Source organism: Anabrus simplex, chromosome 1, assembly GCF_040414725.1.
Source record: "Anabrus simplex isolate iqAnaSimp1 chromosome 1, ASM4041472v1, whole genome shotgun sequence".
In the NCBI taxonomy this organism is placed as follows: Eukaryota; Metazoa; Arthropoda; class Insecta; order Orthoptera; family Tettigoniidae; genus Anabrus; species Anabrus simplex.
Window position 1 is genome coordinate 346,908,166 of NC_090265.1, and position 288,358 is coordinate 347,196,523.

General features: G+C 39.0%; 2 protein-coding genes and 1 pseudogene across 2 annotated transcripts; 1 reads left to right on the forward strand and 2 right to left on the reverse strand.

The window, feature by feature from the left end:
* Nucleotides 1–79,900: 79,900 nt before the first annotated feature.
* On the reverse strand, nucleotides 79,901–199,120 carry LOC136856778 (regulator of microtubule dynamics protein 2). The gene is made up of 7 exons (XM_067134883.2): nucleotides 198,331–199,120; nucleotides 198,111–198,240; nucleotides 149,135–149,240; nucleotides 126,783–126,997; nucleotides 100,761–100,994; nucleotides 99,287–99,349; nucleotides 79,901–80,493 (listed from the first exon to the last, which is right to left on the reverse strand). Exons 1-7 carry the CDS (start codon nucleotides 198,678–198,680, stop codon nucleotides 80,482–80,484), a joined length of 1,110 nt encoding a protein of 369 aa, XP_066990984.2. The 5' UTR covers nucleotides 198,681–199,120; the 3' UTR covers nucleotides 79,901–80,481.
* Nucleotides 139,948–145,793, forward strand: LOC136857754 (uncharacterized; annotated as a pseudogene).
* A 58,072-nt stretch (nucleotides 199,121–257,192) lies between the features above and the next one.
* LOC136866018 (homologous-pairing protein 2 homolog) lies at nucleotides 257,193–258,893 on the reverse strand. The gene has a single exon (XM_067142629.2). It carries the CDS (start codon nucleotides 258,541–258,543, stop codon nucleotides 257,917–257,919), a length of 627 nt encoding a protein of 208 aa, XP_066998730.2. The 5' UTR covers nucleotides 258,544–258,893; the 3' UTR covers nucleotides 257,193–257,916.
* Nucleotides 258,894–288,358: the final 29,465 nt, after the last annotated feature.

Below are 288,358 nucleotides of genomic sequence, written 5' to 3' on the forward strand. Positions count from 1 at the left end.
TGACTTTATTGTCTAATGGCATCACACCTGACCATTGTAAGAAAGAATGACCCTTATTTTCGCCAATATAGGCCCTATTAATTTACTCTACATTAATAACTTTGCAAGCACTCTCAAAAGAAGAAGTGATATATTTTTGGACGCAAGAAATTCACTAAGAACTTAGTAAGGCGATTCGTATTACATTTAAAGACATGCTCTTTTACTGAAATATCATACCACGCTTTTTCTTAATATAATTATGTGAAACGGGAGATAAATTAAATGGGATAAAATAATGTATAAAATACTTGTAAATGAAGAATATTTTTCACAGTCCAAAAAAAAAAGATAATCATAGGTGAGTGATAATAAATGAAAATAAGATATTCTCATAATATAGTAAAATGTCTTAAAGAAATAAAGGAGTCCATTTTGTAAGGAAAAAGTAAACAAATAAAATGAATGCTTCCAGCATACGAAAATAGTTGTAACCGTATAAAATGACAACTAACGTATAATCTTAAACAATGCACTAGTTTATCACAAAAATAATTTTATAGCCATTCAAACAATTGGAGGAAACTGATCAGGAGAAAACGGAAACGGAATGGTTCTTCATTACTTTGTTAATAGGAAAGTATTTTCATTTCTGGCTTCTAAAATAGCTGTCTTGTCCCCTAATTGCCTTCTTAGGTTGTCCCGATTTTCTGCGAGTTTTAAGGCCCTCCAATGCCCTCTTCCTGATAGCTCCCTATCTAAAACCAAACTTTGTCTTCTGAGTGACTGACCGCTTTAATAATATTTGATGTCGGACGACCACATACAGTGACTCGCATCATTATTCGGACAGACATGATTTATTACATTTTCCTTTGTATTAGTGATTTCAGTAAATAATAAATCACTGATATAAATTGAATACAAGTTTCTGTAAGAAATATGAAAACTAAACGTACATTGTTCTTCTAATGAACACTGTCAATGAAAATATAATAATTAAAAAACAAAATAAAACCAAAACCAATATTGCACAAAATTATTCGGACACTTTCCTTCTTACTTATGATCCCTAACGGTTCAGCGCCTGGTTGTCTTTCCTTTCATTTTAATTACTTCCCTGAGTCGATTTGGCATGCTCTCCACTTATTTCCGGGTGTAGTCAGGAGATATCTTCTGCCACTCTTCTTGAAGTCGGTTTATCAGCTGTTCTCTAGATGTGATTGTTGTTTTTCTTATTTCTTTATCAAGTTTGTCCCATCGCATTCAAGTCCGGTGATTAAGGGTCAGGATGAAGCACCTTTGGGCAATTAAACAATAACCACATCCTTTCATTCCAGGTCATATGCTTTGGGTCGTTATCTTGATAAAACTTAAAATGTTCACCAGTCCCCATCTTTTCGGCACTCTTTTTCATATTGTCCCTTTGTATTCTAAGGTATTGAAAGTGGTCAATTTTACCTTCAATAAAAACCAGTTCACCAACTCCATTCGTCGACATGCACCGCCACACTATTACATGCCCACCACCATCCTTCACAGTTCCTTTCAGATTTTTCTCTTGAAGTTCAGTATTAGGTCGCCGCCAAACTCTTTTCCTCTCATCAGACTGAAATATGTTAAATCTACTCTCATAAGCAAATATAACGTCATTCCACCACTCATTGTCCTCTCTAACATGCTCTTTGGCAAACAGTGTTCTCTTTCTTCGATTTATTTTTTTATGAAGGGCTCCCTTCTTGCAATACGACCGTGGAAGTTACCTCTTCTGAGCACTCTCCGTATTATTTAGGGATGCACTTTCTTTCCGGGGTCTGCGGCAATCTGCGTAACGAGTTTTGGAGCATTTGATTTGGGTTCCTTTTTTGTCTTTCTGGTGATATAACTCTCTTCTCTCACAGAGAAAGTTCTTGGACGTCCCGTATGCGGTAGATGTTCAATCCTATCTTCCTCCCGGAATCTTGTGATAATATCAGAGACTGTACTTTTCTTCATTTGTAACATTTCAGCAATTTGATGACAACTTTTACCTTTGGCATGGTGGAAAAATTACTAGCTGCCGCTGTTCGATTGTACTCTCTCTTCCTCTGCGGGCGATTTTCTCTTAAGTTGTAGACAGTACTCTAACTCAATGAATGTTTACGTTCATACCGTCCGTGGCTCTCCTACATACGACCTCTGCATGGCAACTGACTTGTGTCCGAATAATTTTGTTGAAATACGTTAACTGCGTTCTGAGGGTCTGGGGTCACTGGTTCTCTTCTGTTAACTAAAAGTACACATTTCAACGCCGTGCTGGAATCTGTCAAACTGGGTTCTGTCAGAAACTAGTTTGCATGTACAATATTTTCTCTGAAATATAGGGACAGTGTGTAGCAAAGGCTATAGTTACTAACGTGTCCGAATAATTATGTGAGTCACTGTACCTACAACGGGTCCCTTGGTCACCTCTGATGTATAAGGTATTACGGGTGATGTGTAAGATGTGGTAGGTGTAACGCATGTATACTCCATTCATTTGAAGGAGTAGGAGTGTTATTTCAATCTTCCATTCGTTGTGGAGTTATGACTGGTTTCCCATTTTCACACCAAGCTGTACCTTAATTAAGGCCACGGTCGCTACCTTCACACCCTAGGCCTTTCCCATCCCATCGTCACCATAAGAGCTATCTGTGTAGGCGTGACGTACAAAAATATTGCAAAGAAAAATCGTCGAAGTCCTACTGGCTGAAGCGGTGGATTACAGGGGATCCCAATTTCACTACGGATGGAAGGGTAGTCTTCTGCCAAGCTTGCTGTAAGGAGGTAAGTTCGTTTGTTCCTTTTATCTTTTTTTGTGACTGAACTACGATCGCATTTCAATGTAGCATTTATAGGCCTGTTAATTTACGTATTGTGGAAGGTTGTTTTGTTGCAATGCTGTATTAGCCGTGAACTTTCAATAATTGATATTGCTAAAATGTAAATAATTTTAATTACTGAACGAGGAGTTAGAACTCCGGTGGTCTCTTGTTACAGATTGGATGAACATTAAAAATCGGTATTTGAACTGTGATTCATTTCCTGTGAAAATAGAGATTTACAACTGAAATTCTTTTTCTTTCTTTCTTTCTTTCTTTCTTTATCTGTTTACCCTCCAGGGTAGGTTTTCCCTCGGACTCAGCGAAGGATCCCACCCCTACCGTCAAGGGCAGTGTCCTGGAGCGTGAGACTTTGGGTCGGGGGATACAACTGGGGAGGAGGATTAGTACCTCGCCGAGACAGCCTCACCTTCTATGCTGAACAGGAGCCTTGTGAAGGCATGGGAAGATTGGAACGGACAGGCAAAGAAGAAGGAAGGAAGTGGCCACGTCCTCAAGTTATGTACCATCCTGGCGTTTTACCGGAGGAGAAGTGGGAAGCCACGGAAAACCACTTCGAGGATGGCTGAGGTGGAAATCGAATCCACCTCTACTCAGTTGACCTCTCAAGGCTGAGTGGACCCCGTTCTAGCCCCTGTGCCACTTTCCAAATTTCGTGGCAGAGCCGGGAATCGAACCAGAGCCTCCGTGGGCGGCGGCTAATCACGCTAACTACTACACAAAAGAAGCGGACTACAACTGAAATGTAATTTTTAAAAATCGTGAGTAACTTTCCCCAGCGCTATGTGTAGGCTCTAGTGAACTCTTACGCTTCCGCTAAGCCTTTGCGAAACATAGATTGAAGATCCAATGAGGTGCAGCTAGGACGATGTCACGGAGGCTAGACATACAAATGGCACGGCTTGGACGATGTCACAGCGTGTTTTACAAGGCTACGAAGACTATCTTTACAAGACCAGGCCCAGCTGTAGAAATTTAAGATATAGGAACATTGTGATTTAAGTCAATTTTATTATTTTTCAGATCAAATGTGAAAAGATACCATATAGATCAACATCTGCGATGCATTTGGCACGAGTACAGAAAGCTGTGTGAACGCAGATTTTCTACCAGTCCACTATGAACAGCGACCGAGAACAATTTTCTATAGATCTGTGCACTGCAATGGTGGGAGCTAATATCCCCCTGCATAAACTGGAGCATCTTCAAACTTCAACAAGCTGCCGGGAGCAATCACCGAGTTGGAGAAGAGTGCATTTCCCCTGGTGGAGTCATTTAGGGTTGTGGAAGAAGTCACGGGAAATTTTGACCGAACCTCTGGGCAGGTAGCCGCTGTCAGCAAAAGGTTCCATAAGAGTCCTGCAGCAGAATCCAGGATGGAAAGCGACGGTAAAAGTAGCCAGGGTGCTACGAGTTGAGGTAGATGAAGCAGTTGAATTAAAACCAGGTGAAGTGGCTTCATTGAAGTTTTGTCCAATCACTTCCTGTGATGTTGAGAGATCTTTCTCTCAGTACAAAACATTCTGCCCGACAGGAGAACAAGACTGTTACCGGAAAACTTTGAAAAGTTGCTTGTTGTAAATTCCTTTTATAGTAATTGTGTGTGTTATTAAATTATAAGTAGTGTTTCATGCCTATTTTTGCCTATTTTACACGTTAGTGCCTATTCACACGCCTATTTTGCCTAATTTAAGAGCCTATATGCCTACCTAGCTTACTTTAGCTGTTTTTAGTGCCTATGATTCTCATCCCTAGTCATAAGAGACTGGCAAGAGTGACTGGAAGTAAAACCAGACTCTACCGGGATCCCGTGTTCGCCAGACTAACGCCTTACAAATTTATGATCCTCTTGTGGATTGGGGTGGTAGAATACGTCCATGATAATCCCTGCCTGTCGTAAAAGGTGAGTGAGTGGGTAAACCTCCAAGGTCTGTCATCTTGGGAGTATGGGTTGGCGACAGTGGGTCCCTTATCCGAGCCCGCTATCGTTTCCATTTACTAGTGCCAGGCTCCTTACTTTCATCTAAACTGTCTGACCTCACTTGCTCTATTCCTGTTCTCTTCCCACCCCGACGTTATTAGGTTTACGACGCCAAGGGAGTCCTTCAATTTTACACCCTTCGTGACCCTTCTCTCCCTTTTGCCGAAAGCATAATTCTTCGAAGGATCGAATCTCTTCCATTTTCATTTCTGATTAGTGTAAAGAGGGGGTGGTTGCCGAATTATAGGATTACTTCCTTTTAAAACAATAATCAGTACCATAATCGTCACTCACAAATTATGAGCTCCTGAGGATTTAGGAACATTGTGGTCAATATAGCATAGGATTACGGGGTGTACTGGTGTGTGTAATGTAGATAATATGGGACAGGACAAGGAATGAAGCAGCTGTGGTCTTGAGCGGACGTGGGAAATCACTTCTAGAATAACCTAAAGTGAGATTCGAACCCAATTCTTCTCTCAGTTGTGTTCATCAGGTTGAGTGTTACCGGTACTGATATAAGGTTCACTTCTGTCGCCGCCGCCGCTCGCCCCCCCCCCCTCCCCAGCTTAGTAATATCAAATTTACTGAGCGAAGTACAGAGTACACGGTTATCCGAGAGGTTCTTGATTCAGATGTCCTGAATGTGGGCCTCCGCGAAACGATTACCATCGACTAAAATAAATAAATAAAGAAAAAAAGAATCATACTCACCAAGTGTGAGGTCCTGGTCGCAGCTCTCTGAAGCCCGGTGGTCTTCTAGTGGCAACGAACGTAATGGGGACGGACGCCTTACAAGTGCCCCTGACCTGGCTACGGCTGACGCGGCGCTTCGTTTATCGTGACTTTAACTCTCAGCTGTCTCGAGTAACATATTACATTTAACAAAAATTGAAGATGACGGGGACGTTCCAGCTATGTGTTCAATTCTCCAACCTGAGATTTTACTTAACATGTTACTACTCTCGTTGCAATCCCCCCCAGTTATGTTCACCTGGTTTAATGTCGTAATGCATGTACTGCGTTGAATGTAGGTTTATGGTGGTAATTATTGCATGAAGGGGAAGTACAATTGGGCAATCAGCCTCTCTTAACAATAATCAGGGGGGAAAATGGAAGAGGTCCGAAACTTCGAAGAATAAAAAGTACCGTCGAAACAAAGAGTAAAGTCCGTGAAAATAAAAGGTAGGAGAGGTGGTAGTATACGCCAGATTCAATAGACCGTGGACCAAAAAAACTGAATCAATTCCAAACCTCTCCGCAATGTACATATTGAATAAGAGCATAAAACGCTGTTAGTGATTCTTCCGTCGGGTGGGAACGTTAAGATCTGAGCCGAACCCTTGGTATTATTCGACAATATGCAATGTGCCGACACTGGGTTTCACCTTCTCCCTACCTCGTTATCATCATCATCATCATCTTACAGCCGGAAGCGCTGGTCGCTCGTGGCCGTCAAATAGAAAGACGAACATGTCCTCGAACACGCCTGGCACTAAAATCCATACACTAAACATACATACCTACCTACATCTTCATTATAGACTGCTATGCCCTTCAGCTTTCAGTCTGCAAGCCTCTGTGAATTTACAAATCGCCGCCATAACCCTACATTTTTAAATAGCTATGTCGCCTCGTTTAATTCTATATCTCTTATCTTTAAATAATTAGAAGCTGAGTCTAAACATCGTCGTCACCCTCTACTTCTCTTACAGTCCATGACCGAGTGCATTATTCTCCTATGTAACCTATCCTCCTCCATTCGCCGATTTATGCGAATACTTTCACCAGTCGAGTTCATTCCTAAGTTAACCGGGCGAGTTGGCCGTGCGCGTAGAGGCGCGCGACTGTGAGCTTGCATCCGGGAGATAGTAGGTTCGAATCCCACTATCGGCAGCCCTGAAGATGGTTTTCCGTGGTTTCCCATTTTCACACCAGGCAAATGCTGGGGCTGTACCTTAATTAAGGCCACGGCCGCTTCCTTCCAACTCCTAGGCCTTTCCTATCCCATCGTCGCCATAAGACCTATCTGTGTCGGTGCGACGTAAAGCCCCTAGAAAAAAAAAACATTCCTAATTTATTCGTTATCTCCTCATTCCGAAGCTCCCAAATGCTTGTACCAATGATCATTCTGGCTAATTTCATGTCTGTTACTTCTAAACTATGAATAAGATATCCTGAGTCCACCCAGCTTTCATTCCCGTACAGCAAAGTTGCTCTGGAAACAGACCGGTGTAAAGATAGTATTGTCTGGGAGACGACTTCCTTCTTACAGAATACTGTTAATCGCAACTGCGAACTCATTGCATTAGCTTTGATGTACCTTGATTCACTGTCGTTTACGATACTACCATCTTTGGAGAATAAACATCCTAAATACTTGATATGATCTACCTGTTCCAGCTTTGTATTCCCAACCTTACATTCGATTCTCTTAGGTTTCTTACCTACTGACATCACTCTTTAGTCTTGGAAAGGGTAATTTTCACACATTTTCAAATTCCAAAATACTAGACTGCGCTTTTAGCACAATCTGCCATTAAGACGAAGTCGTCGGCATAGCCTAAACTGCTTATTACACAGTATTTTCCCTAACTGAATCCTTCCCAGCCACTTTATTCCTTCCAGTAGATGATTCATGTAAACTATGAACAACAAAGGTGAAAGATTACGACCTTGTCTAGCCCCTGCAAGTACCTTGAACCAAGAATTCACTCTACCATCAATTCTCACCGCAGCCCAAATGTCAACACAAGTGCCTTTGAATGCTTTAAACACTCCAATGCCCGACTTCCCGCTTGCCGTTAACGCCCAACCTGGATCATTTTAACCCAAGCTATAGCCTAAAATGTCGGTGTAATGATTTTATTGTTGATAATATCATTTTTAAATTAAAGAACTATTATTTACGAGCAGTAATATTTATTGGAGATTCGGCCATATGGACAATAATGAATAGCTTCTTCATAAGTTGCAATTACTGTACAACAATTAGAAATCTTATCAAAAAGTTAGCAAATACTGAATTTACTATACTGAAAATTACTATGAAGAGAGGGAGAGAGATTTACTCCTGTCTTCTTCGATTACTTTGTGTATTCCTGTATCGTTCTTGACAGTCCTACACACACATTTATATTAATTTGCTGTGCTTTCCATTTCCTCGCATTGAGAATCACTGGATGCTTTGTCTGGTGGAAGTAAGAAATCATCATCATCTGATTCATCCAAACTTACATTTTCTTCATCAGATTCACCCTCCTTAATATTTTGTAATTCTTCCAGGATTTCATCTTTACACAAACGTTTACGCGACATCTTTACAACAAGCTCTCAGATAATGACCACATCATGCCAAACAACAAATCAATAGAAACATTGTTGCTTTTCTTGCATCTAATGCCATTGTTGACTGAGTAAATGCGGTGACGCGAAGTATTTCACAATCAGAGAAGCCAACACCAAAAATCACTTACGAAGACGTGGGTCAAATTGACCCGTGTTGGGCATTCTAGGTAAACTGCTATTTTTTTTAGAAAAGTTCAGTATTTATAAACCTAAGATTTTGTAATAATGAAATATTCGCACAGTGAGTAAAAGTCAAGAAAGGAAGTTCTCGTAGATCAACTTCAGAAATTAAAAATAAACTCTTCAACTTCAGCTCGGTCACATTGACCCAGGTTGGGCGTTCTAGCGTTAATAATCAACACTTAATCCCATAATGCCTGAGTACGGGTACCGTAACATCATGTCTCTCAGTACTCTGTAACGTGCTTTTTGTAGATCTACGAAACATAAACATAACTGTCCATTCTTCTCGTAGAATTTTTTTTATTTACCCGGCGCATACTGAAAATCTGATCCTGACAGCCCCTTTGTGATCTCAAACCACAGTGGTTTTCATCCAACTTACTCTCAACCACTGATCGTATCCTCCCTTCCAAAATGCCAGTGAACACTGCCTGGTATACTGATCAATAAAATACCTCGATAGTCGTTGCAATTATTCCCGTCCCCTTTGTTATAGATATATGCAATTATTGCTTTCGTCCAAGCAGAAGCAATAATCAATCAATCAATCAATCAATCAATCAATCAATCAATCAATCAATCAATCAATCAATCAATCAATCAATACTGATCTGCATATAGGGCAGTCACCCAGCTGGCAAATTCCCTATCTGTTGTTTTCCTAGCCTTTTCTTGAATGAATTCAAAGAAACTGGAAATTTATTGAACATCTCCCTTGCTAAGTTATTCTAATCCCTAACTCCCTTCCTTATAAACGAACATTTGCCCCAATTTGTCCTCTTGAATTCTAACTTTATCTTCATATTGTGATCTTTCCTAATTTTGAAGACACCACTCAAACGTATTCGTCTATTAATGTCATTCCACGCCATCTCTACACTGACAGCTCGGAACATACCACTAATAATACAATACCAATATAAATGGTCCGTTATTGGACATTATAAATTATAATTATAATTGGGCTCATCAGTTGGTAAATAGCACACCCACCAAGACGCATGGCTAGTGCATAGCGTGGAGGCTATTGCGTAGGATACTTGGAGCCACCGCTGGTGCCAATGCACTATGAGAGACTTTGTCTCATTACCAAAAATGTATGCCTGCCTGGCCATCAGATGATCTAGATGTGTCTTTAGTACCGTATACTATGTGAAATAGAATCAGGTTGCAGCAAAAGTAATGCAGTGAGTTCACAGTTGTGATCGACGGTATTCTGTAAGGAAGAACTGAGTTCTCGGTCGAAATTGTTTACATCGATCTGTTTTTACACATACTTTGTTGTACAGGAGTAAAAGTTGGGTGGACTCAGTACATCTTACACGTTGACAGTAACGGACATGAAACTTGCGAGAATGATTGTTGATAGTCTACAAACCGGTGGGAACAATGGCAGAAGGATACCCAAAATGAGGAGATAAATCCTAAGTTAGGAATGAACTCGATGAAAGAAGCTGTACCCATAAAATGGCTTCAATTGTGGGGCCATGTGAGGCAAATGGAGGAGGATAGGTTACCTAAGAAAATAATGGACTCGGTCATGGAGGATAAAAATAGCAGAAGGAGACCAAAATTACGACGGTTACACTCCGGTTGTAATGACTTACAGACAGCAGGTGTAGAACTAAATGAGGCCACTGAGCTACCTGCAAATTGAGACTTGTGTAAGTGCATAATTAATGCACAGAGGCTTGCAGGCTGAGCGATGAAAGGCATAGAAGTCTGTTATGATGTACCGTATGTAAAACAAAACAAAAAAAAACAAAGGGAGTGATTAAGAAGCACCTGGGTGGTAAGCGATTCAAAGAAAAAACGGCCGTTCAGCATGCCGTCATGACGTCCGGACGCAGATTTCTTCCATGTCGCTGTCGATGCCTTGGTGAACTGTAGGAACAAGTGTTTGAACAAGAATTGTGACTATGTTGAATAGTAATGTATATCAGTGCCCAACTACAGTGTATCCTTATCTCTGCCTGTAAAATAACGTTTCTCCGTACGAGCTCTTGTTACCTTCCTTTCTGAAGCATATACTGCATGTAATTCAATAGAATGTAAGTGTCAAGCTCTCATTGAGGAAATAGTTCTCAACAGGTCCACTGTGACCGATATTTTGAAATAAAAGACACGGACGTGATCTGGGAATCCAAGAAAATTCCAAAATGTTAGAACAGTGAATGCCATTGCCTCATTCCCAGAGACTTCTGGGGTGGAGTGAGGTGAGAATAATTTCATTTTAGTTCTTACACTTGTAGTGCTTCGTGTTGCCGGCTGTAGACCAGCATCATATACCATTAAAGCATAACGTTCGGCCAGAAAGCTACAAAAAATACGGCATATATCGTTTGAATCGCTAGTCCTGCTCCTTCGCAGAATGGTGAGCGTCCAACTTCAGTTCAGAGGCTCCTGGGTTCGATTCCCGGCCAGATCGGGGATTTTAACTGTGTCTGGTTAATTCCTACCTCCATACACTCCTCTTCGTGTGCACATAACACACCACGCTACCGACCACAATAGAAACACGCAATAGTCAACACATCCCTCCTCATATGGTTGGGCATCCGGCCGTAAAATAGGGTCAGATAAATAAATAAATAAATAAATAAATAAATAAATAAATAAATAAATAAATAAATAAATAAAAATAAATATAGACTAAATACATAGACTACATACACACACATATAACAGTTCACACCCGTAAAACCACTAGCGTGTAAGATCACTGTAATCAGTTTAATCACTTAAAGATATATAAGCAAAAAAGGGGCTGGAATGTATTTAACGTGAAGATAGTCTACATTTAAGTGACCAGTGAATTAACATCCAGTCCAGCGTTATTAAGTTTCATCTATTGGCCCTTTGATTATATCGCTTGGGCATTTCTTCTGTGAATTTCAGATGGTCTCTGAAGGCCTGAATGCACTTTTAATGATCTGAAATCTTCTTGGCATTCTTCTTCCCATGAGGCACGCAGTCAGATGTAGACGCCAAGTGGAGGAACGTTCTTTTTCGAGAATCAAACCAACAAAGGCGATATGTGATATAATGTACCATTAAGCTCTTCCTACCGCTGTTGTCAAGTTCAAAACAAATGGAATGAACAATTCTTCAGGACGGGAACCTCATGTCATTATTTAATTATATGTTAAATTATTAATTTGGCAACCAACAACATTTAAGTTAGATTCATACCTTTTCACTGATGTGCCCTATTGTAGTATTGTGAAAAGCCTACCTGGTGGTCAAGTCTACAGTATATGGTCTTACTCCGATTCGAGTCCTGCTGTTCGAAAAAAATGTTCACCATTAGAATATTGGCCGGAAGGGTAGGAGACAGGGCCTCTCAAACGCCCAAAATCTCACGCGTGCAAACTGAGGCGCAGAGGTCCTGTGCACAGTGCATCGGTCCCACTCGGCTCGGCTCGGATCAGCGCGTCGTCTCGGGGCCACTCGGCTAAGCTCGGCTCAAATCGGCTCGGATTTGGAACACTACGGAGCAAGTGGGGAAGAGGGAGACAGGCGGAGCGAGCGAGACAGGCGTGGGGAAAGAGAGAGAGAGAGACAGCGCTATTGCTCCAAATCGAGGAGTGGGGGTCTGCAGTCTGATCAACCAAGCGAAGTCGTCTTTCGCACCATGCACCGCGCAATGCACTGGTGCATGTACCCTGAGAGGCCCTGGTAGGAGAGGTGGTGGTATACAAGTTCTAAACACTAAATTGCGTGCCTAAAGCCTGCATTCAATTCCAAACCACTTCGCGGGATTCATGTGGAGTGAATTCATATGCGCTGTTAACGGTGATTCGACCGTCAGATGGCGACGTTAAGCCTCGAGCAGACCCCTTGGTGCTATTCGACAGGAGTGGGCTTTATGCAGGCACTAGGTTTCACCCTCTCTCTTCTTACTATCATATATCACGCCATTGTCTCTCATTAACTCCTCTGATGAGGTTGACGTCAGGAAGGACATCCTACGTAAAAATTCGCTACGAAGATTCATCTCATTCATGACTCCGTAGAAAAAAGGGACAAGGGTTGGACATACATTTTAGTGTTGAAATGGAAATGGCGTATGGCTTTTAGTGCCGGGAGTGTCCGAGGACAAGTTCGGCTCGCCAGGTGCAGGTCTTTTGATTTGACACCCGTAGGTGACCTGCGCGTCGGGATGAAGATGAAATGATGATGAAGACGACACATACACCCAGCCCCCGTGCCAGCGAAATTAACCAATTAAGGTTAAAATTCCCGACCCTGCCGGGAATCGAACCCGGGACCCCTGTGACCAAAGGCCAGCACGCTAACCACTTAGCCATGGAGCCGGACATTTTAGTGTTATGGAAGGTTTTCATCCGCTAACGATCTTACGGGAGGAGAATGATGTGTATGGACATAGAATCACTATAATTGCTCAACGGATAATCAGGTTTTTGTGAGCCGTCACCTTCTCTTCTGTATGAATCTATACTTATTTCACTTAGGTTTCAAAACAGAGATTCCGGAACGCCGTTTCAACGCGTTCCGCCAGGAAAAGAAGCCTGATTATTATTATTATTATTATTATTATTATTATTATTATTATTATTATTATTATTATTATTATTATTATTATTATTGTCTGCGTCGGTGTGCCTGGCTTCGGGGAAGAATTACACACACTGGCAGCTCAATGAAAGGGAAGTTTCGAGCCATCAAAGATTCAGAGAACTGTCTAGGGAAATAACTAAAGATTCAGCGCAATCTGAGTCACCTACGTCGTTAGGTGCAGGGGCGTAGCCAAGGGAGGCCTAGACCGCCCCCATAACCTCAGAGCTGCCATCTTGGAGGGACCTAACCTCAATTTTACGGCGAGATGCCCTACACGACGTCATCTTGCCAGATGCCCTTCCCGACGCGGATTTTGCATAAGAGAGCATGCCTAACATCACAGTCGCTATCTTGGAGGAGCCTAACCTTAGTGTTACGGGCAGGCTGCCCTTCCGACCCTCAATTGCATAACATGGCGGCTATACACGGGCTCTTATGGAGGAAGCTAGCCCAGGGGCTACTGCGCAAGATGGCGGCTATACATAGGCTCTTAATGAGAAAGCTGACCCAGGACAGACATAGGAATTAATGTGACGGCCTAAGGGCGATTGCGCAAGATGGTGGCTATACACGGGCTCTTATGGAGAGAGCTGGTCCAGAGGCTACTGCGCAATATGGCAGCTATACATAGGCTCTTAATGGAGAAACCTGGTCTAGGGAAGACACGGGACTTAAGGAGACGGCCTAAGGGTGATTACGCAAGATGACGGCTGTACACGGGCTCTTATGGAGAAAGCTGGCCCAACGGCTACTGCGCAAGGTGGCAGCTGTACATGGGCTCTTATGGAGAAACCTGGCACAGGGGCACATGCGTAAGATAGTGGCTATACATAGGCTCTTATGGAGAAAGCTGGCACAGGGGAGACATAGGATTTAAGAAGACGGCCTAGGGGTGATTGCGTAAGATGGCGGCCGCGTACAACTTCCTAGTGGTAGGTACCCCGAGGCAAGATCGTCGCTATACATTGGTTATATCAGACTAACTTTGAGGAGATGGGCCAGGAGCTAATGGTGATACATTGTTCTTATAGGCCTAACTCTACAGAGCTGCCTCAGGGGCTCACAACTTGTAACTTATGACCTATTAATTTGTACAGCCTGACATTCGAGAAATGAGACAAAGGCTACTATGCAAGATGACTGCTATACTCTATTAGTATAGGTCGTAACTAGAGGGCTGCCTCAGGGGCTCACAACTTGTATCTTATGACCTATTAGTTTTACCAGCCTAACTTTTGAGGGACTGAGGTAAGGGCTACTATGCAAGATAACTGTTATACTCTATTCGTATAGACCTTAACTATAGGGTCGCCTCAGGGGCTTACAACTTGCATTATAAGCCTAACCTATTAGTTTGATCAGCCTGACATTCGAGAAATGAGTCAAGGGCTACTATGCAAGATAACTGCTATACTCTATTCGTATAGACCTTAAGTAGAGGGCCGCCTCTAGGGCTCACAACTTATAACTTATGACCTATTAGTTTGATCAGCCTGATATTCGAGAATTTAGGCAAGGGCTGCTATGCAAAATAACTGCTATACTCTATTCGTATACCGGTAGACCTTAACAGAGGGCCGCCTCAAGGGCTCATAACTTGTAACTTATGACCTATTAGTTTCATCAGCCTGATATTCGAGAAGTGAGGCAAGGGCTGCTATGCAAGGTAGCTGCTATACTCTCTTCGTATAGACCTTAACAAGAGAGCTGCCTCAAGGGCTTACAACTTGTAACTTATGACTTATTAATTAGTTTGATCAGCCTGACATTCTAGAACTGAGGCAAGTGCTGCTATGCAAGTTGAGCTGCCTCAGGGGCTCACAACTTGTAACCTATGACCTATTAGTTTTATCAGCCTGACATTCGAGAACTGAGGCAAAGGCTGCTATGCAAGATAGCTAATATACTCTATTCGTATACTGTAGATCTAGCTAGAAAGCTGCCTCAGGGGCTCATAACTTGTAACTTATGAACTATTCGTTTTACTAGCCTAACCTTCAGGAACTGAGGCAAGGGCTACTATGCAAGATGGCTGCTATACTGTATTCTCATGGACCGAACACTAGAGAGGGGCTTACAACTTGTAACTTATGGCCCATTAGTTTTATCGCCTAACTTTTGAGAACTGAGGCAGGGGCTACCAGGCAAGATAGCTGCTGTACATTGGTTATATTAGACTAACTTTAAGGAGCTGGGCTATCGCTCATCCTTTTAACCAGCACCGTTCATAACTTTAGTCTAGCACAGGAGCAAGTGGTGACACATGAGCTTTATGGCACTAACTTGGGGAGAGCATTGCTAGGGCTTTTTCGAGTATTGGGCTAATGCGGGGGGTTTTATCCTCCTAACCGGATACCCTTCCTAACATCAGTGTAGTGCAGGGACTCTTGCTTATACATAGACTCTTATGGGACTGATGATGATGATGATGATGCTGATGATGCTTGTTGTTTTAAGGGGCCTAACATCTAGGTCATCGGCCCCTGATGATAAGAAATGAGACGAAATGCAATGAAAAATAAAATTCAAAATCCTCCACTGACCAGAATTCAAAACGTGAGGATGAAAAATGAACGGATGGATATGAATTTAAAACAATCAGTGGAGCCGACCCGCAATGCCTCAGTCTCAGATACTGATGGAAAGCAATAGTAATACTGACCAAGGGACTGATTCTGTAGCTCAATACTGAATCGGTGATGCTTGCAAGTTAAAGGGGTCCAACATATGGGTTATTGGCCTCTCATAATGGTACTTATCGCTTGGAAAGTAGAACCATGGTATTTGACATGGTGCGGTACTAATCAAAAGTATTGTAGACTCGCGGTATTCCACACATTATGGTACTACTGACAGGTTATGAAATTCGCTCATGTAACACAGACCTATTGTGTTCCGCACATAGCGGCGCCATTTACAGGCGACGCAAACCTATGGTTTTCATCACATAAGTGTACTAACCACAGGGTTTCGCACTATCCCGTGATGGTCGTTATACAGTGGGTACTAATCATAGGCAAGCCAGAATCCTGGTGTCGCTCATATAGTGCTACTAATCACATGCAGGCCCGGAACTAGGGCGGGGCAGGGGGAGCACGTGCCCCGGGCGGCAGATTTCAGGGGGCGGCAAAATTTGAAAAGTTTAATAATAATAAGTTATTTAATTTTTCAAAATAATAATACCACAATTAATATTGTTTAATTTTATTTAATTCTGTTGCCCAATTCATCAACTTTATTACACTGACACCGTATACCAAATTATTTTCTGCATTATAAGACACGACACAAGAATTAACGTACTTCATGGGTCTGAAGTGAGTCTTATACTGTTATGCCTACTACTGATATGAATAATTAGTAGCCTGAGCGCTCGGCAGCGGGGTCAGGGACTCGAAAACAGTCTGACCTTGACGCGATGCGTGAGCATCTCATCTGCCTCACCCCCTTTCTCACCATGCTAAACAGACACCTGCAGTCATCGTTGTCGTTATCGACGGCTACACATGCAGCCTGCGTAGACTGTTGTCTGCGTGTGTTGATACGAACCGACAGTTGTTTTATTTTTTTTACATTTACTGTTAGGTATTAGTGTTCGGAGTGTTGGTTAGTTATTCGTGTTACCGTGTATCATCGTTTGGAAAACGGAATTGTTTAGTACACTTTGAGCTGCGTTTTTATCAGTTTCCAAAGTATGGATGGCAGAAAACGACTCAGTGGAGCCGAGTCTAGAAAACGTGCCAAAGAAAAAAGGAAGAACGAAAGCGATGTGCTGTCACAAACGCCAATGTTAATGAAGATGAAGGCTGAAAGGAAAAATCAGGTAAGTAAATATTAATTTTTATTTCAATAATTAAATTATAGCACATTAGGGAAGAGATTAATTAATTGTGCCTTATCGGACTTTACGAAATTTTTCTAACACTTCATTTTGTAGTATATCATATTACTGATTGAATTTGAATCCCAGCTTTTAATATTTTAGATGACGTTGAAGCTGGAGAGGAAGGTACGCAACATGTCGAACTTTGCAAGAAACTTAGTCCTATTGGTGAAGCGAATGAATTATCATCTCGTCCAGACCCTACAACTGGTCTTGAAGAAACATCCGAGATTTCCTTTGATTTTAGGGATCCCTGTTCATGGCCACATAGTTTTTCAGATTACTAAAGGTGTTACATAACAAAAAAATGAGCTTTGAAAAACTGATTGAGCCAAATTTAAGTAATAGCAGCAGAGAAGGACATAACTTAACCAAAGATTGGTTTGATAAAGTTTTCAAAAATGAAGAAAAAGTAAAGAGATCATGGTTAGGCTACAGTGAAAGTAAGAAAGCTCTATATTGTGTTCCCTGCAGGCTGTTTTCACACTTAGCATCAAATCAAGTGCTTTCCTTAGCTAAAGAAAAAGGAGTTACTAATTGGAGAAACCTCAATGAAAAATTGCCTGAACATGAAAATTCATCCATCCACTAACTTTGCTTTTGTTCGTGGAAAGCTTTGGAATCTTGTTTAGGAAAGAGAGGTATTGATGCAGAACTCCAAAACCAGATCCATCAAGAAGAGTCTCACTGGAAGGCGGTATTGCGCTGCATTATCGATGCTATTCTATTCCTAGCAAAGCAAAGGGAGTCCATTCTGAGGAACTAAAGAAGACTGTGGTTTCAGCGACCCATCCAGTGGAAAGTTCTTGAATACAGTACAACTTATATCGCATTACAATGTCCCTCTTCTACAACATATTGAGCGGCATAAGAAAGGGCAAATCTCGTATTTCTCACATAAAATACAAGATGAGTTCCTTGAAATTCTTGCTAATAACATAAGGCAAAAGATAATACAAGACATTTTGGATGCGAAATATTATTCCTTAATATTTGACTGCACTCCGGATATCAGCCACAGTGAGCAAATGACTCAAGTAGTTCGTTACGTCAAAGCAAATATATCGGAGGTAGAAGACAGTTTTATTGATTTTTTCCCAGTTAGTGACAATACTTAGAGAACCGTAGAGGCCAATCCTACGACAATAGGGCAAATATGGCCGGGAAGTATAAAGGAGTTCAGTCCAGACTACCGTACTTCAGGGGAACGAGCTAGCATATTTTGTCCGATGTGATGCTCACTGCCTCAATTTAGTTGGTGCTAATGCGGCTAGTGCTACTTTTATGGATCAGAATTTTTTCGAAACTTTGAACAGTATGTATTCTTTCTTTGCGGTTTCAACTTCACGCTGGGAAGTTCTCCGAAAGTATGTGCCACTGACATTGAAACCTGAAAGCAATACAAGATGGTCTGCAAGATTAGATGCGGTCGAAGCTGTGTATAAACATTACGATAAAGTTGTGTAGGCTCTAGAGGATCTTAAAAACCATGATATCTCAACACCTCAAACTAAGAGTACGAACATAAACATAAACGTCGACCGCGACCGCGAGCTGCGATGCATCTTCGGTCGCGGTCGACGTTTACGTCGCGGTCGATGGAGGGTGAACATATCGGGGAGGTTTACCTTTCAGTGTTCTGAGATGTGTTTACAGTGAGTGGACGTAATGTTTAGATCTCCGTGTTCAAGTTAAAGATAATTTATCCTCTATTGCTGAGCTTTTACAGGTATAGAGAATATTCAAGTGACAGTGGAGATAGTGATTCATTGTGCATAAGCACACGATGGAGGCTACTTTCATATCGGTCAGCCCGCCAGTGGAATACTCACCCTATAAATCAAATAAGGCAGGAGCTGGTGGAATATCACAACTTATTTGAAGAACTGAAACACCACCCGGACAGATTCCATTCATACATGAGAATGTCCCTTGAGACGTTCCAATACATATACAACAACGTGGAATCAAAAATTGATACTGTGAAGTACAATAACTACCACACGAATACACACGCGGCCCCTGTGAACACCTGGATCAAGGACACAGTAGAACGGGGGATATATCACATGATCTCAATCCGGACAAGCCAATCAGGAGCAAGCTACATCGATGCCTCCCGTTCTATAGCGATGGAAACACAAACTTTTTGTCATCGCGCTAGACCTCCTAGTAAATCGCGACGGTGAATGGAAGCGAGCACATTTGACATGAACTGTTCCATTTAAAACTGTGTGTTTGTGTTACCAGGAGGTGACATCGAGGCATCGACCGCGATGTAAACCGCGACCGCGAGCTGCGATGCATCTTCGGTATGTTCGTACCCTAAGAGTGAGGGCAGCTCCCTTTTGAAAAATATTGGGAAACTTGAATTCATCGTTTTCACATGTTTACGGCATGCTTTCTTCAAAAAGATCAATCATGCCAATGAGTTTTTGCAAAGAAAAGATGTAACAGTAGATTTGGCTACCCGGAACCTTCAAGGTCTTTTAAAGTTCTTGAAGTCTTGCAGAGAGTTTGCTCCATCTGAGGCCATTACTGAGGGTAAATTCTTAGCAAGCATGAGTGATCTACCACCTGAGTTCTCAGAAAAAAGACAAAGAAAAAAGAAAAATGTCTGATGAGCTGTGTGGCGATGAAGCTCCGTCAAGTACTGAGAATGTGCAACAAGTAGCTACGTTAGAGGTTATTGACCAGATGATTACGGAACTCAGTGACAGGTTTAATTCTTTGGACAACATAAACAGCAAGTTTGGATTTTTGAATGCAGTTCGAATTAAAGAAATGCAAACAGAAGATCTGAAAATGAAAGCAGAAGAAATGGCAAATATCTACACTGCCGATCTCAACAATGAAGAATTTAAATTTGAAATAGAAAGTTTCAAGCACCACGCTTTATCAGTTGACGGAAATTTAAAGGGAGCCACATCAAGAGAAATGTTCTTATTTATAAAAATAAACTAGAGGAAGGCTACCCTAACATTACTACTGCACTGAGAATGTTCCGCACGTTGTCAGTTACAGTTCCATCTGGAGAACGAAGTTTTAGCAAACTCAAAATCATGGGACAGGAGAGACTGTCTAATCTAAGTATAATATCAACTGAACACAAACGAGCATCCCTAATCAACTTTGATGACATCATCAGTACATTTGCAGCTAAGACGGCTCGAAGAATTCAATTTTGAGGTACAATACATAACAAATTTTCCGTAGTTACAATTGAGTTACACTACAAATTATTTGTAATAGTCATGTATAAGTGTATTAATATAAGTGTTTTTCAATATAAGTGTAATGTATGTATTAATATGTATAAGTATATTAATATAAGTGTTTTTTCATAAATAAAACTTCTTAATAGTATACATATGGTGTATAATTTGAACTGCTGCATCTAAAAATACAGCTTACGGAGGTATTATATTTTAGCGGTACGGGTTAGGGGGAGGGAGGGGGTCGGAGGATGGAGGGCGGCAAACTGACCTTTGCCCCCCCTGACAAATCTCCTAGTTCCGGCCCTGATCACAGGTACCGTAAAAGCTTGACCGCGCGGTGCTCCTGCGTGCTACTAATCACAAACCTATTTGGTACCTAATATAGTGGTACTACGCGCAAGTAATAGCGACCAATGGTGTTCCCCGCGTGGTGGTACTAATCACAAGTAGTTTCATGGTTCTAATCCAATCATCCCTTGGTCACCCTTTTTGGTCGCCTCTTACGACAGGCAGAGGATACCGTGGGTGTATTCTTCGTCTGCGTCCCCCACCCACAGGGGGTTCTTATGGGACTAACCCTCGGGGAGAGCTGCACTATGACTCTCGAGGAAGGATAGTCGCAAAAAGGATAATCAGAATGATGAGATGTAGAAAAAAATAGAATTTTGTTATAACTTTGTAATCCTGTTAGAAGTGATAATGTTCATTCAATGTAGGATTGCAAAATGCTGAACCGAAAAAAATCTTGCTACACACATGATAGGGAATGGAACCCAGGGGTCACGTCTTATCAGAAGGGCAAAAGGATGAAAGAACTCTTCTTCCTCCTCCTCCACACCGCGCCCTCCTCCTCCTAGGGATAAAGGGCTAATATGCTAATAGAGTAAAGCGCTAACTAGATAAAGGGCTAAAAGGCTAATGGGCTAAAGGGCAAAGGGGCTAATGGGCAAAAGGGCTTACATTTTTGTAGTAATTAGGGTGCCCCTCCTCTCTTTATCCGGGGCTTGAGACCGGCTCTACAGCTAGAGGCGGAGTTATCACCCTAAGGAAGGGAGGATGTTGGAAAATAGTCTGTACCAATATAGCTATAGTTTAGAGAGAGAAACAGCAGAACGGTCACTGCTTACATCACTGAATCTCAAAAATCTCTCTTAAATTTCGCCTTCGGGACTAACATATCTAATTACAGTCGAGAGTTGTGCTCTGTTAGAAACGTCTGTACTTTCATCCAAAATAACGGAAATAAAGTTTGCTTTTTTAATCTAGACTTTAATTTCGCTGGTCATAAAAGTAGCTATGGCTTCAATAATATAATTTGTATATCAGATGAAAGTCCTGAGGAAACTGTAGATGTTTCTAAGTGGTGCCGAAATACGTCATCTTTCTTAGCAATTAATGCTAGTAACTCCCTGTAATTACCTCTGTTATCGGATTCTTCAGTTTCTCGATGACCCCTGGAAGATAATCCTTGCTTTGAAAGAAAACACAAGGTATCTATTAAAGTGCTGACAATATATCTGTTATTTTTTATTAGCTTACTATGCTCGCCAATTTTCTTTCTGTAAGCTGTACTCAAACAGAACTCTATTCTGGACCTTCCTAACTAAATCATATCGGCAACAGCGTTCTTATATGCTTGAGATACCTCATGGTGTCTCTTTAAAACCCTGAAACTATCTAAATTGTCCACACCGTCTTTATTCCAAGCATTATTTTCTGAGGATAATAGAATACATGGCCAACAGTTCAACAGTACTCTGAAACTATCTAAATTGTCCACACCATCTTTATTCCAAGCATTATTTTCTGAGGATAATAGAATACATGGCCAACAGTACAGTTTATTCATTTTTGCACAACCACATAACCAGTCCAGATTTATGTACCACGAGTCATGAAAATATCGTATTGTTCTTTTCGATTCCTTGAATAAATGTTTAAGAGAAGGCGTGAGTCTACCTTTTTCAGTTATGTTTTTATTTTCTTCAAAAGTTCTCAACGATGGCGTGTTCATTAAGCTTTCTATTATACACGAACATTCTGGGCCCGCCAACACATTTCTTTTTGAGGTGGAAGCGACAACACTCATTTTAATGTTTAAGACGTTGTGCAGTCCTAACATAAATTAAATATAAATTTACACTTTAACAAGAGAAGTCACATCGCATTATAATAGAAAACAATAACACAATCATATAACAATGCACTGTTTGAGCGCGTTATAAGCTTTTGTTTCCACTTTCCACTGTGGTAACACGAGCGAAGAACGTGGTAGGATACATCCCAGTGCTTAGCGCAGGCGCAGTAATACTCGCCTAGCTGTTAGAGGATATTCAACGCGTAACCACTGCATGGAGTGGTAACAGACTCTCGCTCAGCTTTGACGGTGGCAGACTGCTGCAATAGAGTTCTCGCGACACGTCCAGGCAAAGAAACAAAAATATTAAATATTTTATATTTTCAAACTGTTATCAATGGTAATAGTGGATACTAGCACGCTTCGCCACTGAGATGGTGCACCATGTATGTCGGGAATTCATTCGGAAGTGGCGGAACTAGTAAAGAAAAAGTAGCATCTTTGGGGGCCACGCTGCACAAACTTCATTTCATTATACACCAAAAAGTACTTTGCGCAAAGGCGATAAATCTCGCCGTTGTTATGCAGACCGTCACAAAATTAATCACTGCCATTCGAAGTAGTGCCTTGACTCACCGAAGTTTTAAAACGTTCTTGGATGAACTCAACAGTGAACGTAATTTCTCACGTGGAAGTAAGATGCCTGAGCCGCGGATACACATTGGAACGATTTTTAGCACTTAGACAGGAAATCCGGCAATTTCGTGAAGAAAATGGGAAGTCATGCGATACATTAAATGACCCTGTGGCTATCCTGCCTAGTATACCTTGTCGATATGACAAAACATTTAAACGCCTTGAATACAGTAGAGGTGGGGACGGAGCGAGTAATACCGATGAGTAATCCGGTTGTAGCGGTAGAGCGCACCACCGATCCCCTCCGCTTACAACTGCGAGTACTCGCGGAGGACCTGAGCACAGTGTAGCGCACAACACACGTACGAAAGTACCTGTATTCAATCTGTGTGTTTCGAATGTACGTATATATTTCCTACGTTTGTTATGTTTTGTAGATAATGTAAAGTCTGTTAGATTATATTTGTGGTGTTAGTGTGATATTTAAACATATTCGTAGATAGTAGTTATATTTTTAGAATATTTAAAGGAATTTAAAGAAATTTCTACAGAACGTTGTTCCACAAATGCCACGAAAACCGTCGGATGCCTGGCAGTTTTTTGACATCACTGATAATAGGAAACACGCAAAATGCAAATTTTGTGGCCGCACATACGCGACGGGTGGTGGCACATCAAATATAATATAATATAATATAATATAATATAATATAATATAATATAATATAATATAATATAATATAATATAATATAATATAATATAATATAATATATAATAACTGTATTTATAGAAGCATTCTACTGATAGCTGTTTGGCATTGGGACGTATAGTAGTATGTTGTCAGATATATTTTGTAATCACATTTGCAAAGAAGGACATTCCAGTCAACGTTCATTTACGTAATTACTTTTGTCATCCTGTATATGAAATTATGTCAGTGTTTTTCATTATATTCTGATAAGATTCTTTATATTCAGGTTATTCTTCTCATTAACAGTGTACCGTATCACATGAACTTACGAAATAATTGTTAATACATTACTTTTCTGTTAACTTCCAATCCCCTTGTATACAAACCCTTTCGGTAAGTGTGCGCCATACTTTATTTCACTATTCGAATGAGTTAACTATACGAGTTACTAACTTTTATTCCACATACTACCTCCTACTCCCTAGCAGTTACGTATATAACAATTATAGTGAATATATATGCACTTATTTACAGTTTTTACGTTGTGAGAGAAGGGTATTAATAGGGGGATGCAATACCTTCGCAGTGCCATACCTATAACGTGTTTAAACGTCCCGCGTCAGGACATTCACTCGGTAGTTCACTCGGTACTACCGGGTGATGACGTCACAACAACTGCTCCGCTCCGTCCCCAGCACTAGAATACAGTATTGCAGGGGAAAGATAAGCTAATCAATGTTGCCTACAGTGCAGTAAAATCATTTCAATTGAAATGGAAGTTATTCAGGAAACAAATTTCTGCCAGAGACTGGATACATTTTCCAACAGCGAATGATCTGCAAAAGCAATACCCTAATGTACCATTCAAGAATGATTCTTTCGTAAAAGCAATTCAGGGCACTGAAAACCAATTTGTGTCCAGATTTGCTGATTTTGTACAAATGGATTCGGTACCGTAATTTCTTTGTTTTCTTCACCATTTACCCTTGAAACTGACAAAAGACCAGATGAACTATAGTTAGAAATACTGGACTTGCAATGCGATGACACAATGAACGGGATCTTTGATCAGGACTGGTCAACTGCGGCCCGGAATGCATCGTGAGTGACGTCATGAGCCAGACAGTACTGGGCAGCGCTTCTGTAAGCCAGGTACACCCGAGCACAGAAATGGTGTCCCGATATAAACAAAGCATTGTATCCTCCCCACCTCCTCGCTTAACGCATTGCTACAGGGAGACAGCCCGCTACAAGGCTGTTGTGATTGAAATGGGCACTGTGGAGGATGTACAGCAATACACACACTATGCCTTCAGCACTACCCGTTCATTCCCTTCCCCTTCTTTTCGGTACTGAAGTGGCCTTCAACACTACCCCTTCACTCACTCTCCTCCTTTCCAGTACTGGAGTGGGGCAGTGTTGATTGTTTACGTCGGGACACCATTTCTGTGCTTGCATGTACAATGCTTTCTGGTCTGGCTTAATTCGTGCTATTGCACATAATATTACTATACTGATAACAAATTATGATACCAAAGCCTTCATTCTAATAACTGTTTTTAAAAAGCTGTTCATAAACGTACATTATATAGGTCTACGGGCACTTTTGGTCCAACACGTTGTCTTTCGCTCCCTTTTATAGCAAGAAAAGAAAGCTCAAGTTTGTGGCATACTTCCTTTTCACCAGCGCGTTTCTTCAACAAAGCAATCAAAACTCCCGCATTTATCTCTGTAACATCTTCCAATAGGATCACTTCATCCAGAAAGTGTTTCATTAAAATTATGAATTATGTCACAAAAAACCCATACCTTCTTTTTAGAGTGTACACTATTAATAAAATATATGTTCTGTATCGATATTTGGAGTTTTTCTTACAGCGTCACGTAGCCTCCTAAATCTGAAACACCGGGCGAGTTGACCGTGCGGTTAGGGGCGCGCAGCTGTCAGCTTGCATCCGCCAGATAGTGGATTCGAACCCTACTGTCGGGAGCCCCGAAGATGGTTTTCTGGGTTTCCGATTTTCACACCAGGAAAATGCTGGGGCTGTACCTTAATTACGGCCTTTCCTATCACATCGTCGCCGTAAGACCTATCTGTGTCGGTGCGACGTAAAGCAGATAATAATACGATCAGAAACAGTGGCTTTAATTCCTGAAGATTCTACAGCGGTGGTGATCTTGAAACGTAATGCTTGATACAGGCTGTTTCGATTGAGCACGCATTCCTCTGATTAGTGCTACCTGAACTTTCAAATGGGGATCAAGAATTTAATCCATTCCAACATGATAAACAACCTTGCTGGTTATGTAAATTTGAATTAAAACTCAGAACACAAAGATTAATTGCCGTGGGTAAATTTTCATTACATTTTGACACCAAATTCAGTACGTTATCAAGAATACTGGGACAAGAAGTTAACTTCTCGCACCACCTGCTTAAAGTTGTTGAAAAGGAAAAAGGGAATCCGAGCTTGTCCTTCCAGAAGTCGTAGGCTTTAAGAGATAAGGCCCTTATCATTACTGAATGGAAAATGCCTTCGCTTGTCCGTCGAGTAATTTTTCTTTCACGCGCCAGTTACTGCATCTGCGTAGGTGTGAGCAGTCGGGCGAGCCAGTTCGACAAACGAGAGTTACGACGCGTAGTTCTCGTTTTAATTATTGTGCCTTACCAATATACTTCCGAATGAGTTCGCAATGATTTCGGTTTTTATCGGTAATTTGACAACGTTTCCATTGTTCTTCCTTCAAAACATTCAAGTTTATTTTCAAAGTTTGAACTACTTTCTTTAAAGATTCATTTTCTTCGAGTTAATTGGTCGTAATGAATACAGTGAACACTGCCCTCATTCACTTATTGAGTGGAGATATCCTGAGAAGACTCTTATTTCTGTGTATGGTTTCTTTGTGCTTACATCTTCTAGTCTTTCCAAGGCAACTCAGTGAGTTTTTTTTTATTGTTTCACTTTAGGTCGCAAAGCCGAATTTGAATTTCTTGTATCTTGTTGTTCCGCATGACCTGGTAGTTTCGGATATGGGACAGCACTTGACTACAGTGCTTTCCTTAGAGGAAATCCTAACAAACTATTTTTCAAGTTATATTCATAATCAGAGGTAGAAAAATGTTCGCTGCATACATGCATTTTTACAATTAACCTAATCCAATCGTTTACATTTGGTCAATGAAATTTTGCAAGTCTCAGGATCCTGTGGGAACATGTGATATACTACTGTGTCTATTCCCAGATGTTTTGTCTTTCGAGAATAATTGTTAAACGTAGCTACCGCATAGCTCATTCTATCTCTCGGAATAAATTAATGATATTAACACCGCTGCACGAAACTCACTCCCTGTCAAATATAAATATCTACAAACACGAGATTGCACAACTTCAGCACTTAAAGGTACAGTGTTCGGAGCACAGAACAGAGAAAGTCGCAGATAGCTATCAGCTGCCAGGACCGTAACTTGTCTGGTTAGGGCCGGTTCTACCATCTGCTGGTAAAGTGGCTGGCAGCTGCCCGGGAGGTAAACTACCTGGAGGTGTAAATCGGCTGGTACTTTGGCTTGCGTCCAACCACCTCCGCGCAAGCGCTAGGTAGCTACCAGGAGCTAGACACCGATATACGAAGTTGGCTAGACTGATTTTCAGCGACTTCTCGCTTTCGAGTGTGGTGGTATCTATCGTCAGATGCATGAAACTCATTTCGATTGTCTTATTTCCCTGCGTTTGCTTTTGCTTATTATCACCAAAAAGCCTAATAAGGGGAGTTTTAAGAGGTATGGACAACGATTTATGTCAAGCTTTCGTGATTTTAATCTATGATCTTCAATATCAATACCTAATCGGGATTAAAATCTTGAGATTACATTTTCTTACGCCCGTTATAACCTGTCATGTAAGGCAGCGTTTTGAAAAGTATTCTCGTAGTAGATTGGTCAAGTCGCTCGCTCCATAATAGAAGGTACGCAGGTTTTCATCGTATTTCTAATTCACATTTTAAAATGTATTTTCGATCCCTGCCGTTGTTCTTAACTCTCTTTCACGCGCTTCCATATACGTAGGCCTATGTACACACACATCTTCTTTACGGACTTATTGCCTTTGAGCATTCTATCTGCAGGCTTCTGTGAATTGATTAAGTATCTCCACGATGCTCTATTTGCAAATAGTTCTGTGACCTCGTTTAGTTCAACATGCTTCCATTTATTGATAAAGTATTTCATTCTGATGTTTTAACTTTATGAAGATAAAGTTGGAAGGTACTGTAAATGTAAAGAACTAATCGGGATAAATATCCATTCATAGGAAGAGGAATTCGGGAATGGAATAGTTCCCAATTTCTTCGAAATAATCTACAAGAAGACTATGTAAACAAATAATAGGGAATCTGCTACCTGGGTGACAGTCCTACGTGCTATTAATCATAACATCACTTTCTAAAAGTAGCACGCATATAAAGCAATTTCCTAGTAGACATAATACTGCGATTAAATAATTCAATGAAATATATTATTAACAAAAGAACGTATGAACAGAGGCATACAGATTAACACAACGCTAATAATGGAAATAAAAAAGATTCGTCATAATAAAGACTCGAACCTGCATACCTCGTATTACGAATTGAGCGCGTTGGCCATTACGCTACAAGAACACTCAAGTAGTTACAGTACGATACATACTATATATTAAGTTATACCTCGTGTCTGAAAACTGAAAAAGTAGAAAACTAAAGCCCATTTAAAATGATTTACAAATAGATTTTGATTTTATATCCTTTTAAAGTTTCTTTACGAAAGCTTGACTTATATACTGTAATGTGTTCCCTAAGCTACCGATGCGAGAGGCTGGTGTGACCGTTGCAACACAAAGGAAGCATTAATGTTCAAGATCCTGCAATACAATATCGACCACTGTAACAGCATCATGCTTTTTTCAGTATACTAAGCTAATTTAAGTTGTATGTCACCAGAAATACAGCTAATAATGTTCAGCTCTCAGAACTTGCCCGGCAGGTAAAGTCTTATCGGGCCCTCGAAGTGGCCGATAAATTACGCGCCCGGTAACTACGATTTATGCTGCCGATAGCGCTACCTGGGGGTGGTCGAACGGAAACATCCTTTTACGCGGAGGGCAAATTACGCGCTACTTTACCAGTAGGTGGTAGAACCGGCCCTAGTGATGTTACATCCTCCGACTGGCAGCCACAAGGCGGCAGCGCTCGCATCAAAGAAACGGGCCAGCCCTTATTATATGGTCCTGGTCTTCCATCCTAACGATCTTCTTAAGTTTTACAAGTTGTTGCCAGCAGAAAAGTGCCGAGCTATGAAGAAAGAAGCCCGGCGTTTGATCGCCATAATTTCTTAAAAACTTACAAGCCTAATAAGTGAGCGAACATTCTCCAAGTTCAGTAGCGTACAGTGATCCCTCCAAAACTGTACCTGATGTGATATGGACTTCGCTCACTTCCGTAATATCACTCCTTTCTACGTCACTGCCTTTCCTTGCTACTTCCACTGTTGCCAAGGACACGTTCTGCTGCTGTTGGTGTTCTTCATCAAGTTTTTTCAGCCTTCTCAACCCCCACACTCGATTCCACCTTCCGTTTCCAACCACCAGCTGCTGCCCTCTAATATATGCCTTAAGACCTTGTTTTCTTGCCTCTCTTAAATGTCTATTCAGAATTTTGTTCTTCTCTCTCGCTTCCCTGTCCAACTCCCGTTTTATCCACACCTCTCCTTTTAGATTACTCGAATTTCTTATTACAATGTCCGCCATCAGTGTCGATAATAATTTCACTCTAATTGGTCTCTTTCCTTTCACTCTCCCCACACGCTGCACATCGTCAATATCAACTTCACTCAAGTTGATCTTCATCCTGTTCTGGACCACTTCTACCACTTTGTACACTAGTTCAACTTGAGACTCTCTTTCCTCTTCTTGGACACCATATATGAAGATATTTTTTCTTACGCTTTCTTGTATACTCTTCTCGACTACTCTCTTCGTTTCTCTTAGGTCCCACTCCAGACTTCTTACCTTCTGCTTCAATAGGTCTAATTCATCTTTATTACACCCTTCCTCTTCCAATATCTTCTTTACATCTTCCTTAACACTCAATTTTAGGTCCATAAATTCCTTGGATAACTCTCGGAACATTTCTTTTATTTGCTCCGTCTGACAAGCCTCTCTTATCATCTCTCTAATCGCCTCGTACTCTTCCCATCCAATGGAACCTACTGGACCTGGGCCGGGATTAATCTCTACTCCTCCTATTATCAGCAACACCATCACCACCGCCGCCACCAGTAACATAACCACCATCCTCCTTTTTTCACCCTTTAACTCCAGCCTTGTTTCCATTCTACTTCCCTTTTTACAGTTCCATCTGCCGATCGCTATCCTATATTGTGTCAACGTGATACCCATTGCTCCGCGCTCCACTCAGCACATCCGCTCAGCTCACTGTCTCACAGACGACTGAAAACTGTACCTGTGGTTCAGTCTGCGAGCCGCTACTGAAGTACAAGGTGTACATTGATATACACCTCCAATACTGTAAGCGCACACACACATTTACGAGGAACCCATCTAAGTTCGAGGACGGGAAAGTACAATGCTTTTAATACAGTTGAAAGAGTCACACAACGTCTATGCTGAAATTCAACTCAAGAGCTTAGAAAAGTATCCTTCTGCACGTGAGCACGTCTCCTGTTCCCCCTTCCCGTCTCCGTTCTCCATCTCCGCCACAACCAGCTTATTATTTACGCTGTGCGTCTATCTGACAAGTAACTTACTTCATTCTGAAATAGTGTAGCATCAAAAGAAATCACTTCCTTTCACACAGCTGTATTTGATTACGTACCATACCTATTTATTCCTTTATTGACCATGTAAAACCTACAGATCACTGACGAATACCGAGGCAAGAGAAGCAAGGTTTATTTTTATTTCACAATGGAATTTGTGTGAGGCACATGGGGACTTACAACATAAGTAAGTTATGCAATTCTGCTCTCGTGCAACGACTGTCAGTGACAGTTTCTCACAGTTCAAGAAGCTGAAAAAACACCTGTGAGTGGGATTGCAAAATACAATGTTTCCAGGAATGTTGTAAATATTGTAGTCTCGTCATTCAGAAGGGAAAAACGAACCCATGATGCCCCCATGACAACATTTCTGCAGGTTGAGGGCGGTTACGAATATACAGTAAAGCAAAGTACAAATTATTATTATTATTATTATTATTATTATTATTATTATTATTATTATTATTATTATCGAATACGCCAAGGATCCTATTCCCATACAGTGTTAAGGCCCTTCCTGTTTTATTTACGGCGAGTGCTGAGCTGACACATCGACCTTTCGCTGGAGACTTGGATTTTCCGTGGAGTCTAAATTCCACGCGAGCGGCGTAAACACTGTACACAGAAACGCCGGTCAGCTGCGCGGTCTTTTTCACCACGTCTTCCACAGTCCACAGCGGATTTTCATCTCGTAAGCTACTGAAAACGTTTAAAATAATTTGGTTTAGATTTCCTACTTAAATTTTCTCCACTTTTGTTAGCTTTAAAGTATTTCACAGGGGACTCAAGCGTCACAGCATCACACACGTCTTGCTCACAGCTGGCAGCCATTATGAATACTGAACATGCTGTTGCAGCCAGTATTGCCAATAGTTTTCTTGGATCTATCTTCAACGTCGCACATTTTATGCGAACTTATCAGCAATGGAATGGACTCGAACAAAGCTTACTAAGTACACAGTGCAATAAGATATCAATATCATATCAAATAATTATTATTTTGCTACATACACCACTGAGAACAATAACTATTCATAGCCACCTACGTATGAAATATAAGAGTTGAAAACAAACCTGAATGACATACAAACTGATATATTTTCCATATTTATACAGGGTAAATTTTTTTAATTCGTCAAGGCACTTCACCAGAATATCTAACCAAACTGAAGGAAGCTGCTGACTTTAGGAACAAGTAACAAACCTAGGGAACTACACTCTTGCTCAGAAATTAAGGATAATGCTGATACATGGTGAAACAACGCAATGGTGGGCGGTTTTAAATCACCTCGGGGTATGAACATGTGGTGCATTTGATCTGCGGTCGTCGCACGGTGGCGCTGGCAGCAGTCCAAATACGCAGAGGTGTGTTGGTACATGTCAGAGTACCATTCTCTTTGCAGAGTAGGGTGCAGCGAGTAAGTGTGCAGATGTTTTCAGACGTGCTAATGGTGACTGTGTGGTGAAAATGGCTCAACGAAGACATAATATTGATGACGTTATGAGAGGTAGAATAATAGGGCGACTGGAGGCTGGTCAAACACAGCAGGTCGTAGCACGGGCCCTCCGTGTTCCACAAAGTGTGATCTCGAGAATATGGCAACGATTCCAGCAGACAGGAAACGTGTCCAGGCGCTACAGTACGGGTCGTCCGCAGTGTACAACACCACAAGAAGACCGATATCTTACCATCAGTGCCCGCAGACGGCCACGGAGTACTGCAGGTAGCCTTGCCACAGCCACAGGAACACTTGTCTCCAGACACACAGTCTACAGACGACTGAACAGACATGGTTTATTCGTCCGGAGACCTGCAAGGTGCTTTCCACTGACCCCTGTTCACAGGAGAGCCCGCCCGTAAAGCCTAGTGTCAAGAACACAGTATAGGGTCATTGGAACAGTGGTCGCAGGTTATGTTCACGCACGAGTCCAGGTATAGTCTGAACAGTGATTCTCGCCGGGTTCTCATCTGGCGTGAACCAGGAACCAGATACCAACCCCGTAATGTCCTTGAAAGGGACCTGTATAGAGGTAGTGGTTTGATGGTGTGGGGTGGGATTATGATTGGTGCACGTACACCGCTGCATGTCTTTGACAGAGGAACTGTAACAGATCAGGTGTGTCGGGACGTCATTTTGCACCAGTATGTCCACCTTTTCAGGGGTGCAGTGGGTCCCACCTTCCTCCTGACGGTTGATAACCCACGGCCCCACGAGCTGCCATCGTGAAGGAGTACCGTGAAACAGAAGATATCCGGCGAATGGAGTGGCCTGCCTGTTCTCCAGACCTAAACCCCATCGAGCACGTCTGGAATGATCTCGGTCGACGTATCGCTGCACGTCTTCAAACCCCTAGGACACTTCAGGAGCTCCGACAGGCACTGGTGCAAGAATGGGAGGCTATACTGCAGCAGCTGCTCGACCACCTAATCCAGAGTATGCCAACCCATTGTGCGGCCTGTGTACGTGTGCATGGTGATCATATACCATATAGATATCGGGGTACATGCGCAAGAAACAGTGGCGTTTTGTAGCACGTGTTTTGGGACGGTTTTCTCAACTTATCACCAATACTGTGGGCTTACAGGTATGTTTCGTTTGTGTTTACTATGTGCCTATGCTATTAGCACCAGTTTTGTGTAGTGCCACATGCGGCACCACAATATGCAATTATCCTTAAATTAATGAGCATGAGTGTATTTGGCGCTGCGGAAGTACTTTCTCCGACAAAAGTCTGACTAACATCAACGGGACTGCTAAGGTCTTGAGTTGACTCTCAGTCTAGTTCTGATGCATAATATTAGCTGCAAATGGAAGCCTCAGTGGCTCAGGCAGGTGTGCACCACTCTCTCACCACTGTGTTCCCAGGTTCAAATCCAGGTCACTCCATGTGAGATTTGTGTTTGACAAAGCAGATCCGTGACAGGTTTTTCTCCGGGTGCTCCGGTTTACCCTGTCGTTTTTCATTCCAGCAACACTCTTCAATATAATTTCATCTATCAGTCATTAATCTTTGCCCCAGAGAAGTTCGACAGGCTTCGGTAGCCGGCACAATTCCCATCCTCGCTGCATGGCTTGTCATTCCATTCCTGACCAGGTCGAAAGACTGGAAACAAGCTGTGGATTTTTAATGGAAACACCAAGTCCTCAGGAAAACGTTTTTAAATGTAGATTACTAACTTTCCTCAAAGTCTATTTATTAGTCTATATTTACTTACGTTTTCTATTACCTTACTCTAAATAAAAGTAAAATATTGCTTATTTGCAATAATGAATGAATGAATCAGTCAGTCCACTGACTGCCTGAATCTAGAATATCTGTTATATCTTGCTGAGATAAACATTCCTCAACCCAAACTGCCTTCTCTCAAGCCAGTTAGTAATTTCACAAACATGTGTAATATACAGTAACAAGAAAGAATGCCAACACATGCGAAGCTAACTGACCTGTAATTATTCACTTTATGTTTATCACCCTTTACTTTGTACACTGGGGTTACTATAGTAACTTTCCATTCATTTGGTAGCTCCTTTGAACAGTAATCAAATAAATACTTCAGATGAGGCACTATATCCCAATCTATTGCCTTCAGTACATTTCCAGAAATCTTATAAATCCCAGCTGCTTTTCTAACTTTCAACTTGTGTATTTTTTTCCTCTTCTAAATATAGGCTATTATCATAGAAAAATATCAGTACTTCACCAGTATTAGTCACCTCCTCAACCTAGACAGTATTCTTATAGCCAACTATCTTTACATACCTCTGTCTTCTGTAAACCCACACCAAATACAGTAGAGACAGTCTCTACAGTCTCTACTGTATTTGCCCTCACATATACACAACCCGTGTTCATGAATGATCCTTGGAGTGTCTTTCCATTTCCCCCTAAAATTCATAATACTGCCAATTATGTTATCCAGGTAAATTCAATTTCCTAGTAAGTTCCTTCAATCTCTCCTTACTTCCACAACCATTCCTAACTATTTTTTTCTAACTTGCACCCCCTTCTTAATCTCTTTAATCTATGTTATAATACAGTGGGCCTTTACCACTCCTGACCACCTTTAAAGGTAAATGCGTGTTTTCACACTCTTCAACAATTGCTTTACACCCAGCCCAAATGCTGTTTACAGTTGCCCTTACTGTTTTCTACTGATCATAATTACTTTTTTTAAACCCAACCATATGGTATTACATAAGTCCTACTTTTAGAACCTTCCTTTCTATTGCATTTATTTTTAACTATGACAAAAACAGCTCCATGATCACTCCACTTTCACTAAAGAGCTCATCTGGTTTTATCAGCACCATGTCTAGCATATTTTTCCCTCTAGTTGATTCCATCACTTTCTGATTCAGCTGTCCTTCCCTGGTTAACTTATTCATGTTTTGTTGGTCATGCTTTAAGTCATTCACATTCCCAGTAAAAATTCGGTAAGATGAGATCACGCGGTATGATAACGTACCTTTCTGTGCCATTTCTCACATCAAATAATTCTGCATCAGCGTCAGCCTTGCCAGGTCTATACACCTGAAGAACATCAAGTTGTATATTACACTTGTAGATACATCTTACAGCTATAATTTCATATTTCTCATCTTTAACTTTTTCTTAGCTTATGAATTCTTCTTTCACCGTTATGAATTCTCCCCCTCCTATCTTTCCTAACCTTTTTCTATGATAAACACTCCAGTTCCAAAATAAAATTTTTGCATCCATAATATCACTTCTCAGCCATGATTCAATTCCTATTACAATATCTGATAAATATATATCCTATTAAATTAATTCTATTTCTTTCTTTACAATACCTCTATAGTTTGACAATTTTATATCATCCTTACTTTTTTTTTCTCTGAGTACATCAGTTTTCCCTGTCATCTTTCATTCCAGCAACACTTTCCAATATAATTTCATTTCATCTGCCAGTCATTAATCGTTGCCCCAGAGGAGTGCGACAGGCTTTGGCAGCCGGCACAAATTCTATCCTTGCTGCTACATTGGGGCTTCATTCATTCCATTCCTGACCTGGTCAAATGATTGAAAAACAGGCTGTAGATTTTCATATCATCCTTACTTGACTTCCTGCTTCCTGTACTACAATCACCGCTCCCTAGAACACCCCATTTTCATGAACTACCTCCCTATAACTCTTCTAAACAAACCCCTTATATGTACCATTGCAGTTCAAGTGAAGGCACTCTGAACATAGATCCTTATTTCCTACCAATCCATTAGGATCTACAAATCTCACTCCCAGTTTCCTACATACCAACTCCATAGTCTCATTTAAATCCCCAATCACCTGCCAGTCAGTATCCCTTCTACACAGTATCCCACTGATAATCTCTTCCTCCTTAAACTTCTCTCGTGCTTCTGTAACCAGATCCCACACATCCCCAACTATGGGCTACTTCTGGTAAGGCTGCTGCATCAAAAAACTGTCTATGATTTGCACATTCCACCTAGAAGTAATCAATTACTGCCTTTCTCCTCGTTTCCCAATCCATATCTTGTAATATTTTCAGAATTCTTCTTCCTGAACCACGTACTGCTCACACTTAACCCATTTCTCACACAAAAATCCACTAACTTCTCTCCCTCTTCATTCCCCTTTCCATATACAAAAGGTACAATTAGTTCTTCCATTCCCATTGCATTAAAGATTTCCATGACAGTCATTTCCACAGCATTTATTCCTCTCTCCAGAAATTTGCCCATATCATCATCTTTCTATCCAGTCTGCGGTGCATAAACTTGGATGAAATCCTTTACTCCATTTCTGTCCTTAACTGTACCTTGATTATTCTATCACTTATATAGTCCACTTTATATACATGGTCATGTAAGATGTTGATAATTATCCCCACTCCCTTTCTTGCCTTATGTCCTCCATTATGAACAATGGCAATAGATTGCAGCCTTGTCTAACCAACGCAATTACAGTACTTTCAATTCAACATTAAAACAAACAAAAAAGTGGAATGGGATTCTCTTTTGTCAAACATTCTAGTAGAAATGGTTAAAACATCTCCCCAGTGAGTAAGGGTGTTATGGTGATGGACACATTTTCAGCTATTTTGCCTTTGAGAGATAGTATCTTCTAGTATCATTACTAACTTTTAGAAGTACTACTGCTAACAACAGACATAACAATCCATAATTGAACACAAAGAAACCACAAAATACAGTATCCCAAAATTTTTGAAGCTAGCAAGGATGAAGACCACTTTATTCAACAGAATACAGCACTTACCAATATTGCAGGAACGAGAGCTTCAAAGGTGACTTCTTCTCCTACCTCAGAGATCATATTAATACTGTTACTGTAGACAGCAACATAAGAATATGAAGCAGAAATCCATTTCCTAGAATTAAGCTTGCAAAAACTTGGTCCTAAATGGTACAAATCTTATGACATACTAATTCAGTGTAAAAATACAATTAGCATGTCATTACCATGGAGAAATTTAATGATCAATGTTAGTGATACCAAGAACAATGCAACATTTCTACATTCTGTACAGCAGTTTAAAAGTACTTTAGATAAGAATTTCCTTGCAGTAGTACTAACACATTTTACATGATTATGGCATAAATTATGATTCAGTGCAAGTGGCAATTAAATCTACCTTACTGCAATCAGAATAAACCTTTGTGTAATAAACTAAAGATAATACAGAACGCACATCAATATAAAAATTAATGAATAGATAACCAATTCTGTTCATCAATCTGAAGATAAGCTGAATCATTCAGAGCAAAGGGTTTGGGAGGGTACCTTTAGCTGACTTATTCCATTTGCACAAGCCTGTTCAAGAAATAATTCCTTTTTTGAAAGGCAAAGTAGTTCCCCAAATTTAGTCAGTATATCATTGTAGGGTAAGAAGAATTTTTTAAAAAAAATGTGGTTGTGCAAATAATTCAGTCTGAGCTTCAGAAAGAAAATGGACAAACAGAACATTAATTAAATCCCTTTTTTATTTTCCATCAAAATTACAGAATTAAACTAAATGTTGACTATTTAACTTTGAGATCTTGCTAATATTAAGACAGTAATAAAATAATATACAGTCAGAAATAATCCACAGTTTTCAGAGAGGCAGCAGTCCACTTGTCAACACCATCATCTGATGAATCATCTGGGCAATAGGAAGGTTGGTCTCCATCAGTGGTATTGATTTATAGAAATCTCACAGTGATGGAAGAAATCTAAGGAGTTAACTCATGGGGCTGCTTTTCCTTTTCCAGGGTCATAAGCAGTGGACTGGTGTAAGCTATGGATGGAGATAGCCATTCTGTCCCTTTTCAAACAAAAGCTTTTATTTTTGATAGGTGTGGAAACAAAAATCAAACAACAAGCTGAGCTTACAACAGCCAGTGGTGTCTGCCTTTTCTATAACTGAAGCATTCATAACAGTCTTCTGAATAGAGGCGATAAGGATGTATAGCTTATTGTTCCCTCTATACCATAATTCCAGGTGTGGGTCCTGAATGGAGAGTGCAAACATGTTGTAAACTTTTCAGCCCACTCTCATGTTCACAGACACGAACATGGCCGTAACTTGGTCCAAGATAGAAACATACCTCATTCCTGAATATCACCTTTCTCCATTCACTTCTACAACGCACTCTCTTCTGACACCATTGGAGATATTCTCAGCAATGCGCAGGTGTTGGGAATAGACGTGCCAGAAGAATGTGGAAATGTAGTCCTACCTCCAATAATCACTTGTTATATTCCTGCAGACAGTGGTTGCGGAGGGAGGAGGCAATGATGGCTCTGACTGCACTAGCATTTTCTATCCTGTTAGTCAGGATGGTTCAAATGTTCCTTCTGTTCCTTATGTTCCTTATGTTCCTTATGAATACTTCAAGATAGGGCATATTTGCTGTGAGAATCCTCTGTCACCCATCATCCCCATCACCAATACATCATGACCCATGAGAGTTGCAATTCTGAAGAACAGGCAGTCACCCTCGCACAGCCCCTCCATATGTCCACACACAAAGTTACTTGTTACATGGCTACAGAGTTATCGGTGTGCTGTGACCTCCAAATTATGATCAGCATGCCCTATGCAAACACACAGATGTTCCGTGCTACAAACCTGTTTGAAATGGATGGTGTGTCCTAGGTGTTCTTCGGTGAGTTTCCTCCAGTGGATTTTCACCATCCCTTTGCAAGCTGCCAATAACAATGTTTCAGTTTATTATGTGTATTTTTTTGGTTTCTATGGCAAGTTTGGCTACTTATATAGGCATCTTGCTATACCTTTTCCAAAATATGAACCAAAGCTGTCATGAAATACACCCATAACTTGATTTTGTTGCAACAGTTATTAATGAAAATAATTGATAAGAGAGGAATATTTTATTGGAAAATAACATTTCAATACACTGGAATTATAACAACATTACTTAGCTTTTCACACTCAGTGTAACTAAAAGATGAACAACTGTCACACACTGTTGATACTATGTACTAATTTTTGTTTCTTTTTTCTTGATTGCTTTTTGGGGATATTTAGGAATTGTACTAAGGACATAAAGGAGAGGGCATATAAGTCACTCGTAAGACCCCAATTAGAGTACAATTCCAGTGTGTGTGACCCTCACCAGAATTACTTTATTCAAGAACTGGAAGAGATCCGAAGGAAAGCAGCAAACACAATTTCTTCAGGGTGATTTCCAACAGAAGTGCAGTGATACAAAACTAAAGCAATCTTTAGGCTAAGAAGACTGGGGAGTAAGGAGATGGCTACTCAACTACGTGGCATGTTTTGAACTGTCAGTGGAGAGATGGCGTGGAATGACATCAGTAGACAAATGAGCTTGAATGGAATATTTAAAAGTAGGAAAGAGCATAATATGAAGATAAAGTTGGAATTCAAGAGGACAAACTGGAGCAAATATTTGTTTACAGGAAAAGGAATTAGGGACTGGAATAATTTACCAAGGGGTCTCTTCGACAAATTTCCAACTTTTTTGAAATCCTTTTTGAAAGAGTAGGTAAACAACTGATAGGAAATCTGCTACCTGGATGAAAGCACTAAATGCAGATCAGAGATTAACTGATCGATCGATAACACTCTTTATAAGGAGTGTACCATTAAAACCAAAACTGAAATAAGGAAGACTATATCTCGCAATCACAAAATGAACAAAAGCAGTTTTCATGCAGCCAACAAATATTCCTGCCAAGCATTCCCGTACAATTATGTCTATCATTAATTTAGACAGGAAATTAACTGAGAAGTTATTTATTAAAGTACCAAGCTCTGTAGGCCTTTTCAATCATGATCTTTTAAATTAAAAAATTTTGAACGTAGGCATTTATACATGTATACATGTTGCATGAAAAGTGGACCAAAAGTAGGATTTTTCATTTTTGAGATTTTGTGGTTCTAAAATTGGCATAAATAAGATACTGAGCATTTTAAAAAAGAATTCATGCTTCTCGGAGCAATACTTCAAAGGATATTAATTATTGATTGTGTCTATTAAGGAAACTGTATTTTGAAAAAAAAAAAAAAAAAAAGCACAATTGTAGTTTCCATCAATTATTTTAACAATATTGTACAAAGTTTCCATGACATAGAATGGTGAAGACACGAACAGCTGCATAACTTAGTTTGTTAAGAAGACCCATAAGAAGTGCAAGAAGTCTTTCGGGGTTTTTGCTACTGGCGTTATGTTGCACCGACACAGATGGGTCTTATGGCGACAATGGGATAGGAAAGGCCTAGGAGTTGGAAGGAAGCAGCCGTGGCCTTAAGGTACAGCCCCAGGATTTGCCTGGTGTGAAAATGGGAAACCACGGAAAACCATCTTCAGGGCTGTCGACAGTGGGATTCGAACCCAGTATCTCCCAGATGCAAGCTCACAGCCACGCGTCTCTAACCGCACGGCCAACTCGCCCGGTACGCAAGAAGTCTAAACATGGAAATAAATTTTTCACATCACAGACACTCATTTAGCTCTGCTGCAAAATTTGGGTCCCTTTCCACACAACATGTCACATATACTCCCCTATTGAACTGTCACCGCATTGTCATACAAAGGTGGCTTCCTGTGGTGTCTCAATGGTGCACTAGCCACCAGTATCTTGGAAATGTGTGGCAATTCAACTGATAAGCCTGCTGCCACACTAGAGCAAAATACTGGTAATTTCACAATTGAAAAGGCCTACAGAGCTTGAAAATTTTAATATTTGTAATCAGTGAAATTAAATTGTGGTTCCTTTCAAAGAACTTAATTTTTGATAAGTTATTGTTTTACCCGAGTTTGGAGGTATTCTTCAACCCACAGTCTTGACTCCAGTCAACGAGTTAGGAAACACTTGGAAATGTATATGTAACAGCAAGAAAAAGTCGAAATATGAGGTTGTTACAAAACAAACATAAAGATCTTTTATCAAGTTCACAATCATAGCTCTAAATCAAGGTGTATCAAAAGCTTCATCTGTCAAATTGTTCAGGTCTTCTATCTTGCCTCTGAATGCAAGAAAAGGTCATTCAAAGGTGACAGGCCCCATGTCCGATTTTCTCCTCTGCAGCCACAATGATTTCTATTTTGCCATGAGCAATCCTAACACTAATGTTTTCCATTACCATGTGGATAGGAGTCCAGCTGGCCACTAATAGAGGTTTTTTATGATGCAATGTTTAGGTGGCAGAAACTGCTGTTACTATTGTTGTTTCCAGCATCTGATGTGTTGAAAGAGCTGTCCTTTAGGTCAAGTGCAGTTTGCTAAGAAGGTTGTCTTGCAGTCTTTTGTGCCTGTATGAATAGGAAGAAGAGGATTGTTTTCTATTTTCTTCCAGATGTTCCACAGTAAGTGAAGTGTCCTTAAGAATGGGAGAGGTGTGTTACTCAGGACATGCCAATGGACATTTGTAGGACAAATGCATTCTCTTACGATATGCATTGCCTGCTACAGCTGGATGTTTTATCATTTTGGTGTGAGCACTGTTAAACCAAGTGGTTTGGTCTTTACTAGGTGACTGTTCAACAATGCCTCAGATTTTATGATTTTCCTATAACCTTTGGTGATGGTTATTTGAGGATCCAACTCTGAAGAATATACAGACAGTGATTTTTTTTTTTTTTTTTTTGCCATTTTGCTTTACGCCGCACCAACACAGCCAGGTCTTATGGCGACGATGGGATAGGAAAGGCTTAAGAATGGGAAGGAAGCGGCCATGGCCTTAATTAAGGTACACCCCACCATTTGCCTGGTGTGAAAATGGGAAACCATGGAAAACCAGCTTCAGGGCTGCCGACGGTGGGGTTCGAACCCACTCCCAGATGCAAGCTCACAGCTGTGCGCCCCTAACCGCATGGCCAAATTGCCCGGTACAGTGTTCTTCAAGAGTGTGGTTTACTACATTGAAAGAGATCACTTTTGACTTTTTGACCAGTGCAGTACCTGTCCTTCATTCACTACTCATGGTAAAAGTTGAAAGTCTGCTTTGATCATTTTGAACCACTCACAGGTAAACTTTCCATTGTTCTTCTGTAGATCATGAATACCTAATACCGTGCATGTGAACTAGAATTTGTTGTTTGGTACATTCTATGATGTCAACAATATAGTTTTCCTGACCTTGATTTTATCATTTTCATTTCACTACTGTATTTATACCATTTAGATATACTGGCAAGTATCCTGTTGCCAACTCCCATGATTTTTATGCTTTCGAAATCCACAAGCCACATCTCAAACATTGCAGTGAATAAACTTTAAATGGTCTCTAGAAGGTTTGCAGAAGTAAGGGAGAGAATACTACTGTTCCATCCACAGATCAGTCGTTTACGTTGTAAACTGTGTTGTAAAACAACTGTCAACAATCCTGGTACCTTAATAGAACACAACCAATGGCAGTGCCATGGTATTTCTTGAGACAAGTTCACATATATCATGATCAACCTGCAGTATTAAGGTGACAACACAAATCTTTTTAATATAGAGCAGTAGTACACATGTTGATGTGAAAACTAATTTTGTGCAATATGCAGGCCTTCAGACTGAACAGCAGTTGCTTGGTAGTACAATACCCATTGAGGCTGTGGTGCCACAGGATTTGTTCAAGATTTCATATTTTTAAGAAAAGTGTGATTCTACTGAACAATTCAGTAGGCTTGTTACTTGGCTCACTGGAAGCAAAAAGACTCCGCAATATGCCTATGAATTTCCACGACAGGAAGTTGTTTACAAAATACGTATGAGAGATTGGGTGTGTATATTTTTATTTTGTAAGACATATACTAGACATCGGAATACAATGTAACGTTACCTATTAAGTGTATGATGTGCAATCTCAGGATAGTCCAGAAGATTGCACTGTAACTGGAACCCTTGAATAATATACACAGTTTGTGGCCTGTTCAGTGTATAAATATGCCTCTAGTCATTACAGCATTTGATTGTACGCATATTATCATAATGCACCTGACAGGTCTTCTTCACTGCCAAGTTTAGAATTTGTCTGATGCCTGATTACAATCAAAAGAGGGTGCCAATTATACCTGATTATTCATATACATCATACCATGGATCCAGCAGAGGGGCAGATAATATCATATTATAGTGCCGACATTACATATAGACTCTGGATGTCATCAAATAGCTTAATATGCTAATAGTGGAAACTCTCCTCACTTAGCACGCAGAGCAGTGGCGACAGCACGTAGTGCTGCCATCTAGCGGCTCGCAGGGAACACTAACATAACGCGCTATTCAAACACTGCACATTTCGACTTCCAACCCAACGAAATACAGATTTTAAGACGTTTGCGTCGTTCTTGTAACATAATATAGGGAAGGAAAAATGTGGATGTTGATCTGAATGAACCAGTGATAAGAATAAAACAAATGTATTACCAAATTAAAACATTAGATCGTCATGTTATGACTAGGGCCTACAGTCTTCAAGAGCAAATCACACATGCAATATCTTTTTAAACTTGGTACTTTTACAGGCAATATTTTTCACTGTTGAGTCATTGGTTCTATTCACATATGCCTTTATAAGGACTTTGAAATACTTGACGGTCGGTAATTTTACACAGCTGTTACATGTGACTACACTACATTCATTCAATGACAAAAACCTGTCATTTAATTTTCCTCTAATCCCATCTGTGCTTTCTAACAAAAAACTTACAAAAACTATCTTCAAATGTTCTTGATATTTTAGCATCTAACTTTCCCCCACAAATATTCTGAAACAATTTTAGAATTGTCATACTTTTTCATTTCTATGTGCAAGTTTCCCATGCTATAATCATTATCATAAGATGACAATACATCCCTACACTCAGCATGGGGAAATTTGCTACATGCCCAGCCCATGACATAATTGTATGCATTTTCCTGTAATATATCATGGTCATAATCAGTTACCTGGTCACTTAACTCACATTGTCGAGAGACATTAGCATCAAAATTGCACTTCATCACATCATTATGAGTCAGTGGAAAGTCTTGCAACATCAGATTCACAATTGCTGTCATCAGAAGCACAGAGCAATTGATTTATCATAACACTCCTTATGGCACTGCAAAGTTTTGTTGCATCTGGGGTTACATTGTTACCTCCACTTGCTCTGATGATGGAAGAAATGTTTTCAATGCAGTCCTGTGTAAGCCTCCTTGTTAGCAAATAATGAAAACCATAATCACTATATAATTCAGACCACAATAGTTTCAGTGCAGAAATATTGTCTATCCAACCCTGAATACAGAGAGGGTTGCCTTTGCGGTTATTCAAAACTTTGAGTTGTTTTAGACAATCACAAATTTCATCCAGCTTTTTCATATGCCCTGAGTCATTGCTTAAGAGTCTCCTGTACTTTTTGGGACTATTGAGACTTGAAGAATTAAAAATATCAGTTCAAAGTATCACACATTTCGATAAACTCTGCAGTGTTTGCAGCACTTGATTGCAAAGCATTGAATGATACATGAAGTAGCATTCCCGAAGCTACAGAAGAGCTGAGGACCCTGGTGGCTAAACATACCCTCATACCGTACCTTTCATCTAAATCTGCCCTTCTGCTCTTCACCCACTGAGTACACCTAAAAATCGATTAAATGCATAGGTTTAATCATAACAATATTTTAAAGAAAGTACGTTCTCATAAATAGAAAAAATACAGGCACGTAAACATTAACAGGTAGGCCTATACTCACAAAACTTTGTTGTTAGGAAATCTGTAAAAAGACTTGCGATCACTTTGTCTTCTGTAATTAAAACACCCAAACATAGCACAAATAACTCCTCTTCCTGCCATTTCCAAAATCGTGATACATAACAAGCACAAAACTATCTGAAGTACAAATAAGACACTTCTGGCATACACAGCTGACACCAGTAGCAAGAGTAGTTAGCCTCTCGAACCGCTAGATGGCACGCAGAAGCGGTGTCGCCAGTTTCTCACAGGAGGTTCCACTATTATCATATTAAGCTATTTGATGTCATGTATTGTGGTTGAGAGCATTATGACAAGTGTACAATATCAGGACTGTATCCTCCAGCCCATTGTTTGGCCATACTGACAATGTATCAGAGATAGGTCTGTTCTGCAAGGTGACAATTTGTGCATGTGTAGCTCCTATCATGTTAACATCTTCCTTGGGGAGGCCCAAGAGGCTGCTTAGCCAAGGCGGTAAAGGTGTGCTCGGTTCGTCTGGAAGGACGTGGGTTTGATTCCCAGTCAGGAAATCAAATTTAAGAAACAAGATTTCCATTTCCGGAAGTGTACATGACTCTGAGGTTCACTCAGCCTACACCAAAAATGAGTACCAGGTTAATTTCTGGGGGCAAAGACGGTGGAAGCGTTTACCTTCCACCCCTCCGAGGGCCTTCACGGCCTGTACAGAGATGACGTTGCTTTGCTTTTGCAGGGAGGCCCAAATTAATCGGAGAGAATGGTCTGCTGTGTCTGCTGGCAAGAATCCAATTGATATTGCCTAGGACGAGCTGTAATAGGTGGTGTGAAAATGTAGGAACCTACATTTCATCCTGTATGACATCCAGAGGGTTACTGTCAAAAAGGAAGACAGGGTAGAGCAGGAAGCCTCAACCACATAGGGTGGAGTAACATTATACTAAGATTAGATTATGATTTCCAGGTTTGATGGACTACTTTACCAAATAATGTGTTGAGTTTTTCATAGGCTAGCATTTATTCTTCAAAGCATCCATGTTATTCAATACAGAAAGTGTGTATGCTCTTCTCATTCTTCCTGTTGGGTCGTTAGCAAGCCAGTATCTGAGCAATCCATGAGGTGCAAACTTAGCGGGTCTGATGTTTGTCTAATAAGCTGTTTGGTAATGTCAGAACGTGTACATGTGTATGCTGAAATTGGTAAAGATAGCAATAAACTTCAATTTAAGGTCTTATAACAGCATTTTCTGGGGGTTGAAAGAAGAGAAACCACACAGGGAATAGTTATCAAAAGCCACTGTGATCAATTTCATATTCTGATGCTTCTGGCTTTTACTCTTACTGATAAATCCACAATACTTATAATTCTTCATGTTTATCAGTAATGCTTCTCTTCGGTAGTGAACATCCTTTAATATCTCACCTGCATTCATTCCATGAACACAACACCACAGAATATTTTTCTAAAATTTTCAGGCATAAACCACCCCCTTATGTGGTGAAAAGGTTAGGCAATAGGGTTTTACAATTTAATGTTTTTCAAGTTCCTGTTCATTTTATGTAAAATATATTTCTCTTAACATGCATATAAGACAGGTACAGAAATTCAAATCGTTGTGGCAAGGAATGTGTCCAAAAGTTATCACTAATCAATATTCTTCACATAAATTTTACAATATTTGTACATTCTTTTAAGATATCCCCTTATTGCCATATCTAACAACTCTTGTGCAACTTTCAATTCACACAACAAAATTCACAAGTCAATATATTGCATTATATGACAAAAATCACAAAGCACCCCATGGTGACAATATACAATAGTAAATAGAAATCAATAAGTAATAACAAATAGACATATGTTAATAACAAACAAGTATGTACATTCACCCTTTATTATAAAAGAGAAGAGGATAAACAAAAAAGAAGAGCACAGGCAATACATTTCTATGTATTCTTTTAAAACTTCCATCATCATAGATCCTATGCAATAGTTACTGGCTGCTATCTTGTTCCCTTCTGTGGAGAATACCTTTAAGGTAAAGTTTTATATTTTCCATACCTAATGAATTTTCTGATAACTCTACCCTAATTCCTGTGATCCTCACTTTTCAATGGCTGCAAGTATTTAAATTCAAATAATTATCAAACTATTTCATACTACAAACATCACTTTTCAAGTGTTTACTTTCTACTCTCCTGCTGAAGTCACTAACCATTTTGTTATAACCTCCTCCAATCTCCTTAACCAAAGAAAATGTCAAGTTACATGTTCTGTTACTAGTAAAAAGTAAATTTGCATCCTCATTCCTCTTTTCAGGAACACCTCCAATGGAGCTGAGCAGCATATACCTTTTAAACCACATACTAGCCCCTCTTGCCAATCTTAAATTTCTAGCAGCACCGGAAATCGAACCCAAAACTCTGAGGACAGTAACTAAAAGTGCTAACCATTCCACTACAGAGATGGACTCCAGTTACTAATGTCTTTTCAAGACTACATGTCTGTCCTAACCATTGAAAAATTATTTCCCTATTCCCTACAGAGTAACTCATAAATACTCTTTGTTCTGACAATGTTATCAAACGAATGTTTACACACTGCATTATACTCCGTTATACTTTTTAAAATGCATTTTATGTATTTCTCTACAGAACTGATTTTCCTTAAAGATGTCCTTCACAGGGGAGAACAAAATATCTTCCTTCTTAAATATCAACAAGTAGTGTAACATACCGTACCCATAGTTTGCAAAAATTGCAAATTTTATTTTTATTACACACCAACAAAAAAGGGGTTGTATATTCCATCCCCCAAATCTATCACAGTCACAATCAATGACAATCAGCTGCCCTTTCTGCCACAAACACTTAACAATAACTATACAGTGTGATTCAGCAGCCCCTTACAATATCGTTTGCTGCAGTCCAACTAACGTGCACATGGTTATAGGGGTGCTATTGCCCTGTAGACGTACTGTATGGTACTAATGTTCAGTGAGCACATTTTGCACATGATTCTGAACCCTAGCAAAATGTTATATCATCCGTTTGCAAAACACGACGCCTTGAAATCCTGTAGCAATGTCCTCTTACCATGTAACTATGTTAATGTGCCGTGCCTCGTGACTGGGTGTAATGAAGAGGGGAGTCAATGCACAAAACTAGGTAACAGTGCAGTAATTAATGCCTTAAAAACACTGAACCGGATGGCGTATGTACTCTGCTCTCGTACTACCAGCATGTTTCCAACAGTGTAGCGTAGCGGAAGTGGTTAGGCGCTCGCCTAGCAATCGACGGAATGTGCCAGCGACGGTTCGAATCCTGCATCGTTCAAATATTTTTGCATCAGTATGATGTTTGATTATGTAAACATGGCCCACATTTGCCACATTCAAACAGTAGAATGACGCTATTATTCATATTATGCCCTGCGCATACTCCGCTGGGTAGGGCCTGAATATACTGTAATCTCTGCTGTCATTTGGCATGTTTTCCACAGAGGAATATGTTGACACGCTCCTCATTTATGGGGAAGCAAGTCAAAATGCGTGCGAGGTACTACGTTTGTACTAGGAACGGTATCCCGACAGGCGACACCTGGCTGCTATGACATTCTGTGCCTAAGGACAACAGACGTGATTGGACCTTATTTCTTTGAGGGCCATTGGAAAGGCCCACGCTACCTGCACTTCCTACGTCAGGTACTCCCACTGCTGCTGGAGTATGTGCCCTTGCACGATCGTTTGATGATGTGGTTGCAACAGGATGGAACTTCACCACATTCGACTTTGCCCGTTCGTAATCATCTGAACTGCCAGGGAAACGGATAGGATGAGGTGGCTTTGTTTCTTGCCAAATCACCGGGTTTAACGCTGTTAGACTTCTTCTTGTGGGGACATTTGAAGAACGTATTTTCCACTCAAGCGCCAGAAAACCCCGACAAGGTCTGGCAACTCATCATTGATGCCTGTCGAGCAATTACACCTGGAATGCTTCAGCACGCAAGGCGATCTATTGGACACCAGTTCCAAATGTGCATAAACCAACAAGGTCATTACATCGAGCATTTGCTGCGATAAAACATTGTCAGTGCTGTTGTGTTCCTATTATTTCCGATCTGCATGTGTCTGGCCTGCTAACTAATCGACCCTTCTTAGGGCCACAAACACATTCATTCACACACAATTTGCATGAAAGTGGGTACTGAACTTACATTATCTTTACCCCGGACTCAAACCTCCCACCTGACATGCAAGCCTACTCCCCCACACCTTTACCAACTACACTTCGGTACCATACGGCATATTGGGCAGCTTATAGCAAGTATTAGGTTTACTGCAGTCATAATATCAATTTCGTGTTTCGCTGGCGTGTCAGTTTCATCTGATCTAGAAGCCACATGCATGTCTTCCAGTGTTTAATACGAGTATAACATTACGGCGTCCTATCATGGTGTATGGCAAATACCAATATATCCGGTTGTGTTGTCTGAGCATACCAGCAGGGCAGAATATTGTGGGTTGCATAAAACTACATTAATGGGGTAGCTGAATCATGCTGTATTTGAAAAGAAATATAATACAACTTGTGATCCATTTGTACCAAGGTTGATAAACATGAAGCCAAAAAATACAGGCCAGTCAGTTTGACGTGTTGCATCTAAGCTTTGGTAAGGCATTATTTCTTATTATATTAGACATGTTTGCAAAATTATTAACTGGTTCGATAGAAAACAGATTGGGTTTAGGAAAGATTATTCCACTGAAGCTCAACTTGTAGGATTCCAGCAAGATATACCAGATATCCTGTCCCCCATAAGTCCACCCCCTCGTCCACGTCGTGGGGGACGGGCAACGGTACGAAGTAGGGGATAGCCTGTAAGGGTGAAGTACAGCGGGGACCTTGGGTGCCCCAGGACTGCTACGGTAGCTGTGAAGGTCTTACAGGAACCCTGAAAAGTAACGGCTAACGGGGCTCTGGTGAAGTCCTTAACGGCAAATGAGGCGGAGAAGGAGACCTTTGGTACGGCAAAGTTGGCGGAGGAGGTAACCCTTCCTCTTGGGGTAAAATAAAGAGGAAAACCACTGCCTTGTGGTGAAGAGGGATCTTCAAAGGCTAAGGGAGACTACCCCAACAGAAAACAGCAGGCTTGGAGGCGTAGGTGGCAGCCCCACCACCAAGCTCGGGTGCTGTGGGCCAATAACTCGCACAACCTTAAATTACCTTATTACAGAAACATCAACAATGAGAAACCGGACGATGACGACCTTTGGCTTGAAAATTGGGCTATGGAATGTGAGGACTCTGCGGGAAAGTGGAAGGCTACGACAGGCAGTGGCATGTATGAGGAGTTATGGCCTGAACATCCTAGGTTTGAGTGAGGTAAGATGGAGTGAGTTTGGGGAACTGGCAACCCATGATGGAGCTACATTTATATACTCTGGAAGACCCGAGGGCGACGGAGCGAGTTATGGAGGTGTGGGTATATTAATGGATAAGGAGGCCAAGAGGAGCCTTATGGAGTGGTACCCAGTGACGGAAAGGATAATAGTGGCACGTTTTAAGACCAATATTAGAAACATTGTGTTGATAGTGTGCTATGCACCTACGGAGTCAGCGGAGGAGGAAGACAAACAGACGTTCTATGGACATCTTAATAGAACGGTTAAGAAACAGAAAAGGAAGGATATCATCTTAGTTGGAGGAGATTTGAATGCAAAAATGGGACAGGACAACGAAGGACTTGAACATATTATGGGAAGGCATGGTTTAGGGGAAAGAAATGAGAATGGACAGCTATTTGTGGACTTCTGTGCAAGCCACGATTTGGTTATTGGTGGTACTATATTTCCACATAAAGACTGCCATAAGGTGACATGGGTATCCGGATCATAGGACAGAAAACCAGATAGATCATGTGGCTATTGGACGAAGGTGCAGGAGTTCATTGTTGGATGTGAGGAATAAGAGAGGTGCAGACATTGGTAGTGATCACCATCTTGTTGTGGCTACCTTTAGAATGAAGATACAGGCACAAAAGAGAAGGATAGAGCAAATAAGGAAGCGATATGATGTTGGAAAGCTAAGGGATGACAGAAATGTGAAAGAAGCCTTCAGAATAGAACTAAAGAATCTATTCCAAGCACTCACCGAGGTGGAGGATGAAACTATTGAGGAAAAATGGGTGAAGACTAGATCTGTATTTACTGAAGTAAGTGAAAATATCCTGGGTTTTAAGGACAGGAGGAAAAAAGACTGGATGACTGACCAGACATGGGAAATTATCAGACAAAGGAAAGAGATAAAGGAAGTAATGAATGCATGTAAGACACGAGCAAGGAAGGCAGAATTGCAATCCAAATATGCTGCGAAGGATAAGGAAGTAAAGAGAAGTGTGAGGAGAGATCAAAGGAAATGGATAGATGACCTATCTCAACAAGCAGAGGAGGCAGCCAGAAAGGAAAATCTTAGAGAACTCTATACCATCACCAGAGTTCTGGCAAGGAAGCAGATGCAGAAAAACCGTCCAGTCAGAAACAAAGATGGTGTCCTCCTAACAAACTCCGAGGATCAACTGAAGCGATGGCAGGAACATTTCTCTGCAGTGTTAAACCACTCCTTGGAGGAGCAAGTAGATGCAGGAGAAGGCGAAGAAGAGGAAGAAACCCAGCCTGACCCAAGGATTAAAGTCTGCATTCCAACAGTGGAGGAAATCAAGCAGGCACTGAGAGAGTTACATATTGGTAAGGCAGCAGGTGTTGACAATATTCCAGCAGAAGTCATGAAGGTTGATATGGATACCACTGCCAATATGTTGCAGCCGCTATTTGAGAAGATATGGCTTAATGGAGAAATGCCGACAGATTGGAAATGTGGGTTGCTGGTGAAGTCGCCAAAGAAGGGCGATACGTCACACTGTAACAACTGGAGGGGCATTACGCTTCTTTCAATCCCTGGCAAAGTCTTCACCAGGGTTTTGTTGAACCGAATTAAGGAGTATATCAACTTGAGGCTCCGACGGGAACAGGCAGGCTTTCGATCAAATCGCTCGTGTGTAGACCAAATAAACACCTTGAGGATAATTCTGGAGCAGTGTGCTGAATGGTCATCTCGCCTCTATGCAGTGTTCATCTATTTCGAAAAAGCTTTTGATTCGATCAACAGAGAAGCTATGTGGAAGGAAGTGAAGCTGTATGGTGTGCCATCACAAATTACCAACCTCATTCAGGAAACATACCGTGATTATACATGCAGAGTCATACATGAGGGCCGTGTATCTGAACCTATATCTGTACGTTCAGGAGTACGTCAAGGTTGTATCCTCTCACCAACCTTGTTCCTGGTGGTGATTGATGCGGTAATGCGAAATGTAACGCGAAATGTGAAACGTGGTATCCAGTGGGGATTGGCAAATAGGTTAGAAGACCTAGACTTCGCTGACGATGTGTGTCTCCTGTCTGAGGCACATGGTGAAATGCAATCAAAGATTGAAGACTTGGTAAAAGAAGGAAAAAAAGTGGGACTAACGATTAACTCAAAGAAGACCAAGGCCCTAAGGATGAACACCAACAAACTAGACCCATTTGTCTTCAGCGATGAACCTATAGAGGATGTGGATAGTTTCACCTACTTGGGCAGTGTAGTTTCCAAAGATGGAGGAGCAGTACAGGATGTTTCTCAACGTATACAAAAAGCGAACGGTGCCTTTGTTCGGCTCTATCCGGTATGGAAGAACAACAAAATATCTATCAGGACCAAACTTCGCATTTTCCGAAGTAATCTCAAGGCTGTTCTACTGTATGGGTCCGAGAGCTGGAAGGTGACTAAAGTGATTACCTCCAAGTTGCAGACCTTTGTCAACCGCTGTTTAAGGAAGATTTTAAACATCTACTGGCCGGAAGTAATCTCCAATCATGAACTATGGAGAAGGACGGGTGAAACCGAGATGGCCATACAGATAAAGCGGCGGAAATGGAAATGGATAGGGCATACGTTGAGGAAAGGGAATGAAGCCATCGAGAGAGAGGCACTGGATTGGAACCCGCAGGGTAAAAGGAGGAGAGGAAGGCCCAAACAAACGTGGCGAAGATCTGTACACATGGAGGCAATGGAAGAAGGCAAGACCTGGAGAGAGGTGAAGAGGTTGGCTGACAACAGGATCAGATGGAGATGCTTTGTTGATGCCCTATGTTCCACAAGGAACAACAGGAATTAAATGGGAAAAAAATGAAAAATACCAGATATCCTGGATTCAGGAGGTCAATTGGACTGTATCACGATTGACCTATATAAGGCATTTGATAGGGTAGATCACGGGAGACTACTGGCAAAAATGAGTGAAACTGGACATGACAAAAGAGTGACTGAATGGATGGCTATACCTCTACAATACAGAACTCACAGAATTAGAGTAGGTAAAGCATTATCTGATCCTATCATCATTAAGAGGGAACTCCTCAGGGCAATATTATTGGACCTTTATTCTCATATATATATAACTGATATGAGTAAAGAATTGGAATCAGAGATAAGACTTTTTGTGGATGATGTTATACTGTATAAAATAATAAATAAGTTACAAGACTGTGAGCGACTGCAAAAAGACCTCAACATTGTTGCGAGTTTCACAAACAGGAAAACTCCTCTCATTTTTAATTACTGCATTGATGGGGTGAAGGTTCCTTATGGGGATCACTGTAAGTACTTAGGTGTTAATAATATAAGGAAAGATCTTCATTGGGGTAATCACATAAATGGGATTGTAAATAAAGGGTTCAGATCTCTGCACATGGTTATGAGGTTGTTTAGGGGTTGTAGTAAGGATGTAAAGGATAGGGCATACAAGTCTCTGGTAAGACCCAAAATAGAGCATGGTTCCAGTGTAAGGGACCCTCACCAGGATTATTTGATTCACGAACTGGAAAAAATCCAAAGAAAAGCACCTCAATTTGTTCTGGGTGATTTCCAACAAAAGAGTAGCATTAAAATGTTGCAAAGTTTGGGCTGGGAAGATTTGGCAGAAAGGAGACAAGCTGTTCGACTAAGTGGTACGTTCTGAGCTGTCAGTGGAGAGATGGTGTGGAATGACATTAGTAGGCGAATAAGTTTGGGTGGTGTTTTTAAAAGTAGGAAAGATCACAATATGAAGATACAGTTGGAATTCAAAAGGACAAATTGGGGCAAATATTCATTTATAGGAAAGGGTGTTAGGGATTAGAATAATTTACCAAGAGAAATGTTCAATAAATTTCCAAATTCTTTGCAATTATTTAAAAAAGACTAGATAAACGACAGGGAAACTGCCCCCTGGTGACAGCCCTAAATGTAGATCAGTGGTGACTGATTGATTTATTTAATAAATGAATATACACATGTAGCACCTTAAATAAAATGTTTCACACTGTATAATAGTTTGTACATTATGAGTGAAAAAACTTTAAAATTTCACTGACAGAGAAAATACATTTGAAGGAACATATACCTAGTGTCCACGTAAGTTACTTAACAGCATAACTGATTGTGTAAACAACATAAGAATGTTTAAGGACAAGTAAAAATAGGTTATTTCTCAAATCATTGCTAATAAAGAATAACAATGGAATACCCAACTAACAATAAAAGAAAGAGAATAAAGCATATTCAGAAGATGAAAGTATACAAGGAAATTATTTTGCAAAGTTTTATTAATACTGTAGGCCAATACCCTACTTTTTTTAAAACACCCTTAACTCAGTCACCAATATTTATGCTGGCTAGGTATGGAAGACAAAATTAGACAAGTCTGTACTGAAATGGAACTAGTACAATAAAGACAGTTGTGGTAAATGTGTGTTTAATAATTATCTTTGAGGTAAAACAACACAATGATTTGTTCAAGAATTCTATGGAGGACATCACTGAAGTTCAAGATCTATAGGTTTGAGTATTCAATTTTTATTTATTTATTTATTTATTTATTTATTTATTTATTTTGCAAGGGATTGTGGAAAATCTTACATGAGACACTTGTGAAGGATCCGCACTCCACATGTGTGGGATTCTTACCCATTAAAAACAACACACCCATTTTCCCACGACGTTTGTTTCTACCCCGGAACCGCTCTCGCATTACTTCAGGGTAGTGTCATGCTTTTAGTCATTCAGACATCTTCCTTCATTCATCTTTCACTGATGTTCAAAAGCATCCAGATCCCTCTTCTTCTGGAAAGGGATACTTTCCACATATTCTGTCAACCTATCCCAAGATTCCTGATTCCTCAGCATGACAAGCACAATATTATCTGGCATCAGTACTTCGAGCTCAGCTTCCACAATACTTCTTTCTGTCAACCAATGATCACACAGGAAGAAAGTATCTAGGACGTCATCTATATCACGACAGTAAATGCATTTTGGAATGCTGGCTATGTTCAATTTGTGCCAAAATTTACGGAAGTGTCCATGCCCTGTTAGAACCTGAATAATGTAGTAATTTACCTCACCATGAATCCGTTCAACCCAATCATTTAAACATGGTATTATTCGCTTTGTCCATTTCCCTTGAGGATCACTTTCTTGTCTCTGTTTCCAGTGCTCCATTCAACGGCTACGGGCTAACTTCTTCGCGCGTTTCTGTCCGAGTTCTCCTTGAGTACGCCAGAACTCCTGCCGTTCGAAAGCCAGCAAGTCAATAGGCGCTACTCCAGCTATGGTGAGGATTGCAGGTTCGGATACTTTTTTTTTTTTTTTTTTTGCTGGGGGCTTTACGTCGCACCGACACAGATAGGTCTTATGGCGACGGTGGGATAGGAAAGGCCTAGGATTTGGAAGGAAGCGGCCGTGGCCTTAATTAAGGTACAGCCCCAGCATTTGCCTGGTGTGAAAATGGGAAACCACGGAAAACCATTTTCAGGGCTGCCGATAGTGGGATTCGAACCTACTATCTCCCGGATGCAGGTTCGGATACCGTACGATATGCACATGCTATTCGCAATGCTGCTCTTTGTTGTACTGCAGCCATCATTCTCCTATACTTCCCTATCTTCAGTGATTCAGCCCATACCTCGGAGCCATACCAAAGTACTGATTGGACTGTTGACATCAGAAGTCGTTTGCTGGATCTCAGGCCTTTAATATTGCCCATCAGTCGAGTAAGTTTGGTCATATGTTTCGCTGCCCTGTCTGTCACCCTCCGGATATGATGCCAGAATGTGAGTTTGGTATCAAGCGTAATGCCTAAATATTTCACACTCTTAGTTGTTTCAATGGTCTCTCTCCAACTTGGAACGACACAATATCTCAATTCTTTTGCTTGTCAAAAGAACAATTTCCGTTTTATGATCTGCAAGTGTTAGTCTATGGTTATTCATCCATCCCTTTACCCATCGCATCACTTGATTCAGTTTAAGTTGCGCCAATTCCAGATCACGGGTCACTATCGAGACAGCCACTTCGTCAGCATAACCTATAAGTGTTGTATCTTCAGGCATCTCTAGTTGCAGTAAGCCATCATAAGTAATATTCCAAAGGTCTGGGCCAAGAATGGATCCTTGTGCTGCACCAGGTGTAATCCGTTTAGTCCTTTGTCCACCCTCTGTATTATACAGCAGTAAGCGATTCTTCAAATAGTCTTTCAATATTCTCATGAGATACTCTGGAAGCTTGAATGTTTCTTGAAGTGCTTCCAACATGTCCGTCCATCTTGCTGGGTTAAAAGCATTCTTCACATCCAAGGTCACAAGAAGCGCCACTTTACGGGAATAATGATTGCCCATTTGTGCTCTTTTTTACAGTGTTCACCACTTCTAATACTGCATCAATTTAAAGTTAAAAACTTCATTATTGTTCCGTATTGAATAGAGAAATAAGATGTACAATATTATAGGGAAGGATCCACCTTTCAATACTCTGTAGTAAGTTGCTAAAAAGTAGTTACAACCTGTTTATTGGGACTGGTTTCAACACATTTCAAGTGTCATCATCAGCCAAATAGCGAAGATCTTAAAACAACTAGTACATTGAATACAGGCAAAAAATTAACATTGTATCATAACGTAGCAATTCAGTTAACGTTGACTGTGATTATTGTGTTTTGAACATTAACTGAATTGCTACGTTATGATACAATGTTAATTTTTTGCCTGTATTCAATGTACTAGTTGTTTTAAGATCTTCGCTTTTTGGCTGATGATGACACTTGAAATGTGTTGAAACCGGTCCCAATAAACAGGTTGTAACTACTTTTTAGCAACTTACTACGGAGTATTGAAAGGTGGATCCTTCCCTATAATATTGTACATCTTACTGCATCAATTGTCGAATGTCCTCTCTGAAAGCCATGCTGACGAGCTTGCTGAACTGCTGAGAGTATTCTGGGCTGTAGGAGCTTCTCTAAACCTTTTCCTGTAGTATCAAGCATACAAAGAGGTCTCCCCTAGACTTCCCTTTGCTGATCAAAACTAACCATGCCTTTTTCCATCGATTGCTAAAAATACCTGCCATGAGGCAATTGTTGTACATTTCCAGCAGCAACTGTGGACAGAATTCTGCCATTATCTTCAGCACTTTGGCTGGTATACCGTCTGGCCCTGGGGCTTTCTTATTTCTGAGAGAACTAATGGCTCTTTGTAGTTCTTCTGTGGTGAAAAGCGGTATGTCAATTGGTTGCCTTACATCTTCATCAGCAATCCTCTCTGGATGATAAGGGAACAAATTATCCACAATTTCTTTCATGGTTTGCAGATCCATGATTGGATTTGATAGAGCCCCAAGTTTCTTCAAGACGACCTTATAGTCCAGTCCCCATGGGTCATCATCTACTTCCTTAGCCATTGCCCACCATCTGTCAGTTTTACTTCTCTTGATTGTATTTCGGAGTTCTTTCCTTGCTGATTTATATTCTGCCATGAGTGAGACATCTTCCTGGCTACCTCTAGCTCTCTGCGCTCTGCGCCTCAGTCGTAGACAACGTTTCCTCAACTCCGCACTTTCCTCAGTCCACCAGTACGCTAGACGTTTACAGTTTTGCTGTTTCCTTCTGGTCATAGATGCATCACAAGCTTGTTTAAGGGGCCACAAGGTGAGTTTGACACGTATGTTAGCCATTTAATTTCCTGTATAACCAGAGCATTTTCTTGATATGTCCTCCATTTCTCTATGCAGTGGCTGTCGGAAGGTTGGCATGTTTCCGATTTTGATGACTATCAAACCTGTCCTAGCAGCCATCTCCATTATATGTCATCCTGTAGAGTCCGTATGTGGCAACGTTTGGGCGTTGAGATCTCCAGTAACCGCCAATCTGTTGTCCATTCCCTGTAGTGCACCTTCAAGGCCATCCAGTTTTGTCTGAAAGTCACTCACAGACTCATTCGGAGTGAAGTAAAAGCTCACAAATGTTATTCTGCCAATCAGGACCCAAAAAAATCCGACTCTACGCCCATAATCTCTAACCGTAAATTTTCTCAGATCTGGTATCCAAACTGCAGCTGTCCCAAGGTTGTCTGCAAACCATCCTGGGTGATCTCTGTCATGATACCGTTCACTGAGTAATAGTAGATCTGCTCCTTCCTCAAAGATCAGCTGAGTCAAAAGATCGTTTGCTGTCTGACTTCTGCGCACATTTGCCTGAATAATTCGTATCATTTGTTTTTGATTTTAAACTCCTCAAGAGCCAGACGAAATACAACGCAGGCACCTGAGCCAGGTACATGATTTCATTTATTCTCTTCTACGCCCCTGTCTGTACAAATTATACATCGTGGATTTACTTTGCAGCCTGCTGCCTTGTGTCCAGTTTCTCCACACTTGAAACAAAGCTTACTTCTGTCTGGGCCTTTGCAGATACGCACATGATGTCCGTAAGAAAGACATCAAAAGCAACGGGGTACCACAATTCTTTTTTGTATCCTACAGTAGAGCCATCCTACTTTGATCAGACCAGCTTCAATAATAATAATAATAATAATAATAATAATAATAATAATAATAATAATAATAATAATAATAATAATAATAACATGAAGAGGCTTCTCATTAAATTTCAAATGAAGGTATTCTATTCATCAGTAGGATTATCATTATATCCTTTCCGCATTCTCCAACAAGCACTTGTAGGCAGTTGATGCATATCTTACAGAAAAGTCATAATCTATTGTCTATATTAAAATACAGGAGGGAAGAGAGAGAGAGAGAGTAAAAATAATTTAAGCACCGTTATGAAGGAGTTAAGACATTTGGGATGGTTACCCAAGCAGAATAGTTAAGAAATAAGAAGTAAAACTATGATTGCACATGAGAAAATAATCTGAAAGGTAATGCAATTTGAACTTTCTTTGCAATGTCATACATAAAACAAGGATTTAATTCAATCAGACCAAGAATTCTACTTACATGTAAATTGTTGTGTTTTGCCTACTGTATAATAAGCCAATTACAGATGAACGGCATGAATGTTCAATGCTTGTAGCATCTGAGACAATTAGTATTCTACTGGATAAAAGGGTATAACACTACTCTCTACAAAATGGAAAGATAGACAAACCTCTACACATTACTTTGAAGTTTCAGTGATATACAGTAGTAAAATTTTCAGTAAAATGCACTTGAATAAACATATTACAGTCACAGCTTACAATAATTTCGTTTGAAATACTCTGCATCATTTTGTACATTTGGAATCAGAAAGGACATAAGAATATTTGTTAATAAAGCTTTATAAACACCTCTCTTTCAAGATTTAAGTCTGTTCTCACTGAACCTTGAAGGTGAATAAAAGTAGATTCTGTTTTATGACCATGAATTTCATTTCACATGGGAAGTAGTACTGGGAATTGGCAGGAACAGCAATCACTTGACCTTAATTTTTAAATAGATAGTGATTCATTAATAGGCTACATGAAACACCAGCCACATCATCAATTACTTAGTGAAAATATGCACTAACCGTCATTTGATGCAGCTGATTTGTAAAGCGCAACTGCAAGTAGTGGAGTCTCGGACATCTCACTCAGTTAATGTGTCTGTGTAGTTCTATCTAGTGTTTATTACTTTCTTAGTGTGTAGTCAAATACTAAATGGATTTTTTATTGTATTATCATGTTGTACTCCTATTTAATTGTAATACAGGTGTAACTGTTTCTTTGATAAAGTTTTATTGTATAGTATTGAAACAAATCTCAAACAAACTATTATTACGCACTTAAGTTGGTAAACTGTCAACCTTTACTTCTCTGTCGAAATTCGCTCAGAGAGAATAAATAATTTACCATTTTCTAGCTACTGTTTTCAATTTCATTGTCTAACCTCCCACTATATCCCCCAGACTCTTGGTCTATAAATTTTTGTGACCCTCGTCCCCAACTTCTAATTCCCAATCACAGCGACTGTGTACAATCTATATATTTGGAGAGTGCAATTATGATACCAACTGTCATGCATCTTCTTCCTTAGAATTCCAGTGTTTTAAAGGTTATATAACATATAAGGTGCTCTTGTATAACATGAAGTATATTTGTGTCAACATTTCATTAAGAAAATAATTTAAGAGAAGTTTTATTTGGTTTTCTTCCATCAAATGTGTAATTGTTATACTAGAACTGACTTCACATTTTAAGAGCTCATGCCACTGCATGGCAGAACAATACCATAACTTGATTTATTAGTCTCAGTTTTACCACTTCTCTGACCAAAGCATTTTACTGTACCAGTTGGCATTTAAGTGTTACAATTAACCCCATTTAAACACAGACTTTCAGTGCCAGCTTTTACACTCTAAGCAGTGGGAAAGAGCATGTGACCAACTACACTGCACATGACAAAGTAATTATGAGTTTGCAGTTCTTCTTAAAATATCAACTGCCCTGGAGCAGGTCTTTCTAGTTGACGCCCATAAGCAATCTACACGTCTAGGTGCAAGATGATGATGAGGTACAGAAAGCGTGAAACCCAATGTTAGCATATAACCTATTCCTGTTGAATAGCACCAACGGATCTGTTCAAGGCTCAAGATCTCCATCTGATGGACGAATCACCATCAACAGTGTTATATACCCTCACTCCATAAGAACACTGCACAAAGGTTTGGAATTGAATCCAGGATTTTTGAACATAATCTAGTGATTAGAAATTGTATACCACCACCAACCAATGGTACACCACCAAAGGGACTTGAACCAGCTAACAACAGTGTCAGACCATAGAGACCTGAAGCCTTAAAGATATCCACTACGATCCTATTATTGAATAAAACTGTTAAAATACTTGTTCAAGTCGCTCAAGATTGTTAATAATTCAACTAAATATAGTTGAGTCCACAGAAACTTGCAAAAGTTTTAAGTTTAATAATAATATTATTGCTTTTAGGTTTTTGGAGATGCCGAGGTGCCTGAATTTTGTTTCGCAGGAGTTCTTTTACGTTCCAGTAAATCTAGCGACACAAGGCTGACATATCTGAGCACCTACACATACCACTGGACTGAGCCAGAATCAAATCTGCCAACAGCACCTCAACTGTCTAAGCAACTTAGCCCAGAACTTTTAAGTTTAGTCAATGGAAATATTCGCCAAATGCAACAGAAAAATCTAACAAATGATCTAACTGCAACTGGGTATTTATTTTATTGGAAAGGGGAGGTGAGATAAATGTCTTCATATGTGACGCTCTTCGGAAAACCATACCTTAAATCATATGACAAAATTTTATGCTATGAAGGAAAAAGGCAGGAAAGGCGAGAAATATCTATTTTTATATTTGAGCGCCACCTGTTAGCCAGATCCTTGAACTACATGATGAAAGGAGTGACAGTAACGTGACCATATGGAAAAGTCTTCAAAATAGGCAATTTAAAGTATGGTTTATTAAATAAAGTTCCTGCATCGTCTTCTTGTACCAAAATATGAAATAACTGGCTTGTGCACCAAGATAATGTATAGTTACAATTATAGACATTTACCTAGCTGCATATTTTATAACAGGAAATTTTAACTCCCGCACAGGAGCCCGGTCATAGTGCTGTGATTTGTTTCTTCATGCTGACAAGTGCGTTGCACAAAATAAAAATAACATTATCATGTGGCGAGTTATGTCAGGTATACATGAAGAAATAATTTCTTTTCTGCCAGCGAGTCATAAAATATTTTTTTTGTGGCTGGACTTTGGGTTTCATGAGAAGCAAGTACCGTGTGACGGATCTAGGCACCACTGAGTCACAACTTAACAAAGCAGTCATCTTTGGAAAAGAAACTGACGAGCTGTTAATAAATATGTATGACTGTAAACACGGTTGGAAAAAAAGAGTTCCTTATATCACATCTTGCAATCATTTTACTTTGAAAAATAAAATATCCAGTACCATTACATGTCAACAAAAATTGGACTGTCCAACTATAATTGTGAAGATTTGCGAGGCAGATAATCTTCCTCCAAACCTACCTAAGAAGTTGGAAGTAAAAGGCAAGACTGCAGAAAAGACAAAATACCTGTTCGACAATATTCATGAGTACTGCACAGCAGAAATGGGGGATTCATTGTGACCATGGTCAGGCGACATTAAGGCCGCTGAACCTAGGACAAGTAGCGAGACAGATTCTAATCACAAAAGGAGAAGTCATACATAATTAAGAACATTCCAGAAAAATGAGCAACAATTCAGTTTTGTAATTACAGCATACAAGACAGATTAGTAATGTGAACCATTAATTGGATATCACATGTGTGTAGTTTCAGAATGATCTTTTAAAATATTATTATTAATATCCAATAAAAACAAAATTTAATAATACAGATCCTCCAAAATTTCAAGAATAAAAAAAAAAGCACTAAAAGAACTTAAAAATTATAAGGCATGCAGAGAAGACCAGGCTTTTGTAGAGAAGTGGAAATATTCAAGTAATACAGTTCGGATTTCCTTACAAGTAGCTTTAACAAAAATTACGCCCTCTTCAGAAAAAGGCGATGAGAGTAATCCGGATAATTATAGAAGATTGTCTATCTTGGACTGCACATACTGTACACGATTTTTTATGACATCTTATAAGGAAGGATAAAAGATCAACTAGAAGAAGAGTTAGGAGAATACCAAGGAAGCTTTAGACACTGGAGAAGGTGTGCTGAACAGATCATCACTCTAAAATTAATAATGGAATACTACAGAAAACAAAACAAGCCTACAGTAATAACATTTGTTGACTTTAAGAAGGCATATGACTGTATACATAGACCTTCAATATTAAAAATTTTATGGAATTTTGGACTCCATCCTAAATTAATTAAACTGATAGAACTTACTTTAATTAATACCATATCAAAAGTAAAGTTTAGAGGAAAGGTTTCTGAACCATTTTTGATTAAAACAGGTTTAAGACAATGAAACTGTTTATCTCCATTACTATTTAATTGTGCATTATAATTTGTAATAAGGGAATGGTACATAGTCAACCCAAAGAACATAAAAGTGGAAGCTCCAAACAAAATTTAAATTTAAACTGTTTAGGATTTGCTGATGACCTTGCTCTATTGACCAACAATATTCAGGAAACTCAACACCAAATTAAATCTCTATGGGAAACAGCACAAAAAATAGGTCTTGCAATATTCTTTGAAAAAACTGAAATCATGTTTACACATCCCCCACTGGTAAATAAAATAACAATTGATGGGCAAGAAATCAAAATTGTTGATAAATTTAAGTATTTAGGAGAAATAACAACTTATAATTAGGCCTTGGATGTTTAAGACCTAAAAATAGCCAAAATAAGCAAGCAAATATGACCTCCGAAGTGATGAAATATGACATAAAAATGACAAAATTTGACCCGAAAATGATAATGTAAATATGGCCATTTTAAAATAAGTTATAAGTCAAAACGGCAATTACTTGGATACATATTTGTTAATTTAATTCTTTATTCTTGCTTTCATATTCATTTTCTGAATATACATGATTAGCAGTTATTCACAGTCTACAGTACTGTGTCCTTGATTCACTTATCAAAAATTTATGAATACATATCTAGAAAGTACTAAGTTCACTTAGATTATGAGATCACACAACATTAAGTCAAAACATGTTTGCTCCCTGAAATGGTGGTCTGAAATACGAGAAAACTAGAATCAATATATTTTAAAAAATATTTTGGAACTTTTAAGCCCTGATTTCATTAAGATTACCGAAATGCGTTAAAGTTAAAATTGAGCACCACGAAACGAATTAAGTAGATGTCTTTCAGTACGTTATGGTAGGGCGGCAGGGCATATAGTGCAAACAACTTTTTCATTCTTCTCATCTTGAAATGTATCGGTACCTTCTCCTCTAACAACAGCATTTACCTTGGACACACAACGAAAATAGTCATTTCGATTAAGCACGTTTTGAAGTTTCCGTTTTATACTGTTGCCAACTATTCCATGTGATTGTTGTACTGAAAGTTCAACACTTCTCACAATGTCAATACTTGCATGAATTTCTAAGCTAGCAGCTTTTAAACGAGTAATTGCACTCGATATAATTCCAAATTTGGACATAACATATCCCCGACTTTCTGATAAACTGTTAGAAGAAAACTATTCCTGCACAATCTTGATAAAAAGAGGCAGAGTATTCCACTTGCATTAACTGCAGATGTGATACCGAGAAGCAGTTGTGTGAATAAAAGTTCGCATTAGGTAAGCTGAAGATGATTTTGCACAGCTACAGCTGTCGTCAAACCACCAAAATACGACATTCCTATGAAAATAGCTCAAAATATGACCTTATGACAAAAAATAGCCAAAATATGTATTTATATGACAAATAAACATCGCTTAATTGCGACGATAATCACTTGATTTGCACCAAAATCCCATCAGGCAAGAAAACAGAGACAAAGAAAAAATATGACTTTCCTAAATATCCAAGCTTGGCATAACAGAATAAATAAATTAAACAAAGCAAATTATATTACCAAGACTGCATACAATAAAAAAAAGCTTATTGAGAGCAGCAAAATTAAGACATTATGAAACAGTCACACACCCAGAAATAACTTATGCTAGTGAAACCATCTTTAAAACAACTAATACAGCTGAAACAGACAAAAAAGAAGTACAGAAAAAGAATAATTAGAACATGCGTAAATAAACAGTATCAAGTTAATGGACAATGGAGAATAGCATCAAACAAAACAGTTTATAAGGAAATTGAACCAGTATCGAGCACGATTAGAAAAAAATGTATATTATTCTTTGGGCATCTTATCAGAACACCTTACATCAGAATTAGCAGAAGAATAACTGAAAAATTATGAAATAGCAAGACCAAGATTAAATACATCACAGAAATTAAGGAGGATATTAAAGAACTACAAATAACAATAGGCGATCTCAAAAACAAAACAGAAAAAATTAAGATACTTCAAGACACACACACCAGGCTACATACCAAGATCAATAAAAGGTCTAATGGGAGGGTATTTTCAACAGAACAAAGGAAGGCAGCATCCCTCAGAATTAAAAAAGATTGGGCTGATAGGAAATCAAGAAATCTGTTGTATAACTGACTAGAGTGCTCCAATGTAGGCCATAAAATGTAAAATAAATACATTAATATTAGCATTACTACTGCTATTATTATAATTGTTGTATCCTTATCTTATTTATAAGTCTTGAGACAGAACTTCTGCGCATATGAGTGCCGCAAGACAAGAACTTCCTTTTTCTCTTTTTTTTTTTCCATTTCATATTTTGAACATGTTTACATATTTAATTTATGGAGAATAAAACTCCTAAATATCTATGAAAATGATTTTAATACACAAAGACGATATTCCTTTATCCAGTAAAGCAGTCTGATTTTCTGAAATCCATAATATATTACTGAAGTACTATACCCCATTTTCCAATCTATTTTCTCAAAATTCAATAAAATTCTGCCTTACAACTTCAAAGTTACATAAAGTGATCAGTTTTTAAGCTAGAGACTTCTGGTTTTCACTAAAATGATCGCAAATTTATCTACTATCAAAATATAAAATAAACCAAAAATGCAATGTTCCGATTTAAGGTGTGGTTTCCTGGAGAACGTCACATATCAAATACATTTTGTTACAATAGAATGTTTTCAGAGCCTCCGTGGCTCAGGCGGCAGCACGCCAGCCTCTCACCGCTTGATACCGAGGTTCAAATACCGGTCACTCCATGTAAGATTTGTGCTGGACAAAGCAGAGGTGGGACAGGTTTTTCTCCGGGTACTATGGTTTTCCCTGTCATCTTTCATTCCAGCAGCACACTCCATTATCATTTCATTTCATCTGTCAGTCATTAATCATTGCCACAGAGGAGTGCGACAGGCCTCGGCAGCCGGCACAATTCCTATTCTCACCGCAAGTTTGGGGCTTCATTCATCCCATCCCTGACCTAGTCATTGACTGGAAAACAGGTGTAGGTTTTCATTCATTCATTCAGAATATCTTCAACCAAATTGATTTGGTGTTTAGCTAATGAATTAAATTAAGGAGCAATGTTATTCTAGATTTATGCAGCCATTTCTTCCATTCAGCATATCATGTGAACACACAAACTGAGAGGACTTTTTCTTTTGGTCAAACTTACAACCTGACGTTTCATACAGCGATGTCCATCATGGTTGGTTGTCCATCACACAACATTGTCAATATCTCTTCGCAGTTGCTTATAATCCTATAACTTACTTACTACTCTATATGACACAACATTATCAGCATGAAAACCATACCAAGTGAATACAATTTCTTGTGCCTTAATGTCTCACCAAGAAAAAGAAAAATACACAAAGTATCTCATAACCATTATTTAAATCCATTATCAATTTGAAGGTACAAAGATGAACTTAACATGGTATACTCATAATAAATCATATTGTCTTCTTTATATTTTGGGATGACTGATTAAAATACGGAGCTACACAAGTAATATTTAACAGATAATGCATTTTGATTGAAACTTCATGAGAGGTAGCTGGATGCAGATCATTACTGCCAGGCATCAAGTCAGTACACAATTGGTGGTTTTAACTTGGACACTGACTAATGTAGGAACTGAAACTGCAATCATATTACAATCAGTCACAACAGAGTTATCATCTACTATACAATGAATGTGGAGAACTAACAATCAATCAATGCACTACCCTTGTATTTACATCATATTTATCCAAATACATGTCATCTGTCAGTCATTAATCATTGCCCCAGAGGAGTGCGACAGGCTTTGGCAGCTGGCACAATTCCTATCCTTGCTGCAAATTGGCGGCTTCATTCATTCCATCCCTGACCCACTCACTGGCTGGATAACGGGTTGTAGGCTTTCATTCATTTTCACAAGAAGAAAACTTGCTATAAATTTTTTCTTGTGACATACTTGTTCGTTTATGCATATTTAAAAAGGATTCTCATAAATATTTGAGCAAACGTAAACTGGAATAATAATAATAATAATAATAATAATAATAATAATAATAATAATAATAATAATAATAATAATAATAATAATAATAATAATAATAATAATAATAGCAATAGCAACAACAACAACTTCCTGTGGCCATTATTAGCCTCTGCCAAGTGTATGGGAAACTGCATATTAGTGTTGTGGAGAATATGTTCTGTGTGGCATGAGTGATACAGGAATATTAGCAACAGCATAAATACCCGGGAATCAAACACAGGACCCTTAGAACCAAAGGCCAGTGTGCTGACCATTCAGCCAAGGAGCTGGACATAGACTATAGTACAAGAGTATTTCTTAAACACATCTATATACTGAGCCCATAATTCTACCTTGCTGATATTTCAACTACAAGATGGAGTGCATCCATATTTTTATTGCAAGTTCATCTCGCATTCCGTGGCATGCCACCTCACAATGGGAGGCGACCCACCAAACATCGAACGAGGTCGGAATATTTCGGAAGACCTCGGGTAATTACTAATGAAAGTTTGGCTAATAACCCTCGTTGTGAGAGATTTCAGCACTGTCATTAACAAAGAAATAAGTAATTAAGAAATTGGGAAATATTTGATGAAGCTAAATTTCACAGGGTGGAAATGTGTTCAATTAGGCTTGGAGAGAAGGTGGCATCTATCTTGGCTGAGAGGAACACACGTGTCAAGGACATACTGTCAAAATGTGCGGAAAACCTTGTGCATGAAATTAATTAATTAATTACGCCCATTAAAGAGACAGGAAAAATCAGTGAACACCACCATCGTGACTGGAAAATTAGGTGGAATATCTGGGGTGAGTCTCAAAGAAATCAGTCCAGGGGTCATCAAATGGAATGACTGCACCACAGTAGATAACGCCAAGCAAAGCGTCCCTAAAGAAGGCATAAATACCCCCTCCTCAACCACGAGAGTCAGTCATCATTCAATTGTCCGAGAGGGTGAACCTACATCAGGCGACATTAAGAAGACAAAGTGGGCGAAGTAGACTTGAAGAATGTCTAAAGGCAGTAGGCTTCAGGGATGAATATTTTACCAAGTGGTAATGGTAAGCAAAGACAACTTAGATATCGAAACATTGAAACATATATCCCAGTCGCAGAAAAAATCACAAGTTATATGATTGTAGGATTCCTTAACTTCTGTGTAGGGAGACAGCAGATTCATAGATGGCTCTTTGAATGATTGCAGACAAGATTATTTTTGACAATTGGTAAGGGAGGACTGTTGTAGTCTGGCAGAGATAAGCTTTTGCCTCACGGTCATTCACATCTGTGGAACACCTGGAGGAAAGCAGTTGGAAATTTCCACGAACTGCATCAGTTGAATTCTCGACATGAGGCTAGGAGGTTTAATTGTTGTATGTTTGTACAAAATAAAATTTATTGTAAAGTTTCATAAAATAAATTAATGTGTCTTGCTTCAAGATGAATGCAGAATCAGAGTATTTATAAGGTTAGTATTTAAGCGAAGAATGTGTCCTGCAATTATGAGGGGCTAAGTCCAGAGGTGGCTGGTGTAAGATGAAGCCGAGATAATGCCACGGCAAACGGCTCAATTACAGGTCTGTCTAATTTAAATATTATGTTTTTGTAGTTAAGCGATGTAAATGCTTGTCCCTTTAAATTAATTAATTAATTAATTAATTAATTAATCAATCATAACATCACGTTGTATTTGTGGCATGTCCAAAGCCAAGTATGGTGCGATAATGATGATGAGTCTTGTCGTTATTCCATTGAGGAGGCAAATTGTCTGTTATTTAGGTCAGCGCGCGAGACTTTAAACTGTGTTTAAATTTATTAAAAAAATAAAATAAAAGTGAAATTAAATATTGCAATGAAAATCAATGAAATAATGCTCGGGCTGGTAAAAGTTATAATAATGATAAAATAACTGTTATGGGTGTGATGAAGTCAAATAATGACATATCCAAAAATAATAACAATAATATTCACGTCAGGATAAAATTGAGATAATAATGCGTTCAGCAGTTAGGTAAGCAAGATTTGTGGTTTATATCGAAATCCAATAAAGTATGATAAAGTTTAGCATTTTTGGGAAATTTTAATTTTGAGACACCGTGTATTTGTGACAAAGAAAATCACGGCATGCTATTTTGCTCCTGAGGTCCGGAAAAATTTCGAGAAGTTAATTTTGAGATCATTATAAAGTTGTTTGGTCATGGGATCACTTGTGTTTAAAAGTTTCAAGCAAGAAGAAAATGGATTGTAATGGAAAAGAAATATTATGAGAACAATACATTAGGAAGATGTTAAAGGCAGAGTAAGCCTGCATTTTATGAGTGATGTAGAATAAGCAGGATAAGAGGCCCGGTAGTTCGACGGAGAGGAATTTTTTGTGATATGGTGTATAGGTTGAGGTGTAATATTTCTGAGGCAGACTGTATAAGAGGAGCAATGTCCTGTAGCAATCCAGGACAATTGAAGAATGTAAGGGTTGTCAAATCCAAGTGAGCGCATTGTAACGCCTATTTTAAGTACAAGTTGATGTTTTCCCATGATTGCTATTTTATGCAAGGCTGTAGGTAATGGCAGTTGTCTAGGTGACGATTCTATTTGATACTAGCAAAGTGCATTTTGTGATAGCCGACCTCACAAACAAAATACATTCCGACACACGGTCAAGAAAATATTTAATTATTGTAAATTGAATTTTATTCTGTATTTTTATGAGACGAAAATATTGCCGACTGGAAACATTGCGAGTGCGAGAATGAATTTTATTAGAATGAGAGTTTAGCTTGCATAGATTGATGAGAAGTTACTTCAATGGACAGTTCACAATGATAACTGTTTGGAGTGTTGACATGGCAGGTCAGTTGGAGCCTCACTCTCGAGTTATGCCATGAATATTGTGATGGAAGTGATTATTGTTTTCAGTGATATTACATAATATCAAACGAGAATTGAGTTCATTGTTATTTAGTGAACTTCACTGCATGTGTTTAAATTGTAATGAGTTGTATTTTAACTAATTTAATGATGTAACTGTTTCATAACCTGAAAGTTGGTTTAGTAAGAACATTTTCAAGTGATTTATCACTTTTCTTTAATTTCAGTGTTTGGCGTTTCTTCTAAATGCATAATGAATTAATATTTTCCTGCATTTCGCAGTTTTGTTCCTTCAGAACGATGTAACTTAAGATCCCACTGGATCAGGTGTTGCTGGTTCCTTCTTTTTTTTTTTTGCTAGGGGCTTTACGTCGCACCGACACAGATAGGTCTTATGGCGACGATGGGATAGGAAAGGCCTAGGAATTGGAAGGAAGCGGCCGTGGCCTTAATTAAGGTACAGCCCCAGCATTTGCCTGGTGTGAAAATGGGAAACCACGGAAAACCATTTTCAGGGCTGCCGATAGTGGGATTCGAACCTACTATCTCCCGGATGCAAGCTCACAGCCGCACGCCTCTACACGTACGGCCAACTCGCCCGGTACTGGTTCCTTCTGAACATCTGTTTGGGGTGATGCATGTTTCAGCATCGGGATTCATCTGTAACTTAAGGGTGTCATGAAATGACAATACATGGTGGAATTTTATTTTTGATTGTGACAACTGCTGTTAACTTGTAATGAACACCATGCTTTCAAGTAATATTTTGCAACATATCCAAAGCAACTGATAGTTGATTTGGTTTGATTAAGGATCCATTCAGGGGATTTTCCAATATCTGATAGGATAGTCGACTGGTCCTGCCTGCTGTCATTTCTTGATGCATCCATCTCTTGGCACAGGCCAGAGTAAAGTGTAGCTTCCACCGAAGTTCCAGTAACATCCATGGCTGTGACAATATGGAAGCTGCTGGGGTATGGGTAGTGCTAAGTAACGACATTCAGAGCACGACTAGTGCATCTGAGTGTTATGAAAGGTGCTGCTCACAGGGTCAGTCGTGCTGCAATAGTACTTTCTGACCCAGTGAGGAAAGCAATGGCAAACTACCTCACTTCTCATCTTGCCTAGTACGCCTCATTTTGGTGCTGCCATTGGTTTTTGGGGTTTCCTTATAACCGCATAACCTTTGGTGGTGCTATTTGAGGATCCAACCAGCCTCTGGGTTGTTGACCTGACAGACAGACAGACAGTCAACTGGTGGATAACCTTAATTAAATGTAAATCTCGAATTCTACTTGCTGAAGGTCAGATTTTTAACAGATCGTGTGAGTTAACTCTCAGTTATTGTTTGAATCAATGGTGCCCAATTTTCAGGTTTTCTATTCTTTTTTACCGGTTTTTGCTAGCCACGAATTTTACATTGCGTTTTCATTCTTTAGAAGACAATTGGAAACAATTTCAGTATAACTTTACCACTCATGTTATGCATTGTGACTGCGTGATAACATGTTGTGAAAAATTTAACTGACTTTTCTTGCGTACTTAATAAACAAATTATCGTGATTTACATTGAATAAATATTTTAGTAAGCACATTTTTGCTCCTCATTTGGAGTAGTTATGCTCTCCTCTGAACCCTATCGTTTGGTCGGTGAAGTGACAGAAAAATAACTCGCAATGACCCCAAGATTCAAGAGTACAGTATTGCTGTACTGAAGCAGCCGAGGCAGACGACCAACGATGGAACAGTAAGTTCAAGGGTTCAGTACCTCAGGCTCAAAGAACTTTTACCTGTAACATTAAAATACATCAGAATTTCTGACTCATCTTTACAGTGTTTTCTTCTGTCTGTTGAACTTCAACCAACAATTATTCGAGTATCTTAGGTGTGAAGTTTCCATGGTCTGTTAAATTACTATCAATTTCCTTTTCTGGTACTTTTATGTACCTAAGCTACATTCAGGTTGCCAATGTTTCAGATACATTGCAATATTCTGTACCAAGGCAACTGATGTGCCCCTACTTGAATCCAAAGTAATCAGATTCCTCAGGCAGCTAAAATCAACAACGAAGGTGGCCACCCTGAGGCTCCCGTGAGCTCTGAGGACAACTTTGCAACATCTGGAACATATCTCTCGTTTGGTGGTCAGATGGGCAACTTCCCTTATGTTCTGTAATTGGAGGGGTCCTGTTTCCATGATATGACCTACATACTGGTATAATAGCCATCCAAGGATAAAATAACATGAATTTAGAGGAAGGCCAAAATAACAACAATTCCTGGATACCTACAGGTAATTTGCATAATACATACCAGACGACCCATGCTGCTCCGTAGCATTCACTGTAAGTAGGTTAGATATGAAATTGCTCCATTAACTACCTGAGTACTTTTTAATGTTTACTTTTTGGATTTGGATTATCTGTTAATTACGTGTGAAGTAAATTTTTATTGTGAAACTGATTGATATTTTACAAACTATTTTGTAGTTTTAGAGCTGAAATGAAATGGCGTATGGCTTTTAGTGCCGGGAGTGTCCGAGGACATGTTCGGCTCGCCAGGTGCAGGTCTTTTGATTTGACGCCCGTAGGCGACCTGTGCATCGTGATGAGGATGAAATGATGATGAAGACGACACATACACCCAGCCCCCTTGCCAGCGAAATTAACCAACGATGATTCAAATTTCTGACCCTGCCGGGAATCGAACCTGGGACACCTGTGACCAAATGCCAGCATGCTAACCATTTAGCCATGGAGCCGGACAGTTTTAGAGTTATTATTGTGTGTTTAATTTAAAGTTTTAGTTTTATATGATTTTGTTTCAGTGGAACTTTATCTTTGTTACAGCCCAGTTTTCTGGAAAGTAGGTGATCTTTTCAAATAAATACTGTGTAAACATGTCTTCAAGCCGGCTCAATGATAGTGATATTTTGGATATTTTATCGCGAGAAGCGGGTTCAGAGATGGATGAAAGTGATGAGGACCCTGCTTACAAACCGGATAACGTATCAAGCGATAGTTCAGGTAAGATTTTTATTTATTACGTCACTTTGAACGTAAGTGTTTAGCTGTATTATTTTACTCCGAATACAAACGATAGAAATACTTCGCCTACAGAAATTTGGGTTTATTTTTTTCGTTTGGACGAAGAGACGCAGGCTGATGATTCACCTGTGCCGGGAACAGCTGCTAGATCATCTGAACCTGATGATGAATGGTCAGAAACAGATGACCAACCACAGCTACCTGTCTGTCTTCCAGTCGGCATCTGGTTCTACTCAGTTTTGCGGGGGGAGTGACGAAATGGATTGTTTCAGTAATTTTTTTAGTGACGATGTGATCAAAAATATAAAAACAGAAACTAACAGATATGCAGGTACGACAATTGCGGCAATGAAACACCAGGGCAAACTGAAGGAAAATTCCATGTGACACTGGTGGTCTGCAGTAAAACTTCACGAAATTTATTGGTTTTTTGCAACAATCTTGCATATGTGTGTGGTGAAGGTACCCAAACTTAAGTGATTATTGGTCTACTGATCCCTTTTATCAGACAGGATTTGCCAGTCGATTGTTGAGTCGTGTTAGATTTTCCGGAATTTTATTTATGTTGCACCTAAATGACAATGCCACCTTCATCAAGAAAGGGGAACCTAATCATGACCCACAACATAAACTCAGGCCTTTATTTGATTTTTTTGTGCACAAATGTATTGCCAGTGTTCAGCCGTATGAGAACCTAACAATAGATGAGGCTATATGTCCCTTCCATGGTCGAGTAGGGTTTAGGGTTTATATGAAAAATAAGCCCAATAAGTACGATATGAAAATGTATGTACTTTGGAATGCGGCAACAGGCTACGTACTGAATTGTGAAATATATACGGGATCCGCAGGGAACGTTGACAACAGCATTCAGGCTCTTGTAGATAGATTATGCTCACAGTTTTTCAGTAAGGACCATGGTATTTATATGGACAGGTACTATACTAGCCCCTCCCTACTGAATATGCTGTGGCAAAAGAAAACCCTGGCTGTTGGAACTGTCATGAAAAACAGGAAGGGTTTACCACCACCGTTCAAGACAAAGAAATTGAAGAAGGACGAGATGATATTTTTGAGGAAAGGGCACCTTCTTGCTGTGAAGTGGAAGAGCAAGCGGGATGTTTTATGCCTTTCAACAAAACATAAGGCTTCCACTACACTTGTTTCTGGTAGATCGAAGGGTGGTGTCGTACAGAAACTAAAGCCTGATGTAGTCATCGATTACAATATAAATAAAACTGGTGTTGATAGACCAGATCAACTGAACAGTTATTATCCATTTGCACGGAAGACAATGAAATGGTGAAAAAGCTCTTCTTCCATTTGTTCCTTATGTCTGTTGTGAATGGTTTCATTCTATATAAAGAGATCCCAAAATCAAAGATATCTCTTGAGAGTGATCAGTTCGCGGTTAACAGCTAAAGGAGGAGGAGACATCTCAAGGCTGGAACCTACTCCCTCCCCCAGTGTTGAAAGGACTTTTGCTCACCATTTTCCAGAAAAGGTTCCTCCAACAAACAATAAAGTGAATGCTACTCGTTACTGCAAGGTATGCTCAGACAGGGGCAAAAAGGAAAGTGGTAAGCGCGTCAGAAAAGAGAGTAGATGGTGGTGCAAGGAGTGCAAAGTAGGACTGTGTATAGTCCAATGTTTTCAGGACTACCATACTCAAACAAACTATTCCTAAATAGGTAAATATTTTATTCCACTGCATTTGTGTTTATTTGTGGCCTAAGTAGTCGCATTAAATGATTATTTTTTATTGTTTGAGCACGCTTATTGGTATAACCTCAATGTAAAAATTTTTTCTGTACTATTTTTTTTCATGTTTTTCATAAGACTAGTATAATTAATTACTTCAGATATTCACTTATTGATTAACATCTTCATTTTGGATGGTTGACACCTTCATACGGTACAAAAATCAGGCATGTAATATGTTTCGCTGTTCCATAATGTGTTAAAAATTAGCAAAAAGACCCAGTTCACAGCCAGGATCCATGTTAAAATATGAAAGTGTTGAAAGTGTTAACTTTCTACTGACCATATAATCTACTGAATTTTATATATGGTTGGAAAATTATGTTAACTGACTAATGTGTACTACAATTTCTAAAATGTTCCTTAAAACATTAAAATACAAACACTGGAGAAAAGGACTAATTCCTGATAAGTTTCTTTTTGGTTATGGTATTCATAATCACTAAGTTTCCTTTTGCAGCTCCCACCAGGCTGGGATATTACTGTAATGGCCCCTTTTCATCTTCTTCTATCCAATCACCACGGCTGTTTCTCATCTGTATTTCAATCCAGGTTCTTCATATGCTGTTCTTGATCGAGTCTACCTCATTCTCCTTCCTTCAATCTTAGCCTGCATCATCCACTTTGGTATCCTTCCCTTTTCCATCTTCCTAATATTTCTAAATTGTTTATTTCTCTTCATTCTAAAGGAAGGCAATTCTACTTCAATTTCCTTCCCGACATTCTCATTTCTTACTCTGTCCTTTATTGTCTTTCTTATCATACTTAGGAAAATTTCATCTCTTTGGCCTGAATTTTAATTTCCTGTCTTTTCATGTGTCTGTATCTCTGTTGCATATGTTAGTACGGGACAGTAATACATCTTACATATCACCTTTTTACTCTGCCTTGGTACTTCTTTCTTCTAGATCAAGTTCCTGAAATTCTGGCAAAAAAAACATTTTGCTGTTGTATCCTTTAACTGTACAAATTGGTGAAGGTTGATCATCATGGTTTGAGACCAAGAGTGGAGTTCAACAAGGAGGTGCAATGTCCCCTCTACTGTCCATCACTGCTACGGACAATATAATGAAGAACATCAAGGAAAGGTTAGGTGAACTGAATGCAGTGGCCTTTGCTGATGATATCATGATATGATTTGGGGTGAAACAGAAGAGGAAGTACAGACCAGACTCAATGTATGGAAATCCCAGTTCCGGAATATAACCTCAATATCAGTGAGACCAAAAGAGTGGTGACGGCAGTCAACAGAGATGGGCATCCAGCAAGTGCAAAACTAGGAGACCACCAGCTAGAGTGTGTGGATAGTTTTCCTTACCTTGGAAGTGTAATAACCAGTGATAATTTGGTTAGAAAGGAAATTACAAAATGCAAAATTGCAAAAATGGATCAGAATTCTGCCAACAAGTAAGAACACTTTTATGGGATGACATGATTCCAAAACCGGCCAAACTGATAATGTTCAGCAGCTATTTCATACCAATATTGACCTATGGTATTGAAGCGTGCACCCTCGCAAAAAGAGATTCATCAAGACTGCAAGCATCACAAATGCAATTTCTTAGATCCATCATCCAGAAGACCAAGGTGGACAAGATAAGAAATGAGGAGGTGAGGAAAGAAGCCGGAATAAAGACGTCCCTATTAGACGGAATCGGCACATCCAGACTACGGTGGTATGGGTATGTGATGAGGATGGAGCCTGCAAGAACAGCCAGAATAAATTTGGAAAGACAGGTGGAGGGGAAAAGACCTGCAGGAAGATCTAAATCCTGATGGATGGACATGATCAAGGTTGATCTAGTTACCAGAGGATAGACAGTGGTTGATGTTCTCCATGACAAGTTGTGTATGGACAGGAAGAAGTGGAAGAGGCTCATTAACAGTACCCGGGAAACTGAAATGTACAATGATAATGAATGATAATAATGAATCCCTTAACTGATCTCCATGCCCAATCCTGCATCCTACATCTATTCACTTCCCAAGTACTTGAAGCTTTCCACAATTTCAAGGTCTTGTGCCCCAATTTTCTCCTTTAGTCCACACCACTATCTTACTTTTCTCCATGCTTATTTTCATTCCAAAATTACAAATATACTCAATATGTCCAGCTGACTTCCTTGTGCTTCGTCTCTGTTTTCTCCCCACACTACTATGCCATCTGAAACAACAAAACTTTTAACAAATTGTTTTCAATTTATGAGTGACACATTTCTTAATGTTAACAGACTTATCTTCTTAAAAAATGCCTGCTTGGCTTGGGGTATTCTGCACTTTATGCCAATTGTACTTCTGCCATCCGATATTATGGAGCTCCCTAGGTATTTGAAAGAACTAGTAATGTAAATTAATGAATCTAGCGTGACTCGTAACTCGCTCCCATTTCAAATCTACTGTTGAGACAGACAGCATTGTGAATAATCATGAGTGCTGAGTAACAAAGGGAACTCAGGTTAATTTTGTTGAACAAGTTTCGGGTACTATTTGGAAAATAAACTTATGCCCAGGAAACAACTCTACTGAGGATGTGAACAGAGATTTCCATTATGTTTCAATGCCGAATTCCTTGAATCGCAGGTGAATTTTAACATGGACTATAATAATACTTCCATCTTGAGGCGTTAAAGAAGAGAACCACACCAACAGGCTAAAATATTAAGGTACCCACACTTAACAGTCATCAGTTCCAGGACGACAATCCAGTAGTCATCAGGATGGGAAATTTAACTAAGTCGACACTTCAATATTTTTCTAGGTATATAATTTGATATCTGTTCTTCTTATGATGTAGATTAAAGTAGACAGAGTAGCCCACCATGCAGTATAAGGTAGAAATTTCATCATCTCTCTCTCTCTATATTTAATTTGTTGTCATATTTTTCCAAGCCTCATGCTTCTAACTGGATTAGTTATTTATTTATACATTTTGTGTAAAAGCAGTAATTTGAATTTTCTTATGATAACCATGTGCAGAGCAGATCAAATATTAATAAGATGTGGTCTAACAATATGAAGTCTATATGTTCTAAATTTAGTGGATAAATATTCTTATGTGATAGTTACATTCACTGCAATTATTATTTTCCTTTTGTGGTTCTTGAATTTTTAAAATTTTCCATAAACCATGCTTGAGTTACTTTATGATTTTTGCAGTGCTTTAGGTCAGATATCATGTAGTTGCTCTAGGGAGCCAGCGTTACTTCCTCCGCTCAGGACGGCTGTCTGTCATGTGACAAGAGAGCAGCAAACAGGTGGGTTGCATACTGTAGTAGTAGTAGTAGTAGTAGTAGTAGTAGCAGTAGCAGCAGCAGCAGTAGTAGTAGTAGTAGTAGTAGTAGTAGTAGTAGTTATTACTGAGTACCAAGCTAGAATTAAGAATGCAAATAAGGCATTTTACTCTATGAGCCCTATATTAGGCTCCAAGTTGTTAACAAGGAATGCAAAAATGATTATCTACAATACAATACAATCGTTCGACTAGTACTTCTGTATGGTTCCGAGACATGGAATATAACCAATAAAGAGCAGCAGCAGTTGCAAGTCTTTCAGAAAAAATGTTATAGAAAAATATTTGGTCCATGGTTCAATCCTATCTCTCAAAGCTGGCAGAAAAGATCTAATTATGAGATTTACAGCCTCTCTCAACACACTATAATGGGTGTGATAGAATCCAACAGACTGCGCTGGGCTGGACATGTACTGAGGATGCAGGATAACAGAGCACCAGTAGATCTATACAAGGGATCTCTTAATGCGAAAAGACCTTCAGGAAGACCCCGAAGCACCTGGAAGAAGATCAACAAGGTGTGCCAGGCCCTCCAAATTGATAACTGGGAAGAGCAGGCTAAAGATCGAAAAGGATGGAAGGGGAATGTGAGATCAGCACGGGAACTTCACGTCCCTCAGAAGCCTATGGAGTGAGTGAGTGGGTGGGTACCTTCTTTCAATGCATTTTTTCAAATGAGAAACCTCTACCCTGTAACTGAGTTTTTGTTCACATAAATTGTATTGGGTCTGCCTACAACACAGCATGAAACACGAGATGCGAAATGGAAAGACCAAGCGGAACTATTTTGAGGAACTAAGCTTCTGTATGTATTACCACCAGTAAGCCTAATACAACACACGTCTAATAACTAAAGAACATCTGTAACCGGCCAGCAAATAACAGAATAGGAATGTCAGTACTGCCTCTAAACAGTTACAAGATTATCGCTTGCGCCTGTGCAGGAGTGTGCGCTTAAAGCGAGCTACTGAACTTCCTAATATCCATTAGCCAATCACAAACTCCCTATCCTTCCCTTGGTTTCAATGAGAGAGTTACTTTTGTATTAGGGTTTTTGGTGGAACACAATATTTCTGGAACAGCTTACTGTGATGGAATAGGATTCATTATCATGTTACGACATGTAACGCCTATTTCTAAAACACTTTTTGATTAACAGAACAGCACACAAAACTCACAAACCCATCTTCTGACAGGTACTCATTCACTCATGAACAAGCTTTCATTGCGTATGACAGGCCATGACATGTGTGTGTGTACACCTCCCATGCACTGAATTCAGCAGATGGTGTTGTGTTGCTGATAGGAAAAATACAGAGCAGCTGGTTCTTAATTCAAAAGCTCTCAATGTATAAGTACCACATATACAGATGTGTTTAAGAACTGTAAAAATAGTGAAGTGCTGGAAAAGAAAAAACAGATTAAATTGATTGCAAGCTAAATTTATCACATAGTGTATAAATACTATTTTGCCTACTAATGTGGAGTGTAAGCTGTTGGAATAGGTCCTCCTACAGTTACAGAGGAAAATATTTTATTTGATTTATAGGTCATGGCATGTGACAACCTTTCACTCGCAACTACTTAATTCACTTTTCTTTCCCAGTTGTCCATTCATCATACAAAATCAACTCAGTGGTAAGAATCTTGGAAATATACATAAGTACAATATATAAATGCATTTACAAATTGCAAGTTTGTTGCATTGTGCCATGAATTATATTATGGACTGTAAAAACTTTTGTGCACCCTTCAAAAATCAACTACCTATGCCCGGATCAAACCTGAAAACATGAGCTGTATGTATTACCACCGGTAAGCCAAATACAACACACGTCTAATAACTAAAGAATATCTGTAACCAGCCATAAAATAACAGAGTAGGAATGTCAGTACTGCCTCTAAACGTTTGTAAAAAAATAGTGAAGTGCTGGAAAAGAAAAATAATTAAATAGATTGCAAGCTAAATTTTTATAGCTCAGATTCACTGACACTGTCTTGCACATAATAGCAATCACCCCCAATCAGTCAAGTAAATGAATATTCTCGAGGTATCCACTGTCATACGCAAGATTTTATTCTCCTATCTCCCAGCGCTAATAAGAGTCATGAAAAAGCAAAGCCATTTCCATACAGGCCATTAAGGCCCATGGAGGAGTGGAAAGTAAAGGCTTCCATTATTCGTAACTTTGGGACTAAATGGGATAGAATGGTTAGCCCTATGCACAGCTGCCTTTAACGCCAGGAATTAATATGGTACTGTTTTGTGTATGCTGAGTGAACCTTAGGACCATGTGCCACTCCAGATGTGGAAATGAATGAGAATCGTGGATCAAACTTAATTGTCCAGTTACAATGATAGGCGAGTCATACTTGGATAAATATGATAGGTCTAATTTGTAACTATCCAGTACAGTACATACTGCCCAATACTATGGTTTAAAACAACTACAGTCTAATACATGCTATGGACTGAGAGAAATATTCAGTTTCTTCTTCTGTTGGAGAGACTAAACAGCCCAGCTGATACTCACTCTTTCTAAACAACTGACGATAATTCCGAAATATTTGGTGTCATAAACTTCGAATGGATGTAAAACCGACTGAAATCCTGGACCAGATAAATGACTTCTTTTCATCTTCATCCCAACTGCAGCAAAATCACTGCTAGTCATCATCCTGGAACACACAAACTTTCTATAATAATACTGAATAAAATCCATCCTCAAAACAAAATAAAAAATAAAAATATTGAAGCAAATAATTCTGTGGCTGTTTTCAATATCATCAAGGTGCTGGAAATCTCAATGGAGTCCTAACATGAACAGATAAATCAACCTATTTTAGTGGGCTCAACATTTTTAAAAATCACTGGACTGAACTGCATAGACCCTGTAATCTTAGAACAATATAAAAATAGTCCAAATGAATAGGAAGAGAACCAAACAAAGACTGGTCTGTGCCATTGTTTCCCCTATACCATAGGTTTTCAACTGGTGTGCCATGGTACAACTTGAATGACTTCCAGGAGCGCTGTGGTGTTTTCCATATTAGAGGTGCCAACGTACAAAGAAAATGGTTTTCTTAACATGTGGACTTTTACAACAACAACAACAACAACAACAACAACAACAACAACAACAACAACAACAACAACAACAACAACAACAACAACAACAACAACAACAACAACAACAACAACAACAACAACAACAACAACAACAACAACAACAACAACAACAACAACAACAACAACAACAACAACAACAACAACAACAACAACAACAACAACAACAACAACAACAACAACAACAACAACAACAACAACAACAACAACAACAACAACAACAACAACAACAATAATAATAATAATAATAATAATAATTACTTTATGTCACACTAATTACTTTAACAGTTTTCGGGAAGATGAAGTGCCAGAATTTAGTCCCAAAGGAGTTCTTTTACGTTGCAGTAAATCTACCGACATGAGGCTGACGTATTTGAGCACCTTCAGATACCACCGAACTGAGCCAGGACTGAACAATTTGGGGATATTAGGTCATGTAATGTTAATAATCTGCTGACACGTTTCAATCCTGCAACCACGATCGTCTTCAGAACAATAACAAATAATGTATAGGCAACTGTCACTCGATAGTAACCAGACTCAAGGTAGAGATACCCTGATAGAAATACAGTTCATCAATTTTTTCTTCTTTTGTCATCTGCTATCAAAGAATTGCGCATTTGTGTGAACTGGATCATGTGAGCTTGCTTCAGAAACCTGTGCAGTGTTGATTTGAATGAAGTCCTGCAAACTGTCATAAATGTAGTGAACTTAATTAAAACTTAATCCCTTAAAGCTAGATTTTTCAATAAAATGTGCCACGGTATGGGGGCTAGAAGAAGAAAACTATGCCAGTGTCAAGTGCTTTCTGGACACTGACTTTCTGCTGAAAGATGCTTATTCTGGTAATCTTTTTGCAAACTGAATTTGTTGAATAGTTTCTGCAAGGAAGAGCAATTCATTTGATTCAGCTTATTATGAAGTTTCAGCCTTCGTCCAAGGAGCTGCTTCTTTGGAAGAGGAAAATGAATGAAGGGGGAGAAATGGACTATTTTCCATGTCTGCAGCATTACACAACAGAAAATGAAAGAGACTTTACTGCAGATGGTTTTTCATAACTGAAGGACACTTACCTCAATTCAGTGTTTATTTTGATATGTACTTTCCCAAAAACTGCAACGAGTATCAGTGGGTTCGAAATCTTTTCACTAGTGGACTTCAGTACTGTAGAGGAGGAAGAACTGATAGAACATTCATCAGACTCTTCACTAAAAGTGAACTTTTCATGCAAGGCATTGCCAAAAGTTTGGTAAGACAGGAGTTCCCAAGCTTGAGCGAGAAAGCACTGAAGATATTAATTCCTTTTGCAATCTCTTCTCTCTGCTAGTGTGAGTTCTCAGCAGAAGTTGTTACAGAACCAAGTACAGGTGAAGACTGTGTGTAGACAAGGAAATGAGAGCAGCTGTACCTCAATTAGTGCCAAGTTTTGACAAGCTGTGAAACAAGCAAGCAAGCAAGCAAGCAAGCAAGCAAGCAAGCAAGCAAGCAAACTCAAGTTTCTTCTGAGGTGAAATGTACTTTAATTACAATATTTTTTTAAAATATAATTTTATTTTCATTTTTGTTTTAGAGAAGAGCATTATCTGATCTGGTTATTTTTTTTGATACTGCATTCACTCTGTGTGTACAAGTTTTTCCTCGTATGTTGGTTAGTACATTTCTTCACAGATTCTTGGAGTTAATGTCAAAATATCGATAGTTCTTACTGGGTGTCCCACAGGGAAGCTGCAGAAAGAATGCTGTTGGTCAGGGAAGCCATGGGTTCAAAAAGGTTGAAAACCACTACCCTATACCTATAGCTACAAAATACAGTCCCTGAAGAAGCTGACAGTGAAGGACAATGCATTTGAGTTATGGTGTTGGCGATGCCTGCTGAGAATACTGTGAACAGCCAGAATTAGTAATAAGAAAAATCTTGGACCAGGTAAAGCCAAAATTCTCCTTGGAAGGGAATATAGTGAGCTATCTTACTTTGGTCCCATAATGAGAAGCACCTCGCTGGAAAAGGATATCATGCTCAGAATGATGGGTGGCTAGGATGACCAAGAGTCATACTCGACTGAACAGATGAAGAGAGAGAGAGAGAGAAAGAATGAATACCGGTAGTTTAGAAACTAGTACTTTTCACTAATAGAATAATAATTAATGTTACAACATGAATACGAAGAACAAAAATAAAATTATGTAGACAGCATAATTCACTTCTGTCTTTAAAAAAATATCTATCAAAGTATTTTTCTGATCTAATAAATACAATGAGAAAACATTACAACTAATATTGTGAAGACCGTAGTGTACATGGATTGATTTAAGTGCTCAAATAAATAAATAAAAACAAACAAACAAACAAACAAACAAACAAACAAATAAATAAATCAATAAATAAATAAATAAATAAATAAATAAATAAATAAATAAATAAATAAATAAATAAATAAATAAATAAATAAATAAATGCCAAATTAGAATACTAGTTTGTTAGTGTTTGATGAATTTCAAGAATTGGCAGATCAAAACTAAACATGGAGAAGTGGAGTCACTGCAAAAATCAACACATTGTGAATGTGGAGTAAAATAATCTGTAGTGACTGTAAAATATTTATTTGGACTTGGAGAATGTCATGCTCAGAATAATGGGTGGCTAGAATGACCAAGAGACATACTCGACTGCCAGATCGGGTAGGATGCTTCGAGGAATTTCCAGTTGCATCAGTTTGCATCAGTTTGGAAATTTCTCGATGCTACACGAGGTATTTTATATGCATTTTTTTTTTCTGGGCCCTCATTGGCCATAATAAGACTATTTGTAATTGGCGAACGCAAGAAGTGCGGGGCGCTCGTTGGTTGTTTCACGATTTCACCATTTCCGGCAGCGGCACTCTTGGCGAGAGCTGAGCGCATCCAAGCCGTCTTGATTGTTTGACCATCGAAGGGAGAGGTTACCTTCACCAGGTGACGGGTCTCTTGACCTCCCCATAAGCCGGAGCTTACCCGCTTTTCTCTCAGTCGCCAAAATTTAAATTAAAATGACTTAGCGTTTGCGGCGAGTCATATCATATTTGTTAAGAGGCAGTTCCCTTTTCCTTTTGTTTTCTTAAATTGTGTTAAAATGTAAACTGTTCAATTCCTTTTTTGGTTGTAAATGTAAATAGTAAATTTTCCCGCTTGGAGCTGTCTCTCATAGATCCGCTTCATCTTAGGATATTCCCTTTTAGAACGAGCACCTTTTTTCAGAAGAGTTTTTGAGGAGGCTGCCTCCTAAAAGGGCTCTGTACTAAGATAAATTTTTTAAATAATTTTGGTCACCTTTGCAAATTATGATATTTCCATCACAATTATTAATTAAATTGTATTTAATTTGAATCACCATTGATTTCGCTTCATCAGCACTGCCAATACCTTTCACCGCCTGAGTATGGTCCGGTCCTAGCTGCTTTCCACCTCCTTTCCTTAGTCGTCATGTTGCTCAACCTGATCGTTACTGTTGTTTTCTTGCGCAAAACGTGCGTTTGTTTTCGATATTTTTGATTGTGTCTACACATTCTTAGTCTGCCTTAATTATTATTATTATTATTATTATTATTATTATTATTATTATTATTATTATTATTATTATTATTATTATCTTGTTCATCTGTGTTTGTGTGTAACGAGTAGAGGTTACATAATCCATGGATCACTTTTCAAAGTGCATTTTATGTCTTGTCAACTACATAGTGAAGACTATACCAAACTCTTGATTTGCCAAGTATCAGCCAGAAAATATGTAAAAATGTGTGCATGCAAGTTTATATTGCCTGTTCTAAATAACTTTCTCCAGACATTTTACAAATTAAATTGCTTCTGACACCAAAAACGTAACATATGAATATTCTATTCATCCACATGGTCATGGGAGTGCCTAGTTTGCATTAAAATAAAAACTGCCCAAATCAAACTGAGTAGTCTTTGCCATGGAGAGGTCAATACAGCCGGAATGGAAAGAAAAGTAATTGGACAGAAAAATATTTTTTTTAATGTTATAGTTTTACATCCCACTAACTGCTTTTATGATTTTTCAAGATCCCAAGGTGCCACAATTTTGTTCTGCAGGAGTTTTTACATGCCAGTATATATATACTACCTGATCAAAAGTATCCAGATACCTATCTGAAATTGCATTTAGACTTCACCCGTGTCATGTTCCCTAATCTTGGACATTAAAATAGGGTGTGGGTCCAACCTTCACCTTTATGGCGGCTTTAACTCTACAGGGGACACTTTCAATGAGGTGTCTGAATGTCTGTGGAGGAATGGCAAACCATTCTTCCTCAACAACTCAAACCAGAGAGGGTAGTGATGTTGAACGCTGGGGTCTGAAGTGAAGTCGACATTCTAACTCATCCCAAAGGGGCTCCATTGGGTTTGGGTCAGAATTCTGGGCAGGCCAGTCCATTTCAAAAATGTTAATGTCCACAAACCAATGCCTCACAGATGCAACTTTATGACAGGGAACATCGTCATGCTGATACAATCAATCTCCAAACGGGTCCTCTATCGTACACAGTACACAATGATTTAAAATGTGTTCATATCCTTCCGCATTTAGAGTTTTCTTAAGTGCAACAAGGGGACCACACAATAACCACAAAAAATATCCCTATACCATAACACCACCTCCTCTGTAGATCACTGTTGGCATTATAGAGGATTGTACGTAAAGTTCCCCAGGAATCTGCCAAACCCAAACCCTTCTATCGGATTGCTACAGGGTATCCGTCATCATATGAGGTCTGTCTGGTCTTGGTTTACCCGTGGTTGTTCCTTCACGTTTCCATTTCTCAATCACATTACCAACAGTTGACTTAAGCAGCTATAGAAGGGTTGAAAAATCCCTGATAGATTTATTACTCAGGTGACATTCAATGACTAGACCACATTCAAAGTTACTGAGCTCTCCTGGCCGACCCATTCTCTACTGACCACACAATATACACCTTTTATACTAGCGGGTCTGCCTCTTATGATATGTAGGCTTCACTTCCACATTACATAGGGGAGTGTCCAGATACTTTTGACTAGGTAGTATATACCGACATGAGGCTGGCATATCTGAGCACCTTCACATACAATCAGACTGAGCCAGGATCAAACCTCAGAAGTCCAGCTGAGCTACTCAGCCTAGCTTGGACAGAATAATGCAGAAGGGATATACAAAGAGGTAACTTATAGAATTCAACTGTTAAATACCACACATCACAAAAGATGAAAAGCAATTCCCTAACACAGATGATGCAGGAGCTTGTGCTTGTCCCCTCTTTCTGTTGCTCCCTCTTCCCACACCTATCTGCCATTGTGTTTATCCTATTATGTCTTCTTTTTCATGTTCCTACCTTTCTATACATGACCTGATTTATCATTTAATTGTTCCTTCCCATGACATTTTACTTTTTGTGTGATACTGATGATAATCTAACACATACTATCTGATCTAATACTATGTATCATATTCTAAAGGACACTGAGTAATTCTTGACAAGTGTATTTCAAGACGAGTTCTCTAAATTAACCTTTCAAGTGCTGAGTTGCCAGTTAACTGCTTGGTACCTCAATGCTGAGTTTTTTATTCGGATGAAAAAAAAATTGTAGAAGCCTCAATATTTAACTTAGCAGTGGGATGATTCCGAGGCATCGTATCTGCTTTGTCCATATAGGCTATTGTTACGATGGGCTTGCCACACCCAAAGCCATTTTATACCTACTGCCGGGTTCAAAATTAGGCCGCCCCTAACATGGAGGCAGACGCCTTTTGTAGCCGCTCCTCTGGAGTACAGACGCTGCGGGTTTGCCGCTTCTGCCATCTTCATCTCGCTAATGGTAAAGCAACGGGAGGACGGGAATGATATAGTGATGACATCCATTGACATTGAAAAGGCATATGACAGTGTCCCCAGGACTAAAGTTTGGGACAGTCTGGTGCAAAAAAGAATTGGACAGGGATTAATAAAAATGATCATGGCAATGTACAAGGAATGTTGTAGTTGCGTGCAAACACAAGTTGGTTTAAAATCACTAGTGGGCTGAGACAGGGAAGTGTTCTATCACCAATCCTGTTTACAATAGTAATGGATGACATGAGAACAGCAAAAGCAGCATCTGGAGGAAATAAATGAACACCATGTTATTTGCAGATAAATTGTAATTTGGGAGAAGAGGACATGATCGTTCAAGTACAGTTGTCATAAATGAAAGAAAAGTTCCACCTAATCAATATTACTTTTTTGTCACATGTAGGACCAGTTTCGACCTCTCAAAAGGTCATCCTCAGCTACACTAGAATTGCATTTACATATTATGCCTCCTATTGAGAGCTAATGACATACTCTAGAATTCAACGATTTTAAAGTGGTTATACCCATGCTGAGAATTCAATATTATACAATTACAAAAATTAATTGCTCTTATTACACTCAATGTACATATGTAAGAATCTAATATGAGTTCGTCTCTTCTTTAGTGTGATGAGTATGTCGGAGTATTTTTAAACATAGGCATTTGCCTAGTCAGTTTAATTGATCTCTAATCTTGTGAATATTTAGTCCTGTATGAAATGAACTTAGTTGAACAATTGGAAATAATCAGTATTATAGCCGTTTTAACCATAATTTACACTAAATGTAGAAATATACATGTTGATAGTTCAATAAAACAAATGACTAGCCAAAATAAAACAGTAGTAAATATAATTTAACGTGCTTGACTGCACTGTTGATTGTCTAATGCGGCAGGTAATAGTGGTTCTTGCGTTGTACAGTTCGTGTTATATTAGAATAATAAGAAGTTAGCACATAAACAAACACTTAAACATATTAAAACAATAAAAGTCACAATAAAAATTAGTGGACATGGTTTAACTTAATTGCACTGTTGACTGTCTAAAGCTGCAGATAATAGTAGTTCTTGCGTTGTTGCAGTGCGTATTATGTTAGAATTATGTGAAATAGCTCATAAGCAAAACTCTTAAACACATTAAAACATTAAAATCACTGTAATGTGCGTTGGATGTAAACTTCAGTTGACAGTCCAAATTAATAAGAGACAGACACCTTCTATGTTGTTTGCAAGTTTTAAGCTTAAAATATTGTAATCATTGCCAAATGTATGAATATTACTCAACCACTTTCAATTTAGTATTTTGTAACCTTTAATAATTTGTTTGTTTGACGTTGATTAATGTTCTAGAAATTTGTTCACTTTTTGAATCCAAGGTCGTTAATGGTGGCTCTTTCCTTTCTTATGATGGTGAATATCTGTAAGTCGAAATGATTGAATTAGAAATTCTGATTGAAATAAAAGTTGTATACTAGTGTGAGTTCTATGAAAATTTACTTACTGCTGTGGGGTGGTTGAGATGTTTGCTGTTTGGCTGTCTGTCGCGTATTGTACCTTGTACTTCTGATAATGTTGTCGGCTGTTGTGGAGGGGTTGGAGAGGTGTGTGGGGGAAGCCTTGCTGTGTGTATGGGTGGGGCTGGGCGTGTCCGCTGTCTGCGCTATTGCTTGCGTATGACGCTGTTTGTTAACTAATTTGATGTAATCATTCTTTACAATTGGGATAATTTTATTAAATAAAATGTTGGTTTCCTCAGTTAGTTCATTGATATTATAATTGGGATTTGTATATTGATTAAATGTTATGTATAACTCCTCATATATATTAAGCAAAGGGCCTTTCGGATTTGTATTTAATATTTTCAAATCATTATCTATGTCCGTAAAATTATGTTTATAATCGTGCATGTGCTGTCTTATTGCAGAGAAATGATTATGCTTAATAGCGTTGACATGTTCATTATACCTTATTGCAAAATTTCTTCCAGTACGCCCTATGTAACTAGTTAGGCAATTGTTACATCTAATTCGATATACTCCTGATTGAAAATATTTGTTGTTATTGTTAACTGATTTGGTATTATGTGTAATATGCCTGATGTTATGTGTAGTTCTGAAAGCTATTTTAAGATTATGCTTCTTAAAGACATTAGATAGAGAATATATGCACGTGTTATTAAAAGTGAAAGTTGCGAAATCTTTTCTAGGTTTATCTGGTTTCAGCAGTGTAGTTTTGGGACGGGATTCGATCTTACGAATAATGGAATTTATCATCTCTTTTTTATAACAATTTTTTCTGGCTATTTCATGAATTAATTGTAACTCTTCGTTGAGGTCTGTTTTTGATAAAGGTAAATTAAAGGCTCTGTAAATCATGCTCTGGTATGCTGCTTTCTTATGGGAGTCAGGATGAACGGAGTCCGTCTTTATAATAAATAAATAAATAAATAAATAAATAAATAAATAAATAAATAAATAAATAAATAAATAAATAAATAAATAAATAAATAAATAAATAAATAAATAAATAAATAAATAAATAAATAAATAAATAAATAAATAAATAAATAAATAAATAAATAAATAAATAAATAAATAAATAAATAAATAAATAAATAAATAAATAAATAAATAAATAAATAAATAAATAAATAAATAAATAAATAAATAAATAAATAAATAAATAAATAAATAAATAAATAAATAAATAAATAAATAAATAAATAAATAAATAAATAAATAAATAAATAAATAAATAAATAAATAAATAAATAAATAAATAAATAAATAAATAAATAAATAAATAAATAAATAAATAAATAAATAAATAAATAAATAAATTATTTAAATAAATAAATAAATAAATAAATAAATAAATAAATAAATAAATAAATAAATAAATAAATAAATAAATAAATAAATAAATAAATAAATAAATAAATAAATAAATAAATAAATAAATAAATAAATAAATAAATAAATAAATAAATAAATAAATAAATAAATAAATAAATAAATAAATAAATAAATAAATAAATAAATAAATAAATAAATAAATAAATAAATAAATAAATAAATAAATAAATAAATAAATAAATAAATAAATAAATAAATAAATAAATAAATAAATAAATAAATAAATAAATAAATAAATAAATAAATAAATAAATAAATAAATAAATAAATAAATAAATAAATAAATAAATAAATAAATAAATAAATAAATAAATAAATAAATAAATAAATAAATAAATAAATAAATAAATAAATAAATAAATAAATAAATAAATAAATAAATAAATAAATAAATAAATAAATAAATAAATAAATAAATAAATAAATAAATAAATAAATAAATAAATAAATAAATAAATAAATAAATAAATAAATAAATAAATAAATAAATAAATAAATAAATAAATAAATACCTACATAAATAAATAAATACTATAAAGACGGACTCCGTTCATCCTGACTCCCATAAGAAAGCAGCATACCAAAGCATGATTTACAGAGCCTTTAATTTACCTTTATCAAAAACAGACCTCAACGAAGAGTTACAATTAATTCATGAAATAGCCAGAAAAAATTGTTATAAAAAAGAGATGATAAATTCCATTATTCGTAAGATCGAATCCCGTCCCAAAACTACACTGCTGAAACCAGATAAACCTTGAAAAGATTTTGCAACTTTCACTTCTTTTTTTTTTTTTTGCTAGGGGCTTTACGTCGCACCGACACAGATAGGTCTTATGGCGACGATGGGATAGGAAAGGCCTAGGAGTTGGAAGGAAGCGGCCGTGGCCTTAATTAAGGTACAGCCCCAGCATTTGCCTGGTGTGAAAATGGGAAACCACGGAAAACCATTTTCAGGGCTGCCGATAGTGGGATTCGAACCTACTTTCACTTTTAATAACATGTGCATATATTCTCTGTCTAATGTCTTTAAGAAGCATAATCTTAAAATAGTTTTCAGAACTACACATAACAGCAGGCATATTATACATAATACCAAATCAGTTAACAATAACAACAAATATTTTCAATCAGGAGTATATCGAATTAAATGTAACAACTGCCTAACAAGTTACATAGGGCGTACTGGAAGAAATTTTGCAATAAGGTATAATGAACATGTCAACGCTATTAAGCATAATCATTTCTCTGCAATAGGACAGCACATGCATGATTACAAACATAATTTTACAAATCCGAAAGGCCCTTTGCTTAATATATACGAGGAGTTATACAAAACATTTAATCAATATACAAATCCCAATTATAATATCAACGAACTAACTGAGAAAACCAACATTTTATTTAATAAAATTATCCCAATTGTAAAGAATGATTACATCAAATTAGTTAACAAACAGCGTTATACACAAGCCATAGCGCAGACAGCGGACACGCCCGGCTCCACCCATACACACAGTAAAGCTTCCCCCACACACCCCTCCAACCCCTCCACAACAGCCGACAACATTATCAGAAGTACAAGGTACAATACGCGACAGACAGCCAAACAGCAAACATCTCAACCACCCCACAGCAGTAAGTAAATTTTCATAGAACTCACACTAGTATACAACTTTTATTTCAATCAGAATTTCTAATTCAATCATTTTGACTTACAGATATTCACCATCATAAGAAAGGAAAGAGCCACCATTAACGACCTTGGATTCAAAAAGTGAACAAATTTCTAGAACATTAATCAACGTCAAACAAACAAATTATTAAAGGTTACAAAATACTAAATTGAAAGTGGTTGAGTAATATTCATACATTTGGCAATGATTACAATATTTTAAGCTTAAAACTTGCAAACAACATAGAAGGTGTCTGTCTCTTATTAATTTGGACTGTCAACTGAAGTTTACATCCAACGCACATTACAGTGATTTTAATGTTTTAATGTGTTTAAGAGTTTTGCTTATGAGCTATTTCACATAATTCTAACATAATACGCACTGCAACAACGCAAGAACTACTATTATCTGCAGCTTTAGACAGTCAACAGTGCAATTAAGTTAAACCATGTCCACTAATTTTTATTGTGACTTTTATTGTTTTAATGTGTTTAAGTGTTTGTTTATGTGCTAACTTCTTATTATTCTAATATAACACGAACTGTACAACGCAAGAACCACTATTACCTGCCGCATTAGACAATCAACAGTGCAGTCAAGCACGTTAAATTATATTTACTACTGTTTTATTTTGGCTAGTCATTTGTTTTATTGAACTATCAACATGTATATTTCTACATTTAGTGTAAATTATGGTTAAAACGGCTATAATACTGATTATTTCCAATTGTTCAACTAAGTTCATTTCATACAGGACTAAATATTCACAAGATTAGAGATCAATTAAACTGACCAGGCAAATGCCTATGTTTAAAAATACTCCGACATACTCATCACACTAAAGAAAAGACGAACTCATATTAGATTCTTACATATGTACATTGAGTGTAATAAGAGCAATTAATTTTTGTAATTGTATAATACTGAATTCTCAGCATGGGTATAACCACTTTAAAATCGTTGAATTCTGGAGTATGTCATTAGCTCTCAATAGGAGGCATAATATGTAAATGCAATTCTAGTGTAGCTGAGGATGACCTTTTGAGAGGTCGAAACCGGTCCTACATGTGACAATAAAATAGTATTGATTAGGTGGAACTTTTCTTTCATTTATGACTTATGGTGACTATCAATACGGAATAAAAATTAAATTTATCAATCAAGACAAGTACAGTTGGATGTGGTGAATGGGAAAATCAAAGAATGTGGATTGAAAATAAGTGTAGGCTACAAAAGAGTAAAACTCTTGTTATGACTACAAGAAAGAAAGAAGGAAAAAGTCAGATCAGACTTGCAGACAAGCCCCTGAAAATAGTGGAGACGTTCAAATATCTGGGGAGTGAATTAAGGGAGAATGCTCGACTGGATGCTGAAATTAGTAAGAGGATTTAAGCTGGAAGCTGTTTCTACCACACTGTAAGAAACATGTTATAGGACAAAGATGTGCCAATGAAAGCAAAGGAAACTACGTTCAAGATGTATTGCGTACCCATAACAACTTACGGAGCAGAAACTTGGACAATGACAAAGAAGGATGAGTCGAACAGAGGCAGCCGAAATGAAGTTCTTGAGGAGTGTGATACAGAAGAGTAGAAGAGACAAAATAAGGAATGAGAAAATTCGGGAAGAAATTGGAGTGGAAAAAATGAATGATAGAATAGAGAAGAGCCGACTAAGATGGTTTGGGCACATAAAGTGAATGAGTGACGAAAGAATGCCAAAAAAAAAAGGTGATAGAAATGCAAATGCAAGGAAGGAGAGGCTGTGTACAACCACGATTGAGATAGAAGGATAATCCAACGCAGTATTATGGAAAGAAACCTGGAATGGGACACGGTGTTGGAGGAGTAGTGCTGGAAAGACCGAAGAAAGTGGAGAGGAACCATATTTGCCCCTACCCGGCTACAGCTGGGTAAGGGAAATAATGATGATGATGATGATGAGTGGGATGATTAGCTTAAAACGTTTATAGAAGTTGGTTCTTTATACATTGAAATGCAAATGGAAAATCCTACACTTACGCTCAATATTATTCTGAAAGAAAACAACATTACACTTTTTGTGCCCATGCGTACATGATCTTGATACAAAATAAAAAGCCCGAAATAAAATTATTTCCTCAAATTTGTGGGCAACTAACGTAACTCATTACAAGTTGATATTTTAACAAATTCAATGTACACTCTCAACTTGTGGTATTCATGGACATGACAACTGCTAAATATATAAGGACATTATAATTACCATATACAGTATTGTAAATATTTCTCAGGTACAAGTTTCACAGTATGAGCAGTCTGTTCAACATTTGATACTTTTAGAAGGTTTTCTTTGTGTGAAACACTTCAAAACATGGCACAAGGCATAGCCCTTTATCGCACAATCAGCACCAATAGCAGCTTTCTCTCCGCTTCACAGGCTGCTGGGTGGAGTGAGCACATACATGGCAGATCTTCTTACCTGGTTTACCAGAGGAGGTGGGGGGAACCTCATTACAGAAATGACGCCCTGTAAGGCGCAATGGGTTTTCCTCTAGGGACGGTCGACCTCCTTTGTGTGGTTTACCAGGTATGCGGTGGTTTTCAGTCAGCTCTTGGATAACTTTCAATTAGAACTTCGCCAAGGACATATGACTACCAGTTTGAAGTTGGTACAGAGCAAATGCATTCAGAAGACACAGATCTATGATATGGAAAAACAATTTTTTTTTGTACCACCTGGTGGTTTTCCTTATACATTCAATGTATGAAAGCATCATGTCTGTCTTATCAATCCCACCCATACCCTTATTACAGTCTACAACTGTAGCTGGTTTCTTCACTGTTTCCCCTGTTCAGTGGTCAGCTTTCTCAGCTGCTACCATTTTATTGTGGTGGAAGGATGAAAGCATGTAAATTTCCCTTTTAACCTTCCATCACAATGCCATCATATTGTCAGTGTGATGCGATTCTATGTCCCCTTTCTGTAATGCCTTTACAAACACCAGCATCCCCTTTCGGTTCTTCCGAACAGTACTGCAAACATTAGTCTTTCTCCACACAACATGGTTGTCTAACAGTGGGCTAGTATACCAATTGTCTATGTCAAGGAAAGATTCAAGTAATGTGGTAACAACACTTCATGACGCTCCTAGTAGTTCATTAGTGCAGATATCTGTATCAGCATCCATGTATACAACAAAATCTAAATTATACCCAGTATCCACATCACACAAAACAAAAAGTTTGACACCAAACCTGTGGTGCTTGGATGGAATATACAGTTTGAAGGATAACCTCCCTTTGAACAACACTAGAGATTCATCAATACACAGGTTGGTGAATGGCTTCAAAGATTTTCTGAATAATTTTCTTATAGAGCTCACTACCCCTCTAATTTTGAAGAGTCGATCCCCAGGAGGCTGAACATTGTTGTTAGACATGTGTAGAGAATCATTCGGAATGTGTCCCTTGGCATCAATTCTGAATAAATTGGCGAGTAGAGCAACCTATCAGATGACCAATGTTCAAATATACTGTTCCTACTGTTTCCTCCCATCAGCATACACACTCCATGGAAAGTGTACATTTGATCCACTGTTACATCACTCCACTTTCTAAACCTGGAATGTGGTGACAGCTCAATGTTTTCTACCAGTTGTTTGTGATATTGATTTGTTTCATGAACAACCAGCTGAACCAACTCCACTGGGATTTTTTTTTTTAAATCCATGATTTTGGGGTTGTCATCAAACACTACTTGGCTCCCAGAGTCTGTTACTGTCACTCCTAAATATATCCTGTTACTGTCTGGTGGAGAAAAGTCATCCGCCCGCTACAAAAATAATGATGAAATAGCTTTTATACTCTCCGTGTCTTTCTTCTTTCGTTTAGAAGGAGGCTCTGTTTCTTTCTCACTTACAATATTTTCAGCACTCCCTGTATCGCTTTCACTTTCAAAATAACTTAACAATTCATTAAATCATCATCTTCATTGTCACTTTCTGCTGTAGTTCATAACTGAAAGATTCTTTGATCCGAAATAACATTGCGGCGAAAGCAACCAGCTTCACAACTAAGTATTTTTTATTTTCCACCTTGTCGAAACATTAGTTGCTTAAGGCAACTTGTTGGTTAAAAGTGGTACATGTTTCGTATATTATTAACATCTTCAGCCACATAACACTGTTTAGATGAAAAATTCATATATTGACAAAATATCAATGCTTTGAGAGAAAGTGTCAATGAGAATGTTTATATACAAAAATGATAGCAATATGATATCCTATATGATTTTAATTACTCCACTACCAGCTCTATATTATACTTTGATGTTTTAACCTCTGTCAACACGATTGTGTGTTTTTTCTCTTAGCCAAATCGAACATTGTTAGAAGTTTTCACGCTAGTTTTAAGGCTATTGATTTTCTATAATGTAAATGCAAATCTTAGGGTACCATATACTTTAAGGCCACTAGGTTCAGGGCCCTGACCTAACTTTAGGCTAAGATTTATTTTGGCTGATAATGCTTAGGACAGTTATGTGAAACATGTCCCAACTAACAACACCAGTTGTAGTGTTTATATCCTAAATATAAGGAAAGATAAGTATTGGAAAGGTGGTGTAAATTATTGTTTCTTATTTTAATGTTTATAATCTGATGTCCAATATAGTCTACAATGAGATGTATTACTTGTAACTCAAGAGTGAACCAGGAAACAGAAAAAATTTAAGTTCTCGCGCACCATCTATAGGTGAGCATAGCAGTGGTGGAATGGCCGCGCCAGCCCGTCTATAGGCAGGTGTAGCACTCATCGGATTAACATGTATACACCAAACCAGATACCACAAAATAAATCATCACAAGCGGTTCAAAAAGTGTAATTCACATTTAATTACCACATTGCAAAGACCTCAAAGACCTGCTAGAAAACAAAAGTTGTACCATACGAAATAGCTGCAATTTAATATCGACCAATTAACTACAAGTTACACATCAAGCTCCCATAAACCGAACTCATTGTACAAACAAAACCAGCAGGTAGTGCAAAGGGAAGGAAACTGACCTCACAGCACGAATAACACTGTAACCCACCACTACAGTCAAAGAAAGCTGGATGAATTTGAAAGAGGCCGCTCATGAAATTGCACATGCTATTCTTGGAATAATGAAGCGAGGTTGACAAAGATACGTGGTTTTGGAATGATGACTAAAAGATGCAGTACACAATAAGTAGTGGTTATATGAGATATTTGGCAACAAAATACATTCCAAAATGGAAGACAACACAGTAAGAAGCAAGAGAATGTAATCAAGTTACTTCAAGAAGACCCTGACCAATCCCCCTACCAATTCTAAACACCAGTATCATGGAACAACCCATCAAATAAACAGATGTCACTGAATTGAAGGCTGTTTTGAAGCAAATTAACACGTTCGCGGCCGCTCGGATATCGGCAACCATTACCGTGGTACCGTAATACTTTTTTTTGCTTAAAGGACTTCATTTCTGTGTCCTTATGCATTTTAGATTATTATTTCAATTATTTCAATTATTTATGTGCATACAAGCCATGACGCACACGCTGCGTCAGCGGCACTACCGATGAGTTTTTCGCCTTCGGTGCCATTTGACGCAGCATGTGCATCACGACTGGTAATGAAGTGAAACGAGGAAAGTAATGTTTTGTTCGAATGTAGAACTTATTTACAACAGAAAAATAAGTTTTTGAACATTTCATACAAAGATACTGTGCAGTAGAATCTTATTATTACTGTGTGAACAATGTATACTTACATTAGGCCTACTCCATAAGCTGTACAATGTAACTAGTCAAGACAGTGACATTTCCTCACAAAAATAACTCTTCTGCAAATGCGTTACATTCAGTTACAATGTTATTCAGCAAGTTGTCATCTGCAAGCAAGCGAAAATAATCAGCAGGTTTCACATCACTTGGCAGTGGAACCTTCATTCCTGGCCGACCAATAAAGTTTATTTTTTTCATTGAGGACAAATCTGAACTCCAGGAAATGACCCCTGAAATATTGCTCATGTTATTTGGTGGGAGATTTGGAGATGTGATATTACTTAGTCTTCCTCATCTTCTGTAATATGAGAATTGGGAGTAGACACTCGACACACACATCCGTGATTAAGATTCTCACTCAGGTGGCTACAAGCAGTTTTCACACTGTCATCACTGTTGTCACTATCAATGCTGTCATTGTCACTGGCGTTCAGGAGAGCTTCCAGACTATCATAATTAATTCCAAATCGCCTGTTTATTCCGCTAAGACAGGGATTCTTCTGGCAAGAAGGTTCTGAAACTTCACTATTCTCTCTTGACATCGCAGAAACGTATGCCGACTTGTAATGGCTACAGAGATTGTAACTAACAATTGATCTAATGCCCGGATGGGGCATATGTTTAATAACACCATAACAATGCACAGATACAAGGTCTGTTTGTTTACATACATATTGGCGGGAATACGAGCTTTAATATTTGGCGCGGAGTGTGACGCACGTGTGTCGTCATCGGCACTGAGTGAAAGTGGAGTCATGACGCACGTGTGTCGTCAACGGCCGCGAACGTGTTAAGCAAAGATTGGATGCAACAAGCTAGAATAGTGCTGCTCAATCCAATTATTAAAGAGATAATACTGACAACAGAGCATTTCTGTATCCATATAATTAAAAACATTAAAAAGGGAAAGAATGCAAGTCTGAGTATGCTAACTGCCATCTGACCAAACTTCTAAGCCATACAATGAAGATCTTTGAATGCATTCTGAACAAGTGAATGAACATTATCATCAAAATGATCAAGAATAAAGCATATGTGTGCACAATAGATCCAATCCATGTCGGACAACTATGAGTTGAGAGAAAGTGAGAGAAGAACAAATTGCTCCAATTTGCTTTCCTGAACATTGAGAAAGCATGTAATTGTGTGCCACATGGCCTGATTTGGCTAACATTTCAACAACATGGTGTCCCAGATAACCTTGTCAGTTGGGTGCAGATGCTTTACACAGTAAATAGTGACTTCAAGAAGATCTTGACTTATCCCGCTATCAATTCCAAACAACAGTATCGTAGAATAATCCAACGAACAAAATGATGTCACTGAAGTGACATAATAAGCCCTAGATGCTGTAGGTGTGTCTCATAACTTTGACATTACAGTTGGCATCCACTAGGGCTCTGCCCTAACACCACTTCAGCTCATCCTTGTGATGGGCACCGTTACATCAGACCTACATCAAAAAATACCCTATACTCTTCTCTACGCTTAAAACAAATTCAATCCCTATTACCAAACCGAAGAATGGAAAGATTAATTGGCACAATTTGGGTTGAGATTGAATAAAAAGAAAATCAAATATATGGTGTCAAACCCATAAAAAATTGGGACAATCTAAGAAGGTGATGGCGAGAATTTAAATATCTTGGATCTGTAATGACTAATTATAGCCAATTTATTGAAGATGTGAATGAAAGGATTAATGCAGCCTCAATGAAGTGGCAAATGACTGCAGGTGTCAATTGTGATTGCCAAATGAAAGACATCTCAAACTGAAGATCAATTTCACCATAGTCCGTCCTGTTGCACTCTTATAGCACCAAATGAAGCCTAACTATGAAAGTAGCATGTCGATGAAGCGAAATGGAAACTGAAATGCTGAAATGGTCAGCTTGCATCACCAGACTAGATTATATAACAATCTGGCAAACTAAACAGAGACAGTAGAGCCACATAGTAGACCTTGCCACTTGGAGGGATAAATGCTGATGGACATGACGACAACTACAATATGCTGAGTCTTCATTGAATAAATCTATTAGCTCTTACAAACAAACAAAAAAAAGTTTGAATTTAAAAATAATGGGACCTACCTTTTCATGTCCATTCTGATACTTTGTTAACAAGTCTTGAATTTCATTCTCTACAGACTCATCCTAAAAATTGAAGAAAACATATTTACTGTATTAATTACAATATAAATTTTGTACATTAAATCAGAAAAATTCAGAGGGCAAATTAAATTTATAGTTTTGTATCATCCTGCTAAATGTTTTCACCTCCACACACCAGTCCATTCATATGAATAACCATATATGCAAGCTCCTTCTAAGGGACTTCAAAATCATCCAACAATTTATGCTTAAACAGCTTTCACCTTTGCAACCCTTCATTTTCCCTTTTGCCTACCCTTCACATTGTGTGGCCAATAGTTTGGAAGAAACTTGTTGGCTTCTTTCGAATTCACTATTAAAGTAAATTTTCTAAAAGTCCGGATTCTGCATAGCAACTAGTGTAAAACTAAGAATACAGCCTCTATTTCTCCCTCAAAGTTTGATTTCTTTTACTGTGAGGAAAGTTTGATATGTATTCCTCTTCCAGATATGTTTAAAGAGAGAAAATCCATTAAGGATAGTTGCCCTAATACTAGGGAAATCACAAACGACAATAAATTAAAATACATCTCTTTAATTTTCACTGGAATATTTTACTTGTTCTAATATTCATTATTTTCGGGGAACCCACCTGATGGATTCTATTTACTCAAATCATGTTTAAGTTATATGGATGACTTTGCACAATTTGCAGTGAATCTATCAAAATTGCAATTTACATTTCCTGCAGAACATTCATAGAGAGTCAAAACATTTTGAAAATATTCACAGATAAATCTGTGTTTGTTCCAAGCACAAACAACATACCAATTACTTCCCAGTTATTAATTTTATACTTGGGTCTCAAGTCACAAAAACAAGGCTCATAGTGCCTTTTCTTTTCTGTATCCACATCTTTGGACTGCTTTTCATCTCGCTCAAATCTGACTATTGGATCAATAATTACACCTTTGTTGGATTTCATATCAATGACTACAATGTCTGCTTGTTTAATGGAAACTTCAGTTGACATACAGGTTACTTCTTCATATGCTTCAAATTGTTTTGTATTTCTAAAGCTATCCTTGTTTTTAGTCTATGGTGCCTGTTGTTTTTCACCTAATGAGTCATAGATATTGTTTAGGCAATTTACTTCACCAAGCAGCACGTCAACAATTCAGAGTGTCTGCCTACCAAGGGCTGATGGTCAAATCCTTGAAAGTGGGCCAAGACTTATAGTCACCTTCTACCTATTTGTGCATTCTCCTCTCACCCACAGGGCAACTAATTCACAAAATATATCATTCTACAAATGGGAATGTTACCTAGATTGCCCCTTTTAATTGCGTTCTATTACAGGCAATAGTCTTGCTAAAATGTTCTACCCCCGATATTTGAATTTGCAAGTCCTTTAATTCTTTGAATTAACTTCTAAGATGAACTACTTCCCATAACTGGAATCACAAACACTTACCTGAGGTAAATTGACGATCACTTTAGCAGCACGTTCCAACCAGTGAATAGCCTCACCAAAGTTACCTTCACTAATGTAGCACTTGGCTATGAATAATTCATTCTCTTTCCATGGTACAGGACTAAGTTCCTCTGCACGCAGAAAATTCTCCAGGGCCTCTTTGTGTGTTGCAGAGGGTGGCTCAGCAAACAGGGTTCCTGCCACCTTGCGCTCCATCCAGGACAGCATTGCCACCTTACAATACACACACATGTATGAGAAATATAATTTCAAACTCAGAATATGAAGAAAAATTTACACATCTGATTCCTAATACAAAACATCACTCAATAAATGAGTGGTGTAAGGCCATATTGAGCTAAACACCACAAAGTTAATTTTGAGAGAAACATAAAAAGTCAGTCATGATATCTGGTATTTAAAAAAGAAAAATTCCTAACTGTACATTTTCCAATATATATATATTCATATGTGCAAGTGTTAGAAATGGTTTTGATCTAAAAAGTGAGAAGTCAATAATGAATAATACTTTTTAATAGATGTTGCATGCACTTGGCTGACTGAGATCTCAGTGACTTGACTGTTAACTCCTTTTTGTGATAAAAAGTTATAATTCTGTAAGATATGAGAGAAGTTTGTTATAATACAGTGTAAATTAATCTTTTATTAAAATGACTTTAAGACAACACTATATTTATATCTGTAAAAAATGTTAAGAAGCATAAACAGAATTCCTACATTCTACTACCTTTTTTGAAACGAACACACTATTCACAACATCAATATCAGAATCTGGGGGTTCAATGCCATCATCATCAACATGCACCAACAAGAAACAAAATCCAAATGAACTGGAACTTGAAGGTAGGCACCCTTCTATCCCTTAAGATCACAAATCTCATCGGCTGTTATCATCTAAACCTTCTTTATGAGTAAAATAACCAGAGAGCACTTAATTTCCTGCCATTTTCTTTTGTACATTAATTCTTCCTACTTGAACAGAATTATGGCCAATTTGGCTCAGCTAAAATGAAATTTCCTTTCATCTACTAATATATCACACACTTACATTTTGTGCAACACAACTGCTAACACAGTGTGGAACCCTTAACTCATCATCTTTCAAACTGGAACTTGGTTCACCATGGTTTTACATCAGCCAAATGGTCATTCATCAAAATTTTGCTGTAAGGGCCAATTAAATATCATCATCATCATCATCACTGTCATCATAGGCTGTTCTGACTTTTGGCAGGTTCAGTCTTGGCTATGACCTCCATACCCTCCTGTTTCGTGCCCTTTTCTTTATCTCTGCATAACCTTGCTTTCCTTTTCTAATGTCGTCTAATATCTGGTATCTCCTCCTTCCAATCCCTTGTTTCTCTTTTAACATTCATTCCATCCATCACCATTCATAATAAGGAATCACATAGTAGATCATATCTAGTACAATTTTCTTTTCCAAATCTCAGCTAGCATGCTTCTCTCTTTCAACACTCTTTTCAGCACTTCAGCATTCATTATTCTACAATACAAAAGTTGAAAACAAGAAAAGCTGCTGGAATTGATAAGATTTCTGGGGATATACTTTGTTTTACAATTTGCTTTACCTCACACCGACACAGATAGGTCTTCTGGCGACGATGGAACAGGAAAGGGCTAGGAGTGGGAAGGAAGCGGCTGTGGCCTTAATTAAGGTACAGCCCCAGCATTTGCCTGGTATGAAAATGGGAAACCATGGAAAACCATCTTCAGGGCTGCTGACAGTGGAGTTCGAACCCACTATCTCCCGGACGCAAGCTCACAGCTGTGCGCCCCTAACCGCATGGCCAAGTCGCAAAGCCGGAAATTATGGGCCAGTCAGTTTGACATGTGTTGCATGCAAGCTTTGGGAAAGCATTCTTTCTGATTATATGAGAGTTACTTTTTAACTAAGGTCCAATCGGCTGTAGCTTTGTTAAGTTGGTGCGCCTGTTGAAATGTGCTCGTGTGCTGTTTCCCGGCATGCCTTGGGCATGAGACAACACCAGCTGAAGTCGTAACATCATTGCGTATTGTTCGGTATGGGCAGTTGAAATGTTTCAGATAAATGAGCGTCCCACCAAGTGTGAAATAGGCCTGCGATTCACTACAGCAAAGAACATGTCAGCTGTGGACATTCATTGGCCTGCTGTACAGAATAAGTGATGTGGCCTATTGTCATCTGGTGTTTTGTTGCTGCATGACAATGCATGACCTCATTCTGCTGCTCAAACTCAAGAGTTAATCCGATCTTTTGGATGGGAGTAAATGGACCACCTACCATACAGCCCGGATCTGTTCCGTTACCTGAAGCAGTTCCTTGCCAGTCAGTGGTGCGACACCGACAAAGATATGAAAGCAGTAGTTGAAGGCGGCAGAGATCTATAGTGAGGGGATACAAACATTGGTGGAACGCTATGATAAATGTTTAAACAAACATAGTAACTATATAGAATAATTACATAATAGACAAGTTGTGGCAACATCATTATTATTTTTGTTTCTATTGACAAACAGGCCTTACTTAAAAAATAGCCTTCATATCAGACACGCTTGCAGAATTAATAACTGGTTTGATAGGAAGCAGTTCAGGTTCAGGAAAGGTTATTCTACTGAAGCTCAACTTGTACGATTCCCCATAAGGAACTTGTACGACCTTGTCTTTGAGGTAACCCCAAAGGATAAAGTCTGGTGGGGACATGTCAAGTGATCTGGCTGGCCACTCCACAGGCCCTCAACGACCAATCTAGTGTTGAGGAAAAACTTCATCCAAGAACACACGAACAATGGCGGCAGAAGTGCAGCACGGCACCATCTTACTGTCATCACAGTTCCTCAAAGTTCTGTCTCTCTGAAGTTCTGGGATGACACTTTCCCTCAGCAATTTTAGGTGGGTTTCCCCCTGTGACGTCATTTTCAAAGAAGGTCAATCAGGCCAATCATTCCTTTGAACGTCATGCTGCCCGACACCATCACCCCTGGGGACTGAAAATCATATTCATTGGTGGCATTGGGGTTCTCTGACTGCCAAAACAAACAATTGTGTCTGCTGACCGATCCTGATGTGTGAAATTTGGCCCCATCAGTCCAGACAATATTCTGGATAAGGTCAAGGTTCTCCCTAAAATTTGATCAATTTCAACTCAGCAAACTCAAGTCGTCCTCGTTAAGAACATGAATAAGCCGTTGGCATGGCATCAACATCAGCAGTTCAGACAGTTCTCGGCTGATCAGGATTCTTGGAACTCAAAGCACTGGCAGTTGCATCAAACTGTTTGTTGATTTGGATATTGTGTCCCTGTGGACAGCTGGTGGTCCATCCTCTCCCAATATCTGTACTGGACTTCCGATACACTGTTAGCAACTGTGAAAAGGCGCATACATTTTACACACTGCTCGATAGTTAACCAGTCTCTGGCCATGATGTTTCTTCAATACGCACTAAGTAGGCAGAGTACTGATCTCGTTCACAGCATACCATATCATGCTGCCATCTATCGACAACAAAAGGTACTTTCCCATCTTCCCGTGTGTTGCTGGATTGATTGGTTATTATTGTTATTAATAATCAAAAAGTGCCTAATTGAGTCCGGCTCACCCTGTACATATTAATGAAATATCTTCATTAGGAATGGAATTGTAAATAAAGGATACAGATCTCTGCACATCCTTCTTTTCCCTTAAGCTTCAGGTCTCTGTATAACTAAGTTCTTATAACTTCTCTTCATTCCTTGCCACACCTTTCTGACATTCTTTTAGTTTACTCATTTCATTTCTCTCCTTTATTGCTATTTGGACAGTTTCATTCTGCCATGAGGTTTCTTTCTTTCTTACTCATCTACTTGTTTTGCCAACAATACTGACTGACCACAGTGTCCACCAGGATTTTCTTGACCCAAAACATTCTTCTTCAATTGTTCCTACTTCACATTTGGGCAGTTGGTCTCTAATTTTCATATGGTATTCAGACCTCTTTTCTGGTTTTCCAAATTTCCAAACTTTTATCCTGGGTTTATGTCTAGTATTAATCTTTTTTACTATGATATTTTGTAAGGTGCTATTAGTAACCTATGGTTATTACCTAGACTTTCTCCTGGCAGTGCTTTCACATCTCTAATACATGTTCCAGCCTCTTTGTCTGCAACGACACAGTCAATAACGGATTTCTGCTCTCCATTGTAGCTGTACCTTGTGATCTTAGAGCTCAGCTGCTTTTTTAACCAGGTGATCTTGATAACTAGGTTGTTTCGTATGCAGAAGTCACCCTTGTAGTTCTTATCTCCATATCCATGAGGACCAATCACTGCCTCTTACCTTGCCCTAATAGTTCCCACTTGAGCATTTAGGTCTCCCATAACAAGAGTATTATCTTGTTCGACGTGGTCCTCTAATTTTTGATGAAAGTCACCTTTCTCTTCTTGACTACACCCAGTCTATGGAGCATAAACCTGAACAACAGTCAAGCTATTGTTGTTGATTTTCTGATGTAGCTTAATAATTAGTTCATTGACATATTCAATATCAGCCATAGCATCAATGTTCTTGTTAATATGAATGCCACACCATTCTTATTTCCATGTAATTAGTTTGTAACCTTTCCACAACAATTTATTTCCTTTCCACTTTGTTTCACTCAGTCCAAGGACCTCAATCTTTCTTCTTTCCATGAAATCTACAAGCTGCTCACATTTCTCAGTCAGGTTATGGTATTTAATGTTGCTATTTTGAATTTGTTTTTTCCATCCAGAAATTTTCTTCTTTGAATAATTCCATTTAACTCTGAGCTTATCACCATCATCCTTACCATAATTATAAGTAGAAGGAGTTCTATGTCTTGGTATTTGTTTACATCCGAGGCTCATTTTACTGTTGATGGTGATTTGACAAATTTCTTCCCTTGCTGGCTTGCTGGGCTTAACACAAAGTAAGGTTTATCTGTCAGGGACAACTCCCTTGGCCTTCAATTGTCTCCTATACAATCTTCAAGACAGCAGCACTGTGATAAATTTGTGTGTCATTTCCTCACACAAGTTTCATCAAAGCTGCTAAGGGAAAACTCCTCCGCCTGCAGCCATCGGTTCTCCCTTAGTTTGCCTTGTTTGGTACTGGCCGCCATACCCTCAGCCAGACAGCTGCAGGTAGTACTGTCTACTGTCATATACAGTAGCAGGATGATCCTGACCTGATATGAATAAAAGTATTAATTAATAATCAGCTATGTGGGGAATGACATAGAAAGAAACGTTATCATAGCGGGGGACCTCCTTTTACTAAATATTAACTGGGAAGGGAATGAGAATGACAGAAAGTAAGACAAACAAATGATAAAAAGTTATTTCTTGATGCTTTCAAGGCCCATATGTTATAGAAATGATAATATAATTTTAGGGCTTTATCCGTGTCAAGAAAACAGAATGAAATTCTTTACATTTTACAGAAGAAAATCTCATCTGTTTGTAAGGAAGACTTCTCTAAAAATGATGGTTGGAATTTAAGAATACCATTGGTCTACTGTAAGTGGTACTCTCATTTGTTACCAGATGGCTCACTGTGAGCTAGCCTTCTGAGTGGGAAGTGACGCCATCTTAGCTCCAATTAAGATGTTTCTTGTTCAATACGTATATACATTGTAAAAAGGTCTACCAGATGAATCAAAGACGAATGTGGATAAATAAATAAATAAATAAATAAATAAATAAATAAATAAATAAATAAATAAATAAATAAATAAATAAATAAATAAATAAATAAATAAATAAATAAATAAATAAATAAATAAATAAATAAATAAATAAATAAACAAACAAACAAACAAACAAACAAACAAACAAACAAACAAACAAATAAATAAATAAATAAATAAATAAAATGATGAAATAAAATAAAATGAAGTGCAACAAAAGACTGACAAGGAAAGACTAGAATAGAATAGAGCTGAAGAAGGAAAGAAAAATGTGCGGCAGAACAAAGAGTATGCGAGAGTCGGCCAGGAAGTGGGGAAGGACATACTACAACGAGGTTGCAGACACGACAGTGAAAAGAAGTAACAATACAGTGACAGGTTATGAAAGTATGACACAGCCTAAAGTGAACCATCTAATGATGAGAAGAGTAGGAATTTGGGAAACAACGAAACAAAAATAACAGCGAAAGGACAGGGACCTAAGTATAAATCCTTAAGTAATATGTGGTTGCCAGACATTAACTGATAGCCAGTGTCCTGTTAAAATTAATATGATTTTTATATATTTCCACTGCTTTCTTTATAATCCTTGAACTGTAGCATTTTGTGTGGGAAATAGCTCAAATATTTTGGAACAAGACACCATGACCCAATGATAGGGCGTGCTCAACAATTGGCGACATGTCTGACTGGTTGAGACTGATATTCCGTTGGTGTTCCTTGATACGAGTACCAATGAACTGGCATGTTTGACCAATGTATACCTTGCCACAAGTAAAGGGAATTTTGTATATCCCAGGATGTAATAGTGGGGACAATTTGTCTTTGCTTTTACATAAACTATGAACAATTTTTGTGACTGTGCCAAACAGTTTTTATATTGTGCTTGTGGAGGACCTTGGCAATTCGGTCTGTGGTATTGTGGATAAAAAGAGGGTAGGCATTTCCCTTCACTTCTTCATTCTGTGAGCTTTGCATCATTGTCCCTCTGGAATGCAGGGCTCTATAAATCTGTACATCGTTGTAAACACTACCCTTGAACATGACTTTTGAATGTGCCCATCTCCTCCTGGATAGCAGATGGCTCACAAACTGGTTTCACCCTCATGGTGAGTGTCGTGAGAAAGCTCTGTTTTGTGTTGGATGGTGGTGAGAATCTGCATCGAGTTAGCAATTTGTGTAGGTAAACTGTGTGCTCTAAGGAGCCATCCGGTTGGTTTCTTTCTTACTAGAACAGCCAAGAAAGGAAGGCATCTGTCTGACTCTATCTCTATAGTGAATTTAATTGAAGGATGCTGCTGATGTAAGTGGTTTAGAAATTGCTGAAATTTCTCAGGACTTCCTGTCCAGGCCACAAATGTATCATCAACATACCTCCACCAAATCATCAGTTTTGATAGACCCCAAAGAAATAGCCTCCTCCTCAAAATCCTCCATGAAGAAATTAGCCACCATCAGCGAAAGTGGACTTCCCATAGCCACACCTTTGCCATCCCAAAAGAAATAGTTGGAAGTCATGCAGTAGTGAAATAGCTTAGTAATGTCCTCAGGAAACAGATGGTCAATGAGACATGACTGAGTCAATCAGCACTTTAGTGAGCAAGGAATCCATATCAACTCAATAATAATAATAATAATAATAATAATAATAATAATAATAATAATAATAATAATAATAAGAAGAAGAAGAAGAAGAAGAAGAAGAAGAAGAAGGTGTGCTCAGTTGAGAATAGTATGGAATCTTAGTCCTTACTGTAGTCTGTGATCGACTTCATTCTTTTCATGCACTTTAGCATCTGGTATGTGTCACAATTTTTGCCGCACAGCACACACACACAATCTATGTCTGGTTTATGAAATCGTTTATTAATAAACAGTTTGTAGTGAAAGCCGTGTACTGAAAATCTGGCTATTACATGTCTTTGGTTCTGGTTCTTTCTGGTCCAGGACTTCTCCACCATAGCAGGCAAGCTGTAGAATTCCAGCTCTATTTCTTCTCTCTTCTCATTTCGGTTCCTTAGTAGCTCTTGATATGAGTACGTCCTATAATGAGCTGAAGCAATTTACTTAGATATTTTTCCAGAGCATACGTAGAACATATCGCACTACTGGTCTGAGGAGTACGTCCTCTTTATGGATTTTTCGTAGTCCATATAATCTTGGTGGCACTGCGTTCCCCAGAGTCAGGTGTTTAACCACCTCGTTTGAAATTGAGAACTGCCTTAAGAGCTTCACAGTGGCATTGGACACATAAGTAGTAGGGTCATGTGATCTCAGTCTGCAAACAGCCTCTGACAACATAGAAGAAATTTTGTTCTTATATTCATCAGTGTCCATTACCACCATCACATTACCTTTATCCGCCGAGAGAATGGTCAGTTCAGAGTCATCTCCGAGTTCCTTCAGAGCTCTCCTGTTGCCTCTAGTTAAGTTGCATGTGGATACCACAACAGACCTTATCAGTCTCGCACATTCCTGTCGTACCTCCTCAGCTTCATCCGTAGGTAGTTTGTGGATGGTTGCCTCAACAGAAGTAATTAATTCCTCAGTCGGAATTTTAGAGGGAGCGACAGCGAAACTGAGTCCCCTAGCTAGAACTAACATTTGGTTCTCATTTACAAACCCCTTGCTAACACGCTGATATATTCTCCTGGCCTTAGGAGTATTTAAAGTGTGCTACAGCTTAATACAACTGGAAATTATATTATGGTCCCAGCATCTCAGAAGAAAGAAGAAAGAAGAATGCACTTCTTTCTCCTTAAGTTGCTGAGTTAAGAGGCTTTTCTTAAAATAACCCTCCTCAAAGAGGTTTCTAATATATAGATTGATGGTTTCATGGCCCGTATTATAGACATGATAATAATGATAGCTTTTGGGCTTTTGCCGTGTCAAGAAAACAAGGTAAAATTTTTTACGTTTCGCAGACAACTTTGTTCTGCGTCTTCAGAAGAAAATCTTGTCTGTTCACAAGGAAGACTTCTGTAATAATGACAGTTTGAATTTAAGAATACTTTACCGTTGGTCTATTGTCAGTGGTACTCTTGTTCGTCACCATGATCTAGCCTTCTAAGTGGGAAGTGATGACACCATCTTAGCTCCAATTGAGAGGTTCCTTGTTCAATACATATGTGCAAAGGCAAATGTGGTAGAAAAAATAAATAAAATGATGAAATAAAATAAAGTGCAATGAAATGTAAAGAATTTCACCTTGCCTTCTTGAAACGACAAAAGCCAATATGATATATTATCTTGTTGATAAATAAGTTAACCTAGGAAGGGCAGATGATTCAGAAAGGGAAGAATACTCTAGACATGGTGCTAATAAAAACCAGATGAGCTCTGCAGAGAATTTGAAGTGTCAGATGGTATAAGTGATCGTGAAGCTGGTTTTGTAGTAGTTAAAAATAAGAAAGGAAGGTTATAAAAGTAGGTCTCTCAAGGTATATAAGAGTGGCATGAGCAAACTTTTAAAAAACATACATGATTGGTGGAAAATGATATATAAAAATACCTATAGCAGCCTGTGAGGTAGGTTTAGAGCAATTGCTGAGGAGTGTGAAAACAAGCATGTACCTTTAAAGATAGTAAGGAATGGTCTAGTCACACAATGTTATAACAGAGAAAAAAGCGATTAAGAATGAGGTACACATTAGAAATAGAGATAAGAATGGTTGTAGAAGTAAGGAAGGAACTCACTAGAAAACCAAATTTAGGAAAAATTTCAGCTAAGGATAACATTATGGCAAACATAATTTGCAGTCATATGATTTATAGTAAAAAGATGAAGTATACCTTTAAAGATAGTAAGGAATGGTCTAGTCACACAATGTTATAAAAGAGAAAAAAGCTATTAAGAATGAGGTACACATTAGAAATAAATAGAGATAAGAATGGTTGTGGAAGTAAGGAAGGAACTCACTAGAAAACCAAATTTAGGAAAAATTTCAGCTAAGGATAACATTATGGCAAACATAATTTGCAGTCATATGATTTATAGTTAAAAGCTGAAGTATACGTACAGGTATTTTAAGTTGCCGTTCTTGATATTATACCTCCTTTTGTAATTGATTACTAAAAAAGAAAAATAATGGTTTGTTCAGAAGCTATAACTTACAATGTTGCCTAGGTAGAGACAATATAATACCTTGGGACTTTCTACAACTTTTTTATTTTCTCCTCTTAACTTATGATTAGACAGCATATTATAAAAGGGATATTTTGTGTATATGTATGTCTGTTTGATATCAGTATAATTCTAAACATGCTACAAACCTGAAATTTGGCATGTGGGTAGCTTCCATATGGTAAAGTAAAAATTGTAAAAATAAGGCTTGTTATTAAGGGAGGAGTTCTACGAGGGTGGAAAATGGCCAAGTGTGAGGCATGAACCTGCAAAATAACTGTGTTAAATAGACTACAATGCCATATGGCTCTTTGTGCCCACTGTTGACAGCATGATGGGAGATTTAGATGAGACTTCACTCCTGGTCAGTGAAGCCCTTTGCTTCTCTGAGTTTCAACAGTTAACATACTTTGCATCATCTTATCAAATCTGACTGCCTCACAGCTACAACCTATTCTTGGATTTGTAACTGATAGAATAACCTTAAATCCATGCTAAAATATCAGACAATTGTTACATTTACTTTCAAGGTCTCGCGAGATATTCATTTTTCCGTAATTCATGGATGGGCTTGGAGAACCAGCCCCTGGTTACTAAACAGCACTGCTACTTGACTGCTACTTGGGGACAGTTAACTAACTCCTTCCCTAATATAACTTACCAAGTCATAGTGAAAAGAATTTCCCATTTCATCATATATCCTACTACGTCGCATCTGTGAGCATATACCTCTGCCAACTTGTGGTGAATTTTAGAGTTAACTACTAGCAATCTTAGCATGGAGTATTTAGAAAAGATTGCTTAGTATCTTCATGTTCAGTGATCTATGAGCTGTAGTTTAAATGTCCTTAGAAATACGTGACACATATATCGAGGCAAGGTACACTCGATGTAAACAGAAATAGTGGAGCAGAGAGAGGTAGCTTGTGTTATGGATGAGGAAATACCATGTTTGCTGAACAAATGTGTTGATTTAGGAGGTCATTCCAATGAAAGTGATAGCTACAACAGTGGTGGTAGTGTTCAAATAGAAATTGAAGAATTTGAAGATGAGCTCAACGAATTAGGCTCACACCTGTACTATGGTCTAATAATTATGCCCCAAAAACCAACACAACTAAAAGAAGTTACCATAAATGGTAATAAAATCAAAATAGTAACTTAATTTAAATATCTTGGAGAAATAATAACACATAACCTAAATGAAAAAATCTCAATCCAAACAAGAACAAATAGATTAGCTAAAGCACAAAAATTAACATGGGATATCTACAAAAAGAAATGTCTATCAATAAATGCAAAAATAAAACACTACAACACAGTTATAAAACCAGAAGCTACATATGCAGCAGAAACACTTTCACCTGAATAAACAATCAAAGACTGACAGACTTCAGAAAATTGAAAGGAGGATCAGAAGAACCTGCAACAACAAAAAATACCAGAAAGATGGACAGTGACGGTTAATACCTAACAAAGTCGTGTACAAAGAGCTAGAACCCATTACAGATACTATGCGTAAGAGGAGACTGGGATTCTTTGGACATATGAGGATACAGGATTCGAGACTTTTGAAACAACTAGTACAACACAATCTCGTCTCAAAAACTACCACAACAGGATGTAAATGGATCAGAGAGGTGAGAGAGGATCTGAAGGAAATAGGCCTTACAACAGAAGACACCACAAATAAGATAAAAATTGAATACAAAACTTAAGAATACAAACCGCCACTTTACCTTTACACAAAACAAACCAACAACACACATATTTTCAACAGAGGAAAGAGCACGAAGATCGGAGCGTCTGAAGAAGTACTGGGAGGACCGCAAAGCCCGAACAATCCCTTCAAAGAGACCTGAACGACGGACTGACTAAAGTGATCCTATGTGGTCATAAAAGAAGAAGAAGAAGAACCTAATCCCTTCACTGATGATCAAAGTGTTTTCCACAACTTACTGGTAGGATCAAGTGAGTTGGACTATTTTTTGTTGTATTCTGGAGGGGACATTTTTCAAGTTTTGGCAGACAATACAAAACAGTACGCGAAAATAAAGCAACAAAATAAAGTGGATCAAAACTGGGAACCTACAAGTGAAATATAAATTTGGGCTTACTTGGGAATATAATATACACACTAGCTATAGTACCTGGCTCTGCTTGGAACTTTCTTTGAATGTTTAATTTAGGATTTGTAGTATTTGTCTGAAGCGACTTTTTTAATAGATTTCTTTATTGTGACGTTGGCTGATAGTTTACGAACTCTTTTGTAAATTTAGAGTTATTGTTGTGTGTTTAAGGTTTAGTCTCAGATTATAATTTTTCATTAATCTATTTGCTTGAACCAGCTCAGATGGTCAGGGAAGTGTTTTCCACAATTTACTGGTAGGATCAAGCGAGTTGGACTATTTTTTGTTGTATTCTGGAGGGGACATTTTTCAAACAAATAATAAAAGTAAGTTATAACTGTATGTATTTACACCTCGCTCAATAGATATGATGTACACAATTCCAACTGTCACTGGGACTGTCGCCAATCGGGCGAGGGACCCTGAAAACTGTGGACTCAATACAAATATCAGTCATTTTTGACATATTCTTTTTTGTCCCTTCTCAACCTCCATGCCGATGGAGTCTGAACTTGGACTTAAATGGCATCCTGAGTATCACAATTCATCTCGGCAACCCTGAAAGCCATGGATTCGACACTAACATTGGTCGTTTTTTCTTATTTTTACATATCAAACCTTCCCCTAGTGGTGCTATCTTCACAGTATGTTTTCTAGATAGTCATGTGTGTTGTACTAACTTTGGTTGAGAGCTGTGCTGGAACATACACACATTCATTCATAATTTTGGTCATTTTGGACATGTTCTTTTTCACCCCTTCTAACCCCCATTCCAACTGGGGCTGAACATTCAATTACACGGTATCCAGAGTGTCACATCTTAGCGACTCCGAAAACTATAGATTCGGCGATAATGCCAGTCGTTTTCGATTATTTTTACATTTCATCCCCTCCCCTAGGGATGCTAGGGGTACTATTTTTTTTTTTTTCCCAAAGAGTAAGTCATATTTGGTTCATAGCTAGGCTGGAACAAACACACACACATCCATAATCTAGGCCATTTCTGGACATTTTCTTCTCGCCCCTATGCCAATCGGGGCTGAACTTTGACTTAAACAGCATACAGTGTCTCTGTTCATCACAGTGACCCCAAACTATTCAAAACTATTTTCGATTATTTTTATAAGCCACCCCATTCTCACTCTCAACTCTAGGGGTCCTAGGGATGGCTTTCCCCAGATAGTTTGTCTCCAGATAGTAAGTCATAACTGAGCGAGCTGGCCGTGCGTTTAAGAGCGCGCAGCTGTGAGCTTGCACCCGGGAGAAAGTGGGTTCGAATTCCACTGTCGGCAGCCCTGAAGATGGTTTTCTGTGGTTTCCCATTTTCACACCAGGCAAATGCTAGGGCTGTACCTTAATTAAGGCCATGGCCGCTTCCTTCCAACTTCTAGCCTTTTCCTATCTCATCGTCGCCATAAGACCTATCTCTGTCTGTGTGATGTAAAGCCACTAGGAAAAAAAAAAGTCATAAGTGTACCAAATTTGGTTGAAATTGCTCCAGTGGTTTAGGAAGAGATGTGGAAAGGTACTTCATAAAACATGGAGGCATATTCCCATCCTTCTATATACAGCATTTCTTACCAGGCTATCATGATACAGAGTAAGTCACTGTCGCCTAGCGACAATCTGTCTATCAAGGTTGATCCAAATCTTAGCGTGACTTGTAATTAAATTAATTACATAAAATTACTCATCATGAAAAACTACCTATCGGATTCCATTCAAACCACTTCCTAAACTTTCTCAGGAATAATAAGACCAAATTGTGAAATTTTCAGCAAAATCGGTCTGGTAGTTTTTAAGTCCATTCGAGACAAACAAACAAATATTCATTTTTATATATTAGATATATATACTGTATATATGGGTATATTTGTTCTACCAGAAATTAATGACTACTTCTTGAGTGATATGATATCTTGCTGAGTCATACAGGACATTAGGGTTTGTAATGAGTAGGGCCCGGATTTTTTAAAAATGCATATGCGCATATGCAATTGCATATTTTGACATATTTTGAGGGTTAGTGCATATTCTAGACGTAACAGCATATTCCGGTATATAATGTCTGAATTTAAGGATAATTACAAGAACTACTAAAATAAATCTGTTTTGTACATCCCTAGCTAGTTGCCTATTTTATGTGCATCCCTCGCTAGTTGGTATTTTCGACTGTCTGTGTAACGGCACTTTACTTTCACAACTGAAATTGGCAACGGATAGCTTAGGTGTGGGTAGGCAGGCTGGACTTCCCTGAATTCCTTTCTCTACCACAGCAGATAATAATCTCAGGGGGCTGGGCACTTGGTCAGGACAGAAGTATCTTCAGTTCACTAGTTACGTTCCATTTTAGTGCCCTGCATCTCATTTCTAAAAATGTTAGTTTTTAAAAAATGCCTAAGGAAAAGAGCAGCAGAAGAGATTTACTAAATCAGTGGGTGTCGGGTAATAGGGACTATTCAACAGATGGTGTCATCGTGTACTGTCAAGTTTGCTCAAAGGAAGTGAAATGTGAAAAGAAATTTCAGCTTGAACAGCATTCAAAAACAACTGCACATATTAAAGCAAAGGAGGAGAAGAACAGCACACCACAACAACTACTTTTTACACAGGTAAAGCCCAAGTCCTGTAGTCTCAATACATTTTCAAATGATCTTTGTCGGGCTTTCGTATGCAGCAACATTCCATGGAATAAATTAAACAATCCAGTTCTGCGATCATTTCTCGAGAAATATTGCGTAAATCAAAAAATACCAGATGAATCAACTCTTAGGAAAAATTACCTACCTCCGCTATATGAATCTACCCTGGAATTGATCCGTTCTGATATCAGAAGTAACTGTGTCTGGATATCGGTGGATGAGACAACGGATTCGTGTGGCCGTTACATAGCAAATTTCGTGGTTGGTAAATTACATCCAGACGAACCCGGTAAGCCACATCTTCTTGCTTGTAAAGTACTAGAGAAAACCAACCATAGCACAATAGCAAGATTTGTAAATGATTCTCTGCGACTATTGTGGCCATCTGAAATTGAGACTAATTGTTGTAAAGTGCGTGTACTACTCACAGATGCAGCTTCGTATATGTTGAAAGCAGCAAAGGCCCTCCAAGTATTTTATCCAAAACTCATACACGTAACCTGTTTAGCGCACGGATTACACCGCATTGCAGAACAAATACGCGCACAGTTTCCAGCTGTTAACAATTTAATTGGATGTGGGAAGAAACTGTTTCTGAAAGCACCAGCTCGTGTCCAGCTCTACAAAGATTGTCTACCTGAAGTTCCTTTGCCACCTGAACCTGTCCTGACAAGGTGGGGGACATGGTTATCTGCAGTATCATTTTATCAGGAACATTTTAATGAAGTGAAAGAAGTGGTTACAAAACTTGAAGATGAACATATTGCGTGTGTCCGTGATACAAAAGGTGTGTTTGAAACCGCTACTGTTTATCAAGATGTGAATTTCATTCATGCACATTTTTCTAAACTTCCAAAAGCCATTGAGAGCTTAGAATCTTCTGGTACTCCCCTCCATGAATCACTTGATCTCGTTGAAAAAGCTGCCTCATCGTTGAATTACGCTCCAGGCGAAATTGGAGAGAAGATTAAATGCAAGTTAGAAAAGGTGTTGAATTCGAACCCAGGACTGAAGAAGATTAATTAGTCAATACTTGAGTGGAACTAGGGTATCCTTGCCAGATGTATGCTCCGAAACGTTGGTGCCCATGTATAAGTACTGTCCAATTACGTCAGTTGATGTAGAACGATCATTTTCAGCCTATAAACTCATTTTGACAGACAATAGACATAGTTTGTCTCCAGAAAACATTGAAAGACTACTAGTTACCTATTGTGATGCTTCTTTTTGCAATAAATGATATCTGTAAATAGAAGTGAATACAATTGCATGTTTTTAAGAGCATATTTCCTTATTTTCCGTGCATATATTGTAACTTTTTAGTGCATATTTGCATGCATATTTTCAGGTTTTTAGTGCATATAAATCCGGGCCCTAGTAATGAGGAATGTCAAAACCTTTAAATGCCTAAAAACCTGTATACACCTCTATATCTCTCTCTTCAGGCTCAAAGTAGAATACGCAAGCGTTATATAGAATCCAGCAAACAAAATATACAGGGTCTTTCACTCAAAAAGTGGGGCCGATCGGTCGACTGGCGCAGCGCAGTGGGTAGATGGGTGAGCTGAAGGTCAGACGAGCGCAAGGCAACTCACTGGGCTTGGGGCCGGGAGAGCTCCCGTATGAATCGCATGTAAATAACAAGCACATATTATGACGCATAATCGAAGTAAAATAATTTCTCACCTTGTCACAGAAGATGTTGAAAATGTCCTCTACCTGCATCTACACATTTCTGGCTTCATCTAAGGAAATGTTCATTCATACGCATTAGTTCATCTACTGAGATAGCCTCAATTTCTCTCGAGATATTTTGTTTGAGTTAATCCAGAGTGTGTGTTTTTTGCATAAACGTAATTTTTCCTTTTCCCCTTAAATAAAAATCACAAACCGTAAGATCTGGGGCACAATGGTATACTAATTATCCTGTTGTCATTAATTTCCTCAATTAAACTTAATGACACATTAGCCAAACACGGTTGCCGAGTCTTGCTGGAAATATCCAGATTGGCATTCATTGTCAGTCAAATGTTAAAAAATGGTACGAGAATGTCATTCTTATATCTGTGCCCAGTGATTGTGATTTCAAAAACTTTAGGCCTTCTTATCCTGTCTGCAGTTACTGCTACCAACACTCCCTTTTGCACACTCATGCACTAGCCATGCACCTTGGTGGGTGTGCTATTTACCAACTGATGAGCCCAAATGGGGCAAAATGCTGGCAACCAGGAATGAGTTAGCTGGAAAATTTATAATATCCAATAACAGACCATTTATATTGGTATTAAGTCTTGAAAATCGTAGAAAACTTTCAGTTTGAAAATAATGAGTAAATTGTGTCGTATGTATGCCAACCTACTCATAACCTAACTCTTGTAAAAACCTTCAATTGTTATGTTTCATATATTTTAATTATCTTTTATTATTCAAGGTTATAAACTTCATAGTTGGTTCCGTATTGAGTTAAGATTACACTTAAAATAAATGATTGTCAAGTATTGTATTTATTTTAAGTGTATCTTTTATTAAATACTAAGTACGACTATATTGTGTAAAAATGTAGTGTACATTTGTATAACCTCAAAAATCTCTGTAGTCGAAAACTGTAGAAAACTCTGTAATATTCACATATTGGGTATAATTCACTATCATTCTCATATATACAGAGGATTTTGGAAACTTACAGTAATGATTTATTATCCAGATACACGTAGAAACATTACGAATGTTATAGACTTGTCCATATGTGTTTATAAACCATAATCGAACATTTGAGTTTGATCTACTACAATCGAGAGGCCGGTCGATTGATTGTTCCCCGTGTATTCGGATGTGTTCCATCTAGTGTTACAAGAACATTTCCAGAAGGTGATATTTCTAGACTGTTTGTTGAACAGTATATATATTGAGCTGACAGGCCAAAAGTCAATAAGTTGGACTCCGTGAAGTCAGACAGAGTGAGTGAGTGAGTGAGTGAGTCAGTCAGTCAGTGAGACAGTGATAGAGAGACAGTGCAGTAAGAGAATGTAGGGTGTGGGTTAGAGTGAGCTGATATCTGTATTTGTCAGAATCCTCGAGTGAGAGGGCAGTCAGTCTTGCCTTGTGATGGCGAAGTAAATAATCACCGTGTGACTGTTGATATCTGTACTTTTCAGAATAGACTGTGTGATGTTGAAGTGTGAGAACTTCTTGATATCTGTAGTTGACAGAATCGATAGTTAATTGCTTCAGTGTATTTTCCTTAATAGTGTAGTGTTGTGTACAATTGTGTATAACTGTGTGTTGTTAAGGAATAGGCGTAGCGACAATGAAGTGGTTTTAATGCAAGGAAGTGAATGTATCTCGTGTGATATTTATTTACACCAAAATAAAATTGCATTGAGAACGATAATTGGCAGCGTTATTTACAATTTTTCTTTAATCAGACATATGAAATATCACAAAATAAAAGATTAATTGTTACAATTGTTACAATTCTTATGCAAATAAAAGATTCTCAACAAATCGTTTGGAAAGTGCTCCTTATTAATTCAGTTCAAAAGGTGAGTCGCTTCTGGATTGAAAGTCAAAATCGGCTGACGATAAGGCAGGTCGTAGAATCTGATACTGTAAAGTCTTCAAAGGAATTAAAAACTAAGTTTGAGTAGAGAGAGAGGACTGAATGTAAAATAATGTAAATTGAAATGTTATATTACTTACTAAATTGAAACGTTATATTACTTACATCCTAGAGTTAAATACTATTTTTTCATTAGTGTTGCTGCTTTTGAAAGCAAGTTTTAGGTTCTGTTTTTTTTTTTTTTTTTTTTTTTAGGACGTTAGTGATTATTAGAGCCCGGATTTCCATGCAATATCAAATCTCAAAATATGCATGCATTCATGCACTATCATATGGCAAACCATGCACAATAAACTGGAAAATATGCACTATCAAAATTCAGTTCTTTTTGAAACATGAACAAAAACTACCCTAATTTCTCCAAATTGTCTTGATTTAAGCTCATCCGTTTATCATTCAGCACATACTTAAGCACAGAAAATTATCTTTTTACGTCATGAGAAGTGATAGATGCATAATTCAATGAAGACATTTGGACAAAGCGAGGTCAAATTGTACGTCTTTTGCATTTTCACCATAATACGTCTTTTATAAGCTTGACGAATTCAAACTCAGGATTTGAACGAATTAGTTTGTTCAACTTATCTCTATCTGCGGCAGCTGCTTCTCCATGCGATGATTGCAGACACATTTGAATGTCCTCAATAAGTGGTAACGATTGCTTGCTGCGATAACACAGACGTGTGACGATTGAGAGTTCCGGGTAGGACATTCGAGGATAACAACGGTAGAGGGTTCAATGAAAAACCAGAATTTGTAAGCTGCTATCCCAGTAACGCGGCGCCACAGAAGTGCGATACAAAGTTTCTTTTGTTCGTCTAACAGACGAAAAAAAAGCCGTCAATGATTAATGCACAATTTACGATTCAATTTATAGCAATGTACAACTGTAAAACTGGGACACCTTATTCCTAAGAATTAGATTTCGACGTGGTGCCTTCCGACTTACGTCATTGTTTACTCAAGCAACAGATAAGAAAGTGTTTGGTTAATTGCATTATACTGTAGGACCTGTACCGTATGTAGGCTACTAACTATGGGTGTCACATAGGATGCCAGGAATACATTCTCTCTGTCTCTCAGTAATAGACATACTGTAGCCTACAACGTGAAAAATTGTCCCAAATTCTGGAAACTAATATTCAGAAAATGCACTATGATGCAAGTTAACAATATATATGCATCAAAGTCAGAATAAAAGTCATATTATGCAATTTTAAACGTCCAAATATGCACTATTAAATCCAAATCTTCCAAATATGCATTATGCATGAATTTTCTCCGAAAAATGCCAAAACATGCAAACATGCAAGGAAAAAGAACGGTTATTTGGAATTGTTAAGCCGTAAAATGAATATTTGCAAAGTTTGAGAAGTGTAGCTAACTTATTTAAAAACATGCATTTGCATGGAAATCCGGGCTGTTGTTGTTGTTGTTGTTGTTGTTGTTGTTATTACGAAATGTGAATGTGACATACTTTTCTTTAGTTTTTGACTTTTGTCAAAGTGGTATGGGCTTATTTGTATGTTTACTCATCATCATCATCATCATCATCATCATCATCATCTCCCATTATCCAGCTGTAGCCACATAGGGGGAAATATGGTTCCTCTCCACTTTCTTCAGTCTTTCCACCACTCCTCCCAATTAAATTGAATATTAAATCAAATATCAACAAATAGCACTGAAATAAACGCTCATATATTGTCAAATTTTTCCAAACAATAAAACATGCAACTTTCATTAATTTACTAATTAGCTGATTTATAAACTTTGTGCTAAATCCGTTGCTCAAGGCTATTTCGTGGATTGTCTTGATTTCTTTTTTTCAAATTTTTATTTTAGAGCAGGATTATTAAGGCTCTTTCTAACATGCTATTGTAGGCAGCTTTTTTGTGAGCTTCAGGATGTACTGAACTTTGTTTAATGGTGTTAGCAGTGTAAGTTGGTTTCCAGTAAATATAATATGCCAGGTGATTATTCTTATGGCATGATAATGTTATGTCTAAATAATTAAGCGAGTTGTTGTTCTCCATTTCCATAGTGAATTTAATATTCTCATCTAAACTGTTCAGTAGTTCCAGAATTTCCTTTCCTTTGTTAACATTACTATCTGTGATGGCTAGAACATCGTCGGCGTAATGTGTCCAGTATTTTATGGCTTTGATCTTGTCTGTGATATCTGTGTGTTATAAGTGGTCCATATATATACTGTATTCGCCAAGATACTCGAGGACGGTGCTCCCATAATCACTAAGTATGAATCACTGGTGGATTGAAACCACATACAAAAAAATCGAATATCAACAAATATCACAAGAAATAAACGCTCACATGTTGTCAAATTTTTCCATACAATAAAACATGCAACTTTCAATCCAACAAGGATCTCAAACTTCCGTGGAAGGAAAATAAAGTAAATTACAATCCCTGTAATAAAGGACATGAGACTCAAGATATGTCAGACATCTGGACATTAATTCAACCAGAATTTCAACGTTGTTTCCTGAAAGAAAATACATGGCACAAAAATATAACATACTGTAGACATTAATTCGACCATAAATTCAATGTTGTTTACCTGAAATACATAACGTGACATGACACATAACTATTTTAACACACTACACTTGAATCCTTACTGAATTAGGACAATAAAAAAAAATAATACCAGACTAATGAATTATCAAACACAACAACACCTATGAATGTGGGTGTAAATATACAATCAGCCACTGAAACACAGAGAAAAAAGAACCCTCCCTGGTAGTCAAATATTACCCTCGCAGGACATTACAGCAGAATAACAGCTTCGAGATCCATGCTCCCAATGCAACTAAATAAAGCTTTGATTCCAATCCCCCAAATGAATAAATGACACACCGGCCTCAGCGGCTCCAGGCTCATACAAATATGCTGCAAATCAAAATGCTACCCAAGGCAAATCTAACACAAATATCTTTGAATACGTTATGCTGTCCTTTGAAGTAGAAGACATTTCCTCTCATCTCACAACCTAAAAGCATAAAAAGAAAATAATACAGATCCATGTACATCAACAGAAATTGTATGTCTCATATAACTGAAAGATTAGATTTGTACATCTAAACTCTTCATCCAATCCACCTTCAGGAGAAGATGAGTTCACAGATCCTCCAGACTTCCAGGTAAGGCATGGAGGGGACAATCCAACACCATGTGTTCCATTGTTTGTGGAATGATAGCACAGTCGCAGAATGGGCTATCCTGTCCAACCCCACTTATGAAGAACAGAAGTGGTTCTTCCAAAGCAGCACCGAATACGATTGAGCCTACCCCAGACACTCATAGGCAGATTTTTTTTTTTTTTTTTTTTGCTATGGGCTTTACGTCGCACCGACACAGATAGGTCTTATGGCGACGATGGGATAGGAAAGGCCTAGGAGTTGGAAGGAAGCGGCCGTGGCCTTAATTAAGGTACAGCCCCAGCATTTGCCTGGTGTGAAAATGGGAAACCACGGAAAACCATTTTCAGGGCTGCCGATAGTGGGATTCGAACCTACTATCTCCCGGATGCAAGCTTCACAGCCGCGCGCCTCTACGCGCACGGCCAACTCGCCCGGTCATAGGCAGATTGAAGCCACTAAATTTTACACTCGGATTCTCAACTTTCAGGATGCCTGGTGATATAGAAATTGTGCACTCATTCGTCTATTTGTCTACAGGATTGAAGTGAATTGTTTATCAATTCCAAGGCAGTCTAGATGTTCCTAGTTGACTCACATCTTCATGTATTGGGAGTGCTTACGTTCTTAAGCATTCTTGACCACAGATGAACAAGATTTTTTTTTTTTTTTTCAGAGGAGGCAGGATGTACCCAGCACTAGAAGCCACTTGATTGGAGTTAGGAAGCAATGTAACTTTTATGATTTGCATGTTGTGGCGGAGCTGTACTTCCACAAGGCGAGTGTGGCAGCTGTTAAGCCATACCACGGAGCAGTACTCAGCTGAAGAATAGGTAAGAGCTAGAGCAGTTGTTCTCAATGTGTTGGCATCAGCACCCCATGATGTTCCCGCAAGGCAACACTCTCACGATTATATTACAAAGAAAGAAAAAAAAAAAAAACATATTTACACATGAGAATTTGGGTGATGACCATTCCCTAATAACTCATAACGTACTCTTAGAGCACAGTTAAAAAGAAGAGGTGACAATCCGTCACCCTGTCTTAAATCAGTTGTTACCAAGAATGGTTCAGAAAGTTCTCCTCTGAACTTAATTTTAGAAACTGTATTAGTTAGAGCAAGTTCAATCAATTTGATTAGTTTGGGCGAAATCCGAAATGTCTTAAAATTTTTAATAATGATGGTCTGTGGATGGAGTTGTAAGCTTTCTTGAAATCTATAAACGTTACTGAAAGGGACTTCTTTTGTTTTCTGTAACATGTCATGACTAGCTTCAAAGTTATTATTTGTTCAGAGCAGCTTCTCTGAAGCCTCCCTGGTATTTACCTAACTCTTGATCAAGTTGTTCTTTAATCTGATTATATAATATCTTAGAGAAAATCTTATACATGCAGTCAAGGATAGAAATACCTCTATAGTTGTCTGGATTACTTCTTTCACCTTTCTTATGAATTGGATTAATTATAGCTGTTGTCCACTGTTCTGAGAATTTTTCTGATATCCAAATCTTCTGTAATATCATATGGAGGGATGTCTGAGTTGCACTGCCAGCATATTTCCACACCTCTGCAAAAACCTAGTCTTCTCCACACGCTTTGTAGTTCTTCATTTCTTTAAGCACTATTTCAGCTTCTTTTGCTGTAGGTGGGTTTATATTTTCTGGTTTAGTTTTTATCGGGGTATGTGTATCAGTTAATAAGAGCTTTTCAGGTTTATCACTGTTCAAGAGCTTGTTAAATGCTTCCGCCATGATTTCTGCATTTTACTTATTGTTATGCACTATTTTTCCACCTTTATTTTTTAACAATAATGTGAGGGGTTGTATTTTTGCAATTGTTTACCAAAGGCTTTGTAATAATCTCTAGAATTGCTTTTGTGGTAATTTTCCTCAATAGAGTTTATTAAATCTTTTTGATATTTTCTCTTAATTCTTCTAATAGTTTGGGTGAATTCTTTTCTGACATTCTTGAGGTTCATGGCATTTTCTTCTGTTTTGTGAGCTTGAAATTTCAACCAAGCTTGATATCTTTCTTCATGCATTCTATCACAATCAGAGGTCCACCAAGCAGGTCTTTTCCTTGGATTTAATGGAGCTAGATCTTCTGCATTCTGTTTACGAATTGGCATTAGGTCATCTAAATTGTCTGTTAGTCTTGTAGTTCCTGTTCTTTGCCGATACTGGGCATTCTGGATTAACTGATGAGGGTCGTATATCCTTTTCTCTCCAACTCTATTTTGTCTTTTTCTTATTAATGGAGTAAATTTAATCTTGATTTTAATTAAGTAATGATCTGAACCAGTGCCTGTTTCCCCTTAGAACTTTGACATTGTGGATTTCCTTGTGAAAGAATTTGTCCATACATACGTGGCCCAGCTGCCATTCTCCTTTTGTCCAATCAGGATGTTTCCAAGTTTTAATTTTGTGTGGTTTTCTTTTAAAATATGTAGATTTGGAGATTAGTCCATGTGTTCTAAAAATTTCTATGAGTCTTTGGCCATTTCTGTTAGTATATTTATGAGGATCCCACTTTCCTACTACATCTTGATACTTCTTTTCCTCACCCAATGGAGCATTTAAGTCCCCTATAAGGATCTTGATGTTATTCATATTTATTTTATTCATTGTCTGATCAAGGAGATCCCAGAAATTATCAACTTCTTGCGGAGTTTCTGTTAGGAAATAATTTCATTGGTAGGGGCATGAGCATTTATGATGGTGTAAAGTTTGTTTGTGGTTTGTAAAGTTAGAATTGCAATTCTCGGTGAGATGGCTTTAAAATCAATTACGGAATCCATTATTTTCAAATTTACTATAAATCCTGTACCAAATTGGGAGCAATGTTTCATGACCCTTTGGCCTGGCTTCCCATTGTACCGTATATAACCTTGAGATTCAAATGGATCTTCTGTTAAATTTCTCATTTCTTGCAGCCCTACCACAAGAATATTTTGCCTATCTAATTCATCTGTGAACTTCTTGAGTTTTCCGGTTTTCAGCAAGGAGTTTATATTGTGCGTCGCAATGTAGTTAATATGCTTATGTTTGATTCTATGTTTGTGTGTTAGGTTATATGTATTTTTGAGTGTTCATATTCATTCTTGTCTTTTAGGCGACTACGCACCGAATCCGATGTAGTCTTCTCCATCCTTACGGGGTTGGACGGTGGAATTCTTTTACTAAAAAACTTTTCCATATCTGACTATAAAAGGTTATCAACCTTAAGTGGAGCAAGCTCCAATTTACAACTACGGTTGTTAACCGCAGAGGATATTTATTCAGCCGCCACTAACATGTGAAACAGATGCTGTTTGGGTACCACCACTAACATGTGGAACCATCGTGCCCTTTACTGGCACAAGATGTTTATTTTCTGGCTGTAATTTTATGGCTTATCAATTAAAATAATTTATTAAGGAAAATAAAAGTTGGAAAATTTGGTAATTCCTATTACAAATGGAGTAAAAATGAACACGGGAAGGCACACACACATAATACAAGAACCACAAATAAATGCAGGGGTGTAAAAAATCCGAAATACTAAAATCTAGCATATTGAAAAATGCAGCAACAATGGCAATCGCACAAGTAACGACAATTAAATGAAAAAAAAAAGTGAAAATAAACAGCAGTATAGCTGATGACTGGCGAGTAAATTGGCAACCTCTCAGACTTCGTGAAGAGTGATTCTGATCTTGGTGACGGATCAAGTGCTGATTTCGCCTCAGACAATGAATTACCTATGCAGAATGTGACTGTACATAATCAAGCAAGTGATACTGATGATGTCGATACTAATAGTGAACCGAGCTCGATAGCTGCAGTCGCTTAAGTGCGGCCAGTATCCAGTAATCGGGAGATAGTGGGTTCGAGCCCCACTGTTGGCAGCCCTGAAGATGGTTTTCTGTGGTTTCCCATTTTCACACCAGGCAAATGCCGGGGCTGTATCTTCATTAAGGCCATGGCCGCTTCCTTGCACTTCCTAGGCCTTTCCTATCCCATCGTCGCCATAAGACATATTTATGTCGGTGTGACGTAAAGCAAATAGCAACTAACAGTGACTGGGAAGAAAGGAATGTTGACCACGACAATCCTGCACAGGCACCACAATATTTTCTGGACTCTTATTTCCTCCTCTCTTATACAACTCTTCTTACGCTTCAACACCATGCTTTTATGAGTTGCGCATAAACAAGTCAAGGAACTTTAAATATCGCTCGAGATTATCGATAGACGGAAAACAAGACAATGTTGTCAGAACATGGTAGCCTGAACTCTCTTCAATGGTCGTGCCAAGGTGTCATTTTCGGTCTAGAAGTCTATTAAACAATAAAGAAACGAACGTTTCTCAGAGCGATACTGGCAAGTTTAATTAATTTTATGAGGATCGCTAACAGTGACTCTGGCAATAAGAGGGTTATAAAAAACTTTTCTATTAGCGAGACACTAATAATAATGCATCATTTTTAACTCCCAAGAGATTCTCAGTGTCACTTTCACCATAAGGTAATGATTTAGAGCTAACTCAAACAAAATACTACTTTTCTGCACAAGGAAAGATTGTAATGTAAAAATTTCTCAACATATAGCTGAAAGTAAAAAATAATTTCTGCAAGATCAGATTACATTGAAGACAATATACCTCATATTTAAACCGTCCCAGAAGGTGATGTAATGATGGGTCAGTCGGATGAAGAGTCAGAGCACGATCCACATGTTGTTTGAACACGAAGCCATCTTCAATGCGACCTTTAATGCCCATGAATTCTCCACGGCTTCCCACCAACACAGCAAACCACTTGTGGGCTTCAGAATTACGATCATCCAACTCCAGTGCTTGTTGAGCAAAGGAGCAACCTGGGACATGCCATCAACTTGTGTCAACACTAACTGATAATTAAACAGCTTTGAGATGTTTTTCTTACATACAGTACTTACAAATGTCACAAAATGTTTTCAAGTGCTTTAAAAGTATACAGCTATGACAAATGCAAATTCTCATTTACTTTCCCTGTATCTCTATCATACAAGAATAATATTAAATAAAGCTCAATCTTCATGCAGAATCTGATAGGCTCCAGATCAATATACTAAACCAGAGGGGCAAGTTCTACAGGGTGACCAGGGTCTTCCTTAAGCAAGCAGGGAATGTTGCTAATTATTCTGCCAGTGATATCAGTTTTCATGATCAATATTTCTAGTTTGTGCTGATTTAACTTCATGAGGCTGTGTCAACCTGGTTACAGGCTCTCATAATAGCAAAATTCCATAACCAACACTGGAAATTTCACCATATGTACACCAATCTGTTATTGTGACTACAAGATTAGAGCAGCACTGTAAAGGAATCATACAAATCCAGACATGATTTTCAGTAAATGAGCAAAATAACATTATGTTTAAATTGGAGACAGAAGCATATCAGTAATGACAACTCGAGTTCAGCCTAAAATATGAATACAAATACAATACAGTAAAAAATGTTAAAGTAAAATGTAATTCTTTGCCAGTACTCTGTAGTTTTACAAGGCAAAACAATTATAAGCCCGCCATATAAACATCAGACAACGCAAAAATAACAGATTTCACTCTAGATCAAAGGTATCAGTAAAGTTGTAAAACATTTAAGCTCTTTAGGCTTTTTCAATCGTGAAATTATCAGCGTTTTGCCCCAGTGTGCAGTGGGCTTATCAGTTGGATTGCTACACCTTTCCAAGATGCTAGCCGTTAGTGCGTCGTTGAGACACCACTGTAAGCCTCTTATGCAGGACAATGCAGTGAAGGTGCACTAGGGGAAGCATGTGCCTCCACTTGATACAAATGCCTGCCTTTGGCTTTATAATAAATTGGGCTCATCAGTTGGTAAATAGCACACCCACCAAGACGCATGGCTAGTGCACACCATGAAGGCTACTGCATAGGCCAATTGGAGCCACCGGGAGTGCCAATGCACTATGAGAGATCTTGTCTCATCTCCAAAAATTGATGCCTGCCTGGCTACCAGATGGCAACCAGGAATGAGTTGGCTGGAAAAATTATAATGTTCAATAATGGACCAACTACACTGGTATTATAAATTTACTCATTCCGGACAAATATTTCAGATTCAGAACATCTATATCATCTGATAGCCAAGCAGGCATCAATTTTTGATAAAGAGACCAAGTCTCTCATAGTGCATTGGCAATTCCAGTGGCTCCAAGTAACCTATGCAGTGGCCTCTACGGTATGCACTAGCCAGCGTCTTGGTAGGTGTGCTAGGTACCAATTGATGAGGCCAACCTAGCACATGAGGGCGAAACGCTGGCAACCAGGAATGAGTTAGCTGGAAAATTTATAATGTCCAATAACGGACCATTTATATTGGTATTATTCAATGAAGATTGTCAACATGGTGTGATGTCCTGTAGAGCAGCTGACCATCTGTTGTCACAGATGATTTGGTGTGTGCAGTTGAAGCAAAAATTTGTGAGGACAGATGATACAAAATATCTCTCTCTCCTTTTCCCACAATGTTCAAGGTCTGTTCTAAACCATATCATGACAGATAGCATAATAGGATTTGGGAAAGTGTGCACACGGTGGGTGCCAAAACACCTCAATGAAGAACACATGACCTAACAACAGGGCAGTACATTGGCTTTTCTTACACAATATACTGAGGAAGGTGGTGATTTGTCAATTCACTCACGAATCAAAGCAGCAATCCTTGGAGTGGAGGCATTCAACATCACCAATGAAGAAGAACGAGGTTATAAATAAAGGTTACAGATCTCTTCATACAGTTATGAAGGTATTTAGGGGGTGTAGTAAGGATGTAAAGAATAGGGCGGATTAGTCACTGGTAAGACCCCAATTAGAAAATGATTCCAATGTATGGGACTCACACCAGGACTGCTTGATACAAGAACTGGAATAGATCCAAAGAAAAGCAGCACAATTAGTTCTGAGTGATTTCCGACAAAAGAGTAGCGTGCAATTGATGAATACCATGTTTATTCCATATTGACTTTAACTAATAAAATAATTATTCCTTTAAAATGAATGTTTTATATTTCCATCATTCAATACTTACAAATACAAATGTTAATGCATGTTTCAGTCTATTAACCCGCGAGTGGTCGCTAGCCGAAATGTAACGTGAGTGGTCGCGCGTGAGACTTTCTCTCACATTAAAATAAATAGACATTTTTCACAGTTTTGTGGGGCGTAAGGCTGAAATTTACTACTGAAATGAAACGCAAGTTTTACCTTATATATTTTAGATTAAAATGAAATTATTAGCTGTGTGTGTGTGTGTGTGTGAGAGAGAGAGAGAGAGAGAGAGAGAGAGAGAGAGAGAGAGAGAGAGAGAGAGAGAGAGAGTTGGCATATGGCTTTTAGCGCCGGGACTGTCCGAGGACAAGTTCGGCTCACCAGATGCAGGTCTCTTGATTTCACGTCCGTATGCGACCTGCGTGTCATGATGAGGATGAAATGATGATGAAGACGACACATACACCCAGCCCCCGTGTCAGCGAAATTAACCATTTAAGGTTAAAATTCCCGACTCCGTCGGGAATCGAACCCGGGACTTCTGTGGACCAAAGGCCAGCACGCTAACCATTTAGCCATGGAGACGGACATGATTAGCTCTTTATTAAAGACACAAATTACTACTTAAAATGACATATGCAATGTACACAAAAATAACTTTCGTCCTGAAGTTGTAAAAAATAAAATCTCACACATGCATTATATCTATTAATATTTACATACAAAGCAAGGTTTCTGAACACAATGACATTTTCAAAAATAAGAAGTGCTCATAATACAAATACTACCGCGTACAACAGGAGTAAGTTTCCCGCTCCACTACAAAATAACACCAACGTCATTGGTCGCGCGATGAGAGAAACTCTCACGCAGCGCGCACGGACAGATAGGAACCTTTGTTCTGACTAGGCAAGGGGGTGCTTACCCTTCAAATGTGAATCGCTCTACTCAAAACAGTTATAAACTCAGCTAGAAGTGGGAACAGTCACCTCCCTTTCATCACTGTGAAGTAATATCACAATAAAAAATAATGTGAGAGAAAATCTCATATAGCGACCACTCACGGGTTAAGACCTTCTTCAGCTAATGAATGAATGTGTTTATTTAATAAACTGTTGAGTTGTTATGCAAATATATATTCTGAAAATGTTTATCATTAATGAAATAAAAATATTCTTTGAATAGAGGAAGGGAATATATATTAAATGGAGGATTCCAAAGAGATGTTCAATTTGATATCCTTTAGAAAGGGAAACATGCCTTTTCATGTGATCTTTTGAAGTTTAATAGAAAATGCAGGACCTAAACAAATGTGGTGTTGAATTAAGGTGATTAAGTAGTGAGGAGGAGGAGAGTGAAGAAGAAAGGATAGTGTTCTAGTAAGTACAGTGGAAACTATTTTTTGTGTTTTAAATATGTTAAATAGTTCTTCAAAAAGGATAATGGTGCATTCAGAAATTTCATTTAGATTAATGCTAGGATTATTTCTTTGGTCTAATAGAACGTGAAAGTTTTCATAAATGTTCACTATAGTACCTTTTTACATTTTATGGAAGATTGTTAATTCTTGATTTGTAGAATGTCAACATTTTCACTATCATAGATTAACAAGTCACTAATGGTGATATTTTACTTCAATATTTAAATGCTATTGATCCCTACATTAAATATATTTTAGAATCCAAGACTAATAGATTAATAGATCCCTCAATCATCTCGATCTCACGATTATTAGGAACAATAACTATTTCATTTATGACATATTCAGAAAACAAACTTCAACTTCAAATATAATAAGACAGAACTCACAACATCCTTTATCAACTAAAAATTTTGAGAAAGAAATATAACATCACCCTTATCAACGATTACAATATAAATGTTGTCAACAGAATACTTAATAAAGTTAAAAATAAACCATCCACTAAATTAATCAGAGATCTAAAAGAACATTCTTACATTACAAACATTTTTCAACTTAACATCAACATAGCTTTCACATGTTTCGGACAACATATAGCAAAGATACTACTCAACCTTATTCTAAACTGAAATACGAAGTTTCATTAAAATCCATCCATCAATTTTCCCATGATGCTGTAACAGACACAGAGAAACATTAAACTGAACTCAACATATGTCACTACAATTATGTCAGTATTCTTGTCAGAATATAATATTAACCTATTGGAATATTGCAATGCTATCATATGAAATGCTAGATCAAATGAAAAATGGCACAGTTTTTCACTTTTCACGAACAAGTACTGGTATTCTGACACTGCCAAGTTCCAGATCTGGAATGACTCAGCCGGAGACAGCAGTGAACACTGCTCTGTCATTTTCTGTGAAGTATGCATGCTCCCCATTCCGACCAGAGCCTCAAAGCAGGGATCAAATAGCTGGAATACTACGATGAACCAGTGTGCTCCGTACCAGTAGTTATCAGAACATGTTTGAACCAGAGAAATGGCATGCTAAAAAAAAGAAAAAGAAAAAGAAAAAAGAAAGTTATCTAATTCACCAGTTACTTCCCGCCATTATTCGGCCGGGCTGTTCTACTCAGGATGCAGCAGTAATCCTATCTATTGGAGATGCTTCAGAAGAGATGTCTAAAGCATAAAACTCCATGCATCTCTCTTACGATTGGTTTAACAAACTTAAAAAAAAGCTCATGGTGACTTTATCTTCTATATCTTTTCCTGATACAATAACAAATACGGGAAATATCAGTCATGTGAAAGTTTTAGCCCAAGAGCCTGTAACTAGCTCTCTAGACTGCAAAGAGAGTTGCTATGGAAATCATTCCAGCAACGTTTTAAAGGCTGATGTTGTAAATGTTATTAATTTATTTTTCAGAATGTTTAGTTGATAAAGGTATATTTAAAGTTCTATGAATCAGGCTATAAATATGGCCTTTTTTTGTGGATACCTGGCTGTTGAGAGTCCTGTCTTATTATATTTGAAGTTGAAGTTTGTTTTCTGAATATGTCATAAATGAAATAGTTATTGTCATTGTCAGTATTAAATATTAACCTGATACTTGGCTTTCTTTTATACTGGAAGGGAGAGAGCAATAATTAAGATCAGCAATAATGCAAAAAAATATTAATTAACAATAAATTAATATTAAGAATATTAAACAGACAGCGAGGAAGTGAGTACGTCACAACAAGCTGCTAACGGGGAGAGACACGCCTACGTATGTGCCTCAGAATCTCAGGAGCAATGTGAGGGGTGGACAAAAATGTCGTCATGAATATGCTAAGTGATTGTCCTGTCAATGACGGGTACAACAGCTAGTATGTAAATGAAGTTGGAATTCAAGAAGACAAATTTATCATTTATAGGAAGAGGAATTAGGAAATGGAATATCATTTATGAAGGGAAATGTTTGATAAATTTCTGACTTCTGTGAAGTCATTTAAGAAAAGACTAAACAACTGAAAGGGAATCTGCCCCCTGGTTGACAGTCCTAAATGCAGATCGAATGAATAATTGACTAATTGAGTGAGTGACTGACTGATTTGGCGCCAAGTAATTTCCATATTTTCCTTCACCTGTATAAGTTCATTGGTAGTAAGCATTTTGAAGGCAATGATTGCAAAGGAGTACAGACACAGCTTTCATCACAGGCGGCAGCATTTTATCACAAAGGCCTACAAAAATTGGTGCTCCATTATGACAAGAGCCAAAAAATGGTAGTGACTATGTGGGATAAGTAGTTTAAGGTGTGTCGACGTCCGCCGATACTCATATCCAAGTTTTTGTTTCTTGCCTGCAGTTCTGTAAACCTTAGTCCATATGATGAAGGTGGCGCTGATGGCTTATCAGACCAATTCTTGCATAAAACATGCAGCCACACATGTTGCATCCAATGGAAGGTGGGGGACGTGGCAGTGTTTGACGTAGCTTTTTTCTCTGGAGAGTTTCCTCTTCCTGTCTTCGATGTTCCTGCTCAAACTGTGCAATTGCAGCTGATGTGGTAGCACGCCAGCAAGGGCGATCCAATGCGAGAGAATGCCAAGTTTTTAGGTTTATATCTACTCTTCTGGTCTTTATATCGCTTCAGAGGAGCACCACAATTCCTCTTGCCAGTGCTGAGTTCACCATACAGGATTTGCCGAGGGAATCTGCCGTCACTCATATGATGGATATGGCCTGCCCATCTAGGCCGATGACCAATGATGGTGGCTTCGATACTGTTTAACTTTGCTTTCTCGAGAACTGGTATGTTCGTTATTTAGTCGTCCCATGTGATGTTCATGATGGATCTAAGTTTTTGATGATGAAAGTTGCTACTTGCTTTACGTCACACTGACACAGATAGGTCTTATGGCGACGTTGGGAGAGGAAAGGCCTAGGAATGGGAAGGAAGCGGCCGTGGCCTTAATTAAGGTTCAGCCCCAGCATTTGCCTGGTGTGAAAATGGGAAACCACGGAAAACCATCTTAAGGGCTACCGACAGTGGGGTTCGAACCCACTATCTCTCAGATGCGAGCTCACGGTTGCATGCTCCTAACCGCACGGCCAACTCGCCCGGTTGTTGATGAAAGTGTTCCAGTTTCTTGATGTCCCGGCAATATAGGGTCCAGGTTTCACACCCGTAGAGTAAAATAGAAATAACAACAGCTTGGTACACCATTATTTTCGTGTGGATACTTAGATCTTTGTTCAGGAATACACGATGTGAGACATCCAAAGGCCACGTGTGCCTGTATTCTGTTTTCTACGTCCTTCTCAGAGGTACAGTGCATTGAGAGAATACTCCCAAAGTACAATGAGTGCTCCACCCTTTCCAGAGCTGTGCCAGATAGGGTGATATCAAAATCTTGGGGTGGGGGTAGGGGTTTAGGAGCAGGTTGAGTAAGCACTTTGGTTTTCTGAATACTGACAGCAGGCCAAAATGTTCATAAGCTCTGTTGAAGCAGATGACAGATTTTTTAAGTTCTTCTGGTGTGTGGGCTGGAGAAGCATTATCATCTGTATATTGCAAATATGCGACCCAGGTGAAATAGGTTAATCTTTTGGAGCAAAGTCTAGCCTGGTTGAAAAGCCCCCCATCATACAGATATTTAATTTCCACACCTGTGTTGTTTGCAGGCGTTGTCTCATAAAGCACAGCTGCCAGGTACAGGGCGAAGAGTGTAGGCACAAGTACACATCCTTGAGTCCATTTGTGATTGGAAATTCCTCTGAGATATCACTCTGACACATACCATCACGGAGAGTTTGGATCAAACCAACAAAATGCTCGGGGCATCTAAACCGCCTCAAAACCATCCACATAGCGTTTCAAGGAACCATATCAAATGCCTTTTCAAGGTCATAGAACACAAAGAACAGAGGTGTCATTTGTTCTGTGCACTTCACCTGGAGTTGTCTTGCGCAGAAGATCATGTCAATTGTACCACGAGAGGCACGAAACCCACACTGAGATTCAGGTAGTAATCTCTCGGAAACAACTTGAAATTGATTCAAATATTTTTCCAGCTATGGAGAGTAGGGATATACTACGGTAGTTTCCACAGATACTGCGATCACCTTTCTTGAAGATTGTAAATATTCTTGAGTTTTTCATGGCAAAAGGAACATATTTGGTTTCCCAGATTAGAAGCAACAGATAGAAAAGCCTGTTTTTTTAGTGGTGAGTCTCCACTTTGAATGAGTTCAACAGGAATGTTGTCTGATCCTGGAGCCTTCCCTGTTTTCATTCTGCTGAGAGCTTTGATAAACTCTTAGAAGGTTGAAGGAGTGTCCATCCAAGGTTGGGGAGTATGGTGAGGAATATGTTGAAGAAAATCTTCAGCAGCAGCAGAACTACAGTTCAAGAGTGAGCTGAAGTGCTATTTCCATCATTTCAAGATGTCCTGGCTGTCTGTAAGAATGGTGGTATTATCAACAGCTATCAAAGTTCCTGATGATGCACAGACAAGACCATACAACTCTTTCAGTCCTGTGTAAAAGTTGTGTAAGTCCCTGATATCTGAGAATTTCTGCAGTTCCTTGGCATTTTGCTGCCACCAGTTGTTCTTTATTTCCCTGATTTCAGACTGACACTTCTGTTTTAGATCTTGAAAACACATTTTCTTCTCTCTGAAGGATGGATCTTGAGAAACGGATAGATAGGCATCCTGTTTGGATAGATAGGCATCCCATTTAGCAATGATGAGGTTTTAAGATTTCTTCATTGTTATTATCAAACAAGTCTTGTCTCTTCGTTTCCTCACAGCCAATGACTTTCTGTGCAGACTATGTAATGATATTTTGAAGTTTGGTCCATTAACATTTTATGTCCTTTGAGTTGATTGGATTGCGAGTTAGTTGTTCTAGAAGAGAGTTTTGGTAATGAAATGATGTATGGCTTTCAGTGCTGGGAGTGGCCGAGGACAAGTTTGGCTTGCCAGGTGCAGGTATTTTTAATTGACGTCCGTAGGCGACCTGCGTGTCGTGATGAGGATGAAATGATGATGAAGATGACACATACACCTAGCCCCCATGCCAGCAAAATTAACCAATTATGGTTAAAATTCCTAATCCTGCCAGGAATCGAACCCAGAACCCCTGTGACCAAAGGCCAGCATGCTAACCATTAGCCATGGAGCCGGACATTCTGTGGCAACACTATCAAGTTAAAGCTTAGAGGTGTTTAACTTCTCCCTTGTTGGATTCGTGGAAGTGGGTTCGTGGCCTTTTATGGATGGTAATCCTGAATCGACTAATAAGAAGTTTATGATCTGTCCAACAGTCATCAATATTCTGAGCTGCTTTTTGTGACGAGGACATCATTCTTGTCGCACTGTTGGGTGATGACATAATCTATCATATGGCAATGTTTAGAGCGTGGGTGCATCCATGTGATCTTGAAGCAATTTGGCAGTTGGAAATGGGTACTGGTGATAAAAAGCTCATGCTCAGCACACAGGCTAAGAAGTAACAGATCAATAGCATTGCAGTTCCCAATTCCATGTTTACCCATGACTTTTCCCAATAAGAGGTTGTCTCTCCCCATTCTGGCATTGAAATCTCCTAGTAGTGCAAGCTTGTCTGTAGCAGGCACCTTAGTGAGGACTGTGTTCAGTTGATGGTAGAAGTGGTTCTTAGAATCCTCATCATTCCTGAGAGTGGGGTCATATGAGGAGATGAGAGTAATGAATCTGCCTCCTGCAAGAGGTATGCGGAGAGTCATGAGTCTTTCATTTACTGCGATGGGAGCGAGTCGATGATCATTCACCAATTTGGTCTTTACTGCAAAACCCACACCATGGATGCGACGTTCATTTCCCTCCTTTCCTTTCCAGAAGATGGTGTAGCTTGATGAAACCTCGATGATTCTTCCTTCTCCCGCAAATCTGGTTTCACTCACGGCGATGACATCAATGTTGAGTCTCTCTAGTTCATGGCTGATGAGAGCTGTTCTTCTTTCTGGTCTATTACCGTTGTCTAACAATGACGTGACGTTCCATGCACCAATAGTGATGAACGTAGATTTCTTTCTTTCATGATTTTGACAACAAGTTGGAGCAACCCTTAGAGTGCAGTTTCCCAGACAGGTTTTGAAAGTGACTACCAATATTTAGCCCACATTTTCTAGGGCCTGCCCCATTCAGGGTGGGCAGTGGTGGTCCTAAATAGGTCTGCCCAGTCACAGATACAGGACTGGATCCCTGAGTAGTCCAAGGGTCTCAGGAAGGTGATCACCACACATCTGCCGCCAACGTGCAGGTCCAGACTAGAAGCTTCCAGTTTACCCAAACCTGCTTCCGTCATCCTTATCCCATCTCCATTGCGCTTTTAGAGGAAAAGCAGGAGAAAATGCCATAGGCATGAGTTTGTTTAAGGTGAATCGTAACTTTCTGGGGAGTGACCCACACGCTATGGTCTTGGAGCCATTCACTGTGGCACATATAGCATGAGACATGCAGTTTCCAGCATCAGAACTGCAATGGACTGCCACAGACTCAGAGTACAATTGAGTTGCGCCTTTACAACCAAACCATCTGGCATGACCTCTTCCACCTCCACAGCCATTGGGAACTAAGAAATAAGAGGTTCCTCCTCTGCCTGCTTTGTTGTTGGGTCAGAACATACTGGATTTCAGTGGCACTTCCTCCAATGGGGGGCCATCATCCAATCCTAAGGAGGCTCCTCCACCCAAAACCGTTGGCCTACCTTAGGGAGTCGCGTTATTTACCGCCGCTCAACACTCGGCGATAGCTGTTTTCACAAGCTGGTTGTCAACCCAGCAAACCATCCTCCTTTCCCATTTCAAAAAAAAAAAAGAAGAAGAAGAAGAAGAAGAAGAATCAAAAACATATCAGATGTAAGGCTTTTCAGGCGTTTGCTCTATTAACCAGCGTTTCGTCTTACGTCTGACACTAGACTCATCAGAGTGGGAAGTGTCAGACATTACCCACCGACGCTGGGGTGCATGCATGTCAACTTATCAGAAGCCCTTAAAAGAGGCACAGTCTGATAACTGCATACAGGAAACGCTGGTTAAAAAAAAGAATGTCGGTGCATACATGAAAAACAGACCTCATAGCTTTCAAAATTATAGATTATAGATAGACAGATTATAGAAATACCAGGTAAGTTCAAAATGTTAAATCAGCTTCAAGTCTCACAAGCTCTTCACTCAGTTCAAGGACTGTACAAATCAATCTGCATGTTGTTCCACCACACAGGTTCTGTAGATAGAGGGATAAAGATGAATATTTAACACGCTTTCATGTGATTTATACTGTTCCTTAAAACCAAATATATTCCTGTGCCATAATGATGAACAAAAAAGTTGGTGGATACCTTGCTTTTACTTGAAGTTGTAAACCTCAATGCTGATCTATCACTCAGAAAACACAGTAGGGTAAGGCAAATGCTGTTTGGTCACCATAAAATTACTGAATCCCAGATATCTCTCCTGAATTTTAGCATCCTTGTTAACAAAGCATAATGATGTGGAGGTTTGACATTTAACTGTAACCTCAGTAATTTCATCCAGAATAACAAATTGAGCCCTCAATATTTCTTAATTTCTGAAATAATTATTTTATAAACACACTGTATTCATTCTGAATGTTACCAATCTGATATTGTTCACTCATGGCTTTTTTTTACAGACAAATCGCTTTAAAGAAAGAAATATAAGAAACCATATGGGTCACAGACATTGTGTAGATTAGTTTTTTAAACCAAATTTTATTGTTTTTGTCCAAGCATTATTCTCTGAGAAAAACTGAAGGCACAGCCAATAGAATGATTTAAACTGTTTCACACAACTATATGACCAGGGAACTAAGTCATAATGTGTTTCTCTAAATAGTAATTGCTGGTTTTTTCACAATATACAGAATATTGGTAAAGTAGTCTGTCCCTTCAAAATAATATTCAGATTGTAATTTCTAGCACTGAACAATATTTAACAATTAAGCCGGTATCATCAATAACATAATTATACAGGCAGTTGACAGTAATGTTTCAACACTCAAAGCAATCAGTGAAATATTCTTCAGACTCCAGCAACAACAATAAACATTAGTGCTACCTTGCGATACTGCAATCATATAGCATACCAGTACATCAATGTAGAAAAAAAGCTAAATCAAAACCTTCTAATTTTTTTTATATTACTAACAGCATCAGAATAGAGAACACTAAGGAACATAAGGAACATAATTCTCAACTCAATGTACAGTTTAGCTTACTGCTTCATAACTTCTATGAACTAAGCCTAGCGTCCATTAGAAGATACGGAAAACAATCTGTTGCACTAACCTCCGAACCTACATCTTCTAGTAAATGCCTGACAGGAGAAAGGGTTTTTCCAAACCAGTTTCCAAATTTGACATTCTTTTGATATTTACTTACACCTCGTGACTAAAGGGTGATCATTAGTCTCAGACTTATGGCATTTCATATTTTTATCCTGACTTAATTCTCCATGATTAAGTTAACTTAAGCCCATTTCCAACATTTGTGAACATGAAAAACCAGTTTTTATTGGTCATATAAATGCACATTTAGCCATATAATAATATTTTAGCGTTAGGTCATATTTTGACCAAATTATTGAATAACAGCAATAGTTTTAGTTATATTTATATAGCATTTAACATATCACCATACACTGCTCTAAACAACATTTCATAATGCTTGTGCAACCGTCTGAAGGGAAGTTTGTTTGGCAACCTTCACTTGGTGGTAGCGGGAGTTACCAAGAATATGAGGTCGCAGTTTGCGAGTGAAAGGTTCTATAGATATACCTGGAACAGCATGAGCCCATTTGAGATGCCAAAGTATTATTCATTGTGCATGAGGAAGAAACAAATCGCTCATTCTCTCTCTCTCCCTCTCCTTCCCGATAGACAACCTGCAGTTCCTTTGTTCTGCGAAGTGGTAGAAAGGAATTTCAACCACAAACTATCTATGCCCCTCCACAATATCCTTTTGTATCTCCTAATGAGTAGTTCAGTATAGTTTCAAAAGAAAAGTGCTCTGATAGTGCGAGGTTGCAAAGTTTTGTTAAAGATTTTGATGAAAAGTATTTTAGTACCGATTTTATCTTGTAAACTCTGCAAGGTGAAAATTATGGCTGAGGAACATTTTACAGTACAACAACACTGCAATACTGTTAAACACAAAAGCTGTGTAAACAGAGAATTAACAGCAGAAATCAGGCAGCAATTGCTGTTTGAGAAACCACTCAGCAGCTCATCTACATCAGGCAGTGCATCTATTCATCTTCTCAGATTTCTTAGGATCTTGCTGAAATGATGGTTTCATCAAAAATTTCACTATATAAAGCAGAAGTACCTAGTTTCCAAAAGTTCTTAGAAAAGTACACGACTTATCCCATTCCCTCTGAGTTCATGTTTAGAAAGAACTATCTGAATTCCTGTTATGATGATACAACAAACAAAATTAAAAATAGTATGGGCAGTAACAAAATTTGGGTGTCCATAGATGAAACCACTGACGTAAACGGTAGATAGCCTATGTACCTGTGTGCCTATGTTATTGTGGGCACCCTTAAACATGACCAAAACATTTCTGTTGACGTGTGAGGTGTTGGATAGGTTCAAAACTCTTCCATTGCTGTTGTTTTCGACAATGCAATGAATTTGTTGTGGCCAGGTGAAGTACACCAACAAAAGGTACTCAACTTCAAAACAGACACTGCTCCGTACACAGTAAAAGCAGCGAAAGGTCTTCAAATGTTGTATTAAAAAATGGTGCATGTAATGTGTCTTGTGCATGCCCTACATTGAGTGGCTGAAGAGATCTGAGGCAACTAGCCTGAGGTGGATAAATTCATTGCCAGCACCAAGAAGATTTTTGTTAAGGCTCCGCTTCGTGTTGAGAAGTTTAAAGAAGAGGCACCATCAATACCCTTACCCTCTCAACCCATTGTAACATGTTGGAAGACTTGGCTTGATGGTGTAAACTATTACTGCACAAACTACAGTGAGACTGAAATGATCTTCAATGACTTTGACAGAAATGATTCATCTGCAATCAAAAATGTACAAGAGTTGTTTTCATCCACCATGTCAAGAAACTTAGCCTACATAATTTCAAATTTCTCTGTGATATTAAAATCCATCCCTCACCTTGAAACTGTGGGCATGCGATTGTGTGATGCACTAAGCATTGTGAAAGAAACAGTGAGTTATCGAAAGCTCGGGGTGAAGTAACTGACAAGGTTAGGAAAAAATTACGAAGTGTGCTTGAACAAAATCCTGGATATACAACATTGTGTAAAATTGTAGACATTCTTTATGGAAAAGAAGCAAAATTCAACAAAAATGAACCAGAACTTTCTGCTAACTATTTCACTTTTTTCAAGTATGGCCCCGTAACGTCGTGTGATATAGAAAGAAGTTTCTCCACATGCAAGGATCTACTTGCTGACAACTGAAGTATGACCATCTGAAATTGCATGTCATCGTCCAAAGTAACTCTACTGAAAATGAAGAGAGGTATGAACATTATTTCATCTGCAACTCCTTATTCTTCTACCACTTTTCCCACATCTGTGGGGTCGCAGGTACGAACTGTGTCACACATGTGGATTTGGCCCTGTTTTACAGCCGGATGCCCTTCCTGATGCAAACCCTATAGGGTAATTACTATTGCGTGTTTCTGTTGTGGTTGGTAGTGTAGTATGATACGGAAAACAATCTGTTGCACTAACCTCCGAACCTACATCTTCTAGTAAATGCCTGACAGGAGAAAGGGTTTTTCCAAACCAGTTTCCAGTCTGAATATGAAGAGGAAAGTGTTGAAACAAACACAAACATCCAGTCCCCAAGCCAGAAGAATTAATCAAACGTCATTAAAATCCCTGACCCAGCCGGGAATCGAACCCAAAACCCTCTGAACCAACGGCCTCAACGCTGATCATTCAGCCAAGGAACCAGACATGTCACCTGTAACTAACTGTTGAAAGTAAATACATTTTTCATTTGTTGTTTTATTTTTACATCATATTTTAAGGGTTTTAGGTCATATTTTGGTACAATTTTTTGGGCATAAATGCATACATATTATGAGAGTTTTTGGGTCATAAAAATCCAAGCCCTAGTGATTATCATCCACAGGTGAGAAAAGTATTTCCTAATATCAGCTATGATCAACACATTATATTCAAACAAAAGTGCTCTCATATACCTGTGTAAAGCACAGAGCAAGTAGCTCTGCTTTAGATTTGTAAGAAAGTAGAAAAGAGTGTTCAAAAAGAGGTTTTATCTCAGAGTCTACCTTGTGATACTCATCTGATTTAAAGAAACTAAATCATGTAACAGAAGGAGTTTACTGTAACATATATTTAAGCTATTTACCTGCTTTCAGAGTTACAGGGTCTATTAAAAGACAAGCACAGGTTTAAATTTATTTTGTTTTTTATAACATCAATGAAAGATATGCTGCAAAATCTTTAAGATTATTTTTGTGGTACTCTTGTTAAGAATGCAGCGTGTTCAAAATTATCAATATTTTATAGCATATAAGTCAGAAGAATGAAATGTGTTTCTTTAATTTAATATTATACATATTAATTTGCATGTGACCTTCATACACGAGTTACAAATAGAAGATCTAGTGTAACTAAGCACTTTTTGGTTAAGCACTTTTCTGTTTGTACTGAAATATCCAAGAATGAAACTTGGGAACAGGTCTCCTTTCATATGCATGCACCATAGTCTTTAGATACATACTCTGCAGTAATGGATGGTCAACTTGGTCCATTGTAGGAGCTTTCATTGTGGTACATGAATCTGCTCCACACAACATAAAACTGGAGAAGTAGCCAATATTCCTGGGGTTGCAGGCTAATTGGGAACTCAAACTACTGAATTAGCGAGGACATAGGGTGAGTCTCCCTGGCTCAGGCAGCAGCAAGCCAGCCTCTCACCGCTGGGTTCTGTGGTTCAAACTCGGTCATTCTATGTGTGGTTTGTGCTGGATAAAATGGAGGTGGGACAGGTTTTTCTCTGGGTACTCCTGTTACTCAGAGCAAAGAGAGTAATTAAATCTCAGAAAGAAAAAAAACTGGCTTGAATTTACTGACAAATTAGTAGAAGACAGTAAAGAAAATAAGAAACTTCTGTACAGAATTGTGAAAAACAAAAGAACTATTCTTGTACCAATTAAAGCATTGGAAAGAGATGATGGACTTATAATGTGGAGAGAGAAAGATATTCGGGAAGAGATGAGAAGGGATTTTTCTTCCTTGTATAATGGAACAGACCCAGCAGAAATCACTCAAGAAGATTTGGAATCGGATACTGAGAACAAGGCTGGAAAAAGTGAACCCCAATGAACTGGTTTGTGATTGAAAATGCTCTGAACAGTATGAGCAAAGGCAGATCACCTGGCCTTGATGAGGTGAGATCAGACATGATTAAAGGTGCTGGAACTCATGGACTTCAGTGGCTATTTAGAGTGATGAATGCTGTGTGGAATGAAGAAAAAATCCCGACTGACTGGACTAAGGGTTGTACAGTCCCCGTCTTCAAGAAAGGAAATAGACCGATGTGTGGCAATTATAGAGGAATTACACTCCTGTCTCATGGACTTAAGTTGATGGAGAAAGTGATAGAGAAAATACAAAAGATCATTGAACCACAACTTGAGAAAGAACAATACGGGTTTCGAAGTAACAGATCAACAACAATATCATTTTCGCTGTTAGGATGATAATGGAAAAACATTGGGAAAAGGGTAAGAATGTCATCTTTGTCTTTCTGAACCTAGAAAAAGCCTCTGACAGCATACTTTGGGATTGCTTGAGAAGGAGAAACGTTCCAGTAAAGTAAAAGTGTTGTACAAGCATTAATCTTTTCTTGAACTACTTCCTTATTACCTCCCCAAATCACATATGCAAATGCCTCGAATGTACTGTTCTTGCTGTGCTGTTTCACTCTTTTTATTATCTCATCCATCACTGTGATAAATAGTAAAGGTGACAAAGTGCTGCCTTGTTACACTCCTTTACTTGTTACAAACCAGTTGGAATAGCCATTTCCTATCCTTACACAGCTCTGGCAGTGTTTGTACAACACTGTCATTTTAAGGAATTTGGATTTAAAACCAGCCTCAAGAAGACAGTTGTTATGACAGTTAACAGGCAAAAGACACAAGCAAATATCACAGTAGATGGACAGAAATTGCAAGAAGATAACCACCTCGGTAGTGTCCTGACTGGAGATAACCAATCAAATGCTGAAATCACAAACAGAGTTCAAAGAGGAGCTGTCCTTTACTATCAGGTTAGCAGCCTTCTCTGGGACAGCCAGATTCCAATACTAGCCAAACGAACACTTTATCAAGCTTACTTCTTGCCCGTAACAATCTATGGCATTGAAACTTGTATCATCACAGGCAGAGATGAAAGTAGACTCCAAGCTGCAGAAATGAAATTCCTCCGGACAATGCTACAAACAACCAAGAGAGGTAAGGTCCACAACGAGAGGATTCACCAAGAGATTCAAGTAAAAGAATCGTTATGTGATACCATAATCAGATCAAGACTGAAATGGTATGGCCATGTAATGAGAATGGATTCTTACTCAGTAACTAAGGAATGGCTGAAGAAAACCTTAGACGGCAAAAGACCTACAGGCAGACCTCGAAGGAGACTGATCAAACAAGTCAAACAAGATCTAAAACATACAGGGAGTGGATTGGAACCAAGTAAAGGAAGAAGAATGATACCTGAATTGACTGAAGTCACGAGCGCTCATAAACCGCACCTGGGAAACTGGAGACGGGTAACTGATGATGATGATGATGATGATTACTCCTGTTTTCCCTGTCATCTTTCATTCCAGCAACACTCTTGAATATCATTTCATTTCATCTGCCAGTCATTAACCATTATCCCAGAGGAGTGCGACAGGCTTTGGCAGCCGGCACAATTCCTATATTCGCCGCTAGATGGGGGTCTCATTCATTCTATTCCTAATCCGGTCAAATGACTGGAAACGTGCTGTAGATTTTCATTTTTCATTTTCACTGAGGACATATCAAAGAGATCCAGAGTAAGTGAATATACTAAGAGAGCTGTTACCATAGAGCTATGGTACACACATTGAGAATACATCATTTTAAAAAGCATAGAATTATTAAACATAATCTACACCAGCACCTGTTCAAACAGCAAACACCTCAATGCCTGCAATCGGATGATCATGCCCATCATGAGGATTTCTGCAAGTGGATTGCTCAGCATGTGAGTAATGTACACCTAAACATAAATAATATTATTACGGTACCTAAATGTCATAAATTTACATATGTATTGTCTCATGATTTTTTGGTTCACCAGGTTATGCTCCCAGCACCGCCTGATTTAAGCCTCATTGATTTCTTCTTATGGGACTATTAGCATGCTCAAGTCTATTACCTGCAAATGGGGTGACCTTGTGTGTAAACTTCCTGTAGCAACAGCAACGATCACATCAGCAATGTTAACAAGAGTATGAGAGAGCATGATGAGAGGAGTAGCATCGGACAAGTGGGTGTTCCTCCTAATCAATACAAGTCAAGTTGGTACACAGTTATATTATTATGATATATATATATATTTTGCACCGGGAATACACATACATCAAGTATTTCTCACGGTAATTATAAGTGACACGAAGGAAATGAGCAACTCACTTCGGCTTGCCTCAGTGCCTATTTCCACATCTGACAGGGGTTGATTAGTCTACCTGCCACAGCAACAGCTGCTACAACCTGGATCACGGGCAAGGCTAAATTGCATCATACACCCTAGAACCGTCCATAGCAGAAAAATTGAAAACTTCTGTAATAATCATCATAGCAAAATAAAAATCTAGATCACTGTGATCAACACATCTCAAACGTATGCTGGCCTGAATTTTAAGAAAATGCCTCCAAGGAATCAAAAGTTATTAAACTTTGAAGGTATTGGATAACGAAGATAACATCTGGCTCGGACAGGTATAAAAGGCCTCGCTTCGGCCAGATAGTATTAGCAACTGGTGGTCCATACCAGTTGGACCTGCTACAAGATACACCAAGATACTACTCAAAGTACTTGAACTCTGAACGAGTGACTACAGAAATACGAGTGCGATGGAACTACAAATAGGAAGTGTGAAAGCGAACTTAGAAATATTCCCCAAGTGTCTGAATTATTAAGGTCAATATCAGGACTTGTGATTTAACCCTTCCCATGGACTAGCTTTGACTAACTGTCTGGCGAAACCTGGAGTAATAATTTGCTTGTCAGGTATAGTTGTGGAGAACCTTCACTAAATAACTTAGTCTGTAAAAACCACTTAAGATATCGCTTTCAAATTTTGTAACAATGGAAAATACACTATAGTTATTCTAAAATGATACAATGAGGTCACCTAATTACATGCAGGACCCTCCCTCCCCCGTTCAGAATGATATAGCAAGAAGCACTGAATATGGTGCATAATGTTAAATTGCTTGTTCTTAAAGTCAGTCTGAATTGCCCGACCAGATGGGGCTCTTATTTTCTTGGTAATGCAGGAATTCACCCTGAATCCCCAATTTATTTCATTTTTGGGATCCGTCGGATAAAGATATTTAGATAGCAAATCATACTTCCTCTCAGACGTAAAAATTATAAACAATTTTTCAATGAATGGGATTGGAAGATAAATTGACATTAGTTGCAAGATTATGTAATTACATAGAGGCCCATAGTACGAAACAGAATTAACTGGAGAATTAAAACGGATAATTATGTTTTGTACAAGTAGGTCTAATATTTTTAAAAGGAGATGGTACCTGAATGAAAATTTCCTGTCCCATGCCGTATTTCGATTTCCTTCAGATTCATCTTCTATCCCAACGGCTTTGCACACCATTTTTATTATCATACCTACAACTTCAAACTCACTATCATTGCATTCGTCAACATATTAATCTAATTCTTAACAAATATCCTCTACATTCAACTGGTTTTGAGCAGCCATGTTGCTGCAATGTGTTTACATTCAGTCAGCTGTCTGTTCTAAGAAAACGTATAATAGAACACCTTATTTAGGATTCCGTGTATGACAGTTGCATCTAGGAAGCGTACGGAATTCACTGGTTCCAAAAATTATATGTTTGGCAGACATATGGCAGTGGAAGTCGGTGTGAAAGTGAGTACGCTTTACTACGCAACCCGTGGGAAAGAGATAAACCATCGAGTATTCAAAGGTAATAATATATGCTTCGACGTGAACTTTGAACATTTCATGTGCCTTAGTGCATAATTAACTCAGTGAAGTTTTACTTTTGCTACTTGCTTTACGTTGCACTGACACAGATAGGTCTTATGGCGATGATGGGACAGGAAAGGGCTAGGAGTGGGAAGGAACCAGCCATGGTCTTAATTAAGGTACAGCCCCAGCATTTGCCTGGTGTGAAAATGGGAAACCACGGAAAACCATTTTCAGGGCTGCCGACAGTGGGGTTCAAACCTACTATCTCCCGAATACTGGATACTGGCCGCACTTAAGCGACTGCAGCTATCGAGCTCGTAAATTTTTACTTTGAGTGTCTTAAGTGTAATAGACATTTCTCAAATGAAACTTTAAATATTTCTCATAGGTACTCCAAGTTAATAATGAACTTTAACTTTTGCTCTTTCGAGTATTACAAACATAATAGACGTCTTCCAATGAAACTTCAGAACATCTTACACGATTTAGTGACCACATAACTTTGTAAATATTGCTAAAGAACAGTGACAGGATAGACAAGTGTCTTATAGGAGCATTTATTATGTGTTCATGAACTTTAAAGGCACAAAAGTCTTGCTTAACTTGTAGATATTACTCGAGTGACTTTAATACTTTTTGAGTGATTTAAACAATTTCTGTAGAGTTAGAACTGTGATCAAACAATTCTACGAATGTTCATTTACGTTAAAACTGTGTAGTAATACAATCAAATAGGACAGTCACTGAGCAGTGTCGAATCACATGAATAAACTCATATAACTCAAATAAGCAGGGTTTGTGTGAAAGATGATAAACTCTTATGTCCTATAGTTATTTTCTATGACAAACATTATCCATTTCTGGAATTTTCTGAACATTATTCTTTACTTAAAGGTGATATGCAAACACAAACAATTTATTTCATTTAAATTAGTCCCTCCACTTCAACCAAATGTGCATTCAAATCAGCCATTAGACTGAACTATGAAAAAGTGTTAACCAGTGCTGATAGTGCTTACAAATACCAAGTGTACGTGTTAATATCTATTCGGGGGACTCTATAATGTGGACACTTGTACAAATCAAATCCCGAGTGAAGTGATCCTGCTGCCAGAACGTCCAGAACATCCGACCAACAAGGGATCGTGGCAGCCTACGTTGGACTGTGATTCTATGGGGAATGCAGCCTAGGTTGGATCGTGGTTCCGTGGTAGACAACAGCACCTGAAAACTCAGCTACCCAGCCTTGAAGACATCATATAAACTGTACACAAAGAATAATTTTGCCTTGAACATTTTCTTTTTGCGAGAATTTCAATAAATTTGGTTCACAAGAAACTTTTTGTGATTAGGACTTCTCCCTCTGTACTATTGCTCCAGGAAAACAACCGACAATGCCCAGGATTATATATTATATTATATTATATTATATTATATTATATTATATTATATTATATTATATTATATTATATTATATTATATTATATTATATTATATTATATTATATTATATTATATTATATTATTGACTGTGTCAGGGATGTGATGAATGAAACATATATAGGCTGTTATTACAATGGGGTCTCCCAAGGTGATTTATTAATGAGTGATAAATGTTATGAAATAATAATGGAGAGAGTTGCTGGAATGAAAGATGACAGGGAAAACCGAAGTACCCGGAGAAAAACCTGTCCTGCCTCCGCTTTGTCCAGCACAAATCTCACATGGAGTGACCAGGATTTGAACCACGGTATCCAGCGGTGAGAGGCCGACGTGCTGCCGTCTGAGCCACGGAGGTTCCTATATTATATTATATTATATTATATTTTATTAATAATAATAACTGTATTCCAACTAAACTTATATTGATTAGGAGGAACACCCTCTAGTACTATACTCATACATATCAAAACAGAACATGAAGCTCATAAATTATGATAAGAGTAGCATTGTGCGCAGAAGAGGTAGAGGGCTATTTTGAACATCTTTTGTGATGAAACATGCAACAATATTCATACATATTGTGATTTTATTTTTAAACATGCTGTATAATAGAGATTATCGCTTTAAACCCCATCTATATATCTACTAAACAGGATATGTGCAGGGTGACCAAAGATTAATCTGAAAATACCATTAACTTGTAACATGCTGCTCCTGTCATCTCCGCTTCGAAGCTTCCTTCCAGCAGCATTTACTTTTTATCTACCTCAAATAATTTGACAAACAGCATAAGTTAGGATGCTCACCTTGCAGAACATACTCTTTCTTCTTCTCTAAGTTTTCATTACATTCTATGGCCATGAAATGGCTTGCCTTTGCCAGTCGCCACAGAAGACCAACAGAGGGTGCACTCTGAAATGAAACAATATCAACACTTCTGTTGAGTTTCACGATCAATTCTACTTTATGCTATGACTAAAATATTGGGTTAAACTCATCATCATCATCATCATCATCATTATTATTATTATTATTATTATTATTATTATTATTATTATTATTATTACTATTATTATTACTATTGACAATGAACTCGAGATATTTATTAACAACTTTCATCTTCAAAAAGTAGGAGAATTCTTTCAAACATTAAAGAAAGAATTTAACAAAGATTAAAACATTTGATCTGTATGAAAGCTGAGTGTTTACGACATCCAGAACAGGGAAGGAGAGCTTATTTACTTATCTCATTTGAATTATAATTACTGTTGAATTAAGGGTCAAAGTCTGTGGTAACTGGTCTCCAAGATAAAGTTCAGTATCTGAAGAATGTCACTACACAAATTAAAGATTAAGGATAGCAAAGAAGGTTTCTCAATACTTAATATCAAACGATACTACAGTATCACAGATAAGACTGATACTTTTCTGAAACTATGTTAATAGAATATTATTATTTTTTATTAATATCATCAACTTGCCAGAAGTAGCAGATTTTAAAGTGGTCGCAAGGAGTACATGTCTCAACTCATTAGTTTCAAAATAGCAGGTAGCAGATATAGCAAGAAATTGGGCTTGTTAATAGCACTACCGATCCCATAAAATAAGGGAGCTTCCTCCAAATTTCTGCAGATGTTATGAAGCCAATATGTTTGAAGTACATAATTTCTTTAAAAACTATGTACCAGGGCAATGAAACATACCAAACTGTAGCTTGAGGAAGATATTTTCAAACATGAAAATGCACTAAATTGTAACATTACATTTTCAATCTGGGCGGCTATGGGTAAACCAGCCTCCACCAACAAACAACCTAGTTCAGAGAGTAATCAACAACAGAGACTTTCAGTAAAGAAATCTTGTGGTCTATTTAAACTATCAAATCACAAGCTAGGAAGCAACTTATTTTTAAATGTCAGTGCCTTTAGCATGAAACCTGATTTTAATTTTAGATTACAATTTTAAAATTTGAAGTCGGTTATTATTTTGAAGTGACAGAAGCTGGTATGTTTCATAATTAAAAGAGTTTACTAAAAACAGCTTTGGTCAATCCGTCCGTCCATTCTACCGCACCGATTTGCTTCATTTTTGTTTTATTCTCTCTGTAATTACCTGCCGGAGAATCATGAGACACTGATAGGTCTCTAAGTTCAGCCAACTTTGAGTAATCATAATCAAATCATTAAATGATCACTCCAATAGTTGCAGGTGAAACCTTATCCTAACTCGCAATACACTCTGTACTTAGAAGGTTGGTAAGTGACTAACTCTTTCATTAATATTCTGATATATGTGATTTTCATTCTTAGTAATATCATTGCATGCAGACATATTTGATTACTACCTGTCAAGCCAGAGAGTATACACTTCCTCTGATCACGGAAGAATACTATTCCCTGCTAGATACTCTTTGATTCTCAAACCTTTCCCAGCTTCAAAATATATTCAACAGATGGCAGAGTGTTCCTAATGACTTGCATGCTGCTAAGAGAAAAAAGTCTACGAACAGACTGACCCCACCATGACATATGCCTTAGACATTATCTGAGAACACCTATTGATAGATAACCTAGCTACACTAGAAAGAGTGAAGGCCATGTATCTTAAAAATTTCTCTACCTGGCAAAAAACGCTCCTTCGAGACTAACCTATGAGCTCACAAAACAACCATTCTTTTTATATATAATTTAATAGCACACAATTTGTGTATATAAAGCGATTACATGTCATTTAAACATAAGTCAATTATAGGCCTATTTCTCTTAGAGCATTCCACGACATGGTAACGAGAACAAGTCAAATTACACAGAGTACACACACAACTCTCGTCCGGTTCATGAAAGATCCTGGTTTTGCAGAGCTTGTAGTGGTATCCATGAATTGCCATAGAATTGATAAAATGTCGGAGGTCCTGGTTTGTATTGGTCCATGTTCTGTTCGTCATTGCTTCAGTCGTATAGAATTCGGGACAAATATCATTCCTTTTGGCCACTCTTTCGTCCAGGAGTTTCTTCCATTGGTCTGTATAAGGTAGAGCAAGCTTGAATCTCAAATCTTCAATTAGGAAAGGCTCCCTTGCGAGTTCATAAACCAGTCTTGATCTAGTGAATCTAGACACACACAGGGTTGTCTTTAAGAATCTGGCTTTGACTTTTTCTAGGATGTGTAGGTCATTCTTTGTTAGCTTATCCCAAATGATTTCCAGCCCATATGTTAAAATAGGGATTATTTTTGCGTCAAACAGGGTAATGGCCGTCTTGAGAGATAGTCTGTTTAGATTCTTGATGTCAAATATCGCTTTCATAGCTGCCGCAGCGCGTAGTCTAATATGAAGTCTAAAGGAGTTTGCTGTTGTCTGCATCGTCAAGCCCAGATATTTGAAACTGTTCACGTCGTTTAATGTTTCTGCTTTGTACATCACTTTGTCACTTGAGGAAGTTCGTCCACCCTTCCTGAAAATCATGTAGACAGTCTTTTCGATGTTTACCTGCAATTCATTTATATCTGCCCACTTCTCCAGTGCATCCAGTGCTTTTTGTAACTCTTTAACATCGTGTGATCCTAGAACCATATCATCGGCATATAAATACGTGGTTACTTCGTTTGTCACCTCTTTTATCGCTTGGACCACATCATAGGTGGCTACATTAAACAATAAAGGACTGAGAGGGTCACCCTGTAGAACGCCATTTGTCTGCGTGATCTCCCTCGATGAGGTTATATTGTCTGAGATGATGACAGTGTTATTTATCAACATGTTATGAATCAAAAGAGTGAGCGCCTTGTCCTCTACAAGAGAATCTAGTTTCGACGATATGATGTTTCTATTAAGATTATCGAAGGCCTTGGAGAAATCTATGAACACTGTGTGAAATTTACCCTTTGGTAGTCGTAAGGTGTCATGCATATCGTCCAGTAGATTTCTTATTGCGTGTAGAGTACTTCTTCCTCTTCTAAATCCAAATTGCTCTTCCGGAAGTTTGGCTTCAATTTCTTCCGTCAGTCGAGTGGTTATTAGCTTGGTGAGTATCTTCATCAAATTATTCTCCAGAGCAATCCCTCTATAGGAATTTGCATCAAGCAAGTTACCCTTTCCTTTGTATAAGACCTTCAATGTGGAGGTTTTCCATGCTTTGGGGATGTCTCCTAGTAAAAAGCAGAGGTTCATGAGATTCGTTATGGATGGAAGTAATACATTTGTAGAAGCTTTAATGTGTTCACTGAAAATGCCATCAGGGCCCGGTGCTTTTCCATCTTTTAGTTTGAGTATAGTGTCAGAGACTTCCATTCTTTTTAGAACTTCAATTAAAAATACCATTGCCTTCCACAACACAATACCATGCTTTACATCAAGAACTACAGGATTAAAAAAGCGAATGTATGGACAGACATCATGACGACATCAGAATGGATGAATGCTGACTAGGAACTGCGGCATAGAATAACGCACTTATTAAATGTTGATAAAACCATTGAAAAGGGCTGGCAAAGCAATATGACTGCGACCGGCATATCAAGAAGAGTTATCTGACGTATTTATAATGGATGCTGTAGAGCAGCGCGGGTCGTCTAGTATGAGTTAAGTGTGAAACTATTTCCAACTGGATCTTACCAGAGATGCCACTTGCCACATTTGTAAAAAGAGTTTCTTGTGAGGAGAAAAATCTCACAACACTAGCAACCTGAAGAAGCATACCATCTCAGGTCATAAAATTGCTTTTAATGAACAACCCAACAAAAAAGTCTGAAACTGTGAAAGTGTAACAAGTGAAGAAATGGCAGTGAAAGAGCCTATGCCCGTCCATTCCATTTTGAAGTAATTGTCCTCGTTATCATTGTCATCATCATTTTCATCACAGTAATTAAATACTAGCCAGCCTTCTCTCACATCTTTTTCTGGATCGTAAATCCAAATTTAAACCAGAAGATAATCAATCAAAGGTAATTACCAGGCTTACACAATATGCAAAAACAGCCAGCCATTTAGCACTGCAGGAAAAGGATTTAAGCAGTTGATTCACCACACTGAACCTAGATATACTGTCTGTTATTTGCTTTACGTCCCACTAACTACTTTTTAAGGTCTTCGGAGACGCTGAGGTGCCGGAATTTAGTCCCGCAGGAGTTCTTTTACGTGCCAGTAAATCTACCGACACCTAGATATACTATGCCTAATCATAACCACGTACCAAATGACATCCTCCCAGAGCTGTACCAAGAATGCAGATAGCATAGCTGATATGATAAACAGAAACTGATGACTACTTAAGTTTCACCATTCATTTTTGTAGGCCAGGGCTACAAGCTTCAGCATATATGCATGGAAGTGATACTATTCGAAGAAGTGAGAGATACAGGTGAAAACAATACAAATTTCTTAAAGAAGGCTTTAGAAACTTGGTATTTAATGGATAAAAGGGTAGCTGTTACTCATGACAACAGTCAAGTCTAGCAACTTGGCTGAATGGTCAGCATAGCTGCCTTTGGTTCAGAGAGCCCTGGGTTTGATTCCCAGCTGTGTTGGAGATTTTTAACCCTAAAAGGTTATTCACCCTCGCTCAGGGATTGGGTGTTTGTACTCTTCCTAACATTCCTGCAACTCGCACACCATACACAACATTGTCCTTCACTACAAAAACACAGAGTTACCATACATGGCAGATGCCACCCACCTTCGTTGGAGAGTCTGCCTTATAAGGGCAGCACCAGGCAACCCGAACATGTCCTCGGACACTCCCGGCACTAAAAGCCACAACTTAAATAAATAATAATAATAACAACAACAACGGTCGTAACGTAGTAAGTGCCACGACTTTGAGAAAATTTCCCCATTTGCTATGTGTAGCTCATACATCACAAATTGTTCTGAAGAGGGACTTTTCAGATCAAAGAATATTTGACAATCTCAATTAGTATGAAGTTTCAACATTCTTCAAAATCTACAAAGTTTCTAACTGCAATGGAATTTAACTCTTCATACACTAAAAAGACTTCAAGAACAGAAGAGAGCCACTGTATTTACAGCTAAGAACCTCACCCTTCCAGTAAAGTATCACAATGGGATCATATTTACTGATTAATACATTAAACATTTTTTGATAAAGCAACACTCACCCTAAGTTCTTCTACAATGACAGTGTCCGAGAAAATTCCCGTTGTGAAAAGCTATCACACATTGGATCAGGAATTGTGACAATAAGACAGACTGCCAAAATGAGGGCGGTTACAGGCTTGTTATACTTCACAAGTGTACTCAAATCTTCTCATAAGAATATAAAAGATTTATAGGCTAGATAGGACTGCACCTGAATATTTTTGACTCTGTACGATGAACAAAAGGTTTTTGTTGCTACTGAGAGATCTCATGTTTGATAATGAGACAAGTAAAGTTTGGCAATGGATCTTACAAAGATCAGCATACAGGAGTACCTCATACTTGAACAGGAATGTACAACTCCCCAGCCAGTTCAAAGCATAGACAGGGTGAAATGTGCATTCTATCATACAAGGAATGAACGTAAAACTACCTCCCAACGTGAAAAATGCGAGGTGCCAATCTGCGGCAAACACTCCAAAACGCCTTGCCATCCATGCCAAGAAAAGGATGGTGGTTCTGGCCTCTAGTTCAGCCATGTTTTGTAGTATGACCAATGTAGAGACAGGTTCAAAAACGTGTGTTAGAGTGACGGTTCCTTCATAAAAGCAAATGCACTTTTTACAAAGGTAATCCCAAAAATAAGGTCTCCTATTCTTTTATAAATGCATAGACCTGTTTATTTCTACAATGGTTTACATCATTTTACAGCTTGAACATTTAGCTATTTTTCTACATAATCACCATTTCAGTCGATGCATTTCTGTAGACACTGTGACAGTTTTTGTATGCCCATGTCATACCAGCTCACCGCCATGCTGTTCAGGAAGTTATAAACCTCATCTTTCACAACATCATCAGTGCTGGCACCCATCTTGCGCACACTTTCCGGTATTTCAACTTTTCCGTTAAAATTCTGTGAGCGATGCTTCGGGAAACCTCAGGAACCAAAGTGCAGATATCATCAAGGGTGATCCGCCGATCTTCATGCATGATTTTCTCAACCTTCACAACTGTCTCGATGGAAATTGATGGTCTCCTGCTCCTTTGTTCGTTGTGAATTTCAGTCCAACCGGCTGCAAACTCTCTACACCACTTACGAACATTTTTGACATCCATGCACGTATTGCAAGCTGTCCACTTCATGGCCGTATCGATGAGTATAATCAACAAATTAATCTAAACAGCCACCTAATCTCTTTTGCCTTTGGCAAACTTAAAAATACATTAACAAACACAGTACATATTTCGACCACTTAGTGGTCATCTTCAGCTGTATATAAAAAATCTTAGATGATAACATTTAAAAGCAAGCACATTGGATCTTAAAACTATATCCCATGGGAATCCAAAAACTATTGTTCTAGATGCTTTAAATGAAATGGAAGCTGGGGGGGGGGGGGTTGGGGGTAAGGAGATTTATGTGAATGATACTTAAATTACAGTATCGTTTACAATTGTGTTTAAAAAACTTAAATGATGAAAAACATATTTAAAATATTTAAAAGCGTCTATGGTAAAATTCTTTTTGATAACATTAGGTGGCGTGAATAAAAAGTTCGTGTTTGTAATGATCTTCAGGCATATGTGAGAAAAATAATAACTTAATTAAAATTCGCGTCTGTGGTGATGTTAAACACTTTGTTTTTAATAAACATACTTTAAAATATTCTAAAGTGTCTATGGTAAGGCACTTATTCAAAAACACTTGTGCTTGAATGAAAGTTTATGTCATATGCACCAGTCTTCAGGTATTTATTGTTTATATTTAATAACTTCCTTGAGTGATACTCTTGTGGTTAAAAGGCCGTGTTGACTATTTAACTTCCGAGAATTGCTCTTCGGAATGTGATAAAAGAAATTGTGTTAGTCGTTTAACTTGCTAAAACCCTGTGGTGGCTTCTGTTATATAAAATGGCGATCTGATTCGGGCAGCTTGCCTCGCGATCTTATCTGGCAAATGTTTAATCCGCGTTGCCTTGGAGAACTGCCTTCGTGCACGACCTAGTGTGATAGCGGTGAGCATCGCTCACAGAATTTTAACGGAAAAGTTGAAATACCGGAAAATGTGCGCAAGATGGGTGCCAGCACTGATGATGTTGTGAAAGATGAGGTTTATAACTTCCTGAACAGCATGGCAGTGAGCTGGTATGACATGGGCATACAAAAACTGTCACAGTGTCTACAGAAATGCATCGACTGAAATGGTGATTATGTAGCAAAATAGTTAAATGTTCAAGCTGTAAAATGATGTAAACCATTGTAGAAATAAACAGGTCTATGTATTTATAAAAGAATAGTGTGACACCGCTATCACACTAGGTCGTGCACGAAGGCAGTTCTCCAAGGCAACGCGGATTAAACATTTGCCAGATAAGATCGCGAGGCAAGCTGCCCGAATCAGATCGCCATTTTATATAACAGAAGCCACCACAGGGTTTTAGCAAGTTAAACGACTAACACAATTTCTTTTATCACATTCCGAAGAGCAATTCTCGGAAGTTAAATAGTCAACACGGCCTTTTAACCACAAAAATATCATTCAAGGAAGTTATTAAATATAAACAATAAATACCTGAAGATTGGTGCATATGACATAAACTTTCATTCAAGCACAAGTGTTTTTGAATAAGTGCCTTACCATAGACACTTTAGAATATTTTAAAGTATGTTTATTAAAAACAAAGTGTTTAACATCACCACAGACGCGAATTTTAATTAAGTTATTATTTTTCTCACATATGCCTGAAGATCATTACAAACACGAACTTTTTATTCACGCCACCTAATGTTATCAAAAAGAATTTTACCATAGACGCTTTTAAATATTTTAAATATGTTTTTCATCATTTAAGTTTTTTAAACACAATTGTAAACGATACTGTAATTTAAGTATCATTCACATAAATCTCCTTACCCCCAACCCCCCCCCCCCCCCCCCCAAATCTTCCATTTCATTTAAAGCATCTAGAACAATAGTTTTTGGATTCCCATGGGATATAGTTTTAAGATCCAATGTGCTTGCTTTTAAATGTTATCATCTAAGATTTTTTATATACAGCTGAAGATGACCACTAAGTGGTCGAAACATGTACTGTGTTTGTTAATGTATTTTTAAGTTTGCCAAAGGCAAAAGAAATAAAGTATCGATTAGGTGGCTTTTTAGATTAATTTGTTGATCCATGCACTTGGCGGTAACATCCAACGGGAGCTCCATTCTCAATGACTGCCAAGCCAAGACTGAGTGCCTCAGTGCAGCATGTATATGTTTATATGCGAGCGCGGGAAACACTCTTCACAATATTGTGACCAACCGCCACACGAACAGAGTTCTGTATTTATAAAAAAATTGGAGACCTTATTTTTGGGATTACCCTCGTAAAAGTTCTTACTTATGTAATCGTTTAGAGGTAACTGGTGTGCTCCCTTGTATGCAAGACAAATTCATTGTATTCTTTGCTATTTTATAGAGTTAAAATTAAATTCATACCTCCCTAAATTATACCCAACTAGTTAACCTAAATTTAATAAAATTGTAACAAACCTATTCTGAAGAACATAATAAATCAGAGGTGAGCACTGCGTTCACACATCGACCATTCACGCGATACCATTATACATCAGCCAACAATGGGTTAAATAGCGGTTTTTTTTTTTACACTTGGTGAAAAGATCTGTATCTAACAACTAACTAGAACTACATACTACAACACATTTTAACTGAAATTATAATTGTACAGATATTAAAATGTTAAAAAATGCCTATTTAATAAATAACAATGAAATTTGTATTTTAATATTTTATTTCAAGCATGAAATTGTCAGAGTATTGAGTAAAGAGACAAAAATCTACTAATATCAAGTATCGAGAAAAAATGGTATCCAACCATTTCTAGATAGATCAGTATCCAAAGAAGGGAGAACACGAGGAAGATAAGAGGACAAATGTGAAAACATAAACATGGATAAACTGTGCCTTTACAAGCCTCCCTGGATCAGGTGGCAGCGCACTGGCCTCTCACCACTGCATTCCGTGGTTCAAATCCCAGTAAAATTTGTGTTGGACAAAGCAGGCGTGGGGAAGATTTTTCTCCGGGTACTCCAGTTTTCCCTGTCATCTTTCATTCCAGCAACACTCTCCAAAATCATTTCATTTCATCTGTCAGTCATTAAACACTGCCCCAGAGGAGTGCAACAGGCTTTGGCAGCTGACACGATTCCTGTCCTCACCACTAGATATAACAAAACTATTCTGAAGAACGTAATAAATCAGGGGTGAACACTGCGCTCACACATCGACCATTCGCGCGATACCATTATACATTCCATTTATTTTGGATTCCTAAATAAAAACTAGTAGATCACAAGATTAATGAAACTGGAAAATAATTTTCGTGTAGCTGCTTTCAAAACTGCACTTGTGTCAAATAAGGGTGATTTCCATTTCTGACCCGTTCAAATGCCTGGAAACAGGCTGAGGATTTTCAAACTCTGCCTTTATCTCAACAGCCTCAGTCCACATCAATTCTAGCTCTGTTGGAATCAGTTCTCCTCAGCCCTCTACGAGCTTAGGCTTCATTACTCGGACTCAAAGAGGGAATCATTGTTGAAAAATTTTCACTTTTGAAGTAGGAAAGACAGGCACATATTTGAAAAGGGAGGAGATAAATTAGATTAAGAATTTTACGTTTTCACTTTTGTTCTCAACTCTTCTCCTCATTCCTCTCACTTCACACACTGATTTGTCATTGCGTTCAGCCTTCCTATATGTACGTATTCTCAACTTATCTTTGATTTAGTTACTTGTGTTTCTATATGTCAGTCTCCTTTCTCTTTACGGTAAGATTTATTCTCATTTTAGGTTTTACAAATTTTCCTCTCTTTAATAAAATGGGTTTCAGTTTCTTGAATATGAAAAGTACAGTGGTGGTTTCCCATTGCCTTCCACTGCCCCCAAATCCATTGGCTCACCGACCCAGTTCTACAACATAAATTAAATGTGGTAACATTAAGGCACCAAATATGGAGAAACACCCTGGAATTTTGTTAAATTAGAAGGACATAGTGTCATTATAAACAGAAGGGGTTAAAAACCTCCCGAGATAAAACTACAAAAATATAAACACAGGAAATACACTGAATTGAACTCGTGTTCTCGTACCGAGGTGGTGCAGCTCTTTTCCGGCACACCCCCATTGGAGGTGAGCTGCATGTACCATTTCAACCACATACCAGCCCTCCTGTCATTCTTAAATTTCTGGCAGTACCGGGAATCGAACCCGGGCCCCCGAGGACAGCAGCTAATAACACTAACCGTTACGCTACAGAGGCGGACAGGAAATACACATTTAAAAGTCCAAACATTAGACACTTAATAATGGCCAAGTGTCCGACTCCATGGCTAAATACTTAGCGTGCTGGCCTTTGGTCACAGGGGTTCCGGGTTCGATTCCCAGCAGGGTCGGGAATTTTTCCCATACAGTAATTGGTTAATTTCGCTGGCACGGGGGCTGGGTGTATGTGTCGTCATCATCATCATTTCATCATCACCACGACACGGAGGTCGCCTACGAACATCAAATCAAAAGACCTGCATCTGACAAGCCGAACTTGTCCTTGGACACTCCCAACACTAAAAGCCATACGCCATTATAATAATAATAATAATAATAATAATAATTATTATTATTATTATTATTATTATTATTATTATTATTATTATTATTAATGGTCAAGTGGATTTTGGATTCCTAAATAAAAACTAGTAGATCACAAGATTAATGAAACTGGAAAATGATTTTGGTGTAGCGGCTTTCAAAACTGCACTTGTGTCGAATAAGGGTGGTGTAAAATGTCATTGTCTATTGGTAGTCCCACCATAATCACAGTAAAATACAGTATACAAAAAAAAACTATATCATTTATACAAGAGATTATCACAGTAATGACGCAAATAAATCTGATGTGTATGTCAACGGCCGTATAAAGGAAGGAACAAACTTCTTTGGTTATAATAAGTGAAGAATATCCCTATTTTATTAAAGCAAGTTGTAACTACCTGTACGGGCGTTAATGGGGAATATCTAAAAGAGAAAGAAAGAAAATTACCGAATTGAAACAAAATTGCAGGAATGTGACTGATAAAAGAGAGAGAGATGGTTACAACTGTGCACCCAGCACTGCTGTCAGTATCAATAATCGTTTTGAATTTGTTGTGACATAGTAGAGGAGGAAGTACAGTAGAAGGAAGGGGAGGGAGGGAAGAGAGAGGAGAAAGTTGGAAGGAGGGAGGCACGAGAGAAGGGGGGGAACTGTTTGGAGGATCATTTGTGTGACTTGTATTGAATTTTTTAGTAAAATACTTGGTTGCTAAGGAAATAATTGACTCAATGAGGACATCAGTATTTTTGGAAATTTCATTCAAGTTGAAAGCAGAATTAGAAAACTAGTCTAGAGATATAAAGTACTCTTCTAGGATACTGAGAAGGAGGCCTTTATGACTGAAATAAAGAATGTCCAAATCTTGTTGAATGGTGGAGAAATGATGATTAGCCTCATTAACACGTAACCCTAAAGCAGAGAATCTATTATGCTTGACAGTGTTTACAAGCTCCAAATACCGAGTTTTGAAACTTCTCCCTGTTTGACCAATATACGTACAGCTGCAATCAGAACATATCAATCTATACACACCTGAACGTATGAATTTGTTAACTGGATTCACTGAACTGGAATTGTAAAATTTATGAAAATTATTGTTGAGGCCCTGAATGCTATTTGAACATTATTTATTTTTAAAGGGTTAGTTAAGTGGTGAATACTACAGCATTACAATATTTGTAATCGCTTACTCCACGTTCAGGACGTTCACCTACCATACGTAAGGAAGTTACTTGAAGAACAAGATATGGCACTCCACAGACTTGACATAAAAAAGGAAAGTCTTCCCCCAAAGATTGATGGAAGAAAACTACACGAAATTATGAGAAATCGATCCTTTCAGTCGTGGTGTCAGCTACCACATAATGGAAAAGGAGTAGTGTTATATTCAGACTGCCCGAAAGCAAACTCCTGGATGACTTATAAATCACCTCTGTCTTCCTCTGAATATATAAATGCAGTGAAGATTACATGCAACCTCACCGCAGTCAGGTCGGTTCCCGGTAGGTCATTCAACACAACCCGTTGCCGCCAAAATGGCTGCAATGAGACAGAAACCCTTGGTCAAGTGCTGGGATTCTGCCGGAGCACTGAACTAATGCACAACCACCGCCACCACCCTGTAAGATCGTCGATTGCTCAAGGCTTGAGACAGCGTGGATGGGAGGTGAATGAGGAGGTTCACTGCGTCTCTACCGATGACTCTAATCGGAGGGCGGACATCATAGCTATCAACAGAGAGGACATTAAAGCGATGGTCTTAGATCCCACTATTCGCTTTGAAAGGAACCTGGATCAGGCTCGGGATGTGGACCTAGAAAAACGAGCTATTTATGTTCCATGCTTGCCTTACCTTTCATCTAAAATACCTATCAATCGGTGGATTGTCAGAGGCCTGCTATTCGGAGCAAGAGGCGCCCTCCCTAGTCAGACATCGAACTTCCTACAAAACTTGCAAGTTCCATTCTGCGAGTTAGAAAAAATAGTAATACAGATACTGAGGGACACTCTGCAAATCATTCACTTCCATCTGTACCTGAGAACGTTATTGACATTTCTCACCCACTAACCCTGGGAAAACAGAAGATAACATCTTCAATGATTAAATTTTCATTTCTTGATATTTTTTAACTCCATTGAAATTGAAACTGTATTCCGGATCCAAATGGTCACCCTCATTGGAGGACAGATTATTTATTTCTTTACTAAATCTCTATCTCTATATGTAAAAAATAGTGTACTTTGTCTGTGGTTTTGATTCTTTAATTAAGATTCGATTTAGGTTTGTATTTAATCGTATTAATAAGTTTATATAATGGGAATTAATTGAGGGATGTTCCACCATTCAACACAATGTATAATACGTGACATTTATTGAGTGAAAACCGGTTTCAATTCCCTTGGAATCATCATCAGTTCGAGATAAATAAATAAATCAAAGGATCGTAATAACAATCGACATGAAAACTGCCTTAAATAAATTTACAAAGGTTGACATAAAATACATATGACCATAAAACATATTACTATTTACAGAAAGTTCTTGGAATCAAGTTACAGATAACTGCAGGCACATATGACAAAAAACACATTACTATTTATAGAAAGTTCTTGGATCTAGATCATATGGAAACAAGAGAGGTCCACCTATTCAATACCATATGTTACAAGAAATATTATAACATTTTATTATACTCGGTACTGGTTTTGATGCTGGTGTGCATCATCATCAGCCAAAAATAAGAAAAATATACATAGACCAAGTTACAATAAACAATGCATAAAGTACATACAAATTTTACAGAACTGGCAAGACCTAATTAAAAACGGGATCCAAACATTAACCTATGACTTAAGTTTATGTTATGTTTATGTTATGTTAAGGTTAATGTTTATGGATCCCGTTTTTAATTAGGTCTTGCCAGTTCTGTAAAATTTGTATGTACTTTATGCACTATTTATTGTAACTTTGTCTATGTATATTTTTCTTATTTTTGGCTGATGATGGTGCACACCAGCATCGAAACCGGTACCGAGTATAATAAAATGTTATAATTTTTCTTATAACATTTTATGGTATTGAATAGGTGGACCTCTCTTGTTTCCATTAGATTCTCTATTCAATACGGAATAAACATGAAGTTTTTAAACTTGAATCTAGATCATGTTTTATACATTGTGTTGAATGGTGGAACATCCCTCAATTAATTCAAATTATATAAGTTATACGTCAACACGAAAATGAAAATCATAACTTAAGATGTTAATAAGTTTATTCATAAACTACAGGCTGAAACCATTAACTAAGGCTATCTGTCAAATAATGTTTAATTCTTCTTCAAGGTCAGATTGGGACATAGGAATATTGAATGCTCTATTAATCACGCTGTGATATGAGGCCTTTTTGTGTGAGTTGATGTGTACACTCTGAGTGGTTTTCCTATATATTTTAAAATTGAAATGATCATCAAATCTAGTTATGGTAAGATCAAGGTAACTGATGGATTTTTTGAGTAATGTTATTTATTCAGTTAATTATTTTTATTAATTTTATTTAATCAGTTACAATTGGCTGCCCAACGTGTGGCTGAATGATTGGTACATCTGTTAGGATTATAAGCGTAGGTGCACTTGTCAGGTGTGGTTGGAATTCTACAAACTATGTCAGTGAATGTTGGATATGTATTTTGGAGTATGAAGAAATGTTTTAGCGAGTCGAGTATTATAAAATTAAGAAATAGAGAGGTTGTTAAAGTTGCTGGTACTAAGAATCAGGAAAAGCGAAGACAAAAAGAATTCCACCACATTGAGTCTATCGTATTTACGTGAAAGTAACGAAATGGCTGATAGTAGGAAAGATCAATCGGCAACGATAGGTGAGGAACCGAGTAACCCATCTCAAACTCAGAATGTAGGGGATTTAGAGGCGGCTTCCATTCGTAGTATGCTACAGTTGATTCTTATCCAAAATAAAGAGTTCAAGGATGAATTAAATGTTGTTAACACTAAGATGATAGAGTAAGCAGTTAAATTCAGTTATTACGGAATTGTCCAGTAAAATCGATGATGATGATAATAATGTTGAACTATCCCGTAAAATCGATAATCAGAGTGTTGAATTGTATGAACTGTATGACAGCCCCCATTTTGGAAAACTTGTTGTCTAGATTCAACTCTAATTCCCCTCATCACTCACTAAAAGAAATTTTTCATGGAGTAAAAACTTTTTCAGTCAATTCTATTGAAGAGAGTACTAGATTCCTCCGATTCTTGGTGGAATTAACCGATACTGGTAACGTTTACTCTGTAGATGATTTGGGTATTTTCCACACCCTCTTCCCTCATTGTGAAGGAATCTTGAAGAGAGAAATATCTGAAGCAATATCACGAAACCTATCGATCAATGCTTTTCATGGACTTGTACTGTCTAAATTCATTCCCTCTCTTGCTCTCCAGAATTTAATCCTGTACCACTGCTTTAGGACACAGTTTCTGCATGAGAATTTACTTAGTTATGTTCTGGACTTGAGATTTTATTGCAAGGTGTTTAAGATATCTGTGCCCGAAGAAGAAATGGTGGCAAGGATTTTGAAGGGAATATCTCCCTCAAACCGCTCATATCTTTCTTTGACTCAAGTGTCTGACCGATTTTGATTAACTGGAAGAGGCGTGTTTATATGCTGAGGATGTTAAACATGGAGATGCATCTAGACCTGCCAACATTCCCCCTCCTGTCAAACCTGTGTGCCCTGTTCCTCCTCAAACCTATAAAGAAGTAAATGTCCGTAAGTGCTTCAATTGTGGCTCGAGAAACCATTTGAGGAATGCTTGCACTGCAGTTAAACTTAATTCTAGTGGTTGTTGCTATACCTGTGGTTCTAGACAACAGCTTAAAAGTAATTGCCTCTTGTCTGTTCAAAATAGTGGTCAATGACTAGATGCTAACAAAAAGGAGTGTAGCTTTCCTAATTTTGAAAATTCTGTTGCCTGAGAAAAGATCATTTGTCCCCACGAGTGTAATAAGATTTCTGCTCATATCTATCCTCAAGGTACTTGTACTCTCGTTGAAGTTAATAATGAACCTGTAAAAGCCTCGATTGATTCAGGAAGCGTGGTGTGTTTGATTGATTCTGCATGGTATTACCAAAAGAAGTTTTCATGTAAATTGCCTGAGTTGCAACATACCAATGTAAAATGCGTCATTGCTAATCGCCAAGCCTACCGAGCTCGACAGCTGCAGTTGCTTTAAGTGCGGCCAGTATCCAGTATTCAGGAGATAGTGGGTTCGAACCCCACTGTCAGCAGCCCTGAAGATAGCTTACCGTGGTCTCCCATTTTCACACCAGGCAAATGCTGGGGCTTTACCTTAATTAAGGCCACGGACGCTTCTTTCCCAGTCCCATCGCTTCCATAAGACCTATCTTTGTCGGTGCGAATTAAAGTCAATAGCAAAAAAGAAATTGCCAAGTCCTGAAAATCTTGGGTTTGGTGAAGGTCAAAGTAAGGATCGGTAATTTTACCTGGAAGATCAAGTGTTTAGTAACACCTAACCTTTCCTGTAATTTAATCCTAGGTACAAACTTCTTGTCTAGTGCCGGCCTAGCATTAGACTTGCAAAGTAGAAATTTCTTTTTTAAATTTTCCCCTAACATTTAATTTGATTTAATCAATGTTCCGTTGAATGCTCCAAAAGTCTCTTATGTTGGTTACCCTCCCTCTGATGAAATTAACGACATCGATTGTCTTGATCTAAGTCATTTCCTGAAGTCTTCACCAGCAAGTTAGGTTTAACTGACGTTTTGGAATACAAAATTGAGTTATCACACAACCAACCGGTTAGATCTCCCCCTTATCGTCTCTCGCCACCATGGATGTTTGAGATAAAAAGGATTATTGAACAAATAGAGAAAGATGGTGTTATTAGGTCCTCTACCTCACCATATGCTTCCCCAGTATTCTTGCTACCTAAGAGCTCTGGCAGCTTCAGGGCAGTTATCGACTATCGTGCCTTGAATAGTAAGATAGTCCTTCAATCTACCTTGTTGCCGGACTTGCACACCTGTTTTGGGTGGTTTTCTGGGGCGAAATTCTTCACTGTACTGGATCTGAATCAGGTTCCTTTATCTAAACGACCTATTCCCCTTACTGTATTTGTCACTGATTAGAACCTTGGAACCTATATGAGTTCTTGAGGTTGTCGTTTGGCTTATCATGTTGTGCTGCTGTCCTTACCAGGTTGTTGAACTCTATCCTCTCAGATATTAAGTTCAAGTTCGTGTTCAATCATTTGGACAACCTTGTAATCTCTTCTAACACCTTCGAAGAACATATGGAGCACGTTAGGGAAGTTTTAGAACGTCTGAAGAAAGCCGGACTTACCGTGAAACTATCAAAAGTTTCATTCACTACACCAAGCATGTCTTTTCTTGGGCATGTAGTTTTGTCCAATGGGGTCTCAGTAGACCATTCCAACCCCCAAGGGATGTTAAAGGTGTTGCCTGCTTCGTCGGTATGGTGAATTTTTTCAGGAGATTCATTCCCAACTTTACTGAAATTGCTGCTCCTTTAAATTATCTTAGATGAAAAGATGTAAAGTTCACCTCGGATAGTGCCCAACAGGTAGCTTTTGATTCATTGAAAGTTGCTTTAACGAATGTCCCATAAGTTTAATTGAACTTGAGGGCAACTTATTTAATTTTCTTTCATTTTGAACTATCATAATCAGATTTGATTTAAGAATTAAAGTTTATCTTGTGTTACGTAATGTGTGTTGGTTTTCATTTCCTTAAACTGATTTAACACTGTCACTGGTAATTTCTTCTCTACGGCCTTTTGTGCCCATTGCGCACTTTTTCCAAAGTTTTTTGTTTTCCCCTCATTTATTTAGTGTTGTGATTTGTTGTTTGTGTTTTACCCTTGTTTTCTTTTGTATCTCACACATGCTAGCTGTAACCCCCTCTGGGGCTAGTACGTTATCAACATTCAAACCTCGTGGGTTTCCTACGGGCCTGTAAGGTTAATGCTGTCCATTTGTGGGGTTGTGGGTTCACCCTGCGGGTGGTGCAGTGGATGTTGAGTTGGAGTTTGGGAATAGAGTCTTTCATGACTTTGGTAAAGGTACTTCCTGAAAAAAAAATCCTCTGTTTTTGTTACATAAGTGGACTTATTCAAAATTACTGCAGTATTTCCCCTGTCTGCTTTTGTAACAATAGAGATAATTTTCATTTTCAGGTCACAAAATTGTTCTTGTTCGATGGTAAAACCCTTACCGACTTAAATTTTGAATAAAAGCTAGAACTTTCTTTCTGATTTCATGGTGAAAATTTTCTTGTTGGTCTCAAGGGACTTTATTAGTGGCTACTTCAATTTCTGTGATGGTTGTGAGATTGTTAAATACAGATAGGTCCAGAAAAAATTAGACACTCTCTGATGGTCAATATTAATGGAACAAAATGACATACCATTACATTTCTTGCACGGGGGGGGAGTTTATTTTATGTGTTCAAAGTGACCCCCATTAGCAGTCAAACAACGTTGATGCCACTGAACTGCTGACCGAAATACAGCTGTCAATGTTGCCAGTGTGATAGCCGCACAGGATGCCTCGATTGTTTCTCATAGCTCGTTCAGTGTAGCTTCTGTCGATAAACTTCATTTTTCAAGGTCCCCCACAGATAGAAGTCAAGAGGTGCAAGGTGTGAAGACCATGGTGGGTACTAAACAGCTCCTCTTCGACCTATCCATTGTCCTGGTAGATTTTCATCCAAGTGGGCTCTGACATCTCTGTAGTAGGCCTAGTGAGGTGGAGCACCATCTTGTTGTAGGTAAAACCTTTCACTTCCTAACACCTCTCGGATGGCAGGTAAAATCGATGTTTGCAGCATATGAAGATACACCTCACCAGTTATGATACCTTCAAATAAAAATGGGCCAAGCAAACTGCGTGATGACACACCACACCACACATTAACACCGGGTAGATTAACGTGTTTGTCCACGTGAATGCGAGGATTTTCAGGAGCCCAGTACACGCAGTTGTGGCGGTTTACATTACCGTTCAGTTTGTATTGCAACTCGTCAGACCAGATAACCATCCCTGCAAACCGTTCATCCTCGTAAAGCATACCTTCAAACCACTTGCAGCACTCCATCCTTCAATTCGGATCGTCCTCGTTCATAGCAACAGCGATCTTGGAATGTACACTTTCCACTTTGCAGCCTTCAGAATTCATTGTACGGTTGATCAGCTTTCCCCGCTTTCATGTGCACCCCGATTCACTTTTTTTTTTTTTGCTATTGGCTCTACGTTGCACCGACACAGATAGGTCTTATGACGACGATGGGACGGGAAAGGGCTAGGACTCTGAAGGAAGCGGCCGTGGCCTTAATTAATGTACAGCCCCAGCATTTGCTGGGAAACCACGGAAAACCATCTTCAGGGCTGCCGACAGTGGGGTTCGAACCCACTATTCCCGAATACTGGCCGCACTTAAGTGACTGCAGCTATCAAGCTCGGTCACAGATCTTTTAGGTGACCTAGTATAATGTTGCAACACAGCAGCGCTGTAAGCTGGACTTGTTGATGTTTTTGGTCGTCCAGACCTTTTCTTATGCACATCCTGAACAGTACCGTCAGCTTCAAAATTATCTTGAATACAATAAATTGTTGTACGTGTTGGTGGCAGAGTTCCGTACACATTACGTCATTACCGTTGTACCTCCATCATGTTTTCATATTTCCAGTGCAGCCTTGAGTTGCTCAAACAACAATCTTACTTCATTCATTACTGCACTATCATCTGCAGGAAAACACATGCCAAGATTGTCGCGCCATTCAGGTGACCATCATTTGTTGAGAAAACAATGGACGACGCTACTGCGCAAGAATTGCAACAATATGTCATTTTTTTCCAAAGATATTAACTATCAAAAGTGTCTATCTTTTTCTGGACCCTTCTGTATTGACGTGTCGGCCCAATTATGTTTGGGACCTTTTTCTAATGTATCAGGCTCTACTTTACTGAAAGAGACATCTGACATATTCTTCACTGGTAAGTGAAATACAGTATAAAGGGGTCCGAATATGCTATTGAGGAACTGAGTTTGGAAGGAAGCAGCAATTTCTGAAGATTATCAAGTTGATTACTTAGAATATTCTGTTTAGTTGACATTATTATCTTTTGCAATTTGACATTTAACAGCTGTTGAAACTTGTCCCACTGGGACCTCGAAGTGTGATGGGCGGCTTGCAGGTGAAGTTTATATAGTTTACTTACTTACTGGTCGGCGCTACAGTCTATGTAGGTCGTTGGCCTCCTTAATCACCTGCCTTCATTCGTTCTGGTCCTCAGCTTTCTTTAAGATCATATAGTTTGACATTCAAAAAAGGATTTTCTCTTAAAAAGAAATTTAATTTCATCCTGCAACCAGATTTTATTCGTTTTTTGATGAGTATGAAAAATAGGCGGAGAAAATCTATGAAGCTTGTTATGGCCTTTCAGAAAGTTAGGGGTTAGATTTTCTTTAACGCAATTCTTGAGAAAAAATATATCCTTACTAATCTTGGTTATCTTGATTTTTATTATATATATATACCCAGCTATATATGTACAGTAGACAACAGGCCTTACAGCGGTTGTGTTCACAGGGGAAAAAACAAAAAAGGGGTGGAGATTGGGGAAATATATAGAAAGTGAGAATGTGCTTAAGGTTTGGTGGATACCTGAAAGCAATTATGGGGCTTTTTAAAATAAGATCACAGGTATCAGGTGAAGATGAGAAAAGAATGAATACTTGTTTTAAAATATGAATAGCTATATTACCCGGCACTGCCCGGGCATTTTATTGTTTCCTTTAGGTATTTTATTACCTGTTAATTATGTGTGAAGAGAATTTTTGTAGATTTCGTGATTGTGACGTTGACTGATTAAGAACTATTTTGTAGTTTAGAAGTTACTGTTGTGTTTAATTTCAAGTCTTATCGATTTCTTTCTCGTTAATCAAATTAATCTCAGTAAGTTTAGACATTTTCTTCATCACCAATTTTCGCCATGCCTACGCAGCTGACCTGGTACTTATACGGCATCCAGAGTGCCCCAATATAACTCAGCGACCACGGAAACTATGGATTCGAACATTAAAAAAAGAATAATAGTTAACACCACCTTTCCAATATCTTTCCTTATATTTAGGAAATAAACATTACAACAGGCATTGTAAGATGGGACATGTTTCGCTTAACAGTCGTAAGCATCATCAGCAGAAAATAAATGTTAGCCTAAAGTTAGGTCAGGGCCCTGAACCTAGTGTCCTTAACATATATGGCACCCTAAGAATCAACATTTATATTTAGAAAATGAAAATAGGCTTAAAACTAGTGTGAAAAAACATAGAATGTTACAACATGGCTAAGAGAAAAAACTTTTAACTATGGATTCGACGCTAATATTCTTGTACGTCATTCTCTCCCTTATGTTTGCTAGAAGGTGTTTTACTCCTCCAGTATCTTTTCGAGATAGTCATTTGTATTTGTATGAAATTTGGTTGAGAACTATTCTGGAAGATATTGTACACATGTACATCTACAATTTAGGTAATTTTCTCTTTCACACCTTTTACTTTTAGGATTTGTATTACTTATTTCAAGTGTTTTTTTTAATTTTTTTATTTGTGACGTTGATTGATTGTTTATGAACTCTTTTGTAAATTTTTAAATTGAAATATTGTTCTGTGTATAATTTTACGTTTTAGCTTGAAATTATAATTTTTTTCTGTTAAAGTATTTCCTTGAGGTAGCCCAGATTGTCTGGAAAGTAGTGTTTTTTTCCTAGTGGCTTTACATCGCAGCGACATAGACAGGTCTTACGGCGACGATGGGATAGGAATGGTCTAGGATGGGAAAGGAAGTGGCCGTGGCCTTAATTAGGGTAAAGCCCCAGCATTTGCCTGATGTAAATGGGAAACCACGGTAAACCATCTTCAGGGCTGCTGACAGTGGGATTCGAACCCACTATCTCCCGGATGCAAGCTCAAAGCTGCGCACCCCTAACCGCACAACCAACTCGCCCGGTCTGGAAAGTACCTGATCCTTTCAAACAATAATAAAAAGTTATAACGCAATGAATTTACGCGTCGCATTATAGATATGATCAACACGAGGACTGTAACCAATCAGCCGAGTGACACCGCAAACTGTGTAAACATTAATCTCGGTGAATTTGGACATTTTTTTTAAATCACCCTTCTGATTCACCATGCCGATGGGGCTGAACTTGGACTAAAACGACATCCCGGGTGTCACTATTCATCTCAGTGACCCCAGAAACCATGGATTTGACACTAATATTGACTGTTTTTGATTATTTTACATGTCACCCCCTCCCCCAGGGGTGGCTTATCCCTACAGTATCTTTTCAAGATAGTAACTCACATCCGTACCGAGTTTGGTTGAGAGCAGTGATGGGGTATGACCTTCAACTTGAAGGCTTCTGGAGTGTCAGTATTCATCTAAGCGACCCCAAAAACTATGGATTCGACAGTAATATTTGTTTTCGATTACTTTTTAGTATCATCCCCTCCGCCAGGGGTGTCTTAACCCAAGTAATTTTTTTCCAGATAGTATAGTAAGTCATGTGTGCACCAGTTTTAGTTAAGAGCTATGCTGGAATATAACACATGCACCCATAATCTTGGTCATTTTGGACATTCTTTTTTCACCCCTTCTCAACCTCCATTCCGACTGGGCCTGAAGTATGAGTTAAACGGCATCCAAAGAGTCACGAAGTTAGGAGAGTCCTGCCCCCACGGTCATTTTTTGTTTGTTTGTTTGTTTGAAAGCTATGCTGGAACATACATTCATCCATAATCCCGGTTATTTTGGATATTTTCTTTTTCACCCCTTCTGACCCCCATGCTGACTTGGGTGAACTTGGACTTAAACGATATGCAGAGTGTCACTATTCATCTCAGCAACCCCGAAACCTATGGTTTCGACACTATTTTTGATTATTTTTATATATGCCACCCCCTCCTGACCACAACCCGTAGAGGTGACTTACCCCCATAGTTTTTTTTTTTTTTTAGACAGTTATATGTGTAGCAGAATCTCTCGTTGGCCTAACCTACATTTATGCACGTGCCTACTTCGAACACTAGGCCTGTATTCTACTGCAGAATCCTTGAGCTGACATTGCCAATGTTACCGCTGGTCATTTCTTCATCCAATTCCTAGAGCGAGGTAGTATGATGCCAATATCTCCAAAACAGCTGGTTTTAGGCCCTTAAAACATGGTTTTTGGGGCCCATAGGGCTTCACCGAGTTTTGTTCTGCACTTTGTGAGGCTTAAAATGAGCTTTGTCTTGTCCTTGTAAGATAAATTGAATATTTTGCCTATATTAGCCTATGTTAATGAACCAAAGGGCCTAAATCTAGGGAATGGAGAGGAATGTTAAAATTTCTTGCAGATGGGGTTACTCGCAGGGTCCTAAAAGGTAAGTATACAAAATTTGGTTCAGATTGGTGGAACGGTGCGGATTTGATTAAGGAACAGGCATACAGTACATATAGACAGACATTCTGCTTTATATAGCCTATATATAATAAGAGAGATTGATTTTGTGGAGACCAGGATGAGGAGACCGAAAGAGACAGGAACATTACGTAGGTGCTTTGAAAAGTTCTCGGAATGTACTAGAATTAATTATCTTACCTTGGTGGAACTGCTTTTATTTTTCAACATACTCTCCCTGTAGACTAATGCATTTGGTCCAGCGATGTTCCAATGCCTTGATCCCATCTCGAAAATGAGATTCCTCCAGGCCTGAAAAATACCTCTCCAATTCGGCTGTCAGTTCTTCCCTTGTAGAAAATCTCCGTCCACCAATGAAAATTTTCAGCTTGAGGAATAGATGAAAGTCTGATGGTGCCAAATCAGGCGAATAAGGTGGATGTGGCAACAATTCGTACCCCGTTCATGAAGTTTTGCCATGGCAATAACACTTGGATGCGGCGGAGTGATGTCCTGATGAAAGATGACCTTTTTCCTTGCCAAACCAGGCCTTGTTTCGCGTATCTTTTCCTGTAGTTGGTCTAGGAGGTTTGCATAGTATTGCCCCGTAATTGTTTGGCCAGTAGGAAGATAGTCTATCAGCAGCATGCCTTTTGCATCCCAGAAAACTGAGGCCATGACCTTTCCGGCCGAACACACTGCCTTTGCTTTCTTTGGTGGTGGTGAATCAGCATGTTTCCACTGCTTTGACTGCTGTTTTTGTCTCTGGGGTATAGTAGTGGACCCAAGTTTCATCTGTAGTCACAAACCGGCGCAATAAATCTTGTTGGTTGCATTGAAAACGGGCCAGACTTTGTTCGGACATTTCCAACCTGGTGCGTTTATTGTCCAATGTCAAGAGCTGCGGCACCCATCCTGTGGATAATTTTTTCATACCCAATTCTTTGGTTAAAATATAATATATCCGTTCAGAAGACATCCCTACAGCTTCAGCAATCTCCTGCACTTTCAGTCGACGATCCTCCATGACCATTTTATGTACTTTTGTGATAAAATCTGGCGTCATAACACTTTTTGGCCGTCCACTACGCGGATCATCATCCAAGCTCTCCCGACCAAATTTAAACTTGCTGGTCCACTTGGCAACAGTTGAAAATGAAGGAGCAGAGTCCCCCAGTGTGTTCTGAAAGTCTGTATGAATTTCCTTTGCTTTCATACCTTTCTTCACGAAGTATTTAATCACTGCTCGAATCTCAGTTTTTCCATTGCCACAAATCACTACACAGGAACAACAACAAAGAGTCATCACTACCACACTCCTGCAGCTAGAGCACTGGCGCGTCACGTGTTCACTCACAAAGGATGTGTGATTATTGCGGGGGAACCTTGTTGCTCTAGCACCGACATCTAGCGGTGATTCCAAGAACTTTTCAAACCGTCCTCGTATTGTAGCGGGTGATCTCAATTTATCAAATGTTAATTGGGAAGGGAATGTGAATGACAGAAAGTATGACCAATGAATGGTGACTTAAGTTAATCTGGGAAGGACAGCTGAATCAGAAAGTGATGGAACCGAGAGGGAAAAAATATTCTAGATGTGGCACTGATAAAACCAGATGACCTCTATAGACAAACTGAAGTGACAGATGGTATAAGTTGATGACTGTTGTTTAAAGGGGGCCTATCATCTAGGTCATCAGCTCCTAATAGTATGAAATGAGACAAAATATAATGATAATTTACAATTCCAAAATTCATCCACTGACCAAAATTCAAAACTTGACGATGAATGAATGGATGAATATGAATGTAAAATAATCAGTGGATCCAACTCACAATATTCAAAGTTAAAAATAATTCCAAAATCAAGCCATTGACAAGTATTCAAAAAAATGACTAACAGTGATTATGAATTTAGTGTCAAAAATTTCATTTTTAGGTTCCGTATTGAATTAAGATTTACTGTACAATCAAAATTGTTAGGTATGGGGATCCACCTATTCAATAAAAGAAATAGTGATAATTATGAAGTACTTTTAAGTAAACAACTGGTTGTTGTAACTAGTCCATCAGCCTATTTATACGAGGTGTGTTCAAAAAAAGACCGAACTTTGTAAATTGCGCGCAAACCGCAACATTGAGCGAGTTGTGACTGTGGCGGCGCCTAGCGGCAACTTCTGACAACAGACCGCTGCTTTCCGCATTCCATTGCCTGCATTATCAGTTGAGTTAGAGCCTCTGAAGTGATTGCGTGTGTCACATGTTCGTCGAATTCTATAATGAAACAGCTTGAGGAACAACGCGTGTGCGTGAAGTTCTGCTTCAAAGTTGGGAAAACGTTTGTGGAAACACTGGAGATGAGACGTGGGTGTACGGTTACGATGTCGAAACCAAAAGGCAATCATCACAGTGGGTGGGGAAAGGTTCTCCTCGACCGAAAAAAGCACGAATGAGTCGTTCAAACATCAAGGTGATGCTGATTGTGTTTTTTGATTGGAAAGGCATTGTCCATCACGAGTTTGTACCCCGAGGCCAGACAGTGAACAAAGAACTGTACCAGAATGTTTTAACGCATTTGAGAGATGCTGTGCCCAGGAAGAGGCCTGAACTGTGGGAAAACAAATCCTGGATGTTACACCATGACAATGCGCCAGCACATGTCTCTCTCTCGGTCCGCAGTTATCTGGCAAAACACCAAATTCCTGTTGTGCCCCATCCGCCCTATTCTCCCGACTTGGCTCCAGCAGACTTTTTCTTATTCCCCAAATTGAAAACCACCTTGAAAGGACATCGTTTCCAAGACATTGAAGAGATCAAGGAGAATGTGACGAGGCAACTTCGTGCCATCAAAGAAAGTGCATTCCAGGAAGCATTCCAAAAGTGGAAGAAACGTTGGCAACACGCTGTTGATAGTGCAGGGGACTATTTTGAAGGGGACAGTCTGTGAAATGATGTAAGCTACATAATAAAGTTTTTCTAGCCACAGTTCGGTCTTTTTTTGAACACACCTCGTATGACTGCAAATGTTAATACTGAACTAAGAAAACTCAATTTCATATATACCATCATGACTACAAAGTAGCTAATGACCCATATTGTGAAAAAGCTCATTCCACTTTTGTAATTTTAACTGTACAAATATTTTGGTGTACACCTTTCTATATTCAATTTTATTGATAAAAACCCTGTACATATGTAAAGTAATTCAGTTCAAGCACATACATTTAAAAAAAGTATTGTTATTAATTTTAAGAAATGTAATGTACTCTACGTCCAATGTCTTTGTTTTACTTCCTAGGCTGATGATGGCATACCCTATTGCCGAAACCGATCCTAAATAAAATTAATATGTGATGACTTTATAATTATAACTATTTCTTGTACTGAATAGGTGGATCTCCATACCTAACAATTTTGAATATAAATGATTATGAACTTAAAAACAATCAGTGGATCCAACCCGCAATGCCCCATCTTCCCAGAAACTAACTTAAAACAATGGTAATACTGATCAAGGGACTGCTTCCAAAGTACAATCGTGAATCGATGATTCTTGTTGGCTAAAGGCGTCTAAAATCCAGGTCAACGGCCACTCATAATGGTACTTATCGCTAGTAAAGTAGAACATGGCATTTCCCACGTAGCAGTACGAATCACAAATAACGTAGACCCACGGTGTTCCTCACATTGTGGTACTACTCACAGGTAATACAGATCTATGGTGTTTCTCACATAATGACGCCTCTCATTGGAAACACAAACCCATGGTGTTCCTTGCATAGTGGTACTAATCACAAGGACCCAGACTATCCTGTGGTGTTCCTCACATAGGCAACACAGACTCACGGCGTCGCTCGTATAGTGGTACTAATCACAGGCAACGTCCAGACCCGTGGTGTTCCTCAAAACGCAGATCCATGATATCCACAACCAGATGATGAAACACCCCAGCGAGTACAGCCTCTTTTTTCTCCTTGGGGTGTTCCAACCAAACCTGGACATAGAGGAGCCTCAGTCATAGAGGCAGATACTATACACGGGTACTGTAAACCCATAGTGATCCACCCAAAGACCAATGGTATTCCTCACATAGTGGTAATAATTGCAAGAAAAGTAGACTCATGGTGTTCCTCGTGTGATGGTACTAAATCATAGGTAAACTCATGGCACCTTATGGCGACGATAGGATAGGAAAGGGCAAGAAGTGGGAAGGAAACAGCTGTGGCTTTAATTAAGGTACAGCCCCAGAATTTGCCTGGTGTGAAAATAGGAAACCACAGAAAACCATATTCAGGATTGCTGACAGTGGGGTTCAAACCCACTATCTCCCGAATGAAAGCTCACAGCTACATGACCTTAACCAAACGGCCAACTCTCTAGGTAAAGAGGCATGAGGGAGGTTTTAAAAAAATGGAAAATGGTAAATAAAAATGTAAACAGCCTATGAGACGGGTTTAAAGCAATAGTTGAGGAGTGTGAAGATAGGTACATACCTTTAAAAGAGGTAAGGAATGGCAAAGACCCAGTTTTTATAACAGAGAAATAAAGAGATTAAGGAGAAGGTGCAGGTTAGAAAGAAATATAGTTAAGAATGGTTGTGGGAGTAAGGAGAGACTGACGGAACCAAACTTGGAAATTGGATTTAGCAAACAGTCAGGGAAGGATACCATGATGGCAAACATAACTGGCAGTCATATAAATTTTAAGAACAATGGAAGGACATGTATAGATATGTTATGACAGAAAAAGGTTCCAGGAAGGACATTCCAAGGATCATTAATCAACAAAGAGTGTATATGGAATCAAAGTCTGCATCATCTGCTGGCCAACGGTGATCACTGACAGGTGCCTTGTGCAAAAGACAGGTATCCATAAAAAAGGTCAAGTTTACAAGATAGTCATCAGACCAGCTCTAATGTATGACTCCAAATATTCAAAATTGCAGAAGAAACATGATCAGCAAATCCACACCACAGAGATGTGAATGCCACAGTAGTCTGCAGGTATTACTCAGACAGACCAAGCGCATAATGAGCACGAGGAAGGATCCTTCGGTATCACTGCTATCGGTAAAAAACTAGAAGAGAGACAACTCTGCTGGTACAGGCACGTCAAGCAGGGAAATGAAGATCACTCTGAACAGAAAGCTCTTGGTATCGCAGAACCAAAGAGAGGCTGAGGGCACCCAAGAGCAATGTGGTGGCTCAGATACAGAAATGGAGGGAATGCTCTCTAGAAATCAGAAGAGCTAACCCTGATACTGATGATGATGTTTGTTGTTTAAAGGGACCTAACAGCTAGGTCATCAGCCCCTAATGTACGAGGAGCAACAAAATGAAACGATAATTAAAACTTAAAAATGTACCCACTGACTAAAATATAAAATGAATGATAATGAAAAAATGACCATGGATCCAAAACAATCAGTGGATCCCATTCACAATGCCTTCTTTTCTGAGATGATGCTAATTTTAAAAAAAGGGCCCCAAAATCCAGGTCACTGGCCCCTCACGGCCATTATCACTTGTAAAGCAGAACCATGGTGTTCTCCCTATAGTGGTATTAATCACAGGTAATGGAGACCCACACACATGGTATGTCACACATATGGCACCACTCGCAAGCAACACAGACCCACGGTGTTCCTCACATAAGGGTACCACTCGCAAGCAACGCAGACCAATGATGTTCGTCACATAGTGGGATTAATCATGGGTGCCAGTATTCCTGTGGCGTTCCTCACATAGTGGAACTAATCACAGGCCACATATACTCTTGGTGCTGCTCACTGGTGGTACTAATCATAGGCAAGGCAAACCCATGGTATATCACACATTATGGTACCACCCACAGGCAAAACAGACCCGTGGTGTTCCTCACATAGTGTCTCACATAGTGGTATTAATCAGAGGCAACATAGACCCGTTGTGTTCTTCACACAGTGGTACTAATCAGAGGCAACGTACACCCATGGTGTTCTTCATACAGTGGTACTACTAATAGGTAATGCAGACCCGTTCTGAACACAGGAGAACCGACACATTCCAGCGCAGCATACAGCACCTTTTCTCACATGGACATTAGTCCATGCAGCCGAGTGCCCACCCACCTCGGTGGGACACACACGATTGTACTAACAACAGGCAATGTCCAGATCTGTGCCGTTCCTCACATAATGGTACTAATCACAAGTAGTCTCATGGTTCTAATTTCAACATACCATGGTCGCCCCTTTAGGCAGGTGTGTTGTCTGCGCACCACACGCCCCCTGTGCCAGCGGCAGTTGTATAGAAGACCTTGTGAGCAGTGCCTGTGCATGTGACAGGTGTAACATGGAACGTCGTCGTGAGATGAAACCGTTCGAACGAGGTATGGTGGTCGGTGCCCAACGGATGGTAAGTGTGATTTCGGAAGTGGTGCAGGAATTCGGCTTCACACGATCAACAGTGTCCAGGGTGTATCGTGAATGGTTGAATGTGGGTGTCAACGTCCACAACAGACGAACAACAGGCCGCCCAGCCACCCTCAATGACCGTGACCGGCGACATCTGAGACGGATTGTCAATAGTGACAGACGGGCAACCGTGCAACAAATCACGGCTCAATTCAACACAGGCCATGCTAGGCATGTCTCCCAGTGGACAATCCGTAGGAACATGGGTTCTATGGGGTATTGGAGCCGGCGCCGCACATGGGTGCCACTGTTAACCCAACGTCATCGGGCAAAACGACGCGCATTTGTCGCCAGTCACCAGGGATGGACACTGGAACAATGGCGTAACGTGATATGGTCGGACGAATCACGATTTCAACTGCACCATGCCGATGGGAGGCACCGTGTATGGCGCAGACCACATGAAGCGATGGATCCCGCCTTCCTCGAAGGTGTGGTCCAGGGCGCTGGTGTCTCTGTTATCGTCTGGGGTGGAATTTCCTGGTATGGAATGGGCCCTCTAGTTGTTCTGGAAGAGACTTTGAATGGTACGCAGTATGTTGAGCTGCTCAGAGACCATCTCCACCTATTTTTGGCCTTCCAGCGCCCAGATGGTTCTGCAGTATTTCAAGATGATAACGTGCCGCCACATCGCCCAGGAATGGTTCCAGGAACATGCAGCGGAGGTCCAACGACTGCCATGGCCACCCAGGAGCCCCGATATGAACCCTATCGAGCTTATCTGGGATGTCCTGGAACGCAGGCTCCGTGCCATGGATCCTGCACCCATGAACAGACCAGCATTGGCGGTCGTTCTGCAATTTGGTGTCAGCTGCGTCCAGAGGACTACCAGGGACTTGTCGACTCACTTCCACGGCGTCTCACTGCAGTTCGCAGAGCCAGAGGAGGCCCCACATGCTATTAAGTGACTATCCCATGACATTTGCTAAGTCAGTGTATATGGCCAGGGAAAAGATTTAACATCATAACAACTCCAATATATTTTTGGCACCCACGTACAGTGCAACCTCGATTAACCGTCACCTAAAAATAAATAATCTTGATTTTTTAAGTAATGTACAGTCGCTCCAAAACTGAATGAGCATACTCTTTATATCAATAATAATAATAATAATAATAATAATAATAATAATAATAATAATAATAATAATAATAATAATAATAATATTGGTTTTATATCCCACTAACTACTTTGACAGTTTTTGAGACACAGAGGTGCCGAAACAGTTTCTCACAGGATTTCTTTTACATGCCAGTAAATCTACCAACATGAGGCTAATGTATTTGAGCACCTTCAAATACCAGCTGACTGAGCCAGGAGCGAACCTGCCAAGTTGGGGGTCACAAAGTCATTGCCTCAACCGCCTGAGCCACTCTGCCCGGCTCTTGATGTCAAGATATCTTGATACAGTATTCTGTTTTAAAGTGACTGTACATTGACTCACACACACAGGAGTCCATGATAACATAACCACTGTACATACACGGGCATAGACCGGCAATCAGCATTGAAGACATGACTTCATACATTTTTTACTATGTAATTTTATGTTGTGCAAAATGATTTAACTTTTAACTGATACAAAAGAGAGGGATACTATTTGAATTCAACAGTCACAAACTTCATTATCCATTCATTATTGACAAACAATGTAATGTGCCCTCTCCCAGCCCACGGAGCATTTCTACTTCAGAATGATATCTACAACTTATTTTGATAGCGTGTAACACCTCCGAGTACATATCTTTCATCTCTTTCTTTGCCAAAGTTAAATATTTTCATCACTTAGGCTACTGTATCGTAAATATTTCACAATGCATAGGAATCATAAATCAGCCTAATTGTACGTCATAGTCAACCTCCGCTATTTATAGCCAGACAGGCTACATCTAGTAGTACAAAGCACAGAAAATGTTTAGTTTGAAATATATAGAAAAAAAACATGTAATTTTAACCATCAAAAATAAAGTGAATATAATTGAACGGTTAAAGAAAGATGAACTAGTCTCAAATTTGGCATCAGAGTTCAGTGTTAGTGTGACAACAGTGAGGGACCTAATGAAGAAAAAAGACAAAGTGATGCAGTGTGCAGTGAGTTCTGACAGTTCACATGGACTTGCTAAAAGAAAAACAATGAAAGCATCATCTTTAAAAGAACTGGATGCTGCATTATTCACGTGGTTTCAGCAAAAGTGAGGCCTATTAGCGGCCCTACAATGATAAGGCAGGCACAAATTTTTCACAAGAAGATGGGGCTCTCAGGGTCCTCACCAGTGACAAACAGTTGGCTACAGAGATTTAAGGACAGACATGGTATTCGAAACTTAAACATCGAAGGAGAAAAAATAAGTGGTGACAGCAGTGCAGCAGAAAACTTTAGATATGAGTTTAAGCGCATAATTGAGAGATACAATTTCATTCCAAGTCAAGTGTACAATGTCGATGACTTTATTGAAGTGCTTATCAAGTAAAACACTCGCAGCTGTTGAAGAGAAGTCAGCTCCTGGTCACAAATCTAGTAAAGAGTGTGTTACCATCTTGTTCTGTGCTCACGCTAGAGGTGAACATAAATTAAAATTAGCTGTTGTTGGTAAAGCAAAAAATCTGCATTCTTTCAAAGGAACAGAGATGAAATATCTTCCAGCAGATTATTGTCAGAACAAATCTGCAAGGATGGCACACAATGTGTTCAGGACTTGGTCCCATAATAATAAATTTGTTCCGCGGGTTCAAGATTTTTCGGCGTCCAAAGGCTTGCCATCAAAGGCCATCCTTTTTCTTGATAATGCACCCTCTTAGCCTATTGATAAAAAGTTGAAATCAGAGGTAAGGTAAGGGTTATTCTGCCCGAAGACAGGTCCGAACCTCCGCAGAGGTGTTCCTGAGCCGGAGTTTACGTGCGGTAGGGTGGTCAGTTCCTTTCCGCTCCTCCATTCCCTTACCCCCCACCAACAGCGCGTGCCAACCCATCCAACTCCTGACCACGCCCAACGTTGCTTAACTTCGGAGATCTCACGGGATCCGGTGTTTCAACACGGCTACGGCCGTTGGCTAAATCAGAGAATGGTAACAATTTTGTTTCCTATTTGCCGCCGAATGTAACACCATTCATTCAGCCAATGGACCAAGGCATCATCACAACCTTTAAGGCGCATTATAAACTGAACGTTCTAGGCCTCTTACTTTCCGAAGAAACGTCAATGGTTGAGTTCTGGAAAAAACTAAGAAAATTGTATGTTGATGTCGAAGAGCTCGCCGACGATTTTCATGGGTTCACTAACGAAGATGAAAATGAAGGACTGATGATCAAAGATATCCTAAAGACTATTGAAAATAACATTCATTCTGGAGAAGGGGATAAAAGTAACATTAAGTAGTAGCTTCATACTGACTACGTATTGCCTGGGTATCACATTTTAACTGATGACAAAATAGTAACTAAAAGCCTGAACGGGAACTCGGTAGTCAGCTGCACAGTGAAAGTGAGAGGGTTAGGGAAGAAGAGTGTGTCACAAACAATCGTGTACCGCTTCAGACCGCACTGGAGTTTAATAGAATTTTAGGAGCAACAGGATGATACAGATTTTTCAGACATTCCTGTAATCAGAAAGATCAGGATGGATATAAAGAAGAAAATAACCTACCTGTAGGGGAGTGCAAAAAAAATAACATACATACATACATACATACATACATACATACATACATACATACATACATACATACATACATACATACATACATTATCATTATAGACTGTTATGCCTTTCACCATTCAGTCTGCAAGCCTCTGAGAATTTACTAAACTTAAAACGGTCCACCTTTTCAATACAAAAATGTTATAGTTTATTTATAACATGTATTTGTACTTGGAACTAGTTTCAACGCTGGTTTGCATCATCATCAGCCAAAATGTGGGAATAGGCAAGCATTTAGGCATTTATATTACACAAGGCGTTACATTAAACAATGCACATCTTACAAGGAGATAAAAACAGGGACGAGTATAGAAACAAAAGTTATACATATTAAAAATAACCTTAACCACACATCTTGCAGTGCGAAAGTGTTCTTCTTGAATGATTCCTGAATATAAAACACGTGCACACATTTCTGAAGAGCCAGCAGGCAGGACAAAGTAAAGTGAAACCTTAAGAGTTCTCATTTTTCTATGTTCTGACTAACTAATGAAGTCTCCCTTGAGTTCCTGATAAACATACAAAACAGGAAATTCTCCTTCACTCTCAACAATAGCTATAAAGACCAACGGTAAAATTTCATTTTAAATATTGTGCAGAGACGTGAAAGCATGATTTTGAACATGATATAACTCCTTCATATAACCCAGTTTTTTACACAAGGTGTTACATTAAATAATACACATCCTACGAGGAGATAAAAACAGGGACGAATGTAGAAACACATGCATCGTTGAGAAAGCAAAGTTATACATATTAAAAATAAGCTTAACCACACAACTTGCAGTGCGAAAATATTTGCCTTGAGTGATTCCTGAATACAAAACACACGCGCACACATTTCTGAAGAGCCAGCAGGCAGGAAAAAGTAAAGTGAAACCGTAAGAGTTCTTCTGAGAAGAGTTCATCATTTTTTCTATGTTCCGACTAACTAATGAAGTCTCCCTTGAGTTCCTGATAAACATACACAACAGGAAATTCTCCTTCACTCTCAACAATAGCTATAAAGACCAACAGTAAATTTCATTTTAAATATTGTGCAGAGACGTGAAAGTATGATCTTGAATATAATATAACTCCTTCATTTAACCCGATTTTTTACACAAGGTGTTACATTAAACAAACATCTTGCGAGGAGATAAAAACAGGGACGAATGTAGAAACAAATGCATCGTTGAGAAAGCAAAAATTATACATATTAAAAATAAGCTTAACCACACAACTTGCAGTGCGAAAATATTTGCCTTGAGTGATTCCTGAATACAAGACGCACGCGCACACATTTCTAAAGAGCCAGCAGGCAGGAAAAAGTAAGGTGAAACCTTAAGAGTTCTTCTGAGAAGAGTTCATCATTCTTTCTATGTTCCAACTAACTAGTGAAGTCTCCCTTGAGTTCCTGATAAACGTACACAACAGGAAATTCTCCTTAACTCTCAACAATAGCTATAAAAGACCAACGGTAAATTGTATTTTAAATACTGTGCAGAGATGTGAAAGCATGATCTTGAACATGATATAACTTCTTCATTTAACCACCTTTGAAAGTCTCTCTCTATATTACATAGCTTCATTAACACACCATTCTGTAGATGCACAAAATAATCTTGTAATCTTCACAGGTCCGGTATTCAGCTCGACAAGAATATAAAATAGGTATTAAGGAATACGTTGTTGAGAGTTTGGAGGATGACTTTTTCCTGCCTGCTGGCTCTTCAGAAATGTGTGCGCGTGTGTTTTGTATTCAGGAATCATTCAAGACGAATATTTTCGCACTACAAGATGTGTGGTTAAGGTTATTTTTAATATGTATAACTTTCCCTGTTTTCATCTCCTTGTAAGATGTGTATTGTTTAATTTCCTGTTGTGTATGTTTATCAGGAACTCAAGGGAGACTTCATTAGTTAGTCAGATCATAGAAGGAATGATGAACTCTTCTCAGAAGAACTCTTAAGGTTTCACCTTACTTTTCCCCGCCTGCTGGCTCTTTAGAAGTGTGTGCGCGTGCGTTTTATATTCAGGAATCATTCAAGGCAAATATTTTCGCACTGCAAGTTGTGTGGTTAAGCTTATTTTTAATATGTATAACTTTGCTTTCTCAACGATGCATGTGTTTCTACATTCGTCCCTGTTTTTATCTCCTCGTAGGATGTGTATTATTTAATGTAACACCTTGTGTAAAAAACTGGGTTATATGAAGGAGTTATATCATGTTCAAAATCATGCTTTCACGTCTCTGCACAATATTTAAAATGAAATTTTACCGTTGGTCTTTATAGCTATTGTTGAGAGTGAAGGAGAATTTCCTGTTTTGTATGTTTATCAGGAACTCAAGGGAGACTTCATTAGTTAGTCAGAACATAGAAAAATGAGAACTCTTAAGGTTTCACTTTACTTTGTCCTGCCTGCTGGCTCTTAAGAAATGTGTGCACGTGTTTTATATTCAGGAATCATTCAAGAAGAACACTTTCGCACTGCAAGATGTGTGGTTAAGGTTATTTTTAATATGTATAACTTTTGTTTCTAAACTCGTCCCTGTGTTTATCTCCTTGTAAGATGTGCATTGTTTAATGTAACGCCTTGTGAAATATAAATGCCTAAATACTTGCCTATTCCCACATTTTGGCTGATGATGACGCAAACGAGCGTTGAAACTAGTTCCAAGTACAAATACATGTTATAAATAAACTATAACGTTTTTGTATTGAAAAGATGGACCGTTTTAAGTTTTCCTATCATCCTTTCTCAGTTCAATACGGACAAAAATGAAATTCCTAGGTTTAAATAATTTACTAAACGTCGCCACAATACTCGATTTGCAACTAGTGTTGTGGCCTCAATTAGTTCTATACCTCTTATCTTTAAATCGTTAGAAACAGAGTCTAACAATCGTCGTCTTGGTCTCCCTCTACTTCTCTTACCCTCCATATCAGAGTCCATTATTCTCCTAGGTAACCTATCCTCCTCCATTCGCCTCACATGACCCCACCACCGAAGCCGGTTTATGCGTACAGCTTCATCCATCGAGTTCATTCCTAAATTAGCCTTTATCTCCTCATTCTGAGTACCCTCCTGCCATTGTTCCCACCTGTTTGTACCAGCAATCATTCTTGCTACTTTCATGTCTGTTACTTCTAACTTATGAATAAGATATCCTGAGTCCACCCAGCTTTCGCTCCCATAAAGCAAAGTTGGTCTGAAAACAGACCAATGTACAGATAGTTTCGTCTGGGAGCTGACTTCCTTCTTACACAATACTGTTGATCGCAACTGCAAGCTCACTGCATTAGCTTTACTACACCTTGATTCAATCTCACTTACTATATTACCATCCTGGGAAAACACACAACCTAAATAATTGAAATTATCGACCTGTTCTAGCTTTGTATCACCAATCTGACATTCAATTCTGTTGAATCTCTTACCCACTGACATCAATTTAGTCTTCGAGAGGCTAATTTTCATACCATACTCATTGCACCTATTTTCAAGTTCCAAGATGTTAGACTGCAGGCTTTCGGCACAGTCTGCCATTAAGACCAAGTCGTCAGCATAGGCCAGACTGCTTACTACATTACCACCTAACTGAATCCCACCCTGCCATTTTATACCTTTCAGCATATGATCCATGTAAACTACACACAGCAAAGGTGAAAGATTACAGCCTTGTCTAACTCCTGTAAGTACCCTGAGCCAAGAACTCATTCTACCATCAATTCTCACTGAAGCTCAATTGTCAACATAAATGCCTTTGATTGATTTTAATAATCTACCTTTAATTCCATAGTCCCCCAGTATAGCAAACATCTTTTCCCTCGGTACCCTGTCATATGCTTTCTCTAGATCTACGAAACATAAACACAACTGCCTATTCCTCTCGTGGCATTTTTCAGTTACCTGGCGCATACTGAAAATCTGATCCTGATAGCCTCTCTGTAGTCTGAAACCACACTGGTTTTCATCCAACTTCCTCTCAACGACTGATCGCACCCTCCCTTCCAAGGTGCCAGTGAATACTTTGCCTGGTATACTAATCAATGAGATACCTCGATAGTTGTTGCAATCCTTCCTGTTCCCTTGCTTATAGATAGGTGCAATTACTGCTTTTGTCCAATCTGAAGGTACCTTACCAACACTCCATGCTAATTTGACTACTCTATGAAGCCATTTCATCCCTGCCTTCCCACCATACTTCACCATTTCAGGTCTAATTTCATCTATTCCTACTGCCTTATGACAATCGAGTTTATTTACTATCCTTTCCACTTCGTCAAGCATAATTTCACCAACATCATTTTCCTCCTTCCCATGAGCTTGACTGTTTGCAACACCACCATGATGATTTCCTTTTACATTGAGAAGATGTTCAAAATATTCCCTCCACCTCTCCAGTGATTCCCTGGGATCTGTTATGAGTTCACCTGAATTACTCAAAACACTGTTCATTTCCTTTTTCCCTCCCTTCCTAAGATTCTTTATTACTGTCCAGAAAGGTTTCCCTGCTGCTTGACCTAGCCTTTCCAGGTTATTACCAAAATCTTCCCATGACTTCTTTTTGGATTCAACAACTATTTGTTTCGCTCTGTTTCTTTCATCTACGTACAAATCCCTGTCTGCCTCGGCCCTTGTTTGGAGCCATTTCTGATAAGCCTTCTTTTTACGTTTACAGCCTGCTCTCACTTCATCATTCCACCAAGATGTTTGCCTTTTCCCATCTTTACACACAGTTGTTCCTAGGCATTCCCTTGCTGTTTCTACTACATCATCCCTGTATGCCACCCATTCACTTTCTATATCCTGAACCAGCTTACTGTCTACTGTTCGAAACTTCTCACTAATGGATATCATGTACTTCTGTCTAATTTCCTCGTCCTGGAGATTTTCTACCCTTATTAGTTTGCAGACAGATTTCACTTTCTCTACCCTAGGCCTAGAGATACTTAGTTCACTACAGATCAGATAGTGGTCTGTATCATCGAAAAATCCCCGAAAAACTCGTACATTCCTAACAGATTTCCTGAATTCAAAGTCTGTTAAGATATAGTCTATTATGGATCTGGTACCCCTAGCCTCCCATGTGTAGCGGTGAATAGCCTTATGCTTGAAGAATGTATTCGTAACAGCTAAACCCATACTAGCACAAAAGTCCAGCAAACGCTTCCCATTCCCATTAGCTTCCATATCTTCCCCACATTTACCAATCACCCTTTCGTATCCTTCAGTTCTATTCCCAACTCTCGCATTGAAATCGCCCATTAGCACTATTCTATCCTTGCCGTTCACCCTGACCACGATGTCACTCAATGCTTCATAAAACTTGTCAACTTCATCCTCATCTGCACCCTCACATGGTGAATACACACGGACACAATTCTTGTCCTAATTCCTCCCACTGACAAATCTACCCACATCATTCGCTCATTTACGTGCCTAACCGAAACTATGTTGCGTGCAATGGTATTCCTGATAAAGAGCCCTACCCCAGACTCTGCCCTTCCCTTTCTAACACCCGTCAAGTACACTTTATAATCTCCTATCTCTTCCTCCTTATCTCCTCTTACCCGAATATCACTTACTCCTAGCACATCCAGATGCATCCTCTTTGCTGACTCAGCAAGTTCTACCTTCTTTCTTCCATAAGCCCCATTAATATTCACAGCTCGCCATCGAATTCCATTTCGTTCGCCAAGTTGTTTCCAAGGAGTCCCTCGCCTGTCAAATGGGAGTGGGACTCCATTACTCCCATAGGTCCGAGGCTTGCTTAAAGTGTTCTGAGCTCGGTAAATTCATGAAGCAGGATGCTGCCCTACTTGCACATAGTCCAAGTGAGGATCTCTCCTCTAACGGGTTATGGACCACCGGTGAATTGTGTAGTCCTAGCCGCCTGAGCGCAAGGAGGGCCACGACTCAGAATATGTCCGAGATGCCCACTCCCATTCCATAGCAACTGGTATCCCGACTCTCAGGACCACTTACTAGGCCACTCAGCCGTTGCCCATGGTTCACGAACTAGGACGTGACTACAGCAACCCACAAACATGAACCACCAAAAAAAAAAAAAAAAATGAATTTTTTTTAAAGCAGCTTAAATGAGTATTTAGTATGTATTGTAGTTGCATTGATTACATTTTGGTTTTAAAGAAGGTAACATACACTGCATTTTAAGGTTATACAATACGTGTATTTTATGTACAAGTGAAGTCCATTAAAATTAGTAATATGGATTATCCGTTTTTTGATCAACCGTTCACCCCTTCCCAGGCATTAGAACGGATAATTGAGGTTTTACTGCAATAGGAATGGTCAGAACTGGGAAGACGGCAGATGAGGCCTTAATTAACTAGTGTGAAATGGGGAAACCACACAAAAATCATCTTCACAGATGCCAACAGTGAAGATCAAACCTACCATCTATCAAAAGAAGTTTACAGCTACACACCCCACATCATTCAATCAACTTGCTCAGGAAAATACTTTGCTCTTACGAATAAAGTTAAACCAAAAAGGATCATGGGATTGTAATACATTTCTCTCATAGATACCTATTTTGGTAGGAATTGCAAAGTTAAACAAGACAGTACTACCTGTGTACATTTACTTGAGCTCTCACAGTGCAGGCTGCGAAGAGCAGTGAGTTGCCTTCCTGTAGTGCAGCCAACCAACCGGCAATGGAACCAACAGTAACAACATTCGTCATACTGACATACAAGATTAAGGATTCAAAATATATTTTCATAAACCCCCATTTGTGTTATAAGTACTAATTTTAGAAGTTAGTACAGAAAATTGTAAGTCACAATTCATTTACTGCTGTCCAATTGCAAGTCTGCAGAGGCATACTTGTCACTCATATTTTATGACATGTTTATAATTCATGGTTCATGTTTGTGGGTTACTGTAGTCACGTCCTAGTTCATGAACCATGGGCAACGGCTGAGTGGCCTAGTAAGTGGTCCTAAGAGTCGGGATACCAGTTGCTATGGAATGGGAGTGGGCATCTCGGACATATTCTGAGTCGTGGCCCTCCTTGTGCTCAGGTGGCTAGGACTATACAATTCACCGGTGGACCATAACCCGTTAGAGGAGAGATCCTCACTTGGACTATGTGCAAGTAGGGTAGCATCCTGCTTCATGAATTTACCAAGCTCAGAACATTTTAAGCAAGCTTCCGACCTCTGGGAGTAACGGAGTCCCACTCCCATTTGACAGGCGAGGGACTCCTTGGAAATCACTTGGCGAATGAAATGGAATTTGATGGGGAGCTATCAATATTAATGGGGCTTTTGGAAGAAGGAAAGTAGAACTGGCTGAGTCAGCAAAGAGGATGCATTTGGATGTGCTAGGAGTAAGTGATATTCAGGTAAGGGGAGATAACGAGGAAGAGATAGGAGATTATAAAGTATACTCGACGGGTGTTAGAAAGGGATGGGCAGAGTCCGGGGTAGGGCTCTTTATCAGGAATACCATTGCATGCAACATAGGTTCTGTTAGCCATGTAAATGAGCAAATGATGTGGGTAGATTTGTCAGTTGGAGGAATTAGGACTAGAATTGTGTCCGTGTGTATTCACCATGTGAGGGTGCAGATGAGGATGAAGTTGACAAGTTTTATGAAGCATTGAGTGACATAGTGGTCAGGATCAACAGCAAGGATAGAATAGTGCTAATGGGCGATTTCAATGCGAGAGTTGGGATACGAAAGGGTGATTGGTAAATGTGGGGAAGATATGGAAGCTAATGGGAATGGGAAGTATTTGCTGGACTTCTGAGCTAGTATGGGTTTAGCTGTTACGAATACATTCTTCAAGCATAAGGCTATTCACTGCTACACATGGGAGGCTAGGGGTACCAGATCCATAATAGACTACATATTAACTGACTTCGAATTCAGGAAATCTGTTAGGAATGTACAAGTTTTCTGCAGATTTTTCAATGATACAGACCACTATCTGATCTGTAGTGAACTAAGTATCTCTAGGCCTAGGGTAGAGAAAGTGAAATCTGTCTGCAAACGAATAAAGGTAGAAAATCTCCAGGACGAGGAAATTAGACAGAAGTACATGGATATGATTAGTGAGAAGTTTTGAACAGTAGACAGTAAGCTGGTTCAGGATATAGGATATATATAGTGAATGGGTGGCATACAGGGATGCTGTAGTAGAAACAGCAAGGGAATGCCTAGGAACAACTGTGTGTAAAGACGGAAAAAGGGAAACATCTTCGTAGAATGATGAAGTGAGAGCAGCTTGCAAACGTAAAAAGAAGGCTTATCAGAAATGGCTCCAAACAAGGGCCGAGACAGACAGGGAATTGTACGCAGATGAAAGAAACAGAGCGAAACAAATAGTTGTTGAATCCAAAAAGAAGTCATGGGAAGATTTTGGTAATAACCAGGAAAGGCTAGGTCAAGCAGTAGGGAAACCTTTCTGGACAGTAATAAAGAATCTTAGGAAGGGAGGGAAAAAGGAAATGAACAGTGTTTTGAGTAATTCAGGTGAACTCATAATAGATCCCAGGGAATCACTGGAGAGGTGGAGGGAATATTTTGAACATCTCAATGTAAAAGGAAATCATCCTGGTCGTGTTGCAAACAGCCAAGCTCATGGGGAGGAGGAAAATGATGTTGGTGAAATTATGCTTGAGGAAGTGGAAAGGATGGTAAATAAACTCCATTGTCATAAAGCAGCAGGAATAGATGAAATTAGACCTGAAATGGTGAAGTATAGTGGGAAGGCAGGGATGAAATGGCTTCATAGAGTAGTCAAATTAGCATGGAGTGGTGGTAAGGTACCTTCAGATTGGACAAAAGCAGTAATTGCACCTATCTATAAGCAAGGGAACAGGAAGGATTGCAACAACTATCGAGGTATCTCATTGATTAGTATACCAGGCAAAGTATTCACTGGCACCTTGGAAGGGAGGGTGCGATCAGTTGTTGAGAGGAAGTTGGATGAAACTCAGTGTGGTTTCAGACCACAGAGAGGCTGTCAGGATCAGATTTTCAGTATGCGCCAGGCAACTGAAAAATGCTATGAGAGGAATAGGCAGTTGTGTTTATGTTTCGTAGATCTAGAGAAAGCATATGACAGGGTACCGAGGGAAAAGATGTTCGCCATACTGGGGGACTATGGAATTAAAGGCAGATTATTAAAATCGATCAAAGGTATTTATGTTGACAATTGGGCTTCAGTGAGAATTGATGGTAGAATGAGTTCTTGGTTCAGGGTACTTACAGGGGTTAGACAAGGCTGTAATCTTTCACCTTTGCTGTTCATAGTTTACATGGATCATCTGCTGAATGGTATAAAATGGCAGGGAGGGATTCAGTTAGGTGGAAATGTAATAAGCAGTCTGGCTTATGCTGACGACTTGGTCTGAATGGCAGACTGTGCCAAAAGCCTGCAGTCTAACATCTTGGAACTTGAAAATGAGTGCAATGTGTACGGTATGAAAATTAGCCTCTCGAAGACTAAATTGATGTCAGTAGGTAAGAAATTCAAACAGAATTGAATGACAGATTGGTGATACAAAGCTAGAACAGGTCGATAATTTCAAGTATTTAGGTTGTGTGTTCTCCCAGGATGGTAATATAGTAAGTGAGATTGAATCAAGGTGTCGTAAAGCTAATGCAGTGAGCTCGCAGTTGCGATCAACAGTATTCTGTAAGAAGGAAGTCAGCTCCCAGACGAAACTATCTTTTCATCGGTCTGTTTTCAGACCAACTTTGCTTTACGGGAGCGAAAGCTGAGTGGACTAAGGATATTTTATTCATAAGTTAGAAGTAACAGACATGAAAGTAGCAAGAATGATTGCTGGTACAAACAGGTGGGAACAACGGCAGGATGGTACTCGGAATGAGGAGATAAAGGCTAATTTAGGAATGAACTCGATGAATGAAGCTGTACACATAAACCGGCTTCGGTGGTGGGGTCATGTGAGGCGAATGGAGGAGGATAGGTTACCTAGGAGAATAATGGACTCTGCTATGGAGGGTAAGAGAAGTAGAGGTAGACCAAGACGACGATGGTTAGACTCTGTTTCTAACGATTTAAGGATAAGAGGTATAGAACTAAATGAGGCCACAACACTAGTTGCAAATCAAGGATTGTGGCGACGTTTTGTAAATTCACAGAGGCTTACAGACTGAACGCTGAAAGGCATAACAGTCTATAATGATAATTATGTATGTATGTATAATTATTTCATCCATTGCAATTTCCATGACACCATCATGCCTCCAGTAATCGTCTTCCAAGTTCTTGGATGCGTTTGCAGTACCCCTCCCAGTCCATGTGAGTGGGCAGAACAGAATGCATCGACAGTGTGCTTTTGTACATTTGCAGCTGTCATATCTCCTGTGATGTTGTGTTCTCTTAAAATTAAATTATCTTCATTTTTGCCCAAGCTAGTCCTATGGTGTTTAAAATGCAGGTGGCTCCTGTGATAGGCCTGGAATAGCCTCAGCCATTTTACTTTTCATGAATAGTTGGTGTTGTAAAAGAAAAGGTGTATCCTGTGATAAATAGGGACGTTTGGTCAGCCTAAAAATATTATTCAATATTAACTGAACGGAACTGTTGTTCAGAGTAGTTAAGTCCTTAAAATCCATTATAATACTCAGCACTAATGAAATTCTTTAACACCTACCGTAATAATCCATAGCTCGAAAGTAGAGAATAAATAATTAATACATAGTTAATTAAGATGATTATTCATGCAGAAAGAAAAAGAATACAGGCCTAAAGCTTTGAAATGCTGATTGTGAGATCAACAGGTTGGATCACAAGTCAATAGATACAGAGCTGAGTAGGCCAGGTGAGGAGAGAATACAGAGATCAGAGGATAAGTTTTGAGATACTAGGACTTCTATATAAGAATAAATTGACAAGAGAGTCCACCTTTTCCCTACCCACTCCTTTGTTACATGGCCCGCCTGCTTCCTCCAGCAAGTCAGTTCTTGTTGTACATCAGGCAGAGGTTTACTTCTTTGCCTGAGGCCCTAAGTGAACTTTAAGACATCATATCATGACAAGAAGATCACAACCATAAATTTTGTTATTATTTTTAGTTTAACCCTGAAATGGTATGATGTTTAAAACTTACATCATTGGTATGTCGTATTTTTTATGATCTTGAGAAAAAAACTTTTTTTTTGGTAAAATGAATATGAAAAATCAAAACTTATAGAACATATTTTAATTTTACATACTTTTAAAAGATGAAAATACATTTAATGTAAAAGAAAAGTTTATTGAGGAACAATGTCAAGCATTGTCTAGTCGTCGACGTCACCTAGCAGTTAAGTCCGTCTGAAAAATTGAAAAAAAAAAATTGAAATTAGTAAATTTAATTTTTTAAATTAAATTGTATGTTTAAACAGAGGGCTAAATGATCAAAAAGCTTTGATAATAGCTCAAAATAAATCTTACGTGCAATAATATGATGTCTTGATGATGCTGCAGTTGATTCAGGCACTGCAGATTTTGCAGATATCACCGCGGTGCTCTGCGCAGAACGCAGTGTCACACTTGTTGCAGTAGTTGGCTGTCATTCTTCACTTGTCAGCTGGGCATAGTTTACAAGTTGTTCTCTTCTTATCCATCCTAGGAAGAGCTGGATCTGCTGCTTCTTTTTGGCCAAGAACACTGAAGATCATACTTCTTAGCTCCCTCGGAAGATTTCTGATAGTCAAGCGCTGTTCTAGCCATGGAAAAACCAACTGCTGATACAAATGATTCAAATAAGCTGATCTTGTCATGGTTTGTTCTTTTCTAGAACTCAAGACCCTGTTCAAAATAATAAGTGAGTTAACTCCTCCGATGTCGATCAAGTCATAAAAAATGCAGAGTGGCCATCTTTTTGTTTTCCTTGCACTAGATCTGACTGAAACCATTTGGTCAAGAGTATCTACTCCTTTGGTCTGGTTGCAATGGTCAATCATAACTGCTTTGCCATCTTGATTCACTCCCTTGTCTTGGTGCATTGTGGAAATAAGGCAAACTACCTTGTTCTTCTTAGCCTTGTACGATAGAAGTGTTGTCGTGTTGCTGAACAGGTATTTTGCGTCACCAATGTCCCTGTTCTTTGTTCATCTCATACCCAAAGGTACCTCTGGTTTGTTTAGGCGGATCGTTCCTAAAAGTGTCAGCTTGTAAGGAGCCTTGAGCAATTCATCAGCCAACGGAACGGTTGTGAACCAGTTATCAATTGTTATGTTGCGGTTCGATCCATGAAATGGAGCCATTAACTTTTTCACATAGTAGTGGGAAAGAGGGCCTTCGACAGTTGTGTTTTGTTTCCCTAAGTATGGCTCAGCAACTAACATATACTTAGAACCAGCATCACAAACCATAACAATTTTTAGCCCATATTTAGCTGGCTTTTTAGGGATATACATTTTGAATGGACATCTGCCTCTGAATGCAAGCAGCTGTTCATCAATGGTGAGATACGGGCCAGCTTCGTAGTTGTCTATGCATGATTTCATGAAAGCTTCCCAAAGGTCCCTTATAGGTGCGAAGCGATCCGTCGCTACTCTCTCAGCTCAGGTAGTTTTGTCATTGAATCTGAGACAATCTAATAAAAACTGGAATCGCTTTTCACTAAAGCAAACTCTGTAAACATTACCACTTACAGAAGGATCAAACATTATTGCTGTATTTAGACTATTGTCCTTGTGGAGAGCAGAGAATATCAGAATTCCCAAGAGTGCCTTTATCTCTGTGGGAGAGGTTTGATTGTTTGAAAACTGAATTGTTTTGTAGTTGGCTTGCTTTCTCACTATTTCTTCATTTGTATGAGTAACGATTGAGTTCACCATAGAGTCAGTAAAGAACAACTGAAACGCATCTAAAGGGGTTAGAACATCTTTACCGCTGCCTTTAGGCCGTTGTCGGATATTCACAATATTTCTAGGGGTATTTCTTGTACTTACGGTTGGAGGATTTTCAGTCCAGGAATAACCGTTTTTTCCTTTGATTATTTTTGTCGTTCGTTATGGAGTCGAGCTTGCAGATCCTGAAGAACCAGTAATAGTAGTAGTAGCAGCAGCAGCAGTAGCAGTAGTATTACTACTATCAGGACTTGATTCATCAGATAGAGTTGTAACTGATTTTGTCCCACAACTACCAGAGGGACGAGGGGTGTCAGGAACTTGTGTAGTAGTGCTGTGTGGGCCAACCACTCCTGATGTGTACATTGAATTCTTTTCATTTGTTGAAAGACCACGACGTTTTCTCTTCAATTGTTCACGAAATTCATCATCTGAGGATTCATCTGAGGTTGAAGGTATATAGTCGTCACTCCCAGAGTACGCTGAAATGTTATTTTCTGACTCACTTCCGCTATCTCCTTCATCATCGGTATCAAAACTATCACCATTTAAAAGTTTGTCAATCTCTGATGGTGACAAAGCCATTTTATAAAAAACTAGTAGTCTAAAAACCAGTGTAAAACTCGACAAAAACAAATAAAAAGATATACTTAATATAGCCTATGGTACTAATTTTCAACACACTAAGTCAACAACAACGACGAATATTTGATCTAACAATTAAACTTAAATTGAAACACAACACTATGCAAAATAGTTACACCATCGGTATGATATCTTAACATTCACGAACTGACGTCAAAAGCTCTAAAACAAGAGCTTCCAGCAAGACGGTTGCATGTGCACTGACCTTGTGAGTTGAGTGAGGAAAGACATTGGGAGGGCCAGAAAAGTCCGCGCAGAAACTTGTTCTATGCAATCAAATTTGTTTTACGTTTCGTAAAAATTACGACATCATACCATTCCAGGGTTAATATTATAATTAGGCCTATTCCTGCAACATTGTCTTTGTCTGTTATACATATGTTTTAGTTATCACATAATCTGTTTTAATTTTTATTTGGCTGAAGATGGCAACTACGGTAAGTGGCTGAAACTTTTTTTTTTTTTTTGCTAGGGGCTTTACGTCGCACCGACACAGATAGGTCTTATGTCGACGATGGGATAGGAAAGGCCTGGGAGTTGGAAGGAAGCGGCCGTGGCCTTAATTAAGGTACAGCCCCAGCATTTGCCTGGTGTGAAAATGGGAAACCACGGAAAACCATTTTCAGGGCTGCCGATAGTGGGATTCGAACCTACTATCTCCCGGATGCAAGCTCACAGCCGCGCGCCTCTACGCGCACGGCCAACTCGCCCGGTAAGTGGCTGAAACTAGTCCCAAGACGTATGTAATATCATTTACTTGATATATTGTATTGAAAAGGTCAATTTATTCTTATATTTGCACTTCAATACGGAACAAAAATGAAATTTATAGCTTGTAATAATACTAAGACTTCAACACACCTGAGCTACAAATTGCGAGCTATAGTAATTGTCCATTCTTGCACGATATTGGAATCCTTGTTGTCCACACAGTTAAGATCTGAAGTTTAAGTTGAGGAAATTGAAAGAGAACACTTGAGTGATGATTTCATAAGATTTTAAAAGTAGCTGAAACAAAGCTGTCACATTCTAGAAAGAGGCATAACTTAAGAGCTTGAAAACGAGTGGAATGGGTGCTTCATGAAATGGTTTCAGAGGATGGAGTGTCATATACAATTACAAGTTTCTTTTACGTCACACCGACACAGATAGGTCTTATGGGACGATAGGATAGGAAAGGGCAAGGAGTGGGAAGGACGCAGCTGTGGCCTTAATTAAGGTACAGACCCAGCATTTGCCTGGTGTGAAAATGGGAAACAACGGAAAACCATCTTCAGGACTGCCAACAGTGGGGTTCGAACCCACTGTCTCCTGGATGCAATGTCATATACAATGCCACAGAGTGAAGCCTACTTAGAAAAGTTGCAACAAACTCCTCTGCAACTATTAGCCTACTTATTGAGATTATGGAACGGTGGGCGCCAATTCAATTTTGTGACTAATGTTGGGTAATGCAGTTATCAAAGTGGATTCATATGGAATGTAAAATTATTGCCTCTTATCGGTACAGTATAGGTTAAATTTCGTTCAGGTGTGGACGTGTATACATTTAAATATCACCACTGATTAAAATGAGGCTTCCAGTGAAGATCAGCGGCACCCACACTTGTAACATCCTTGGCTTTTTGAAGAAATTTTGTGGGTCAGGAAAGACAGGAAAAGGCAACATACAAATATGATTGTACCAAAATTATCTGCATAATCTTAGGCTATGTGCAAATATCCCAAACACAGAACACATAGGCCCTACAGGAATCGGTTAGTACCGGTAATGGTTATTACATAGTTTCATTACCAAACAATTACCTTTATTGTATGATAATGAAAATACTATAATCAATATTTCTATACCACCTAACAAACTACAGAAATGCTTCTATATGATTTATCGGTACCTTCTGATGGTGGTCCAGCATCATGTTGTATGCGCGTCTCTTATCATCTCCTGTCCCCTTAAATAAGATGTCAATAGTCTCAAATAATTTTGCTAACTTTGGGTCGGTTTCCTTCTCTAGATCAAGAAACCTGTAAGAAATGTAACATACTAGAGGTTCTCTAAACCGAGAAATACATCCAAACAACATGATATTGCATCACTAGCAAAAAAATAGTTACGTTTCATCGTCCGATATATCAAAGAATTCATCCTCTCCGTCGTCATCTGCGCCAACGGCAGAAAACATTTCCACATCAGAATCAACATCACTGGACGAAGTCACAGATTTAACTTTCCTTCTTCGATGAGCGGTTTTCGGTTTCGTTGCACCCACTCTTCTCAAAGCTTCCAGTTCCTCCTTCAATTCAGCCACCGTGCTACCTAACTTGGCCACTTCTCTCTGCAGCATCAGTCTTCTCCTTTCGGCATATAGCTGATGGTATAAGAATATACCTGCCGCTCCTAACAAAACTCCGGCCCCAACGGCAGCAGCCAAGAGGCCACGATACCGCAAGAAGTCGGCATTCATTATGCTGCAAAGCGAGCACTACAGTTAAACGGGAACTCTGACGACAGGAAGATAAGAAGAGGTTAAAATGCATTACTCAGCACATGATTTTCCATATACAGCTACTGACGAGTCTTGTGAAATCTTCTAACGCATCGTGATTTGAAATCAAACAATTCGATTCCATTGAATGGCACCAAATCATTGCACTCCACGTTAATCAATTTTTGACAGTACTTGTAAAAACACAGCAGGCATCCATGAAATCACGGACACTATCGAAATCATCGATACAATCGAAAAAAATTAACTACTGTGATTCGAGCTTGATTAGAGTTGATTCGTTGATTAGAGCGATTGAAGCACAGTTATCGAACAAATCGATATGTTGTAGATGTTTGTCGATTGTAACCAAATACGCCAGATTTGACCATTTTTCAGTGGTGCTAGCTGCTACTCGGGTCTGCTCGGGAAAGCAGTCACTCGGTTCAGCTCTCAAATAAGTTCGTTCTCACTCGGTTCGCTTTTTCAGCTGCCTGCGGTAGCTAGCGGCTCCCTCCCGAAACCTCTCGACCGCGACAATAAAGGAAGTATTCCTGTTTTCATACCCAACATAATAATACCAGAGCATAGTAAAGTATTATAGAAAAATATTATAATATTATAATATATGGATATGATGAAATAGTATTATACTTACACATAACGTATCGGTAAATATGAAATGGCCTATGGCTTTTAGTGCCGGGAGTGTCCGAGGACAAGTTCGGCTCGCCAGATGCAGGTCTTTCGATTTGACTCCCGTAGGCGACCTGCGTGTCGTGATGACGATGAAATTATAATGAAGACGACACACACACCTAGTCCCCGTGCCAGAGAAATTAACCAATTATGGTTAAAATTCCCGACCCTAACGGGAATCGAACGCGGGACTCCTGTGACCAAAGGCTAGCACGCTAACCATTTAGCCATGGAGCCGGACAACTTATCGGTTCGGTACGTAGATAAATATATTATATTAAAGCATGCACTTTATATAACATTTACAAAAATTATATTTTTATCTCCAGCAGAGACTTCAGGCTCTTTCACAGTTATATGATAGTAGTATAATGGGAGAGTTCGGCGGACGCCACCGCCACCGGGCTCCCAGAGGCCACCTCCACCACCACCACCACCACAGCCAGAGGCCTCCCAGATGCCTCCTCCACCACCACCACAGCCAGAGGCCTCCCAGAGGCCTCCTCCACCACCCGCGGGAAATTTGAATTTGTAAACAAAGCCACGTGCTTTTTGACAGCTGTCATCGGCAACAACGCATCGTTAACCTCAGTACTGCCATCTTGACGGGCCTAAACCTCAGTAGTGCCAACTTAACCTAACTAGCGCGAGGTAAACAAAGCCACGTGCTTTTTGACAGACAACAACGCATCGCTAACCTCAGTACTGCCATCTTGACGGGCCTAAACCTCAGTAGTACCAACTTAACCTCAAAAGCGCGAGATAAACAAAGCCACGTGCTTTTTGACAGCCACGTGCTTTTTGACAGCTGTCATCCGCCATCTTTAAACTACAGAGCACCGTGCTGCCCTCTTTATCGCAGTAGCTGCAAATTCGTCACCTGTCATCCGCAGTGCTGCCATCTTAGCGGGCCTAAACCTTAGTGCTACCAACTTAACCTCACTAGCTCGAGATAAACAAATCCACGTGCTTTTTTGACAGCTGTCATCCGCTATCTTTAATCTATAGAGCACAGTGCTGCCCTCTTTATGGTGGCGGATAATTTGAAAAATGCTTTTTGACAGCAGTCATCTTTGAGCACCGTGCTGCCCTCTTTAGCTAGATACCTGTGGTGGTAGACAATTCCACGTGACAGCAGTCATCTTGGAGCACCGTGCTGCCCTCTATGTGGTGGCGGCAAATTCTACATGCTCTTGTTTGGAAACAAACTCACGCGCTTTTTTGACAGCCGTCATCCGCCATCTTTAATCAACAGAGCACAGTGCTGCCCTCTTTAGCTAGATACCTTTGAAATGTGGTGGCGGTAAATTCCACGTGCTCTTGTTTGGAAACAAAGCCATGTGCTTTCTTGACAGCTGTCATCCGCCATCTTTAATCAACAGAGCACCGAGCTGCTATCATGCGGGCAATTTCATCAGCTACATTAAGCACGTAGTAGCGGGCAATTTGAAAAGTTCTGTTAGCTATCATCCGCCATCTTTAATCAAAAGAGCAAAGAGCACCGTGCTGCCATCTTTTGCTAGATACCTTTGAAATGTGGTGGCGGCAAATTGAAAAATTCCACGTGCTCTTGTTTGGAAACAAACTCACGTGCTTTTTTGACAGCTACCATCCGCCATCTTTAATCAACAGAGCATAGTGCTGCCCTCTTTAGTTAGATACCGTTGAAATGTGGTGGCGGCAAATTCCACGTGCTCTTGTTTGGTAAACATAGCCACGTGCTTTTTTGACAGCTGTCATCCGCCATCTTTAATCCAGAGAGCACCGTGCTGCCCTCTTTATCGTAGTAGATGTAAATTCGTCACCTGTCATCCGCAGTGCTGCCATCTTTAGCTAGATACCTTTGAAATGTGGTGGTGGATAATTTAAAAAGAAAAATTCTACAGCAGCCCTCTCTCGACGCTAATTGCATAAGATGGCGGCTATACATGACTCCTTAAGGGTGCTTACGCAAGATGGCTGCTATACACAGGTTCTTATGAGACGCCCTTGGGATGCTTGCGCAAGATGGCAGTTATACATGGCTCCTTATGAGATGCCCTAGGGATGCTTGCGCAAGATAGCGACTGCTCTTATGGGACGGCTTAAGGGTCCTTTACAAGATGGCTTGAGACGCCCTAAGGATGCTTGCGCAAGATGGCGGACATAAGATGGCGGCTATTCACAACTCCTTATGAGACGCTTTAAGGGTGCTTGCGCAAGATGGTTGCTACTCTTATGAAGAAAGCTAGCTTAGAGGCTAACGTGTCGTGCTAGTTCGATTCATTAAATTTAGGGCTTAAATGCAAAATGTTAAATATATCGAAAACGGTGCACCGTAGAGCAAAACGGACAAAATTTTTCTGCCTAATACCTAGATTCGCAGTATGAGGAACAAGAAAACCATAGTCTAATGATGGGATCAACGGTTCGGTTCCTACTTAGGACCTTTGGCATTTGCTCTGTTTTAGCTTGTATTGAAGCGAGTCTTCGTAACATGATCAGGTATAGCTATGGTAGAGAGTATAACGTACCGTGCTGGTTCGATTCATTAAATTTGGAGGCTTAAATGCAAAATGTTAAATATCTCGAAAACGGTGCATCGTAGAGCAAAACGGACAAAATTTTTCCGCCTAATACGTTGGTTCGTAGTATCAGGAACAAGGAAAAAACATAGTCTAATGATGAGATCAACGGTTCGATTCCTACTTAAGCCCTTTGGCATTGGCAGCTATCTATTTCTACAAGATGGTGGCTGCTCTTATGAGACACAAGATGGCTTGAGACGTCCTAGGGATGCTTACGCAAGATGGCGGACACAAAATGGTGACTATACATAGCTCCTTATGAGACAACCTAGGGGTGCTCGCACAAGATGGCAGCTACTCTTATGAAGAAAGCTAGCTTAGAGGCTACTGCGCAAGATAACAGCTGCTGTTATGCATGCGGTGGAGGGCAATTTGAAATTCTATGTGCTTAATCAACAGAGCACCCTGCTGCCCTCTTTAGCTGAAATGTGGTGGTGGATAATTTGAAAAATTCTTTTGACAGCTATCATATTTAAACAATGGCGACTATACATAGGCTGTTAAGGCCTTATCATTCTCCTCCTCCTCCTCCTCTTCCTCCTTCTCTACCTCCTCCTCCGCCTCTTATGTCAAGGCATAGCTTTATATCGAACAAGTTTAAACCTGCATCGCGAAGGCAAGCGTGTGCAGCGATAACATTATTGTGCATGTTTAGACTTTCGAAACATAAGAAGAGTAGAATCAAACGCTGTGCTCGATACGACATGTGATCAGAACATTGATTGATGCGTTCAGAAAACAAAATAAGTGATCAAGACTAGAATCGAACACTGTACTCAATACATCATGTGTTTAGAATATGTCAGGGGATACCCTTGTTCTAAGAAGATCAGATTGAAACATAACAAGACTAGAATAGAACACTGTAATCGATGTTGTTAACTTCAACATGTGATCAGAACATTGATTAATGTGTTCAGAACACAAAATAAGTGATCATGACTAGAATCGAACACTGTACTCGATACAACATGTGATCAGAACATTGATCGATGTGTTCAGAACACAAAATAAGTGATCAAGACTAGAATCGAACACTGTACTCAATACAACATGTGTTTAGAACATGTTAGGGGGTACCCTTGTTCTAAGAAGATCAGAATGAAACATAACAAGACTAGAATCGAACACTGTAATCGATGTTGTTAACCTCAACATATGATCAGAACATTGTTTGATGTGTTCAGAGCAAAAGTACAATTTTGATGATCTGCTTAGTGTAAAATCAAAAACTATGGAAACACACTGTGCACATATCGCGTAGCTAACTCGCTCAGTAAGCAATATTGCAAAACTACAACTTCAATGATTTGCCTAGTGTAAAAAATCAAAAACACACTGTACCCATACTGCGCAGCTAACTCGCTCGGTAAACGATATAGCCAAAGTATAACTTCAAATTATTTACCTTCCATCATTCGTCTTGTGTGAAAATCAGTCGAACAAGTTATCGCATAAACATGTAACATGAAATATCAGTCAATCTGTTGGCATGGGTTACAAGCATGTAGCTTATGCGGGAAGTAAAATTAAACAGAACGCTAGTTCTATAAGAAATTCTCTGCTTACATTTAAGTCCCTAGCTGTTGAACAAGTTATTACATAAATATGTAACATGAAATATCGGTTCGGAAACATATTGTTTCAATCTGTTGGCATAGATTACAAGCATGTAGCTTATGCAGACGAGGGCTACAATGCAAAATGCTAAGCCGAAAAAAAATCGTGATAGGGTATGGAACCCAGGGGTTACATCTTATCAGAAGGGCAAAAAGGATGAAAGGACTCTTCCTCCTCCTTACCGCACATTCCTTGCTGTCAAAAGAATTTTTCAAATTATCCACCACCACATTTCAGCTAAAGAGGGCAGCAGGGTGCTCTGTTGATTAAGCACATAGAATTTCAAATTGCCCTCCACCGCATGCATAACAGCAGCTGTTATCTTGCGCAGTAGCCTCTAAGCTAGCTTTCTTCATAAGAGTAGCTGCCATCTTGTGCGAGCACCCCTAGGCTGTCTCATAAGGAGCTATGTATAGTCACCTTTTTGTGTCCGCCATCTTGCGTAAGCATCCCTAGGACGTCTCAAGCCATCTTGTGTCTCATAAGAGCAGCCACCATCTTGTAGAAATAGATAGCTGCCAATGCCAAAGGGCTTAAGTAGGAATCGAACCGTTGATCTCATCATTAGACTATGTTTTTTTCTTGTTCCTGATACTACGAACCAACGTATTAGGCGGAAAAATTTTGTCCGTTTTGCTCTACGATGCGCCGTTTTCGAGATATTTAACATTTTGCATTTAAGCCTCCAAATTTAATGAATCGAACCAGCACGGTACGTTATACTCTCTACCATAGCTATACCTGATCATGTTACGAAGACTCGCTTCAATACAAGCTAAAACAGAGCAAATGCCAAAGGGCCTAAGTAGGAACCGAACCGTTGATCCCATCATTAGACTATGGTTTTCTTTTTCCTCATACTGCGAACCTAGGTATTAGGCAGAAAAATTTTGTCCGTTTTGCTCTACGGTGCACCGTTTTCGATATATTTAACATTTTGCATTTAAGCCCTAAATTTAATGAATCGAACTAGCACGACACGTTAGCCTCTAAGCTAGCTTTCTTCATAAGAGTAGCAACCATCTTGCGCAAGCACCCTTAAAGCGTCTCATAAGGAGTTGTGAATAGCCGCCATCTTATGTCCGCCATCTTGCGCAAGCATCCTTAGGGCGTCTCAAACCATCTTGTAAAGGACCCTTAAGCCGTCCCATAAGAGCAGTCGCTATCTTGCGCAAGCATCCCTAGGGCATCTCATAAGGAGCCATGTATAACTGCCATCTTGCGCAAGCATCCCAAGGGCGTCTCATAAGAACCTGTGTATAGCAGCCATCTTGCGTAAGCACCCTTAAGGAGTCATGTATAGCCGCCATCTTATGCAATTAGCGTCGAGAGAGGGCTGCTGTAGAATTTTTCTTTTTAAATTATCCACCACCACATTTCAAAGGTATCTAGCTAAAGATGGCAGCACTGCGGATGACAGGTGACGAATTTACATCTACTACGATAAAGAGGGCAGCACGGTGCTCTCTGGATTAAAGATGGCGGATGACAGCTGTCAAAAAAGCACGTGGCTATGTTTACCAAACAAGAGCACGTGGAATTTGCCGTCACCACATTTCAACGGTATCTAACTAAAGAGGGCAGCACTATGCTCTGTTGATTAAAGATGGCGGATGGTAGCTGTCAAAAAAGCACGTGAGTTTGTTTCCAAACAAGAGCACGTGGAATTTTTCAATTTGCCGCCACCACATTTCAAAGGTATCTAGCAAAAGATGGCAGCACGGTGCTCTTTGCTCTTTTGATTAAAGATGGCGGATGATAGCTAACAGAACTTTTCAAATTGCCCGCTACTACGTGCTTAATGTAGCTGATGAAATTGCCCGTATGATAGCAGCTCGGTGCTCTGTTGATTAAAGATGGCGGATGACAGCTGTCAAGAAAGCACATGGCTTTGTTTCCAAACAAGAGCACGTGGAATTTACCGCCACCACATTTCAAAGGTATCTAGCTAAAGAGGGCAGCACTGTGCTCTGTTGATTAAAGATGGCGGATGACGGCTGTCAAAAAAGCGCGTGAGTTTGTTTCCAAACAAGAGCATGTAGAATTTGCCGCCACCACATAGAGGGCAGCACGGTGCTCCAAGATGACTGCTGTCACGTGGAATTGTCTACCACCACAGGTATCTAGCTAAAGAGGGCAGCACGGTGCTCAAAGATGACTGCTGTCAAAAAGCATTTTTCAAATTATCCGCCACCATAAAGAGGGCAGCACTGTGCTCTATAGATTAAAGATAGCGGATGACAGCTGTCAAAAAAGCACGTGGATTTGTTTATCTCGAGCTAGTGAGGTTAAGTTGGTAGCACTAAGGTTTAGGCCCGCTAAGATGGCAGCACTGCGGATGACAGGTGACGAATTTGCAGCTACTGCGATAAAGAGGGCAGCACGGTGCTATGCAGTTTAAAGATGGCGGATGACAGCTGTCAAAAAAGCACGTGGCTGTCAAAAAGCACGTGGCTTTGTTTATCTCGCGCTTGTGAGTTTAAGTTGGTACTACTGAGGTTTAGGCCCGTCAAGATGGCAGTACTGAGGTTAGCGATGCGTTGTTGTCTGTCAAAAAGCACGTGGCTTTGTTTACCTCGCGCTAGTTAGGTTAAGTTGGCACTACTGAGGTTTAGGCCCGTCAAGATGGCAGTACTGATGTTAGCGATGCGTTGTTGTCGATGACAGCTGTCAAAAAGCACGTGGCTTTGTTTACAAATTCAAATTTCCCGCGGGTGGTGGAGGAGGCCTCTGGGAGGCCTCTGGCTGTGGTGGTGGTGGAGGAGGCATCTGGGAGGCCTCTGGCTGTGGTGGTGGTGGTGGAGGTGGCCTCTGGGAGCCCGCTGGCGATGGCGGCCGCCGAACTCTCCCATTATACTACTTATGATGAAACAGTATAACTGTTTGTACACATGGTTTTCAATACCTACTCATGTTTTTCACATAATGTCATTTTATTTAAATTTATCTATCGGTAAATGATACTGTACAGAATTTACAAATATCACTGGTGCTAGAGTTACACACGCTTTACGATTACGGTCTATAGTGGTGAGTTTTAACTTACACAAATCAACTGTATTTACAAATATTTTACACAAATTTGCATGTCCTTAGCGCAACAGCAAATTCGCAGCAATTAATTCTTGCTCATTGTCGGTTGGCCTCGACAAGGACATGGATGTCTTAACATGTGGCTTCTTAGTGCAAAACAATCTCTTTTGAAGCTCGAACATTGTTTTTAAGTTTGTAGGTGGATTAGGTGTCTCAAAAATTGTAGTTTTTCAAGCCTGAATATTTGGAATAATGGAATAATGTTCAACTATTTCAGTGTCTTGTGTCGATTCTATTACTGCAAGATTTTTTTCAAACTTTCCCCTAAGCACTGACCTGTATTGCTCAATGTTCTCGTTTGTTTTTCTTTTCAGTGGATTCCTTAATTGATCTAGGATAGTTTCTTTTTCTTCGCATGTTGGGTCTTCTTGAATTAGAAGAACATTGTCTGTGCCATCCTTCCTGTAATTATCGGTATGTCCATTTGAACTCATCCCTATTAAATGAATATGTTTGCACATATTGAATTTGATAGAGGAATCGTGGCAGATGCAAGTGTAAGCAAAAATGCAGATTTTGCATTCTGTGCACCTTAACTTGCAATTATTGCAGTCTTCTTCATCCGTTTTCCTTACATCATAGAATTCATTCCTTTTCTCCGAAGGAACTTTCCACACGCATCCTTCATTAGTGATTCCCTCTTATGTCAGAGACAATGATTTCGCGTGTCTCTGTCTAATGAATGACAGCTTGTTTGTCAGTTTTCCTTTATTGAAGTAAATCAGGCGATGGTACAATTTGTCTCGGACGAACCGCATCAGAGTATGAATGGCTATGTCTAATCTGTTGGGTTTTTTGCCTCCCATATATATGCTCAATGACCCCATGCATCCGCTCAAGATGCATGTTCGTGTTTAAACCAGCACGCAGGCGATAGCAATAGGCCCAACTACCAGTACAGTGTTTGTAATTGGCTTCAAAATATACTCCGAATTCCCGTGCGTCAGGGTCACTTTTTAGGTCATGTAATTCTTGATCCACCATTCTTGAAAAAGTAGTTTCGTCCCTTTCTTCCAACAACACTCTTAATTATTTATATACTTCCGCTTGTTATTCGCCACCTTTGATTTTACAGAGGTTTTTCTTCCATGCCCGATCGACATGCCATGTGCAAAACAGCCGGAATTTAGCTGGCATCATTATTCTTAACCAGGCACTGTAAAATGTGTCTGCCATGTCAGACATAAATACCATGGGTTGCAGTGCTACGGACAGAGCGTCCCTAATTTGAGACAAAAATACTTCAATGACTGTTGTATCAGACCTATTTGTAAACGTGAACGCACATGGATAACCTTGGTACGGTATTTATCGTCAAGAGTTAGGAGGGTACGTCAGCTTAAAACCATACTTATTTAGACCATGTGTACTATCGAGACAAACGTAATTAGTTCCGTATCGTTCGAGTGTTTCCTTTTGCGCCTCATTCATGGTAACGAGGACGAAATCTTCTTCATTCAGTTGCGGATAAGTCGCCGAAGGTATACCTTGATCTTTATAAAAACGTACTAAACCGCCACGATCTTGCATTTCATGAACACATGATTCGACGCTCGTATAGTCATTAGTGTGGCGTACAGCTTCAGATTTTAAATTGTAGGCCGTCACGTGTTCTATATTCAGAAGATCCTTCGTTGTAAGAAGGTGTAGACGAACTACGACTGATTCGCCGAGAGAAAAATCTTACGTCATCCAAGATACAATCGAAAGGAATTTTCATGGCAATTTTTCTAGCAATTTCATCTCTTTCAGATTGCTTTAGTCTCAAACGACTTAATTCTTCAAGGTAGAGGCGGAAAACCATCGATAGTACCATCGATATTTCCCGATATTATGAGCTCTACTATCGATAGTAATCGATAGTTTTCAAAAAGAGGAACGAATCATATCATTATGCTGAAAATATAATATTTATTGAACACAATCCACAAAAAATCAGTAGAAAACACAACTATTGCATGCTATGTAATTTCTGAGATTCAAAACGAAATCACTCATAAATCTCCTCAGGGGCACGTCCGAGACATTCTTGGGCTGCACGCGCTTGCCCATTACGTGACCGCCCAAGAAATTCTCGTTCAGCTGCAGTGTTCATTTTGCGATCCCCCGACATTTTCTCGGGTATTGTAATATCTTTGCAGAAATGTTTTACAGCATTCTCTACAGATAGCAGAAGAGTTTCCAGTTGCTTTCGTGAAGTCTTTGACTTAAAATATGCCTTATCTTCTCTCGTCTACATACAGTAAATACAGTAGAGACAATACGCGAGACTCAAAGAGATATCGAGGGACAGCTATTAGAGTTCTCTCTAGCGGGTAGACCTGAGAACTACTGATTCTGTCATAAGAGCACGTGTATTTGTGTGTGAAGTTTTGGTGTTATTTATGCGTTTTTAGTGTGTTGACATAATTAAATAGAAGCGTGTGTCATTGCTTGATATCTCCTCTCAACATGAGGGGAAGGTATGTGCTGTGTTTGGCTGAAGTAACTATGAAGTAGAGAAGAATGCGCGGTCTTTCTTTCGCTTCCCTCGTGACAAGAAAATGTAAGTAATATTGTGTTTGTATATATATTCTTCCAGTGACAAGGAGATTTTTATAGTACTTCATAATTTTCTGACCTGCTCGACCCATATTTTAACTGGCTTAAAATATAATACGCATATTTTATTGTATAGTGCAGCAGTTAACCTTCAATACCGATGTGTTGTAGGTGTGATCTGTGGGTTTTGAAATGTCACAGAAGTGATTTGGATAAGGTGTACAAGAAGGAAGGGACGTTACGCTTATATAAGAATTATAAGATCTGTTCAGATCATTTCTAGGCCAGTGACTTTAGAAATCCACGACTGTACAGCCAAGGGTATGTTACATTTTTACTCTAATTGTACGCAAATATTCCTCAAAGCATCACGATCGACAACATTTTCATACTTTTCTTTCTTTTAGCCCTCATCTCTGATTAAAGCCGGGATTCTATATATTTTCTTTCTGTTAGTAGGTTTCATGTTAAGAGGAAAATTGTTCAGCTTTTAAATGTTAATTCATTGCATCATATGTGTAAGGCAGCAGCAGGTGCTGAGGGGGACTGGTGAAGGGGCACTACTTTTTTACAAGTTTACGTTATTACTAAGCACACACAACAAACAAATGCATACCCGGGTACAAACCATACAATGTTAAATACTTGGTCATTACTCACCTATTTCACTGTCACCTTCTTCATTTTAAGAGAAAATATGGAATGAAATGTTGCTGTCTATTTGAAGAAGGCGGCGATCCAGACTCATACCTTACCCAAGTATCTTGAACTCTTTACATGTACAGTAACTACCGTCATTAAAGTATCTTGAAATATTTAAATGTACCTACTGTCACTGAATGCTATCTGAAATACATTCACAGCACTATGTGCTTTATCGAACTACCGTTGGATGCCCGCATAATTCTTAAGGCCATCCAAATTACTGTACCGACAGACAGGTCTACTACTGAGTCTACAGGACAAATGAAATACAGTACAGTTTACTCGCCCTGGCCATACAAATGAAGAATGCGGTAGGGCCTATGCAGTGTTCGACGATGGCAGTGTTATTCCTTAGTTTAAAGCCAAATTCCGTTCTTCTATGCCGTAAATCCACAAAAGGCAGGCATATCGTAATCTTTCGCAATAGAAATCATTGCCAGAGCAGACAACGTTCTTCGGTCATTGTATTGCGTAGACATGTCTTAATACGAGCCAGTGTCAAAAAACAGCGCTCTGCTTCGGCTGTGGACATGGATGTTGTCACAATTATCCTGAGAAGCTTTAGCGTTTTTTTTGAACGTTGATTTGAGATTATTTTCTAAAATAAAAGCGAGGAGTGGTAGAGCTCCTTTAATTGCCTGAAATCACTTCTAATTCCCTCCTTAGCCTTTCTTTCTGGAACATTGGATAATGTGACACAGTGGAATTTAATACATTTTCTGGAAAGTTTATAGGGAATATGTCAAATGAATCGGAGTACAGTACTGTTTCCAGCTGCAATATACCCAGTAAATGCAAACCTATCATGCGCCTGGTTCATTACAACGTCACAGACTTCCTTCGCTGCAATGGTCCTTGTTTCACTTCTCTACGTCTTTTATTGGAATTATTGTAGTCCGTGAGATCATATGCAATTGTATCTATTTCTTCACGTTGTTGTGTTACACACTTTGCGAAGTCAGAAATAGCCTTTTTTATTTTGACTGAATCTGTTTGGCGTTTTTGTACCTGACTGTACAGTATGTCAACATGCGGCATTCATTTGTGAAAAACAGACAACCAGAACATGAACATGGTATCCCCAAGAGCACGGCGCTGTCCACTGGCTTCATTTACGCTAATAGACGTTTTACCTTCTTCTTCTATTCTACGAAAGCACTCAATCAGGTTATCTCTATTCTCGTAAACTACATTCTCCGTACGAATGTTGTAGTTCCAGCGAGTTGTGATTGTCCGGGGGAGTCTAGTCTTCATTATTTCATTTAAGAGGTCACTTCTGTGAGACGAGTTGGAAAAAGAAGTTGGAATTGCGGACAGGTTACAGAAAAATAAATTGAGTTTAGGATCGTACGAACAAGCCTTCTGCATTGTCAAATGTAATTGGTGTCCATAACAATGAACGAAATGTGTATTAGGGTAGTGTACTTTCAATTTCGCCTGCATACCTCCTGTCCTTCCACTCATTATGATAGCTCCATCATAACTTTGACAAATAATAAGTTTATGTGGAGTGTCCCTCAATATGGGATTAATTTGCTCTAACAGACACTGACTCAATCCATCGGCTGTCCCGTCGGTTGGATTCACGAACTCCCGAAACATTTCATGGACGTGATCCTCTAATGCATATCAAAAAAACAAGAACCATTTGGCATTTGTTTGATACATCCTTTGTTACATCTGCTTATATTGCAACGAGTTGAGATTCCCCAATTTCTGAACAAATTTGTTCCCTACACACATTCATCATACAGTTGAGAAGCTCGTTCCGAATGTCTTTGACGTATCTTTAAATACAGAAGCTTTCGCCAAGTGTTCTTTCATAGCAACGTCTATTTCAGCTGTAAAATAAATGAGACCTTTGCATATTTTAGGATTTAGAGAATTTTCTGTTTCATGATGGCCACGGAGTGCCTCTTCAAATACGCCACAGAATTTTATGCACTGAATAATTCTGCGTAATATGTGCCTACTTTTCCTAACCTGATCCTTGTCTTTCTTAATGGATTGGCAATAAGCAGGCCCAGTTGAGTCACTATATTAAACTTTCCCTACTCTAGAACAGCTAATTCCAAGCATGAATTGATATGTTGGTAGGAACTTTCGTGATTTTTAACTTTTTTCAAGTGTTTGACATCGGTTACACCGGTTTTCTTCCACGTCAGGTCATGTCCGAATACACGCACGGAAAACAGAGAAATGCATTCCTTGAATCACAGCCACACAACCACTCGTATTCTGTATACACCCCTGGCTGGAATCTACGTCGATATTCTTGCCACCGGGCGAGTTGGCCGTGTGGTTAGGGTCGCGCAGCTGTGAGCTTGCATCCGGGAGATAGTGGGTTCGAACCCCACCGTCGGCGGCCCTGAAGATGGTTTTCCGTGGTTTCCAATTTTCACACCAGGAAAATGCTGGGAATGTACCTTAATTAAGGCCACGGCCGCTACCTTCCCACTCCTAGGCATTTCCTGTCCCATCGTCGCCATAAGACCTATCTGTGTCGGTGCGAGGTAAACCAAATAGCAAAAAAAGAAGATATTCGCGCCCGTTATATTGTCCGACTTATTCTAGTTGTAAATGAGGTGTTGGTCGACTGAGTGTCTTTATCTCCATCTTTTCCGCTAGGGACAGTTGAGAAAAAGGTCTACTTAAAATATTACTCACAGAATTCATTGTACGTAGTCTACAGATTAATTATACCTGCGGGATATACCTAATGCGACTCTTCATAAGGATTCTATGTATCCGCACACAACACACGCCAGATTTACTTATAACGACATCACACTAAATTTTACGAGATAGGATGCTGACTGATTTCATTAGCCAGTAGAGCACGTTTATCAGACCACAGATGACAGACTTGGAACACGAATTTGAAACGGATGTTCTGCTCGGCGCGATAAGCCTTCACGTATTTTCGGAATGGTAGCGGGCTGGCTTCGGCAATGACCAATCTCTCATTCAGTGCATGTTAAAAATGGTTACTTCTACGCATGCGCGAACGAAAATTACCTAAGAAAGAGTCAACAGCTAAGGGCACAGGGCCAGCATGACCGGCCAGCAAAGAGCCCGCCGGAGGAAGCAAAGTACGTGTTTGATGAAAACATTGACGCACTAGCTGCATGCGACGCCTAATATCAAAACTCAACGGATCATCGTTCAAATTGCCAGTACTTGTAAAACAATGCATTAAGAATTACTTAGCTCGAAGGGCATGTGCCCCTCTGCCCTTCAGAGCGAGCCGCTACTGGTGTAAGTAATGTGCCGATATGTTTATTGACAAGTGTGTTAATGTGATGATACAATGTGTTTTAAATGAGAAAAAAAGACAAATCTAACCATAAAAGTTCAGGCAGGAATCCTAAAGCAAAAAAAGTAATGCATAAATGAAAGATCAAGCCATTTCACAGCAGTCCATTTCACATCTTTTTTATATGTCTAATTTCAGTTTTTTAAATAATTCTTCATTCATTTATCCAGAATTGCTTTAGCAACTTCGAAGTTAATATCTCAATAATACTTTCTTTCTAGACTTAATTTATTTATCCATTTTCATACATGCATTTCCATTGATATTTGAATTTGGCGCGACTTTTCAGGTCAAGCCACTAGGAGCGCAACCGTCGAATCGTCTCCCATTTTAACAAGGCTAAATCCGTAAGTGTCGCGTATTTTCTCTACTATATTTGATACAGTCTCTGACAACATATAAATATAGTCTTTTGTACCGTATTGGCATCAGCTCAACTAAGGTTAGGTTGAATGCAGAATTCCACCTTCCAAAATGCTAAATAGTCTTTCTGCCGGCACTGAAGTCACAGGTACGCAGAGTTACTTAAATGCACACCTATGACTTAAAACAAACTCCTCACCAGTTAACTGCAAATAGCTGTACAATTTCTGTTAGCACAAAAAACTATCGTTGACGATCGATAATAGGCAACTGACTATTGACGTATGACGATAGTGGTCGCTATCGATAGATTTCCGCCTCTACTTCATGGTGACCAACATGTGGAGAACAGAAATTTACCTAACGTCAATTTTGACTGGGCAGTGCCCACTTATTTTATTCGAACTGAGTACATTTCGGTGTCGCATGAGTTATCCTCTTGGCTTAAATTCCCCATATTAAGGTCATTTTAGTGGCATCGTTCAATTTTCGTACGTATTTCGAACGCCATGTAACGAAGTCACATACCTGGTTCTTTTCTATTGTGCGCTTCCAAGTATAGAATTCCTCACCAGTCGAAAATTCTAAATATTCATTTTTATTGGAATTCCATGCTCAATTTCAAAACGCTCATCCATATCAGATTCTGTTGCCCGTTTATGTAAACAAAGCGGGCACTTTATCTCCGAATGCACTTCACTGGAAGGTCTTATAGTGGGTCTGTGTTTCGCACTTTTATGACGCATTAAATTGAATTTCGTGTGAGTGCTGAAAGTGCACAAATCACATACAAATTGCGAATAGGTTATTTGAATGTTTAACTTTCACGTGATGATTTAAATTTTTCCTATAATTAAATGACGTGTTGCCTACACTGCAGGTAAACTTATCCATTATGGAAGTTAATAGTTCGAATATAGATGTGACAGGTTAGGCCAAATACAGATGTATGTAAATGAGCCACTTTAACTACTATCTCTTTGCAATAGAACACAATCAATAACAGTACTGAAGACATTACACAATGAGGGACGCATCACAAATGTTCAAAAAAGAATCCAACAATTACCACGCTTTAAAACGGAGACATCCAGCACATATCACCAAAACAAATATCTATCACGCTTCTCATGAGGAAGATGACTGACTGGGGGCAGTGAGTGTCCGGGCGTACACATAAGAATAGGCCAATTACTTGTTAATTAATGAGCCACTTTAAGTACTATCTATTTGCAATAGAACATAAACGCATATTATTCAATAACAGTACTGAAAACATCACAAAATGAGAGACGCATGTCAACTATTCAAAAAGGAATCCAACAATTACCACGCTTTAAAACTGAGACATCACAAATCACCAAAGAATTAACTATCACGCCTCTGATGATGGAGATGCGAAGCATGCGTCCGGGCGTACACGGAAGGACCCGAGCTGACCCGAGTGACTGCTCTCCCGAGCAGACCCGAGTGACTGCTCTCCCGAGCAGACCCGAGTGGCTGCTCTTTGTCAGCCTCTAGAACCAAGTGAGAACCACGTGTGCTGGACTGCTGGGTAAAACAGTTGCTTTTAAGGGCTGTCCACACGTGCAGACTTCAGAGAGGCTTCTTTTATAGTTACACGCCACACGCCAAGCATGTGAATTAACATTGTTTGAATGGGACCATTTTATACATACCTGCTCGCGTCTCGCGGTCCGTTTCTTCCGCCAGGCATGTGACAGGCGGGTTGGGACGAGCAGGTGGCCTCCAGGCGGATGGGACCAAAGCCTAATGGGAATGTTTATAGTTGAAGCGTCATGCCGGGCGGTTCAGTTCAGTTTGTGGTCTAGTCGGATGCTAACCAGGACAATGGATACTGGATTAGATATGGAAGTGCACATTAGTGAAGTGCAGTGTGGATCGGTACGGTATTATGGGATTCAGGTTACGAAGATTACAAAAACCGAGATCTTCGGAATAAGGCGTGAGAGTAAATCTGCAGAGTTATCATCCCTATACGTATATGAAGAAAGATTCATATAACGCACACTCTCGAAACCAAATCGATTCTTGTCAGTCCCAACTGAGTTACAGGTATGTCCTCCCAAACCAACCTTCTACATCTTTGTCTGATCCAGGTCAATCCCAAATTCACTATAATCATCCACATCAACGCCAGTCATCATCTATTTACCTAGATGAATCTACACATTCTTGGGAATAAGCAAGTACTGACTGGTTTTACTGTAAATATGAAGTGACAAGTCAGCAATATACAGATACCGCTACTCGAAAAAGTATTCGCACACGTCACATTATCTACATGTGCGTAGATTTAGGGGCAAGTATCAAAAGGTAATACAAATGAAACACGGATTGCATTATTTGGAATGTTGGTAATTTATTACCATCGAGAATTGCTTACAATACGAAGGTAGGCCCTGCGTCTGAAACAAAAAAGACAACCGCATTCCCTCTAAAGAATTACACATGGAAAAATTATTCGCACACCATATCCAGTCCGAAACGTTTGTTCAATTTTCAATACTTCACTGGGTTCCCCTTTGCCTTTATTATTGCCTGCAGTCATCGTGGGATGGAAGCAACTACGTTCTCGGCAACCGATGACGCAATGTGGTTCCATTCTTCCAGTATGGCAGTTTGAAGTTCATGCCTGTTGGAGATTACCCTCGATCGTAATTTTCTGTCCAATATCTCCCATACTTGCTCTATCGGATTGATATCGGGGGACTGACGGGGTGTAGGAAGATGCTTTGGCACATTGTAAAGTATACACATCTTTGAATAGGGAACATGCATGATCCGGGGTTTTAATTAAAAATATGCTAATCTGATTCAAAATTTCATGCAGAATTCAAAAATGTGATCAGAATGTACAAATAATAACTCCAAACGTGATAAAAATCTACGAAAATGTCACGTCACGCAAGCACGCGATCTCATTGGTCTGACGTCATCGTACAGGTTGACTGAATTAGCAGACGAAGTAACACATAGTGTGCTGTGAGAAGCAGGATACACTTCGCGTATTTCTACTTTACGTTAGTGTCTAGTATGGTTAAATTCGAGGTCTATACATTGGATAATAATCTGAGTGGTATATTTTAGACTTAAAATGAATCCTGCGCAGACAGTGAGGCAGAAAACTTATAAATGGTGTAGAGTTCCGATGTGCAATAGAAAATCGCATACCATACCAAACAAATTGTTTATAAATGTTCCAAAGACGCTAAAACTAGGGAGAAATGGATTTTGGCGAGCCGGAGAAATGCTGGTGATATATCGGAAAAGTCTACAGTTTATTTTTTTGAAGATTTTAAAGTAAGATGAATTTGTTTGAATTTTCAAATCACTTTTCCATGTCAGCTGTTCTAGTGGTAAAACTTTAAATTTTAATGTATGATGCTTTATTTAAATGCTTCAATTACATCTTGGAATATGAAAGTAAAAAACAGTGCATTAAATAATGCTGATTATTAAAGTATTATCCTAACCTAACCTATGTTTTGGGTGATCCATGTCAAGATAATAAATCAAAGGGGTTATGAACCATTTTGACAGCTCTAATTCTACCAATATATCTTGGCATGGGACAGTTATGTATGTCTTTATTGAAGAGCTTAATTGGTAAAGAAATTTAGGCTATATCTAAATACTCTATAATGTAACAAAGAATAGGCCTGTACATCATGAAAGGAAACAACGTGAATTTAACAAATGTATAACTCTACACAAAACCAATGCTTGTCTGTTGGGGTCTTATAAGTTAACAATGCTCAATTATAATAATTATCATAATATTAATGAAATAAATAACATAATTGCACACAGGTGAAAATAGTGATGTAGGTGTTTAAAATATTATCCAACTTAGCCTAAGTTTTAGGTTATACAAGCCAAGTCAATAAACCGAAGGGTAAAAATACCGCGCGAGTTGGCCGTGCGGTTAGGAGCGCGCAGCTGTGAGCTCGCAACCGGGAGATAGTGGGTTTTGAACCCCACTGCCGGCAGCCCTGAAGATGGTTTTCCGTGGTTTCCCATTTTCACACCAGGCAAGTGCTGAGGCTGTACCTAAGGCCACGGCCGCTTTGTTCCCATTCCTAGGCCTTTCCTGTCCCATCGTCGCCATAAGACCTATATGTGACGGTGTGACGTAAAGCAAACAGAAAAAAAAAGTAAAAGTCACAGCACCCAAAGACATTCCTGTATTGAGCAACTAAAATGTCACCGGGACACTTTTCTTTCCTGATATGCTCAGCTTGTTAAAAGCCAAATGTAATTAATGGTATTGGCTTCACGCCCCGCTAACTACTTCTACGATTTTCGGAGACGCCGATGTGCAGGAATTTAGTCCTGCAGGAGTTCTTTTACGTGCCAGTAAATCTACCGACACGAGGCTGACGTATTTGAGCACCTTCAACTACCACCGGACTGAACCAGGATCGAACCTGCCAAGTTGGGGTCAGAAGGCCAGCACAGTCTGAACCACTCAGCTCGACTTGTGAAAACTAGATGAAGTCATATTTATCTTTATCATGTTTAACTTTTTCCCTCCACAAAGATATTTAATTCTCTTTCATGGGCCCTGGAAGTGGGTAGGCCAGTTGTCCCAACCATAAATATATATATTTTTGGGAATGATAGATTATAGCCCTATAGTACTATGATCTTTCTTTCCTTCTTTCTTTCTTTCTTTCTTTCTTTCTTTCTTTCTTTCTTTCTTTCTTTCTTTCTTAATCAGTGTATCCTTCAGGTTTAGTTTTCTCTCGGACTCAGCGAGGGATTTCACCTCTACCACTTCAAGGGCAGTGTCCTGGAACGTGAGACTTTGAGTATGGGATGAAACTGGTGAGGAGGGCCATTACCTCGCCCAGGCGGCCTCACCTGTTATGTTCAACAGGGGCCTTGTTGGAGGATGGGAGGATCGGAAGGGATAGACAAGGAAGAGGGAAGGAAACGGCCGTGGCCTTAGGTGCCTGGAGGAGAAGTAGGACAATACGAAAAACCACTTCGAGGATGGCTGAGGTCGGATTCGAAACCCTTTTACTCAGTTGACCTCCCGAGGCTGAGTAGACCCCGTTCCAGTCCTCGTACTATTTGTTTTCAACTTTCATGGCAGAGCCGGGAATTGAAACCGGGCCTCCGGGAGTGGCACACATTAACCACTACACCACAGAAGCGGACTAGTACTATAATGCTACCTATATGTTTATGTTAGTGCTGAAATCCGATTTCTTACTTTACTAATGCTGAAAGCCCGAAAATGTAATGTTCTTCTTTAATAGGGGAATCAGTCTAGAAGGAAATGTTGAAAGTGATGTGATATCTATCCCGGTTCGTTGTTATCCTAATACTATGGGTTACAGTACATTGCACGTATATAAAAGACGCCACTTACAAACTTGCTTGTTATCCGCGAATTTCTGCGGCCACAAAAGTCACATTTTTCAAGAATGATGACATCTACACATGGTAGATTGTCTGACTGTGCTGTTTCGAACCTTTCTTCTGTCATTTCGAAGTTATTCGCGATCGTGAATAATAAACAATCGGCTTTTAGCAACGGCTGATGCACAACGGCTGATAGAGCTCCATGCGGTACTGGATTGTGACGTCACAGCGCGCCGCTTACGTCAGAGGCCGTTTCACTCGCCTTGCGGAAAGGCACTATTAAATATTTTTTTAATGGTAGAAAACAAGGCAACATACCACAATGTAATACGTTTACGTACTATTTCATTGGTGTACTTTTCAAAAAAAATATTTTTGAAAATGATGCATGTTCCCAATTATGGGCGGTGTGTGTTTTGGATCATGAACATGAAATTATGTTCCAAACCGAGTTTCCTAGCACTAGGTATAAGATGTGTATCGAGAATATTTATGTAGCATTTGTGATTGACGGTTCCATCTATAAAACACACATTTCCAACACCGGCAGCGCTCATGGCCCCCCCAGACAAGAACGGAGCCCCCTCCATGTTTGACTGTAGGAGTGAGATTTCTGGGGTCCAGCTCTGTGTTCGATTTTCGCCATACTAAACTTCTCCCAACGGAACCAAATACGTTGTATTTACTTTCATCGATGATTATCACACGCTTCCAAAATGCGTCCGTCTTATCATCATGTTTTAATGCGAATTCTATGCGTTTCATGCGGTTCCTCTCACTAACAAAAACATTCTCCTACTCGACCATTATACCCTGCTGTTTTCAAGGTATTTCACATAGTATTCGTACATACCTTAACGCCCCGCTTCTCCAAGTCGGCAGCAATCTGATGGGCACTAGTTTTCGGATCCTTTTACACAGTTCGAACAATAAATTCCCTGTCCCTCTGAGACAGTAGTTGGGGACGACTGCTTCGGGGCCTGTTCCGTACACTTTTTTAGCCACACAATACCTGTCAATGATGGATTGAACTGTCGACCGAGGTCGATTGATTATTCCTGCAATCTCAGACAGGGACTTTGTTTCACTGTGAAGCTTGATAATTATTTTCCGTTTTGTTGTGTTGGTTTTTTTTGCCCTTTCGCCCCATTGCGTTTGTTTGGACCTTGCGTCAACTGCAGGCATACACAGCGATTGTACATGGACTGTAGTATTCCCGTGCCACTGCATGTACACGGGCCTGGGAAGAGCCCTGCATGTGACTACAAGGACCTGTTTCTTGGTGTAATGAATACTTTTACGAGGTGCGTAATGGCATACTCAACCTGCACAACAACGATCTAGACCTCTTGATGCCACGAAATGGGGCAAAGGACGTTCAGGTATTATGTCGCGTTCTATATTAATCCATACAGTCCCCGTGCATATCAATATATTTATCCACAGACGCCATGAATACCGTACATAAATAGTCAGCATTTTCAAGTGTACGAATACTTTATCGAGTACCTATCTGTAGGCCTACATGAATCGACAAAAGATTACCGGTACTCAAAGCTAATGTTACAAACATGTTAGAAAGAATTTACATTTAGTTGTTTATATGGTATTTTATGTAATGTTCTTCGTATTTAATACATCTGTAAATCTAGCAATTTAATTCTACTGTGTATGATGAAAGACAAATATACATATCGCAGAGTTACATTGAGCCGCTCCATTGGACGAATGGGGAAGAAATGGTTTCTTGTCATATGGAACTGACATCCTATTTTTCCAAATAATTTATCAAATGATTCTGGGGTCATCCGAAAAAAATAAAAACTTTGTTTCGTCTTCTCGCAGGTCAGTGTAGAGGTTTCGAAATCTTCTACATATTTCTTTGAATGTTCAGAGGATGAAAACTAAAACGCCTTTTCCTATTCTTTCTGTGACTACTACTCACTGATTTAAAAATATGAATCTGAATTAAAATTAAACAATATTAAAATATTCATGAAATAAAATGCTCAACGTCGGACTATGTACTCAGACGTAGTACTTACCTGATTACTTACATATACAATAGTTGATGGGCGCTAGCTACAAATAGATATAACTACTGTATAATAGAATGAGAGTCTTGAGCATCTCTAGGGTGTGAGGTAATACGCTTACATTGACAACATAACATATAGGTTCTGGGAAAAGGAGATTGGCGTTCGGTTTCGTCCATTAAAATGTGAGGTTATCTGATCTACTTATGGAAATGAAACAATTAATTTATACTAAACAAAATATATTCTTTAAATGCTGATTTTAACGAGTGAGATTTACTGCGATAATTCAAAAGATAATATAAGACTCTGATATTACAACTGAAGGAAACTGTAGACATTAAATTTGAAATCCTCTTGACGGGACATTTAATAGTTGTACAAGAAATTTATCCCTCATTGGTTCACTTAATTGCACCTTGAACACTTTGAGTGTTATTACGACGTATTCCTTTGAGTTGGTATCAGCTGTAGGTATCTCAAGCATAATTTGGTGATGTATCCTTTTAGTTTCACAAACGAGATATAGGATGGCTTGAAACTTCACAATCAAAGTTACAAGTAATTCAGTGATAACTGTTAGTCTGCATTACAACGACTCAATATTCGGCTGTCACAGAACTGAGACAAGAACTCGACCGAATAGATGCACGAAATACACTCCGAACATATAATCCATTTGGTCACTGACGATTATATATCCATATCACTGTTCCCCATCCCTCTCCTTCTAATTGACTTCATGGGCAAGTCTCTGCATTCTTCTCCTTCCAACCAACTTAACTATCCAACTGACTGCCGCTATAGGATACAGCCCCTATCTATAGCCATTAGTTGACATCTGGTATAACACCGACGCAACAGCTCAAAATAGATATGATGTCACTCCCACCCAGCTACAAATGTTACATATTGTGTTGAAATAGCCTCCAGCGAACTAGGAGTTCCCTAAATATGATCCCATCACTAAATGCATACAATGACGGAGCGGTGACTCGACAGTTACTGTAACAGTACTCGTATTACACCACATGTTGCAGTGTAGAAAGTTTTCACAAAACATATCCATATTTGATATTAGGTAGTTAGTCTCACTCTACATGATTTTAATGCTAACACACATATATAAATAAATTAAATACAATAAAGCAAGCGATAATTAATTAATTCATAGCGAAATCAGGTTATAGAACTGAGTCAAACAATAATAGTTATAATACGGTAATAATACAGACACAATAATAATAATAACATAATAAAACAGATACCGTACAATAATGATAATAATACAGATACAATAACAATAATAGTAATACAAATAAAAGAATATAATACAGATGAATGCTTGTAACGGGATTTGAACCGTTATATTTTCTCTCGCCATTATCTCGTAGAGGTATGCATCTGTGAATGCTTTAGTTGTAAACTCTGCCATTGTACCTACTCGACTGATAAAAAACTATAAAAGGACCCTTTTCAAGGGTGAACGCCACATGCCTGGCTTAAAGCATGTAGGTATAAAAGGAGCCTTTCTTCGAACACACTCCTGTCGGTACCAGTAGATGTCACTACGATGCAGTTTCCGGTTTGCAGCTTGTACGTATGACCGGGAAGACGGTAGCCCCAAAAGATTTCACTTCTTCAAACTAAGTTGCGCACTGAAGATGGTGCGTATAGACAGGTGAGCTCAAGTCACGCCGTGAAACATGAAATACCTTTCAGTGCGGATAGGCGTATCAATGAAAACAATACTGTCAGATATAAGAAATTATTCAAAACAATTTATTGCCGAGTTTATCGAACTCTACAAGTATCCACCATGTCTTTGGAAAGTAAAATCGAAGGAGTATTCTGACATGAATAGGATTAATGCTGCAAATGGATAAATGGCCAACGGCCGTAGCCGTGTTGAAATACCGGATCCCGTGAGATCTCCGAAGTTAAGCAACATTGGGCGTGGTCAGGAGTTGGATGGGTTGCCACGTGCTGTTTGTGGGGGTAAGGGAATGGAGGAGCGGAAAGGAACTGGCCACCCTACCGCACGTAAACTCCGGATCAGGAACAGGAACACAGGTTCGGACCTGCCTTCGGGCAGAATAACCCCTTATGAAAAAATGATAGAAAATTGAAAGACGTAAGTTCGACTTCGCAGTAGGTGCTATCACAGCAAAGCAGCCAACTGACGATTACATTTTTACATTTTTTACCATTTGCTGCTAAAGAAGAAGATAAGTAAACGTCGTAGATCGAAATGGTGGCAATATGGCTATTGAAAGGAGATATATATATATACACATGTAAATTTAACGAGAAACCTGGGTGTATATCCAGATGACTGGCGTAATTATTTAAAAATGGATGAAAACGCATACACCGGTACTGAATTGCTTCGTCCGGCAACGCTGATAAATTGCTGTGATACGCGTATCTATATGTCCGCACGAAACGCTTATACAGTGGCTCAAAAAAGTATTGGTCTCCCAATAGCCGTTGTATGAAAGGAACAGTATAGTACAAATAATGGTGTATATATAATGGAATTACACATATGTAGATATATAGGACAGTCAAGTACACTGACTGACAGAGCAAATGCAACACCAAGAAGGAGTGGTTCGAAAGGGATGAAAGTTGGGGAAAAAACAGAGACGGCACGGACGAATAATTGATGTTTATTTCAAACCGATATGCAGGTTACACAATGCGCACGGCATCGACTCAGTAGGATGTAGGAACACCGCGAGCGGCGATGCACGCAGAAACACGTCGAGGTACAGGGTCAATAAGAGTGCGGATGGTGTCCTGAGGGATGGTTCTCCATTCTCTGTCAACTATTTGCCACAGTTGGTCGTCCGTACGAGGCTGGGGCAGAGTTTGCAAACGGCGTCCAATGAGATCCCAAACGTGTTCGATTGGTGAGAGATCCGGAGAGTACGCTGGTCACGGAAGCATCTGTACACCTCGTAGAGCCTGTTGGGAGATGCGAGCAGTGTGTGCGCGGGCATTATCCTGCTGAAACAGAGCAATGGGCAGCCCCTGAAGGTACGGGAGTGCCACCGGCCGCAGCACATGCTGCACGTAGCGGTGGGCATTTAACGTGCCTTGAATACGCACTAGAGGTGACATGGAATCATACGCAATAGCGCCCCAAACCATGATGCCGCGTTGTCTAGCGGTAGGGCGCTCCACAGTTACTGCCGGATTTGACCTTTCTCCACGCCGACGCCACACTCGTCTGCGGTGACTATCACTGACAGAACAGAAGCGTGACTGATCGGAGAACACGACGTTCCGCCATTCCCTCATCCAAATCGCTCTAGCCCGGCACCATGCCAGGCGTGCCCGTCTATGCTGTGGAGTCAATGGTAGTCTTCTGAGCGGACGCCGGGAGTGCAGGCCTCCTTCAACCAATCGACGGGAAATTGTTCTGGTCGATATTGGAACAGCCAGGGTGTCTTGCACATGCTGAAGAATGGCGGTTGACGTGGCGTGCGGGGCTGCCACCGCTTGGCGGCGGATGCGCCGATCCTCGCGTGCTGACGTCACTCGGGCTGCGCCTGGACCCCTCGCACGTGCCACATGTCCCTGCGCCAACCATCTTCGCCACAGGCGCTGCACCGTGGACACATCCCTATGGGTATCGGCTGCGATTTGACGAAGCGACCAACCTGCCCTTCTCAGCCCGATCACCATACCCCTCGTAAAGTCGTCTGTCTGCTGGAAATGCCTCCGTTGACGGCGGCCTGGCATTCTTAGCTATACACGTGTCCTGTGGCACACGACAACACGTTCTACAATGACTGTCGGCTGAGAAATCACAGTACGAAGTGGGCCATTCGCCAACGCCGTGTCCCATTTATCGTTCGCTACGTGCGCAGCACAGCGGCGCATTTCACATCATGAGCATACCTCAGTGACGTCAGTCTACCCTGCAATTGGCATAAAGTTCTGACCACTCCTTCTTGGTGTTGCATTTGCTCTGTCAGTCAGTGTACATTGGCAGGTTAAATATGGAGCCACGGATATTCACGCTGTTTGCAAAAGAAACCAATAATACAACGGAGCGCGTCATTAAATGACAAACAAGTATTGGTCTAGTAAACAATATCATCGTGTCATCGAGCTGTCTGCCGCAAGTCGGGCTCATTGTGTTTGTGATGACACGTTGGAAGGTAATATTCAGCACTGTTTCCGCGTTCAGCTAGCAATGGGAAGGAAAATTAAAGAAACAACCGTGAAAGAAATGAGGATTGTAGTGCGACTATTTCAAAAAGATTAATCTTTCAAGGACATGAGTGAAATTATTGGTAGAACTGTTACAACTGTTAAAAATATTGTGTACAAGTACAAAGCAAAGACAATAGAAAATAGACTAAGAAGTGACCGCCCCTCAAAGTTTTCAGTACAAGACAAACGGCAAATTGCGCCTATAGCGGCCCAAAATCCTCAGCTAAGTGCGCCGAAGGATATGTAGGCAGAACAGCCCGTAGCAAGTCGTATTTCAGTAAGGCTAACAGGAAAAAAGAGAGGTGCGCACGATAATGACCACAGAAATGATAGCTATGATAATTGGAAGATAGTGGGTTTTACCGATGAAAGTAAATTTAACACTTTCAGGTCAGACAGACGAGTGACTGTGTGGAGGAGGACGAATTCTGAACCTGAAGAGAAGAAACTGGCAGCTACTGTGAAATGTGAAGGTGGGTTCCCTGATGGTGTGTTTTGCATGAGTATCAATCGTGTAAGTTAATTAGTCTTTATTTAAGGAACTATGGATCACAAAGCATACAATAACATCCTCCAGACACATCTTCCATCAAATCAACAAAAAATGGAACTCTCAGCAAAGTATACGTTTACGCAAGGTAACGGCCCCAAACACACGATCCTGGACACGAAGCTATGGCTGTTATGTAATTCACCGCGTTGGATGGGAACTCCACCAAAATCTCTCGACATCAACCCCATCGAGTATTTGTGGCACTATCTGGAGCAAAACACGAGAAAACATGCAATATCAAACAAAGCTGACCTGAAAGAAGCCTTATTCACTGAACGGAATAACATACCAAAGAAAACTACGGAAACCTTGGTACGATCGATGCCAAATAAGTTAGCTGAGATTCTGAAGAGTAATGGAGAACCTATCAAGTACTAAAACGTTCAGGAAGGATTAAAAAATGAGTTATGTTAATTCAAACCAATACTTTTTTTGTGGCAAGTGAAGATGATTGTTTTAAGTTATGGCTTTTTAGTTATATGGACGTGGAAGAATTATGTTTTTCTTACAATGAACATGTTACACAAGATGATAAATAATCAAGGATTCTAGTATATGTTAATTTTTATCATCATTCCCTTCGATTCCTCGTCCTCACATGTAGCATATCTCGAAAGACCAATACTTTTTTGAGCCACTGTATGCATTTTAAGGGTCTTAGCTACAGGAAGACCGTATAGAGACTTGACATTCACGATGGCAATTTCACATCAAGCTTTATCTATAATAATTCCTCACACACGCCGAGCCATTTAGCCTACAAAGTTATAAGCAAACAAATTCCTGAAGGCACGTTAAAATCAATGTTTATTACAGCAACAATTATTACAATTATAGCAGTTAACTGGCAATGACGGGATGGATGGCAGAGAACTTTTGTTATAAGCAGGCACATTTGAAGGCATCTGCCTCGTAGGTACATATATACAACCATTTCTGTTTAGGTTCCCTAATTCTGCTTCAAAAATAGGCTCACTAACAAATTTTTCTACATAAATGCGTTGATCTTTCGGTAAATGTCGAAGCTTATGAGTCATAAATGTGTTGATCTTCAGTTCTTCTTTCCGTCAATTGTTTTCAAATTCCACTTAGTAGGTTACGTCTCCTTCTCTTCCTCTTAAGTTGTCCGGACGGTAAGTGCGTACTCGGGATAGGAGATAACACGTCCAGGTCAGAGGGCGGACGATCCGATACAGAATTGATTGCTGATGATTGTGATGGTGGGTGAGCTTTGGGATAGAGTTAATCGTTACTGATCTGTCACTTTCATCCTGAAAAAAGTATACCTACGGTACCTATATTTTTTAAGGTTAAAGGTTGCAAGAGGAATGGAGACAAAATAGCACGAGAATGTCAGAATAGATGGAATTTCCCTCATTGTTTAGGAAAACACGTCATGATTGTACCACCGCCAGAGTGGTTCGTATTTTTACATTTACCGTATAAAGGATTCCATAGAATGGTACCTACTGATGGCAGTCGTCAATGCAAATTATGAATTCATTATGTGTGCATCTGGTGTAAATGAAAGATGTTCTGAAGTTTGCGCAAATTTACTTACACTGTGTGGACGCTGCACAGCTTTCCGTGTGTTTTGTGCAAACAATACCGCACAAGGGTGGACGTGTGGACGGCGCTTTAGACAACGGTTGTCGCCGAAACCGTTGCGTGCAGACGACCATTGTATAAAACGGTTGCAAAATAACGCAGGCTATAGTACGCGAATCTTTTCTTGATACCTGAGCTTCCTAGTGCTGAATCGGAACTTAGTATCAAGAAAAGGTTCGCGTACTATACTCCTACCGGTACCGATGTGTAAACAAATGAGGTAGTGCATCGACCGCCACGGCAACGTCAGACGTCTTTCCTTGCACCGGCCAGCTAGTGATGCATATTATTCTATCCAGTATAAATACAAAGGAATTGAATTCATTTACGTATTTCACAGTCATTCAACATCAACTTACTATATGTACCGGTATAAAGAATACAACTTCCCAACTATCGTGAGCCGAAAAAAGTTCTTACAAAATTGATAGCAACTTTCTTCTTGAGAACATAAAATTCTGAAATTTTTAACAGTGCATAAAATATTCCATTGCATATTGTGTTAAATTTGGATTCGATCAGATAACATGTTTATGAGAAATACTTTCGAAAACTTGACGTATGGTTGAAACACGTTTAAAAACTGGCACTTCCTGCATTCCACCTGCTATAAAAAATATTAAAGTATAAAATTAAAATTCCCAACCTACATGACTAACGTGAAATAAAACGAGGAAAATAATGGTGTTATTGGATTTTTATAGGCATATTGTTTATCTCATAAACAACAACCAAACTCGAATGAACATAATTGTTCGGTCGACAGTAGTGATATAAATTTACTTTTTCTAACACTCTTCTAACCTACGCTTATCTATTCAGATAATATGGAAACATGGGTCAGAGGAATTTAAAATTACAGTGTGCTTGAATCATGATATAGCCTACATGGTAATTTTATACTGCCTACACTTTTTGTACACGATTACATCACTGAAGTCCCAAACCAGATTGTAAAATAATAATGATGATAATAATAATAATAATAATAATAATAATAATAATAATAATAATAATAATAATAATAATAATAATAATAATAATAATAATAATAATAACTTGCAGGTTACATAGTGTAATATTTAGAAAACGAGAAAACTGTCAATCTGTTTACATTTCATCATGAAGACGAGTTAATTTCATACCTACTACCGTATATAACGTACAAATTACAAATATTTATATCTGAATATCAACATAATTTACAAATTCATAAGAAATAATCTTCAACGACTGTACCTTCTGCGACCTACATTGCAATAATGCTCGTAGTACTCTCCCTTCCTTAAACGGTGACAGTATTAAGCCGTGATTAATACATATGTTCTTAGTTGTTTGTGAAAGGTTAATTCTTAACTTCACAATCGACTTTGTGAGTGTATGACATTAGAGTCTGATTTGAAGTCATATGTTTTTGTATTAGTTTTAAATGATAAATGTTTCGGCATCTAAAGATCCATTAGTTCTGTATTTCAAGACTGAGTGGATGGTGATGAGAATAACTAACAAGATTAACTTTTAAAAAAATTACTCGACTAACTGTACCTTATAACACTCAAGCCAATGAATCTAAGATAGCACTGTCTATTCCATTGCTTACGCTATTGTACGAGGCTGGGAAATGAGCAATGAGAAGTAGGGTCAACGAATTTAGTTTTCAGTTCTCCCGCTATGATCGCCTTTCTTAGACATAAGTTTTAAATGTCTTCTTATGTTCAGCATGGATCTTGAGACAAGTGTTTTTGCAAATTCGCTGATGTATAGCTAATTACGATGCTTACGGAGAAACCAATTGTTATGAATGTTGGTTATGATCCATTTTTGTTGTAGTGCCAACAGTCATGCATACCATGCGATGTTCGAAACTTTTCAAGAACATTTATGGTTTCATTGAAGCTGTTACTGTCACCAATTTCTTGTGGGCGTACTTTCTCCAAACTTTTTAGATCAGCAATAGTGCATGTCGATAATATTTGTTTAGTCCTTGCAACATTCATCTTTTCCAAATTTGTAGGGTATACTACTTTGCTGTCCGGCCCCGCGGTGTAGGGGGCAACGCGTCCGCCTGTCACCCGGCGGCCCCGGCTTCGATTCCCGGCTGGGTCAGGGTTTTAATTGTAATGATTAATGTCCCTGGCCTGGGGACTGGGCGTTTGTGACGTCCTTAATCTTCCTTCACAACATTCCACACCACCGCCAGTCAATTTGCACGCAGGTTCATACAATATGGTGCCAGTAGGAGCAAAAGATCCACATGGGTCGATGTCCCGAACACATACCACTTTTTAAAAATACTACTTCCCTAGTTATTTACGCACAGGTTTCACTACCAATCGTTTTTGCGGGGGATACAGCTTTTTTTTTACATATTCTGCAGTTATCACGTTACCATTTACTTTTAAATGCCTGGTTAATTGTTTTGATCTTAACTTTTTAACATATGGCTAGGGTCAAAATTCAAAAATACAGGCCTGCTGGGATCTAATGAGTGCTGAATTTGATGTACAAGGGCTGCCTCCTTTCCACACAAGGAATTAAACATGGTAATATTCACTTGACAATATAGTCTGTCACAATTCGGACTCTTGGAATCCACAGTCTTCAACAACCTGTAAAGCCTTGCGTATTACTACGGCTACCGGTAGTTGATCTCCTGTGAGGCTGTGTGTAAAATAATATGACACAGGAATCTTGTAATGTGTGGAAAGACATTTGAACAGAATGCAAAGCGATTTATTAGCAAGCTTTTCTTCAATACCGACAGCGTCTCTCTCTACATGAGTCATTCCAAGAAGCATATCAAAATTCCTGTCATAAACCAGCTTTGTTTTATTGTCATCTCATCTTGTGATGATAGAGCCTACCTTTTCATTATCGTACTGTAAGGATTTCTTTTCTGCAATCAGATGTGCTCGTACCAAGGAAGTAATTCCTGTCTGTCCTCTGGAATAGCCAATGTAAGTTTTTAAAGATTTTTGGTGTGGTGGGTGCAAAATATTAAGAGGTCTTATGAACCTGTAGTCTGTGGATGATCTGTTGGATATTAATATACAGACTTTTATACTATTTTCTCAGAATTTACACTTTTGTTTACAAAAATTTTAAATCTGCTCAATCAAGAAATTTGCTTTCAAATCACCTTGTTCAGCTAGTCCTGTAATTTCATTTTTGAGTTGATGCATACTTTCTTTTAAAGTAGTAATAATATTTTTCTGCTTCATTACAAGTGCTCCTTGTTTCCTAAATTTCTGACTATTCTTTTCAGATTCAAACCTACTTTATTGGAGTATAGTTTAAGTAACGCTGTGTGCCTGTGGTTTTATATGATGGTTCACTGATAATTGCAGGTGGAGGGTCATTCTCTTCACTGGCTGTAGACGTGGTTGATTCCACATGAAGTTCAATTTTCCTGTAGGGTATTTAAAAAATACTACTGAGCAGGAATTTAAAAGTAAATGGTAACGTGATAACTGCAGAATATGTGAAAAAACTGTATCACCCGCAAAAACGATTGGTAGTGAAACCTGTGCGGAAATAACTATGAAAGTAGTATTTTTTGAAATACCCTACAGAAAAACTGAACATCATGTGGAACAAACCACATCTACAGTGTAATTTCATTTCCCATTCAGTAGCCTTCCTCTTATGTGGTCTTCCTGTATGTGTTTATCTGTGTCAGGGAAAATCTTGAAATACGGATGGAATGACGTTCGGAAGTACGATTTTTAGTGCTGTGCTTACACTATAATCTGAGTCCTTAAAATGCCTACTGAAAATAGTTGAATTTACACTAGGTTTCCTCAAGGATCCCAGTTTATTTCCTTGACAAAAATTGCCAATCATCATTTAGTTTTAAGTTTGTCTCTTTCGGAAAACTGTGAAATTAAATACCACATTTTTGAGGTGTTTGATTTACAATAAGGGGTACTACAGTACACCATGCTTTTTTAAAAAGAATTATCCGATGTTCGCATTACGTAAATACGTCATTAATTTCAGTCACGAATCCCACTATCGGCAGCCCTGAAGATGGTTTTCCGTGGTTTCCCATTTTCACACCAGGCAAATGCTGGGGCTGTACCTTAATTAAGGCCACGGCCGCTTCCTTCCAACTCCTAGGCCTTTCCTATCCCATCGTCGCCATAAGACCTATCTGTGTCGGTGCGACGTAAAGCCCCTAGCAAAAAAAAAAAAATTCAGTCACTAAATTATAATCACCCGCACTAGCACAAGAAAGCTCATAAAGTACATAAATACATCCTGACACCTTCGTGAATGTTTGAATGAGTACTTCGCCCGCGCAATTTTGTGACTAAGAAGAGCGCACCTAGCGGCAAAACGACCCGTTTCAAGAGCCCGTTCGGTAACCAGTTTCACGACCTGCGAGGCCTTGTATTTCCAAGCCTTGTATAATAGTGTAAGCAACGGTCTATTCTCACTCTCGGTGACGACAGGCGCTTCAGCCAATAGCAGGGCAGCTTTACGGAATGGACTATCTGGTCTGTGAGATATTCAGTTACATTGGAAAACCTCAGTGTCAAGAAATGCAACGATTGTAGACAGCAGTTTTTTATACATACCAGTTGTGAAACGTGAAACTCCACTTCTATTCTATCCTCATTGCTCCACTTGATTGGTGATGGCGAAGGACGCAACAGCAGAGCGCCACTGCAACTGCAACTATTATTCTCTTGCAACGGTTTCATTCGACAATGGTTGTGTTTCGGAAATGGTCACAGAGTTATTTATAAGGTCAACCTATTCAATACTAATTACGTGTTGTATAGATGTTATTCACAACATTTATTCAACGTGGGACCGGTTTCGACATTTAAATGTCATCATCAGCCATAAAACAAATCACAAACAAATGAGCAAGGACACATTAATTAAAACTGGTGTAGTGACACATTGAAATATATACATTAAAAGTCTTTCCACGTCAATTCACACCATGTGTCAGACAAACCTTCAAAACAAAAGAGCAACAGCATAATAAAACTGGCGCAGTAACACATTGGCTGATGATGACATTTAAATGTCGAAACCGGTCCCATGTTGTATAAATGTTGTGAATAACATCTATACAACACGTAATTCGTATTGAATAGGTTGAACCTTATACATAACTTATTTCTGTGATCTCAGTCAATACGGAAACAACAATAAAACTAATGTATTTGAATTTCGGAAACGGTTGCATTGTATCTGTCACAGCACTAATATGCAGTTGTGGGAAGTATGGGAAGATGGAGCAACAGAAAGTGGGGGCAAGTACAATCTCCACATTTTCACAAACTGCCGTATTCAAATCGTTGCCTACGTTATAATACAAGGCCTGGAAATAGAGCTCGTAAAACGCTATCGAAATCCTCCCACTGAAGTTCCATGCCGGGCCGCTAGGATCGCTTTCTTGCCCCCTGTCTACCAGGTTCGCGCCTTTATACGTGTTTATTAACAGAGTTAGTTGTGAATGTATTATGTATTCATCCGATGTAAAGCATTCGCAGTTCTAGTCATGGTTTATACACGAGAAATTAAAGGGAATGGAATTTCATTTCACAAGTTTCCAGTGAATGTTCAATGTTCAAAACATTATACAGAGGAAGTATTACGCATGAGATACGACTTCAAGCTGATCAAAGTAGGTCTCTGTTCCTAAGTTTTGATCCGAGTTACGTCATAAAAATCGGGCGATCCCAAAATTTGTCACTGGACTTTTTTTTATAAACAATGCTACCGTGACCGGGGATCATCTGAGGGGCATCTTCAAACTCAGAAATCTTAAATTAGGAAACCAACCAGGAAAATAATTTGCCCAACAAATTTGGAGAAAATGAATGTAGCAAGAAGTAAAAATATTGTATTTTCCCCTGAAACAATCTCTGATTTGAAAAGTATGGAGGTGGTTTGTCCCGCGAGCATTAAATAAAGTTTAAAATAAACCATTTTGTTTTATGGAGCATTTTATGAAATTGTTCGATGCGCATGACGTCTGCAACAACTCACATGGGACATATTCCAGGAATGAGAACAAACGAGCATCTTTTAACCGGGCGAGTTGGTTGTACGGTTAGGGGCGCGCGGCTGTGAACTTGCATCCGGGAGATAGTGGGTTCGAATCCCACTGTCGGCAGCCCTGAAGATGGTTTTCCGTGGTTTCCCATTTTGACACCAGGCAAATGCTAGGGCTGTACCTTAATTATTGCCACGGTCGCTTCCTTCCAACCCCTAGGCCTTTCCTATCGCATCGTCGCCATAATACCTATCTGTGTTGGTGCGACATAAATCCATTAGCAAAAAAAATCTTTTAGTACTGAAGATGTACACCTCACTTGGTTACTTAATGATTTCCTGTCATATATTAAGAAAATTCAAATACATTCAGAGAAAGTAAAAAAGATTTGTGAGGGAAATGTATCCGGCATAGATCTTGACTACCCAATCCACTGTGGCCTGTGTAAAATACCTCACAACTATACATTTGCATTATGCATTGACCAGGAACCTAACAAACGATGACATCGAGCTCTTCTTCAGCTGCCTAAGACGCCAAGCGGAATACAATGACATTATGGTTCGTGTGGCAAAAGAACAAACAGACTGTAAAGGCTGTTTAGAACATATCTCTTCTCCAGCTATTCAAAGTCCAGCCTTGTGTCTTATTCGTTTTCAAGATTAAGGAGCCCTCAGATACCAAAAATCATCGTCTGTGGCATTTCTGCAGTGAACGACGGAGTTTGTCACCTCCGCTACGCAGTACTTGCCCCGAAGAGAGTTACTAAAAGGTGTACGTTTTTTCGAAAGATATGTTCAACAGTGAAATTAAGTGTAGAACGTGTAAAGACGACAAACCACCTATTTTTCTACTATGAAAGTTTCTGAGACCTCTATTAGACAACATTGCTTTGAGCCACTCAAGTAGAAGAGAGAAAGTTTTGAAACTTGATAAGAAGCCCCTCAAAAGAAAAGTTTTGAAACTTCAATCACATATCCAAGCCAATGCAGCACCGCTTTATAAATAAAGTAGTCAATACTCGCAAAAACATTCTTTTTATTTAGGATATAATTTACTTATTGACATATACGGCCAAGCGAATACAAGGGAGCAAGAACGCGATTCTAGCGGCTGAATGGTGAACTAGGATGCCACCCGTTTCCACAAGTGCATTTCAAGGCCTTGTATTATAGCGTAGGCAACGATTCGAATAGACTGGCTCTCTCCTCACCAACCCCAGTTCTTCTACCTCCATCTCTTCTCAGCCCTCAAAGAGCTCATGACTGCTTGTGTCGTGTGTTCCTTTCAGACCCGCACACAGGATTCTTTTTCGGAGAGTCACAAATTATAAACCTAATTTTATCTAGTGTGACATTTGATATTATAATATCAAAGAAAATCAGTTATGCCTTCCTGTTGTACTGCAATAACACTTATGATATTTTTAATACGGTATGCAAAGGCAAAATTATCACACGTTTCAATCAATCAATACTGATCTGCATTTAGGGCAGTCGCCCAGGTGGCAGATTCCCTATCTGTTGTTTTCCTAGCCTTTTCTTAAATGATTTCAAAGAAATTGGAAATTTATTGAACATCTCCCTTGGTAAGTTATTCCAATCACTAACTCCCCTTCCTATAAACGAATATTTGCCCCAATTTGTCCTCTTGAATTCCAACTTTATCTTCATATTTTGATCTTTCTTACTTTTAAAAACGCCACTCAAACTTATTTTTCTACTAATGTCATTCCACGCTATCTCTCCGCTGACAGCTTGGAACATACCACTTATTATGTGTAATAATTACTGTTATTATTCTAATCACATACCACTTAGTCAAGCAGCTTGTCTTCTTTCTCCCAATTCTTCCCAGCCCAAACTTTGCAACATTTTTGTAACGCTACTCTTTTGTCGGAAATCACCCAGAACAAATCAAGCTGCTTTTCTTTGGATTTTTTCCAGTTCTTGAATCAAGTAATCCTGGTAAGGGTCCCATAGTACACTAGAACCATACTCTAGTTGGGGTCTTACCAGAGGCTTATATGCCCTCTCCTTTACATCCTTACTAGAACCCCTAAACACCCTCATAACCATGTGCAGAGATCTGTACTCTTTATTTACAATCCCATTTATGTGATTACCCCAATGAAGATCTTGCCTTATAATAACAGCTAGATACTTACAATGATTCCCAAAAGGAACTTTCATCCCATCAACGCAGTAATTAAAACTGAGAAGACTTTTTTTATTTACAGATAGCCGTACGTACCAGTCGTTACCCTCACAGACGAAAATACCATATATTTATTAAAAATATAGTCACACAATTCTTGAAAGAAAATCACCTATGGAATATATTTACATACCTATGTATATATTTTCATTTTATTCTTCCTAGCAGCATGATGCTCTCCTGCCTACTTGTTTTCCAGAAATTATAGAAAATTCATCCTATCAAAATTATGAACAGAACAGAACAGAAGTTGAAAATTAAATTTTAAATACAAAAGCTCACAACACAGGAGATATTTTAAATGTCATTTTTTTATACTTTTATACAATGTGCGGTAGTATTAAAATTTGAATTTCAAAACAAAATTCAAACTGAACTTCAATTTAGGCTTGTCTTAGCCTAAATACTACTACTAAACAAGTTTTCATTCCGTCCTTGAAGGTGATGGCAGGCCTCCTAGACGGTAATGCCATCTCAGGCCAGGGAGATTTGCTACAGTGAAGGAGAAGTGCAGAAAATGTGAGGGGGTTGGCAGCCGTAACCTAAGCGAGTTACTTTCCCGGCATTCACCTTAGTGCAGGAGAATGGAAAAGCATGGAAAACCATTCTCAGTACAGACGACATTAGAGACCAGCCCCTCTCTGTCTCCCAAATACAGAGTCATACAGCCACAGTGGAGCATCTGCCAACCTAGTCTAAATACCAATTTTCTTGCATGATGATAAAACAAACAGATTGATATGAATCATTTTGCTGCCACCACTTGCCTTCAATGGATTTGAAATGTCTAGAGAGTCCAAATTTCCACAAAAATATAAGGCAGATAAAATTTATTACTTATTTATCAAACTCTTGACAGTATGCAGCAGAAAAGCAAATTTGACACAAATGTAAAGATATGAACAGAAGGTTACATAATAAAGTCACATCATCTAGGATATCGTGCAAAAATGTCAATTATGGTGTCAGGGTTCACATTAACATGTCAGTTAACAGCTAGATGTGCCATTCTATTCAGTCTCTTTTCTTTCATCGTCAAGCACAAGTAAGTTTTCAGTTGATGCAGACAGCTAACACTTCACTCAAAACAGCAGGTTGTTACAGGAAGGATAGCAAATATTTGTAGTAGTGTCTGAATGTTTGCAAAGAAACTCTTTGAGCACTTCTCTAATGCTTCAGCTGCGTTCTTTGGCCTGTCACTCAGGTTTTCTCCTTCTTTCTCTCATCTCTCAAATTCATTTTTCACAACACTTTATGAATTTGACAGGTCACGACTATATGTGCAAACAGTTGACTGTACCTGTATATCAGAAGTTCTTGCTGTCCTTGCCAGGTTTTCAACAGTGTGTTGGAGCTTAACCCGTCAGGGATATTTTGCTTTCCAACAGAGTTGCCAATGTCAAGGCGACGAAATTTACACGACTGCTTCTGTACTTGTGTTCATAGTTGTTCTCCTGGGGCACTGATGTACAGCTGTTTCTGTGCCTCTGTACTAGTACCTGAAGCTACTAATGGTATATTTGTCTATATGTGTAACTTTAGATACATCTGTTACAGAAGAATCTGTTGCTTTCTACACCCTATTCCCAAAGATATTACAATATTTCTAACTAGATTACTCATTCATAATTTGTCCTATTACACAAATCCATGATCAGTGGCAATGTAACAGTTATTGTCGGTTATTGATGGTTCTGTTCACAGCTTTAACACCAAATGAACTAGAAATATTATTTGTGAAGCCAAGTCATGGCAAGGTTGAAACAAGGATCTATTCATCCAAGGATTTACAAGATATGAGACTGATGAATAGCATATTTTTCATAGCAGGTGGCATACATCAGCAGCATTCTGAAAAGCAAAACAGTTTAAGAAGCACACTGGTCTATAGAACATTGATGACATGTTCAACAGTTCCAGCTTTTCCCATGAGGCAGTAGTAGAAGCAGGGAACAAATGTTTTTTGAAATCATATGGAGCACCTGCTAAAAAGACTCCTCTTAAGGTGCACCACTACGTTCATTCACAAAGTCTGTATCCAACATCAAACCGCTATTTCTGCATTGCCATCAACGGAAGGAGTAGCCAAACAGCACTCCCTTCTGTGTTTACCACCTGGTGCAGCTATGCCTAGGCAATTAATTACCTCTCAAAGTCTGGGGATAGGAGCAAAAGCAGAATAAGCTCATGTCAGTGACAACTAAAGATCCTGCTGCACCTGAGGCAGTTCTAAACTGGCTGTAGTGGAGGCAAGTGCAGGTACAGAAAAGTTGCAATGAATTGCACCACTGTTTGCTAAAACTGCCATGACGAACGCCTAAATGGCACTGGAAGACGACACAGAAGCAGACAACTTGGTACCACTTCCTGAGACCAGTGTTGAAGATAAGAATCATCTTTGTCAGCTGTTAATGAATCAGTCTTTGAACCATTCTATTCCAGGATACTGAAAAGCCACGTTGATGATACTTCTGAGCTTTTGCACAGGTTCTCTACTACAATAGCCAGCCTTATGCTAAGCATTGGTCTAGAGATCTCTGTAGATAGATTGTACTGTACATAGTTTAAAGAATGCATTTTCAGAAGTAATATTCTGTCATGTAATTTTTTTCTGCAACTTGTAGGAACGTAGTTTTATATAGTCTGTTATTCTTTTTATATATTCCATAAAAAGATTTAAAAGTTGAACATAATTTTGTGAAATGATTTTTAAAAGGACTTGTTTTCCCTGGAGGCCTTCTGAAGTATCTTTCATCCTTGTATCCAAACCAGGAATAACAAAGGACGACTTGCCAGACAGATGCACCGAGTATGCAGAAAGTTATAAAGATGATCTTTCATCATTTCTCTGTTCACATTTACTTCAAGACAATGTTTAATGGGCATTTTTAATCAATTTCCCTTGCCACACCAAGTCCAAAATTTCCCTTTTGCTTTTGAAAGCAAAGATTGTCTGCCTAACAGTCTTAATAAAGGTACAGCTCCAGCATTTGCCTGGTGAAAATGGAAAACCACATAAAACCATCTTCAAAGCTGTTGATGGTAGGATTCGAACCCACCATCTCCCAAATGCAAGCACACAGCTACGCGACCCTAACCACACAGCCAACTCAGTCGATGAAGTACATCCTTATCTCTCCAGTACTTTAAAAGACATACTTATTCCAAATATATTATTAAAATTATTATTATTCTCGAGTTGAAAACTTACAAATTCACAGTACAAAAAACATGATATGCGAGATCTCCATATAACACATGCTCAGTATTTTGCAATGTCCAATGCACTCAGAAAAATGAAACACAGGTACTCTTTTAAGTGCCCTCTAGGGCGTCTTTTCAGTAAATGCAAAGATGTACCCCTCCTCCCCATTCAAGGATTAGCGATGAGAAATTTAAGAACCAATTCATTTATTTGCAAAGTAAATGGCAAATTATTGAAATGCTAAATGTCATTAACTAAAATAAAAATTATGGGAAAAGATCATTATGACAGTTAAAAAATATCATGTTTAGTCTCACTGCTAAAATAAAACAAATAAAAAAGGCAAAAAATTAAGTAATATCTTTCCCTTGCAAACTTTTGTATTATTCCAGCTGTGTGCAAACAAAATGAATGATTTCCTTAAGACTAGCATTCTGTAAAGTAACTGTAGTTGTAGTTTTACTGATTACTTGTTGAAAAAGTAATTTGTAATTCAGTAAAATATTTCTCATGTAACTGTAATCGAGCCCCTACTTTTTTCTTGTACTCTTCCCATCACTGACTGTACCCTAACATGATAAATGTGAAGTTTGTTGTCAAATTGTTTTAATGTCGACCATTTTTCTAAATGGTATTTATATTCGTTTATAAGGGTGCAAGAGAATATGAGAACAACTCTATTTTTCTGATAATACCATCTTCATGGCATACCTTACACCATAATATCAGCTCATCCAATCACAATATATTAATTAGATTGATGACTAATCGTCAAACCATTTTCTATCTTACAACATACACAAACAAGGTAAGCAATGGAGCTCTCTATTAAGCAAATGCAGATTTTTACACAAAAAGGAAAAACAATCACCATTGTATTCCTTGGTTTCCCATTTTCACACCAGGCAAATGCTGGGGATGTTCATTAATTAAGGCCACAGCCACTTCCTTCCCACTCCTAGCCCTTTCCTATCCCATCATTGCCATAAGACCAACTTGTTTAAAAAAAAAAAAAAATGAACCTCCTACACCAACACAAAAGTTCTGTCAAGATGGCCCCTCAATTATTGTTGATACCTGCCTCCTGATGAAACTGGGAAGCAAATTCCAACTTATTGGAGACTGAGAAGAAATGGATGTAGAAGAAGTAGGATTGTTGAGGGGAGAGTCTATTTGAAGACAGGTACAGTGTGAAGATGTGGAGTTTGTCCATACCTCTTCTTTTTATTGCTCCCTCTTCCCAAACTGAGTTGTCACTGTGTTCATCCTCTCTCTTCATATGACTTGTTTAGATGTTCCTTTCCAATACTTATTCCATTAGTAATATATATTATGAAGCCATTTCTTTTCAGTTTAAACTCAGTTAAGTTATAACTGTTAGATTTTTCAATCTGTCAAAACTAATTTATGAATTAATAAATTTAGAAACTACCTGAAAAAGAAAACATATGAGAACAGACTTATACCTAGATAAGAAGCAATTTAATTAAAATAGAATGGCCAGTTTTGTTCTTGAAAAAAATCTTCGAATCACATTTGAAAATAGAAATGTATGAACATTTATGTTTAACTTCTGTTTAAATCCTTAAGTACATGAAATTTGGAACTTATCTTAACAAAGTCCTCCAACAGTGCTTCCTCAATCCTAACTATTCTAGCACAGAATTCAATGTGGTGTAATACTTTGTCACTGGCATGAGTCCAGCTGGCTAGTTTGTCAGTTAACCCTCCATTACATTGTGCTCTGGTTATGTCAATGACGGGCTGAACTGTACTTTTAGGTTTTATTACTACTACTATTATTATTATTACTGCTCCTATTACTATTGTTGTTGCTACTCTTATTATTATCATATTTTAATTGTTTTGTAAATTATATAGTGGTTCTTTAATGAGCATTTAACGGGCTGGCTAGTTGACCAGTAATTTTCCATTGACGTCAATGCCTTGTCTGAAACTGTACTTGTATTATTATTATTATTATTATTATTATTATTATTACTTCAAATATCACTAATTATTCAGCCAGTCAGACAAATTACAAAGCCAAAAGATTCAAATCACTCAAAATCACAATAGTGAAAATTGACAAATCCAATATGTTTAATAAAAACTGTTATGAGTTAAATGAAAATCCACAGCCTGTTTCCAGTCATTCGACTGGGTCAGGAATGGAATGAATGAAGCCCTCATCTAGCAGCGAGGATAGGAATTGTGCCCGCTGCCGAAGCCTGTCACACCACTCTGGGGCAATGACTGTCGGACAGATGAAATGAAATGAAACTATATTGGAGAGTGTTGCTGGAATGAAAGATGACAAGGAAAACCAGAGTACTCGGAGAAAAATTTGTCCGGATACGTCCCTTTAAAAACAAAACTTTTCTCTTATGAGCTGATGATAATTTTCTGTGATTGTCACAGACTGATGCAGCCCTTATAAGACAGAGAGACTAATGAGGGTGGATGGCATCTGCTATATATGTGAATATACAGGGTGTTTCAATAAAGGTGTCCGATATTGTCACTGGGGTTGCGATTGGTCAAAACAAGAAGAAATGTTCCTATAAATATATGTCCGGAAACAAATACCTGTTGAGTAATGCATCGTCATACCCGCGTAGAAGAGCGATGTGTTCGGTGGTGCACGTCTTTCCGTTGAAGGTCTTTGCACGCTTCAGATGTTCAGTCATCATATGCGGTTGTGCTGGCAGTGCGTCTTTCTGTTCAAGGTCTTTGTTCTCTCACAGTATGCGGTTGTGCTGGCAGTGCAGTGCTGTACCCAAATCAGACTAGTGGTCCCGTGCTGTGTGGATGACGTAAACAGTGCGATGGGGTATTTCTCGAGGGAAATGGCAGACATGGTCTTTTGCTATGGATTAGCCAACGGTAGTGGACGACAGGCCCGTATCATGTATGCTCAATGACATCCGCACAACAAAATTCCATCGGAAAAGATTTTCGCTCGGTTATTTGGCTATTCTAGCGACTTGTAGAAACGGGTCCGTTTGCTGCCAGGACAACAAATCACGGTAGACCACGTACTGTTCGCACGCCGGAAATGGAAGAACGGGTGTCGCAACATATGGAACGTGATCCTCAAACAAGTGTGCGAAGAATGGCAGCTGCTCTTGCGTGGTTTGTTTCACATGATCAGTTACTGTATCCATACCGCGCACCGGGTTATTTGGCTGTGCGGTTAGGGACGTGCAGCTGTGAGCTTGCATCCAGGAGAGAGTGGGCTCGAATCCCACTATTGGCAGCCCTGAAGGTGGTTTTCCGTGGTTTCCCATTTTCACACCAGGCCACGGTCGCTTCCCTTCCACTCCTATCCCTTTCCTATACCACCGTCACCATAAGACCTGTCTGTGTTGGTGCAACGTAAAGCCATTAGCAAAAAAAAAAAAAAAAAAAAACTTAATCCGTACCATGTCCTAAGTGTGCAAGCTCTTCGGCCTCCTGACCACCCTGCCAGAGCACAATTATGTCAATGGCTTCTACGCTAGAGGGCAGAAGATCCACAATTTACAGCCTGAATTTTATTTATAGATGAGGCAGGATTCACCGAAAATGGCATTGTAAATTACCACCACACGCTCGAGCTGTCAAGGAGTCGAGGCATTAGGATCGTTTTAGTCTCAATGTGTGGGCAGGAATTGTGGGTGACAAACTAATAGGGCCATGCATTTTATGAACAGATTAACAGATGCTGTGTATCATTGATTCCCGCATGATGAATTACCTGGACTGTTGGAGGGTGTTTGGCTTCTAGAACGCCAACGCATGTGTTTTATGTATGACGGGGCACCACCCCATTTTCTATGCATTATGCGACAATACCTAAACCAAACGTTTCCTGGAATATGGATTGGTCGAGGAGGTCCAGTAGCATGGCCTCCCCGTTTGTCGGACCTCAATCCATTGGATTTCTGGCTATGAGGACATTTAAAGACATAGGTGTATTCCACACACATCGACAATATTCAGATGTTACAGGAGCGTGTGCCCACATCCGCAAGCAGCCAGGCGTGATTGGACGCATTCAGGATTCCTTGTGAAAAAGAGCCGAAGCATGTGTACAAATGCGTGTTAACCATGTGGAGTATCTCCTGTAACATGCAGATGGTATCCGCAGACAGACCGGCTGACATCATCACAGCCCCTGGTTGGTGCTGTTGATGGCTGTTTGCACAACGCGTGTTCTGTGCAATGTGTGTAACAGTCAAGTATACATTAGAAATAGCTGGTAGGATGACGTCCATTGAAGTGTAAATATGCAACACAAATAAAATGGCTCATATCTCAACATGTATCTGTTTCTGGACATATGTTTATAGGAACATTTCTCCTCGCTTTGAACAATCCCAACCCCTGTTACAATATCGGACATCTTTATCTAAACAACTGGTATAAAATGTGTCTAGTGCGAGTAAGTTGGTGTGAGAGTTGCGGGAATGTAAACGACAGAACAAACATCCCTTGAGCCAAAATGATTGACCATACATAGTTGACTCCTACGTGTTGGCCAGAAATTGAGCCCAGAACCCTGCGGTCCAAAGACCTGCATAACACCTGCAGTAAACTTAAGATACTAATCACATCAATATATAAAGTAACAATAGCAACAAAAAATATATATTTTACAGACTGTTATTTTTTGCTAGTATAGGTAAAACTGCTCAAATGCTGTAACCACATTTAACTTGCAGAATGTCATCTTTACTACCTTTTAACATAAATCTGAAATGTCCGAGTATAAATCTTCTCTCACGAAGGGCAATTACCAAGTGGTTCAGTAATAATAAATAGCTGAAATGCACAATTTCTCCTGGCCTTGTACTGTATGGAACCATTGGAACTATGAGTGATATTTATTGCAAGATCACCATAACATACAAAGTTTACACTACAGTACAATGTGTACTTATGACATAGAACATGTCATGTTACTGTGCCTTTTTTTTTTTTTTTTTTATGTTGCACTGATACAGAAGATAGGTCTTATGGCAACAGTGGAATAAGAAACATCTAGGAGTGGGAAGGAAGCAGATATGGTCTTAATTAAGGTACAGTCCAAGCATTTGCCTGGTTTGAAAATTGGAAACCATGGAAAATCATCTTCAGAGCTACCAACAGTGGGGTTCGAACCCACTATCTCCCAAATGTAAGCTCACAGCTGCGTACCCCTAACCGCAGGGCCAACTCACTCATTGTTGCTGTCATTCTATTTTAATCAAGTTGTTTCTTTTTCAGGTGAAATGAAATGCTGTGTGGCCTCCGGAGAGGCCTGGTGCAGGTCTCTTTGATTTGACGACCTGCGCATCGTGATGAGGATGAAATGATGATGAAGACGGCACATACACCCAGTCCCCGTGCCAGGGGAATTAACCAATTATGGTTAAAATTTCGAACCCTGCCGGGAATCGGCAGCCCTGAAGATGGTTTTCCGTGGTTTCCCATTTTCACACTAGGCAAATGCTAGGGCTGTACCTTACTTAAGGCCACGGCCGATTCCTTCCCACTCTTAGCTCTTTCCAGTCCCGTCATCGCCATAAGACCTACCTGTGTCGGTGCGACGTACAGCAACTTGTAACATTTATTCGGACTATATCTTCAGGGAATCACTGGAAGATATAGAAATGGGAGTGCTTTTAAATGGCCAATGGATAAACAACATTCAATATGTAGATGACACTGTAGTTTTTGCAGATAGTCTAGAAAGTTTACAATACCTCATCGACAGAATAGCATTGACTAGCCGAGAATACTATCTGGACATTAATATGAAGAATACCAAAGTTATGGTCATAAGCAAAAAATGTATCCCCACATATCATCTTTTAATCAACCAGAAACCTATTGAATGAGTCCAAAAATACACATATTTCGATACCATCATTAACGATCAATATTGGATAATTTGGATGAAGTCCTGCATTGGAAAAGCCAGGACTGTGTTCAACAAAATGAGTGAGCTTTTTAAAAGTCATGAGTTAACATTAGCCACAAAAATGAGACTTCTTCGCAACTATGTATTTTCTATTCTCTTTTTTTTTGCTATTTTGCTTTACGTCGCACCAACACTGATAGTTCTTATGGCGACGATGGGCCGGGAAAGGCCTAGGAACGAGAAGGAAGCGGCCGTGGCCTTAATTAAGGTACAGCCCCAGCATTTGCCTGGTGTGAAAATGGGAAACCACGGAAAACCATCTTCAGGGCTGCCGACAGTGGGATTCAAACCCAATATCTCCCGGATGCGAGCTCACAGCTGCGCGCCCCTAACCGCATGAACATTTTCTATTCTCTATTACAATGTTGAAACATGGGCTTTAATAAAGTCGCTCAATAAAAAAATTAGAGGCCTTTGAGACGTGGTTCTACTGAAGAATGCCAACAGTCATGGACAGATCGTCACATATGCAGAGATCTTTTGAAAGATGAGAAACAATAAGGAAGTATTGACCAATATGGAAACAAGAAAGCTTCAATACCTTGGTCACATCATAAGAAACAGAAGCAGATACCATTCTACAGCAAGAAATTCTGCAAAGATACACTTCCCAGAAAGAGAGGTGTTTGCAGGACACAAATCTCCTGGCTAAAAAACCCTCAGAGACTGGACTCTCAAGACATCAGCAGAGTTATTCCAAGCAGCTTATAACAAGGAAACAAACAGCCAAAATGGATGATGATGTTTGTTTGTTTTTTAAATGGGCCTAAGGGCTAGGTGGTTGTGATTACTGTTTCAAGAGGAAGTACAACTAGGCAACCATCCTCTATATAACACTAATCAGAGAGAAAAATGGAAGGTATCCGACACTTCAAAAAATGAAGGTATCGGCCAAAGAAAGACAAGGGCCATGAAGGGCATGAAAATGAAAGACTCCCTAGGCCTCGAGTGCTCTAATACCATCAGGGTCAGAAAAGAACAAGAGTTCACCAAGGGAGGTCAGATAGGATTTAGGTGATCGGCCCCTAATGATACGAGGTGCAACAAAATGAAAAACTATAATTAACCCTTCAGCAGTGGTGCTTAGTTTCTCAACCAAATGCCATGTGTTTTATATTTGGTGGGCGAATGATGGGGGTTCCAAACCTGTTTCTCGGTGTACCTTCCTTTCCTCTTATGTAGTCTGATTTCGTACTCTCTGGTTGCGTGATCAGTTATAGAACCAGAAATAACAGCCGTTTGGTTTTGTCAGACTTGGTGCCAATGTTCATGTTACACATCTAAGTGCACACACATTCCTAGAAAATGACATATACGTGCTTTAGGGTATTAAAAATAATGTTTCAAATGTTGATTTTTTTACTTAGTGGGTTTAGTATGAACTTTTATAATAATGAAATTTTGTTTAGTGAACTATGGCCAGTGAACAAGAAAGTGAACGACATCAAGAGTACACTCATTCAGTTTTGGAACGACTGTACATTGCTTTTTAAAAAATCAAGTTTTTTTCGGCGACGGATAATCCGCAGAACGGTTATAAAAAGGATGGATAATTGAGGTTTTACTGTAGTTTAATATCAAATAATTTCAAATTCTAGACGCTAATACTTTTTGTTATATAATATATACTACCATTACACAATTTTACAGCAAATTCTGGAATTTTAAGTGCATCTGTAAAATGATTTATAATTTTACGTTATTTTTAAACCATTTAAACTATTAAATTAATTAAAACTGTTTTTTCTTATAATTTAGAATAATATTTTAAAAAATATGCATGGGTCTGTGAGACTAGGCGTAAGCACTCAAGTCACAACATAGAACGCCAGTGCTGCAGGGTTAAAACTTTAAAATGTATCTACTGACTAGAATCTAAAAGCAATGATAATGGAAAAATGACCATGAATCCAAAATAATCAGTGGATCCAATTCACAATGTCTTATTTTCTGGGATGAAGCTTGGTGTCCACAGGGGTCCAAAATCCAGGTCACCAGGCTCTCAAATAGTACCAATCACTGGTCAAGCAGAACCATGATGTTTCTCCTATAGTAGTACAGTACTAGGTAACAATCAAGGAGTTCCTCGCATGGTGGTACTGATCACAGGTAATATAGACCCAGAGTATGTCACACATAACGGCACTACTCACAGGCAACAGAGACCCATGGTGTTCCTCATATAAGGGTACTACTCACATGTAACACAGACTCATGAGATTCCTCACATAAGGGTACTACTATTACAAGATATTAGAATCATCCCATACTGACGGTTTTCACTTTATAAAGGTAAAATTAAGTGTATCCTCCTTATTCAATACATCATATAATTCCATCATTAGATGGAGTAATCAAATTCAAACATGTTTTGACTCGTTTGAGCCATCTTCAGTGAAAAAGGGGGGTTGAAGTAATTTACGTAATGCAAACTAAACATGAGCCAAAAAATATAATGAAAGAACAAATGAAAAAACAAAAGAGAGACATGACGGAAATAAAAACAGCACAATATACAATATTTACATCATCATATAGAGCAAAAAACAACTCGCAACGATAAAATTCAGTGAAAACAGGGGTTAATACAAAACATAATTGAATCTAAAAACTGTGTTAACCTAAGAAGAAAAGAAATGAAAACAAATGATACAGATGGAGACGAACAATAAGTGCACATAGCGAGGTTGCAGACCCTTAGTTTACAAAATTTTGGTTTTATAACAATTCAAAACAGAATGAAATCACAGTGTCGAAAATTCAGGCTGAAAGTCTGCCTTTGTAGAAACACCATCACATCGAATGGCTAGGAGGGGAGCGGGAGCGAAAAAGTTTGAGAAACCAAGCCTGATATAACGTGCAGGCGAAATGCATATGACAAGTGATGGAAAAACGCCAATGAAATTTAAAACTTTAAAACAGCAGCATTTTCAATATCTTCTCAATCTAGCAGTCCCGTTCTCGATTAATGTTTTACAATGCTGGCTGGTTTGTTTGCCTTATTTTGAAAGGTCAAGAGGGCCGCAACAAAAATTGAGGAGCTGTCTTAGAGAAGATGACAGATGCATGGTAAACTGTAAGTGACCTAGTGGAAACCGTCAATGAAGTTCCAATCTGTAATGGAAAAAAATGAGGTTGTGTGAGAAACTTGGGCTGATAAGTAAAAAGTGTAAAATGGGTGTGAAGAAAGCTTTAAACTTACGATGTTTAGAAGGTGGTTGTCCTCTTAAATCGGCCTGGCCTTCTCAAAGTAACCGTCCCATTCGTACAATAGAGTCTATTGTTGGCTCAGCTGTGTTTGCGAGGATGGAAGGAGCGAAGGGGTGGTGCAGGGCTGGTGGGGAGGGGGGAGTGGTGACGAGATGGAGAGGGGTTTGTTTATATTATGGAATACGCTTCAATAGATAAAGACCTTAAGATCTTGCATTATGAGCAAAAAGGCACCTTGCACAAAGTTCTCGAGAGCATCCACATCGATTTATATCAGTTTATGAACCCCTCTCACAACTTAAATGAAATCAATGAAGAAAAGAACATTCTACTTGAAACATTCATTCCATATATTTGTCAGAACTTCCATAATATAAACAAACCCCGTCTCCATCTCTCCAACTCACCACCATTCTCCCCTCCGCACCAGCCCTGCACCGCCCCTTCCCCCTCCGCTCCTTCCATCTTCACAAACACAGCTGAGCCAACAATAGACTCGATCATACGAACGGGACCATTACTTTGAGAAGGCCAGGCCGTTTTAAGAGGACAACCACCTTCTTAACACCGTAAGTTTAAAGCTTTCTTCACACCCATTTTACACTTTTTACTTATCAGCCCAAGTTTCTCACACAACCTCATCTTTTCCATTACAGATTGGAACTTCATTGACGGTTCCCACTAGGTCACTTACAGTTTACCATGCATCTGTCATCTTCTCTAACACAGCTCCTCAATTTTTGTCGCGGCCCTCCCAATCTTTTAAAATAAGGCAAACAAACCAGCCAACATTGTGAAACAATAATCGAGAACGGGACCGCTAGTTTGAGAAGATATTGAGAATGCTGCTCTTCTAAAGTTTTAAATTTCATCGGCGTTTTTCCATCACTTGTCACATGCATTTCGCCTGCACGTTATATCAGGCTTGGTTTCTCAAACTTTTTCGCTCCCGCTCTCCCCCTAGCCATTCAATGTGATGGTGTTTCTACAAAGGCAGACTTTCGGCCAGAATTTTCGACACAGTGATTTCATCCTGTTTTGAATTTTTATAAAACCAAAATTTTGTAAACTAAGAGGTCTGCAACCTCACTATGTGCACTTATTGTTCGTTTCCATCTGTATCATTTGTTTTCTTCTTAGGTTAGATTCAATTATGTTTTGTATTAATCCCTGTTTTCACTGAATGTTATCGTAGCGAGTTGTTTTTTGCTCCATATGATGATGTAAATATTGTATATTGTGCTGTTTTTATTTCAGTCATGTCTCTCTTTTGTTTTTTCATTTTTTAGTTCATTATATTTTTTGGCATGTGTTTAGCTTGTATTATGTAAATTACTTCCAACCCCCCCCCCCCCCCTTTTCACTGAAGATGACTCAAACGAGTCGAAACATGTTTGAATTTCATTACTCCATCTAATGATGGAATTATATGATGTATTGAATTAGGAGGATATACTTAATTTTACCTTTGTAAAGTAAGGGTACTACTCACAAGCAACATAGACCCATGGTGTTCCTCAAAGAGAGGTACTAATCACGGGTGCAGGCTAGATCCGTGGTGTTCCTCATATAGTGGTACTAATTACAGGCCACGAATACTCAGTGTTGCTCGCATAGTGGTACTCATCACAGGCTACGTATAGTCGTGGTGTTGCTCACATACTGGTACTAATCATAGGCAATGAAGACTCACTGTGTGTCACACATTATGGCACCACCCACAGGCAACACAGACCCACGGTGTTCTTCAAATAAGTACTACTCCCATAGTACTCCTTTGATACTAATCACAGACTCAGCTGGAAGCAGTAATGGTACGAGTTCCTCAGGTGGTAGTGATTATTGCTCTAAGAGGGAGCACAACCAGGCACATGTAGTACCTAGTACTAATTGCAAGTAAAGTCAACCCGTGGTGTTCATCACGTAATGGTAATAATTGGAGATTGTCTCATGGTTCCAAAAGTATCATTCCTTGGTCGCCTCTCACGACAGGCAGCGGATACTGTGGGTGTGTTCTTCATCTGCGTCCCCCACCCACAGGGGGTCAACCAAGATGGTTGCTGACATCCGGAATGGATATAGACTACAAGAAGAAGAAAAAGGCTCATCCCTAAATAGGCAACTTGATGTTTATGGAGTATACAGACCTAGAAAGGGTGGCACTGACGCTGATGTGGAATAACTGATAAGATAATACGCTACATGGAAAGGAACGTGAGTCTAGCAGGTGATCTCAATTTACCAAATATAAATTGGAAAAGTAATGTGAATGACAGGAAGTATAACAACAAATGGTAAATAAGTTAATCTGTGAAGGACAGCTGAATCAGAAAGTGACGGACCAACTACAGGGAAGAATTTTCTGGACATGGTGCTGAAGAAAACAGTCAAGATCCACAGAAAACTGAAGTAATGAAAAAATGGCGTATGGCTTTTAGTGCCGGGAGATCCCAGGACGGGTTTGGTTCGCCAGGTGCAGGTCTTTTGATTTGACTCCCGTAGGCGACCTGCGTGTCGTGATGAGGATGAAATGATGAAGAAGACAACACATACACCCAGCCCCCGTGCCAGGAAAATTAACCAATGATGATTAAAATTTCGGACCCTGCCGGGAATCGAACCCGGAACCCCTGTGACCAAAGGTCAGCATGCTAAACATTTAGCCATGGAGCCGGACACTGAAATAATAAATGGTATAAGTGATCACAAAGCTGTTTTCATCGTAGTTAAAAATAAATTACAGACACAAAGGTTGTAACTTTAGGACTATTAGGCAGTATCATATGGTTGACAATACAGGCATAAGGGACTTTCTATGAAGTAAATATTAACAGTGGGAAAGGGCAAATAAAAATGTAAACTGTCTGTGGGAGGGGGTTTAAAGAAATTTTTGAGAAACATGAAAACTGTTTTTAAAAAATGGTAAAGACCCTCCATATATTATAACAGAGAAGTAAAGAGACTAAGAAGGATGTGCAAGTTAGAAAGAAACAGAGTTAGAAATTGTTGTGGAAGGAGAAATTGAAGGATATTACTAGAAAACTGAATCTAGCTTAGAAGTCAGTTAAGGATAACATAATGCAAGCATAATTGGCAGTCATGCAAATTTTAGTGAAAAATTGAAATGAAATATATAGGTATTTAAAGGCAAAAACAGTTTGGTTTTTTTTGCTAGTAGTTTAACGTTGCACTAACACACTGAAGGTTATCGGCAAGACAAGGGGATGGAAAGGAACAAGCATGGTGTGAAAATGGGAAACCACGGAAAACCATCTTCGGGATTGCCGATAGGATTCAAACGCACCATCTCCCAAATGCAAGCTCACAGTTATGCACAGCCAACTCATTCGGTGAAACAGGTTCCAGGAAGGACATTCCAGGAATCATTAATGAACAAGGGGAGTACATATGTGAGGATTACTGATTTACTCGTAAGTGCAGTTTAGAATTGTAGTGGTTTTTTTTTTTTTTTTTGCTAGTTGCTTTACGTTACACCGACACAGATAGGTCTTATGGCGATGGTGGGAGAGGGAAGGGCTAGGAGTGGGAAGGAAGCGGCCATGGTCTTAATTAAGGTATAGCCCCAACCAGCATTTGCCTGATGTGAAAATGGGAAACCACGGAAAACCATCTTCAGGGCTGCCGACAGTGGGGTTCGAACCTATTATCTCCCGAATACTGGTCGCACTTAAGCGACTGCAGCTATCGAGCTCGGTAGAATTGTAGTGGTTATTTTATAAGATATGGTAGTAGGCCTATCTTGCTTGCTTCTTTACTGTTGTGTAATTCTTGTGTATTTCTTTTGATATTCAGTAATTAATGGCTGTTTTCATTTCTGTTAGTAGGTAGTAGGATAGGATAATATTAATAAAAAATTATGCCTAAGTAATATTGTAGTAGTTATTTTATTCGTTAGTGTATTGCCCGTTTTATTCTGTATTATTCTGTTTTATACACAGACCTAAATTTCTGTACATCCCAGCAAAATATAACTTTAAAACATGTTAATTAAACCTCATTTGTACGTTATCCTTTTATACGTATTTTGGTGTTTCCACATATTAATTCTCGTTAATGCAGTTTATTTGTACGTAACAAAGTTAAAATAATGTTGCCGATGCATGGATTTCCTCTGAACAAAACACAGGGAGTTAGAAATGTGATACATTAGAGTCAGCGTTGTTGGCAGCAGGACTTTACTTGCCGATGCTGGAGGGGTGCAGTGCGGTAGTGTAACAAAGGTCATGGGAAGTGACTGCGTGGCATTAATATTCCACCTTCTCAATACTAAAAAATCATTTGATGTTTTTACAAAAACATTACAATGATATTAAAAGGTACTAGTTTCGGTCCACTGTGGACCATCATCAGCCTAGCCAAATTACAACAGTAAAAGACATAGTGATAAAAATAGTGTGGAGAAATGAGAGAGGATCTAGAAGGATGGGATGGTGGTGGAATGACAGATAAAAGTGAAAAAACCGTATTTGCGAACAATGATAAAAGTAACAGAAGTGTTCACAATGACAAGTAAAATCTTATGAAGTCACGTAAAAACTCTTGATGAGATAGTCTTTGGTTAGCAGTTACTCCTGTGTTGCACGATTGACATATATAACTACGTATATGCTTCTAGAAAGTTGTAGATGTAAGGTCCACTTTTGTGTAGAGGGAAGAATTGTCCGATGAGACCAGCACAAGATTAAAAATTGGGGTCCCGATTGAACTGAGACTACTTCTGTTTAACACAGAAAGCCTTTCATTCCACCATAGAACAGGTTCAACTTTGTCAATTTTTAATCTTGTGCTGGTCTCACCGGACAATTCTTCCCTCTACGCAAAAGTGGAACTTACATCTACAACTTTCTAGAAGCATATACGTAGTTATATATGTCAATCGTGCAACACAGGAGTAACTGCTAACCAAAGACTATCTCATCAAGAGTTTTTACGTGACTTCATAAGATTTTACTTGTCATTGTGAACACTTCTGTTACTTTTATCATTATTCGCAAATACGGTTTTTTCACTTTTATCTGTCATTCCACCACCATCCCATCCTTCTAGATCCTCTCTCATTTCTCCACACTATTTTTATCACTATGTCTTTTACTGTTGTAATTTGGCTTGGCTGTTTTTGTAAAAACATCAAATGATTTTTTAGTATTGAGAAGGTGGAATATTAAAATTTTGTATTTAATTTAAGCATAGTCTCAACTCAATACGGAACCTAACAATGAAGTTTATTACTTTTAATTTAACTAGTAGAAAAAGATGATGAGACAGTTAATTTGCAGGTAAGAGTTAAAATTATTCTGTAGACGTATGAATTTCCTGTCGTTGCTTTAACACAGGTGCAATACAAATGCAATACATTAGTCAGTATTGTAGGTGACAGGACTTTTGCTGCAGATGTCAGACGGGTGTGGTGGCGTAGCGAAGTTCACAGGAACTGACTGTGCTGCATAAAGGTAAAGTAGGAAGATAATGTGAAGTGAACAATAATCCACATAAAACTAAAACTGATATAGCTGGAGAATGCTTACTGCATATACCTCACTTTGGACAGTCATTAATAAAAGAATGCCATTATTAAAAGCAATGTTATAAAATACTCTATCAAATGAAAAACCGCACATTTTCTCACTTTTAACAAACAGTACTACAGTGTCAATCTAACAGTCCAAAGTTCCAGAGCTGGAATGACCAGGCCATAGACAGCCGTGAACACTCCTCTGCCAATATTCCATCAAATATGCACACTGCTCATTCCAATCAGTGCCTCAAAGTAGGGACTAAACAATTCGAATGCTATGATGAACCAGTGTGTTACATACTATGAGTATCAGAAAATTTATGAACCAGAGGAATGGCATGCTAAAGAAGAAAGTTATCTAACTCCCCAGCTACTTCCTGCCAATATTCAGGCATGCTGTTACACTCGGTACTACCGGGTGTGTTGGCCGTGTGGATAGGGGCGCGCAGCTGTGAGCTTGCATCCGGGAGAAAGTGGATTCAAACCCTACTGTCGGCAGCCCTGAAGATCGCATTCCGTGGTTTCCCATTTTCACATAAGGCAAATGCTGGGGCTGCACCTTAATTAAGGCCAAGGTCACTTCCTTCATACTCCTAGCCCTTTCCTATCCCATCGTCGCCATAAGACCTATCTGTGTCAGTGCGACTTAAAGCAAATTTTAAAAATACTCTGTATGCATCAGTAATTCTACCAGAGATGAGTGGCAACAGAAGACATAAAGCACATTACACAAACAATGGTCAATGTAATGTTATTGTTGATCAATTTTATGAGCTTTCTATATTGTAGTTCTTCACATTTAGTTTTCTTTCAACTCTAAGGTATTCTTTTGTTTTTTTTTTTGCTATGGGCTTTACGTCGCACCAACACAGATAGGTCTTATGGCGACGATGGGATGGGAAAGGCCTAGGAGTTGGAAGGAAGCGGCCGTGGCCTTAATTAAGGTACAGCCCCCAGCATTTGCCTGGTGTGAAAATGGGAAACCACGGAAAACCATCTTCAGGGCTGCCGATAGTGGGATTCGAACCTACTATCTCCCGGATGCAAGCTCAGAGCCGCGCGCCTCTACGCGCACGGCCAACTCGTCCGGTCTAAGGTATTAGGGTGTCTTATAAAATTATTTATAGCGTAGACTGTAGTTCCTTATTCTCCGACTTCACGTACAGATTTTCATTAAATTCTTTTTTACCCATTTTCTCATGACTCAGCGCTGATATGCACTTAGTAACAAAATCCAAATTTATGAATATCTATGTGATCCTAGCTGGTACAGATCGGAAATTTCATACTATATAACTTTAGTTATGTAATATTTATCGATAGGAGCACTAATAACAAATATTTGAGAATTCAATTTTAGGCCTTCCCCTAAACTACCATTTTACTCAGCGTGAATAAAATACTTTATGGCCTAGATTATAGCGACTTATTCCCCGACTCTTCATACCGATTTTCAGATAGGACCCCCAATAACTTAAATATTTGAGAATGAATCCCCTAAACTACCATTTTTCTCAGCACAAATACCATTATTTATAGCCTAGATTGTAGCAACTTATTCCCCGACTTAGTCTACTGATTTTCATTAAGATACAAGCAGTAAGAATAAATATTTGAGAAATAATTGTTAGGCCTTCCCCTGAACTACCATTTCACTCAGCGTGAATACAATTATTTATGGCTTAGATTATAGAAACTGATTCCCCGACTTTGCATAACAATTTCATTAAGATACGACCACCAATAAAATCAATATTTGAGAATTTAATTTTAGGCCTTCCCCTAAACTACCATTTCACTCAGTGTGAATAAAATTATTTATGGCCTAGATTGTGGTGACTTATTCCCCGACTTTGCATATCGATTTTCATTAAATTCTCTTCAAACGTTTTCTCACGATGCGTGCACATACATACAGACAGTAATTACGGATAATTAAAAAGTGCATTTCCTTGTTACTGTGGACACGACTGGTACAGAAATACCATCCTTTTTAAATTCTAAGCAATGTACAGACAAAACTCTTATTCTATATATAGGCCTATAGATATCTAAACCTGATTTGTAAGTAATTCTTAGTTGTTTGTTGGGTATTCAGCCCGAAGGCTGGTTTGATCCTCTGCAGCTCTGCCAACAGCTGTCATAAATAGCCTAGGCGTCACTGAAGAGGCGTACTAGGGAAATGAGGAGTGAGGTAGTTTCCCGTTGCTTTCCTCAATTCTTAGTTATATGCAAAATTTTCTCTTCCCCTTGATATGTGTATAATTCATGTTCACCAATGTCTTGTTACATACCAGCCCTGTGGTAACCCTTTTTTGGTACTTCCTGGAAGGGACTGGTGAATCAGATGGCTGCAGAGCTCTGAGCCAGCCAGAGGGCAATGCCGGCCTTTCCGTATACGCACGTTTGTGGGAGATGCAATGAGAATGTTTCGTTTCTAGCCACATCACAAATATTAGAGTACTCGTCACCTGAGCTATAAAAGGAGGCTAGCCACAAACTGTCAGTCGGAGTTGAAGTCAGTGTGTTGGAATTCAGTGGCTGAACTGAGTATGGTTGTAGTAGTGTTGGCTGCCGTCAGTGTCCCACACGAGTCCTGAACAAACTGTTGCTGTTGCGTTGGAGTATTGATTTAGTAGCTGGACTGAGTGTTGGCTACCGTCAACGTCCCACTGGAGTCTAGTATCGTCGTGTACGGAACATAATGCTGTAAATACTGCCTTGGAGTACTGTGTGTGAAACAATGATGTGTGTACAATTGGAGCAGTGTTAACTGTCGTTGTGTGGAATATTGTAGTGCTGGCTAGCACTGTTGATTTGTTGATGTTTGGTTGTCAGTACTAAGTAGCTCACTGTATTTGACTGTGTGAATTACTGGACTGCCTCTGGAGTCGAACCAAGCAACAGCCATCGTGTGTTTTATGGCCAACAGCCCTATGTTCAAACCTATCGTTCTGCATGCAGCTGCTGTGTGGTATGACTGGAACTTGGAGACGTGAAAGTAAGGTAAGCCTGTCAACAAGGATTATCGCCCGAACGAGTAGACAATCTAACTGGCTGGCCGCTGTGAAGAGAACACAAACTTATAAACTTCAATAGCCAGCAATTAGCGGAGTCTGACATTCATGGTTGAATAGAATTTTGTGTGTGTGTGTGTGTGTGCGCGTGCGCGCACGCGCATTTACTGGGTTGTCCTGTAATAAATTAAGAGCAATAAAACATTGGATTTTATTCTTAATACCAATATAGTTGGTCCATTATTGTTAATAATGTAATATGCTTTATGTCCCACTAACTACTTCTACGGTTTTCGGAGAAGCCAAGGTGCTGGAATTTAGTCTCGCAGGAGTTCTTTTACGTGCCAGTAAATCTACCGACACGAGGCTGTCGTATCTGAGCACTTTCCAATACCACCACACTGAGCCAAGATCGAACATGCCAAGTTGGGGTCAGAAGGCCAGCGCCTCAACCGTCTGAGCCACTCAGCCTGGCTAGGTCCATTATTGGACATTATAAATTTGCTCATTCCGGACAAATATTTCAGGTTTCCTATGGGAATCTAAATCTATATCATGGGTTTTATTCGTAACAATATTTACCAGATATTGTAATAGGAATTTAATCATGCCTCGGAAAGGATATTATGGATGCAGATATTTTCTCAAAAACTGGAATGTTTATCGTATGCCATACCATATTTTAACAGTAAATGTAAACGCTGAAGCACTTTAAACCACCTAGCCTCAACAACCGGCTCTTAACACTCATTGTCTAGTGTGCCTTAATATGGTTCTTAACCACTGCTTAAGAAGTGGATGTAAACTCTCTAACGAGGTGTTCCTTTATTGGTGTAAGATAGTTCCATAATGAAGTCTGTGTAATGCTAAGTTATATAATTAGCCAATCAATATGGTAAGTAACAATTAAACACAGAACAGAAAGTTTCAAAAACGTTCCTATTTACTACATATCAGGAAGTGGCACACAACCATAATGTAAAAGTTTAAATTCACTGTCAAAATAATGCAGACAGAAAAGGTAATGTATTAACACTATTTTAACAATGGAAATTCATTCATAGTTCACCGTCCACTAATTAAAACAGACTTTACATCATACTATCTACAGAAACTTCTTGAAAGACTACAGTCAACAAATGAAACGAGGCATTAAATTCACTGACCACGAGTATGGCAGGCATAATTCCCAAGCACATTTTGTCTATCTCAGTTCCCTTGTTCAAGATATATTCCAAGTAGAATAGTTAATTACTTTATATTAGCTTGGGTGCAAAATATTATATTTCTGAACTTAACCTGATCTGAGTATGAAGGAGATACACAAGAAAGTTTATTATAACACTCAAACTTTGGGATAAGCCACACCAACATCTTCATCTGTTTCAACTCCAATTTCTTCTAGGAGAGCCTTTTTCGATTTTGGGTAGCCTTCGAGAATAGAATTAACTATGTCCATACAGAGCAATTTTCTTTTCCTCCATTCTTTCAGGTTCTTTTCATATTCCTTCTTAATCCTCTCTCTTTCTTGTGGTGACACTGGAGCTACGTTTTGAGACAGTGTGTCTAGCTTTGCAGAAAGATTTTTAATTCTTTCGTGAATTTGCTTCTGTTCCTTTAATGCTTCTTCGGTTGTGGACGTAGATAGTATATCGCGTAACAGAATTTCCGAGGCTTTGAGTTCCTGGTCTACCGAAGTTAACTCGATTGTAGCCTGGCCTATTTGTGAATCCAACTCATTCAGTTCCTTACCCATGTTTTCACTGGCCGTTTCATCATTTTGTAGAACAGCATAAACTTTCTGTTTGCCGTATACTTTTTCCTTTATTTTACCTTTTTCTACAAGATAGTCTAAAGACTTCTGTACAGCAGTTTTGCCATATTCTTTATGCAAGTTCATGAAAATATCATTTGCACTGTATGGGCGGTTTTGATCACGAAGATATTTCAAGACAGCATCGTTAGATGCCATAATCACACTTCATTAAATACTAGCGTATAAAATAAAATTCACTAAGAACGTTTTAATGGCAACGTTTTAATTCACAAATGTATACGATAGAGATACAAGCATATTAAACTGAAATCCCGCCGATCTTTCAATTAGACGGCAAACGTTTGTCATCTGTCACGAACTAAAAGACCAAAGAATACAAACAACCAAGATCATCTTCATATATTGTATTTATAGTTGGTCCTGCAAACAATTTAATGGAGAAATGTATACTCAAGTTTGAGCATTAATTAAATTTCACATTTCTGTCTTTGCTATGATCTGTAATTGTCCTGGTTCTTTTCGTACATGTTATGATGTGATATCTACTACACTTCTGTCCGCACAAAGTATTATACACTTGTCTTGTCTTGTCTTGATAATTCCAGGGGGGTGACACTTGTCTTGTCTTGCTGATATTTATTTGGGAACCAAATATATTCTTTCACAGTCACGAGCCCAATGAAATTTTTCACTTATATCACAACAGCACACGTTTACATCATTAATAACCAGTTTTAGCACGATTACACTTAGATAAACTGAAAGAAGCCCTATGATATCGTGTATATGTAAGTTCATAAAAGTATTAAACTATCTGCACTGGTCGAATACACAGATAACCTATTAATCTTGAGCAATAAAAACTTCTTTTCTTTTTTCTTTCTTGATATTTGGTTGGGCTCTGTATGTAACTAACACCCAGTTCCAATACTTTGTAAATGAAACACTGTCAAACACTCAGAAACATGTAGTTATGGTGACGAAGAAATACTTTATCTCACAGTACAAAGATCACTGGTATGGGTGAACATCTACATCTTGTGGGTGTAAGTGTAATAGACATAGGAGTAAGCACGGGGACACAAGGTACTATATCTTCACGCCGAAGTGACCCATCTTGGCGTCTTCTACTTTGACATACGGAACGGGCCGACAATTGGGAAGGACAAAGGATAGCACACAACAACTAAAGGATCTAGTATTATGGATGGAGTAACACAAATGGAGGGGTAGAATGTATATATCGCGCAAAGTGTAGTGAAAGCTTATCAAGGACATGTGATATGACTAACGCCGTGTTACCCTAAACGTTCCTACCAAAGAGCATCTGACCTACCAAAGAGAATTTACCTACTGAATCTGGATCTTTCTAACAAATGAGCAACGTATGAACATATGTGCTAGAGGCGACAAAAGACAATAGTAACGCGAACATTGTGCTCAGTTTCTGCTAGAGTTGTATAATAACAAAAATTAAACAAAACCTAAGTAGGCATAGTCGGGAGTGTTATGAAGTCTATGTAAGTGACACAACTATTAATGAAACGTGAATCTTATGGTATGTTTACAATATGATGCCCGTGTCCTCTAAATATCTGTTTAATATGTAGATGATGTCCGGTGACGGATTGTAAACAAGACAAGCAACACTTGTTGGAAGTGGTATTCGTAAACAGGTTAGACTTGCAATTAAGCGTGCTCGAGCCTGAGTATATAACTGACACTGGAGAATGAGGTGATTTGCATCCGCCTCATTTGAACCACACTGACATGTCGGTTGGCTGACAATATTGAAACGGTACTTTAACAAGGGCGTAAGCGAATGGTTGAAACGTAGCCTAATAATAGTTATTATATGACGCCGTGTGTAAGTTGATCGTTGATACCAGTGTTTGATTGGCAGAGAGGGTTGGATATTGTAATAGAAGGTCCCTTTTATTCTTGCAGTGTCATTCCAGAACTGTTGCCATGTCGCTTTTTGATGTTGCTTTAGTAATGGAATTAGATCTGTAACTGGAGTCATAAATGTCATTGGAGGGGTGTTGAGCAGTGATGCTTGTTTGGCAGCTCTATCCGCTGTTTCATTACCGGGAATATTTTTATGAGCTGGAATCCATATAATTGTAATCTTAGTTCCAGTAGTACGTAGGTCATATAATAGTTGTTTAACATTATAAACATACCAGTTCATCGTGAATTTAGAAGACTGGATCGATTGTAATGCTGATAGAGAATCTGTGAAGATATTAGCGTTAGGGATTGCTTCGTTTTTTATATACAGGAGTGTTTGTCTGATCGCTATAAGTTCTGCAGTAAATATAGAGAAATCCGGGTGGAGTTTATATAGTTCAATGTGTTGTATTCGTTCATAATAAAATGCTGCTCCTACCCCGCATGAATTCCGAGATCCATCGGTATAGAAATTATGTCCAATGTTAGAGTATGATAAGCGGATTTTTTTTGAGGGTGGTAAAAACATAGAGGTTTGATACTGTAGGAATGCAAAAGTAGTAGTTGTAGCTTGGAGCGTATCTGTGTGGTATTGTACTACCTCATACGGTACTGTATAATGGGGAAGTTTGGCGCACCTTATGATATTGTTTGTTAATGTCGATACATATTGGAAGACTATTATTAGAGCAGGGGTTCTTTTGTCTCTGATATTATATGAGTTATATCGTTCATGTAGTAGTTGGAGTTTCGGTACAAGAGGATGTGAAACTGTTATGAAACGTCGGATTAGGTACTTAGAAGTAAGGAACTGCCGACGTATATGGAGTGGTGGTTCTCCCGTTTCCACTTGGAGAGCATTCGTTGGTGTAGATTTTAGTGCACCAAAACAAATACGTAATGCATGGTGTTGTATGGTATTTAGCTTAGTCAGTGTTGCGGGATTAGCAATATCAATGATATGAGCGCAATAATCTAATCTGGAGCGAATTGTAGCACAGTATACTGTCTTGGCTGTTGTAGGGTCTGCCCCCCATGATCGTCGTGTTATAGCTTTGAGGAGTTTTGTATAATTATCTGCTATATTTCGGAGGTACTGGATATGTCTAGTAAAGTTTAGTTTATTATCTAGGATGATGCCGAGATATTTATGATATGTATGTATCGGTATCTCATAGGAAGCCACTTGTAATGGTTCAGTGTTGTAGACCCGTTTCTGTGTAAAAATGAGTGTTGAACACTTAGTTGGAGATATGGATAAACCATGGTCATTTAACCAGTTCTGTACCGCAAGCATGACTTTAGTAATAGTATTACGGGCACCATTAATATCCTTCCCTGATGTATATAGGACTATATCATCAGCATAGAGTAAGATACGTGCATGTTGGAGTACAAGTTGTTCAAGGTTTGAGAGATACAAGGCAAATAATATGCCACTAAAAATATCGCCCTGTGGAAGTCCATCTGTAGCTTGACGTGAAATCGGGGGTGCATCAGGGTGTTTGATTATGAGCTGTCGATATGTATGGAGGTTTCGGAGTAGTGTGATGAACGGAGTAGGAATACCTTTGGATGATAATGCGGCCCATAACATATGCAATGGGACTGAGTCAAACGCTCCCCGTATGTCCAGAAAGATGGCTATTGTGTGATATTTTCTTGTTTTAGCAAGTAATATGTCAGTTATTAGTATATTAATGGCATCTTGTGAACTGCGACCTTTAAAATAGGCATATTGGCATTTGGGAACCAATTCATAGTATTCTAGGTACCATAAAAAACGTTGTAGGAGTATTTTTAAAAATGCTTTGCGTATGCAAGAGGCTAATACAATTCCACGAATATGTTTATGATTATTCAACGGTAGCCGAGGTTTCGGAATAGGTATTAAGAAAAATTTATTCCAGTCGTCCGGAGGGGTAGAGGTTTGTAGTATGTGATTGTAGTGATTAACAAGTGCTTGTAATGCCGGGTTGGGGAGTGCTTTTATCATTGTGTAGGTAATGTAGTCCGGACCAGGTGTGGATGTGTTACATTTTTGTAGCGTTGCTGTGAGTTCACGTAGGGTGATGTTCTGTAGCAAAACTGAAGACGATAGTGGAGAATCGTTACAATTAGGGACGAACTTTGGGACCACCGTATGGGGAGTTAATGAATAAAGGAATTGTTCCAAAATATCTGTCTGAATTAAAGGTCTAGTAATTTGTGTGGAGACACGCGCTAGTGCTCGAACCGCGTTCCACAATCTTGTTACGGATATATATTTATGGAAAGAATTGATAAAGGCTTTCCATGCTGTTCGCCTTTTTTGATGAAATATGCGACGTATTGTAGCAGTATGGCGTTTCAGGCGAATATAATTCACTAAGTTTAGTGTTTTCCGATATATTTTAAAAAGGCGTTTCCTTTTAAGAATGAGGTGGTGACATTCATCATCCCACCATCTGAGGCCACCAATATTGTGGGAGTGTGCATTGGGTGTTCGGTTAAATGGGTGATAACAGTCGAGATATTGATATATAATGTGATAGAGCTTATTGTAATTAAACTCATCGACTGTATATTTTTCAACCTGTTTTAATATAAATACCTTGAAAGTCTCGGGATCAAACTTATGCAAAGAGCGTGTTGTACTCATTACTTGATTAGTCCATGGGGGTTTCATTATAGATCCGGAACCATGAGTTATAAATATTGGATAATGATCACTGCTATGTGTATCACACAATGTACGCCAAGTAGTTGTGGATGCTATAGTATAACTGCATAATGAAATATCCACTGCACTTGGAGGTGCTCCAGGGGGAGTTAGTCTGGTCGGGGACCCATCATTGAGAATTACTAGATTACTTCGCTGTATTGCGTTTAAGAAGTTAGTTCCCCGAGGTGTGTCCACATGGGAACCCCATTGGGTATGATGAATATTCATGTCCCCTAAAATAAGTAGCTGGTTTTGGGCATGGAATTGTTGAAAAAATTGTTGCCATTGTCTATATGATATATATTGGTCAGGTGGGCAATATATATTTATGACATGTATATTATTAATTATTATTCCTAGTACATATACGTTAGGTATTTGACATTGTGGATGAAATAGCTGATATGTGAAGGATTGATGTATTAAAAACGCTACTCCATCATACCCCGGGCCATCTATGCGTTCAATTTGATAATAAGGTATAGAAAAAACCCTATCGGGCGCAAGCCATGTTTCTTGTAAGAGTACTATATCCGGTGATGTTTCTTTTATTAATATTCTCAGTTCATGGTATTTATTGCGAATACTTCTAGCATTCCATTGAATTATCTTCATTGTCTTTAGAGAATAGGGACTGTAGGCTGTCGCAGAATTGTCCAATCATGGATAACATATTCGGTTGGTCCTTAAGTAATGGGGGTAATAGCAACATGAGCGTACGTAGGCATTGTATGACCTGGTCTTTTTGCATATCATGTTGAGATGTCAAAGCTGCTTCGTTTACCGTTTGCTGCGATAAGGGTTGTCGTGATGTAGTTGGGTTCTGCTGTAGATGTGCAGGGGGGTGGTGCTGAGCTGGTATCGCTGCGTGTCGAGGAATTTGATAGTTCTGCAGAAGTTGCATGTGCCCCATACGATCATATCCAGGAGTCGGCTTGGGTGGCAAATCTTTAACAATAACCTGTGTAAACTTCCGTTTACGCGGAGTTTCAACAACCGGTGTAGGCGCAGGAGTATGCAAGGGGGGAAAATTTTGAAGAGTGTCTTGTGGGGCGATAGTCTGTGGGTATAGACGCGAAGCAGCCTCAGAATAAGATACATTCTCGAGGCACATTAGTTTTTTGATTTCAATTTGGCGTTTGTGTACCTCACATTCAGTCGCTCCTGATGCGTGTTGCTTATTACAGTGCAAACATTGTATTATATTAGATAGGCAATCAGCTGTCGCGTGATTTAAGGCACAATTTTTGCATCTAAAAGTGGACGACTGACAATTTCTGAGAGTGTGACCATATCTTTGGCATTTCCCACAAATAATTGGAGAAAAAATAAATGGAGTCACTTCTAACACAACTTGAAAAATAGATACATATTTGGGAAGATGTTTCGCCCAAAAGACTACTTTGACTGATCCAGTTGGCACGTATACGACCTTCCCGTCTTCGACCGTCTTACGATTTAACCGTTGTACAGAATGGACCTTAATATCACTTTTGATTAGAGCTAATATGTCAGGTTCAGTAAGATTTTTGTCAACTCCTCTAATTATACCTATGCGAAATAGGTTTGAGTGTGGAATAAATGCATGTAAGTTATGTGAGGCAAGAAATTTACTTTGTAAAAATGAGTTAGCATGTAATGCAGATAGAAAAACGACCTGAATTCTGTTTCTCCCTTTGGGTTGAATGGAGTGAACTTGGAAATTATTTTCATGTAGAAGTCTTCCGAGGGCCATTGGGTGTAGGTTGCCAATGTTACTCGTACTTTTACCGGACACAAATACAATATATGGTCCCTGATGATTAGTAGGGTAGCTATATGCAGCAAGATTATGGTTAGTGGGTATAGTAGACGAATTAGGAGTATTAGAAGGTTTATGATTATTAGTCACCGAGGAATTCTTAGAGATAGTTGCAGAATGATGATTTGTCTTCACTGTTTCTTCATGATCAACATTATCATTAGCTAAAGGATCAGGTTCTTCACCTCCGCCACTGTCACTATCCATGTCGACTTACGTGTTGCACGCTACCACACGGCAAGCACTAAGTAGAACACTCTAGAACCGACTCGATACAAGCGCACGCGCTGTACAACCGCACCACACGACAGAGCGAACGAGACTGAGCAATAAAAACGTGTTGCACTGTACATGATTGGAGAGTTGTTGTTGTTGTTGTCGGAGAGGTTATGGGCTCTATTATTTCACCCAGCCACTACACTTATTATCGTGATATTACACTTATAATACGAAATCGCACGCAATTAGTCCACTACGAAGGTCACACGCAATGAATTTCACTACGAAGGTCTCAAGAACAGTTGGGCATCAGGTCTATGTACACATCTTAAGTAACGCGAAACATAACAAAGGAAGTGCGTAGAAGCAAAAAACAGTGGAAGCAGGAGTATGTAACGGTGCAAACAATAAACAGACAGTAATTTACAAATGAAGATGAGAGTCATCCAAATATTGATTGATAGCATGTATTAGAGCAGGAGACATATCGGTAAGCAAGCAAGAGACATTGGTGGGGAGAGCTTTCTGAAGACTGAGAAGTCGAGAAATAAAAGCCGGACGAAAAGAATCATACACAGGGCATTGGAATAATAAATGATTTACATCAGCACTCAGAGTACCACATACACAGGAGGAGTGGGGGGAGAGGTTAAAACGATGTTTATACAGAGGAGTAAGAGCATGGTTAAAGCGAAGACGAATAATGTTGGTAATGTGACGGTGAGAATAGTTACCCTTCAAATACCAAGGATAGGGAGGAATACAAGGCTGAATATTGTAATCATAGCGACCTTTATAAGAAGCTGATCTAGTCCAATCTTCTTGCCACTGACCATAAGCATAATGTTTAAGAACTGGATAAAAATCGGGTAGAGGAACAGCAAGTTGAAGTAGGGATTTGCCATCACGAACAGCTCGCTTAGCGAATAAATCCGCCTGTTCATTCCCATAGATACCTATTTGACTAGGGACCCAGACAAAAGTGAGAACCACCCCAGATTGATGCAAAGTATAAATGAGACTTTTAACATGATACAAATACCAGTTAAAAGAAAGATGAGATGACTTGAGCGACTGAACTGCACTGAGGGAATCCGTATAAATAACTGCGTTAGGTATAGAATGATGCTTAATGTACATGAGAGCTTGACGAATAGCAAAAATTTCTGCAGTGTAGATAGAAAAGTCACTGGGTAAACGATAGAGTTCAGCAACATTGGTATTGACAATATAGAACGCTGCTCCAACGCCAGAAGAGTTTTTTGAGCCGTCTGTATATATGTGGACGCCAGAATCACTTAGAGCAAAACGTAGCTTCTTAAAAGGAGGGCCAGTCAAAGAAGAACCAGGAATAGAAGAGGAAAAAGAAGATGTAGGGGACATAATGATAGAAGGGACAAAAAATAAACAATCAAAATTTACTGAATAAACGGGGGAAGAAGCAGTGCGTAAGATAGTGTTTTTATAGAAAAGAAGAAATTGATATGCATACAACAAAGCAGGCATCTTACGACGACGGGCCTGTGAAAGAAGAGAATATTCATCTAATAACTGCAATTTAGGAAGCAATGGGTGTTGAGCCAGAGCAAATCTTTTAAGTAAATATTTAGATGTTATCATTTTACGGCGAATGGGAAGAGGGAACTCACCGGTCTCGACAAGGAGAGCATTAGTAGGGGTAGACAACAATGCTCCAACACAAGTTCTCAGGGCTTTAAATTGTAAAGTATTTAAGTGGTTAAGAACAGAATCCGACGCAGTATCTATAACATGCGCACAGTAGTCGAGTCTAGAGCGAATAGTAGCGGAATATAACAACTGAGCTGTGCCAGGGTCAGCACCCCATGATCGTCTGGTAACCACTTGGAGAATTTTAATATACGTATCAGAAGAATTACGTAACTGAGTAATATGATGTTTCCAAGATAACGAGCGGTCTAGCATAACACCAAGGTATTTATGGGAGGAACAAAAAGGAATGACATGAGAATCGAAAACAAGTGGCTCAGAGTTAAACCTACGCTTAGAGGTAAAAAACATTGCACAGCATTTGGAGGTAGAAAGTTGAAGACCATGGAAAGTAAGCCATGTAATGACTTGCTCCATTAGCTGATATATATGGTGACGACACACATCGACATTACTATGAGAGTAATAAAAAACTATATCATCAGCATAAAAGAGAATGCGAGCTTTTTGGGTAACCAATTGTTCAAGATTACTCATATACAGGGCGAAAAGCAGACCACTTAAAATGTCTCCCTGAGGAACACCGACAGATGACAGACGACAAGGAAGACAAGAATAAGCAGATTTAAGTGAAAGTTTCCGATACGTAAACAAATTACACAAGATGTGGAGAAAATGAGCAGGAAAACTTTTCTGTGCAAGATTAGTCCAGAGAAGATGAAGTGGGATGGAGTCAAAAGCTCCTCGTATGTCCAAAAAATAGCAATAAGACAATCCTTACGAATTTGCGCTAATAAAATATCGATAAGTAAAATGTTAATAGCATCTTGAGCACAACGACCTTTAAAGTAGGCGAATTGATATTTGGGAACCAAATTATAATATTCAAGAGACCACAGGATTCGTTGAAGGAGAATTTTTAAAAACGTCTTGCGGATACACGAACCAAGGACAATCCCTCGAAAGCCGTTAGCATCAGTTTGAAGTTGACCAGGTTTGGGGATAGGCACTAAAAAAATCATTCCAAGAGCTAGGAACAGAAGTAGTGAGAAGGATATTATTATAGAGAGCTAATAGAGCTTGTTTAGCACGTAGAGGGAGAATCCGGAACATATCATATGATATATAATCAGAGCCCGGAGACGAACCCTTTGCATTACACAAGGTGGCCTCAAGTTCAGAAAGGTGTATAGGTTGGAGTAATACATAAAAGCGGGAAGAGCATGGAGAGAGGGGGACAGTAAAGTCGGGCACGACATAATCAGGAGTGAGGGAGTTGAGAAAGATAGATAGAATCTGTGGAGGGGTTACAGAGGGTGGAATGTATTGAGAAGCTCGGGTAAGGGAACGAATTGCACTCCATAAGTGAGAAGACGAAGTATGAGCGTTAAGGGAGGAAATAAAGGATCGCCATGCAGCACGGCGTTTAGAAAGAAAAACTCGTCTAGTATAAGCAATATGTTGTTTAAAACGGAAATAATGGTGGGGGGCTAATGTTTTCCTATATATCCGGAATAAGCGGCGTCGTTTAAGAACCAGATTATGGCACTCTGAGTTCCACCATCGTAAAAAGGAATAGGGGCGAGCAGAGTGGGAAGAAATAGGTTTATAGGGATGATAAAGATCGAGATAATCTTGTATAAATTGAAAGAGAGTAGAAATGGACAAAATAGTGTCCGAAATAAGCTCAATACGATGGGTAACATAAGAAATAAAAGATACTCTATCAAAGTGACGGAGGGAGCGAACATTACTGATACATGTGGGAGCGGAAGAAGAACTAGGAAACCTACCAAGACCATACGTAAGAATAATAGGGAAATGGTCGCTAGAATGTGTATCAGTAAGACGGTGCCAAGTTACAAATCGAAGCCATTGCAGGACGACATAATGATAAATCCACAGCACTGGGAGGAGAGCCGGGGGGAGTGACGCGCGTGGGAGAACCATCGTTTAAAATGACAAAGTCATGCAATTGGGAGGCAGTGAGGAAATAAGAACCCAGGGAAGTATCACTACTGCTTCCCCACATAGAATGATGAAGATTGAAGTCTCCTAAGAGGAGAAGCTCGTTATGAGAAGAAAATTGCTGCAAAAATCGACACCATTGAATGTGAGAAATAGAAAGATCTGGAGGGCAATAAAGGTTAATAATGGTAAGGCGATTATATGAGATACCAATAACAAATGTATGTGGTAGACAATACGAGATATGAAGACGTTGATAGGATAAACTATGGTGAATAAATAAAGCAACACCACCGTAACCAGCACCATCACAGCGTTCTACATTAAAGCCATTTAAATAAAACTCAGAGGATGGGGAAAACCAAGTCTCCTGTAATGTTATAATGTATGGGGAAATTTCATTTATCAAAAATTGTAACTCATACCGTTTAGAAGGAATACTCCTAGCATTTCACTGCAGGATACGTAGCATCTAAAGAGAACATAGTGTGCACACAGTCATGAAGCTTATAAAGTGTATGTGCGACATGTGGCTGGTCCCCTAATAATTGAATAAGTTGTAGAAATAGTTGATGAATACCACTTTGGAGATACGCCTTTTGGCGTAGTACAGGGGAACTAGATGATTGAGAAGGAGCTGAAGGTAAACACTGAGAATTACGGGACGTAGACGGAATCGGGGACGGGGAGGATGAAGATGAAGCGGATGGAAAGACCGAGGTATGTGAAGACACTGGAGTGGGTCGGATGAGATTAAGATACCCAGACTTATCAAAACCAGGTGTTGGAATGGGACGGGGCTCTTTCATAACCACCTGAGTAAATTTACGTTTCCTCGGGGTTTCCACAGGTGAAGTGGAACTAGTAGAAGGAAGAGGTGGAAAAAGATGGGTATTATTGGACATGTCAAATTGGGTCGAGGGTATTCTAGCAGACGCCTCGGAAAAGGATAGATTTTCTGTACACATAAGCTTTTTAAGGGCAGTTTGCTGTTGATGAGTAGGGTAGTTTGATGAGCCAGTATAATGTTCCTGATGACAGTGAACACAGCGGCGAATATTTTCCTGACACTCTGATGTAAGGTGATGTAACGCGCAATGCCCACATCGGGGTGACTTAGCCTGACAGTTTTTAATCGTGTGTCCATATGGCTGACATTTTGAACAGATAATCGGGGAAAATATGAAAGGGTTAACCTCTAAATGCACTTGAAACAAAGAGACATATTGAGGAAGAGTCTGAGAGCGAAAAACAATCTTAACCGTTCCAGTAGGAACGTAGTTCACTCCACTGGGCTCCACAACCTTACGGTTAAGCCGCTTGACCGATTTGACCCGAACATCAGATTTGAGGTATTTAAGAATGTCAGAATCAGAAACATTCTTTTCCACACCGCGTATAAGTCCAACACGAAAGATATTGGAACTGGGAATATATGCTTTCAATGAGTGAGTTGCAAGTATTGAATGACGTAGAAAGGAATTAGCTTGGATCGCGGAACTAAATTCCACCAATAATCTATTTCGTCCTTTGGGCGTTATACCTTTCACAAAAATATCATTATCCTAAAACAAGCGCCCAAGCGCCATGGGATGTAGCCCACCAATATTTTTCGACTTAGTTGATTCAACAAATACAATAAATGGACCAAAATGAGCCTGTTGATAAACCTCCAACTCTTCAGGAGGTGGGGGAGGTGGAGGAGGCGGCTGAGCGGCATTAGACTGTTGAGGTTGTAAAGGCTGCTGTAATGAATTCATATTTGAAGTGAGATTAATCAAATCGGTTTGCATCGGCACAGTTTCTTCACGACCAACATTGGCATTAGATGAGGGATCCGGTGCCTCATCTCCTCCACTATCAGTATCCATCACCAAAGCGTACACAGACACACACGCGCCAAACGGTCACACACTACTTGTCACCGCAGGCAAACACCAGACTGCAACCAAAGAACGATCCGCACCGTACGAGACACACGAACGGACTGTGTTTGGAGAGTAATAAACTCTTGGCGCGAGATCCACTCACCCGGAACATATAGAAATGCCACTTCACCAACATGTCGGAAAAAACAACTGAAAATCTAGATCGTAATTACAATTTGATGTGAGTGTTATCCAGGTATCCGTTTAAGATAGCAATGATCTTAGGCGAAGGTTGATACAGCAAAGCTGAAAGTCGTGTAGGGAAAGGTACGTGGACATTAAGTAATTTCTGCATTAAAGTGGCCTGTTGGCGAGCATATTGGGGGCAATGGAAGAACAAATGGTCACTATCGCCCTGAGGTTCTCCACAGGAACAAGTTGGGTCGTTCGTAATATGAAATCGAGCTAAATATACCGGGGTTAAGGCATGATTAAAACGGAGTCTGATGATGTTAGTAATGTGACGTCGTGTATACGTACCATTTGCAAACCACGGAATTGTGGGGATACTCGGTTGAATTTGATAGTAAGAGTGGCCTTTCGTTCTAGCTGATAAACGCCATTTTGTGCACTATGTGTGTTTAGCTTCATTTTTGATATATGGAAAGAAGTCAGAAAACGGGATTTTGATTTGTAGTAAGTTCGTGGTGTCTGCACTAGCTTCTTTTGCTGCTATATCAGCCATATCGGTTATGCCCTTTAATCCATATTAACGTTATAACAAAACCGGATGTTTCGAGTTGAAAAATAAGGTGTTTAACTTCGTAGACATATGTATTTTGACTATGGGCGAAGGATTGAAGAGCTTGTAAGACACTTTGAGAATCGCTGAATATATTTGTTTTTTTGGATTGCAACTGTTGGACATATAAGAGAGCTTGATATATGGCATATAATTCTGCGGTAAAGATAGTTAAACTATTAGGCAACGGATATTTAAAGCTAGTTTGTGTTTGTGGATCATAAAATGCTGCTCCGACGCCAGTAGTCGATTTTGACCCATCGGTAAAAAGGTGATAATCTGGTGAGGTTATTGAACTTTTAAATTCCTTAAGAGCGTATAATTTGGGATGAGGCGAATACAATGATGGTTTCAATGAATCAGAAGGGGCAATGATAATAGAAGGACGGAATGTTTGAATATCATAATCATATGAATACAAATTTACGCGTGGTGTACGAAATATAGTTTCAGTAAGATGGTGGAGCTCAGCATACGCCATATATATGGCGGCGTACTGATGATGAGGTGGAGGACGCTGTTGATAATATTCATATAATAATTTTAATTTAGGGACGATAATTAATATATTTAATGCAGCCAAATAGCCATAACAGAGAATATAGGATTACATTGATGGGTTACATATTTGCATAATCACTTATAGACATTGTTCTTCTTGTACAGAATTCAATGTGGTACTGTTCTCACGTTTTTCCACATAGTTTACACTCACAGTCTATACTTTGTGCCGGTTGGCACACGATTTTAGCCTTTCCCTACTACATTTTAGGCCTTGGTGCCTCACCTTTGAAATTTTGTTTCACTTTAGCATTTTATGTCTACTCTTTTAATTTTATGTTCTGTACGACTTACTTCGCTAAGTTTAATTGCATCTAACTACGTCTGAGGAATTGTGCTCTATCGTCCATATACGATATATTCTTCTCCTATTCTTGTTATCTGGTCCGGTGTTGGACTGGTTCTGAAGCGAGTCTGTCTCCCTGGGCTCGTTTGCTGTCCTGCCGGGATCTGCTTCGCCTTGCTTATTGGCGTGAGGTGAGTTGATTGTCGCCCGCCATGAGAGTTGGAAGCTTGATGTGGTGGCTTCTCAGAAGAACGTGTATTTATCTCAACATGCCAGGATAGTGTGTAATGGATCAGGGCTAATGCCCTGGAGAGTTTATTTATCTTATTTTTCTTATCCGGAGTGGACGTCCGCTGCTTATTCTGCCTAATTTTATCTCTATGGATTTGTAAGTAATCTTCATTCCATCTGCCGCCATGCGTTAGAATCTACTCAAAGACAAAATGTAAGTTACCTACTTCAAGATATTATTATTTTATTTCTCCTGGAGCTGGATTGCCTCGTCTCAAAATCTTAATTAAGTTTGCGGATATTATTCTGTCCTACGAATAACCTTGCTGATTGATTTTCGACCGAATGAACTTGGAAAATTTGGTAAAGTGAAAAGTGTTTGGAGTATTTACTGCACCTTTTCTAACTTGGTACTGCGGGAAGAACTGTATCAAAACCTGTTTATCTCTGCATTTTTCTGCGAGAAACGACTACTCCGTAAATCCTAAATTTTGCATCATGTAAAGAAATTGTTAATTTGAAGTGAAAGTAAAATTACTAACTGATAGTCATTTGCTGTAAAATTGAGACCACGCGATTTTCTCAGGAAACCCGAATCTTTTTATTCTTTAATTTGCATTCTCCTATTCCCCTTTTCTGATAACCATACTTTTCTATTTATTGAAATGGTCTAGTTTGACGCTTGGTCTTGTTTGTTTCTATGACAAACGTTGCCCTTAGTGATGTGGTGTTGGTATGATGCTGATGATTATTTTAAATGGAGAATGTGGTGTTTGAGTTGTAATTTGACTGTTGCCTCATGTTGGAGCTGATGCCTTATCCCCTTGTTATTAAATCTTGGAGGGCTTTCGCTCTGTACTATGGATATTCGTGGTCGTGTTGATTTTACCCGTGTCTCTGTGTTTATGTGTTTTACCGTATTTCTTCTGGGTTTGATGAATTAATTGTGAAGGCCCCTTGTGTTCAGGTTTCTTCGGGTGAATCCGTGGCTTCTCATTATTTAATCTGATAATTAATTAAAGGAGAAGAAAACCTGTAAGACTTCGAAAATTAACCTGTTGGAAAACTGTTTATTTTAAGGGCCTACTGCCAGGAAATTATTCTTCCCCTTTATTGTTTCTTTCTTTATATTAAGGTTATCTTTGATTTTGAGGGCGTCCCTCTTCTCTGTGGAAAACATGTTGATTTAATTTATTCTATTTAATTTTATTTCTAACTTTAAAACTAAATTTGATTTAGACGGTGCCCCGTACCTTTAGGGAACATTGAAAGGTATTTCTTTCAGAAATTGTAAGGTTCTTACAAAGAAATATTAATTAAACTTTCCTTTGGTTCAAAAAAAATTCTTGGTTTTTTCCTTCACGTTCTCTGACATTCACCACTGCAAAACCGCGAGTAACGATCTGTGTTGCCTCTGGTTTAATGGTCCAGCTCGTGTTCTTGAAGGTAAGTATTTTGCTTCCACTTTAAATTTTCTCTTTATGGCTTAATGTTTTTGCTTGTTAACTTGTGTCGGTCATTGCCGGTATGGCTGGTACAGTTAGTGGTAGCAGAGCGTGGTTGTCATTTGTTTTCCCTTCGCTGTGGGCGGTATGCGAGCTGTCCCTTCAGAATTCCTCCCCTGTTTGACCCTTGTGTTATTGTGTTTCGTGGGGTCGTAGCTGACCCTCTTGGCATCCCCTTAACGTTGTCACTGTATGGTTTTAAAAGGTGTGTCTGGGTAATGAAAGGCATGTTAAGATATCTTTTTTTAAAAAAATGTAAAGGAAATGCATTCATCTTGTTTAACTGTACAAAAATTTGTTTCATGTTAATATCTTCGGGGTGTTTTGTCCGGTTCCCTGTCGAGATGTGTGCTACCTTCTTGGATTGAGTACGTGATGTGGGTATTGCTCTACCAGCTGCTGTTCGTGTGTTTCCCGCCTGCCTGCCTTACTGCTTTCAGGTGCCTTGTATCATTCCCTTCTTTGTTTCTTCGTAAATTGGTGAGTTTGAAGTTTATCAATTACTCTAAATTCTGAATTTATCATCATTTACCTTAAAAAATTGTGAAATGAGCGACACTTGAGCACGAATCGATTGGCTTTGGGCTACGAGTGTACCACAGTTTGCCGTGTGCTCTGTGATTTTCTTGGTGGTTATTTGTTCAGTATTTTCATGGTCTACCTGCGAAAATGATTTAATCTGTGGTTATGGAATTAATTGCGTTTAAGTGAGTTATTGGTTCTGCTCGGATATGTTGCGTGTGACGTTATTTGTTTTACTGTATTATGATCGTTGACCTGTACTCTGGGAACTTATTACATTATCTGTCCTGGCGTTTTATATTGCTTCCCAGGTTTGTTGTTATTATTTTACCTGACATGATGCTTCGACTGTGCTAAAATCATTCTGCGAGAAACTATCGTTGTTGATTTTACCTACTGCGTTGCTAACAGCGTGTGAACCTTGCATGTACTTAACCTATTGGCATGTCTACCTTGTGCCTGGTCAGTATGGGTGTGATTTACTGCTGAACTGTTGGGCATTTCATCGTATCCTCCCATCGTTAGTGTCTATGAACCCGTTTTAAACTTTTCCTGGTTTATGTGGTTGGCATGTAAGTGTTACTGTTATTTGCTCTGTGCTATTGAAATTATGCCTTGCTACCTACTTTGGCCTAAATGGGATAGTGTGCATTCCGGTGACTGTTTCTTTCAAGTATTTCATTCTTCATTATTGTTGAACTTTAAAATTAATCCTGCCTGTGATGTTTCTTTACATTGGGCCGGTTGTTAACTCGAAAATCTTTACCTTTACTTTGTCTGGTAAATGTTTCCTAACCTTGTTTTGTTACCATTTGTCCCGAGGGGAACTTGACGTTAATGTGTAGAGCCTAATATCTACTTGGAAGGCATCATTTATGTTTTATACAACCAGTCGCTGGTGATGTGTTTCCGTGTTTGCTGTGCGATTGCTGATCTGTGCTAGCTGCGAGACTTGGCTGTGCTTATTGCATGAGTGGTTCCCACTTTTACCCTGTCTTGTGGTTGGTGTCGGTTTGGTGTGTCGTTCGGTGGTGCACGGAGACACGTTACATTATGTCATCTGTTATTGGGTAGTTATGGGTTATAGTTGAACTCTGTTAATCGGTGATTGGGTCGGTGACTTGTTGGCCACGTGCCTGGACATTTTAGTGTCTTTGCTTGTTTACCCTTTTCCTAACTATTGATTGCATGTGGTTCTCTGTTTCATTGTGTTTGGTACCCTATTATCGGTTGTATTTGTTACCTGGTTGGAAGTATTTGTACGGTGCGGCCTGCCTCAAGTGTTCCTGCTGATGAATTGTCTATGGTGGAATTATTAAACTAGCTCGTTCTGTCTGAAATTTGTGACCTTGTCGTCATCCTGATGTAAATTTTTGATCATATATGGAGGTTCTTGTATTTGGTAGTTCTCGGCATATCTGACTTGGTACCCTGTTGAAGTCATTATGTGTTTAGGTATTCTTTTTCTGCAAAATTCATTTAACCTATCCTTATTTGCCCAGTTCCATTTCGAGTTGTGAGTTCTGTGAAACCCTCTACCTTATCTACTTATTGTTATGGAGTTGAGTGATGCAGTAGGGTCATAACACCTGAGGACTGAGTTCCTTTTAACCTGTAATGGTTTGGTCGTGATCCTGTGTTTGAAGGAAAGAGTACGGTACCGTAAGTTTGATTTTGGGATTTGCATATTGATTACTGAGCATGTTGTTGAGGATGGTGTATTCCTTTTATCCCTTTAAGGGCTAACACGTGGCTTGGGGTAGTCATTATGGTTTTACTATTATTGTGGTGTGTGTAATTGTGATTATGGCATGTCAGGTATGGGCGATGTGTTGCCTTGATGTTTTACCTTGTGCCTCTGTAGATTTGGGAATAAGCCCTCGCATGAATTTACTTCTCGTTTGGATATATCTTACCTTGTTGTAACTTGCTGGTTTCGTGTTTCCTGGTTCCTTCATTTCCTGTCTCCCTGCATTTCTGGTTGATCTGATGTCATCGTATCTGTTTTTGGTTCTTCTGTAATGCTCATTTTAAATTTTACCTGCCACTCTATGGTGTTCTTCTCTCAGTGGTTCTTTGTGTCTGTTGACATTGGTGTTGATCATCTTACCGTGCTTTGAGTTTGCTACTCTGGTATGGGACGGATTAGGATTCTCTTAGTCGGTACTGGAATCTTCCTGCTAATAGATTATGGGGTCTATTAGTTGAGAACTGCCTTCTTCATGCTTCTGTGAGCATTTTCCATGGACTTGCCTCGTATTCCACCACTTATGTTTTATTTGCCTGCTCCCCTGGGAGATAGGGGGAGGCACCTGTTGGCTGTAGAGCGACAGTGTGATCGGAAAGTCACATATTTATAGACCAGGTAATGCTGAGACCCTATTGGGTAACCGGTAGTGTACGCTGTGTTGGTCAGTGCTCGTTATTTTCCTTTTGGGGTCTTCTGATCTGAGGTTTTAAATTTTCTTTTAATTTGATTGGGTGTCCCTTTGTGGAATGAATTGTGATTATGTTTGTTAGTTGGTTAGTTACCTGATTCCAGATTTTGTTCCCTCCTGAGTTTCTCCTGTCCCTATTTCTGTCCTGTTGCTTCCATGGAGCTAATTATGGTCCTGTGTTTTGCTTAATTTTGATCTGTAAGTTTTGGTAGCTTGGTGTTTGTTGGTTGATCTGTTGTTGATGACAAACTGAAACGCGTACCCTCCATCCTAATGAGCTTTAAGAGGTCTCCTGCCTACTCTTCCCTTGCTATGAATTTGTTTACCTTTTTAGCCTTGGATTTTTCCATATTTTATATCCTATTTTCGCTTACCTGAAACCTTGCTAATTGATTGTGTATTGGTTGCCTCTCCTTGTTCTTGTTCATCTTGGTTATGCATGGTGTATATGGAATGTTGAGCCTCATTTGTTGGATATTCATTTGCATCTTTTCTGGTGTATTTGTGGAATTTGGAATTTTGCGAGCTCGCTGTGTTGAAGATCAGCCTCTGTTCTGTTCTACTTGTTGGAATTAGTTCTGGTCACCTTGGTTCTGCTTGTGTTATGCATTATTTGGGGTATTTTGTGGTATACTCGGGCCCTAGTTCAATCGAGCGCAAGTTAAAAATTTAAATTAAAGCTAATACTTGGATCTTGGGTATCATGTAGTACTGCATACACCAATTTATGATCCTTTCTTGTTCCCTGTTCCTTGCTCCCTTGCGTTCCTTCCTTTTCGGGTGGTAATTTTCGTTTATCTTGATATTGAAACAAGAAGATTGCATTTCTTAGTAGGTAAATGGGAACTCGATATATAAAACTGATATTAAGATTGAGAATATCGCTATTACTATCTCAAAATGTTTAAACTTGATGTTTGGGAATTTTCCATTCGTTAACTGGAACATATTCTGGTATAGAGGTGATACAATTATGGTAACAGAAAATACCCAAGAAATTGCAAATTAATTTTCTTTTGAAGAAGATAATTCCGGGAGTTCATCATAATCATGATGCATTTATCTACTGTATGTGAACTATGAATCAACATTTTGGTTATGTGGCTGGTGTAGTACAACAGACTTATTATTCTTGTGATTTCTGTACTAAGCAAGCATCGGGTTTAAAAGTACTAACTACAATTGGAAGGCATATACATTGGTATGTTGGTGTTCCTGGGGCATAATGCAATCATGTTAAGGGAGTGCATGGAAGTGAATTCATCTCGGTGTGTCGTGTACTCATATGGACTCCTTCACCAAAATTTTGTATACTTCTGGACCACCGCAGTATGTGTAACATAAAGTACGAGTGTACGTGTGGTTTCTGGGCGGGAGGCTGAGACAGTATTAATACACTGTCTCCTTGTTTGACATTTTCGAGTTGGAGTCTATCTCCGTGGAAATTATTTCACTTTTTCTCCATGCGAGTGATATATGGACATAATCCTTATTATAACTTAAAATTATGAGCTGCTCCCTTCTACGGCGACAGAGGATAAGTTACTATTTATTTGAAACCTTATTATGCTCTGCAGCTTGAAATTATGTCGTGGCTGTAAGTCACTATTTGTTAATACTCTCTGCCGGGAGTTGTTAAAGTTCTGGGCAGACCGTAACTTATTGCGCAGCTCTCCTGCGCAAGGAATGAAGTCAACTTCCGCTTACCGTTGTGAGTGCAAGAGAGAGGTGGTCTGCCGAGAACATGGAAGCCGAACAGACGTGCATGTATAGCTCCGCTATGATGTTCAACTTCAAGATGGTGCCTGGTTGATCCAGTGCATTTTCGGGGTCACATTCCCCGATTTATGAGTTCCTGTACTCTGGACGAACTTTTGGAGCATCGCAGATGTTGTATTTTCTACTAGTTTTATGGGTTTGAACTTCGGCCTAATGCAAGTACGGGGTCCTTCCTCTACGTCACCGCCAAGACTGTAAGTTATAACTTTTCCTCTAACTTCATCTACGATTTCGTCGAAGTGATTGTGCTAGTTGGGTTGTGATACATGGAATGCCTCTACTGGAATTACAAATCGAAATTTACCCGAACTTGAATTTAATAATAATAATAATAACTTTTTCGGCGGTGTGCTGTGATTAGAAATCAGTTCCCATGCTTTGTATCGTCTTCCAAACTAGGAACTGTTCAAAATTGGAAACCTTAAAAATGTGTTACTAATATTGTAAAATTTATTCTGGTCACCTTTCCGTTATTTTATTTTCAAAAAAGGTGATGTCTTAAACCCTTGTTAGAGGGCCTACACTTGGGTAACCAAAGATGCTAAGCGAGGAAGTTGTATAAGGTATTTCTGTGCGTATTTTCTGCTTATTTCTACCTTTCTTTTAAGACTTTTCTTTTCCCTTTGAGAAATTGCGGTTTTCTTTTAAAGCGGTCTGTTTTGCCATTGTTGCGTTTCTCATTGGGATTGGTTCACTCTCTTTGAAGTGAATGTTAATTGTTGTTGTTGCTATGGTGCCGGATTTGAGGGTTGTTGTCAAAAGGGTTTTATGCTCCTGTGGGATGCTGTAAAGTTGAAAGCTAATATTTGTCCTTAATTTTTGGCTCGCTTATCTTTGGTTATTGATTTATCTCTTGGTATCCCCGTTTACCCGCGTGATATGATTTTCCTGATTTATTCTCAATTTAATTTCGGGTTTTTCCTTGTTTTCCTCTATTTGGGTGTGGGTACAATGAACTTTGTACCACCTTCTCGCTTAGTACCTCAAAGAATTTCTGTATTCGCTTAGTGTATTTTCTAAGAGAAGAAAAGTTAACTTAACAAATTTATTTCATGCAAATTAACTAAGTTAATGGTGCGAAAATAATTAATCTAAACCAAAAGACTTTAAACCGTATCATGATTTATTGGTAATTTATAAATAAGAAGGTAGGTTAGGCTAGTACTGAAATTTTATATTGGGTCCCAATAAGTTAGGCCGGTTCGAACCGTAGGTTAGTTGTGTTTTGGTATTATTTCTCTTTGAATATTTTTCTTATTCCTGTTGATGTTCTGAGTCCAGAGTTATCTTAATATTACTTCTTTCTCTGATTAAATATATTTATTTACTTCAAAAGAACCTGGACGTGTTATTATTGTAGTATTTGAAACCATACAGTGATAGTTATTTTCATTCTTTCCACGGCTTCTGGTCGCTTATCTTATTCGTGGTAAGTACCTTTGTGATGGTTTACTTTTGGGTGATTTTGCTTCCACCTTGTTTGTTCTTTTTTTAAACCTATATTTCTTGTCTTGTTGCTACCTGTGCGGACACTGTGGGGATGGGTGTTTGTGCGGGTCAACTTAGGTCATGGAAGTGTTTTGATTTGCAGAGTAGGTGATGAAAACCGTGAACTGCTAATCTTGTAATGACATGTATTAATTCAAAATTAGCTTTTGTCCACGAGCGATCTATCATAGAAGTCATGAAAGTCTGGTTAAACTTCTTCTCTCTTCTCAGTCAGATTTGCTAGCAGTTTCTTTGATGCACCGGTGTTCGGTAGTGGCATACTTGTCCTGAGATCTTCTATGAGAAATGATTCCCTTGCGAGGAGATATACAAGTCTAGATCATGTCGTTTTTGATTCACCTATCACCTTCTTTATATAGTTCGCTTTCACCTTTTCCAAGGTTGATAAGTTCCTCGTTGTTAAATGTGTCCAGATAATTTCAATGCCATAAGTCATTATTGGAAGAATTTTTACTCTGAATAGCAACATTGCTGTCTCCAGACTAAGTGATCTAATGTCTTTTATTTCATGCATTGCCATCATTGCTTGAGTTGCCTTTTCTGTGACATGTTTTGTGAAACAATATGCGCTCGATTGCAGGGTGATGCCTAAATATTTGAAGTCTGATACTATCTTTAATTTTTTATCCTGAATGAAGGTCTCTGCTGAGGCGGGTACTCTCCCTCCTTTCCTGAACACCATGGTGTCTGTTTTTGAGATGTTTATGAACAGCTTGTTTTCGGAGCACCAGTTTTGGACGTCATTTACAGTTTCCTGTAATTTTGTTATGTCTCTTGAGCCAATTACAATATCATCAGCATACGCGCAAGAAAATTCTCCCTCCTTTTGGGTAATTCTTAGGATATCTGCGGTTGCAACTATAAACAGCAAAGGACTCAGTGGGTCACCCTGTAGGACCCCGTTTGATTGAGCTATTGGATCTGATAGAGTGAGGTTATCACCGGGCGAGTTGGCCGTGCGCGTAGAGGCGCGCGGCTGTGAGCTTGCATCCGGGAGATAGTAGGTTCGAATCCCACTATCGGCAGCCCTGAAGATGGTTTTCCGTGGTTTCCCATTTTCACACCAGGCAAATGCTGGGGCTGTACCTTAATTAAGGCCACGGCCGCTTCCTTCCAACTCCTAGGCCTTCCTATCCCATCGTCGCCATAAGACCTATCTGTGTCGGTGCGACGTAAAGCCCCTAGCAAAAAAAAGAGTGAGGTTATCTGAAACTCGTACTTCGTTCCATTGCAGTATTGACGTGATGAGATAGGTCCATATCTTGTTCGTGCCTAGCATCTTCTTAAGCTTGTCTATCACTAGCTTCCTGTTTATCAGGTCAAAAGCTTTAGTAAAATCTATGAAGATGGTGTAATATTTTCCGTTGTCTTCTAAGGCATCCCAGATTTGGTTTAGCAGGAGTTCAATAGCGTTTAGGGTAGATCGTCCCTTCCTGAAACCAAATTGGTTCTCTGGCAGATGCTCATTTATTTCCTCATTTATTTTTCCTGTTATAATTTTGGTGAATATTTTGAAGGGGCAGTTTTCCAGTGCTGTGCCTCTGTACTTATTGGGATCTCCTGGGTCTCCTTTGCCTTTATATAGAACTTTTACAATTGACTTTCTCCACTGGTCGGGAATGGAAGCAGTTTCTATACATTTGTTATATAATTTTGTCCATATAGGGGCTAGCAGGTGTGCATTGTCTTTTACATATTCATTATAGATCCCGTCCGGACCTGCGGCTTTCTTGTTTTTGGTGCTGTCTATAGCGGTTCTAGTTTCCTCTATGGTCAGGGGTACCCAGTCTAATTGTATATGTGGAGTAGTGGTATGTAGATCATTTCTGGGGTGCGCTGGACCTTCGATGTTGAGAATCTTACTAAGGTGTGATTCCCAGATTTAGGGACGATAAGAGAGTTCGATCTGCTAATATGTTTAAGTAGGAATTTTTTTGAAATTTTTATCCTGCGAATATACAGTGGTTCTTCTGTAGTTTCTACTAATAAAGGGTTAGTTGGTGTTGTTCGGAGGGCACCCACACTGATACGTAGTGCTGAAAATTGTAGACGATCCAAAGCTAGTAAACTGTGTTTAGCGGTTACATCAATTATATGGGCGCTATAATCAAGTATGGACCGAATAGTTGCACGATATAGTTGTAATGCTGACGAGGGGTCAGCACCCCATGCACGTTTCGTTACTGTTCGTAAGATAGTGATATAACTATCAGATTTCCGGATTAAATACTGTATTTGGGGTTGCCATGTAAGTCTTTGGTCGATATATATGCCTAAATATAAGTGTTGGGAGACAAAGGGGATGCTATAGGTATCAAAGTTAATAGGGCTTTTATCAAAGGTCCGTTTATTTATAAAGATCATCGCGGCACATTTGGCGATTGAAAGTGAAAGGCCATGGTTTGTTAGCCACCGAAGGACTAAACTTAAAACGCGAGATATTGTGGCTCTACATTGGTCAATGTTGGAGTGAGAACAATAAATAACATAATCGTCCGCGTAAGCGAGAATTCGAGCGTGTGGAGTCACAATAGATTCGAGATCTTTCATATAAAGGGCAAACAAAATTCCACTTAGTATCGAACCCTGTGGCAATCCTTGTGATGTGTAACGACTTTCAATTGTGTGTTGAGTTGATTTAATAGTTCACCGGCGATTGGTAAATAATTGATTTAAAATGGAAAGGAATTTGATGGGAAATCCAGAAATAAATCATTTCTCCCAGAGAATATGCAATAACACAGCATTATAGGCACCTTTAATATCCAAAAAGACTGCCACGGTAGATTGCTTCCGCCATTTTGCCAATAAGATGTCGAGTAGGAAAATAATGATAGGTTCCTGTGTACTATTACCACGTCTAAAAGCGAACTGATACTTAGGTAATAGCGAGTGATATTCCAATAACCACGCCATTCGTTTCATGAGGATTTTACAGAAGACTTTCCGTATACATGATCCTAAGACTATGCCACGAAAATTGTCAGGTTCAGTAGGTCGTTTTGTTGGTTTCAAAATAGGAGTTATAAAAACATCGTTCCATGTTGCTGGTACGTGTAATGTCTCAAGAATATTATTATAATATTGTAGTAAATAGATTTGGGCATGAGGGGGTAGGGCTCTGAGCATGTGATAAGTAATGGCATCAGGTCCTGGGGACGAGCTATTAACGGTACATAATACCGATTGTAGTCCGTTATATGTAATGGGCGTTAATAACGAAGTAAAAGAACGAGAATTGTCCTGTGAGGTGGGTAGAAATGGCGGATTGACTGATACGTGGGCGAGGGTATATAAAAGGTCTTCTAAAACTTGTCGTGGATAGGAATAAGACGTTTGATGGTGGAATGTTCGTGTTATCATGCGGATCACGTTCCAGAATTTTGCTGCTGGTAATTGAAGAGTTAATGTAGAAATAAAAGACTGCCAAGCTTTGAGTTTTTTAGCATTAAAGACAAGCTTTGTTTTTGCAATATGATTTCGCAATTGGAAATAATGCTGCTGAGTCATTGATTGGCGGTATTGTTTAAATAATTGTTTTCGCTGATGAATGAGATTGTGACATTCTTTATCCCACCATTTTATTTCGTATTCCTGTGGGTGAGTCGTCACTTTAAGCGGTCGACACGGATGAAACATATTTAAATATTGAATTAAATAAGGGAGTAAGGTATAAAGGTAATAGGTGACTCGTGTTCCTGCTGTAAGATATGAGTGAGATATGATTGATAGTTTGAAATATTGAAATTTTTATAAGATCGGACGTTACTTATACATGAAGGTGTCTTAAACCGGGAAATTATTGGGCGATTACCATATGTTATAATGATGGGGAAGTGGTCACTGGTGTAGGTATCGGATAATGTGTGCCAGGTGGTGACAAGGGCCATGGTTGGACGACATAATGTAAGGTCTACGGCACTGGGTGGAGATCCAGGCGGAGTTAAACGGGTCGGGGAACCATCGTTTAAAATAAACAGATTCTGATGATTTGGGGTAGCAAGTAAATTGGAGCCTTTTATTGTATCTATGATATACCCCCATTCAGTGTGATGGCAATTGAAATCACCGAGAATGAAAAGGTGTTGGAATGTTGCAAATTGTTGGAAAAATTGAGTCCATTGATTCTGAGTAATGTAAATGTGGGAAGGGGCAATAGATATTTATAAAACAAGTATTAAGGTGTGCTATCCCTATTGCATAAGTGTGTGGGATAAAATATTGCAAAGGTAATTGTGTAAAGGGTAATGAAGTTTGTACACATGTGGCGACTCCATCAAAACCGTTACCATCGTGCCGGAATACTTGGTAACCTCTTAAACTGAAAATGAAATGTGGTTGAAACCACGTTTCTTGTAAGCAAATAATATTAGCTTGCGTTTCGTTTATTAATATTTGTAACTCATGTCGTTTAGAGGTGGCACTTCGACAATTCCATTGGAGTAATGTAATCATGCAAGAATGTTCATGATAGAATCTCGTAGTTTATATAATACATGGTGAATCTGAGGCTCTTGGCTCATACTTTGGAGTAACATTACCAGCAATTGCTGGATTTCTTGTTGAAGTCGTTCCTTGGTGGGAGGATAGCTTATGTCTTGGGGGGCTGCGGAAGGTTGCTGCCCATTAGATAGTGACGAACTTGATGGGTATGATAAGTGCAGAGGTTGTTGTATGACACTCGTTGACGGAAGGAATTTACTGGAACCGAAGGCTCATTTCGCAGGATGGCCATGTATCCTTGTCGGTCAAAGCCGGGCTCGGGTGTAGGAGGGGGAGATTGCATGATGACTTGAGTAAACTTACGTTTACGAGGATGTGACGTCGGGGGAGATGAGGGATTCGATGGTAGAGGAGGGAACTGTTGTTCTTGTTGTTCGGAATGGTAAATTGGAAGAGCAATTCGAGCCTTTGCTTCGGGAAAAGACAGGTATTCAGTACTCATTAACCTTTTAATGTTGACTTGATACTTGTGTTCAGGACAAGTTGAGGAACACGTAACATGATTTTTCTTACAGTAGGCGCATTGCGTAAATTGCTCAGTACATGCCTGGGTTTCATGCTGCTGCGCACATTTCCCACAACTTGCGTGTTTGGCTTGACATTGCCGAATTGTATGTCCATAGCGCTGGCATTTGCGACAGCGAATAGGTGAAAAGATGTAAGGTTCAACTGCCATATACACCTTATATAAGGCTACATGGGATGGGAGCGTTTGAGCCCTGAAAACTATTTTTATAGAACCGGTAGGAAGGTATTGGGTTTCGCCATCTTGAATTGCACGACGATTAAGACGTTGCACGCTTTTAACTGGTGCCTCAGATTCCAGATATTGTAAGATTTCATCATTCGAGAGGCCTTTTTCAACTCCACGAATAATTCCAACTCGTAACACTTGTGAAGATGGAACTTTAGCTTTAATTTCTAGGGTTTCAAGAATAGGGTTACTCAAAAAGGCGTTCGCTTGAGAAGCCGTATGGAAAGTGACTTGTAGTCTATTGCGTCCCTTACGTTGAATAGATTTGACGTTGAGATTAGTTTCACAGAATCGGCGACCAAGTACCATAGGGTGTAAACCGCCAATGTTTTGATCGTTAATAGATTCAACGAATACAAAGAAAGGTCCATGATGAAAGCGATTATAATATTCCGGGGGAGAAGCTACTGGGGACACCTCGGATTGATTATTAAGTTGTTCTGAATTAGAACGAGCTGCTACTTCAGTCTCAGATGACTGAGAACCTTGCTGTTGTCTCGTAGTACTAGGTGAATCATTCGTGGATTCCTCTTCCATGGGTATGACAATCTCACGTTCCACTCGTAGTTTATGCCCGGCCACTGTCAACGTTCCTCCACTGTCGGTCTCCATAACTTATCACTCCTTCACCACACTTAAGAAAACACAATTGATTACCACTACCGCGCACCACTGACTCGCACAACTTAGGTAGTGTACCGTACAACGATCACTGCGCGACTGCGGGGGTGACACTTCATAGGGAGCGTCCGAAGCAGTTCTGAGATGGGCCAATCGATCTCCGCCAACTAATGAAAACTAAAATTCTCTTTTAGAGGGTTAATTTAGAAGGCAGAGGTTGGCATTACACATTCAGTTGCGTGGTACAGCAAATTCAAAACACAACACCGTTATCGTTGCGCGCGAAGGACCTTGGTCGTACGGTATGTAATAGTGCTTGTTAGACGAACATTTGTTGAGATTCTTTCGCATTGAACGAGATTTTTGATCCAGTTTTTTGAGAGTATGGTGTGAAATTATAATTATGCGCGTTCTTAGTGTGAAGAAATAGTATTATGATCATGAACGTACTTCACATTGAACTACCTAACTGTTGCGAGTAAACGTCTGTGTGATTGTGCTTCTTACCTGCTGTTTGGAATAAATAAATTCAAAATATAAACTCTGTCCATTATGCTGTGTTTTACTTTCATCCTTTCCTTCTCGTGTTTTCCATTCCCATACATAAAAGTCGTGGGAAGGTTTCAACGAACGAAAGAATGAGGTTATGTTAGATCGTGATTTAGGCAAGTATGGGCGTTTTGGGGTTTTATATGAATTGCATTAACATTTTCAGTAATCAGTGTTGCATTTATCACTTAATAGATGTAAATTTACATTAAAATGCGAACGGTGAAACAACGATACAAGCTAGCGTTATAACAGTATTGCCAACATACAAATACGGTAATTGCAATTTACTTTTCAAGTAAAAGGCACGAGAGAAGCTTTAGATACAACTTTCCTACCGAAATACAATCATTATCTCTATCACAATTAAAATTTTAACAAAGTAACAACTATCATCATCGTGTTTACTACGACGTACTATCGTGGGATTTATTTCCTTATATTGACACAGAGAGAGCGGTCACTGTAGCTTCCATGACCTGTTTCCTCAGCCAACTTTATTATACAGGAGTGACGGATCTATTTCTCTTATATGATCCTTGGATAATTCTTCTTCTTCTTTCTTAATACTTATGGACTCTATTTACTGTTGTCCAGCCACAGTGCAAATAATAAAATAAATATCTTGATAATTTAATGGGCTTCGCACAAAGTACACTTAATTACAGTCTTTGTCTGGCTCATGGAACTTCTTGATTACACCAAATACAGTAGAGACAATACGCGAAACTTCCGGCTTTAGCCTTGTTAAAATGGGAGACATAAAGCAAGAACCTCACAAACACAAAAGCTACAAATAAACACTAAACAAGCATAAAAACAACTACCAGGCAGAAGAAGAAAAGAAACTTATCTAACAAGCCGAACAAAAATGGTACAAGTCATTAATGCCGAAGCAACCCTATTTCCCTAGGGACCTCCCACTCGAAACGTGGTAGGAACACTTCAGGACAGGGAAACACGTCCAGCAAATGAAGACCAGGAAGGAGAAGTAGAATCAGTGCCTCCATTTGCAATAGACGAAGTACGGAAACAAATCACCGAATCAAAGAATGGTAAAGCATGCGGACCAGATGATATTTTTTGAGAGCATCTAAAAGAAACAGCACCTGAACTCGCGAAAACATGGACAGAGCTCTTCAATGAACGTCCGCGACAAGGAAAAATTCCGGATAAATGGAGGATATCTACATTGAAGGTATTATACAAAGGAAAAGGGGATTCCAGGGTCCCGAACTCCTACAGAGGGATAGCTCTGGAATGCTCTCCACTGAAAATTCTGACAGGCCTCCTGGCCAAAAGAGTTAGCAAAATGACATCTCACGCAATCAATGAACGACATTTTGGTTTCACCAAACAGAAATCCACAATCCAAGCAGTAAGTTGCTTGCAGAAAGACATAGAAACAGCGTTGGAACTCCCAAGAGGAAAACTTCATGCAATATTTATAGACATCACAAACGAGTTTGACTTGTTAAATAGAAAACTTATAATGGAGAAATTAGGAAAAAATCGTCGGAAAAAACCAAGTAACAAGATTGATACAAAATATCCTGTCAAGCAATCAAATAGTAATAGACAATAGAGTATCCACAACAGACCCTATGAACCAAACAAACTGAGTGCTACAAGGCGATCCATTGAGTCCTCTACTTTCCATAATAGCCACCGCAGAAGTACCTAGAGAAATAGACACAGAAAATGTGAAAATCTACGCTTACGCAGACGACATAGTCATAGTATCACACAAC

Coding starts and splice junctions, on each gene's coding strand:
- LOC136856778 (XM_067134883.2), bottom strand. CDS start 198,680: ATGAATGCCGACTTCTTGCGGTATCGTGGCCTCTTGGCTGCTGCCGTT. Junction 198,241..198,330: donor GATATATCGGACGATGAAAC/GTAACTATTTTT, acceptor CATTTCTTACAG/GTTTCTTGATCTAGAGAAGG. Junction 149,241..198,110: donor TGCTGGACCACCATCAGAAG/GTACCGATAAAT, acceptor GTTTCATTTCAG/AGTGCACCCTCTGTTGGTCT.
- LOC136866018 (XM_067142629.2), bottom strand. CDS start 258,543: ATGGCATCTAACGATGCTGTCTTGAAATATCTTCGTGATCAAAACCGC.